We start from the raw sequence: 243,793 nt of genomic DNA on the forward strand, positions 1-243,793 counted from the left end.
AGATCCAAGGAAGGGTTTCACGTGTTTGATATGTCTCTTAATTCTCTTTTAATCTATAAATTCCTCCTTTCTCTCTTTTAATATTCTCCCTGAAACTTACCCATTCGATGAAGATACCCTACTGTCATCTAGATTTCCCACTGTCTGGAATTTACTGATTGCATCCCCATGGTGTCATTTAATCCAGCAATATTTATTAAGCATCTACTAGCATCTACTATGTACAGGACTGCCAAATTTAGCACACACACAAAAATACAAAACACATTCTAACAAAATTATTTCTCTGTAATTCAGTTTTTGTATATGTGCTACTGAAGTAAGTGCTATTCTCTGTAATTCAAATTTAACTGAATATCCTATGTTTCATCTGACACCTGATCTATGTGCCTTTGTTGGAGGCACAGTGGTGAGCAAGACAGACAAACTCCACTCCACCTCGAGGATATATTCTAGTTAACTAGGAGGAGCCAGGTAACGTGGCAGCAGACAACATTCCTTCTGGGGATATTGTGAGGATTAAAAGAGAAACCCATATATTTAGTGCATGGTCCATAAGAGCCGTTGATAAACGCAAGGGCTCTTGGCAGTAGCTTAGCCTTGTCCCCTCTCCTGTTTCTTCCGTTTTCCATCCCTGCTCCACATCCTTCCCCCTCCACGTCATTACTCTGGGCTTGCCCTCCTCCTGTTAGACTTCCTCTGCATGTCTGCATGTAGTTAGTTCATTATCTATTCACCTCCACATTCCTTGAGGACCCCCTTTGTAGCAAGCCCCTTACTAGACCCTAGGAACTAAACTAGGAACTAGGCAATAAAGACAGGGTCTGGTGGGAGAGATGGACCTTCTAGGCTAATCTGGGAAGCAGTGATCGGAGGACAGCCGTGGTCCTTGGCCTGATAGAGGCAAGGTGATGGTAGAAGAGGGAAGTCTTTTCACAGAAGATAGTAATGTACCACTTAGGCTCTTAAAAGATGGACAGACGTACTCAAAGGAGGCACGGGAGAATTCCAGCTGAGGAAGCGCTGAGGGCAAGGACCAGAGGCAAGCGAGTGTCTGCCCATGTGCTGCCAACTACCAGCCATCAACATCTTCCCTCCTGCTAAACTGAAGGGGGACTGTCATTGGTCCAGTGCCAAATGCCCTCTGAGAGGCACCCCTTATTATTTTTCTCACCAACTCCAACAACATGTCTCTCTCACTAGGGAGCTAAATCTCCCCCTTGACCCCACAGTCCCTGCCCCATCCATCTCTCCACCTCCTCACAGTCCAACTTCCCCCAGGAGCTGTCTTGCACAGTCTTCCTTTTTGCACTTCCCACTTCCTTCTCAACCCGCTTCCATCTGCTTCCACTCCCACCGGCCACCAAAATAGCTCTTGCTGAGGTTCCAGTGGCCTCCATCTCATCAAAACTGGCAGGCTCTCCTCAGCCGTCCCGTCTTGACCTCCCACAGGATTGGCCACTTCCTCTTTCCAGGAATTTTCTAGTCCCTCACCTTCTGGGCACCGGTCTTGCCTGGTGTCCTCCTGCCTCACCAGCTGCTCCCTCTTGTCCGGTCTTCAGCGTAGGCTCCCTCTCCCCTCCTGGGCCCAAGCAAACAGCAGGGTTCCTGAAGACTTGTCCAGAACGTTCCTCTTCTCTCTCTGTGTCCGCTGCGCAGGTTCCATCCAGCCTTACGCCATGCCCTCTTGGCCTCCACCTCAGGCATTTCAAAAGCCCCATAGACCCAACCTGTCGCAAACCTGTTTCAGGGTATGGCTCCTCCCTCCACCCCCTCCCACAGTCAGAAACCCAGGTGGCACCTGGGCACCTGGCGTCAGGTGATCACTACACTCCAGGTCTGCTTATCCCCACCTCCATTCTGGCATACGCTGGCAGCACCCCCACATCCTGCCATATCCTGTATATAGCCACCCAACTGGATTGTGTTAACCCCCTGCTCAAAACCCGCTGATGGCTTCCCATTGCTTTGGGGATGAAGAATGAAACCATTAACTTGGCTCACAGGTAGGGTACAGCAGTAACTGACAACCCTCACACAGGTCCTCCTGGCGGGCAGGGGACAAGGGGACCGGTTCCCTTACCTTCTAGCTCCCCTGTGCTGTCCACTCTCCTTTCAGCCACTCAGACCCCTCCCCCTTTAGCGCCCAAGTAACCGGCTCCCTCAGCTCTCTTAGCACATGGGATTCCCTCTGACCATACACTTTACCCTCCTCCTTTCTCCTGTGCCTGGCCTGCACCTGCTTCTATTCAGAGCTCCACTGATTCATTCACTCCCTCCTGGGAGGAAGCTGCTCCCCACCACTCCAGACCTTGACCAGGTCAGTTTTCATCATCATTTCCCTCTCAAGACCTGTATACCTTTCCTTCAAAGCTTGTCATCTATTCATTTATTAGTACTATTCTCCTCTCCCTTGAAATGTAAATGTATCACACTTTGTTTTAAGAGCCACATTAGATTTTGCCTTAGCTCAGTGACTACCATGTAACTGGCACTCAAATATATTTTAAAAAATCTTTATTATGCATAGTTCAACCTAAAGAGAAGTAGAGCATAGTGAAACAAACTCCTATATACCCTTTACCTAGATGACGACTTATGTTAGTAATTAACTTTTTTAGTTGAAGTATGGCTAATTTACAATGCTGTGTTAGTTTCAAGTGTACAGTAAAGTGATTCAGTTACGTTTCTATAATATAAATGTAATATATATAACATATTCCTCTTCCAGACTCTTTTCTGGTTATTATTCTTTTCTATTATAGGCTATTACAAGATATTGAGTATAGTTCCCCATGCTATACAGTAGGTCTTTGTGATTTACCTGTTTTATATATAGCAGTGTTTATCTGGGCTTCCCTGGTAGCTCAGCTGGTAAAGAATCCATCTGCAATGCAGGAGACCTTGGTTCAATTCCTGGGTTGGGAAGATCCCCTGGGGAAGGGATAGGCTACCCACTTCAGCGTTCTTGGGCTTCCCTGGTGGTTCAGGCAGTAAAGAATCCATCCACAATGCAGGAGACCTGGGTTCAATCTCTGGGTTGGGAAGATCCCCTGGAGGAGGGCATGGCAACCCACTCTAGTACTCTGGCCTGGAGAATCCCCATGGACAGAGGAGCCTGGCGGGCTACACTCCATGGAGTCACGAAGAGTCGGACATGACCGAGCAACTAAGCACAACACAGAACAGTGTGCATATGTTAATCCCAAACTCCTAATTTATCTCTCCCTCTTCCCCATGCTGTCCCCTTTGGTAACTAGAAGTTTGTTTTTTGTCTGTGAGTCTATTTCTGCTTTGTAAATAAGTTCATTTGTATCATTTTTTTAGATTTCATATATAAGTGATGTGTTTAGTCGCTCAGTCATGTCTGACTCTTTGCAAGAATAGTAGAGTGGGTTGTCATGCCCTCCTCCAAGGGAATCCTCCCAACCCAGGGATTGAACCCATATCTTCCACACTGGAGGTGGATTCTTTACCATCTGAGCCACCATATGGTATTTATCTTTCTCTAACTTACCTCACTAACCTTAACCCTAGCATGGTAATCTCTAGATCCATCCATATTGCTGCAAGTAGCATCATTTTGTTCTTTTTTTGATGGCTGAGTAATATTTTATGCTACATCTTTGTCCATTCATCTGTCGATGGACACTTAGATTGCTTCCATGCCCTGGCTATTGTAAACTGTGCTGCTATGTACATAGAGGTGCGTGTATCTTTGCAAATTGGAGTTTTCTCCAGATAGATGCCTAGGAGTGGGATTGCAGAATCATATAACTCTATTTTTGCTGTTCTCCATAGTGGCTGGCTGCTGTAATTATTAACATATTTATCGTATTTGCCAAAATATTTTAAAATGACTTCAAGTTTCCATGACAGTTTACCCCTAAATACTTTAGGAAGTTTTCTTAGCACAATATGATAATAACCCCTTAGAAAATTAATAATAATTCCATGTATCATCTAATACCCAGCCCATATTCAGTTTTCCCTAACTGTCCCGCCAAAATGCTTTTTGGTTTGTTCCAACTAGGATCTGAAAAAGGTCTACATAACCAAATGCATGTTGCATTTGATTATGTCTCTTCTATCTCATTTAATTCTAGAATAATCTTTTTCCCCCTTATGCCATTGAGTTGTTGAATTGCTAAAGCATTTCAGGTAAATCACAGATATCATGTCCCACCGTCTAGATTTCTCTGATAGCTTCCTTGAGGTGGTGTTTACCCTGTATGTCCTGTAAACTGGAAATTAGACTTACAGGCTCCATTAGATTCAAGTTGACTACATGGGCAAAAACACTTCCTGGGCCATGAGCACCACGTTGCGGTGTCCTCAGTGCCTGAGCTCTGCTCTTAGTGATAGAATGCTGCTGATGGGTAGGACTTACTGGAGACAGTCCATCTCTCTGGGAGAAATTGCATTTTCTTCCTTTAAAGCCAGCAAGTAAACTGTGGGACAACACTTTAGAATGATTGTGCTTTTAATAAATGAAGCAGATCAGTGTGGCTGAACAGAGGTGAGAACAGGAACCAGAATTCAAAGGGCTTAAGGCTTTGATAAGAAATTTGGACCTTATCCTGTAGGATGGGGAATTGCGGACCACTTTCAAGCAAAGGAAATCACATGATCAGCAGGAGGGATGGGGAGGCATGAGGGGAACAGGGAACTAGTATTTCCTGAATGCTCAGCTTGAACTGACCCTATGCCAGGTGCATACTTGATCTAAGTGAAACCTTTTGTGTGTGCTGAGTCATTTAGTCATGTCTGACTCTTTGTGACCCTATGGACTATAGCCCGCCAGGCTCCTCTGTGCATGGGATTCTCCAGGCAAGAACACTGGAATGGATTGCCATGCCCTCCTCCAGGGGGGATCTTCCTAAGGCAGGGATGGAACCTGTATCTCTAGCACCGTAGTCAGATTCTTTACCATCTGAGCCACCAGGGAAACCCATAAGTGAAACCTGCCCTGTGTTTAAAAGAAAAAATCTATTTTACAGATGAAAGAAAATGGAGGACTCATTTAGTCACTCACCCAAGGTCACAGTAAGAGCTAGTAAAGACCAATAGGAAGGCAGTAACCATGAGCATGGACAGGTATTGAAAGAGAATCAGCAGCACTGGTAACCAATTGGCTGTAGGGAAGAGAGGAACTGGGAGCCCCAGCTCTAAGCTGGAATGCAGGAGGGGATGGAGCAGGTTGGAGGGGAAGATGAGGAGCCCAGGCTCCAGCTGCCCAGATGTCTCCAAGCCGCTCTCTTGAGAAATGGTGTTTATAACGTGACAATGTCTGTAATTTGGCTTCTGGCACGACTTGATAATTAGCTTAACTTATCCCTCACTGGTGTTTCATTCAAGGCAAGGACAATCTTCCATTCCTTCTGCCGAGGCCTGTTTTCCCTGAGTGTTCCAGGGTGAGTGTGAACAAAGAGCTGGGCTGTCTCTTTTGCTCAGCCCAAATGGGCCAGAGACTGATGTCAGGGTGTGTGGACTGTCTGCTGTCTCTCAGCTAGAGTCTATTTGTCTCCAGAGCCTGGGGGTGTGGACTTCCCTTCGGATGTGTAGCTGCCTGAGGGTGGGGTCCTGGAACCTGCAGGGGAGGAGTGTGGTCCCCAGGCGGCTTCCAGGAACCACGAGGAGGGTACAGTGATGAGCAAGATGGTCTGAGAGGCCAGTGGGGAGGCAGCTGCTGAGGTTGGATATAGGAAGGGGCTGATCTGAAAAAGGGCTGTGTTGAGGGGAAACAGGGAAATTTTTCAATTTAAGAGGTGTAGACAAGGTAAATTTTATGGGACTTGGGGCTGACTCAGAGAAAAAGGAAGAGAAACATTTGAGAAGCACCTTCGGGGTTTTGTCTCAGGAGAGAAGGTCGAAGCTGTTGACTAAGAAGGGACCTACAAGAGGAAGGGTGGGTGAAGGGATGGGGAGAGGTCAAGTTCAGTTTGGGTCTGAACCAGGAGCCAAATCTAAGTGGGCATGGTCTAAAGAGACTTGGAAAAGGCCAGGGGTGCTGGAGGGCTATCAGGACGGTCACAAGCCCACGGGCCAAGGGAGAAACTCCTGGCAGGAGTGAGCATTTCCAGAGGAGGGTCCTGTGGATCCAGAAGAAGACCCCCCACCCCACCTCAGGACAGAAAGGGGAAAGGACCCCTGCAAAGGTGGCTGAGAAACCCAAAAAAGTGAGACATGCAGGGCAGCCATGGGGAGCAAATGTCATGGAGAGGTTTCACAGGACAGTAAGGGAAGAGGTACTGGCCTTTGTGACTCTGAGATGAATCAATCAGGGGTCTGGGAAACTGACTTCAGCTTCTTAGCAAAAACAGAGAAGTGGAAGGGATCACCTGGAGGTGGAGCCTGAGAAGCAAAAAGCAGAGCTGTCACTCCGTGGGAATGGACACAGGACATGTCACCCACTGGGCACCAGGAGCAAAGCCATCAAGAGGGGACTACCCCCTGCCCCCCAGCAGCCTTTGTCCTGGTCACTCGCTCCTCAGAGTGGAGCATGAAGGCCTCAGACCAGCAGGGCTGGATAACGTGCTTGCATCTCAGTGTCCAGGGCACCAAGACAGAGGCTCAGCATCCCTTCCTTCAGTTCCTGCAGTGAACATTTTGCCAGACACAGCTCTAGGCCCCTGGAAACAGCAGTGAAATCCACAAAGATCCTTGTCTTTGTGGCGTGGAGATCAGAGAAGAAAGACTGACAACAAACAATGGATATAACTATGTGAGTAATATAGGAGATTAAGGACAAAAACAAAGGGGGTAAGGAAGATTGGGAGAGGCAGGGAAGGGTACAGATTGATGTCAAGGGCATGTGGACTGTCTGCTGTCTCTCGGCTAGACTCTATCTGTCTCCAGAGCCTGGGGGTGTGGACTCCCCCTCGGATGTGTAGCTGCCTGAGGGTGGGGTCCTGGAACCTGCAGGGCAGGAGCGTGGTCCCCAGGCAGCTTCCAGGAACCAGGGGCATGGAGAGTCAAATTGAGGAGGCAGGATGTACATGGTGTGCACAGGACACAAGGAAGTGATGTGGCCACAGCACGAGCACGAAGGGAAGAGTGGAGATGAGGCCGGAGGGACGGGGCAGCAGACCGTTCAGAACACTGTCAGCCCTGTAAGGACCTGGCCCTTCCTCTGAGCACAGTGGGAACTCCTGGAGAACTTGGAGCCCAGGAGTGACCCAGTACACAGTTTAAGGGGATCATTCTGGCCACTGTGTAGGGACTAGATGGTGGGGGCAAGGATGGAGGCAGGGAGACTGGTTAGGAAGCTACCAGGCTAGTCCCGGGGAAATAATAACGGTGAGCCGTGGGGGAAGTCATTGAATTCCGTGTATATGGTGAAGGCAGAGCGGCAAGATCTGCTGACAGGGTGGACGTGGGAGACCCCACAGCACTGATCCCAGGCTGTGGGCTTGAACAGCTGTATAATTCAAGTGGCCATCAACTGAGATGGAGAAGGCGGGCGGTAAAGCAGTTGGCCTAGGTGGGGTATACAGAGAGATCTAGGGTCACCCCCTGAAATAGACAGGGGGACAATGGGCAGCCATAACCTCCAGAAAATATCCAAGACTGGTGGTAACTGGTGACCTTTGGCAGAGCAACTTCGGCAGAGGAGAGGGGGAGCCAGAGAGTCACTGTAAGTTGTGTGCATGGAGATGAAGTTCTTCGTCCAGCTTTCTGATTTACAAAGCAGAGCGGGGATGGGAGACAGAAGGGACAGACAGACAAGGCAAAGGGGGTGGCCTTTTGGATGGAGGTGGCCTGAGCTCATTTGGAGGCTGAGGGGAAATAGGCAGGTGAAGGAGAGCTTGCAGGTAGGGATAAAGAATCTCTACAAGAGGGCAAGCAAAGGGATTTCCCTGATGGTCCATTGGCTAAGACTCCATTCTCCCAGTGCAGGGGGTTGAGGTTTGATTCCTGCTCACAGAAGTAGATCCCAGTGTGATCTACTTCATACTGTGAAGACCCAGTGTGATGCAATGGAGACCCAGAGCAGTCAAATAAATACATGGACAACTTTTTTTTTAAAAAAAAAGAGGGCAAGCAGAGGTTCAACCTCAAGGGTCCAAGGGCCTGGACCAGGGTCAGGAAACAGTTCCACTAAAGAGGTGGTCGGCCAACAGCTGGTGTGGCGATGACAGGCATGACTTTGGGATTTTGAATCCCAACTCCCACCGTCCTATCTTGAGTCCAGGAGACAGGATTCATCTTCACCCCAGCCCAGTCCCCAGGTCTCACCCTACCCCTGCTATGACCAAGGTCTGCTGCACCCCAGAGTCTTAGTACCCTGAGCGTAGCCTCATATCTGAACCCAAATCCATGTGGCTGCTTTCCTCAACTCTGCTACAACTGGGGGACACTGCCCACTTGCTGTCCCCCGACCCTTCCATCCCCCCACCCCAAGGGGCTCCTCTTCTGCTCTCTACCTGAGCCCCCAGCTCAGCAATGGCTTTGTTTCCTGCTTCAGAAAGAAAACACAGAGTTGATTAAGAGAAGCTGAACACAGAAGAATCTAAGATTCCACTTTAATAAAGTTCTAGAGCCAGCAAGGGCTTCCTAGGTGGCTCAGTGGTAAAGAATCCGCCTATCAATGCAGAAAATGCAGAAGACACGGGTTCCATCCCTGGGTCGGGAAGATCCCCGGGAGTAGGAAATGGCAACCGACTTCAGTATTCTTGCCTGGAAAACTCCATGGACAGAGGAGCCTGGTGGGCTACAGTCCATGGGGTCTCAAAGAGTTGGCCACCACACTGAGCACGCATGTACAAAGAGCCAGCCAAATGAATCTACCAAGGTCTATTAGTGATAGAAACTGGATTCGTGTTGCCTGGAGCTGGGGGGATGACTGCTGTGGGATATAAAGGAACTTTCTGGGGAGATGGAAATGTTCTACATTTTTATGGGGGTGATGGTTACATGGCTCTGTACATTTGCCAAAGGTCATCACTTATACACATAAAATGCATGCATTTTACTATATGTAAATAAAATGTTGATTAAAAAATAGAAAACTAAAACAAATTTTCAGGAAAAAATACATGCTATCAAGCAGAAAAAGCCTACACATTCACAAAGACAGACACACACTCATCTGTTCCCATCCTTCATGTCCTCCCTTCCCTGGGAGAAGCAGCATGCCCCCTCTGGCCCACCTGAGCCCTTGTACTAGAGACTGCCCAGGAGACGGCAGGCCATGTCTCCCTGACCTTGCGTCCTCCTCCCCGCTGTCCTCTCTTCCTATCTCTCCCATCCCAGCCCCTAGGAAGGATGTCTACACTCACACTCTCTCTCCCTTCTCACCCAATCTTCTGATACCTCTCCCACCATGCTGGATCAGTTGCCCCCTCTCTGACACCCCTGCCCTGTGGACCACTCCCTCCCTCTTCTCTCCTCCCTGGTTTCCATGACACCACCCTTTCTGGAGGTCCCGCTCCATCTCTGGAGTTTCCTTCTCATGCTCCTTGAGGTTCCTCCCCTACCCTCCATTTAAATGCCAGCATTCCCTGAGCCTCTGGCCTTGGCTTTCTGCTCTCTGCACCTGCACAGCTTTCCAGCTTGATCTTACCCTCGCCAGGACTTTAGTTACTATTCACCGCTGACAATGCTCAAAGATATCTCTGAATAGTTTTCAGAGTATCAAGGATATGGCAGAAGAGGTAGGCAAAATATTACATATGCTTCAAAAGCATTTTATAATTTTTAAAGTGATACACAAATCCAATCCTCTTTTGGGATGGTCCACTAAGCCTCCAATGTAGCAATCCCAACCTGAATCCATCAACTCTCTCCCAATTCTGCGCCTCCTCCCTTCTTCAGGAGTCCAGTTCTTTGAGACAGAAATTGGGTGTCACCCTCCCACTCCATGACTGCCAACTGTCAACAATCAGCTTCTCTCAGTTTCACCCCCTACACATTCTCTCTCTCCATCCCCATCAACACTCCAGTCCAGGACCTCTTCCTCACTCCCAGAAACATTTAAGCACGCATCCATTTATCCATTCATTCATTCATCAAGTATTAACTGAGCACCCACTATGTGCCCAACACTGATCCAGGTGTTTCAGTTACATCAGTAAACATAGCAGGTAAAAATCACTGCCCTATAGAACTAAATAGACATTTCTCCAAAGAAGACACACAGATATGCCAACAGGAATGTGACAAACTGCTCAGTACCGCTAACTGTTAGAGAAATGCAAATCAAAACGACAATGAGGGGCTTCTCTGGTGGCTCAGGGGTAAAGACTTCACCTGCCAATGCAACAGACATCAGTTCAATCCCTGATCTGAGAAGATCCCACATTCCATGGAGCAACTAAGCCTGTGCACCATACCTATTAAGCCTGTGCTCTAGAGCCCAGGAGCCAGAACTACTGAAGCCCATGCTCCTGGAGGCCGTGATCCACGACAAGAAAAGCCACCTCAATGATAAGTTCCTGTACTGCAACAAAGAGTAGCCCCTGCTTGCTGCAACTAGAGGATAGTGCACGCAGCAATGAAATAATAAATAAAAACAGCCAAAAATAAAGATATTTTTTCATTATTAAAAAAACAAAGACCACAATGAGATATCATCTCACACCTGTCAGAAAGACTATCATCGAAAAGTCTACAAATAATAAATGCTGGAGAGGGTGTGGATTCTGTCCACGGGATTCTCCAGGTAAGAACACTGGAGTGGGTTGCCATGCCCTCCTCCAGGGGAATCTTCCCAACCCAGGGATTGAACCCATGTCTCTTACATTTCCTGCGTTGGCAGGTGGGTTCCTTACCACTAGTGCCACCTGGGAAGACAAATATTATGACATCACTTGTAAGTTGAGTATAAAATATGACACATATGAACTTATTGACAAAACAGACACAGACTCACAGACATAGAAAACAAACTTATAATTACCAAATGGGAAAGGAGTGAGGAGGGATAAATTAGGAGCATGGGATCAACAAACTACTGTACATAAAATATGTAATCAACAGGGCTTTACTATATAACACAGGCAACTATATTCATTATCTTGTAATAAGGGACAAACTAATATGAAAAAAATATATTTTTCACTTTGGTGTATACCTGAAAGTAACACAAGGTTGGAAATCAACTTACTTCAACAGAAGAAAATCACTGCACTGTGGAACTTACATTCTAGAACTTGCGATAATTTCAGAATTATTGTTTTCCACCTTTACTTCTCTGAGCACCAACTGTGTTGTGGCTACTGAACTTTGCAACATGTACATCTGCTCAGCATCTTCCATGGGACCTCATGTTCCTGGGGTCAAATCTGAACCACAGGTAAAGTGTCTTGACCCCTTCCCTCCCACCCCACTTTCCACTCCTCTTTCTTGAAACACTTGTACCCCCAGGACACAGCAGCATATGTACATCCACTTATCCTCGGCCTGTGATGTTCTCCCTCTCCTGGCTATCCAGAAACCTTCTTGTCACCTTCAAGTCATAGCTCAGCCTGCCTCCTCCAAGGAGCCTTGCCTGACTTCCTCAGACAGAAACTGGAACCTCTTCTCCTGGGCTCCCTCTGTAAAAGGTCCATTCCCCCTCATAACACATATTGCACCACACTGTGATGTTCGCCTGCCTACTAGCCAGCCTTCTCCCTCCACCCCGGGCACCTGCAGGGCTGCAACCTGCCTTGATCCCTTCTACATCACCAGTGCCTGGTCCATTACCTGGCACATAGTGAAAGTGAAAAGAAAGTGAAGTCGCTCAGTCATGTCCGACTCTTCGCGACCCCATGGACCGCAGCCCACCAGGCTCCTCCGTCCATGGGATTTTCCAGGCAAGAGTAATGGAGTAGATTGCCTTTAGGGGTCAACAATGGTAGTGGATTAAAGAAGTGATTTAGTAGGAGATGACAGGGAGAGGTTTGGGGAGAAGGGGCTAGCTAGTCCCCAGAGCAGCCCCCTTATTGATAATTTAAACCGACCTCATGGTTAAAGGCAGTGTTCAAATCCTGCTTCTGCACCTTCTGGCTGTGCACGCTGAGCTTGTTTCCTTCCGTATATAATGAGAACAGGAATGAGATCTATCTCAGTGTCATTGCAAGAAGATTGTTAGATGCTTAGCACAGCGCCTGGCACCCTGGCTCTCGTCAAAAGTGAGCTGCTGTTACCATGGCTATTGTCGTCATCACCATCTCTACCACCACAGCTGTCCACTCTTGCCTCCTGACCAGCCCCTCCCCCTAGCACTGTTATCCACTATTTCCTCCTTCTCACCCCTCAATCTATGTTTGATCCACTGTGGTCAGCCTCCACCCTAGCTAGTGCCTGGAATTTTCCAGGCGGAAGTCATCAAGGAGGCACCCCCTCCTCTCCGCCTCAAAGAACCCTTTCCTCCCTTGACCTCTCAGTGGCATGTGACCTGGCATCACTTCCTCTTTCTTAACGTTCCTCTCTGACTTCCATGATGTGAACTCCCTGCTTCTCAGGATAGCCTTCTGGCCCTCTCACTCTGGGTCTCTGCAACCCAGGCTGCAGATCCAAACCCAAACAATCGACTGCCTGCTAAGCATCACCACCCCAGGTGTCACAGACACCCAATGTCAGCAGGCCCAGAGCAGTTCCTTGTCAGCTCCACCACCCCACCCCCACTCCTGAATTCTACAGTGAGTACGGAGAGCTCCAACCAGCAAGTTCTCTCCATCGCACCTCTGGGAGTCATCCTCCTGGTCTTGCCTTGCCAAACAGTTCCTGTCACAGTCTTAACATTCTACTTCTTTACATCCTCATCTGCTGCCCTTTGCTCATCCCCTCTGCTTCTGCTGGAGTCAAATCCTCATCTCTCAACTGGATCTTTTGAGGTCTCCTACCAGTTGCTATTCAACTGTGCTCTCTGGAGTAGCACCGCTTGGGAGTTTGCTAAAAATATTGGGTCTCAACCTCCACCTCACACCTACTGAGTCATACTCTGCATTTTAACAAGACCCCCAGGGGAATCACATGCACTCAAGGTTGAGAATTGCTATCCTAATCCATCTAACCTCCCCACAACCCTAACCAATCCCAGACTTGACAACCAGTGTGCAAATAAGGCTAAGCATCTTTTACTTAAAAGCCCTTACTGGCTCCCCACTGCTCTCAGGATTAAATCCAAACTCCTTAGCAAAATGACCTGGGTCCCCTTAATCTCTGGTTTTTGGCCATCCCACTAACCCTCCCTCCTGCTCTCCTACTACACATACCACCATGGGGTGTCCATAATGTACAATTCCAATGTCCTGGTTCCCACCTTTGCTGGTTCCCACCTCTGAGCCTTTAAACATGCTGTTCCCCCTGCCTGGAAAGTTCTTCTGTCCCTTATTTGCCTGCAAACCCTCCCTCCCTCACTTGGTCCTAGCTCAGGCTTTCCCTAACCCCATAAATTGTTACTTCCTTCCTGCCAGTGTTAATACTGTTCTTAGAACTATCATAGCCGTTATCATCTTGAACTGAAGTTGTTTGTCTTTATCTGTCATTCCCACCATCCCAGGTACTATCTGTGTATCTCCTATGGGCAGCCCATGATGATTCAATGAAGAGTTTGCTGAAAGACAGAATAATACAACTTTTTCCACTTCTGTCCTGATGGCAACTGTAACAGGAGGAAAGATTAGATTTCAGGAGGAACTGGTGAAAAAAGAACACAGGAGGGCAAATGTGCTATTAATTTGTCACCCCTCAGCCTGGAAATTTCCCCAAGAGCAAAATCATCAACCACAGAATGTTAATTCCAAGGGGATTTTCAAGATCCAGTCACCCAACCAAATGATAGAGAGGGCAACTGCTTTGCCCAAGGTCACCTAGCTGGTTAGGGGCAGGGCTAGACTAGATTCCAAGTACCTCTGGAAAGTTTGGGCAGATGGCTACTTTATTCCATGAACCTCTTCCCTTCCTACCCATTTTAACTCCCTAAAGCAAGTCCCCTGTGTCCTAACATGACCAAAGGAACTTCCGGGGCTCAAAGCTCTTAAAACACCTGCTGGAACCTTGGCTCGCTGGAGTTGTCAAAGCCCTGCAGTTTGGAGGGGATCAAATTATCCCCATTTTCCAGATTGGCAAATAGAGGCAGTGACAATCTGTGTTACACTGCTAGCTAATGGCAGCGGTAGGATTTGGCACTAAGCACTGTGCTTTTCCCGTAGAAAGAGCTGAAAAGCCAAAAATTCCACCAGGGTAGAGTCACTATTTATTACAATAATCATGACGACTGGCCGCCGAATGGTTGGGGGAATCCCCTCACTCCCACCAGTTCCTCTTTAAATCGAGCCTCTATTCCTCTTGCACAGGATGTCTGACTTAGGAAAGAACCTGTTCACCCACTCTCGAACCCCAACCAAGCTTACTGTAGAGATTGCGGCAGTCATAACCCTTGACGGGGAAATCACCCTTCCCTATGCCAGGCACTTACAATGTCACTGCTCACATCAACACTGAGCTTGGTACTGTGTCCCCATTCTGAGACGGGGAAATTGAGGGTCCCAGATAAGCCATTACTAATCTATGGTCAAAATCAGTAAACGACTAACCTGGATACCAAATCAAGGTCTTTCCGACTCTAGGGTCCCATCTTTTTATATGGCCATGCCAGGCTCTCCCAGACCACAGGAAAACACCTGAAGCCTCTTATTGTCTGGGTTATCTCGGAAAAGTAACCTAACCTCTCTGAACGCCCCCAAGGTCAGAAGCTTTGCTTTCGGGGGATAAAATGATAAGCAAACGGGACGCAAATAAAATGCAAACCCGCGGGCGCCAGAGCAATCCTTTCCCGGAGCCTGGGGCTTTCTAGTGCGGAGGGCGCGCCCCCGGGACCGGCGAAACCAAGCGCCCGGCCAGCTAGGAGAAGCGAAACCTCAACACTCTTCAGCCTCCCCCGCTAGGTTCCGGGAACAAGCGAACAAGGCTTCGTGGAAATGAGATCGGCAGCAGCCGCCTCGGATCCCAGGACCACCCCGACCACAGCCCGCAGTCCCGGGCCGGGAGGTGCGGGGGCCGGCGCGGTCGGGCCCGAGCAGCAGCGCGATGCGCGCTTCCGCCCCGCTCCGCTCCGGCAGCGGCCGCGGCAGCCCCACAATCCCCTTCTGGCTCCGGGGACGGGCGGGGCGGGGCGGGGCGGGGCGGGCCGAGCGGGCGGAAATAATTTTCTGTTTGGTCCTCTCTGCCCCAGTCCCTCAGCCGCGGGACGCGCTAGGCGGGCGAGCGTGCTGGAGGCGGGAAGCCAGAGCGGGAACGCGCTGCCCTGGAACCCTTAGAGGGGTGGAGAGGGGAAGAGCAGGGACTGAGCGCCTACTGTGTGCCCTAGCGCTTTACAAAAGGATTTTCGTTAGATCTTCACTGCAGCCCTTCCCAGAGGGGGTTAACGCCCCTTTTAAGAGGGATAAGTTGAGCCTCTGAAAGGTGAAGTCACACGCCAAAAACTGCACAGCCAGGATCAGCCTGACGTCCCAGATCAGTGCTCCGTGAAGCCAAGGAGAGCGCAATGAACTTGAACAACTTGTTGGCCGAGTACTGTTCTTGCTCGTTTTTTCGTGAATCGGCACATAGTAGGTGCTCTGGAAGATGTTGGAAGATGGAGAATGAGCTTGACAGCTCAGCCCTGGGATTACTCCCTGAGAATCCCGCCCAGCCCACAGGGCACCGGGTTTCCCCAGACCTCAGACGGGAACAGTTATGATGGGCGGACATCCCAGTTCGACACTGGCATTCGGCGAACACATGGTGGTGGAGCCCCAGTTCTAGCGGAGAACAGACTGGGTTCAAATCCCCGCTCTGCCGCTTTCAGACAATGTGACTTTGGGCAAGTCACTTCATTTGTGACGAACCTCAGTTACTCCATCAGTAAAATGGAGGGTATTAACTTAACACCCCAAAGGGTTGTGAGTGACTTAAACGAAACCATGTTCCTAGTACTCTAAACCAAACGTACAACCCGTCCATCCCGCAAGCTTCAGGCGGTGCATCCGCAAGCGGTAAGGACCCGAACAAAGGTTCCTTGTCCCCAGTCCCCAAGTCGACCATCCCTAGACGCAGGGACCGACGGTTCTTCTAGTGACCCTCGTCCAGCGAAACCCGAAACTACGGTCGGCCACCTCGGTTTTGGCCACCTCGGCCAAAATCGGTTCCGAAAGCAATTACTCAAATATTCCAAAAACTGGCGCATGGGTTGGGCTGATATTTTTGCATTTAATTTCCTTGATGTTTTACTCTTGTCAGAAAAGGCAATTCGTCAGAAACTCCTAAGTGAGACTTCTCGTCTGTGTCTTGTTTTAACTTTTCGTATGAGCGAAGTTCACAAGGCAGATGAAGATGCCGGCGCATAGCAGTCCTCGCGGGGATCGCGACCCCCGGACCGGTCCCCAATAATACCCTGATTCTTGGCCCCGTCCCCCAGACACGGAAGCTGCAGAGACAGGCCTCCCCCAACCCCCTCCCCGCCCATTTAGACAGAGCCTCTACGTCCTGGCAGCCCTCCGGATTCCCGTGTCCCTGCAGGAGCAAGGGGAGGTGGGGACTGCAGCCTAGAACTCAGCTTCCCCGACCTCCCCAAACTCAGCCTCGTCCGGATTAAGGGACTAAATCCCTGACGCCACAGACCAGGTCAAGGACAAGTTCTCCCCCGCCCTACTCCCCACTCCTGGGCGAGGATTCACCCCCCTTCCCGGATGAAAAGTACTAAATAGACGCGAAGGGAGGGGTGATGGCGGGCCCCGGCCCCTTGATGTTCCGGTTGAACAGGTGCTGGTGAAAAGGAGGCGGTCCCAGCGGAAGAGTCGGCCAGGGGGCCTGCGCTGAAGCGGGGGCAGCCTCCTCCACCCTTAGTCCTCCTGCCGGTTTCCCCCTCTCCTCTCCGTCTGCCCCTCCCCCGCAGGAAGCGTTCTCGGCCCCGACGTCTTTGAAGTGTCGCTGAAGCCATCAGGACTGCCTTTTCCCCTCCGCCACCCCATCTCTCGCTGCGGGAGTGTGACCTTTGGTCTCTGCGGGCGTCCACTCACCCCCCTTTAGGAAGTAGGGGGGGGCAAGTTTCCTCCCCCTTGCCCACAGCGGTCTCGCGGATGAAGCCTTCGGACTGACTCCCCTTCACTTCTTTCCCAGACCCAATTCCTGGGACTTTAATCCTTTGGGGGCGTTGTGCGTTAATTTATGTTGTGTGTTTGGTACGTGCATCGAGTTCAAGTGTAACTGGGTTGTTCGCGAGCACTTCCGCAGCAGTGGCTCCCTAACTCGCTTGGGTCTCTAAGCGAGCCTGAGGGGCTGGACCTGGGGTCTGTGCCCCTCTGGAAAGGTGGGGTAGTGTGGCTGTATGAGGCTGAGTGAGTGTGTGTATTTGTGGGTGCCTCGCTGTGCTTCCGAGGGCCCTGAGTCCCTGTGCGAGCGTGTATATCTGTGGGCTGAACCGGAAGCTCCTCGAGGGCAGGCATGCCCGTTTGTTCATTGCTCTATCCCAACGATTGCACATAGTAGGCATTCAATAAATATTTGAAGAATGAAATGAAGAAATGTCTGCGTGTGTCTGTTCTCCAGACAGGCTTCCGAGAAAACAGCCATTGAACGACCATCCCAAAAGCCCCCCCACCCCGGACACCAAGGGGTGAGGAGCCCACGTAGCTCGCGCTCCTTCTAGCGCCCCTTCCCCTGATCTCCATCTCCAAGTTTCCTTGGGGTTGAACAGTCGCAGAGAGGAAGACCTGGGCAGAAGGGGCTGGCGAATCGGAGACCCGGGGCCGAGACCGAAGGACCGGCAGATGGAGGGCTCCGGAGCGCCAACCGAGAGCCAGAGGAAGAAGAAAGAGGGAAAATGAGCGCGGAGCAAGCGAGCGAAAAGCTCCCTACCAAGCCAGGCTTTGTTCCCTGAACCTAAGACTTTACCCGGCGGCGGGCGGCGGGCGGGCCGGGAGCGAGCGAGCGGAGGCGCGCGGCCATGGCTGCCGCGGCCGGGCAGGGGGGCCGGGGGGGCGGCGCGTGAGCGGGCGGCGCGGGGCGGGCGAGCGCCCGCGATGTGCCACTCGGCGCCTCCCCCGCCGGGCCCGGGCTGCGCGGAGGCCGGGCGGCCCTGGTAGCTGGGCGCGCGGTGCGGAGGGGGCGAGCCCGGCGCGCGGGTCTCATTGTTGCGGGGGGGGTGGGCCCGTCGGGGCATGAGGGCGAGAGCACGGCGGGGGGGGCGGCCAGACAGAGCGAGCGAGGAGGAGGAGGAGGAGGACGCCGAGGAGGAGGAAGGAGGAGGCAAAGAAAAGAAGCGGCGGCGGCGGAGGAGGAGGAGGAGGGAGCGAGGAGGCGCGCGGCCCCCCGCTCCCTCCCTCCCCCCCTGACCCCCGACCCCCGCCGGCCGGGCCCCCACCCCAGCCCCGGAGGGAGCTCATGGGAGTATGAAGGAGATGGTAGGAGGCTGCTGCGTATGTTCGGACGAGAGGGGCTGGGCCGAGAACCCGCTGGTCTACTGTGATGGGCACGCGTGCAGCGTGGCTGTCCACCAAGGTACGGGGGTGGCCGTGGGGGGCGGCGGGACTCTGGGGGCGGCGTGCGCAGGGCGCCCCCGGCCGCGCCCTCTCGAGACCTCCTGGAGCTCGGGCGCCCCTCCCCCACCCCACCTGAAGAGAAGGGAGGCGTCGGGGGGCTCCCCCCGCCCGGTCCTGGAGGACCGGGTCAGGCATTGTTTTCTTGCCTATTGTTCCAGCCCCGCGCCCCCCACCCCAAGTTGAGGGAGTTTGGGGACAGTCTAGAGGGTAATGAGTGCACTCTCCGCGCCCCACACCGCCGGTGTCGGGGCTGCTAGGAGAATGTTTACCTGCGAGGTGTCCCCTCCCGCCCGGTTATTTTGGTCCCGGCTCTGGGAGGGAGAGGTCAAGGGGGGGTCATCCTCCCCTCTTGCTTCCGGATACTGGGAGGAGCGGAATTGAGAAGGGAAGAGAAGGGTCCCAGGGGAGAGGGGACTCCTAAAATCCTCCCGGGAAGAGCTACGGATAGAGAGAGGTTGCGCAGGGGGCCGGGAATCGAGTAGAGGGAGGTTTGGAGTTTCCCCCAGCAGCACATGGTTCGGAGTTAACTCCTTGAGGAATCTTGCCGAGGGCGCAGGCTGGCATCTCCCGCCTGTCTGGCACAGCCAGCTGGGCCCCCCCTTCCTGGGACAGCCCTGAATCCTGTCGCTGTCGGCTCTTCCCGCCACTCTATTGGTTACCTGCAGTGCACCTGCCCTCGGCCTTGACTTTTGACCTGTCCTATTACAATTAGAAGCAGAAGATGAGGTCCCTTAGACCCTCGACTTACCCGCCTCTTCCATTACTGGCCCTTTAAGAAATGCACCCCCCCCCCCCATAACAACAAAACGTGTTTGACTATCCTAAATGTTGTTCCTCTAATATTCTCCGTTACTGAGGATGAGGACTGGTCCTGGCAAGAGCTGGGAACCAGAAAGCTGGGTACAGAAAGGGCATTGGGGCAGGGTGGGATCTTCTAGAAGTTTAAAGTCAAGGTCTCAGACTTCCCACCTCTGCGTGGAGTGCTTGGTTATGTGGTTGAAAGCTGGGCGTGTGCTGTTGGGCATTCCTTGCGGTCCTGCTGTCTTGTGAGTGACCCCCAGACAGGGAGCAGCACCCCCGGCTGGAACTGGCTCTGGTTTGTTAGAGTCACCCCCTACCCTAGTTACTCTGGGAAAAGCCACTGGTGACAGATTTGCTTGGTGATTCTCCTCCCTCACCCCCAGCTTGCTATGGCATCGTCCAGGTGCCAACAGGACCCTGGTTCTGCCGGAAATGTGAATCTCAGGAGCGAGCAGCCAGGGTGGTGAGTTTGAAACTTCCCTCTCCTCTCAGAAACATCTGAGCATCCCCTCCCCAGTGAGCTAGGGGGCTCTGAGGCTGAGGCTGGGGTGGGAGTGTCACACAGGACTTCCTGTTTCCTGCACACCTCTATCACCAACCCCATCTCTCCTTCTGCTTAGCCCTCACTCTGCCCCCCACAGGCAACTGGGCCTTCTGTTTTTGTTTTTTTGTTTGTTTGAGCTTTTTATCATGGAAAGTTTCCAACCTATACAAAAGTAGAGGGAATAGGATAACTCTTCTGTTGATGAGGCTCCCCCATCTTCGACAACTGTCACTCATGGTCAACCTGTTTTCTCTGTATCCCCACCAGTTCCTCCTTAGACATCTAATCATTACATCCTGGGGCCCTCTGAATGTATTCAGGGAGGGCTCAGCTCAGTAGACCCCCCCCTTTTGGAAAAGCCCATCCCGCAAATCCCTGTGCCCCCTTGTATTGGCAGAGGTGTGAGCTGTGCCCACACAAAGACGGGGCATTGAAGAGGACCGACAATGGAGGTGAGGGGGCTGCTGAGCCCTATGGCGTCACCTGTTGAGGTCAGATAGACCCCCTGAGCAGGGTCTGGGAAGGCAGGAGCAGTCCATGGGCAGGGGTGGAATGCAGAGGCTGGTTTCCCTTCCCTTCCCTGGCTGGCAGTGGAGTCTCATGGGAAGGCCATGGAGGAGGGGACCATCCGCAGTATGGGGTTGTGAGGGGTCAGGGTCTCTGGCTGGCCATCGCAGCTGAGGCTGGCCCCACACCGCCCCAGGCTGGGCCCACGTGGTGTGTGCCCTCTACATCCCTGAGGTGCAGTTTGCTAACGTGCTCACCATGGAACCCATCGTGCTGCAGTACGTGCCTCATGATCGCTTCAACAAGGTCAGCGGCCCCTGCTGTGCCCCATGCCAGTCCCCTTCCTCCCCAGCCATTCTTGGGTCCTTCTCCAGCCTTCTCTCCAACCTACACTTTCAGGGAACTCAGGAGGTGAGTGGGCACCTCCCACTGACAGACTCATGCCCATGCTCAAGTGAAATAGCAGGCTCCTTTGCAGTCCTGCCTGAGGGTAGATCTTAGGGAGCAGTTCACTTATTCATTTACTGAGCACATTTTACTGAGGGTCTACTATGTATAAGAACCGGGGCAAGATGCTGGACACACAGTGTCTAGTATTGATCAAGACAGATGTGTTCCCTGCCCCCACTCCTGTGTGCGACGACTATAGATATCAGTAAACAGGCAAAGTACATGCAGTGTGTGGTAAGTGCGGTGAAGAAAACAATAAGATACTAAAATAAAGAATACCAGGCACGAGGGCAGCAGGGGCTAGGGGGAGAGTTTATTTTAGATAAAGCAGTCAAGGAAAGACATTTTGGTTGAGGCCTGGGGGATGAGAAGGAGCCAGCCTTGAGAAGTGGGGAGAGTGCCAGGTTCTAGGTGGAAGGAACAGTATGTGCAGAGGCCCAGAGGTGGGGCTGAGCTCACTGGGGAGGAAGGCAGACACAGTCTCTGGTCTCAGAGGACTCACCATCCAAGGACTGCACTATCCAGTGTAGCAACTACTTGCCACATATGGCTATGTAAGTTAGTTAAATACAATTTAAAATTCAGTTCCTCAGTCACACTAGCCACTTTTCCAGGGCTCAATAACCCATGTAGTTCATGAGTCCTGTATCGGACCATGCAGTCTAGAACATTTCCATCATCATAGAAAGTGCTATTGGATAGTCTGATGTAGGATTGTGGGGAGAGGATGGAATTGAGCAGGGAGGCCAAAGGATCCCTCAAGTAGAAGAGAGGAGGGGACGATTACCCTGTGTCCTGCAGACATGTTACATCTGTGAGGAGCAGGGCCGGGAGAGCAAGGCGGCTTCAGGAGCCTGCATGACCTGTAACCGCCATGGATGTCGACAAGCTTTCCATGTCACCTGGTGAGACCCCTGCTGTCCCTGCATCCACTCCTTAGGGTTCTCTGGGATCCCTGGCCAGCTGTCCCAACCTTCTCCTGAGATTTGCCATGGATGGCTGCCAAATGGGTTCATCCTAGCTGCTGTCTCTTTGGAGATGATGGCAGTACTTCCCTTGGGTGGTGCTGGCTTTGCCCCAGCAGGGGTCTTGGAGGGTGCAGGGGAAGTGGCTGGTCTGGTTTGGGACCACATCCTTCTCAGGCTGACCTCTCTTGATTAGTGCCCAAATGGCAGGCCTGCTGTGTGAGGAAGAAGTACTGGAGGTTGACAATGTCAAGTACTGTGGCTATTGCAAATACCACTTCAGCAAGATGGTGAGTTTCATCTGGGCGTGAGTGGGTTGGTCAGCCATGGTTTAGAGGGTGTGGACTCTAGGGTGCCTGGAGCTGGGAGGACAGACAGGGGAGGAAGGCACTATGTCCCTGCCCTGGAGGAACTCACCATTGGATGAGGAATAATTTTAAGTACAGCCTGAGGGGTGTGAATCAGAGTTGAGCCAAGCAGTCCATCCTAGAAGACAGAGCTCAGACCCTGCCTATCAGAGTCCAGGAGGCTTCAAGAAAGAGGCAGCATTTAAGCTGAGCCAACAATTAGAGCCAACATTTGTGGGGCTTACCGTGCCCCAGCCTCTGAACTAATCTCTTTACGTGTGTGTGTTTGTGCATGTGCGCGTGTGCACATGGGTGTGCGTGCTCTTGCAGTCCTCCCTAAGAACTAGGTGTACTGCATTTACCCATTTTACGGATGAGTAAGCTAAGACCCACTAAGGTTATGTGACTTATCTCACAGTTGGTATGTGGAATTTAGAAAAAAAAAAAAAAACAGTCTGAAGGTCCTCAGGAGCCTACCAAGAAAGACGGGAATCTCAGGCAGAGGGATTGGCATGGATAAAGCACCAAGATAAGAGAGACCATTCATAAGCAACAGAACAGGATGTTTGGTAGGGACAAGGCAAGAGATGAGGTGAAAAAGCTCAGGCAGGGCCAGAGCTGGACTTGCTTCTGCCTCAGGTTCAGGGGCCCACGGAGAGGTGGGAAAAGGGGTGCTAACCCATGTTGGTGGAGAGACCTGCATGTTTCAGAAGCGGTGGAGTGTCCTGGCTAGGTATGCTGTGGCCTGACTGGGAAAGCAGCTTGGACCTCACCCCCAGGCCACAGGCTTGTGAGGCTGCTTGTAAGCAAGAGGGTAACATGATCAGATTTGTTTTTTAGGAAGATTACACTGGCAGCCACTGTGAAGCTAGATCCAAAGGGCTGAGGCTGGCGACTGGGAGACAGCTGCAAGAGAGGGTGGGATGGAGGGATGAGGCTGGATTCTAGAATTATTTCTAGACAGACTTGCCTACATGTGGGGGTGGCTGAGAAGGAGGAGTTTAGGGTGGCACATAGGATCCTGGCTCTTGATGCTGCATAGATGGGGCTTGAGCTCCTCAGGCAGTGGAGTGGACTTCCAGCATACATCCTGGTCTGCCCCAGAGAGTCCCAGTTTGTGCCTGTTGCCTTGGTGTAATTATTAATAGCTCCTCCTTTCATTTTCAAAAGTGTCCTGGTTTGGATACGTCATAAGGTCACCTTGGTTCAGGGTTTGATATCAACTTGGGGGCTTCCCTTGTGGCTCAGGTGGTAAAGAATCCAGTTGCAATGCAGGAGATCCAGGTTCGGTCCCTGGGTCAAGAAGATCCCCTGGAGAAGGGAACGGCAACCCACTCCAGTATTCTTGCCTAGAGAATTCCATGGACAGAGGAGCCTGGCGGGCTATAGTCCATGGGGTCTCAAAGAGTCGGACACGACTGGACGACTAACACAACACTAAGACAAGGTAGGGAGCTTGGTTTGGAATATAGCAGGTGTCAAGTGGAGGTGTTTAGATTTGGTGGCTGTGTTCAGATTTCAGGCCCCCATAGGTGTGGCAGCCCCAGGTGTATAAGGCTAGGGGTTGGGGGCTCAGGTATGAAGAGAACCATGAAATGGGGAGTTTAGAGCTTAGCAGAGTAGGAATGATGCCCACTGCTGGGGAGCCACTGGGTCAGATGAGGCCTGAAACTAGTCCTTGAATTTGACAGTTGGGAGTTTGTGGGTGATCTTAGAAAGAACAGCTCTAAGTCTAGAACTGGTGAAGCCATCAGACCAGGCACTAGGGAGTCCAAAGCACTGGCTGGGAGGAATGGTAGCACAGGGGTTTTTTAGGTGCTGCTTATGGATATTTCCTTGCCCTGTTCTTAAGGGCAGCAGATCCTTTGGGACAAAAGGAACTGCAGTTTGGTGGAGGGCCAGGAAAAGAAGAGAAGGGGTGATGGCTGGAGCATAGTGTCTGGAGGGAAGGATGGGGTATAGTGAGCAGGGGCTCCCATGAGAGCCACACTGCACATCCTCCACCCCAGGGAAGGAGGTTGAGGTGGGCCGAGGTCGAGCGCCTGAGAGGGGCCAAGGGGGCACCATGGAAAGAGGTGGTGGAGAGAGAGACACAGGCCGAGGCCCACCTCCATCCATGCCTGGTATCTGGCTGGGGTGGAGATTCCCCACCTCTTCAGGGCCTCAGTTGCTGAATCTGTGCCCTGGATAAGCCAGCTGGGCAGACTGTAGGATTTCAGGCCCAGGGAATGCACTCTGTTGAGCAGAGTATCATTAAGGACACAGGGTCCCCTTGTGACAGGCAGGGTGGGGTGGGGGGTGCTGACCCCCAGGATCACCTGATCTTCAAGAACCTTTCTCTAAGCTACGGAGGGTGTGGCAGTTCCTCTCAATTCTCTCCACAGAAGACATCCCGGCACTCCAGCGGGGGCGGGGGCGGCAGCGGAGGAGCAGGAGGAGGAGGGGGTAGCGCAGGGGGCGGCAGCAGCGGCTTTATTGCTGGCCGGAGGAGCAGGTCGGCCTCCCCATCTGCCCAGCAGGAGAAGCACCCTTCCCACCATGAGAGGGGCCAGAAGAAGGTAAGAGTCTTCTTCCCTGCCCTTCCTGCCCACATTCACAAACACCTGCTTCTTGCACGAAGCCACCATGGGTATCCCAGAGGCGATAGTGCCTGCCCCCTTCCTTCCTCTGAGGCCACTGAGGACCAAGGGGGTGCTGAGGAAGTGACCTGTGAGGGTCACAGAGGGTAAGCTGAAGGCCTGGCTTCCCTGGGGCTGTTTGTATCTGTGTGGTTCCTCTGTGTTGTTCCTATGACATGACAGTCTCCCCAGAGACCCCAACACACAGCCCTGTACATGTGCACATGTCTAGCCGTGTGTCAGTTTGGGGTGCACATGCCTGCGTCCCCAGCGGCTGAACGTCACAGTGTGCCTGGCTCCTGTCCCCCTGCACAGCTCCGTGTCCCAAGTGGACACCCTTACAGGTGTGTGCCTCCATGTGAGGCGTTCTGTGTCACTGGCATGATAATGGGATAGGTTATTTTTAGCAGGCAGTGAGGATGGGCTTCCCTGGTGGCTTAGATGGTAAAAAATCTGCATGCAACGTGGGAGACCTGGGTTCGATTGCTGGGTTGGGAAGATCCCTTGGAGGAGGGCATGGCAACCCACTCCAGTATTCTGGCCTGGAGAATCCCCATGGACAGAGGAGCCTGGCAGGCTACAGTCCATGGGGTCACAAAGAGTCAGACACCACTCGAGCTTAGCACAGCACAACATACCGGAGGATGGGGGGGAGGGGCTGTTGGCTCAGAGGAGCCTGCTGGGGCCACTCCTGTCCAGCCAAAGTCCCCCAGTCCCTCCTCAGGGGGCGATGGCACCCACAGAGCCTTGCGCCTGAGAGACCCCACTCCCCACATGCATGTGCCACGTTTATCCTCACCAAGACTTTCCCAGCATCAGTGTCTGGTCCCTTCTTCCTCCCCAGAGCCGAAAGGACAAAGAACGCCTTAAACAGAAGCACAAGAAGCGGCCTGAGTCACCCAGCATCCTCACCCCACCTGTGGTCCCCACTGCTGACAAGGTACCACTGCTTACACCCAGGAGGGGCAGCCAGGGCAGTGGGAGGGAGGCACAGAGTGAAGGGTTGGGGCGTGCAGCCCTGGGAACCCTTGCAATTTCACGTTCATATGACTGCTCCACACCCCACACTACTCTTGTTCTAGACCAGGAGGAGCCTCTGCTCCTCAGCCCCACTAGTCACTGACTAACCAGGAGGGGTGGGGGTTGGGGGGCACCACCCTTCCTGCAGGCTGCCAGATGTTCACATCTGCCACTGCCCAGACAGAGGGCCTCAGCACTGGGTTCCTGTCTGCAGATACAGTACTCATGGTGGTTCTCCGAGTCTCTGGGGCCCATTTCTCCAGAGAGAGGCAGAGGACCCCCCTCACTCTCCAGCCCACCACACACATACCAGGAGGCTACTCAGAGCCTGGTCGCCTAACCGAAAGCCCACTCTATGCAGGTTGGAGGGACTGAAAGTGTGGCCCATGGTGGCTTGCAGGGCAGACCCATTGACCATACCCTGAGACCCCTAGTCATCCCACTTTCCCAGTAGGGGCATGGCATGACAGGCCTGACTCTAGAAATGGGCACCATCTGGATAAACAACCGGCAGGCCCTACCCAAGGCCAGGGAGTTGCTAATCCAAGCCAGAGCAGCCCTCCCTGCCCCTCCTTCCAGCCAGTTCTCCCCTCACCCCCGGAAGGAGAACAGGGGCCTGGAGACACGGCTTCCTCCTGTCGCCATGATTGCCCGTTCACCTCCACCAGCCTCAGGAGGTTGCCAAGGCTCTGGGCATCTTAGCAGGAGACTCAGGTATCAGGTTTCCAGGGTGATGTTGCTGTGGCAACTGTCCCAGTAACCCTCTCCCTTCCCTGCTGCCCAGGGCTCACCTGGAAAAGCTTGTCCTTGCCCTCTGATCTCTCCCTGGGGTCTGCAGGCAGGCGGAAGTAGTGGGCCAGAGATCTCGGAGTGACCCCAGTGGTTGGACTTCCCTTTGGACATGTTGGAGCCTTCTGCCCATCCCCCTCCACCCACCCCAGCATTTCAGCCACCCCTCCCCCTGGGCCCTCTCCTCCTTTGCTCTCAGAACCACATCTGGCTCCCTTCAGAACTCCAGCTGTGGAAAAGAACAAAGAAAAAGACAGAGCCGAGGGCTCCGCCCAGGAAGGGGCAGCGCAGGGTGGCTCATCCTCCTCTCTGACCTCCCTCTGGCATTTGTTCATGTACTGGATACCTGGTCTCCACCAGGAGGAGAAGCCATCCCTGACTGTTACTACAAAGTCCTGACTCACCACATGCCAGGCTCCCTTCTGGAACAGGGGGATGGTGGGCATGTGTGGGGATGTGCTCATTTAATCCTCAAAATAATCCAATGAAGTAGGCATTTTATTAACCCCATTTAATAAATGAAGACACTGAGGCACAGAGAAGTTAAATAATTTGCCTAAAATACACTGTTAGGGAATGGTGGAGTCAAGATTCACACTCAGGCAGTCTGGCTTGAAGGCCTGTTCTCAGCCACTGCAGGACACTCTCTGCAGTGTATTGCTAGCAGCCGTGCCATCAGAACCATCATCATCAACCCCATACTATGTATCTGCCATTATGTTCCTCATAACTCTCCAAATAGGGATAATTAGCCCCAGAAGAACCCTGAAGCTCGGTGAGGTGGAGACCACACAACATACACGGTTGTAGACCCTAGGTTCACAGAGCCCCTACTCTTCCAGCCACTGCTGCCGCCCCCAGACATGGGGGACAATCTCTCAATACAATGTGGCAACTATTGACATGGCTGATGTGGGTGGGTACAGGGCACCCAGGAAATAGAGGACAGAATGATTTGTTCCACCACAGGTAGCTATCGGGTGACTTCACGGAAGAGGGGGCTTTTGAGCCGGATTTTGAAGGAAGAGATGCTTCCCAGGAAGAGGGAGGCTGGGCTGTCTGGGCAGAGGGCTTGGCATGGAGGCTCAGGTTGTTTGGAAAGGGCGTGGAGTAGCCAGGGAGGGGAGTGTCAGCCAGGTGGCTGCAGCTGGGGGGTGAGCAGGGAAGAAGTGGCAGGGACTGGAGAGTCCAAGAATGGGGCCAGGGTGGCCCATTCTTCCTGGAGTCCCTCTTCCCTGCACGCACCACTTCCCAGCACAAGTCCAGCCCTCTTAGGCCTAAGTGTTTCTAAACTGAATGACTGAGCAGATACATACTTTTGAACAGACTCTGGGACCGTTTTCATCTCTCCCTTGCATGAGGCAAAGGACAGACAGCTTCTTGGGCTCAGAGCTCCCAACTCTTCACCCCTAGAAGTTACAGAGCTGCCTCTCCGTCTCCCTGGTCTAGGAGCTCCCACCACCATCTCCTTGCCCCATAGTCCTTCCTGAAGCTAACTCTGAGCTCTCCCAGTAGAGCCCTAGGTCCCCTGTCCTCGGGGCTCCACCCCCAAGTCAGGGTGAGCCCAGACCCCCAGAGCTGGCTCCAGCCTTCTTCTCTCCTTCCTCCCTCAGGTCTCCTCCTCGGCTTCCTCCTCCTCCCACCACGAGGCCAGCACTCAAGAGACTTCTGAAGGCAGCAGGGACTCCAAGGGGAAAAAGTCTTCCAGCCATAGCCTGAGTCACAAGGGGAAGAAGCTGAGCAGTGGGAAAAGTGTGAGCTGCTTCACCTCCGCCTCCTCTTCTTCTTCCTCTTCCTCTTCCTCCTCATCTGGGGGACCCTTCCAGCCTACAGGTGAGCATGGGCACCCCAGGATGTGGGAGCTGGGGAGGAGGTGGGAATGGGACAGTCTTTGGCCGTGAGCTTTTCTAGCAAGGCCCTTTGCATACTGGTTTGCATCTCATTTGCTTCTTAAATTGCCTGGTAGGGTGGGAATCCCCAGCCAGTGACTCCTCAATACTCCCTCCTCTCTCAGGGTGGAACTCCCCTCCCATCTCCCTCGGGGCCCACCTCTCCAACCCCCATAATGTATTCATTATTCCCTGCGCTGATGCTGTCGAGTACCATTTTTAAAGCACTGGCACTAATCTCCTGTAATCTCTGTAGTCATCCAGTGAGGTCAGTAGGGTGGGAGCTATTCTTCTACTTTGTCACAGGTGGGAAAAGCTGGAGGGTGGGGATACACTGGTCCCAGGACACAGAGACAGTGGCAGAGCTGGGACAGGAAACCCAGACCAGACCAGAGCTCTCTCCACTAGTACACACTGGGAGCAGGAGGGAGGCAGGGGCTCTGGGGTCCAGCTGTAATTCCGTATCCCTCTCTGCAGTTTCGTCCCTGCAGAGCTCCCCTGACTTCTCCACATTCCCCAAGCTGGAGCAGCCAGAAGAAGACAAGTACTCCAAGCCCACTGCACCCCCGCCTTCAGCCCCTCCCTCTCCCTCAGCTCCTGAGCCCCCCAAGGCTGACCTCTTTGAACAGAAGGTGGTCTTCTCTGGCTTCGGGCCCATCATGCGCTTCTCCACCACCACTTCCAGCTCAGGCCGGGCCCGGGCCCCATCCCCTGGGGAGTATAAGTCTCCCCATGTCTCAGGGTCCGGGGGCTCTGGAGGCACCCACAAGCGGATGCCCACACTGAGTGCCACCCCTGTGCCCGCTGAGGAGACCCCTGAGACAGGCCTGAAGGAGAAGAAGCACAAAGCCAGCAAAAGGAGCCGACACGGGCCAGGCCGTCCCAAGGGCAGCCGCAACAAGGAGGGCCCTGGGGGCCCAGCCCTTCCCTCCCTGCCGGGTGCCCAGCTGGCTGGCTTCACCGCCACTGCTGCCTCACCCTTCTCCGGAGGTTCCCTTGTCAGCTCTGGTCTGGGTGGTCTGGCTTCCCGTACCTTTGGGCCTTCGGGGAGCCTGCCCAGCCTGAGCCTGGAGTCCCCCCTGCTGGGGGCAGGTTAGTGACCCTTGGGGACCAAGGGTGTCTTAGGGCCCAGCCAGTCTAGTGAGGGGACAGAGGCATAAACATGCAGTTAGAAGGAAGTGTGCCAGAAACTCCTCCAGAAGACAAAGGATGGAGGTGACAGTCACCTTTGAGACATTCCCCCATACCCATCTCCTGCATGGTTGTGGTGGGAGAGATTGCCAACAGGACTTCACCAAGTTTGGGTTGGGGAATTAGAAAAACTGGGAATTCTTCACGCTTGAGCAGGGTAGTAGAATAAGCAGGCTTGGCAAGTAGATGTCACTAGGGCAAGAAGAGACATCTTTGCAGCTGGAGGGTGAGACTGGTGTGTGGCAAGATCCAGGGGAGTGTTGGCCTTGGGGAGTGGCTGCTCCAGCCACCTGACTGAGGAGGGGGCAGAGGAGAGGTGACTAAGCTTCCCTCTGTGTCCTTCTTGTGCCTGTAGGCATCTACACCAGTAATAAGGACCCCATCTCTCACGGTGGTGGAATGCTGCGGGCTGTCTGCAGCACCCCCCTCTCCTCCAGCCTCCTGGGGCCCCCAGGGACCTCGGCCCTGCCCCGCCTCAGCCGCTCCCCATTCACCAGCACCCTCCCTTCCTCCTCTGCTTCTATCTCCACCACTCAGGTGAGGCCTTGCTCCTGGGCGCCTCCACCCCTGGGCAGGTGGGGGACAGCCTGCCGAGGACCCCAGCTTCCCATGGGAATTTGAGAGATTGGGCTTGATCACCACCAGAACGCCTCCCTCTTTCTGGTCCTCTCTCCTCCCCAGCACACCTGGTCCCCTCCACCCCGGTGCCCACAGTTGTGCTCTAGGTCCAGGAATAACCACCAGGCTGGACTCTACCTCCTTTCCCTCAGGTGTTTTCTCTGGCTGGCTCTACCTTTAGCCTCCCTTCTACCCACATCTTTGGAACCCCCATGGGTGCCGTTAACCCCCTCCTCACCCAAGCCGAGAGCAGCCACACAGGTACGTGAGTCTCTGACCCTGTTCCCCTTTCTTCACAAAGGGGCACCCTGTCACCTGCTTGTCACCCCAGAAAGGACTGGAGGGCTTTCTGGCTATCCCCCACCCTCTGGCCATTGCTGACCCTGCAAAAAACATTCCACGTGTAACAAACCAGGGTACATTCTTTCACATCGAAACCCCTTGAGGTGGTGGGGCATGACCAGGAAGAATTACTGCTACATCTCACAAAAGCCAAAGGCAAGAGAGATGAATGGCTTGCTCAAGGCTGCTGAAGTAGGCAAAGGTGGAGCAGCAGCTGAAATTCTGGCTCCTTGGCTCCAAGACTAGTTCTACCACTGAAGCAAAGCTCCCTGTTGGCCTCTTAGTGAGTTCTTGGGATTGGCGATTATAGAGATCCCACTAGTTGGGCAGCCGGCTCTCTGGGTATTCAGGAGTTAAGGGGGCGGATCGCAAGCACGCCTCCCTCCAAGAACAGTGAACACAGCCCTAGAGAGCTGATTGGTGCAGAGGTACCACCTGGCTGGTTGAGGGGCAGGGCTTGCCATTTCAGGTAAGCCTTAAAGGGGCGAATCTGACTCCAAAACCAACCCTACAGAGTAGATGACTATTTTCCAAAACCCAAATTGGAATTTTGTGGCTCAACATAGGGTTTTGCGGTCTAATTGTGAGTGTATTAATATAAAAGTCATATAAAATTATAATAGCTACAGTAATTAAAGGCTTGCTACATGGCAGCTAAACTGTTCATGGCAGCTAAACTGTTCAGCTTAACACTTCACATTTATTACCTTATTCATAACAATCAGTTCGGAGAGGTTAGTTTTAAGCCCCGCGGTCACATAGCAAGTATCCAAGTTCAACTCAGGACTGTCTAGGCCCCAAGTCTCTATGACTATGAAGTTATAAATTTTCCAGGAAAAAAAAAAGTTGGGAGGAGAAGCTGAAAGTGGCAAGGAGGCAGGGGCCTTTCTGCCTAGAGGAGGAGGAAGAAATTTCATGATTTTGCCTCTCCAGGGGCTGGGTTTTCAAACCAGGGCTCCCAAGAAGTAGACCTGCCTGTCTGGGGGTTGGGAGATCCTGGGGAAGGAGGTCGGCGGTAAGGTCCCAGATTCTGTACCCACTTCCCAGGCAGGGACTTTGGGGCCGACTGTACCTCTTCCTCACTGATCCCTGCCTCCCTTCTCCTTCCAAGAGCCAGACCTGGAGGACTGCAGCTTCCGATGTCGGGGGACCTCACCCCAGGAGAGTCTGTCTTCCATGTGAGGGAGAGGGAGGCGGCTTGGGGGGCAGAGCGGGAGCTCGGCGGAGGGATTGTAGAAGGTGGGGGGCGGTGCGGTGCGGAAAGGCAGGCGCGCGGAGAGGGTTGGAATCCAGAGCAGATAACTGAAACTCGCGAGGCAGGGAGGCTGGAGTTGGGGAGTGAGGTGAGTCTGAGCCGGTTTTCCGTTGTGACTGCAGGTCCCCAATCAGCAGCCTCCCGGCACTCTTCGACCAGACGGCGTCCGCACCCTGCGGGGGCGGCCAGTTAGATCCAGCGGCCCCGGGGACAACTAACATGGAGCAGCTGCTGGAGAAGCAGGGAGACGGCGAGGCCGGCGTCAACAGTGAGAAGGGGTGACATGGGGCTGGGTGGCTGTCTTAGGACCCCCTGACTCGGACACCTTTCTCTCCGAGGTCTCCAAAGGTCTTTTAAGGTTCCTCCTGCGGCCCCGCCCCTGCCTTAACGGTGGCCCACCCCAGGCCTAGCCTGTAACCCTCGCTGGGACCTGATCCAGGCCCCGCCCCCTCTAAGCCCCGCTTTTGGCCCTCACGACCTCGTGGCCCTGATCTAACTAAGCCCCAACTTCCGACCGCCCCTTCCCTCCAAGCACTGGGCTTCCACCCCGAGCCTTAGGCCCCACCTGTGGTCCTCACACCTCTGGCTCCCCAGGACTCACCTGAGTCCCTGGCTAACCGGAACCTTCTCTGCTAGGTCTCAGTCCGGTTTCCTTTGCCAGGCCCCGCCCCTGGTCACCTGGCCCCGCCCCAGCCTTCGCCCCGCCTTCCCAGGCCGCGGGGCTCAGGCGCTCTGGCCCTCTGTTTGCAGTCGTGGAGATGCTGAAGGCGCTGCACGCGCTGCAGAAGGAAAACCAGCGGCTTCAGGAGCAGATCCTGAGCCTTACGGCCAAGAAGGAGCGACTGCAGATTCTCAACGTGCAACTCTCTGTGCCGTTCGCCGCCCTGCCTGCTGCTCTGCCTGCCACCAATGGCCCTGTCCCTGGGCCCTATGGCCTGCCTCCCCAAGGTAAGGGGCCCCCACCCAGGCCGGGAATGGGGGCCTCCGCTCTGCGGTCGGAACTGGCCCGGACTCCAGCTGCTGAGCTCCTTCCCTGATCCCCCTTCCTCAGCCGGCAGCAGCGATTCCTTGAGCACCAGCAAAAGCCCTCCGGGGAAGAACAGTCTGGGCCTGGACAACTCGCTGTCCACGTCTTCCGAGGTGGGCACCATGGGGAGGGGCACGGGGCGGGGGAGGGCTGGAGCGGGGAGGTTCAAGGGCCTCCTAGTCGCATTTCCACCTTGCTGGGCTGTTGGAGGCTGGGCAGTGAAGTGATTGAGTAATTTGGTCTACGACCCATTCATTCCTTTACTAAATAAGTGATAATTAGGAGGTGCCTACTTAAGTCCAGTCACTGACTAAGCAAGCAGTGAGCAAATCGGACACTCTTGGAGACAGGCTCAATTCAAGAAAATCAATAATTACAAGTAGAGAAAAGTGCTAAGATGGAAATCATTTGAGGGGTATGAGAAAGAATGGAGGGTGGGTGGATGTACGTCCACCTTTCTCTGGATGTAAGGTGGTTAGGGAAGGCAACTCTGAAAAGTGTTTGTGAAGAGTTCATTACAATTTATTTTAGCCACACAGAAAACAATCCTGTGTAATTGGTGGTGGTTTGTTGCCATTATTATGCTGTGGTTATTATTGAAATTAAACAAAGTGGGTTCTTGTTCTCCCTACCACTTACTGTGTGACTTGGGCAATAATAATAATACAATCATTAATTGCATCCTTGCCCTTTGTCATGTCCTGGCCTGAGACTTTTCAAGCGTTGGTGTGTTTAGTCCTCACAAGGAGTTTTTGGACTAGGTTCTCCTATTACCCCCGGGTTATGAATGTCGAAACTGAAACAGAAGAGCCACCAAAGCCGTTAAATTGTGGGCATGGGATTTGAGCCCGTCTTTCAGTTCAACTGCCTGCAGAGTTACTGAGCCTGTCTCAGACCCAGTGGTTTCACCCATAAACAGCAGTAGCAAGTTAGTACAGGTCAAGCACTGAACCTTGGGTCTGATTCACTGGTCACTATACCACCTTCACTCTTCAGTGTTAAACGGGCATCATGGTGGGTGCTGGGGCCCCAGGAAGTGATTTGTGAAGACTGTTTGGATTCTTAGCCTTTATCCTTGGGCATTGCTTCTTCCTCCTGGGTGGCTTTGCTTGGGAGTAAAGTCGGGGTGACCATGTGAAAATGCTGGTGGGTGCTGGGCCGGGGGCCAGAAAGGTCACGCTGGCCCCCTGCCCCTCTGACCCCTCCCTTCCCCCTCCCTCCCCAGGACCCACACTCAGGCTGCCCGAGCCGCAGCAGCTCGTCGCTGTCCTTCCACAGCACGCCCCCACCGCTGCCCCTGCTCCAGCAGAGCCCTGCTACTCTGCCCCTGGCCCTGCCTGGGGGCCCTGCCCCGCTCCCGCCTCAGCCACAGAATGGGCTGGGCCGGGCACCCGGGGCAGCGGGGCTGGGGGCTATGCCCATGGCTGAGGGGCTGTTGGGGGGGCTGGCGGGCAGTGGGGCCCTGCCCCTCAATGGGCTTCTGGGGGGGTTGAATGGGGCTGCCGCCCCCAACCCTGCAGGCTTGAGCCAGGCTGGCGGGGCCCCCACGCTGCAGCTGCCAGGTTGTCTCAACAGGTGAGGGAGAGCTCAGCCTGGGGAAGGGGATGGGGAGGCTGGCTCTGGGAGGGACTCCCCCTACAAACACCCACGTCCCTCAGAAGGGAAGCTCTCCTCCTGTCTTACGGGGTCTAGAATCCAGTTGCCTCTTGGCCCCAGCTTCTCCTTAGATGTAGACCTGAGAGCCCTCTGGAAGGTAGCTCTTCAGGGACAAAAGTCGTCTGTTTATTCCTTGTGCCCTAGCTGAGGTCTCCCTCTGGGGAAGTTTTCCCATCTCATGTGTCTCCTCCCACCATCCTCTCGGAGCTCAGTCTGTTTCTCTCTCCACCTGGGCCTGAGGGAGAGTGGGAACTTAGGGGGGCAGGGAGGAGTGTTTCCCTGTCCCTTCCCATGGTCTGTGTTTTGTCCCCCTGCTTCAGCCTCACCGAGCAGCAGCGACACCTCCTGCAGCAGCAGGAACAGCAGCTGCAGCAGCTCCAGCAGCTCCTGGCCTCACCACAGCTGACCCCGGTAATGCCCCTCCCCCTAGCTCTGCCAGAAAGGTCTCAGAGGGTCTGGGCCGGAGGGTCTGGGCCGGCCCAGGGAGGACTGCCACAGGCTGGGAAGGGAGCCCCCAGGCTGGGAAGGTGAGACTGCCCCTGTGGGAATGGGGCCTGGCCCCTATGGATCATGTGAGGACAAACGGCATAAGGGTTCCTCTTGGGGGCCCCTGGGTGCTGGGGAAGGAATGCTACAGTGGCCCTAGATCACATCCCAGCAAGAGGATCTGGAGGGAGGTGAGCCCTCAGTTACTGAGCATTTCCAGTCCCAGCCCCAAGGCTCTTCAGTGGGGAACCTTGAGGTCTGCATGGAGAGGTGGCTGAGCAGGTGACAGACACGTCCTCAACCAGAGCAGCCCTTTTAGGTCTTTCTTGTGTGTTGAGTTCTAAGAGTTCCTGGGAGAAAAGGAATTCTTCCTTCTAGAAAGGAGAGAGTTGTTGGGACTTCACTGGTGGTCCAGTGGTTAAGACTCTCTGCTGCCAGTGCAGAAGGCACAGGTTCAATTCCTGGTCAGGGAACTAAAATCCCACATGCCGTGCGATGCAGCCAAAAGATAAAAACAAAAGTAAAAAGGAGAGAGTTGAAAAAAATAGAAAAGCACTCATTTTTATATAAAGAAACATGAGAAAGATATACAGTAAACTAGCTCAACTGGTTACCTACAGAGACCAGATGGTAGCAGGAATAAGATAGCAAGATTTCTTAAGCCTTGAAAAATTGTTTTGGGTTTTGGAACACTTGAGAATGCTTTGTCTATTCAAAGCAAAAGTAAATGAATCTTAAGTGAAAAAAAAATCGAGAAGTTGAAAACTATTAACCTCATTCAGTGTTTCTCAACTTGGGGTCATGCCACCCTTGGGGACATCTGTGTTTGTCATAACGACTGAGGAGTTGATTTAGTGGGGGTGGGGGAGGGATGTTAAACCTGCTGCACTTGACTGGTGGTACCCCATCTGACAAACACTGATGGTGTGCAACCACTTTCTTGTCCAGATGGGGAGGCTGAGCCCCAGAGTGGGGAGTTAGAGATGGAACCTTGACTGTCTCCCAGGTCTCTTGCCTCATGGTACTAGTGAGATGGGATGGGGCCCAGGCCAATCAGGGTAAGATGACCCTGGGGACCACTGGCCAGTAAGCCATCTGGCCCCCTTGCAGGAACACCAGACTGTTGTCTACCAGATGATCCAGCAGATCCAGCAGAAGCGGGAGCTGCAGCGGCTGCAGATGGCCGGGGGCTCCCAGCTGCCCATGGCCAGCCTGCTGGCCGGAAGCTCCACCCCGCTGTTGTCCGCGGGCACCCCTGGCCTGCTGCCCACAGCATCTGCCCCACCTCTGCTGCCCGCCGGAGCCCTGGTGGCGCCCTCGCTCAGCAACAACACAAGTCTCATGGCCGCAGCAGCTGCAGCCGCAGCAGTAGCAGCAGCAGGCGGGCCTCCAGTCCTCACTGCCCAGACTAACCCTTTCCTCAGCCTGTCAGGGGCGGACAGCAGTGCCAGTGGCCCTAAAGGAGGGGTGAGTAAGAGGTCTGGCTTAGGGAAGGGGCTGGGAATGGGGCAGAGGGACCGTCCTGTCTCCCTTCTTCTGGAGAGACCCATTAGAGAAGGCTGTCTCCTCTTTGATTGGACCATTTAGAAAAAGATGATGCTCTGGGTGAGCCATTTCAAGAAAGGCATCCCTCCTTCCGAGGGCAAAGAGCCAGAGCCCGGGGGACCCCTGGCCGGCACATGCCTGCTTAACTAGGCGCCCTATGCAGGGCAACTCTCCCAACAGACACACACATACACGGAAGTTGACCCTGTTGCACAGCCGTCAAAGCCCAGGCCCTTATTGCACCCATCATCAGCTTTCTTGACCCAGGAAGCTATTCTCAACTGGGTGATCGGACCAGATACCTCCCCAATCCCCAGTCTCCCTTCCTCTTTTTCCAGACTGCTGACAAAGGAGCCTCAGCCAACCAGGAAAAAGGCTAAATCCACCCACGCTCCTTTAGACCCCACAAGCTGAGGGGCAGATCCTGGTCTGAGGGTCCCAGCCTGCAGCGGGCATCTGCACCCCAACACTGGAGAGCCCTGGAGCACGTGCTGAGGCCTGGGGAGTTGGGGTTGCTCCCGGTGCCGCGGACTGAGACCCAGAGGGGAGCCCTTTCCATCTGCCCCCTGCCCCCGCCTCTGCACTGGCCCCTTAATGAGGGGCTCGGAAGGAGGACAGGCTCCAAGCCCGCCTAGGAGCCTCCACTCTCAGTGAATGTTTCAGGGTTCCCTAGAGAGCAAAGTGGGCCATGGCATAAGTGGGGGGTTGGTTAAACCCCCGCATAAAATGGATCAGCACTTGAGTGGGAGAAGTGGGGACTAGGCCCTGGGCCTGCCCCTGTGTGGAAGTCTTCTATGGAAGAAGGGGTGACCCTACTTGACCATTTTCTACCCAACTTGGGCAGATGGTAAGAGGGCTCCTTTGGACTGTTTCTTGCTGGGCTCCTTCCCCTGCCCCCAACAAGGGTCACAAGCTGTGCTTGTAAAAGCCCACAAACTAGGGGGCCGACGAAGGGGCAGGATGGCATCAAATTTGGCCCAGGCCTCCCTACCTCCCGGGGGGTGGGACCCAGTGATGGGCTGGGGGAGGGCAGGGGTGGGTGGCCCAGCCCCCTTGGTACCCTGCCCCTTGTTTGCACTATTGGATTTAGGAGTGCCGAGGGTGGGGAGATAGAGCTGCCTGACTCAGAGAGCGTGTGTGGGTATGCCTGTGCACTGTGTGTGTGTGTGTTTGTCTGTGTGTTTCTGTCTGTCTCCCCCTGGTCCCCAGGCAGCCGAGGGCAGGGACAGGAGCAGTGCTCTGATGAGGCAGTACCAGAGGGGCGCTCCTAGCTCTTGTCTGCACCCTCTCACCTCACCAACTTTGGTCCCTTTCTGGGGCCCAAATGGTTAACAAAAACCAGAACCGTACTCCAGTATTGGAGAGTAACTGGGGGCTGGGGGCTTCAAATCAGGGTGATATCCTGCCTTTCCTCCCCCAGACTCCACATGGTCTCAGTGCCCCCGTAGCGCTCCCCTTCCACCACTGATAGCTGGTCCTGCCTCCCTGGCACAGGGGGTGCCCCAGGGATCAGAGGACAAGGCGAGGGGGGTAAAGTACCACTTCTAGTGAAAACCGTCTCCCAGAATCAGCCAGCCTGGCCCCGCTGCATCCTACCCCTCCTCACCCCCACCAGCCAGGGGAGACTTAAGCTTAAATTGACCTAACAACTGTCCCTTCACCCACCAGCTATTTCCCCAGGGTGCAGTGGGCAAGTCTCACCTTAGAGTCCCCACCTGCCCAGAGCCTTTGGTGGCCAAGGCTAAGGGCTGCCGGGGCAGCCAGGAGAGGGGTGAGGCTGGAGCAAGTGTGTGTCGGTGCACTGCGGTGGGAGCCGGGCGGAGCGTGGCCAGCTTCCTGATGCCCACGTTTAGTCAGTCTCTTTGCATGTGTGGACTCGTGTGCGTGTGTGTGTTTCTGTTTGGGTTTCTGTTGTTGTTGGGTTTGTTTCATTTTTTTTTTTAATAAAGAAAAGATGTGTATATTTTTGGCAATGACAGAAACGTAGTGCAGATATATTTTTGCCTGTGCTGCTCAACTGGTTTTTTTCTGATACTGAAAATAATATTAATATTCCTGTTGATAAGACTTTGTAAGATGTTAGGGAGCTGATAATGGAGGGGGTGGGTGGGAATCCTTCAGAGGCAACTTCTTAGGCACTTGCAAGGGCTTGGGGGGAGGGGGGAGGCAGTTGTGATGACCTCAGAAATACTCACTTTTTATTAATGCTAAATATCAGTTAGAAAGGAATGATAGAAGTCAGCATTTTATTCATCTTCATCTATTAAGCTATCTCCCTGCCCCCAAACCACTGAAAAGAAAAATAACCTTCAGAGATTCTTAGAAGAGTTGCTCATTCACACCCACGCTCTTGCCCAAGGCCGACCCACTTAGAACCAAAGTCAGCTTCTGTTCTGGACAGTGAAGGAAGTTGATTTACCCCAAGGCTGCCGTGGCAGAGAGTGAGAGGTCCTGGAACAAGACGTCCCCTTCCCTCCAGCACCCTAAAGTCTGGGGTTCTCATCTCCAAGAGTCTGTTTTCTGATTTTCCCCAGGCTGGGGTGCAGTGGTGGGTAGGCAGGTTAGATTTGAAGAAGGGCCCCAGGCTGCATATGGATTGGTGCTGTCCTTCAGTTTGGGGCAGGGGGACATGAGAGAGGTGGTGCGTTTCCTCTTTCGGGGTGGGTGGCAGGCTTTATAATAAGAAAGGTCTAGAGGGCTTCTGGACAGAGCAGGGTCCCAGTGCAAAGGGCATGGCTCTTGAGCCCCAACCATCTGCTCCTAGCCTCAGTCCCTTTTTCTAGGATGAATTTGAACGGGGAGTAGGAAAGGATGCAGATTTATAGGTGGCTCTGTCTAGGGGAAAGGAAGGATGTGGTTTGCAGGGCGGAAGTGGAGTTTGAAACTGCAGAGTGGAGCTCAGTAAGTCATCCCTTTCAGTGTGGAGGTGTGAGTGTGGTGTGCCTGCAGAGCCGCTGTCTGGCTTCACGAGTGCATGAATGTCAGAGCTGGAAGGGACCTGTCTTTAGGATCCTGCGAGCCAGCTCCTTGCCCCACAGGTGATAGCTCCAAGCCTAGGAGGCGGGGGCAGGGGCTCAGGGGCAGAGCCGCGACCAGTCCTCAGGACCCTGGCCTCCTGGTCCTGGCTCTCCTGCCCCACTGCACTGCCTCCGTGTGGCTGTCCGTCTGTCCCTGTGTGTGTGGTGTGCGGTGTGAGTGCAGGGCTGTGCCCAGGGTGGGGGGTATCTGTGAAGCACTGACTGTCTTAGCTCAGAGCTGAAGGATCCTCTCCAGAGACAATGACACTTTAAAGGTTGCCTTTTCTTGTCTAGTTTTTCCGATGTGTGTGTGTTTTCCCTTCAGATTCCTAGGTCTATTGCTGCCTCCAGGTGCCCTTACCTTGAGGCTGATGAGAGCACACCTGCCCATTCCTGTCCTGAGTTCTAGGGAAGTACTTCTAGGAAGGGCCTCGACAGTGAGGGGAGCCAGAGTCTGGGAAAGAGAGAGAGCCAGCTCTGAGAAAGGGTGATCTCCACGCTGCCTTTTCCCAAACTGGAAATGTAGCCACGGGCTCTGCCTGCCAGCATCTTCCTTGGTGTGTGGTCAGCAGAGTTAAGGGTAGGCAGCTTGCTCCCAGTTCTCCTTTAACCCAGTTTCCTGGGGAGAGGTGCCTGGCAGGGCTTTCGGTCACTTCAATTGGGAAACTGTAGGAAAATGGGGCACAGTACCCTGGCTTCCTCCAATAACATTAGTCCAGATTAAAGGTGTGTCTGGCTCCCAGTCCCTTTGACTTGATCTACTGAAAAGCTGGTGACTGAGGGGTGCCTTCATCACCCTTTGTTCACGTCCTTCAGCCCAACTTGGGACTTCGGTGGCGGGACTGAAGCCCCAAACCCTGGCTCCCAGCCTGTCCCCCTCTTTGCACCCCAGCCTTTCTCAATGTAGCAGACCCTTCCTAGGGGAGCAGGGAGGGGAAGCCACAGTTTGCAAACCCAGGAGCTCCTTTTACATTCTTTGTAAAGCCTCCTTTATATCCTCAACCCAAAAGGCAATGCCCCTCCCTGCCACCTCCAAGCCTGGAATTGTGCATAACCCGGATCTTGTATCTTTGTATAACGGATGTTATTTGTACGAAGGGCAGTTCGTAAACAGCACTTGTTCTTTTAATAAAAGAATGTTTTACAAAAAAAAAAAGAGAGACTGGTTTGTCTGGCTTTACTGAAGGGAAAGAGAGGTGGAGGGCCAACTGTGGGAGCCTTGGGAGGGGATGGAGGTGGGGGTGGGCAGATGGTCTACTAACATTTCCTTAAGTATTTGGAATAGTACTTCACAGACCAAAATGCACAAAATACCCAGGTTGCGTATTGAAAATCAGATACCTTTGCTCCACTTATAAGAACGTAATGTGTAGGTCTGGGCCAGGCGGAATCTGATTTTTAAAAAAACCAAAACTCCATAAGTGATGAGATATATCCACACCGCACTTCTAGAAGCACTGTCTTAAGGCTCGGCAAGAGAAAACGGTCTCGGTCCCCCGGCAAGTCCCTGCCCACAAGGCGGGAGGGGGTCGCCAGGAGGCGCAGGCAAGGAAACGAGCGGCGATGCTCCGCGCAGGTCCTTCGCAGACACGCGGGTACCAAAGGGGGCGCCGGAGAGCCCGCCACACCCTGGGGGCTCCGAGGGGGTTGCTGGGCCCGCTCCTTGGCCCGACTTCCGGCAGCTGGGGCTGGACGGCCCGCGCAGGCCCGCGGCCCGCACCGCGCTAACCCCGCGGCGTCTTCCGGGCCGAGGCGGGGCTGGGCCGGAGGGAGGCGGGGAAGCGGGAAGGTGACCGGGGCGCGAGGCGGAGCCGGCCCGGCGCGGTGGTGGCAGCGGGGCTGCCATGGGCTCCGTGCGCGGCGTGGGGACGCTAGTGCGGCCGGCGGCCTGGGTGAGCACCCGCGCGGCCGGGCCCCCTCCCCTGTCCTCCGCTCCACCATCCTCCGCTCATCGCCCCGCCTCTCCGACCCTGTCCCTAGGCTGAGCTTCCCCCAAACCCCTGCGTCGCCTGGTGCTTTGCAGCCGTCCCTGAGCGCCCGTTGGGTGCCAGCACCTCCCCCAGCAACTCCCGTTCCTCTCTCGGAAGCCCCTATTACCTTCGTATTTCTAACGCGCGCCTAAGCCCTGCGGTTTCTTCCCTCCCTTTGGAAGTCTTCCGCTTTCCATTGAGTTTATTTTTCTGTTTCCAAATCACCGCCCCGCGGATGCCTGCTTGCCTTGCAGACGCTGAACCAGAGACGGGACATCACCTCCTGGCTGGTAAGCCGTACCCCCCAACTCCGCCCTGTTTCCCCTTCACTCCACCCGAGTCCCCCAGGCCCAGAGAGACCACCGAGGTAGAGACCAGAGGAGGAAACCAGAATGGGTCAGCCCTGCTTTGTAAACTCCAGCCTGAGACTCTTGTCTGTGGCCACCTCGCCCTGGCTCAGGGGAGATGGGGTGACCTGAGGGCAGAGGACGAGGAGCAGGCTTCTGCATGAGGGACCCCGGTACCTGATAAACCGAGTCCCAGGTGCCATTGGCTCCCCAAGGCTGGCAGGATCCTGGCCCTCCACCCCTGGCACCAGGGTGAGAGCCAGGGCTTGAAGGGAAAGCCTGGACCCTGAAACGTATGTGGTTTTGTGGGCTTGAAATCTCTTCTCTATCCTGAGCTTGGGGGGCCTCACGGTTTTGAGGGGGTGGGTGGTCCTTGCAGGGTGGAGTCAGATCAGCCTCATGCAGAAAAAGCCTGTCACCAGCCAGGGCCCTGGGAAAGCTGGACATGGCCACAGGCAAGAAAGTGCTTCCAGGGCATAAGCTGACCTTTCATCTTCCCTGCCACAGGCCCGATGGTTCCCCAAAACCCCAGCCAAGTCCGTGGTGGCCCTAAAAACACCCATCAAGGTGAAGCTGGTGGCTGGGAAAACCTACAGGTGGTGTGTGTGTGGCCGCAGCACAAAGCAGGTGAGAGACCTGTATCCCCCTCCCCGTTGACATGTCACACCTGTGGTTTGGGGACACTATGTATGGCCCAGGAACTCCCCTTCAAGACATTCCTTTTTCCCACATATACCCGAGGGATCACAAGGGTAGGGGTGGGGATATTCTCCAGCCAGCCCTGAGCTCCCAGTTCTCTGCATCTACCCTTCAAGATGGAGACAAAGAGATAGAAACTGAGTCCTAGGGCCAGGCGGGTGGGGCCAGAGTTCTGTCCTCTTCTGTACTCTTCAGAGGCTCCAGGCTCGGCCCAGAAAGGCTTGCCTGCCTCTCTCTCTCCCCTCTTTCCTTCCTCCTGGGAAGCTTCTGGGTTCCCAGGCCTCAGACCCCAACATCAGGAAGACTCTGAGCAGCCGCTCTGTCCCGAGTGTGCCCCTTCCTGGCGTCTGCTCCTGAAAATGCTCCCTTTTTCAGTTTCTGTGACTTCCCTGGTCTCCTGTTGTCTTGTCATCCTGGCTGCTTGCTCCCCTCTCTCCTGTCCCAGGAGCCTTCCATCCCTTAGGAACCTGCCCCACATTCTTAGCCTCTGGGCCCCTTTCCTTCCTGAGCTGGCTCAGAACTGTGTTCCTCCAGACCGCATGATGTGGTGTCAGCAGCCCAGGGCCCGAAGTCCTGCTTTGCCACCGATTTGCTGTGAACTTTGAGCAGGTCCTCATGGGCATGGTGCTCTGCTGCCTGCCAGTGAGCCCTGGCACCGGCAGGCCCTTTGTGTCTCTCTGCCTCTTGCCCTCTGGGACCAGTTTGCTGACTTTTATCTGCACACTTCTCCCATCCACCCTCCTACCCCACCCTCACTCAAGGGCAAGAGGCCTTGGCTCCAGCTCTGCCACTCAGTAGCAAACCACCTGTCTGGGCCTGTTTCCATTACCCAGGCTGTGTAGGAACACCTTGTAGGGTGAAAGGGCATAGATGCTCACAGCAGGCAGCCAGTTTGCTATCGGACCTCACCTTCTCCCCTTCCTTCCACCCCACTCCCCGCAACATCCACTCCCCCCGAACATGCCCAGTTGTTTGTTGGAGCCAAACAAAATTGATACCCCAGTCTTAAAGGCCACTCAGAGAAGTTTGTACCTTAAGAACATGGGAAACGAAATGAATGTCATGAACCAATGGAGACTCAGAGCCATTAAAAAAAAAACCAAAAAACCATTATCAGTATAAAAGTTGCTGACACCTAAGGTATCATTTCGAAATGATACCATTTCGGTTTGAAAATTCTCTTCTTGGGTCCCCCAGAAACTATTCCTGTGAGGACACAATTACTGAACACTTTCTACTGGCAGAGTGCATGATAAACCTTTATGCATTTTATTTTCTTGAGATTACTCTGATCACTGTCACTTTACAGATGACAAAAGTCAGTCAGTGTCACTCAGTTACCTGTGTCCCTCCCAGCGCTGCCCTGCCCCAGCAGGTAGGGTTGGGTCTCTCTGACTTCTTTCTTTTCCTCACTAGCCCTTCTGTGATGGCTCCCACTTCTTCAAACGCACTGGCCTATCCCCACTGAAGTTCAAGGCCCAGGAGACCCGCACGGTGGCGCTCTGTACCTGCAAGGCAACCCAGAAGCCCCCATACTGCGATGGTACCCACAAGAGTGAACAGGTGCAGAGGGCAGAACTGGGCTCCCCACTCTGAGGGGTGGCTCACCCCAGGGATCCCAGCACCTATAGCCGGTTTGTGAAGGGCTTGCTCCGATAACCCAAGGTCTCCAATCTGGCGCAGCTGGGAACAGGCCCTGGCTTTGATGCCTGCTGGTGAAGATGGTATTAAAGAGACATGCTAGCCTAGAGTGGTATTCTTGTGGTCACAGGTGTGAGGGACAAGACCTATCCCCCTTCAGGATCTTAACCTGGGCTGGGGACACCAGACTGGCTGCAGGGAGGGAACAATTCAGATTCATTCTATACGGGGTCTGCCAAAGCAGGATGACCCACTCCAGTACTCTTGCCTGGAAAATCCCATGGACGGAGGAGCCTGGTGGGGTCGTGAAGAGTTGGGCACGACTGAGCGACTTCACTTTCATGCATTGGAGAAGGAAATGGCAACCCACTCATGTTCTTGCCTGGAGAATCCCAGGGATGGAGGAGCCTGGTGGGCTGCCGTCTGTGGGGTTGCACAGAGTCGGACACGACTGAAGTGACTTAGCAGCAGCAGCAGCAACAAAGCAGGATGAGCCCAGAGACTAGAGGAGGCCAGAGGACCCCGACCACCCTTCCGGTCCCTTCTGTCCCAAAGAACTACAGGCTCCGGAGAGTATGCAGCATTTATTAAAGCCAGAGATACAAACATCCCAGGGCAGAAGGGCACAGCCACAGCACCTCAGACACAGGACAAGGTGCGAACACAGACAAACCCACTGGGGGATGCCCGGCCCCAAACATGTAGTTGTGATAGAGTGCTGCCTCCTCCCCTCCCCAATCCGATCTTTGTACGTGGGAGGATAAACAGGTGGGCAGGGGTCTCCTGGGATCTATCCCTCGGGGGTGGACCACTGGACTCCTCAGGATGGAGCTGAGGTCAGACCTTACAGGCTCTGTCTCGTGCTTTTAGATATATCTCTGTTGCTCTTTCCTGACTTGGCCTCAGCTGCGGGTGGGGAGGGGACTGGAGAACTGCTTGCCTTTGGCCAAATCTGGGGTCTGTGCTTATCTGAGGTCACCCTGCCTCCACTTCTCCACTCCAGCCCCCAAAGAGACTGCCCCAGCAGCCTTGCTAGTGCGGGCTTCTGGGTGGTGGTGGGGGAGAAGGAATGAAGCAGTTCACGATGTTAACACCACAGGGGAAGTTCAAGGGCTGAGGCCTCCTGTGGCCTGAATCTTCTTTTTCACAAGATAAATGATGCAAAGGCCACACACATGGGGGCGTTGGGGGCAAGGGGAGGGGGGAGGCAAAACTATCTATTCTTTATACAAAGTTCCCACTGCACGAGGAGGAGGTAAGGGAGATGCCCTCTCCACTGCCCACTTGCTCCTCAAAACCAGGCGATAGGCTGCATTTGTAAAAGGCACTGTCTTTGCAATTCTCTGAACATTCAACAATGGTGGGGGGAGGGCACTGATCAGGGTAAGGGTAGGACAGCAGCCAAGAGGGGGAAAGAAACAGAGTGGACCCCATACACAGCCAATTAGAGTTGTGCCTAAAGTTTTGGGGGTTGGTGGGGGCCCCTCAGCACCCCATATGTCTTGGGAAACAGGAGGAGGATGGGCAGAGTGATACTGGGCCTCAAGTGGCCCCTCCAATTCCACCTCTAGGCACTCCCAAAAAGAACAGAGAGAATTCCACAAGACCCCCTAACAATGAACACCCCACCCCCCACACATACACACACACATAAAGTTTGTTTCCTGTGGCATTTAAATTAATCTGGTTGGTCCATAAAAAATAAGTATGTATAATTTGGTTTTTCCTATGTACATATATATATAGATTTATTTATAAAACCCATCCCCCACCCCTAAGGTGGGAGGAGCTGGGGAAAATAGAAGAGGTGGAAAAACGGGGCCCAGAAAAAGTGGAGGGGTGGAGAGGCATGGCTGGAAAAGGAGGGAGAGGGTCCCTTTCCTCAAGTTAAGGGGGGCACAGGAGCTCCGTTGACAGTCATCTTGCGCCCCCTGCTGGTGGAGGATGGTGTCTGCAGGCAGTTTGAGGCGCCCCCGTTGGCAGCGGCACTGGCCCCACCGGCTGTCACAGGGGGAGTGGGGGAGGTGGGGTGGGGGGCCGAGGGGCCATGAGAGCTGGGAGAGCCATGGGAGGGGGTGGCTGGGCTGGGTAGGGAAGAGGAGGTGGCTGGCAGGGTGGCAGGGCTGGGAGCCTTGTCACTGACTGACTCACACTCGGATGCCCCGCTGGTATTGGTGCCCTCGGAGGGGGTGGGTGCTGTGGGCAAGGTGAGTCGCTTGCAGGCTGGCTGGACGCGATACTTGAGGGGGAGAGGGCCATTCTGCAGGGAGAAGGGGAGGGGAGGGTGTCAGGAGAAAGAGGCTAATGGGGCAGCCACCCACCTTCACCCATAGCACCCAAACAGGGAGAAAGGGAGGACGAGACACACAGGTGGGACTAAGCAAGGCGGGAGAGGAAGAGAGCATGGGTAAGACCAGAGACAGAGAAAAAAGGCAGAGGGAGGCCAGAGAGCAGAAGGCAAAGTTTACTCCTCTGCGGCCACCCAAATTTGCACGTGGTCTGCCCAAGGATCCTTTTTTCCTCCTGAGTATGGAAGGCCATCAGTGAGAGATGGTCTGGAAGGCCACCCTGGACATGCCCAGCCCATGAGACAAGGGATGAACTGTCTCTGATTAGAGCAGGGTGGCCCACGTAATGGCTCAGAGTCCCTCCAGCCCTGCCCCATCTCATACCACCCCACCCACTCACCCGCCGCCAGGGGTAGATGTAGGCGATGTCCATGAGGGTATAGTATTCCTTCAGCGGCTCGTCCTCATAGAGAACCTCGACCTGGAGGAGACAAGGGCAGATGGCTCAAGGCGCCAGCCGTTCGGCAAAGAGGCTCTGGGCAGGTGATCCCTCATCCCTCTGAGGTCGCCCGGTGCATCTGACTTCCTCTCAGAGTTGTCTCAACATAACTCCTGACCTGTATATTGTCACCCTGCTTATTTAACTTCTATGCAGAGCACATCATGAGAAACGCTGGGCTGGAAGAAGCACAAGTTGGAATCAAGATTGCCGGGAGAAATATCAATAACCTCAGATATGCAGATGACACCACCCTTATGACAGAAAGTGAAGAACTAAAGAGCCTCTTGATGAAAGTGAAAGAGGAAAGTGAAAAAGTTGGCTTAAAGCTCAACATTCAGAAAACAAAGATCATGGCATCTAGTCCCATCACTTCATGGGAAATAGATGGGGAAACAGTGTCAGACTTTATTTTGGGGGGCTCCAAAATCACTGCAGATGGTGATTGCAGCCATGAAATTAAAAGACGCTTACTCCTTGGAAGGAGTTATGACCAACCTAGATAGCATATTGAAAAGCAGAGACATTGCTTTGCTAACAAAGGTCTGTCTAGTCAAGGCTATGGTTTTTCCAGTGGTCGTGTATGGATGTGAAAGTTGGACTGTGAAGAAAGCTGAGCGCCAAAGAATTGATGCTTTTGAACTGTGGTGTTGGAGAAGACTCTTGAGAGTCCCTTGGACTACAAGGAGATCCAACCAGTCCATTCTAAAGGAGATCAGTCCTGGGTGTTCTTTGGAAGGAATGATGCTAAAGCTGAAACTCCAATACTTTGGCCACCTCATGGGAAGAGTTGACTCGTTGGAAAAGACTCTGATGCTGGGAGGGATTGGGGGCAGGAGAATGGGACGACAGAGGATGAGATGGCTGGATGGCATTACCGACTCGATGGATATGAGTTTAGGTGAACTGTGGGAGTTGGTGATGGACAGGGAGGCCTGGCGTGCTGCAATTCATGGGGTCACAGAGTCAGACATGACTGAGCGACTAAACTGAACTGAACTGAACTCCTGACCAGCAGGTGGGAAGGGATCCAGAGATGCCCACATCATCAAGCCACCCCCGGCCATCCACACAGTGCTCTGGGTCCCTTTCTATTTCTGGCATGTTCTCCAGAGGAGCCAACAGGCACAGAAGGGCCCCAGGGAGAATGCACAAGGTGGAATCACACCAGCGCCTGGATCCCACTCCAGAGATTGTTTTAACTGCTAAGACGTGAATCGAGTTTTAATCTTGAGAAGTTACTCCTCATGTGATTCTCACATGTGGCAAAGTTTGGGATCTACTGTCCTAGAGCCTCAACAGTCCATTGACCAGCAGCACCAGAAGCACTTGGGAGTTTTCTAGAAATACAATGTCTACTCAGTCAGAATTACATTTTAACAAGACCTCTAGGGGATCATACATATGTTCAGATTTGAAAAGCTATATCCTAAAGCTCCTTGGGAATTTCAGACTAGCCAGCTGGCCCTAGATATGGCCCTAAGCTTTTACATACACAGCTCTGCTGTAGTTCTAAGCATGCAAACATGCGCACACTCACACTATCTTGGTCCCATGCACCTCTGCACACTGGTTTCAGCAGAAGCAGACTGCCCCACCTGAATCGTGTTTTCAGTCACTGTTCTACACAGGCTGTTACACAACATGCAAGCCCTTGGTGACACCAAACCAGCCATGAACCACGACTAGGATGCACAGATTGTCAGACACCCCCACAAACAAGACCCACGTTACAAAAGGGGCCAGGGACTCACCTTGTACTTGCTGGGCACGTCCATCTTGTTGCGGAGAAACTTGGCAAGATGCATGACAGTCATGGCTGCTGGGCACCGCAGGAAGCGCACACCTGTCTGCTGGGGAAGAGGCGCCCAAGGGCTGGGGTCCACCCCACGCACTCTCCCCCAGCCCATACTCCGCTCCGGGCAGGCCCGAGCACTCACCTTCTCCTTGTCACCATCCCCATTTTCCAAGGGGCCCTTCTTCTCTTCCCGGTCTCTGCAGAAGGAGAAGGAATGAAACAAGGGAAAACCTGGAGCAGGCAGGACCTAACTGCACACAAACATCTGGAAGGCCCTCCCGGAAGTGCCCTTTCCTCCCAGGGAATGGGGACGGCATGGGAGAAGAGACCTGCCTAGGACCCTGAAAGGGCTAGGTGTGGGCCAGACTTGCCTGACACCTTCGTAGAACTCGATGGAGAGGCTGACGATCTCGTCGTCGCTCAGAGCTCCCTTCTCCTGCTCCAGAACCTCACCACGGTCCTCGTTGGAGCCGTTGGGGACTGCAGAAGGAGCGAGCTGAGAAGGCTCAGCTTAGGAGCAGGGACAGGAACCCCAGCATCAACCCAGGGATCTCAGAGCTCAGTGCAGTGAGCCCAGCCCTCCCCCTAGCCCCGGGCTGGGAGGCAGCACAGTGGTGCCCACTGGGCTTCCATGCCTCTGGCCCTAGTGCCAGGGGGAGGGCCGCGTGTGCACACATGTGAACACACCTTCTGTCAGGGGGTAGGCTGCATAGAAATCCCGCCGCCGTTTCATCTCATCTGGAAGAGAGGGAGCAGGCTCAAGGGAAGCAACAGGCTGGGCAGTGAGAGCTGGTGGCAGGGGGACAAAGGGTGCAGGTACCTTTAAAAAGCCCAGGGACCAATTTGTAGACAATGTCTTGAAGGGTTTTGTCAGATCTGAAAAAACACATAGGAGCCAGTCGGCAACCATCTCACCCTGACTCTCCAGCCTAGGGCCCCTCTTCCCACCTCTCTTTCTGAGAGCCAGGGCCCAGGCATGAGGGTCCTTGTAGGCCCCGTCTCTACCTCTCTAGAATTTCTCAGCTGGATACATCATCCCCAAGGGACGGTCCATGCCCGATGCTCCTCCCCCACCTGCCACCCTGGCTTCAGGAAGCAAGGAGGGAGGAGACAGAGGGCAGCTGCCCCAGAGGATGGGCGGGAGCAGGAGGAAGTGCTGGGCCCACCTGATGCTCAGCAGCGGCCGGGTTTTATGGACCTGCACATCGCACATGGGGCAGTACTTGTTGGTCTCCAGGTAGCGCACGATGCAGGTTTTGCAGACTTGGGGGGTGTGGAGAGACGAGGAAGAGTCAGAGTCCCCTCTGTAACCCAGGATCAGCCCCCACACTCCCTGCCCAGGCTCAGGTATCCCCTCCTCTCCACCATGTTCCCGCAACTCAGGCCCTTTCAAAGACCCAACGCAGCCCTGTTCTCCAGATGGCAACTGCCCCTTATCCATCCTTGGGGCAGGACAGATGTGTGTGTGTGCGTGAAGCCAGTGTCTAGTACCATGAAGGTGAGTCCCAAGTTCCAAACCCCCTTGCAGAACAAATCAACAGCCAACCGACTAGATACCTCCCAGTTCCCTGACTCCTAGTTACAAGACCGTGGTGCACACCAGGGCACCTTGTATTCACGGGGTGCAGCGTTATCCACAGAGACTCAAGGAGGGAACGGAGATTCAGGTAAAAGTCCCCCAAATGAACTCCTGGGCTGAACCCTGCAGTCTCCTCCCAGGCAGTCTCCCTTTGACCTGGGACCCTCACCAGACACCTGGACACCTTTGCTCCTCAAGGCAGAGGCCACCTACCCCAGGAGCAGCCCTCGACCCCAACTCACAGGAATGCAAGCACTCCACGATGGTAGTGGCATCTATGAAGTACCCCCCACAGAGGGCGCACATGAGGTGAGGGTTCAGCTCGGTAATTTTGATCCGTGTGGTCCGATGCATGATGCTGGGGTGGGGGGTGTCACCCTGGGAAATAAAACATGGAATCAGGAACCCCGGGATCCAAGAGCTCCTCCCACACTGTACTCAACCTGCTCCACAGGCAACATCTCTCCCTGGGCCCATGGCCCCCCCTCCTCCCTCCAAAGCCAGACTGAGGTGGTTCTTTCTGACCCTCTCTGAGTGTTCACTGAGGGCTCTGGAGATTCCTGTGACCTTGAGCAACAAGCTCAGGTTCTATCTCAGGAGCAGCAGAAAGACTGAAGTTAGACCACAGGAAGTACCACTCAACTCTCCAGATGATGTGGGGAGGCAGGAAAATGGAAGAGACCAGAGTTTTTAAAAATCTCCCCCATCTCAATTTATATACATACAAGTGAACTCCCTGGGAGCTATGAGGAAACTCAGCCTTCTGATTGAGTCTTTCTACTCCATCTTACCTTCCTTCCTCCCTCCCATCACTGCTCCAGGAAGCCTCCTTCCGTGGAAACACTGGGGAAATGAACACCCTAAGTCTGAAGAGGGCATCCCACCAACTGCCCCTGGGCTCTGGCCCGGCCCCGGAGCAGCTCCTTGGAAACACACCACATGCTGACCGCACAGGTTCTAGGCCTGGAGCTCAAGCAGGAAATACTGAGGATGGTCCTTAGGCCCCCAAAGCTGGGAACACACAGCTCCAGCCTGACCCCTGGCCCAGTCCCAGACTCTGCAGGTAACTGCAGAGGGTCTGGGTAAAGCGACTGCTACTGTGGCTTCCATAGGGAGGCCACCACATGCCCCGATGGAGGCCTGCTGCATGGCGCCCCTCCCAGGCACACTCGGGAATCTCCGAATGTGGGCACCGCCACCCACCCATCTTCTCCCATCCACGACCTGGCCACAAGCTGCCCAGTGACAGGCTATAGGCTGTCAGGGAGGCCTGCCGAAGCCGGGCAGAAAGTTCTGTCCACAGCCCACCAAGCGCCCAGCCAGGCCCTGGCTGGGTCCAGGGAGGACAGGCAAAGCCCAGGTCTGGACTAGCTGATGTGCTTACTTCTTAGTTCAGAAATCCAACCTGTAGCCAGCAGCCACGGTACCTCCCTTCTCTTTCCCAGAGGAAAAGCCCATGGGGTGGGGCCTGGGAGGGCAGCCATGCCCCCAGAGCTCTTTTACAACATACATCCTTCTCTCCTTTCCAGAAAGATTTCTAAAGCCAACACATTGGGTTTTCTAGGACCCGAAATTCACAGCTGGGAATCAGCAGTTACTATAGAGACCCCAGGATGAGTTTGGCCAGGACCCAAACAGCCAACAGAGGCTGTCCAGAGACCAAGAGAGAGGGAGAGACACCAAGCTGCAGGGCAGACAGAGGGGAACACGCAAGCCCAGAGCCAGAATGCATGCAGCAGCCCAGACCTGCCTGAGGAAGGAAAGGGATCTCCGCCCCCTCAGCCAGCCCTCCCTGCATGGGTCCCCTCTTCATAATTATGTAGAAACCTTGCTGGCTACTATACAGTTTGGTTGTTCCCATAGTAACCCCTGGCAAGATGCCCAAATATTATTACAACCATCCAGAGGACAGACTCCAAGTGGCTAACTCGATGAGTGTGTATAATATCCATGTGGTGCGTAGATGCTGCTGGGCCTCCAAAGGTACTTCGTGTGACTACCTGTCGTGTGTGTGTGTGTGTGTGTGTGTGTGTGTGTGCGTGTATGTACACAGCCAGGAAGAAAACTTCAGGGATTTGCTAATGCTGAGGGTCCAGATCAGATTGTGTATACTTAGTCGCTCAGTTGTGTCTGACTCTTTGTGACCCCATGGACTGTAGCCCACCAGGCTCCTCTGTCCATGGGGATTCTCCAAGCAAGAATATTAGAGTGGATTGCCATGCCCTCCTCCAGGGGATCTTCCCAACCCAGGAATTAAACCCAGGTCTTCCGCATTGCAGGCGGATTCTTTACCATCTGAGCCACCAGGGAAGCCCAAGGGTCTAGACTGCAGCTGGAAAATCTCATGCCCTCTTCTCTCTCCCTCTCTCACACACACACATGTGGGCGCTTCACACTGCCTTAGCCACCTCATTCACATATTCACTGTGTTTCCAAAACAGACACTTGGCTCTTAAGAACTCCCTTCCAGGGACTTCCCTGGTGGGCCAGTGGTTAAGACCACACTTCTGCTGCAGGGGGCGTGAGCTCCATCTCTGATGGGGGAACTACTCGCATGCTGCAAGGCACAGCCAAAACAAAAAGAGTTCCCATCCTCCCATTCATCCAGGTCCTGCCAGGCCAACTGTGGCCTCAACATGCAGGAGCTCGGTGACGCTCACCCTCTTATTTCTGCAAGCACTTGTGAGAATTCAGACTGAGACTACCCCTCGAGCTCTGTTCTGGATGCACGGGTGAAGGCAAGAGCTGTGGTGCTTACTGAGTGAAATGTTCCTCCCTCTCACTTCAAGAAATGAGCCCCCTTGCCACACTCCCTGCTCCCCTCTCCCATCTCCAGGGGCCTCAGACTGTTACCTCTGGGGCTGGGGGTGGGGAGAAGCACTGATTGGCTCCTCACCTGATTGCCATGGTTACCTGCAGGGCCCTGCCAGCAGGTGCCAAGAACAACTGTAAACAGGAGCTCAGTTCCCTCATCCTCCTTGTCTTTCTCCTTGCGCCCCCCCAACCCCACCCTGTGAGGCCTCAGGGCCCCACAGCTGACACCTAGCTCCTCCCCAGCTACAACTGGCTGGACCTCCAGCTCCAAACACCTTAGGGCAGAGCCTAAGGGAGAAAGGAAGAGACAAGTCCCAAGAAGCAGAAAAGGGAGACCGTGCCATTTGGAAGCTCTGCGGAGCTTTGGGGGCCAGTTCTAACCACATCCCCACAGCGAACCTGAGCACTGTCTCCCACCCTCAACTGGGGGCCAAGCCCTTCAATCTCATCTGGCCCCATGATGATGGAACAGTCCTTGCTCCTGGCCCCCAGGTTTCAGCCACAGTGGCAGGAAAGGAGCTTGATCACCCAGGACTCAACCCCAACTCCTCTGTGTCATCCAAGTCTGGCATGAGTCTTTACCCTTTCTCAAAGCCTCCTACTCACTGAACCAACTCCCCATATCTCCATTCTAACCAGGCTTATTCTAGAAGCTCCCCTCTAATTCAGACTTCTTTGTCAGTTTGTGTTTTTTTTTTTTTCCCTGAGAAATAGCCAATCTTTGATAACCCAGAGATGACTTTCTGCTCCTTCAGATTCTCAGCTATAGGATTCTTTGCTCTGCTTTCCCCCAACATGAAGTTCACCCAACTCCCTTACTAGAAAATCTCCAAGTCTTGGGAAGAGTCACTCGGGGTCACATCCAGACATCTAAAATTACAGAAGTGGAAGGGATCTTAGAAAGCATCTTGTCCAGTCCTTTCACTTTACAGATGAAGAAGCTCAGAAACGGGTGACTTGTCTTAGGTCAAGCAGCCACCCAGTGGCGGTCCTAGGACTAGACAGAGCCTGACTCCTATTCCAGTGCTCTTTACAGACTGGCACCCATGCTAGGCTTCCCACTCATTTAAGGAATCAATAAGCCTGGTCTGACTCCATCCACGCAGGCAGAAGGACTCCAGGTTCCATCAGAAGACCATTCAGTGAGCCGTCGGGGTCAAAACATAACCATGAGGACACAGTCTCTCTTTGAAGTAGGAAGAGCGGGCAGAGGCTAATGGCCTTACCCAACTTCCCTAATACAGGTAGGGAAGCAGGCTCTGTGGAAGCTCAGGGAGCCAGAATGTACTGGATCCCAGAAGTCCAGCCCTCTCCCAGCTGTGTGGGTTCAGCTGTGGAAGCCTGCAGATTTGCGTGTGTGCAGAGAGAGCCGGGGGTGGAGGTCTGCCTGGGTCCCTCAAACTCTCAGTGTCCCCTGATCCCTGATCCTGAGGGCTCCTCCTGCCAGAAGCATCGAGAGTCCTCTAGTCTCCTGAAGCCGGGCTCACTCTACCCTCCCTCCCCTTCCCACCTCTCAGCGTCCTAAGATCAAACAAAGACAAATATCCAAAATATACACAGTTACACACTGCCAGATACACACACACACACATATGCACACACAGCCAGACACACCCCCTCCATTTTCCTCTCCCACTCACAACACACACGGCCAGACGCTTGGCCAGACACACACACAGACACACCCCATCACACACAGAGCCAGACCAGAGCCAGGCCCACGCTTGCCAGATGTACAAACCACTCCCACCCACCCCAAGAAGCACACAGTCTGACATCCCTGCCTGAAACCAGAGCTGCAAACACACACTAACCTTTTGTGCATCCCTGGTCTACCCAGGGTAAATTATAACATAACTCTTCCGGCAACAAAGGCAGTACGGCTCGTAACCTCCACTCTGGGGGCCAGAGGCTGGAGGAGTGGGGTGGGCATCCAACCTGCACAAAGATGTCACCTCTTCGTGTTCAGGCTCTCTCCATTCCCATGGCAACAGCTCCATCAACCAAGATCTTCCAGGGAAGACCAGGAGCAGCAGAGAGCACCCCCTCAAAAGACTTCAACTTGAACCCCACCCAGCTACGCTCTCTCTGGATCCCAAGTCCTGAGTCTTACCTTGGGCCTGTTTCCTGCATTATTCCAAAGACAGCTCTAAGACCTCAACCCCCAACTCCAAACCAAGAAACCCCTGGGAAAACCTCCCCACCAGAAAGCTGTAACAGAGCTTTCTTTATGTTCCTTCTCCAAGTACTAACACCTTGGAACAGAGTAGAGAGGGGGGAGGAAGAAGAGAAATGAGAGTTTCAGGAACAAACTGCAAGAGGCCCAGAGAAGGAGGCGTAAGAACGGAGTGAAAGACAACCAGGAGACCACCTCCCCACCCCACCCCAGCCTCAGGGAGCCCTGGAGACTAAGGCAGGGCGGCGGGAGATGCGGGGGCGGGGGGGGGGGGGGGTCTCTGAGAGACAAAGACCAGGGGGAAGCGCGGGGCAACGCCTCCACAATATTTACAGAAAAATTCGCCATCCCCAGGCCTCCTCCCCTACCTCAAGCCATCCGGAGCAATTCTGGGCAGATGGGGGCAGTGGGGGAGGGAGAGAGGCATGCTGGGCCCCCCGTGGAGACAGGGGGCAGGGCTGTCTGCTAGTTGAGGGGTCCCACCCCCTTAGCACTAGAAGCAAGAGGATCTAGGGAGGGAGGGGCAGTCGGGCTACCCAGTGCAAGTGGGGCCAGGCGGCCAAACCCCTCCTGCCTCTGCGGGCGATAGGAAATATTGCGATAAATCTTCCCCATCTTCCTTCTACCCCCCTCCACCCCGGCTTCCCCAGGAGCCTGGGTCAGACGATCAGAGGCCCCAGTTACCGGGTGGCCGCTCCTACCTTCCCTAGAGCCAAACTTTCGGCGGGGCCCCAAGGAGGGGTGTTCCGGAGAAAGAGGCTCCGCTGAGGTGGTTCGGGGAGGGGGCGGGGCGCCCAGTCCCGGGATTGGGGGGAAAAGGGAGCGACTGGGGGAGGTGCTCGAGAGGACCGGGCCCGGCAGGGAAGAGCGCCCTCCTCCGGCCCCGCAGCGATCGAAAAGCTCGTCCCCCTCCTCCCGGCTTCGAGTCCTCGCGCGTCCACGACGCCTAAGTGCCCACGGATGAAAGCGAAAGCGACCCCTCCCCAGACCGAAAGGAGTACTGGGGGAGAGCCAGGGGCTGCTCTAGCTCGTGGGGAGGGCTAGGGGGACAGAGATCCGCCCCAGCGCGGAGCCCCAAAGCCCCGCGGTTGCCTCGGACCCTCCCCCTCGCTACCTCGGGAGCAGGGTCTAGGGGGGCTGCAGCACAAAGAGGTGGTGGTCGAGGAGACGCCAAATCGTTAAAAGGGGGAACCCACTTCGGCCATCTTGGAAGGGAGGAAAAGGAAAAGGGGAGAGAAAAAAGGGAGAAAGAAAGGCGGACGGGGCGAGCTAGGAGAGGGGCCGGCGGGGGTGGGGCGGAGACGCGAGACCAGGCCGGGCTCAGAGCCTCCCCGGGCAGGGGTTTGTAAAGAAGGATGTGCCGGCCCGCGTCCCAGTCCCCAGATGGTTACAGGGTCGGAGAAGGAGAGGAGAGGGGAGACTGCGTCCGCTTACCTGGGTTCGGGGTCCGGTGGGTCTCGGGGAGGGGGGGATGGGAGGGAGGGAGGGAAGGGAGGGGAGGGGGGCCGCAGCCGTGTCGCTCGCTCGGGCGGCGGGAGGGGAGAAACCTATGGTAAAAAAGGAGTTTGTGAAAGCGGTTTGGGGTGGGAGGGAGAGAGGGGAGGGGAGGGGACCGAGGGGGAGGGGAGGGACCGGGACTCGGAGGGGGGGGACAAAATGGCTTTTTTCCTCCAGACAAGAGTAGGTCCCGCCCACTACTCACCCACGTGACCTCATTCCTTCAGGGTGTTTGCGGAGCGAGGAAGAGGAGGTGGGGGAGAGGCTAACGCGCTGCGCCCCCAACGCGGTGCCGGGCCCCCCAAAACTAGACTACGACCTCACTCTTTTCAACAGCCCCTGACCCTGGAGGATGAATTCTCTGTTATCCTCCTCAACTAACCTCTGTCCCCAAAATATGTGGGCGCACCCCTTTCCCCCAGACCCTGCGGTCCTCGCCCCTAGCTGGGGCGCCTGGAAACTGGTGAGATGAGGACTCGGCTGAAATGTGACTCTCTCTACAGTCCTCCACGTCTCGGCTTCGACCAAAGGGCGCTGTGCTCGGGCTGGGACGCGACGCCTCTGGCCACGCGTCCGGGTTATTTTCATTCACTCTAAGTGACACTCCCTTGAAATTAATAACTGCATGAGTGAGAACGAGCGACTCCTTCCCACCCCCTGACCCCCTCGGCCGCCCGATCACCAGCTCTAAAACGCTGCGTCCGGGACCCAACCCGGCCTGTTCAGGGGCGCCAACTGCCGGGAGGACGGAGGCAGAGGCCTGGGGGCCCATCTCGCGGCCGGGGCTCGTTTGCCGTGGTGGAGTCTGGCGCCTAGGTGTGTTTGGGCGAAGAACGGGACGCAACCTGGGTCGGGAGGCAAGCTGAGGACGGCAGCTCAGGCTCCGGGCCCGGGACACAATAATCTGGCCGAAGGCGAGAGACCCGAATGCATTCGAAAACGGGGCGCCGGGGCTCGGAAGTGGGCCCGCGCTTTTTCTCTGCGGGGCGCTGATTCCCGCATTTTTCGCCCGCACGCCGATCGCGCTCTGAGCTCTGCACTGTTGGTGCGCCTCGCTCGCCCCGGCGAGCGCAAAGGCCGCTGGTGCCCGCCAACTCCGAACTCCGACCGTGGTTCCGGGCTTCGGTCTCCAGTGGCTCCTGCCGGGAGGAGAGAACTAGCAGGGAGCTTGGAAGAGCTAGGAGCAGCAGCTGAGGCCGGAGCCGGGGAAGCCGATCGATATTACATTATGGAGACTACGGTGGGCCCGCCTCATTAGGACGGTCGATTTGCGTATTCGTTATTCAGGATTTATTAGGGATGGTCATTATGTCAGTCGCTCCAAAGAGCTCGATTACTCGGCCAGAAGCGCCATTAAGCGCACTGGCGGTGGGTGGCTCAAGTTAGGAAATTAGGAAACGAAATCTTCAGCAAGGATCGGACCCGCCTGCCTCTTCCTCCTTCTCTCCTCTTTGGCAGTCCAGGCAGATCGGAAGCTGAGGCCCCCGGACTGAATACTTTCACCCTTTGGCTAGTGACCGGGAGACCTGTGAACACTGGCCTCCAACTGACCCCAGCTTTAGCCTTTGGCCCACACCCACCGAGTGGGGGCGGGGGCGGGGGGAAGAAGAAGGGCTGGAGAGATTTCCGCCCAGGGTGGGTGGTCTGAGAACCCTTGGGAGTAGGGCCAGGGGAGGATTCGATCACCTGCTGTCCTCTCCCTCCTTGTGCTGGGAGAAGGAGAGTTCCCGCCTTTCACTGAAAGGGGGCTCTTGGCGTGGACACGCCCACTGTCCCTGGGGCAGGTGTGTTGCGGGCATCGTGGACTCTGCCCGGGAAGACTCGGGAATCCTCTTCAGTCACCCTGCCAGAGGGGAGAGCAGCTGGGACTCCTGATCTGCGACTCCTTTCAAGCTAGAAGATCCCGGGCAAGAGAAACCTGTACGGGTTACGCAAAGGTCTCCGTCTCACCCATCATCCACAGGGGGCACTCAGGGGCTGCCTGGATGAGGGTGGGAGGCTATCAGCTAAGGGGAAGTAGGCTGATGTCCCTCTGAGTCCCCACTGCGGTCCTTTAATCCTGGAGTGCTGCCCGAGGGTGCCACTGTGCTCATTGGGAATCTGTTCACTGGTTCCTCAGATAGTTATTAAGCATCAGTCACAAACCACAAGACAGAAGGAGCATGCTGAAGCCCCCACTACTACTGCAACTTCGTCTTAATCACTTCAGTCACCTTCCAGTCCCCACATCCCTGGCCTCTCTGGCTTATCAGGGGAACCTTCTGACCAAACCCTTCTCAATTCTGAAGTTCTTTGGTTTCCCAACCAAAAATCACCTGTCATGTGCCACTGTCAAATATTGCACTAAGCAGAGGACGTAAAGCTGATGAGCCCGGCTTATGCCCACAGGGCACTCACAGAGCACTGGCGGCAAGCTGGAGGGTTACATAGCCTGTCCCGTTAGCTTCTATGGGCACTGTGTATCCCTTGGGTTTGCTGCTACCACCTACCACTGCCATTCCTTCCCTCCCCCTGTAAGGGTGGATGAGCACTGAAGGTTTTCAAAAGAGGCCTCCTCTGAGCCCAACCTTGAGGAGAAACCAAATGTGGAAGGGAACTGCTTGAGACAGCGCCTCCTAAAAGCAAGCCGAGTCTGCCACTCCCAGCCCAGGGATGCATCTCTGGCAGACATGAGGTGCCAAAGCTTCCCCTGGATTGTGTTAGTTGTAATATCTCAGGAGGTCACCTAGCTGACAGACTCTTCACCAGAAGAGTCGCTGTCTTAGACCAAAAGCTTCTGGAGGGCAGGAACTCGGGAATCTAGGTAATTATTTCCAGCACATATACTAAGAGATACTGTGGTGATAAGATCTGGAAGAGGATGACAATGTTAGGAGAGAGCAGCTCCTCTAGACATTTTATGACTATCTTTACTGTGCTCTTTAACTCCTCTCTCCCCAAAACAATGTCCCTAGATTCTGCTTCTATTTCCCCATCTTCTTCCCCACCTCTCTGTATTTCTAGAAAAAGAAACTGTTTTGTTGTTGTCCAACTCCTTTTTCTCATGCTTCTCATATTGAGTCTTTTCCCTGTCTCCATTTCCCCCAGGTCTTCCTTCCACTACGCCTATTTGTCATGTCTCCTCTTTCTCTCTGCGTGTATCACAGCTGTGTTCTCCCTTTCTCACCTTTCTCTTCATCCCTCAGTTTGTCACTGCCTTTGTCTCTAGCGCTATTTTCTTCCTTTCCAAATGTAACATTTCAAGATTGTAACATCAATAGAGGCAGACAGTGGAAAACTGACCGATCTCCACTGCAAATTTATTCTTAATCTTGACGAAAAATGCAACCTGAAACGTATTGCACGGTGAGACAAAAACCTGTCTTTGCTTTTCCAGCAATCCAGTTTGGGGGCGGGGTTGGAGGTAGGTGGAGGAGGGAAGTGCTGTAGAAATCCTGTCATTAACTGAACAACGAATTTTCAATCACAATGACCCTCTGATTTCCTATAGAAAAAGCGTTGTCTCTGCTATTTCAATACAAAATTTGGCTTTACAGCGGTTAAGTGAATAATGCCTTTAGATTTTCCTTTTTTGTGGTGGGAAAAAGGAGACGTCCCTGGGTGGGCTCGAACCACCAACCTTTCGGTTAACAGCCGAACGCGCTAACCGATTGCGCCACAGAGACTGTGATAACTACTGCAGTGGCGGTGAGCCGAGTCAATGGGCGTGAGCCTGCGACAGCGGAAGACTCTAAACAAATTCCATAACAGGACGAGAGAAGTCAGACCCAAGGGAGAAAGGGAAGGATCTCGATCTAGGGATGGGAGCAGGCGGGACGTTCAGCCTCCCCTGCATTGGCTCGAGGGTGGCTGGGGCTGGCGAAATTGTCGCCTGCTTCGTCTAGATCTTAGACTTGGGGAAGTCTGGAACGTTCTTCTTTAGGGTGATCTGATAATGAGGCTACGTGAAGTCGACCTGCAGCTTCCAAATGCCCCCTTTGCAGCCCAACCCCTGCAGCCGCAGAATATCTGCGACACCCTCCCAGCGCCCCTCTCCCTCTTAACAGTAAATAGGCACTTTACGGGTGCCTCCCAAAGACCGGACGCTGTTCTAGTTCAGTGCATGTCCAGAGCCTAGCATGGTGCCTGGCATACAACAGATCTAAGGATTTCTGGAATGAATAAATGAAACAAGCTTCATGAGTAGTATCCCCGACCGCACAGCGTGCCCTTAACCAACCCGGTAGCCCTTTACTGGAGCCAAAGCCCTTTATTTCGGGTTTCACCAGCCCACGTGGACAGAGGTTCCGGCCGGCGTCTCTGGCTTCCAGAGACTGGGTCCACCGCTATCCCAGCTTGCATCGCGATGCCGAGCTCTTCCGCACTCACAGTGACTTTTCACTTTGCGCTTTCCTTACCTAGGTTTTGGCTTCTCAACCAAACTCCTGTACTGATGACTGACAAAGACGCACAGCCAATAGAAAATTAAAATGTTCCGGAAGGGTCGGCCTCTCAGCCAATAGCGAGAAAGCAGCGAGGGTGGTTGCGTAGTGAGGCCCTTAGCAGGTTTGCTGGAATTGTGGCGATTGGAGGTCCTAACACACCGCAATCATGGTGAGACAGGGAGCAAAGAAAAGGGACTTGGGGTAGGATTAGAGGAATGGGGAGGGGAGGTCATGGGAAGTTTGGGAGGTCGAGAGGCCTGGTGGTCGATTGAAGGAAGCCACTTCAGTTTGAAGGGGGAGCGAACCTTGGTGAGGACCGCGGCGGGGAATGGGGCTCCTCGCAGCCTCACAGCGCTAACCTCAGAGCTGGAGTTCAGGGTATCCAGGCGCCTCCAGAGTGGAGGACGGTGCGTAGAGAAGCCTGCGAATCAGGGGCTGCGCCGGGTGCTATGGCCTTGTTTGCCCCTCGAGCTGAGCCCCTCCGCTCTGTTTGCTTCAGTCTATTATGTCCTATAACGGAGGGGCCGTCATGGCCATGAAGGGGAAGAACTGTGTGGCCATCGCTGCTGACAGGCGCTTCGGGATCCAGGCCCAGATGGTGACCACGGACTTCCAGAAGATCTTTCCCATGGGCGACCGACTGTACATCGGCCTGGCGGGTCTTGCCACCGACGTCCAGACAGTGTAAGTGTCGGGGGTTCCCACCCACACCCACGCTTCTTGGACTAGCCTTGCCTAGCGGGATGAGTGGCCTGGGTGTCAGTCTTCTACTGAACACCACCCGTGAATCTGAGACTGTCAAACATTGTAAACGATAGAGTGGATCCTAACCAGGTTAGCGTTTACTCTGAGCCAGATACTGTGGAAAGCACCTTATCTTCATGGACTTTAATCCTCTTAAGAACATACATCACCATGTTGCTCTCCCATTTTGCAGATGAGGAAACGAAGTATCAGAGAGTCTTACTGCTCAAGGTGTAAGCTAATGCATGACTCCCAGGATCCCAATTTCTGAGGCTAAGGCTCATGCTCAGTCCCTAAAGAACTACAGGTGGTCTAGTTGGGAGACAAGGCAGGCATATTGAAAGATAACTAATCCATAATGAGCTGGTGCATCTTAACTGCTAGAGTAGCTGTTTAGTTGACAGTGATTTTGTGAGAAAAGGGAGAATTGGGGAGATGAAATAAGTGATTCTGTGAGGTGTGAGGGTTGTGGTCATAATGGGGTGGTGTGGTAGGAAAGGAAGAGAAGGCATTTCTGAGAGTTGTTGCTGACTTACCTTAGTGGCTACTTGGATATTGTGAGGCCAAAGAGTTGTGCATTGAGGTTGGGGTTCATGTCTTTTTTATCTGTGAAGTGTTTGGTTTAGTACTTGACATGTAGGCAATCCAGAAATGTTTCAAAGATGATTTTTGTTTTGAGCATGTTGACTGAAATTGAGAAGACTAGTTTTAGGGGAAAGGTGATGACTTTTGATTTTGATACCAGTTTTGAAGTGACAAGCCAAGCCAAGTAGAAACATTCTGTGAGCAGTTGAGGTCTTGAGATTATAGCTCAGGGCTGGATAGGCATTGGTGATCTGTTAAATCTATGGGAACAGATTACAGAGAGACAAAATGTATAGAGGGAAAAAATAAGTGACAACTCGAGAGCTGAACTGTATATTCAGTAGTGGGGTAAGAAGAGAGACAAGAGGAAAAGAGTCAGGGTCAAAGTTTCAAGAGGGAAGATGGGGTTACAGGTGGCCTAAGAAGCAGCACTTCTTGGACATAGTTCTTAGAAGATTGATAGTTCCTGATGTGATATTTTTGAATTGCGGTGCTAGAGAAGACTCTTTAGAGTCCCTTGGACTTCAAGGAGATCAAACCAGTTGATCCTAAAGGAAATCAACCCTGAATATTCATTAGAAGGACTGATACTAAAGCTGAAGCTCCAATACTTTGGCCACCTGATGCGAAGGGCTGACTCATTAGAAAATATCCCTGATGCTGGGAAAGATTGAAGGCAAAAGGAGACGAGGGCAGCAGAGGATGAGATGGTTAGTTAGCGTCACTGACTCTGTGGACATGAGTTTGAGCAAATTCCAGGGGATAGTGAAGGACAGGGAAGCCTGGCGTGCTGCAGGTCATGGGGTCACAAAGAGTTGGACACAACTTAGCGACTGAACAACAACAAATGTGGATGGGAGCTTGTCAGGACTTTTTCCCTCTCATTTCCTTTAAATCTTCCTAAAGTCTCAAGAATATATGTAACTTGGATATTCTTCCTGAGATCTGAACCAACCAGCCCTTTTATCCCGGTGCTGGTGGAGTGATGGCTTAGTGTTCCTGTCGCTGTGAAGGCCCCCATTAGTCTTCCTGTCTCTAATCACAGCTGTTCGCCTCACACTATCTTCTTTTCTTCAGGAGGCTTCTCTCACCAAGTTTGCATGTTTGTGGGCAGTCATCGCTAATTTTGCTGGGCCTCATTTTCCTCACTGTATGATGAAGCTTAGGCTTGTGTCTTTCTTCTGGCGTCCTGTGACCCAGTGCTCCGCTTCCAGCAGTCTTCTCACTGGTCTGCTCCCTGCAGGGCCTATCCCTGGGCTCTGAGATGGCACTGGAGGAGGCGTGGCCTATTTTCCTAGGCGTCTTTCAGTCCATGAGTGCAGCTGCTGCTGTTTATTAACACTCATACATTATCTCACTGCCAAATGACTTACTTTGTCCCCACCTTAGGAATGGAAAAATTAAGTGGGAAGAGGAAGACTTAGCCCAGGTCAGCTCTCTCAGTTTACTGCTCTTTCTACTGTAAGCTGCCGCACTATGTCTGCATTCAGGCTCCTGGCCAGAGTGTGCTGTATGAACTATTCCTCAGAAAAGTGTGTTGGGGGGGTGGGGTGCGGTGGGAACCCACTTCTTTACTCCCCTTTTCTCACCTCAGAAAAAGTATGAGGCAAAAGGTTAGCAGAGTGGCATGTTTACAGGTAGAAGTGTTGGACAAAACCTCAAAGTGGGCATGAGGCTGGACTTCTGGTAAAATCACTGGGAGATGGGGAGGAGTCTCTAGGCAGGTTTGGGCTTGTGTGTCTCCTTAGGCACCTCCTTGACCTCCATGAGGTGGACACCAGGGGACATTCAGCAATTACTTGCTAACACACTTTCTCTTTCTGCCACAGTGCCCAGCGCCTCAAGTTCCGGCTGAACCTGTATGAGCTGAAGGAAGGCCGGCAGATCAAACCTTACACCCTCATGAGCATGGTGGCCAACCTCTTGTACGAGAAACGGTGAGTAGAAGTGTAGCCTGGGACTTGGGGAACATACCTAGGAAGGAGATTCCCCCTGGCTGACTCATGTCTTATTTGTAGGACAGTATCCTTATTTTGGGGGGTATGTTTTCTCTGGGCCTAACAATCAAATAAGAAAGAAAAAGGGCTACTTCAGAAGAAGGCAGGGAATGCAAACAGCAAATAAACTTGCTCCCAGGCAACAAAATTAATGCTACCAATGTGTGCCCAGGAGTCTCCCAGCCAGGAGCCACCCTTACCCCAGAGTTCATTCTGTCATGATCATTCGATTCTCTGGAATACATGGAATCTAGGAATTGGGTATGTTAATTTTTGACATTTGAGAACTTTATGGTGAGACAAGAAGGAGCCCCTAATACTGCCAATAAAAAGTAAACACTAACCTTCAGGTGGTACCTTGGCATCAACATGACTGGAAGTATAAGCACAGGCCCTGAGTTGTGTTGTTGTATTTAGTTTTAAGGTTGTTACCCAGATAATACAGGACATTCTTATTTAACTTTATTTTCAGTTTATTGAGAGGAAAATACAAAATTAATTTCTTAGAGAAATTTGATATCTCGGGATCTGTTGGAGAAATACCAGATCAAAGTGCACTACTCTGACCTCTTCCTCTACCTAACAATTATTATTTTTTTTTTTTAAACATTTTTTTTTTTAATTTTTTTTATTTATTTGGCTGCTCTGGGTCTTAGTTGTAGCATGTGGGATCTAGCTCCCTGACCAGGGATCGAACCTGGGCCCCCTGCACTGGGAGCTCAGAGTCTAGCCACTGGACCACCAGGGAATTCCCCAATTATTATTTTTTATTTAGAATTCTTTTTTACAAAGTTGTACCTTAAGGTCATGCCTGTTGATATTACTGAGAACTGATATAAGACATGAATAATGTCTGTTTGCTTACTGTTTCTGTTGAGGATAGTGGCCATTACTTTTTGAGTATTTCCTATATAAAGATCCCCATGATGACCCAGGACCCTATGACATCCTGATGTCAGAGCAGTCATCACCCCTTTCCCCAGTGACCTGAGTCCTCATGGCTTGAGATGGGGCTAGATAATCAGTCACAAACAGGGTGTTAAGGGGCCAAAGATTTGACCCATAAATAAAAAGAGTGGGGATTGTGGAACCCTGTACCAAGGTCATCTCTGGAACTGACTAAGCCCCATAACAGCTGTTGCCTTGAGACCCCTGACCTAAACCAGCCAACTCCCTGACTCCGTATTAGGTAAGATACCCACTCTATAGCACCCTAACCAATCACCTAATGCCACCCTTCCAACAGGAAGTTTCTTTGTCTTTGAGACTATAGAAATTGGCTACTAGCCCACAAAACAGGTCAGCTCTCCCTTGAGCTGGCCCAGTGTTCTAACAGTGTCTCCTGCCTAATCAACTGTATTTACCTCTCAAAATAAATAAATAAATGAAGATCTCTTAAGATAGATTCTTCTCAGATCTCAAGGTCTAGAACAAGTTTCTGATGAGCTGTTATTTCCTGATGGTAGACAATGAAAATAATCCACCTCAGTGAGTATTTTTTTTTGCTTTGCCTGCTGGGAGACTCAGAACAAAACTTTGTGTTTAGTTTGAGTGTCTTGTATTCTGTTCGGAGGGTTTTTTTTCGCTGGTGGTGGTGCATAGGAAGAAGTTTTTTTTAATGAACTGATTTACAATGTTTTGTTAGTTTCTAGTAGCACAGAGTGATTTAGTTTTATATATATGTGCATATTCTTTCCCATTATGGTTTTTTTTCAAGGGCTTCCCTGATGGCTCAGTTGGTAAAGAATCCATCTGCAGTGCAGGAGAACCCGGTTTGATTCCTGGGTTGGAAAGATCTGCTGGAGAAGGGATAGGCTACCCACTCCAGTGTTCTTGGGCTTCCCTTGTGGCTCAGCTGGTAAAGAATCCCCCTGCAATGCAGGAGACCTGGGTTCGATCCCTGGGTTGGGAAAATCCCCTGGATGAAGGGAAAGGCTACCCACTCCAGTATCCTGGCCTGGAGAATTCCATGGACTGTGTAGTCCATGGGGTCTCAAAGAGTCTGACATGACTGAGCAACTTTCACTTCACTTCATGTGTTTTTGTTTTTTTTTTTTTTACAGGATATTGAATAACCATTATATTGATAAGATATTGAACATAATGCTGTAGAGTGGGACAGTGTTTAACTATTTCATACATAGTAGTTTGTATCTGCTAATCCCAAACCCTTAATTTATCCCTCCCCACTCCCTTTCCCCTTTGGTAACTGTAAGTTTTCTATGTCTGAGTCTGTTTCTGTTTCCCAAATAAGTGTGTGCCATGTTTCAGGTTCCACATAAGTGACACCATGTAATATTTCTTACTTTACTTAGTGTGATCATCTCTGGGCCCATCCATGTTATTGCAAATGGCTTGTGTTTTAGTGGCTCAGTTTTATTTTCAGTGTTTTTCTACCAACTGCTTGAAATCTTTTTTTGAAAGGAGTAAAGGTATAGGTGTATAAATAGAAGACTGAATGATGATAGGACCTGGATGAGGATAGGGAAGAGTAGGTTAAAAACAAAACAGAATTCCCAAAGAAAGAAAGAGGAAGAGAGGGTCAGTGGTGAGGGAATATGCAGGGAAGAGTCAGAGAAAAGAAGAAGAAGTCTTAGAGCATTTATAGATGCCAGGAGAGGAGGGGAAGGAGGATTTGGATCTGGGCCAGGGCCTTGTCTGGATAGACTAAACAGGAAAGGAAATGTCCTTGAGTGCCATTTTCTCTCTCTGCTCCTGGTCCCACAGGTTTGGGCCCTACTACACGGAGCCGGTCATTGCCGGATTGGACCCGAAGACCTTTAAGCCTTTCATTTGCTCTCTAGACCTTATTGGCTGCCCCATGGTGACCGATGACTTTGTAGTCAGTGGTACCTGCACTGAACAAATGTACGGGATGTGCGAGTCTCTCTGGGAGCCCAACATGGTGAGTTGTTGGCGTGGGGTGGGGCTGAGTTCTGAGGTGCCCACTCCTTGACCATCAGGGGAAAATGTGTTTACCTGACTGGTAATGAGGAGAATCCCTGGAGAAGGAAATGGTAACCCACCCCAGTATTCTTGCCTTTGAAATTGCGTGGACAGATCAGCCTGACAGGCTACAGTCCATGGGGTTGCAAAAGAGTAACAACAATGGGGAGAATGTGTGGGCAGGAGAGAAAGCCACAGCCGTTGAGCCTTGGAAGGGTGTCCAGAAACTTCATCTGCCAGAGCCTTGGGTCCTAGAGAGCACCTTCTGTGAGGAGACCTCAGTCAGATATTTGCTACAGTGACAAATAATTCCTCATGTGGGGTTTATGGGGTTCTCACATCCATTCATTGAATAAAGATTTAACAGGGTACAGGATTATTTAGAGGCAGCTCAGCAGAATGGGCTGTGGAGCCAGGTTGTCTGGGTTGGGAACCCAGATCCACCTACCATCTAAATTAGTTATGTTCTTGGGTAAGTCACTTCTCTATGCCTCCACTTCCTCAGCTGTAAAGCAGGCATAATAGTAGAACCTGTCTACGAGTGGTGGTGTGAGGAAATGGCCTGGAAAGATGGGAACAGAGCCTGACAGGGAGGGTTATCTGGTGTGCCAGTTCTGCCAGGCTCCAGGGAAACCAGGAAGTCCATCCTCAGGGCCCATTGCAGCCAGTGAAGCCAGACAGACACCCAGTTATCTGTTAAAATGAAGCTGACTGGGAAGAGGAGGAAAGGACCTGGTTGGCAGAAGGAACAGCCTGTGCAAAGGTCAGAGGTTCAGGAGGGGCGTGGGGAGTTGAGTGACTGGAGAGAGCTTGCTGTGGTTGCTGGAGTGTGGGCAGAATGTGGGCTAGAGAAAGGCGGAGCCTGAGGTCAGAATGAGACTTGCAGATGCCTTGGATGGCATGCCAAGGAATTGGCACTTTTTTCTTCTGACATGGTGTCTAAGGTAGTAAGAGACCCTAGGAGCCGGAGGCCTGCAGGTTGGTGCAGTGGGCTGTTGGCACCTGCAGGAGGTGCTGAGGTCCTGAGCAAAGAAGGTGGCATTGGGGGAGCAGGGCAGCCAGAGTCTAGAGGACTTGGTCCCTTAAAACAGAAGTGAGAATGGTGGAGATGCTGAGGACACTTGAGTTTTCTAGCTAAGCCAACCAAGATAGAGGATATAGAGGATGGGAGAGGCTTGGCAGGAAATGGTTCCATGGTTGGACAGGCTAGGTTCTGTGGCACTTCTGAGCCACGTGGGAGGGGAGATCATTAGACAGCTGGTGAGGCACAGAGGAGCGGTGGGGACTGTTCTCCCCATTTTATAGAAGAGGGATTGAAGCTTTGTGGAGGGACACTGACTTGCTCAGGGTCACACTGCTGGTTAATGGAGGAGGTTCAGGGCCTCAACTTTATCTTCCGTAACCCTGCTTCCTTCTGAGAAGGGGCTGAGGGCGTTTCTCGTACCCAGGGAACTATCCCTCGAGACACAGGAGGTGCCAGAGCTGGGCACCTTGAGCCTAGAGAAAAGAGAATTAAGGAGCCAGACCAAGTGAAGGTCTGAGGTTCTGGGGATTGAAAGGCTGCTACTCTGTTGGCAGGATCCAGAGCACCTGTTTGAAACCATCTCACAAGCCATGCTGAATGCTGTGGACAGGGATGCGGTGTCAGGCATGGGAGTCATTGTCCACATCATGTGAGTATGCGTTGGGAGGTCTGGGAGCCTTGCAGACATGTGCCTCTCCCCTCCTGCACAAATAGCCCATCTTCCCAGCCCCCGAGTCAGGTGTGAAATAAGAAGGGTTCTTGTAGCAGGCACCAGATAGCAGAAATCTGTGCTTCCTGAAGGTGGTAGCTGGGAGCCTACCTGGATTCCCCCAACCTCTGTCCAGTGAGGCTCCCTGGCCCCAAGTTGCCTCCTCCTGCTCACAGTAGACATTTCTTTCCTTCCTGAACAATGTTCCCAAAATCTCAGGGACCTGTGCAGAGCTCCTACAGATTGATCAGATTAAATCCTGGGTCCCTCCTTTCCTCTCCCAGGTCGCACCAGCATGGAAGCCACACCTGTGTGGTGTACCAAGCTCAGTGACCACCTTCTAACCCCCTGGCCAGAGTCCTAACTGGCACCCTTTCCCTCTTGTTTGGGGCTGTCACCAGGAATCTGACTAGCTGAAGTGAAAGGTACCCTCCCGACAGCTTTCCTTGGAAACTGTCCCAGAATAAGGGTCCCATTTGGACCCTTGTGTTATGGGATGACCTGCTTAATTACCGTGAAAAGCAGATTAGGGCTGATACTGAGAATCTGTAGTCACTGAAGTGAAACACCTCATACCTCCTTCCTCAATTCCTTGTTCCCTAGGCCTGGGGAGCTCTCGCCCTGCTCTGGAGTGCTTTACACTCCAGCCTTGAGTCATCCTAGCTCTTGATGGCTTCACCTACAGAAATGTCTCTTTTCCCCTTCCTCACCACAGGCCAGGGCAACAAGCTGATGTTAGTGTAGCATGGGCAAAACAGTTGACCCGAGTTAGGACAGCTGCTTGTTGCAGTCTGTCCTGCAGTCCCATGGATTTAGATGTTCTGTGACTTTCTCCCCCTGCAGTGAGAAGGACAAAATCACCACGAGGACACTGAAGGCCCGCATGGACTAACTGTTTTCAGAGCCCACTTTTTTTTTTTTAATAAAAGATTTTCTTTCACTCCTGCTTCTTTGAGTGTTTTACCACAGATCTCTGTCCCTAGCTGGGCAGTTACAAATAGCTACTTGGGGTGCAGCTTAGCCCTCGGCTTTTCTTGACTTGCAGCGTGCTCTCTGGTCCATCAGTGGGAATGGTCTCTACAGATCACTGTAGGGCACCTGCTGTCCTGGAACCTGCACAAGGTGCTTTATATGATCTAGAATTTAATCATCAAATTGATTCAAGGTAATGCATGTTTTTTCCCTTGTTTAATGACAGTTAAGTAACCTGTCCAAGGCCACTTTGTGGTAGAGCAAAGGTGTAAGCCCATGTTCCATTTGACTCCAAAGCCTAGAATCCTTTATACTCAACTCTTGGAAAACCCTTAAATATTTTTTGTTTCAGGTAGAAATTTGGCCACATATCCATAAGTAATATCCGTACACAGTAGTGTTTCTTAATCTTGGCTACATTTTAGTCACCTAGGGTGCTTCCAAAACACAGGTATTTTGATCCCTGATTTATTTGGCCTTTTAAAGGGGCCTGGACACCTGTTTTTCCCAAAAGTTCACCAAATGATTCCAGCTTGCAACCTGTTGCAGGTCCCCTAATAAGCAAGTACTCCCTAAATTCTAGCCTCCATTATAATCATGAGGAGGGCTTGATAAAGCAGTTTCTAGTCCCGAGCTGCAGAGGACCCTGAGGATTTGTAAGTTCCTAGGTGTGGTCCTGGACCACAGTCTTGAGAACCACTGGATTTAAAGTCGAGCTGGAGAAGTGGAGGCCAAGTAGAAGTGACTTGTTGAAAGTCAACAACATAGCTGGTCAAGGGAGAGTGGGACAGAGGCGTGGCTCCACCAAGTGCTGCTTCTGTGCACTGGGGAAGTGCGGGCAGTTTGTCCACTCCTCTGAGAGGGCAGGGTGAGGGGAAAGGTGGTTGACAGGTGGACCCTCTGGGGTCTGTGCCCCTGCAGGTATACATGCTAAGTCGCTTCAGTCATGTCTGACTCTTTGTGACCCTATGGACTGTAGCCCGCCTGGAAGCTCTGTCTATGGGCTTCTCCAGGCAAGGATACTGAAGTGGTTACCATTGCCACTTCCGGGGATCTTCCAAACCCACCGACTGAACCCACGTCTCTTAAGCACCACCTTAGTCACTGCTTATTAACGGCCTCTGAAAATGAGTGATCAGAGGTCCTGACTCTTACTCAAACTCAAGCCCAGATTTAGCCCAAGCAGTCCCTGAAACAGACCCAAACCTTCTAATTAGGAAAAAGATAAAAGGATTATTTCCAAAGGACTCACATATAACAGGTGTGTACACAAAGCTTTTTTGAGTTTTATTTTTTTCCTCGGGTTGGAGATTCATCTTCTAACATGCATGCATCTTAAAACAGTAACAGGGTCTCGAATTGTTCCGAGCAGACATTAGACAAGCACAGGGGTTTGAAAATTCCTATTAAAAAAAATGGAAATTGCAATGGGAAATTGAGAAGTCACACACATGTGGTAGGGTGGTAGTTTATCCTGCTCCCCCAAAAGCTGAACCTAAACTTCACATTTTTTTTTACTACAATGACCTGACCTGATGCTTGGGTGTGCTGAGTGGCACCAGGCCTTACCCCCAAAGGCTGTTGGTTCCCACTTCCTCCCAAAATGGCTCTGAACAAGGAGAAGGGACTCTGGAAGTTTCCTCCCCCAGCCTCCAAAGGATCGCCAGGGACAGCCAAGTCTCCTCTTCCCTTTGGAGACACCTCCTAAGTGTCTCATTTCAGAAGGCCATGGCTGTGTCACAGAGCCCCTGCACATGGCTGGTAGATTTGGGGGCAGTTTGAATGTGTTTTCCCTTTGATTCCTGTGCTCAGGTTGGAGCCCCCTCCCCACATTTCTGCCAGAAAGAAGTGGGGTCCCTGGAACTGGGGGAGCCACAGGTCTAAGGTCAGAGCCTTTTAAGGGTGGTTTTAAACACACTGTCCCTTCTGGCCCCTAACATTTGAGTAGCTCAAATGCTGGGGATTGCTGAAATTTTCTCTTCAACTTGATAAAAAGACAATTAGAGGAGGGTGGGATTGGCTACTGAGAAAAGTCCTGGGTCTTTGTTCCACCCCTCTGGGCAGACCCTGGCAGACTGTGAAGGGGAGAAAGCAGGGCAGGAGCATGTAGTCCCAAGCCCTGAGCACTACAGGAACCTGTGCGAGGCCTAAACACAGGCAAGAGGAACACAAGGAGGAAGAGGGGGCAGGGAGGATAAGCTGCCTGTAGTGGGGACCGAGGGAGTGCCACTCAGCCACAGGGGCGACTTGTAGCACGTGCCACAGACCAGTAACCCCTGAGCTAAATAAGGAGACATCGAGCACTGCCTCGGGCTGTGCCCCTGGAACTGCTGGCTTCCTAGCCTGCCCCGTAGCCTCCACGCTGGAAGGCACAGGGAAGGAGCTCATACTGGGGGATGAAGACTCAGTGGTTCATTAACAGGAACAAGGGCCAGAGGCCGCCTTCTAGTGGTTGAGGTGGAGATTTAAGGGGAACTCTTCGCTTTGGTGAGGAGACCTGGGAGATGAGAGTTTTCTCAGCACAGACTTTCAGAAGAAGAGGGGCAGGATGGGAAGAGCTGTGACTGGTTAAGTGGTAGAGGGAGAGAATGGAGAATAATCCTCCCTTATCCCCAACCAGGCCTCATCCAGGCAGCCGTGTCCTATTCTTATGCCTTTGTTCTTGGGAGACCCCAAATTATTCTGGGATGCCGTAAAACCATTCAGCTTTTCTTCTTGGCTCCAGAGTGATGGTGAGGGTAGTAACTTGCCCCTGGATGCCTTCTACTGCCCAGACAAGGCATGGGAGGACTGGGAAAAAAGCAGGGACAGACAAAAATTTGGGGATCACTTCACTTTCTCTACATTCAAACTGCAAACCAAATTTAACATCATCCTTACAAAAAGAAGAGAAAAACCTTGTATAAACCAAGATAAATAGCTTTCAAATATTTGAATGCCAAAGGAATTAAAGGACCAAACCCAAGGTTTTGAAGATAGCACAGAGAATGACCTTTTAAAAAAATTTAAAATCCACCAAACCACAGCTTAAATGTTTTGACCCAGTCAACAATACTGTCAGAAAAACAAAAAGAGCATTTAAAACAGAATGCTACCTCTCAAAATGTAAACAATATACAAAAAAAAAAAAAAACACCCCACAAAAACTCAATGTTAAAGAAGTTAGATATCTGGTAGCTCACCTTTAACTGGGAACAACTGGTTACACTTTTCATACACATTATGAGGGACATGATCAGCAGACCAAATGGCAGGAAGCTGGAGAGAGCCCAGGGCTGTGGAGGCCCCGAGGACAGCCTGCCAAGATCGGGAGTTGCTGGTCCCAACCAGGAGCAGATTCAAATTTTCATTCTTGATTAGAAGATGGGGAAATCAAGTCCAAACATTATTCCTACTACCCCCTCCCTAAGTGAAATCTGTTTTCTCCATGAGACACGTGGTACAAGTTCTTCCCCAAGTCACTTCGCGGTCTTGCTGCTGACATCCAGAGATACCTGCAGCCCCTTTCGGGGGCCAGGGCAGCTGTCCGGCCCGTTTGCCTCTCCGCAAGGGTTCTGACAGCTCAGCAGAGTCCAAGAACATGGTTTCCATTACACCTGACCTAAATGCTGTGCATCGGGCACAGAGATGTTGCCGGCTCCTGCTTCAGAAGCTGAGCTTGACCAGGTTGAACAAAGCCAAAGAAACCAATCCATTCATTCAAAATGGTTCCACAAAATTTCTTTCCATTTGCAGAGTTATCTACAAGTTTCACCACATCTCATCCCAAGTCCCCAGTTCCTGGGGAGGAGGTGAGAAGACGCAGGGATGTACCTCCCCCAGCACAGGGTTGTTTTCTCTCCTGACCAGGCCAGACTGCTCTGATGGCCCCACAAAAGGACGCAGTTCTGAGGCCTCAGTAGCAGGCTCAGAAGGTGGTAGAGATCCTGAAGGAAGCAGCCAGATGCCACTCCTGAGGAGGCCTGTGGTAGCAGAGATGCAAAAAGTCTATGCATCAAGGAAACACAGCTCCAAGGTTGGGCCACGTTGAATTGCACATCAGGCCTCCAAATTGTATTTCCCAGGTCAGATCCTCAAGTGACTCAGAAGCAACCTCAGGCTTGGGTGGCACACTCCAAAGGGGAGGGCGGGGTACACCATTCCTGCTGGCCACAACCATCCAGGTGGCACATTACTGCATGGAAGCCTCGGGGCTTGAAGAGGTATCTCTGTAAGGAGCGCCCCAGGCCCCAGCTAAAAGCTCACCTACAAATGAGAATGCCTGGGAGAAGATCTGAAGGAAGTAAATGGATGGAGGGCACAAGACCTCATTCGATACTCATCAGCTTTTCTGGAGTTTTCTCAAGGGGAAATGACCATGTAAGCATGAGGGTCCTGTTATATCCAGAGGTGCTTTCTAGTTCCTCTTGACTCAGTGGGAGACAGGCTTCATTCACAGAGATGATGTCTGCACTCCAGGGGCCGCAAAGAGCCTGGGACTTGGGTGATGATCATGGGGTTCTCTGAGAACCAGCGGTCCCCCACCCCTGACCATCCCGTGAGAATGAACTCATTCCCCTCTGAGATCTTTGATTCTGTTCCAAGATGCCTGATGTTGACCTGGAGCATGCCTTTGGGAGGGACAGCATTTAGATGGAGGAACTATGTAACATTTCACTTGGAGCCGAGGCCAAAAAGGTAGAGGAAGCTGTGCACAATACTCCATGAAATTAAGTTAACTAGACAAGAGCAAATGCAGCAGGGCCGAGGCGTCTAACCTCTTCTCCTCCGGCACCAGAGCATTTCGCTCTGAGAGGCCCCTTCACTGGGTCTGTGTGTGCTTCTTTAATTGAGGGAATGGAGAGCAGAGCAGGGATGGAGATGGTGGATAGGGTGATGACATAAATCATTATAAATAGCAAATCTGGAGCAATGAAATTTCAGAAACAAAACCCAAATAAACCCAGAAAATCATCTCTAGCCCCAAGGTATCTTACAACGTTACAAGGTAACAAAAAGGAAACACCTTTTTAACCTAGGTCAAAGGGGGGGGAATCAAGGGTAAGCAGATGAGGCTACATCCTGTGAGCACACGCACGCATGGCACATCCCCTCCTCTCCTGCTAGAGTCTCTCTCAGTGTCACAGGCTGAAGTCACGTTGCTAAAGCCCTCCCCGACCGCCACTCTGCTCCCCGCCCTCCCATCTAGCCCAGATAACACCTTCTCTCTCTTCCAATCCCCGACCCTACATCCAGCACTCTGGCTCTGGCTGAAGGTAGAAGATAACTACGTCAGGATGTTGGACATGAACTCGTTGAAGCGCTTGGAGTACTGCTCAGGGTTCACAGTAGAGATCTCGGCCCCCGCCTGTAATACACAGAGGCCTGAATCAGGAGGTGGCACTGCCCCGCCCCCAGCTAGGCGGGCCACCTGGAGAAATCATTCCCATGTCTCAGAAGTGCCTTGGCCTTGCTTCGCTGATTCACAATCCCAGGGCTGCACCTACTGAAGTAGGAACAAGGCAGTGGGGAGACGGCAGAGAGGCTCCAGAGCTCTGTGGGGGCCCATTTGGAGAACAGTAGCTTGAAGCCCATGGGGAAACAGGCCTCTGGGAAGCAGCATGGCATGTAAACAAAGCTATTACTGGCAGTCAACAAGATGCATGACATGCCCAGCAGCCGGGGGGAAAGGAGCCAGAGAACTGGGGGAAAAACAAGTTGGGTGTTTCAGCCAGCTGCAGCATGGGGACGGGGTGTAGACGGCAAAGAGAGGACACAAGGCAACTGGGCAGCGACAAGGGCCAGGAGAGTGTCTCTGAGCAGGAGCCCCCCGGGGCCTGAGGGCCCACCACCCGGGCCTAGATGGAGACAGGGAGAACTCACCCCATGTTTCACTGTTTTGGCAGCGTGTGCAGCTTTCTTCTTAGCGTCATATGGCGTGAGGATGTCAATGATGGCCATGAAGTACACCTCCTTCTTGGGGGCACCTGAAGGGGGAGAGGAAACAGGAAAGGAGGAAAAGGCAGGGACAAGGGCAGAAAGCATCTGTGTCCTTCACCCTTCAGATACAACATCCAGATTCATCCCTGTCACTTTGAATCTGAGAAAAGAAATGACCCATGGAGTCCTTCTTAGAAGCTTTCATAGCTCTCATCTTATTTGATCTTCACAGCTACTCTGTGGGGTTGACATGACACTATTTAGGAGGTTCTGTCCCTCCCATGAACCTGAGCTAAACCAGGCCTTAGCTATCCAGGACACACAAAGAGGTGAAGGAAGGCCTGACAGAGAAGGACTCAGGGCCCCAGAAGACAGAGTTACTGGTGGTAACCCTGGATGGCAGCCGAAGGCAAAAAGAGGCCAGAGTCAGCAGTTAATAAGGTGGAGGCCCAGGCACCCACAGGGCATCTAAGCAACAGGCCTGAAGCAGGGGGTGGGATGAGGGCTGGAGGGGCCTGGCAGGCACAGGCTCCTACTTACTTTCATGGCTCTTCATGGCATAGACGTCAACAGAGGGGTCAAATTCCCCAGGTCCAAAGAACCGGGGAAAGCTGAGGAGGTTCCCCGGGCTGTCTGGAGGCGTGCCGTAGGAGCAGAGCAGGCTGCCGCCCATCCCGTCGTTCTCACACTCCTCGTCCTCGGCCCGCTCCTCCACCTCCATCTCCTCCTGCTCTGCCCGGTCCACATCGTGGATGCCCACCAGCAGGCTGTAGTCCATGATCTTCAGCTGGGCCAGGAACTAGGGAGGTGGGGGAAGGAAAGGCGGAAGGCAGAGGTTAACATGGGACATCTGACGTGGCAGACTGGCATCTGGAAAGGGGAGAAAAGGCACTCCTTCAACTTAATTCTCCAACTCTGAGACACAGCAGAGCACAAGACATCAGAGTCTCTGCCCTGGACAAGTTTGATGTCTAATGGTGAAGACAGTCACTCCTCCAGGGCGAGGAGCTGTGTGAGTCCAGCAGTGGGAAGAGGGCCTCCCTGAGGAAGGGAGTCGAGGCTGATCCTAGTGAAGGAAGACAAGTCAGGCAGGTAGAGGCTGCGGGAGTGGAAGCAGAAGGAGCCCTGCACGGAGAGGGAAGAGTCAATTCCATCTGGGACTGAGCGGCCACGGTGAGCTGGAGGAAAGAATGGAATGCTGCACCGTGCATCCCTCCTCCCTGCAAGCGCTGGGAGCAGCACTGTGCTTGAGTCTCCCGAGCTAGGACTCCATAACCTGGAGAAGAACGAAGAGCGTGGGATGACGAGGACGGAACAGTCAGCCGGCATTCCAGTTTAACTAGTGTGAGGCCAGTCACTGCTCCAAATCCTCTGTGCACTAGCCAGCGGCCACCGTCAGCCATGTGCCCGGCCTTCTGCTGTGGTCACACAGCAGCAAACTGTCCAAATGACCTAGAGAACTAGATGGAGAGTCACAGCAGCACCAGAGTGGCTCTCTCTAGAGGCCCACGAAGTAACTAAGAGCACAAGCAGCCCCGATGGTAGGTCACAGAGTCCTCTGAGAAAGGTGAAGCGCACCACTGCAAGGACTTCCGGACAAAGCCCTCTCAAGGCCAAGGGAGAAGCGGCCAGGGTCCCAGGAGAGAGACTGTGTGAGCCGCACCCTCTCCTATCCGCCTGCAAACGTTTACAAAGCAACAAGCCATCGAAGACAAATGAAGGTGTCAACTGTCTTAAATCCTCTTTGCAGGCAGAGCAGGGAGGAAAGTAGGAAAAGGAGGAGAAAGACTCTAGACAAACATCAGAATAAAGGTACAAACACAGTAGGGGGTGGTTAAGATAAAGCCTCCTAACAAAAAGAAGTTTGTAAAACCCATGTTCACAGCAGCATTACTCACAATGATGAGTGAAGGTTAATTTTATGTGTCAACTTGACTACACTACTGGGTGCCCAGAATTGTGGTCAAACACTATTCTGGGTGTGTCTGGGATGGTGCTCATGGAGGAGATTAACACCTGAATTGGTAAACTGATAAAGCAGATTGCTCTCTCTAAAGTAGGTGGGCCTCAGTCAGTCAGTTGAAGGGCAAAAAGAATAGAAAGGCTGACTCCTATGAGTAAAAGGAAACTCCTCCTGCCTAACTGCCTCTGAGATAGGCCATCAGTCTTCTTCCTGCCTTCAGACACAGACTGAAGAAGCATCAGTTCTTCCTGCGTCTCGAGCCTGTTGGCCTCTGGACTAAAACTACACCATCAGCTCTCTTGGGTCTCCAGGTGGCCAACTGCAGACAGATTTGGGGACTTTTCTCAGCCTCCATAATCCTGTGAACCAATTTCTTATAGTAAATACCTATGTATCTACATCTTCCTCTGCTTCTCTGGAGATGTCTAACTAGATTAACTAGTTAATCTTAACTAGAGACCAAGTGTCCATCAATGGATGAACGGGTAAACAAAATGTGGTACATACATTCAACAGAATGTCATTCAGCCTCAGGAAAGAGGAAGGACGTTCTGACAAAAGGCACAGAATGGATGATCTCTGAAGACATTATGACAAGTGAAATAAGCCAGACACAAAGGACAAACACTGTATGATCCACTTATAAGAGATTCCTAGAGCAGTCGGCTTCATAAACACAAAGCAGAATGGGGCTGCCAGGGGCAAGAAGAGGGAATGGGTACCGAATTTTCACTTGGGAAGATGAAAACGTTCTGGAGATGGATGGTGGCGATGGTTGCACAACCATGTGAATGTACTGAATGCCTCTCAAAACCAGTTTAAGAGAGTAGATTTTATGTTATGCATATTTTACCACAATTTAAAAAAAACATTTTCTAAAGTTTATACAGTTTTGTTGTAATAAACAGGCTCCCGAGTTATTGAAAATAGGAGGCACCAAGTTATCAAGTGGTGTAGATATCACGTTCATTATTTAGCACATGTCCTCTCCAAAGAACTTCTCCACAGGAAGTCCCCTGCCAACCAGAAAGTTGCAAGGCAAGTGGAGAATCTGAGCCAGAGAAAGGCGCGGTTGGTGGGTCTTAATGGTTGGTTTCCTGTCACTCTGACACCTAGATGCCTCCTCCACTATGGGTAACACAGAAAGGAAGCTTGAAGCGGAGTTTGAAAAGGAGGTGATAACAGACGAGAGAAGAAATGAGGGGAAGCACTTCTAACTGAGTCACACAGGTGCGGCCAGCACAAACTGTGTCCCCCCAAATGGAACGCATACTTGCGTGAGCTTTAGATGCAAGCAACTACCCACATGGCTCAAATCACCACCTTCCTCTTGTCCACACTTCTGGAAGTAGTGAATTCAACTTTCCTTAAGGTGAAGGAGGCTTCTGTTCTGGGGACAAGAGCTCAACCAAAGCAAAATCATGGGTAAGTACTTACCTCTACGTCCCGTTTCAGTTTTTCCAGGAAGTTCTTTTTACTCTCTTCTCCTACATGCAGCTTCTGCCCTTCGTTGAGGAAGTCATTGTCTTTGAAGGTTGGCAAGTCCTTGGCCTGAGAGAGCAATAGCAGTGTTAGGCTGGCGGCCTGCTTTGTGCACCTCCAAGGCTGTGGGTAATGATACAGGAGAGGAAAGGGTCTTTGGCACAAAGACAGCCAACCTGCTGATAAACAGCTCTGTCCAGGAGTCTACAGTCCCAGCTTCAGACAGGCAGAGATGGCAAGTATGTGGCAGGAGTCAGACAATGAGGACTGATCAAAGGATTTCCTTCTGGGCCTGGACTACCAGGCTTGAGCTACCTTGAGCTCAGGGCTCAAGCAGCCACTCACTGATTCAGGCTGGGCTGAGGTGGAAGCTGCCAGCCCTCTAGGACTATGAAGAGCCCAGCAAGGGCAAAGGTGAAAGGCTGGTGACCAAGGCCTAGGCCAAGGATGAGGACAGGCAGGAGCTTAGTGACACAGTACTTCACATCCACAGACTGCATGTCTAAGAACTAGGCTGGACGGCAGCGGAGGAAGAGACCGCAGGGGTGGGAGAAGGTGTTTCTGACTCCAAGTGACCCATTCCACAAGTGACGAGCACAGGCCCCAGCATACCTTCTCCTTGTCACTCGCTTCTCTGGCAACAGTAGAACCCTGGAAGGATAAGAGCTGTCAGGAGAAATCTGAGCTGAGGCAAATTCCGCTGAGAGAAAGAAACATGGACCGGTCTTTAGGGCGCGGCAGCGGTAAACTCAAGTAGACTGGTTAGACTCCTAGAGGGGCCAGAAGGCAGCAACTTGTTCACTTCCTCTGTCACAGACTGGGTACAGGGCTCTGACTATAACCAGACCCGTGCTCGGGAAACAGGGCTGAACTGAGAGACTCAGTCCCTGCCCTTAAGGAGCTCTCCTTCTAACAGGGGAGACAGGCAGTAAGCAGGAGTTACACAGTTAATTAATCCATTAATTACAATAGTGCAAAGTGGTACAGGTGAGAAGGCAGAACTCTCCAAGAGCATGCAGTACAGGACCACGGTCTAGACTAGACAGAGGTATGGCCAAAGCCTGCCTCCTGGAATTAGTGATATTTGAGCTGAGCTTGAAAGGCTAAGTAGGAAGTGATTAGATGGGGGAAGGTGGAGGTGGAGAAGAGGGCAGGGAGGGAAACAATGGCAGGCAGCCTCTGTGAGGTGCTGGGGGTGTGGAGAGCATGGGCACCGTGGGAGCAGAAAGGAGGCCAGTGCAGGTAGCAGAGAGAGGGAGAGCGGTCTGAGGGACCTGGGTCAGGAAGCCAGGTTCGGGAACAGCGGAGCACTGCGGTTCACAGGCACAAGTGTGTTTTTCACTGTGTCTAGAAATGTGCCTGTGCACAGTCCACGAGGCCTGGGCAGCTGCCAGGGTGTGTGTGCAGCACAGCCTGACCCGCCCTGCTGCCTTCGGGGTGCACATCCCCCGACGGGAATTGAAGAACACTCACTGCACATAAACAGGGGACATTTGCGGCTTGAATAACCTGTCACTGTCACCTGGACATGAGATAGCCTTTGGCTCAAGTGAGTTAGGAGTATCAACTCTAGAGCCACTTGTCCACACCCAAACCTATGCCCCGGCTTTCCCAACATGTGGAAGCTGGAGGTGCAGCCCCTCCAAGCCTCAGGGAGAGAGGGCCACAGAGCTGGGAAACACAGAGCTCTTACCTTGAGGTCGTACTTGCGATGTACAGTGAGCCGATGGCTGAAAACGTTCCTGGTGACCACCATGTAGGTTTCCACACCATCCACAGTCAGTCGGTACATGCCCAGGAACTGTGGCAAAAGGGTATTGCCGTGACACTCCACTATGAACTAGAAAGGAAGGGAGGAAGGAACAGGTGAAGGCGCCGGGACAGACAGGGCTCTTCCCAGGCTCACACGCCCCCTGGGATTCTAGCCTCTAGACTGGTGGCGGTTTAGTAGCTCAGTCGTGTCCGACTCTTGCGACCCCATGGACTGTAGCCTACCAGGCTCCTCTGTCCATGGGATTCTCCAGGCAAGAATACTGTAGTGGGTTGCCATTTCCTTCTCCAGGGAATCTTCCCAATCCAGGAATCAAACCCAGGTCTCCTGCATCACAGGCAGATTCTTTACCGACTGAGCTACAAGGGAAGTCCCATCTCTAGACTAGCAGCTTCCAAATCAGATTCTGTGAAGTCATGGGGCTCCTCAGACCTGCAAAAGGCAAGGCCACCCCTGCCCCCAATTAGCAAGGCAGACTGAGAGGCTGAGCAGGCCGTGCAGAGCCTCTTTGGTTTCATACGGTTGGGATTCTGCAGGAAAATCACTGATCCTGGCCTTGCATCCTCTCTGCCAGCCTGATATGGGAAGCCAGCGGGGAGAGAGAGGGAGCAGAGGCAGGGCTGTGATGAGGCGTCTGGAGAGACAGAATGGCTTCACACTCACCACTCTCACTGGGTTTTCTGCTCTAACTCCCCAAACGCCAGAGGGCCCCTGCACCACCTCTCAGGTGCCCACAGAGAAGCCAGTTTTCCCTGAAGACCCAGGCAAGCTTCAGACAGGCACCCCCTGCTTTTCCCATGGACAGGTTCCAGAAGAGAGGCGAGAGGGAACGGGAAAAGCAGCGGCCCTGCTGAGCCGACAGGACCTCTCTCAGAAGAAATGAGGCAGGTGCCAGAGTGTGAAAACTCCCCACCTCTGACGAGAAACAGCTGGTCAACTGGCACTGCGTCCATAACACACCTTCATTTCTTTTTTTCTTTTTCTCAAGGAGGCATTTTACCTCACAGAAACACAGCCCCAGGGGAGGCAAGTACCTGGTTATCAGGAAGCACCCATTATCAGAGAGGACCCAGCCCCGCCCCGGAAGCTCTACCGGAGGCTCCTCTCCCTCTTCCAACCCATCCTCTGCTGCTGAGGCTCACGACTCACCATACCTGGTGGTACTTCTTTAAGATGTTGTGCATTTCAGCCACATCCTCGCTTGAGACAGTCTTGATCACAAAGCGCCGGTCGTAGGTAGTGAGGAAACGCGTGCCACACCGGCCCTGGCTGTCACTGTTGATGGGAGCGCTGCGTGTCACTGAATTCTGATGGACCAAGACAAAAGCTGGTCTTGGAAGGGGAAACAAGGACTCTGACTTTTACTCTGAGTCTTCTCTTATGGACCAGACTGCTCTGAAGCCAACAGCACTGCGGTAGATGAGACCTTACCTGCCCCCTTTCTCTTGGGAAATTCACCTCTCCCCCAAGTCTTCCTTAAGAGAAACCTGAGTTGTTCCTCACCACCTGCTCCTAATCCTTGCCTGTGATGAGAAGAGGACCGACTGAAATATTTCGTTTCATTCTGATCTTAGAGAGCTGCTCTAGAACCTAAAACTCGGCCTCGGAGGTTAGGGGCCTGGGCTCTAATCCTGACGCTCACATGCAGCGTGACCGTGGGTGAGCCACTGCACTTCTCTACTCCGGAGTTTCCTCATCTGGAACACCAGGAAGCGGACTGAGATGGTTTTCCCAGTCTCTCGGGGGTGATGAAGACAAAGCTTAGGCAATATTCAAGAAGTCAAGCATAAAGAAGGAGTGGATAGAGTTGTCTTTATTTCCTGTTATGCACCCTCATGCTGGAAATCTCTTCCTAAGGCAGGAAGCTGGTGCTCACTGCTCTGCCCAACACCTTGCCCCTCGCCTCAAACTCCTGCTTGTCTGTGCAGAGCTGGGAGGCAGATCTGGGGAGGCTTTCTGGCTTTGTCCCTGCTCCCTCCAGGGCCCCGCTCCTATCAGAATCCGAAGCAGGAGAACCCTCAAGCAGGGAGGGAGTAGGGGAAGGTGTGAGTCAACCAAAGGAATGTGTTCACCAACCAGATGCCTGGAAAAGACCTCTGGCGGGTCAGAAGACAGAGGATGGACAAGAGCAGCTCCACCCCTGCCTCATTTCCAGGGGGCATCTCCTGCCTCTCTCAGCCACTGGTAGTCTCAGTGAAGAGTCCCCTCCCTGAACACCATCCTCCCTGCCCCTCTTCCAGTCTTGAGCACAATTATTTGCCTACAAGACTATTAGAGAAATAAAGAGGATGCGGTTAGATGGCCAAAGGGAAGGGAAAGAGCCACCGTGGAAGGAGATACCTCAACAACCTAGGGTTGCACTAACGGCAAGAAGTTTTCAGAAAACCTCGTGCTCTGGTCAGGGCATGAGAGTTCAGGGTTTGGACCCAACGGGAGGGGCTGGAGGGCGGCCCACCACCTCTTGGACATGACTGTTCCTGACTGCTCAAGGCCCTGGCATCCCTCCTCCTCAGGAGGCCCCCTGGAGCTGGTGGAGAGGGGAGGAGACTGCTTCTTGTGGTCTACTCTGTGGAAAACTTCCCAGGAGTGGGGTGGGAGGAATGACAGTATTGTCCAAGATGCGGGCATCCATTTTATATTGCACTAGGCTGTACATTCCTCTTTCCCCCCGACAGACAACTGAAAATCAGCTATATTTTTTACTGCTACGCAAGTGAAGTGGAAAATTCTCCCACCATCATCACCAGGCTGTCTGCCAGGGGAAGAAGTCCAAGGAAGGTGCTAGGTGGAGAAGTGACAGAAGCCACAGATGGTGAGTCACACTAGAATGTCCCTGATATTGGGACTGACTCCTCCCAATAGGTCAAAGGCCTCTGTGACACGATCACCCCCTAAAAGGGGCAGCTTCCAGCATGTCTAGCCCCCTCCCAAAGTCAGGACAGGGGACAAGTTTAGGAGATGGCACTCATACCTGGCAAGAAGTTACACTACCCTTGAAGTCTTCCTTTTCTAATCTGTCTTATCTGCTCTAAGAGGCCTCATCTGCTGCTGGCAACAATTCTCTCTCTTTTAAGTCAAACTATGGAGAAGGGTTCTGCAGCCTAGACTGGGAATGTCAGACTAAAATGTAGCAGCTTCCACAGACCCCTCTCCCTCCCCCTGCGCTCCCTCTGAGGGAGAGGAGCCTGAACCTAGGAGGCACCATCAGAAGTACTTCTAAGGCCCTCATTCCTCCAAGAGCCCACCAGCACTGGACAAAGAGTACCAGGGTGGAGTGAGATCTGACAGGAAGACACAGCACAAGAATAGTAGACACATTTTTTTCTTCTACTTGTCCTGTGGCTTCCTGACCACCCCCCTGCCGCCTTGCCCCACTCCCTAACCCTCCTGATTTTGCAAAGACACTCCATACCTGGTAATCCTGATCATCAATCCCAAACCTCTCCCGGAGATTTCGGAACACCATGGGGCAGTACTCCTTAAACTTGAAGCGGCTGGGGAGGTTCTCTCTGGGGAAAAGCAGAGACATGTTTCTGTGAACTCCTTGCTCCTCTAATTCATACATCAGGGCTTCTCAAGCTGTGGTCCACACGTCACCTGGATCGGAATAATCTGCAGTGCTTAAAATGTAGCCCTCAGCATTCTGGAGGTAAGTCTGGAAAGCTGCATTTTTAACACACACTCCAGGTGATTCTGAGCATGTGAAAGTTTAAAAACTTCACATTCCTTGGGCACATTCCTTAATTCCTTGTAAAAAATTAATCCAGCTGTATATTTATGACGTGTACTTTTTCTGAGTATACGCTATCTTTCCATAAAACTTACATTGAAGCAGAAAAAAAACCGTACCTGCAGAGAAGTGAGACCGAGTGTGTGCCCTCCTTCCTAAGTGCTGAACTTGCTACAGAAAGGTGGCTGCATGTGAACAGCTGCTGTGAGGTAAATGTCAGTTTGACAGCTAAAGGAAAAGGCTTTTCTCATCAAAGGACCCCGCTCCTCTGGGGAGGCTCTTATCAACACATCCTGAAAACGGTTACACCCAGGAGGTCCTGCCCTTGGCTTCCACTGGGATGGAAGGGGTGGGTGCTTTCCTAAGTCGACTGACTGGGATCCTATCTTTTTATGAAGCCTTGTTTGCTGGCTGCTGGCACCAATCTACGTCCTCCCCACTCCTCAATCAATCCACAGACTTTCAGGAGGGAAGAGAATTACCTGAAGTGATGCCTCCTCCAAACCCTCCATCTTGACAATAGCCACTGTGCTTGGGAACAACCTTTCAGAAATGTGTCCCTCTATTCTCATCACAAGGAAAAAAATTTTTTTTCTTTTTCTTTAATTCTATACATATATGAGATGATGGATATTCACTAAATTTATTGTGACAATCACTTCATGAATTATATAAGTCAAATTATCATGCTGGACACCTCAAACTTAAGACCGTGCTGTATATCAAATATATCTCAATAAAACTGAGGTGGGGAAAAAAAAAAGAAATATGTCCCTCTGATTACTCCAGGATAGGAGACTTCAAGGAAATAAAAAGTAGTGGCTTCTCATGAAGGCGGGTCCTTGTCTCATAGTAAACAGCACTGCAGTCTAATAACCAGCACATAACAGTTGTTGAAAAGACAAAAGGAATCAGTGAAAAGAAACAAAACAAAGAAAAAAACAAAGACATTGGAAGTTCACTTTCGGCCAAAATGTCAATGCGGTGGTGGACACCACGGACCCCTGGTACAATGTGGTACACGGTTGACACCTGAGCCCTGACCTCTGGCATAGAACAACTCCTTTTCCTGCCTCAGAGGTTAGGGCTGCCTTTCCTTCCTTAAGTGGTGTGACACTGAATATAATAACAAATACATATTTAGTCTTTGTCCCTGTTTCTGGCACAGAGTTCATACAATCTTTGGAATTTGCTAAGTGGTAAGCAATAAAGGTGTATTTTGTTCTTTGTAACAAGCCCCCTTCAATCACGCCTGAATTTAAGTTGATGAGATGACTTCTGTTACACCTCTAAGGATGGGTGCTCATAGCCAGGGGACCAACCAGGACTAGAGGATTGGAACTTTCCCAGGCCCCTGCCTTCTAGGAAGGGGAGAGGCGCTGCAGGCAGAACCAACTGCCAATGGCCAATGACTTCCTCAATTATGCTGTTATAAAAATCCAAAAGGACAGGGTTGGGGAGCTTCCAGGTTGGTGAACACATCGAGGTGTGGGGCAGGTGGTGCGCCTGGAGAGGGCCTGGAAGCTCCCTGCCCCTTCCCACATACCTTGCCCCATGCCTCTCTTCCCCCGACTGTTCCAGAGTTGCATCCTTTTATAATACGCCAGTAACCTAGCATGTAAACTGTTTTCTCGAGTTCTGTGAGCCACTCAAGCAAAGTAATCCAACCCAATGGGGAGGGTCGTGGGAACTTCCAACCTATACAGCAAATAGGTCACAGCACAAGCGACAACCTGGACTTGAGACTGGCATCTGAAGGGGGGTCGGGGCGTAGTTTGCAGGACTCAGTCCTTAACCTTTGAGGCCTGATGCTCACTTCAGGTCGCTAAGAGTCAGAACTGAACTGAACTGCAGGACACCTTGCTAGTGTCCTACAGAACTGCTTGATGTGGGGGGAAACCCACATATCTGGTGTTAGAAATGAGCAGTTGTGTGCAAACAGAGGAGAAACATAGTTTTTTCTTCTACACAGGTGGCCACTTAGCAAGTAAAAGCTATGAAGACAGACAGCTTCCAGAATATGATGTTATTACTTACTATGGCAGAGAGAGGCCACTAATAGATGTTTTCAAATCAAGCTTCTCCTCCGGGCTAACAGTCTGGGAATGGTGGGGTGACAGAATTCAGCTGGTGAGGTGGTGGGGACTGTGGGACAATGGAGAGTGGAACCAAGATTCAAATGCAGAAAGGAAGAGAGTGTGAACACCACATATTTCTTGGGTGACCCACAGAAGGATGAAAGAACCTCTACAAGGCTTAGAGGAGGTCCCAAACTGTGCCAAGGGAAATGGCTGCTCCATCAAAGTCTGAGACACCAGTTTTAATCCAAGAAGCCACAATGAGCAACATTGGGAAAAACGATTTTAGATAGCAACCCTGAGCACCAGGCTCAGCCTGTTGTTCACACACTAGCTGGCTGCATCCCAGGTCAGGAACATGCCTGGCAGGTCTTGCCTCAGACTAAGATCAAGATAGGGCCATTGCTGTCCGCCTCGTACTAGACACCTCAGCTCCTGGGAAGCTCACTGTTACCTAAACTGGCCCTAGATGAATCACCCTGCGCTGAGCCACAGTCCTGAGGGACACAGAAGGTAGGCTGATGGAAGACCGAGATGACAGGACAGCACAAGGGGGAGAGGCAAATGAACACGTTTTCCCAGCCAGTTTTCCAGCTCTGTGATCCAGGTGTTGCTTTCACACCATGCTAGGGGTTTGCCTGCCCCATGACGGTTGAGGTTTTGGGAGGATCACTGCCTTGAGGGAAAGAACGGCCTACAAGACCCACTCAGCAGGCCACTTACTTATTGAAGAGATGATTGTCCACCTTGATCTTGCTGTAGGCTTTGAAGTCATCTGGCATTAGCATGACAGGGACAGGGACATTGCTCAGCTCATTGATCTGCAAAGCAAGGGGAAAATGAGGTTCTCAGCCAGGCCACCTGCCTCAGAGAGATAACATGCTACACCATGGATGCCACCATCTCACCAAAGACATTTCCGCGGATTCCCTTCTTGTCTTTATTTCTGTTCTTCTCTTTGAATATTTAATATGTTCCCAACTTCATCTCTACCTATTCTAACTCTCCCCACCTGATAAGGCCCACCTCCTCCAGGAACCTTTTCATGATTCTCCAGACTATAAATGTTCTTTCCCATCTCGGAATTCCTAAAGCTTTGTTTGTATCCCTCTTCTGGCCATCTCACAGCCTCCCTCACACTGTATTTAATGCTCATAAACCTCACAAGCCTGCTTGACTGTAAGTAGGCAAGATCGTATCACTGACCCTTTTAAGCAAAGATCATCCACCTGACTCTTGGAGGCTCCACACAAGCTACTTGACACCATGATTTGCATACAGTGGAGACTATGTACGTGTATTTATCAAATGCAAAAATAAATGGATCAGTGAATAAATATCACCCAATATACGTTGAGTATTCACTGAGGCCTTTGAACATCTTCATACAAATTAAAGATCACTCCAGAAAGCAGCCTGGGGCAAGAAAAAAGCTGGGTGGGTTTATGTGGGTGTATAATTCTTACCTCCAAAGTAAAGAATTAAATTTAAAGTGAGCAGAAGAGGTAGACATCTGGCTACTGGCTCACTCTCACTCTCCTGATTAACTGCTTTCATCAGGCCAGTTCCTAAAGCCACGTCCTGCCTTGGGCTGAACTGGGGGAGAGTGGGAGGGGTGCCTTGCCCCCACTGCAAACAAACCTTCTCATTGTCTTTCATCCCCTTCAGGGAGCTGGAGGCTGCACAGGGAACTGGCCTCCCACTGATGCAGAGCTGAGAAGGCAGCTCCTGCCCTTCCCCATCCCAGTTTAGCCAATTAGTGGCCTAATTAGCCACAGATGTCCTCTTCCATCACAGCAGAGTATTTGACATTTGACCCTCAACCCAGTTGCCACTAATGCATTCAGGATTTAGAGAGGAAACCTTAGTCCTGACTTAATGGATAGGGGGCAGGGGGAGTACAGTCTTGGGTCTCTCAGATACTTTCCTTGCAAATCCTATTATCTCAATGAGGCCCCATGCGGCAGTGAGGGAATAACCTAGTCATTAGGACTCCTCCAGGAGCATAAATGGGGGGAAATACCATTTAATTTGCTGCCCCTTTCATGTTCCAAAGCTTTTTTATTTAGAAATGTCAGAGGATGGAGGAAGTTCATATTAATGCAGTAACTGGGCGGGGGAAACCATTCCTTCCTAGAGCTGGTGAAAAACCCAATTTACTGCTGGGGAAACGAAGGATAGTGTACGGGGAGGGGCCGTAGGGTAGTAGTGTTAAGTTGGCAGTGGTGCAAGAGCCTCAATAAACTGCTGGCAAAACTGACTGGCACAGATATAAAAGTACATCTTTTATGATTCCATTTATATGGAATTCTAGAATCTATAGTGAGGGAGTCCAGTGAGACATAGCCTGGGTTGGGCAGTCGTGTGGTTGACTGTAAAGGGACATATGAGGTGCAAATTCTAGGGTGTTAGAAATGTTCTATGTGTTGTTTAGGGTGATGATTCCATGGGTATATAAATTTGTCAAAATTGATCAAACTGTATGCTTAAAATCCCCAGCATCCAGGTCTGAGATGTCCACCACTGGCTAAACCACCACAGACATACACAAAACCACCCCGCAGTTATCTTTCCAGGGAGTGCTCACAAGACAACCTGATTGTTAAGAGTGTGCCTACAGAGGAAACCACTCTACTTCTTGTCTCCCTGCCAACAGAAACAATTCATGGCAGCTGTGCCACACCCTTTTTCCTGGCATATTAAGTCTGGCTCCGAGATTTAAAGAAGTTCATGGCTCTTTATGCAATTCATCCTTTTCTAGCTTATACCTCCATCCTAGAAAGAACTTACCACTGACCCAAAGAGTATTTTATACTAAAAGGTTCAGTATCTGCTACTGATTAAATCTGAGTTAGGCTAAAATCAAGACTCTATGCCATGGTCAGGGCTTGTTACTGGGAGAACTAGGAAAGACTAGAACACCCAATTGAGAGGGGTCAACTGCCTCTTAGCCAGGATGAATTATTCTAACAAGAGCTGTTCATTATTAATTTTCTGTGTAACTCAAAAGTGTGGCATAGTTTGGAACAGTTGTAAGCTGGTCAGTTTTTAGTTCTCAATTCATTCTATTCTCAACTATACAACCCAACAGCAGGAAATTTCTAACAGATAATATACTGCTGAATAATCCATACAGCTGAACTGTGTAGACTCACCCTCATTTCCATGGGGCCACATGTAGATGATTCACTCTAGGGATTAGCTGTACTATTTTTTTTTTTAGTTGTGCTAAATTTTATATCCCCAGAGAGTTCTATTCAATTTCAGTTGAACAAGCACTTGCTGAAATACCTACTACATGCTTCATTTCATGTTAGGGAGAAGAGTGTGCAGCAAGGGAGCGCTGTGTGCACTCTGCACAGGAAAGTGGGAGGCTTATCCTCTTACTGGGGAGATGAGACAAACCCATGATGCAGTAAAACTTGAAGTCAAGGGGCCTTTAAGTAAGTCAGAACACAGGGGCGGCAAACAGAACAGCAGATTCAGAGCAGGGTGAAAATACGGCCAGTCCCAGTGCTCACACATCAGGCTAGAACGGAACCTAACGCCCTGCCTGGGATCGCCAAGAGCACTTGACGCTGGAAGAACCTACAACAAGGTCACGTTACACCCTGCTTAAAAACCTTCCATGGCTGCTCACCAGCCTCAGGGTAAAGTTTTGACTCCTTGGCCTGGCATCTAAAGTCCTTCCAGATCTGAGACTCGGCTAAACTTGCATTCAGTTTACGGCTCTCAATGTAGCCTTACTGCGTGCCATTACTGTCCCAGAAGCTGTAGACACAAAAACGGAAAGACACGGTCTCTGTTTAGCAGGGAAGACAGACGACAGATAACAAATAAAGTGTGATGAGCGCTATAGAGTCATGAATGAAGGGAGACGAAACAGCAGACAGAAAAGACTGATCTGGGAGTTCCCTGGTGGCCTAGTGGTTGGAATTCCAGGCTTTCACTGCCATGGCCCAGGTTCCATTCCGGGCCAGGGAACTGAGATCCTGAAGGCAGTGCAGCATGGCCAATAAATGAACAAAATTTTTTAAAAAGATGACTGCGTCTGCCTGGGAGTGGGAGAGCTGGTTGCTAAAAGAAGCTATAGAGAAATACAAGTGAGAAAGGCCTAAGAGGTAGTTTGTGGAAAAAAAAAAAGAACAAAACACAAAACCCAAGGAAGGGAATCCCAGCTGTGGGAACTATAAGCCTCAGAGGTAAAAAGTATACTGCCCATTTTTGGTCGGGGGGAAGGGTGAGAGGAAGAGTAGCAGGATATAACAGAGGCACTAAGAAGTGGAGGGAAACAGTACAGGAATGACAGGTGAACAGCCCTGGACATTATCACTATTAGTAAATAACAGTTGCTCCTACTCATGGCATGTCTATAAGCGGTCAGTTCTCCATATTATTATGTATCTTATATCTCACATATATATTTTTTATTCTGTATTTCTAATACTTAATAGTCACATGAAATATCTGATTTTGCCTTTTGCAAAAGATTCAAGGTACCTCGCTCAAGGTCACACAGATAATATGTGCAGAGTCAGGATTTGCTCCTAGGTCTGCTGGTGCCAAAACCTGGGCTGTTGACACTGCTGTGTAGTCCTTTCTATGGGCGGCTACCTGGACTAAGGTAGTGTTTTCCATTCCTTCCCTCTGTCCTAATAATCTTCAAGGTAAGTGTTATGCTCATTTTATAGAGAAGGAAAATGAGGCTCAGAGAGAAAATTACTACTCCAAAGCTATACTAAGGCACACAGCCTGAATCTGAACTTAATTTGTCCACTATATAATAACTTGAACTTAACTGTGTAGGCAGTGAAGACTTCTCAGGTTTAAGTCCAGGAATTCACATGATCAGATGGGTGATATAGAAAGGTAATTCTGGAATCAAGTAAGGCTTGGAAAAGGCAAAGATAAGAGACAGCAGGACCATTTATAAGGCTATTAGAATAGTTCCCAGGTGGCGCTAGTGAATCTGCCTGCAAACGCAGGAAACACAAGAGACACAGCTTTGATCCCTGGGAAGAGAAGATCCCCTGGAACAGGAAATGGCAACCCATTCCAGTAATCTTGCCTGGAAAATCCCATGGACAGAGGAGCCTGGTGGGCTACAATCCATAGGGTTGCAGAGGTGGACATGACTGAACACATATATACACACACATAGGTAATATATGTGTATATGTTCAGGTAATAGGCTACAGCAGCAAAAAGAGAAGGAATAAAACTAAGGGAATCATCCAAGATATGGCTAAATAACACTTCTGTGAAAGCTTCCCTGTCTTTCCCAGGCTGAACTGCTCACTTGTTCCTCTGTTCATCTTTATATCCTAACTATCACATTCGCTTGGGTAATTACTTGTTTACACGTTTGATTTCTCCACTAGACTCTGAGCCCTGAGAAAAAAGAGACTATTTTACCCATTTTTATGTCCCTAGCACAATGGCTGGTACATAGCAGTTACACAATAAATGCTGGATGGAAGGGCAGATGGTTAGAAAAAAGGGGACTGAAAGATGACTAACACTAGGAAAAAGAGATGGCAAAGCTGGTGTGACCATGCCAAAGATTCACAGTCTGGAGGATGGAAAAGAAGATTAAGGTTAGCTACTGAGGCTATGACCAGAATGTAATGAGTCTTAAAAGCCCAGGAGAGAAGAATAAACTTGGTAGACAAAAGAGAATGACAAAAAGCTTTGGAGTGTGAAAGGCTATGACTAAAGCAATGTTTCAGGAAGATCTGCCTTTCTTTACTATCTAGCACACTTCTGGGCCAACCTCCTTCACCTTCAGCAGAAGTGCGCTTGTGGAATGCAGCTCGTTGGAGTAGTATGATACAGAACATATTAGGGTGGTAAGTCTGTTGTATCTCACACCATGTAAGTGGTTCTGGGATTATCCACATGATCAACTCTATGAGCCATCAGCATAAATAATGAGGACACTAAAACAAGCTGTATGAGAACTTAGGAGCAGTGAGTTCACTCTATGCTGATCTGATTGGACATGAAAATTCAGTCGCTAGTTCTAATCTGGTGAACTTCTGATTCCAGGGAACTCCAACTTCCCTGTGTGACCTTCATAGGAATTGCTACCCAGGAAGCTTCCCAACACGTGCCAGGGTTGTGTCGGTGGCTCAGCCATGGGCTGGCCACCTGGCAATCATTTGTTACCTGCCACCATCAGAAAACCTGACAAGTTGGGAAACCCATTCCCGAGACCAAGGAGGTCCGAGTGAGACTGAAACTCCAGGAAAAAAAGAGAAGAACAGAGAGCCACAAGGGCCAACAAATCCACCCCTGGGTTTATTCCTCTTTTAACACCTTGGTTTTTCTGCTCCTGGTTTTGAGTCTCAGCGTTCTCTGTGAGGTGAGAAGGTGTGCTGGAGGACAAATTCATCCAAAGGCTTCATAGAGCAGAAATATTTACCGAAGATTTTTAAAGCAGCAGGAGAAAAGGAAAAGGCAAGGAAAGGAGGTTCTGGGTCTGCATTAAGCAAAGAAAGTGTGTGGACAGAATGGGGGAAGAATGTGGGGGAGAACTGAGCAGACTGAAGAATAAATCTGTTCCTCACACCATTCACAAAAAATTAAAATGGATTAGAGATCTAAATGTAAGAGTTAGATCTAAAAGAGTTTTTCTTAGAAGACTCTGAGTTTTTCTCAGAAAAAAATATAGGAGTAAATGTTCATGATCTTGGGTTAGGCAAAGCATTCTTAGATATGACACCAAAAGTACAAGTAATCAAAGAAAAATAAACTGGACTTCATCAAAACCAAAGAAAAATAGATAAATTGGACTTCATCAAAATTAAAAACTTGAGCTTCAAAAGACACCATCAAGAAAGTAAAAAAGATAACCCAAAGCATGGGATAAAACACTTGCAAATCATGTATCTGATAAGGGACCTGAATCTATAATATATAAAGAACTCTTACAAGTTAATTATAAAAAAATGAATAGCCCAATTTTAAATGAGCAAAAAAGTAATTGGCAAGGGATCTTAATATGTCTCCAGTGAAAATATACAACTGGCCAATAAACTCATAAAAAGATATTCAGCATCATTAACTATCTAGGAAAGGAAAACAAAATCACAATGAGATGCCACTTCAAATCTACTAAGGTGGCTGAAATAAAAAAGACAATAACAAGGGTTGACAGGATTTGGAGAAATTAGAACCCACATACACTACTGGCAGAAATGTAAAATGGTACAGTCACTTTGAAGAATCAGTCTGGCAGCTTCCCAAGTGGTTAAACATAATTACCATCAACCTCTCCTATTCCTCTGATCACTGGGGTGAGGCTTCATACATACCCAGTTCCTAAAATGGCCAATAAGTTATCAAGCCATGTCTGCCTCCTCTGATCTCTACATACTTCTCCCAGGCCATCTCGTCCCTAACTCCAGGCCCCCCGAATTGTACTTCATCCACTAAAACACTAGTTTCTCTCTCTTTACTAGTTCTCCTCTAACAAATCCAAAGTCTTCTGATCTTGTCTTCCTTTTTCCTCCATAAAGTCTAGGGGCTGCATCTCTTGTCCATGATAGGAGGTCCTGTTTCAATACTGAGTTCAAAGGTCTCTTTTTCCACCCAGAAGTAAATCACCCACCTCATGGGAGAATATGTAACTGACCTGTGCTATAGATAAAGATGTATCCATCCTTCATCTACCATACACCATCAGCCAGAGACCATCAATGTCTAAATGCTTAAATGGGTGAGAAACTAAAGAAACAAACAAAAGGTGATTTTTTTTTTTTTCTAAAAACTTAGGTTTCAAAAAGTTGCAGCAGTGGGCTCTGAAGGAAGACAACCTCCAAGAAAGGCTATCAATCCACCAAAACAAATTGGTCCTGACTCCCTTGAGAACTGCAAGATTTTATAGTCTTCTGGGGAGATGCTCCATTTCACACGGGGACCCACAAAATCCTAGACCTTATTGCAAGTCAAGAGGAAGCAATAAAACTCTTGACTAACCGATCTTCAAAGCTGGACCTGTCAAGGACAGCGGTGCCCAGTACATTTCCCCTGAGGAGCTTGCTCAGTATATCCAGAGGCTTGGGTCTTGCTTAAAGTCAATGTCTTCTCAGATAGCTCTCAAATAAACTTTCTTAAAAATTAGCAAAGAAAGAGGGTGACTGCCTAGTCAAAGAGAATCTTGGATACCTCTTCATTAGCAGAGTTTCACTGCCTGCCTATGGGAAACCAAGTACCACACACACCAAGGGAACTGGCAGGCACAGGCAGACACACCTGAGCATACATTCAGGTTCTCGAGGTGATGGACAGGGAGGCCTGGCGTGCTGCGATTCATGGGGTCGCAAAGAGTCGGACACGACTGAGCGACTGAACTGAACTGAACTGAACAAGACCATAATTCCCATCTGTCCTGGAACTTGGCTGAGAGGCAGGACAAGGAACAGGAGGCAAATAAAACAAGACCTCTCATTCAAGCACATCTTCAGCCAATACAGCCCATGGTGTGGACAATGAGCTGCATTTTTTGCTCTGCAAAAGACCACAGGTGAACTAATTCTCCACTCAGGGCTCTCATTTCTTCATGTATAAAATAAGGGTCTCAAAGTCCCTTCCAACTAGCAGTAATATTCCTGACTTTCAGACCACTACCAGTTCTCCACAGAGACAGGATGCCTTCTAGTGAGAAGCAAGCTCCACAACAAATTCAAGGATTGATTTCCAGGCAAGGACATAGGGTTCACATATTTAATGACCCAGTTTCCCTTGCAATATTGTCAGATGACCCCTGAGGCAGCAGGAAGCAGACAGAACAAACTCTGCTGGACTACTGGATCAAAGCAGCTCCCAGAGAAGATCAAATAGGTCAATTCTAAAGGAAATCAACCTTGAATATTCATTGGAAGGACTGACGCTGGAGCTGAAGCTCCATGTGAAGAGTTGACTCATTGGAAAAGACCCTAATTCTAGGAAAGGTTGAAGGCAAAAGGAGAAGGGGGCAGCAGAGGATAAGGTGATAAAATAGCATCACTGACTCAATGGACATGAATTTGAGCAAACTCTGGGAGATAGTGGAGGACAGAGGAGCCTGGCGGGCTACAGTCTGTGAGATCGCAAAGTTGGACACCACTTAGCGACTGAACAATAGCTCCCAGAGGTCTAGGCGTAAAGCTAGACCACAGAGAACCAGTGGTTCTCCCCACCCTAGCCAGGACCTTCACCTCAGTGAAGTCTCTGAAAACAGTAACTCAGCCAAGACCAGGAAAACTTGGTTGTCTTCATTAGACCTCACCATACTCATGCATTTCCATATTAGAGGTAAAACCCTGGCTGGGACTGTGGGTCATCAATCTCCAACCAGAGGCTCTTCCAGTAAAGCAAAGCAAAAAGTCCTGCTAGCCTGCATCCCTTTGTCATCTCTTGGTCTTGTGGGCAATTTCAAGTGCTCCGAGAAGTCAGGGAGCCTACAGAACGGATTGATATCCACAGAAAACTCAAGCCATTAGCTTCATTTTCCTCATTCCCAACTTTTAGCTGGTGAAGTGGCATTTCAAGTCTTCATACTTCCTCTCCTCATTTCTGGTGCAGGAACCCAATGAAATGGTCAGAATGCAAGGAGCAAGTAGTTGGAAGAGAAAGAAGACCCCAAACAAACAGGACACAAAGTCCTCCAGCTCAAACACTGTGCTGGGTTCCAACTTCCTAACAAAAACTACTGGACAATCCCAAAGTTATCCAAGGATCCAGGGAACCTCTTATCCTAATCATCGTTACATACAATAGAAAGCACAACATCTGAGAAGTCAACATCTTTGACATGAACCCCACAGAATTCAGGTCCTCTACTATGAATGGTCCTCATGAGCAGGCCTCACCTCCTCTCAGATGGTTACACTCTCCCTTCCCCCTAACCCAGGAAGACCCCATGGGTCCTTCCATGGTCCACGGAACCCCGTGCTTCTCCAGTGGATACATCTTCCAAGAAGAAAAACAGGAAACCCAGGGAAGATTTCCAGTCGGTGGTAAGGAGGTCTGTAGGATGGGGAAACTCTGAGCAGCCACATCAACCAAACGACCACAGAGGACTACTCAGGGAGACTAATGCCACTTGCCTCTCAACTGGACAGCGAGCTAGGCAGCCCATTACAAGGAACAAGGAGGAAAACAAATGCAACTAACGGGAACGAGGTGAGAAGAGAGGAAGAGGGGATAAAAGCCCTTTCATCCCACCCAGGCCTTCTCTCTGCGCTCCGGGGGCTGCCCGAAGCCAGACGCATGAAGCTTGAGGGGCTGGAGGGAAGGAGAGGACGCGACGGCACGCCACCGTCGGTGACACCAGGCCTCGCGTGGCGCGCGGGGAGGCACACCCGGCTGGGACAGCGTGCAAGGGTGGGGTGGGCGTGCAACTGGCTTGGCTAGGGGTTGCAGGCGTCACTGGCTGGGCCTGCCGAGCGAGGGCCCTGGGGCTGCGGGGGGCGTGAGCACGCGCGGGGCCGCGCTCGGAGGGGCTGGTTACCGTGTGGTTCACCCCCCACATCAGGACGCTGAGGATCGGCTCGCTGGCCCGGAATAGCTTCACTTTCTGGCACACGAAATGCTTCTTCTTGGTCTTGGTCTTGCTGGCGCTGAGTGGCGCCACCGCCACCGCCGTGGTGCTGGTGCAGTTGGACGACATGCCCGGGGCGGCGGCGGCGGCGGCAGCGAAAGGGGGGGGCGGCCGAGACGGCGCACGAGCCAGCGGTCCCAGGCCTCCCCCGGACCGATCCCCACCCCCCGCTCCCTCACCGCGCCATGGTCGCGCCCGTCCCGTTACCTCCCCACCCCGCCCCGGTGGTTCCGTCCGCCCCACGCTCCGCCCTTCCCGCCCCGCCCCGCCCCGCCCCAGGGAGCTGGCCGGCCCGCTCCGCACCCCGCCCCGGGCAGTGCCGCAGCCCTGCCGTCACCAGGCCCTGTCCTCCCTGCCTGGGTGGTACCGCCCGTCCCGGGGAGGTAGCGGGCCGCCCAGCCTGCTCCTCCTCCCCGGGCCCGACAGGAGTCAAGCCGGCCTCCGCGCGCCTCAGAGCGCCGCGCCCTAGCAGGGAGGGGAGGAGGGCTGGGTAGGTCTCGCAGACGACTGCGGGAGCATCTCCCTGACCGGGCCCCCCAAACCTAGGGTTCGGGTCTTTCCTCAACCTGACGTGCCAAGATGGCGGCGGCACCACGGGTCCGGAGGGGAGGAGGGGCGGGAATGCGAGGAGGGTGGGACGTACCATCCCCACCCCGGGGGAGAGAGGAGGAACACTGCGAGGGCAAAAGGAAGTCCTGCCGGGAAAAGCAAGAAACGCCCCCTCGCTCCACCCATGCGTGGATCTTTCCCACTCCCCTGGGACCGGGGCCGCGCTCCACCCGCGGGACACGCCCTCTCCCCCCAGGGCCAATGAGAGGAGCCAGCTGGAAGTCTCGGGTTTTATGAATGAGTCCCGCTCTCACCCACCGGTGGCCGGCCTCCCGCCAAAGCGTCCAGTTCAGGGGCAGGCCGGCACCTTAAGACACCTATCATACGGCAGGGAATTATAATCGTTTTACTCTCTGGTTCACTCGGTGAAATCTTTCAGTAAACTGCCCACGCTTTCTTCATAATTCCTCTCGGAATTATGTTTTATGTTGGACACAAATCGTGGATCAACATTGTTCTGTATGGGAATTCAATACTCAACACAGGTGGCTCTTTACACAGTTACAAAAATAAATGTAGTTTTTATTACCAAGTAATAAAATAAAAGACATAATTAACCCTAGTATAGGGAAGCAGGATAAGGTGTTAAATTGAATAACAAGTGTATGTTACTTTCTCTCTGGGGAAAGACTGGGTTTTAAGCATAACAGTATGGCAGCATAAGTGCTCAAAAAATATAAATCCAAACTCGTTTAAGAATTAGGAATTAGCAGAACAAGGAACTAGCCCAGCTAATGTGTGGATCAAGAGTGCCTAGGACTCCTGAGTCAAATGAGAACTTCTGGTAGGAGACAGGAAAGGGATGAAGACAGGAGATTGATCCTATGAGTTTGGTTTTTTTTTTTAATAGCTGACTAAAAAATAATACCAAACAACTCCTGAAAACCTAGACTCATAATAAGATTACTACATGATAAAAGGGAAGGCATGAAATAAACAGCTTCCACTATACTTTTAAGAGCCAGGGTACATACTGAGTTCGGTCCTGACTCCTAAAATGATTTTACTTCATTTCTGCACTGCCCACACATCAGAGACTATAAGCTGTGTAAAAAGGACAGATACCCTAGATCCTATCAATAAACCCTGGGCCCCTCCAAAATCTGCCAGATTTGCAGAGGAAAGAAAAGCTGACCTGCCTTGCTGTGTTATTGGATAACAAGATACAATGAGGTTCTATTACATAGTAAAGTCACTTACCAAACAAGATATTCTCACAAAGCTAACTTTTTTTCCAAAAGCATGTAAAAATTATAATTTATACATATACACACACTATATTTTACAGTTTGATCGTTCAAATAGTTAAACAGTTCATTTAGGGGGTTTTTGTGGGGGTTTTTTGCATTGTTTTCCCTTCCAGATTCTTTGTCACTGCCTTGGCTCTGCCCTAATCTGACATCATTCTGTCACATCTACTAAATCAAGTTAAGTATTCATTTACCTTGGTAAGAACAATCTTTCTGGGTGATTCAGAGGGGAGAGGTTTCTGAAAGGTCCAGTCTGTTCTGAGGTGGTAGAGTTAGTTAAGTCTGTTCACACAGGTGGAGGGAAGAGGCATAGGGAGGCTCCCTCCAGAGCAAGATGAGTGCTCACACCTAGATGTTCCAGTGCCTACTGACTGAAAAAACCACTCTGCACCCAGCAAAAGTTACCGAGGGTCCCATAGAGCAAGTCACACTGGTTCTCAAAAGAACTGAGCTGTTTCTGGAATCCATGAAGGAAAGTCACTTTGAACAGTGGTGGTTTGACATCTGTGAAAGAAGCCATTTGAACTCTTATAAAGAGAATTTTTAAGGGATCAGCAGCCTCCCTGGAAATTTCAGGAAAACCAGCAAGACAGGGGATGGCTTTCATCTTTTCATAAAGTTCTTCTCCAGAGCTACTGAGGTTCTCTGGAGAGAGTAAATATTCCGCTTCACCCGATCTTCCAGAGAGGAGGTAGATGCGCTCTCTAGCTTCATGCGGCTGGAAAGAGAAGACAGGGGAAAATTAAGTAACAACATTTGTCAACTGGTCAACTACCTGGCAGAATTAGAAGAAACATGTTGTTACCCATAAAGCGGCTGTAGAAACACAAGCTCTCTTTAAGTCCACATAGATAAGTTTTGAATAACTCCATCTGGAACTCAATTTTTTACAAATTTGTAAGGGAAAATTTATCTGTTCTGGAAAATAAGTCAAAGCCTCATTTGAAAAAGGCTTCCTGAGCCATGAATTCTTAGAAGGACAAGAAGATTCAGTAAAATACCAATTCATTTCTCCTCCCCTCAAATCAAAAACATCCCCCTGTCTGGCCAGAAGTTGAGAAGAGCAACAGAGGTATCTGGGGGCTGAGCTCCGCAGGGACACAGAAACACTGGGAACACAGTGAATGAACCAGTTTTTCTGACTGCCTCTCTGGGACCACTGCCATGAACGCTGTTAGGCAGGGAAAAGATGCACTCACTGGATAAACTTCCCATCCCGGGAGTCTAGCTTCTCCAGCCTCTGCTCCCGCTCGTCATCCTTGGCATGCCTCTTGAGGATGTTCAGCCTCTCTTCCTCCCGCCACTTGGCGTTTTCCATCATCTCTTGCCTTTTTCGCTCCAGCTCCTCTGATGAGAGCTTTCTGTTGAACACAAAAATTACCCTAAGGCCTACTTCTCTCCCAGCCAAAAAATAGAAATACCCCAGGAAGAGAAACCAGGTAGGACCCAGATTCTCCAGCCCATAGCTCTCTTCCCTTGGAGATGCCCAGCCCAGTGCCACACTCAGCAAGAGTTTCCTTCCTTCCTAACAACTTGATCAGGTGGTTTCACTCAAATTTCACGACTTTTAGTGAAGGAATCCATACTCTCATTCAATAATCTCTAAAGTAATTATTCTGAAACAATACATAATAAGAACTAATCAGGAACCTCCATCTATGGCAATTATTCCAGTTGTTTGTTTAACAACTTATAGAAGAACAGGGAACCAAGTTTATCCATGTGATGGTTGATATCTACCACCTACCCACTGGAGATGCTTAGAAGTTCATGGACATAGCTCATGAGTATACCATTCAGGACTAAGCTAGAAGCAAGCTGCCTAAAGAATTTAACTTAGTCTCAGTAGATAGGTCTTCTTTCCTAGCACTCACTGCAAATGAAGAGCAAGAAGAGGAGATGAACCAGCTCGATCACTACCAACGTAAGACATCCAAATCCATTGTTTCTCAAATTGGTGTGATATACAGATCCCCCTTTAAAAGGAAAAATAATTATCGGAGTCCCATAGGGAGTGGGAGCCCAATTTTGAGAAATAAACTTAAGATACTAAAAATCTGACAGTTATCTATAGTGAAGTGAAGACTCCCCTTCAAAACCCCACTAACTAAAAAGAAAATGGAAGAGGAAATAACTCTAGATAAGACATATGTGAACAAACTGTCAGAAGACACAAGAAGATGAAGGAGTGGTAACCACTTTAACAGATTACAGGACACGGAATCCTAAGTGCCTGATACTGATCAGAAGCAATTCACACTGTAAAATCCAGGAGAGCTTCAGGTACTGTAGGCTCTAATACTTTGGAGTGTGGTCCACAAGGATGAAAACAAAGGGACTAATTTTAAGTCTATATAAGGAACAATTAAGACAACCTGGGATCCTCATGCCTGACTCGGGGGAAGTCAGTGACTGCTCTCTCAAGCATCTATAGGAGACCCTCTAGAGGGTAGACTCTGGTAGTTTCTAGAGAAATTGAACCACACAGGAGAACCACACCAGACAGCTACATGTAAAAGAATACAATCAGAACATTTTCTCACAGCACATACAAAAAAAAACTCACAATGGATTAAAGACCCAAATATAAAACCAGAAACCATAAAACTCCTACAAGAAAACAGGCAGTACATTCTTTGACATAAGTCATAGCAATTTTTTTTTTAATCTATCTGCTATAGGCAAAGGAAACAGGAGCAAAAATAAACAAATGGGACCAGATTAAACTCGAAAGCTTTTGAACAGCAAAAGAAATTATCAACAAAACAAAAATCACTGAATGGGAAAAAATATATTTGCAAATAACATGACTGACAGAGTTAATATTCAAATTATATAAACAGCTCAAACAACTCAGCAGAACACACAACCCAACTAAAAAATGAGTAGAAGACCTGAAGAGACATTTTTCCAAAGAAGATATACAGATGGTTAACATGCACATGAAAAGATGCTCAAGACTGCTAAACATCAGAGAAAAACAGATCAAAACCACAACGTGGTATCACTTCACACCTGAAGAATGGCTAGCATCAAAAAGACCACAAATAACACGTTGGTGAAGATGTGGAGAAACGGGAGAAGCTTCATCTTTTCAATTGACAAGAAAGGTGTTTCAGATCACTAATTAAAACATTCAAAAGAGAACTCAAAAAAATTTTTAAATTCTTGCAGAACTCTCAGACCCTTGAGGAAATAGCCAGTGACTCTCAATCTGAGAAACAATATAAACAGTGCTAAGAAAGGTTTTACGGCCGTAATCTTTCTTTCTTTTTTCAGTACCCTAATCTTGGTTACATCTTTAGTGTTCAACTACCTGGAACACCAAACCAAAGCAAAGAGATCACAAAACCCATCCTTTCCAGTTTCTGTGTTTCCATTCTTGGAAGACTGAGATCTTGAGGGCTCTAACTCACTTTTTAAAAAAAAATTTATTGAAATATTGGTCTATTGGTCCTACACAGTAGGAACCTGTTTATTCTAACTCTTTCTAAATCATAAAATTCAACAACAATTCTAACAGCACTAAGAAAAGGTTGACAAAGTGAGACAAATTCAAGTGATGGCAGATGGCAAAAGAGACAGAAAAACAAAGCAGGATCTGAAAAAGCAGGCCTTGCACTGACCAAGAGTCTTAAAATATATTAAAAAAAAAAACAACATATAGTCATGAGCATCCACCCCTAAGAAGAGCATGGATTACAGCACAGCTGAAGAACTGACCCAGCGACACCAACAGGAGATTAAATAACATGCAGTATACCCTCCCCCTCTGGAAGGCAGGGAAATATGTAATATTTTGGAAAGTTGCCAATCAAAATTAAACCTTAAACTTAGGGAATCAGGCAATTAAGAGTTAAAAGGGACCTTAGGGTCTGCATCTCTTCTAATGCCATAGTGACTGAAAGAGGTTATTATGAACTCAGTGATTTTTCAGTGCTGGTTGTGTACTGGAATTACTGAGGTTATTCATGTCCATTGAGTTGCTGATCCTAGCTACCCATCTCACCCTCCCAGAAATTATGTCATAAGAGCCGCCAGGGAATGGGATTTTGGGTTTTCTTTAAGTTTTCAGGTGATTCTAATATGCAGCCAACTGGGGAGGCAGTTAAAGAAGTACACAAAAGTTGCCCAACTCTTTTTTTTTTGCCAAATCTTAGTTCCTCCACCAGGAATTGAACCCAAGCCCTCAGCATGGAAAGTGTGGAATCCTAACCACTGGACCACTAGGGAATTCCTTCATCTAATAACTTCTAAGAGCAATTGAGACCCTTTGGGACAGCCTCTCAAGGGCACAGCCAACTCCACTCAGATCCCAAGACTGTATGTCTATGTTCTGTCAGACCCAAGCCATACCTAACTCAAATGCAGAGTTGATCTTAGGGCGTTTGCCCTCAAAGAGACCACCCTGCTTCCCTTTCAGCTGATGCCTCAAGAAAGGAGCACTCTTAAGAAAAGCTTCCTGTGGAAATCTCTGTGAGAATAACCGCGGTTTACAGATGTTGACAAAGAGTCACTTACTGAATTGGTCATTAGTTCAATAGTTCAAAACTATTTACTTTGTCCTTTCAATGTGATTCACATGCAGTGGGGGGGGGGCGGGTAGGGTGGATGGTTAAAAGTTAACAAGTGGAATAAGAAAGGGGTAAACAAAAAGGGTGATACAGATTATCCTCTTGCCCTGGTCTGAGCCACTCCTAGACTCATGCCTGGGAGTCTGAAGTGAACCTCCTGGGCTCTGGACTCACCTGGTGTACCCAGGAGCATACCGCCTTTGGTAAACCTCCTTTTTAGGAGACGGGCTCTTACTTCGGCCTCTGTCTTTCCTGTTTACCTTAGAGTTGTGCCTGTAACAGATACAGAAGGCAGAGAGGAGAAAAGCTTTTTCAATATAGGGGCTTCTATCATGTCCTTCAAAAGATGGAAGAAAAGCTAACAGCTTTAGAATCATAACCCAAATTGAAGAAAACAGAGGGAAGAACTGGAAGAAAAATAAAGGCATAAGGATACATAAGATTTGATATTACTCTCACTCCAGAGATTCCACACATACAAATATGTAGTTCTAGAAATTTGGGCTTTACATTAAAAAAAAAAAAAGTAACAATAATAACAAAGCAAAGCCATTTGGAAGAGTTGATGAACAGATATGGCCAACAGCAAAGCCCAGCTGTGACCAGGCCCCCACACCCACAGGTCATTGCCCACTGAATTCCCACACTCACGGCTTGCTTGGCCTTGGGGACCGAGACCTTCTGCCAGGGGATCGGGACCTCCTATCCCGGGACCCTGCTTCCTTGGTGCTCTTCTTGCTGGTATGTCTGGGAGGTGAGGAAGAGGAGCTTCTGGACCTGGAATAATTTTTCAACCCATGCGCTCCCTTTCGTTCAGCCATCAGAGAGCCCTGCAGTCCCTGGCTATGGTCGGAGTTCCTGACCTGTATCATCAAGGAAAGGAAGGAAAGCTGTATGCAGGAAGATCCAGCAGCTCAGAAGATGCAGTGAAACAAGAAAATGAATAAACACTGAGGTCCTATACGGGGCCAACTGGGTATTCCAATCCCATCATACGGTTATCACTGAGAGCTACATACACTAAGGAAAGTTATCCTCTGCTGCTGCTGATGCTGCTAAGTCGCTTCAGCCGTGTCCAACTCTTCGCGACCCCATGGACTGCAGCCTACCAGGCTCCTCCGTCCATGGGATTTTCCAGGCAAGAGTACTGGAGTGGGGTGCCATCACCTTCTCCGAAAGTCATCCTCAGAATGCCCTAAAAGGATATATCACCCAAGCACTTAAATTGGCCTGGCTCTTCTCTACAGCCTGAGGGGGAGTAGGAGGCAAAACATGGAGGAAAGGACCTGAGGGGAAAAAAGGAGTCCAGAGGGATGTACATTTATTAAAGTAATCAACCCGGACACTTAAAATGTATGCATTTCATGTAAATTACCTACAGAGGGAAGGGGGGGATGCCTAAATGCCCATTATGGTTTAGCCCCTCTACTCAGAGGGACTACAGCTTAGTGAGAGGCTCAGGAGTAAGGAAGGGGCCTGTTCCCCAGCAATCCCAGCCTCTGCTGCCCAAACTCCCTTCTTTCTGTGTGTATGACTGGCTGCTAAAAATGCTCTATGTCCATGCAGCAACATGGATGGACTCAGAGACTGTCATACTGAGGGAAATAAAAGTCAGACAAAGAAGGAGAAATATCGTATGACATCCCTGATATGCAGAATCTAAAAATGATAGAAATGAAACTGTTTACAAAATAGAAAAAGACTCACAGACTTAGAGAACGAACTTATGGTTGCCAGGGGGAAAGATTGGGGGAAGGAATAGTTAGGGAGTTTGGAATGGACAGGTACACACTGCTATATTTAAAATGGATAACCAATAAGGGTCTACTGTATATAGCACTGGGAACTCTGCTCAATGTTATATGGCAGCTTGGATGGGAGGGGAGTTTGGAGGAGAGTGGATACATGTATATATATGGCTGAGTCCCTCTGCTGTACACCTGAAACTATCATAACATCAGCTATACTCCAAAATAAAATTAAAAGTTTAAAAAGAAACTGCTCTATATCCAAAAAGGCTGCCAGGTTGGCACATTCCATGGCCCCATGGTCACTCCCTTTGAGAAGCCATATCCTTACCTGTAAGCCATATCCAGGGACTTTGGACAAAACAGAGGGAGAATTTGCCATCCTCTTTTGAGATCTAAGAGATTAAACACATAGTCATTGAAAAAGAAGACGCCTAAAGGTCCAGTTTACAGCTCTGTGCCGAAATGTGCTTCCTGTTTCAAACGTGACCTCTCCCACCTCCTGGCTCTCACGTGGGAGTGTGTTTCTCTATCTCTGCTGGAAGATGCATCAGCACAGTCATGTTTTTCCTGCGAAAAACCGTGGGCCTCACTTTTCAGCTCCAGCGCCCGAGCACATTCTCCTCTCACCTCGTGCTGCTATTCTAGGGACTCTGAGTCAGCAGCGACAGCGCTGGCGGCTCCCGCAGAGAAGACACAGAACAAGCCCAGATGGGCCCATTAATGCATTAAAAAAAAGAAAAAGCCTTCATAAAACCCACTCCAGTCTTGGTGGAATCAAGAGCTGAAATGAGGGACTGCCCTGGCAGTCCAGCGGTTAAGATTCTGAGCTTAAAATACACGAAGCGCAGGTCCCATCCCTCATCGAGGAACTAAGATCCCACATGTCATGCAGTGTGGCCAAAAAGTACATAAATAAATAAAATAAAAAAGAGCTGAAAGTCGCATCCAGGACGTCTGATTTAGGACTGACACAGTGGCAGCCAGCCCTGCTGGGGATCTTGCCAGCACCTCTAGGAACTCTAATGCTAGCTGGCAACTCCATGGGCAGAGAGCCAGAGGGTGCCAGTGCCCTCCACTGAGCCCCCAGAACCTAGCGGTTCTCGGTCCAGAGCAGGCGCTCGTCCACTTCTGTGGAATGAATGAGAGTGAGTGAATCAATGGTGCAGGAGGCCGCTCAGCGCTCTCACCTCCCGCGGCTGCGCTCATCCTCGCTGCTGCAACGATCGCTGCCTGGGCTTCTGTGCTTATGTTTCTTGTGCTTCTTTTTCTTCTCCTTCTTTTTCTTCTTCTCCTTTTTTTCCAGACTCATTTGCAACTAGAAAATACCCAGAACATAAGCATGTAAGATTATCCAGACCTGTCAGCCTCTCTGAGGGTCATGTGGAAACTGCCTGACTTCAGGTCTCTGGGTCTACAGGGGCTTGGGGACATGATCAATCAGCCACCCCGTGCTGACAACAGTGGAGGGTCCTGACCCTGGTTGTGCAGAAACACCCGCTAGACTACTGAATGGACTTTCTGGTGGGTGGGGCTGGGAATCTGTGTTTTGAAACAGTCCCCAGAACCACTGCCTAGGAATTTCTATTCTGTCAAAAGAATCCAACTCCACTGAAAGTAATTAGGGACTGCAAGATCAATTTTTAAACTTTTCTTAACCAACTGATCCAAGAAACATGTACATAAAGGGAGTTTAGGGGAGAATGGATACATGCGTATGTAAAGCTGAGTCCTCTGCGGTCACCCTGACACTGTCACAACAATCGGCTACACTCCAAACATAAAATAAAAAGTTAAAAAAAAAAGAAACAGCCACATAATATGTGGATGATGAATGGGCCCTAATGATGAATGGGATACCACCTGATCTCCTGAACACAGTGTACAATCATGGTTTCCAAAGGCATATCCCAATACCCGTCTTTTTCTGGAAGAATGACATCACATGCTGCATTTCCAACCAAAAGACATAAAAGAGAAAATCAAGCATAACTAAGCTTGATATAAGATTGCATAAAATCACCAGGAGACAGTCTCTAAAAGACAAAGACATTTAAAGCCATTCTGTTTTCCCTCTCATAATAAATGGAGAGAAGGAAAGAAAAGAATAAATGAAAAAAAAAAAAAGAATAAATGGAGAGGAGTTCTCATGTTAAGTAGCTCTTAATGCTTACATAATGCACTACTTACCAATTCTTTGATTTTCTTCATTTTCACAGGATTATTCAATACTTCTCTTTTCTTCTCCTCCTCTTTCTTCCTAAAGAAAGAGAAGTTATAAAAATTATGATTATTTCTTCAGAAAGGGAATTAAGTCATTCATTCTACTCTCCATAACTCTATGCAGCAATCTTTTTTCTAAATGCAGGCAGACAAGCCCTATGCTGCAATCTGCATGATGGTGTGAAAGTCAGAAATCTTCCCCAAGTCTGCATGAGGGATTGCATATTGCGGGTCAAGTCCACACTGGCTCCCTGTTGTGCAAGAAAGTGAGTTTGGTCTGTTGCTTGTTAAGCTTCATGCTCAGGGCTTCCCAACTGGTCAAGTAAATGTATGTCATCTTGTGTATCAAACATATGCAGCATTTCAATACTACCTCCACTGTTTAGCATCATAACTCATTGAAAAGTAAAGAGAATGGATTCCTCTTTAAAGAAGCCTTATTCTTATATATTCATAGGAAGATAAACAGGTCAATTTTCCTGGAGAACAATTTGGCAACATTTATCACAGCCTGTACATACTCATAAAGTCTTCAGACTTATAAATGCTTCCTCAAGAATTTATTATTGAAGGGATATAATCAAGGAAGGTCACTAAAAAGTTGTTCATATTAGAATGACGTAAGCCTGGAAACAAGTTAGGGATTCAATAGGAGAATATTAATAAAATAAATTATGGTATATCCGTACAATATAGATATTAAAAATGATGTTATAAAAGCGTGGTCAGCAATAAAAAAAGATGCCCCATATATATGATTAGGTGGAAAAAATGAGTTTATAAAATAATATGCATACTTATACACCGATGTTCATAGCAGTATTATTCATAATAGCTAAAAGGAGGAAATAATCCAAATGGGCATGAGAGATGAATGGATTAAAAAATGTGGTATAAACATGCAACTGACTATCATTCAGCCTTAGAAAAGAAGGAAATCCTGATACAACCTCAGTGAACCTTGAAGACATTATACGAAGTGAAATAAGCCACTCACAAAAAAGCAAATACTGAACAATTTCACTTGTATGAGGCTCAGAATAGTCCAACAATAGGAATGGAAAATACAATAGTGGGCCCCAGGGACTGCGGGGGAAGGGAAATGGAGCGTTGTTTAATGGGTATAGATTTTCAGTTTTGTAAGATGAGGACTTTCCTGGTGGCCTAGAGGTTAGAATTCCGGGCTTTCACTTTGGTGGCCTGGGCTCAACTCCTGGTTGGGGAAGATCCAGTAAGCCTCACACACACACACAAAAAACAAACAAAGAGATGAAAAACTTCTGGAGATTGACTGCACAATAATCCAAACGCCCTACTACTGAACTGTATACATAAAATGGTTTAAATGGGAAATTGTACATCATGTGCATTTTACCACAATTTTTAAAACAGAAATTCTGACACATGCTATATAATATGGATAAACCTTGATGACATAATGCGAATGAAATAGGCCAGTCACACAAAAAAAATAAATACCATATGATTCCACTTATATGAGTAATTAGAGTATACTCATAGAAACAGAAAGTAGAAGTGGTTGCCAGGAACTGGGAAGAGGAGGGAATGGGGACTTATTGTTTAAGGAGTGTAAGGTTTCAGCTGCAAAGATGAAAAAGCTCTGGAGAAGGACGGGTGGGGGTGATGGTTCCACAACAGTGTGAATGTGCCTACTGCCACTGAGCTGTACAGTTTAGAACAGTTAACATGGTAAATTTTATGTTATGCATATTTTACTACAAAATGGGAGAAAATATGTACATATAAAGATATATAAATAAGAAATAAACTTTTTCAATGTTCTATCTTACATCCTTGAAATAAAATTATGCAAATTAAAACACACACACACACACACACACACACACAACATGATTTTATTTAACACCCAAAATTCAGCTTTACTTTGATCTGTTCTAAGATTTCAAGTAAGATTCTAAAGTTTCTTTTTAAAGGGTTCTGCTATGAAAACAAACAAACAAAGGGAGGGAGAGAGGGGAGGGGAAAAGAACTCTTCAGTTCAGTAGCTCAGTCATGTCCGACTCTTTGCGATCCCATGAATCGCAGCAGCCAGGCCTCCCTGTCCATCACCAACTCCCAGAGTTCACTCAAACTCATGTCCATCGAGTTGGTGATGCCATCCAGCCATCTCATCCTCTGTCGTCCCATTCTGCTCCTGCCCCCAATCCCTCCCAGCATCAGAGTCTTTTCCAATGAGTCAACTCTTCGCATGAGGTGGCCAAAGTACTGGAGTTTCAGCTTCAACATCAGTCCCTCCAATGAACACCCAGGACTGATCTCCTTTAGAATGGACTGGCTGGATCTCCTTGCAGTCCAAGGGACTCTCAAGAGTCTTCTCCAACACCACAGTTCAAAAGCATCAATTCTTCGGCACTCAGCTTTCTTCACAGTCCAACTTTCACATCCATACGTGACCACTGGAAAAACCATAGCCTTGACTAGATGGACCTTAGTCGGCAAAGTAATGTCTCTACTTTTGAATACGCTGTCTAGGTTGGTCATAACTTTTCTTCTAAGCAGCAAGCGTCTTTTAATTTCATGGCTGCAGTCACCATCTACAGTGATTTTGGAGCCCAAAAAAATAAAGTGTGACACTGTTTCCACTGTTTCCCCATCTATTTCCCATGAAGTCATGGGACCAGATGCCATGATCTTAGTTTTCTGAATGCTGAGCTTTAAGCCAACTTTTTCACTCTCCTCTTTCACTTTTATCAAGAGGCTCTTAGTTCTTCTTCACTTTCTGCCATAAGAGTGGTGTCATCTGCATATCTGAGGTTATTGATATTTCTCCCGGCAATCTTGATTCCAGCTTGTGCTTCTTCCAGCCCAGCGTTTCTCATGATGTACTCTGCATATAAGTTAAATAAGCAGGGTGACAATATACAGCCTTTGACGTACTCCTTTTCCTATTTGGAACCAGTCTGTTGTTCCATGTCCAGTTCTAACTGTTGCTTCCTGACCTGCATATAGGTTTCTCAAGAGGCAGGTCATACATATCTCCAAATTTCTAAGAAGCTGCCAGTCTTTCTCACCTTGCCTACCTCTTGTTATTTAACGGCTAAGGGTAAATGGATAAATCTGATCTGGTCTGGTACATTTACCAATCTCTTCCCAACTGTAAAGCAAGAGGCGAGATAACATCTCGGCTGAGCATCTCTAACAAAACCCCCTTCCCAGACCCTCATCAGTACCTGATGATGAAAAGCGGGTCCTCTCGGATTTTGCTGGCCATGTCCAGAAGGGAATTGGCACCTGACGGGGCAAAGATAGAGCCTGGGAGGAGTCCTGTCTCCGAAGAACAGCCTGCCTCCTTCTCCTCCATCTTTTCAAAAACGTATTTGTCAATAGGACGCCCCAGCAAGTACTCATCACGGTTCACCATCCCTCCAGGACCCTGGTACATCCAGTCCAATTTTTCCTCCTTTTTCCTAGTTCAAGGGAAAAAAAAAAAAGAAATAGTCAAAGAAAATGTAGACTCCTGCAAACCTAAACACAAAACCTGAACACAAGCGATAGATAATAAGCACAGCTAGGGGAATTCCCTGGCGGTCCAGCGGTTAGGACTCCATGCTCTTACTGTCAAGGCTGTGGGTTCAATCCCTAGTCAGGGAATTAGGATCCCACAGGTTGCGAGGCACGGCCAAACATTAAAGAAAAAAAAAGTGTGGCTGATCAGACTAGGACTCATGCTACAGGCTCTTTAGCAAAGGCTAAATACCACACTCCATGAGGCACTTGGGAAGAAATAGTACTTGCTGTCATGGAGTTTACATTTTAGCAGAGAGATTATTTCCACACAACTAAAGCAACTTGTGAGGAAAGAATGTTCCTCAGCCTGGGGCGTGGATCTTTGCTCAGGGCTTCTCAAGTCTCCTTTACAAAGTCTTTGTGTTGTGCCTTCATGTCGAGGATAATCTGAAACAGCTAATGTGCACATTTTGGATCAGCTCATCACCAAGAACAATTCCAGTGACCACATATGCAGTGGTATTTATCACGTGTTTTGGAAATTACTGGCATATTGGCACCAGGGGTAATACCACATTCAAAGGGATAATGAGAAAAGATCAGCCATAACAAGTTATGTTTTCAAGCCAAAAGAGGGAAGCCAAATTATGTCACAGTATCATGCCAAATATTTCGCTGTGGTTCTAAGAGAAAAAGTGGTGAGAAAATTGGGTCTCCAGGCAACAAACAATAAAGCTGCGCTGAACTCGCAAGAGTATGTGTTGGGGCAATCAATATCACATTCACATTGCAAGCAGCAAAGCAGTTTCATCAAAAGAGTACTATCTATAACATTAGTTTCAATGATTTTTGAATATGACATTTTTTGTATATTGATTTTTAAGATTACATAACAACTATGAGCATAAATAATATCTTTTTAGTTATATCTTTGCACATTAAAAAAAATGTTTTGAATATTTATTTTTATTTATTTTGCTGTGCCAGGTCTTAGTCGCCACACGTGGGATCTAGTTCACTGACCAGGGAATGAACCTGGGTCTGCTGCATCGAGAGTTTGGAATCTTGGCCACTGAACCACCAGGGAAGCCCCATGTTTGCAAATTTTAATAAAAATAATTTAAACCAATAAGAGGGTCTAAATCCTTTAGATACCTCTTTTCTTATTAAAACGATTGGTTTGATGGACTTCCCTGGTGGTCCAGGTGTTAAGAGTCTCCCCCATGCCATGCCGGGGGGACGCAGATTTGATCCCTGGTCAGGGAACTAAGATCCCACATCCTCAGAGCAACGAAGCCCTTGCGCCACAACTACTGAGCCCATGAGCTCTGGAGCACCTTGCAGCGTGACTAGAGAGAAGCCTGCATACCAGCAGCAAAAGATCCCACGTGCCACAGCTGAGACCTGAGGCAACCAAATGAAACAAATAAACATGTCTTAAAATAAATGAATGAAAGGACATGTCAAAGGTGAGTCAAAGGATCATGCCTACACATGCCTGACATGAACATGGACTGGGAAGCGGGGACTAAAGATTCATCTGTATTCATTTGTAAACACTGACTCAGCATTCTTCCTGTGTGCCAGGCAGAGAGGAGTAACATTGGAAAGATGACAAAGATTCAGGCAGCTGAGCTCCTCATAGGCTACCAGATAAGGCACAGAGGTCAACAAATTACCAAACAGTGCTGCTGAGAGCTAAGAATGCGAGGAGGTGACTGTGGGGCACTTGAAGCAGGAACACCTGAATATGCAGATACACGTGGGAGTCATCAGCATGAAGCTGACACTGGTACCAGAGGAATGAAGGCACTCTTTAAAAAAAAAAAAATTATTTTATGTGTTTATTTATTGGCTGTGCTGAGTCTTCATTGTGGCTTGAAGGCTTCTCTACTTGTGGCGCCACGGGCATGTGTGATCTTAGTTCCCTGACCAGGGCTCGAACCCACATCCCCCACAGTGGAAGGCAGGTTCTCCACCACTGGACCACCAGGGAAGTCCCTGAAGGCACCCTTAGAGAATAAAGGGAGAAGAGCAGTGAGCCTTGGGGAGCAGGAGCAGTTACAAGATGAGGGAAAAGAAACTAAGCGAAAGAAAGAGAAGAGATGATATGAAAAGGTAGGAGGGCTGGGAACCTGAAGGCACAACAGCAAAACCTGTCCAGAAGAAAGAAGGAAAAATGAAGACAGATACTTCTATGAAGTAGTATCTTCAGGGCTCCAGCTTGTCTTCAATAGACTCAACCAGGGCTTCCCTGGTTGGCTCAGTGGTAAAGGGTCCGCCTGCCAATGCAGGAGGCATAGGTTCAATCCCTGATCTGGGAAGATTCCACATGCCATGGAGCCACTGAGCCCATGTGCCACAGCTGCTGAATCTGTGCTCTAGAGCCAGGGAGCGGTAATTACTGAGGCCTCGCACTGCAACTACTGAAGCCTGAGCTCTAGAGACTGTGCTCAGCAACGAGAAGCCCAAGCACCACAACCAGAAAGTGGCCCCCGCTCCCCACAACTAGAGGAAAGTCCACGGAGCAACAGCGACCCAGCCCAGCCAACAATCAATCAGTTAGTTCATTAAATTTTTTTTTTTTTTAAAGGACTCAACTGATATGAGTCCTCCTCAGGCCCTCTGGTAAGAAACCACGTTGTAATCACAGAGATCCAGTGCCACGGGACTTGGCCTGGTTCCACCACTAACCAGCCCAGGAACCATGCAAGTTATTTCTTCACACTTCCACATCCTCACATCTAAAATGGAACTAGCTTCCCAATACAGGGGACAGGAGTTAGATCCCTCGTCCAGACACTGAGACCCCACACGTCACGGGGCAACTAGCCCGTGTACCACTACTACTGAGCCCACAGGCCTAGAGCCTGTGCTCCCCAACAAGAGAAGCCATTGCAATGGGAAGCCCACCCACGGCAATGACAGGAAGCCCTTGGGCAGCAATGAAGACCTAACCAAAAATAAACAGATAAATAAAATTTTTAAATAAAATGGAGCTGGTAACTGCCAGCTCTCATTGCTTTTAAATGAGATGCTCTGAGTTGTTTTTTTTTAATATTTATTTATTTATTTGGCTACACCAGGTCTTAATTGCAGCATGTGAGATCTTCAGTCTTCATTGCAGCATACAGGATTTTTTAGTTGCAGCATGTGGGATCTAGTTCCCTGACCAGGGATTGAACAGGGGCCCTCTGCATTATGAGTGCAGAGTCTTAGCCACTGGACCACCAGGGAAGTCCCTCTCTCTGAGTTTTTAAATGAGAAAAGATACAGGGTAGAAGTCATATAAAAATGAAATAATCTACAGTTTTTGCTGTTGCTATCACTAAGGATATAGAACAGGTTCTTGAGGCTGCCCACGAGGCTCACCCAGGGAGGTTTTTGTTTTTGCCACGCAAGTGGCTTGTGAGATTTTAGTTCCCTAACCAGGATCCCAGGGACGGGGGAGCCTGGCGGGCTGCTGTCTATGGGGTCGCACAGAGTCGGACACGACTGAAGCAACTTAGCAGCAACCAGAGACCAAACCAGAGCCCTCGGCAGTGAAAGCCGAGAAGTGAGAGGTCTCCTACCCACTGGGTGGCCAGGGAATTCCGAGGGAGCTCTTAAAATCTACAGATGCCCTTGCCCCAGACAACCCCTGCTATTCTTAGGAAGCTGGCCTGAGTGGGAATCACTCCCATCTTCATCTGTCTAATCTCCCAAGGACACACTGAAGTACAAGGGTTGAGAAATGCTGGTGTAGACCCATGCATGGAAAACACAATTTTCTAATAAAGAGAATACCAAGCAACACTCCACTGCAAAGAGGAATTTGGATGAAGCTCAAGGATAATGTAGATATTAAGGTTTTTTCTTTGTTCTAGGAGAGAAGCATAATAAACATAGAAAAGATCATCTGAACCATAGAAGTGAGCTGTTAAACAGCACAGGGTTTCTACTGTATACATGAAAAGCACGACACTGTGCAAGGAACTACCCAAGCCAGTCCGCTGGACAAGCAGATCGTCTAACTACATCTGCAAGTAAAAACCGAGAAAAGGGGCCTACTTGTTGACCTTGGAGTTTCACGATGTTGGAGGACATGGGTGAGGGGGCTGGGGCAAAAAAAAAAAATCAAAAGAATATAAAATCACCTTCCTCCCATTCACAGCAGACAAGAGGGCCTGAGGGTCAGCAACATGGTAAACACTGGACTCCCAGCTCTGAAGCTGCTCATCTATACTCTGACCTCATTGGACTCTGCAAAGTCCAAAATTTCTGACATATCAGGTGCATAATCTGTAACATTTGCCTGAATAAAAATTTGAAAATAATTTTTTACTTTTGGTTAGTTGGGAAGTAAACTCTTCTAACAGATATTCTGTCTAAAGTTGACATTTGTTTTAAAATCAAGGGTTCACATATAAGAATGTCTTATACGCTGCCCAGGAATTAGTCCAAATGTGTGAAACTGATTTACTTTAAATGTAAAGGATATAATTTATACGAAGTATGAAAAGTAAAATAATTTAATGTGTGCCTATGGTTAAAAAAAAAGTACAGAATTTAATTCTCTTAGCTCATTTTATATATTAATGCCCTAAATCTATTGTGTTGTACTTTAAAAATTCCAAAACTCCTTTTATTTTAAAATATTCCGAATATTTTAAACTCATACTTAAGTCAGAATGGCGTTCTCCCAATCCATTTTCCTGAAAGAATGTAACTGTTCCTGCCTAAATTCCGTAATACCATTTCCATGAACTGAAACTAAGTCTCTCTCTTGGTCTGTGTCTCTTCTCTCACACACACACTCACACACACAAATGTCACTAATCCTCCTGTGATGAAATTACTAAGGAAAAGCCCTATATATCCAATACAGGGGAAAGTATGTCACATGTCACCCTGGAGACTTGTCCACGAGGACACGCACAAGGAACAGTACAGACTACTCAATTTTAGTCTAGTTTTTACTCAATTCTGATTTAGGAATGCACTGCATATTTTATGCTTTTTATTTTTCTCAGAACACATTTACTCCTATCCCCTTTTATGGAGGTTGGTAGGGTATATCATCTGTTACTTCTATCCGATATCATACAAGAGGAAACTGAATGGGACTGTCCACAGTCACAAAGCTTTCACTGACAGACACAACATCTATCTCCTTCCATGGGACCTCAATGCCTCCCTAAAATGAGCCTGCAGTACATACATTAACAAAAGCAGGAATGTGGCCTCGACACAGTAAGAGCAGGGTAGAGGCAGTCATCCTCAGTCACAGTTACTTGACAATTGTCTACCGTGAACTTGGCCTACACTGAGGCCTTTACGTGTCATCTCATCTGATCCTCTAAAAGCCTTAGGAGTTGGGTACTCTCACCACCACCCTGGTTCTACTGAGGTCACTGAGGCTCCCAAACTTGCTCCCAGTTACAAAGCTGGGCTAGTTCACACAAAGTCAGCCTTAGAACCCAGTCCAGACTGACTCCAAACTCATTCTCTTATCCAGCTATTATGCAACAACTGGACGATGCACGCACAGGCCTGCACTTCCCCACACACCAAGACAGCCCCAGCCCAAATGGCCCCAGCGCCTTGCTTACTTGACAGCCCCGACATCCTCCGCGTAGCGCTGCATCTCCTCCCGGGCCCTCTCCTCCCGCAGCTCACGCTGAAGCTCCTCAATCTTCTTCCGCTCAGCCTCATGCTTCTGCTCAGCCTTCCACACTTTCTCCACATTGCGGAGGGTCTGCGGGTGCCAGCTCTTCTTCAGATTCTGTGGCAAATGAAACGAGGGAGAAAACAAGGCAGGGAGCAGGTGTGTGGTGAGTATAACTGGCCCTGCTGCACCCCACCCCGTTCACGCCAAGGCAGCCATGTAAGGGCAAGACGACTCTAACAATGGCGAGGCTGGCACCCAACAATCTCTCACACGTCGGGGGCAGAGGAGAGGTTGTTCAAGTACATAAAATTTCAGAATGGAACAGGCCCCCCCCCCGAAATTCCCCTCAACTACTTCTATCCTGAAATGTATGAACCTAACTTCCACGGGATATGCCTGAAGTGAGGGCTGGTGATGACAATACAGGAAATGAGGCAGAGAAGTGGGAAGGTATAGACTCTGAAAGGTGAAAGAACTCAAGTGCCTTTGGCATTGGACACATTCTTAAGAATACAACCTTCTTTTCCTTGAGTCCACTGAACTTGCCTTGAACTTGCATGGTTTACAACCACACCTGATACCTCTACCTCCTTCAACCTTCCTTCCCAAGAATCTCCCCCCGATTCTGATCTTCCCTTTCACCCTCAAGGAGTGCTTCACTTCTCCCTTTCTCCCCATGAGTCACTGCATTGGTTCAGTTTCCCAACCAGGGAAGGTTTTCTGGAGGAAGTGACATCTAAGGACAATTATAAATTATCCCAGTGATGTAGGAAGCAGGGACGAGTGGAGTAGATTTCCAAAGACAGGTAACAACACACACAGCTGCACGCCCAGTGGTGAGAAAGAACAGAATACAAATAATTCAGCATGGCTGGAGATAGGACAGCAACCTGATGGGAAGGGGACTCAAGATGAAGCCAATAAAGAAAGCAACAGGTTAAGTGCCTTATAGGCCATGTTAAGGGACTGAATTATCCTGTTGGCAGTAGAAAATATTAAACATTCATATGCAGCTGAAATGCATGACCAGCTTAGCATGTAAAGAATGAATTGGAGAGGATCAGAATTGGAAAGGCCTGGTGAAATTCCCTCAATCTTGAGGTATCTCTCTTATCTGATTAAAAGCTTTCTAACAGACATAAAACACCTTGCTAAAAACTAGCAAGGGGGCAATCTGTCCCCTTCAGATGTCTATGTCAGAAGCTTTCCCTATCTCTGTTATACTTTAATAAAACTTTGGTACACAAAAAGCTCCAAGTACTCAAGCCTCATCTCTGACCCCAGTTCGAAATCCTCTCCTCCAGAGGTCATGAATTCCGGCGTAACACATGGCTCACAGCAGCAACCTTTCACTTTCCCCTCATCAGGTTATTCAACCATTCCTCCCCGACCCTCCACCTTGTCCTAATGGTCCTTCTCGCTTGCCTTCAATACAGGTGATTTTGCGTCTCAGGGAACACTTGGGAATGTCTGTAGACACTGTTGGCTGTCACAACTCGGGGAGAAAGGTGCTACTAGCCAGGGGCCAGCTATGTTGCTAAATATCCTACATGCACAGGACTACACACACAACAAAGAATTATCCAGCCCAAAATGTCAATAGTGGTGAGGCTGAGAAACTTCGGATTCGAGCTTGCTGCTGCTGCTGCTAAGTCACCTCAGTCATGTCCGACTCTGTGTGACCCCAGAGACGGCAACCCACCAGGCTCCCCTGTCCCTGGGATTCTCCAGGCAAGAGCACTGGAGTGGGTTGCCATTTCCTTCTCCAATGCATGACAGTGAAAAGTGAAGTCGCTCAGTTGTGTCCGACTCTTCACAGCCCCATGGATTGCAGCCTACCAGGCTCCTCCGTCCATGGGATTTTCTAGGCAAGAGTACTGGAGTGGGGTGCCATTTCCTGTCCCTAAATGCAGCTACTTGAAGACACTAAATCAGACTAACTTTGATGGTATCTTGAAAGTCATTCTAGTTGATAACATCTGACAAACTCTAATATAGCTACTAGACAAATGGCTAAATTAATCTATTTGCTGATTCGATTAGCTACACTTTCAGGAGATTAGCATTTTTCTGATCTTGCACTACATTCTTATGGGTACATTTTCCCATTTGGTGGCTATACAGGTTATGAGAACTAGCCACAAAACTTATAATCCCTGCGGACAGTGACTGCAGCCATGAAATTAAACGACACTTGCCCTTTGGAAGAAAAGCCATGACAAACCGAGACAGCATATTAAAAAGCAGAGACATCACTTGCTGTCAAAGGTCCATATAGTCAAAGCTATGGTTTTTCCAGTAGTCATGTATGGATGTGAGAGTTGAACTATAAAGAACTGATGTTTTCAAACTGTAGTGTTGGAGAAGACTCTTGAGAGTCACTTGGACTGCAAAGAGATCAAACCAGTCAATCCTAAAGGAAATCAATCCTGAATATTCTTTGGAAGGACTGATGTTGAAGCTGAAGCTCCAATACTTTGGCCACCTGATGCAAAGAGCCAACTCACTAGGAAAGACCCTGACGCTGGGAAAGGATGAAGGCAGGAGAAGAGGATTACAGAGGATGAGATGGTTGGATGGCATCGCTGACTCAATGGACATGAGTTTGAGCAAACTCCGGGAGACAGTGAAGGACAGTAAACCTGGTGTGCTGCAGTCCATGGGGTCACAAAGAATTGGACACGACTGAGTGACTGAACATCAATGAATTCAGAAGAAAGCTCTGCCACTACAGATCAGAATGCTGCACTAAAGGAGTGAAAGTCACAAAGGCGAACATGAGGAAGATCTTCTGTGATCCCAGAACACGGCTCAGGGATGAGGAGAATGGGGCACAAGTCACCACAATTACAGCGCAGGACAAGACTGAATTCCTAGTTGAGGAAAGGCGAGGTACCCCAAGACAAAATATACAAAACAAAATCTGCGTGACACGTCCTCCATACCTGCCTCCTTTCCTAGCCACGGTTCCAACCGTCCCCAAGCTCCCCAGAATTTCCAGCCAGAAGGGTTTCCTGCCAACAAACACCACCTGCCATCCTTGGCGACCCACCTCACGCGCCTTTCCAAGTCTCCGCCCCGTCCCTCCATGGCCGCAGTGATCCGCCCCCTGTCCAGCGCTACAGCTCCCTCTCCCCGAAAGCACAGCTGCGATAATAAGAATACTCACTGCCACACCCGTCCCCAGCCCCAGTTGGTCTCGGGCCTCAGTCCTCCCCAAGCCCTGGGCTCCCTCACTTACCAGGTCTCCGCCTCCCATGATGGTGGAGACGTTTCCTCACTCCCCGGAGCTAGAAGACGCAGGAAGGATCGGAGAGAAACTTGGAGAAATAGTTTAACAACGACCTCCCGAGACTTGGTCCCGGGAGCAGCCGGCTACCACTTCCACTGCCCGATCTAGAGCCCACTTCCGGGAGGGCGTCCTATTACAGAGACAGCGTCGCAGGACAGTGACGTTTAATACTAGCTGTCGCGTTGCGTGGCATAGCTTCGCGAGCAGTCTCACGGAGTATGGCCCATGATATCGCGGGATTTGTGGTTTCCTTTCGGTCACCTCGAGTTGGCTCTTCCCCCTGGCTTTCCAAACGTTGTGGTAATAAGCTGAAGATCTGTGGGGTTGTGCTTCCAAGGTGGCGCTAGTGGTAAAGAACCCAACTGGCCAGTGAAGGAAACGTGGAGACGCGGATTCCATCTGAGTCGGGAAGATTCCCCTGGAAGAGTGCATGGCAACCCACTCCAGTGTTCTTTGCTCTAGAATTCCATAGGCAGAGGAGCCCCGGCTACTGAAGCGACTTAGCACGCACGCGCTGTTTGGGGGTTGTGATTGAGCCTGGGCCTCACCTGGCGGTTCTGTTGCCATGGTAGTGCACTGTGGCGTCCTTGGGAGCTCCCCTCCGGATATCACTCCCGAGCCCCGGCGGGAGCCACCCAGAGTTCATAAAACGGCTTTTCAAATCAGCACGCTCCTCAAACTTCGGCTCACAGCCACCTCCCTTTCCCCAGGCTTATTTTACGGAGTTAAACAGAAACCAGCCAACCGAAATTCCATCAGCTTCCCTGCATCGAACCTTTAGAATCCGCCAGCTTCTCCCTTTCCTTTCCCTTCGTTTATGGTGAAAGAGGCATCCCTCCTACTCTAAGGCATGGAGGGTCATCAGTTGGGATCCCACCCCTCACATCTGGTATTGATAAAGTAGTTGATAGTTAATGCCACTAGGGGATTGTAAGTAGAAAAAATGTGGGAGACCCTTCTAAGTGAATGATTAATGAAGGAAGCAGGCTTCCCTTGTGACTCAGCGGGTAAAGAATCCGCCTGAATGCGGGAGACCTGGGTTCGATCCCTGGGTTGGGAAGAATCCCTGGAGACGGGAAAGGCTACCCACTCCAACATTCTGGCCTGGAGAATTCCATGGAGTGTATAGTCGATGGGGTCGCAAAGAGTCGGAGAGGACTGAGCGGCTTGAAGAAAGCAGGCTTGCTTAGCAATAAACCATGCAACAGAAGCAGGAGACATGCCCCCAAAACATAAAACAATGAATGGTGGCATGGGATCCACATCCTGCCCAGTGAGCTGAATAAGCTAATGATCGCTAGGTCACGACTCTCTGCTCACGTAAAAAACAATAATTTGTGGACCTAGCTTGATCGTACAGGAACAAGAAAACTCACCTGCCCACCCTGGAGTAGGAACTGATGGTAGAAGCATGATGTCTACTGAAGAAAGACAAAGAAGGTCTTCTCCCCCTCCCCACTTTTCCTTTGACTATAAAACTGTAGCCTGGACACAGCACCACCTTGCCCTCTTGCTGCTCCTAAGCCTCACAAGCATCCTATTCTAATAAATCACTTCTTGTGTATCGGTTTGCCTCTGGCTGAATTCTTTCTGTGCTGAGACATAAAGGACTATGATTATGAGCTCTTTGGAGCCCCTGGAAGCAACACCAAACAGTAGTATTACTCAATTTCTCCCTCTCCTCTAACTACCTAAGTATTGGCTTATTATCATCATTATTTTAGATATACTTAGTTGATCCTTTAAAAAGAAAATAGTTCATGTCTTTCCCTCAGCTGCTGCAATCTCCTCTCTGTCTTTAGCAAACTCAAAACAAGTTGCCTCCACTGTGGAGGCAAGATGCTTCCGCTTCAACTTTGGCTTAACCTGAACTCTCCACTCAATTATTCTTCCCATGACCTTCAATAATACACCCCTCCTCATATTTAAATTGAAAATCACACTTCACCCTCATCTGGACTACCTCTAACCTTTGGTGTTCAGGATTACTTTCTCCTTACTGAAATACTTTTTACTTTCTTCCCATCACTGTCCAAATTTTCATTCTCTAGATCCTGCTCAGGGAACATTTTTTTTTTCTTCCTCATTCTTCCTCTTAGGTTCTGCCTAGGTTCTTAGGCCTTTTCACAGTGTTCTCCTTTTGTGATCTCATCTACTCACAGAGCTTCAGTTACTATCTATTAAAATATGCTAATGATCCCAAATTCATTATCTTGAGTCATAGCTCCCTTTCAAGCTCCAGAGTTTTAAGCCTGGCTATTCAGTTCAGTCGCTCAGTCGTGTCCAACTCTTTGCGACCCCATGGATCGAAGCATGCCAGGCCTCCCTGTCCATCACCAACTCCGGATTTCACTCAAACTCACATCCATTGAGTCGGTGATGCCATCCAGCCATCTCCTCCTGCCCCCAGTCCCTCCCAGCATCATAGTCTTTTCCAATGAGTCAGCTCTTCTCATGAGGTGGCCAAAGTATTGGAGTTTCAGCTTCAGCATCATTCCTTCCAAAGAACACCCAGGGCTGATCTCCTTTAGAATGGGCTGGTTGGATCTCCTTGCAGTCCAAGAGACTCTCAAGAATCTTCTCCAACACCTATTAGGAATTGCCAACTGGACTAGTCAAGATTTAGAGATATGTTGCTATCTATGTGGATCAGGCTGTGTCTCTCTAAAACACACATGATTTTATCAACCCACTGCTTTGAAAAGGTTCACAGTTCCCCATTATTCATACTATAACAGCCACATTTTTAAAATGTCAAGTCCTGGGAATTCCCTGGTTGTCTGGTGGTTAGGACTCCACACTTTCACTGCGGAGAGCCTAGGTTCAGTCCCTGGTTGGGGAACTAAGATCTCACAAGCTACAATGCGCAGTTCTTTCTTGATTTGACTCTTCTGACTCCTCCAGCCTCACAAGACTTCCTACCTCTCACTCACTACGCTACAGCTAAACTTTTCTTTCCCTAGCCAAATACTCTTAACAAAAACATTTTTTAATGGGTAATACATTGTATATATATTTTTTTTCTTAGATTTATTTATTTACTTACTTTTGGCTGTGCTGGGTCTTCATTGCTGTGTGGGCTACTCTCTAATTGTGGTGTGTGGATTTTTCATTACAATAGCTTCTCTTGTTGTGGAGCGTGGGCTCCAAAGTGTATGGGCTTCAATACTTGTGGCACATAGGCTCAGTACTTGCGACTCCAGGCTCTAGAGCAGAGTACTTGTAGCCCATGGGCTTAGTTGCTCCAAGGCGTGTGGGATCTTCTTGGCCCAGGGATCGAACCCATGTATGTGTCCTGCAGTGGTCAGAAGAGTCTTTACCACTGAGCCACCAAGGAGGCCCTGTAAATATGTTTTAAAAGATATAAAATCCACATGGTACAGACTTCCCTGGTGGTCCAGTGGCTAGGAATCTGTGCTCCCACTCCAGGGACATGGGTTCCATCCCTTGTGAGAAAACTAGGATACCACATACCATATGGTGCTGCCAAAAAAAAAAAGAAGAAAATCAATGGAATAAAAGTCTCCCACCATTCTTTTATCCTTCTCAATCAGCATTTCATTTATCTCAAGTTTCCTTTATGTATCATTATAGTTTTTTATTAAATGTTTTAGTCTTTTGACCCATTTGGAATTTTTTTAATTGTCTTTCTGGTTGGCTACACATTCACCTCAACATCTCTACAGAATAATCTTATATTTTCTCCACTGGTGTGAAATACATGCATAGACACATATACTATATTCCCATTTGTATCTGAGTCTGTTTCTGAATTCTCTATTCCACTCCATTAATCCATCTATTCAGGTGCTCTTATCAAACTGCCCTGATAGCTTTGTTTTAATGATATAGGCCCACTGCACCCTCGCTACTCTTCTTTCCCTAGAGTTTCATGGTTCCTCTTACAATTTTATTTTTCTAAATGAACTTTCAGATCAACTTGTCCAGTTCCAGAAATGATGTTTTTAATGTTATTATTGAGAAATATGTTAAATTTATAGATCAATTACTCTGTATTAAAATTGTCTATATATATGTCTGTATCCATGCAAGTTTCATAATACTAAAGACCTTCACCTTTGTATCCCTTATGCATGACACACTTTCTGGCACATAGTAGTTGCATGTGTGTGTGTGTGTGTGTGTATGTGTGCGTGCCCAGTCGTGTTCAACTCTTTCCACATCCCTGGCCTGTAGCCCACCAGCCTCCTCTGTCCATGGAATTTCCCAGGCAAGAATAATGAAGTGGGTTGCCATTTCCTGCTCCAGGGGATCGTCTCAACTCAGGGACTGAACCCAAGTCTCTTGCATCTTCTGCAATGGCAAGCAGATTCTTTAGACTGCACCACTGGGGAAGTCCTGTTTAATATTGTTAAATGAATACATGAATGGACGGATGATCCTTAAAGGCCTTGTGTTCTGAAATCACAATAGACTAAGGTGTTTTGCATAGGAAATGAATTCATAGAAATAATTGTTAATATTAACAATTTCACATAATAATAAGGGAGTTATATGCTGTAAAAGTTAAAAAATAATGGGGTTATATGTTTACCTCCCTCCTGAGAAACCTGTATGCAGGTCAAGAAGCAACAACTAGAACTGGACATGGAACAACAGACTGGTTCCAAATTGGGAAAAGAGTATATCTAGGCTGTATATTGTCACCCTGCTTATTTTACTTATATGCAGAGTACATCATAGGAAATGCTGGGCTGGATGGGTGCGGAGAAAAATTAATAACCTCAGATATGCAGATGACACCACACTAATGGCAGAAAGCAAAGAAAAGCTAAAGAGCCTCTTGATGAAAGTGAAAGAAGAGAGTGAAAAAACTGCCTTAAAACTCAACATTTAAAAAACTAAGATCGTGGCATCCAGTCCCATCACTTCATGGCAAATAGATGGGGAAACAGTGGAAACAGTGACAGACTTTATTTTCTTGGGCTTCAAAATCACTGTGGACAGTGACTGTAGCCATTTAAAAGACTGCATTTAAATGACTGCAGCTCCTTGGAAGAAAAGCTGTGATCAACCTAGACAGCATATTAAAAAGCAGAGACATTACTTTGCCAACAAAATTCTGTCTAGTCAAAGCTATGGTTTTTCCATAGTCATGTATAGATGTGAGAGTTGGACCATAAAGAAGGCTGAGTGCGGAAGAATTGATGCTTTTGAACTGTGGTGTTGGAGAAGACTCTTGAGAGTCCCTTGGGCTGCAAGGAGATCAAACTAGTCAATCCTGAATATTCATTGGAAGTGCTGATGCTGAAACTGAAGCTCCAACACTTTGGCCACCTGATGCGAAGAGCTGACTCATTGGAAAAGACCCTGATGCTGGGAAAGATAGAAGGCAGCAGAAGGGTATGACAGAGGATGAGATGGTCGGATGGCATCACTGACTCAATGGACATGAGTTTGAGCAAACTCAGGAGTTGGTGAAGAACAGGGAAGCCTGGTGTGCTGCATGGGGTTGCCAAGAATTGGACATGACTGAGCAACTGAACAAGAACATGCTTTAAAAAGCTATGCCTTTGACTTGAATTTCTATCTCAAGTCTGTCAGGTATGTTACATAACCGTGGACAAGTTATACAACCTCTCTGAGGATTTTTCCTCATCTATAAAATAAGAGCGATATCACCTACCCTGCAAAGTTGTAAGAATTAGAAGCAATAAAATTTGTAAGATATTTTACATGGTATCTGTTAGGCAGTAGGTGTTTAATAAATAACAATTCTACTGACGTTACCAATATCCATAGTAACTTATCTTCTAGGGGGCTTATCTTCTAGGGCTGATTGATAGCAAATGTTAGCAAGAAGAAAATGATTCTAAAAGACAACAGTGCCACAGTTTTGCGGTGGAAAGTACTTGAAAACAAGACAGGGCTACTTTTGAGGCAGAAATAACTGAAATTCCAGAAACTACATGAGCCAATTTCTTTTCACCAGTGTTTCTCAAAGTGTGACCTGAGATTATCTATAATAGAATACATAGAAGGTCTTCTTAAACATGACAGATTCCTGGACTTTACACTTGAACCACCGAATCAGACTGTTCAGGGGTGAGATCCTCAGATTCTAGAAAGTTCTTCATGTGATTCATGTGCACACTAGAGTTATAAAACCACTGCTTTAGAATAAAGTTATTTTTCAAAGATAAAGAAATAAATGAAGTGGTCTTGTCTTTTTTTTTTTTGAGGTGGTCTTGTCTTAAGCCAAGAAACATTAATGTTATGTACAAATGCTGTAATACAGCTGTTTTCTCAGTGAACAGAGGGGAGATATCAGAGGCGAATTAAGAAATTAATTGCCATGACTGATCTGTGTTGCCTTTCATCTAGCTACTCATTATTTATGAATTCATTCATTTTTCTGTGCAGTGGATGTCCGACACTGGACAAAGTGCACTATAGCCATAGTCTGCAAACTGATAAATGCTCTTCCCAAGGTAGAGTCAGATCTTTGCTACTCCTCAGCTACTCCAGAGATGAATGCCCAAATGATGCTCCTTTGGATCTTGTCCCAGTCAGTCCTACAGTCGAATAACCACAAATAGCCCCACAGCTACTAAATCAGGTTAACAAGTATAGGCCCTGATCAAATGGTCGGCTTAGACATGAATTCTGGCAGAAAGTGGTGGAAGAGGGATCTACTGAGGTGGGATTAAGTTTAAAAGCTTCATTCAAATTAGGAAACATTCCTTTCTTCCTTTCTTCCTTCCTCCATTCAGCAACTTAAGGGAAGATTATTATGGGCTAGTTCAGTTCAGTTCAGTTACTTAGTCATGTCCGACTCTTTGCAACCCCATGGACTGCAGCACACCAGGCTTCCCTGTCCATCACCAACTCCTGGAGCCTACTCAAATTCATGTCCATCGAGTTGGTGATGCCCTCCAACCATCTCATCCTCTGTTATCCCCTTCTCCTCCCACCTTCAATCTTTCCCAGCATCGGAGTCTTTCCCAATGAAAGTTCTTCGCATCAGGTGGCCAAAGTATTGGAGTTTCACCTTCAACATCAGTCCTTCCAATGAATATTCAGGACTGATCTCCTTTAGGATGGACTGGTTGGATCTCCTTGCAGTCCAAGGGACTCTCAAGAGTCTTCTCTGGCACCACAGTTCATCAGCATCAATTCTTTGGCACTCAGCTTTCTTTATAGTCCAACTCTCACATCCATACATGACTACTGGAAAAACCATAGCCTTGACTAGATGGACCTTTGTTGGCAAAGTAATGTCTATGATTTTGAATATGCTGTCTAGTTTGATTACAGCTTTTCTTCCAAGGAGCAAGTGTCTTTTAATTTCATGGCTGTAGTCACCATCTACAGTGATTTCGAAGCCCAAGAAAATGAAGTCTGTCACTGTTTCCATTGTTTCCCCATCTATTTGCCATGCAGTGATGGAATCAAATGCCATGATCTTAGTTTTCTGAATGCTGAGTTTTAAGTCAACTCTTTCACTCTCCTCTTTCACTTTCATCAAGAGGCTCTTTAGTTTTTCTTTGCTTTCTGCCATTACTGTGGTGTCTTCTGTATATCTGAAGTTATTGATATTTTTCCCCACAATCTTGATTTCAGCTTGTGCTTCATCCAGCCTGGCATTTCTCTTGATGTATTCTGCATATAAGTTAAGTAAGCAGGGTGACAATATACAGCCTTGATGTACTCCTTTCCCAATTTGGAAACAATCTGTTGTTCCATGTCCAGTTCTAACTGTTGCTTCTTGATCTGTATACAGGTTTCTCAGGAGGCAGGTCAGGTGGTCTGGTATTCCCATCTCTTTAAGAATTTTCCACAGTTTGTTGTGATCCACGCATTGATTATTAATAAATTTATTTATATTTGGCTGCACTGGGTCTTCGTTGCTGCACTCTAGCTGCGGGACTTTCTAGGGCTTTCTCTAGTTGTGGTAAGTGGGGTCTACTCTTTAGCTGTGATGTGCAGGCTGCTCACTGCAGCGGCTTCTCATTGCAGAGCACAGGCTATCAGGCACACCAGCTTCAGTAGTTATGGTGCTCAGTCTTAGGTACCCCACAGCATGTGGAATCTTCCTGGAGCAGGGATTCAGTCTGTGTCCCCTGCACTGGCAGGTAGATTCTTAACCACTGGACCCCTAGAGAAGTCCTGAATTTTGTTTTTTAGCAGGAATCACAGAGCATAAAGGCCTTCATTGATGGCTCAGCAGGTAAAGAATCTGCCGGTAATGCAGGAGACACAGAAGATGTGGATTCTTTTTATGAGTTGGGAAGATCCCCTGGAGTAGGAAATGGCAACCCGGTCCAGTATTCTTGCCTGGAAAATTCCATCCCATGGATGGAGGAGCCTGACAGGCTACAGTCCAAAGGGTTGCAAAGAGCTGGACACAACCAAGTGACTAAGCAGCAGCAGCGCACAGAACATAACAATAGTCTCCAGTTCACCAATCTGCAGTTTCTGTGGTGGGCCATTAGCCACCCAGCATTTGGCTGGTCCTGTGCTTATCAAGAAGGAGTCTTCCTGTACTCTAGAGAGACTTGACTAGCACACACTACCGGATATCACTGAAATCATAGTCAACTCTAGGCTTGACTAGCTCACATCTCTCCATTTTGGGTCTACCCTAGGTAGTAATGAGCCATCTCTGGAATTTATTTTTGTGTATGGTAAGAGATTCATCTTCTTCCATATGGATATCCAGTTATTCTGGCACCTATTTGTGAAAAGACTTTTTCTCCCCATTGCATTATTTTGGTGTCTTGGTAAAAATCAAATGATCAAATAAGTGGGATCTATTTCTAGGCTCTCGATTCTCCACCACTGATCTATTTGTCAATCCTTATGCCAGTACCATCTGTCTTGATGACCATGCTTTTTATAGAGTATGGGAAGCAGGCCATGGTAAGTCATTCCATTTTGCTCCTTTCTTTGAAGATAGCTTTGGCTATTCTAGGACTTTTATGTTTCCTTATAAATTTTAGAATCAGCTTGAGAACTTAAAAGTGCTGCAATTTGAGTGAGATTGTGCTGAATCTATGGATTTGGAGAACTGACATCCCCTATCACTACTGAGTCTTCAATATGTGAACATGGTATATTCTTTGTTTTTTTTTTAACATGGTATACTCTTTTATTTATTTGAGTGTTCTTTAATTTCAGCAGTACTTTGTAATTTTCAGAATAGAGATCTTACATATCTTTTGTTAAATTTATTCCTAAGTTTTTATTTTTTGTGATGCTATTTTACATTTTTATTTTTTGGTTGCCTGGGATGTTTTTATTTCACTTATATTCTCTTTTTTTAGAAAAAAATATTAAAAGAATAATGAAGGAATTTCCAGGAGCCCAGAGGTTAAACTTGACATGGCTGGACAAACAAAAAAGAAGAATCCCTTTTATCTGAATGTATAATATGAACATGAAATTTCTCACTTTACTGCCTCAAATGTGAGGTGTGAGAGCTATGAGAATCCACCTGCTAATGCAGGGGACGTGGGTTCAGTCCCTGGTCCAGGAGGATTCCAAGTGTCTTGGAGCAACTGGGCCCAGGTGCCGCACCTATTGAGCCCACACACTGCAAACACTGAAGCTCATGCACCCTGGAACCTGTGCTCCGATACAAGAAAAGCCACCACAGTGAGAAGTCCATATATCACAACTAGAGAGTGGTCCTGCTCTCTGCAACTAGAGAAAGCCCAGCACAGCAACGAAGACCCAGTGCAACCAGAAAAAGTAACGATTTATTAAAAAAAAAAAAAAGAATAGTGGGAGACTTACAGATATTGAAAACAGACTTATGGTTACCAAAGGAGAAACATGGGGAGGGGGGAGGGATAAATCAGGAGCTTGGGAGGAACACACACACTCTACCATATCTAAGACAGACAACCAGCTCTATAGCACAGGGAACTCTACTCAGTATTCTGATAGTCTATATTGAGAAAAGAATCTTAAAAAGAATGAATATATGTATATGTCTGAGTCATTTTGCTGTACACCTGAAATCAACACAACATTGAAAATCAACTATACTGCCTAAACTCCCACAAATATTTTTATGAAAACATAGTGGAAATGATTCATTTGTCCATTAATAGAATGGGTAAATAAACTGTGACACAGTCAGACAATAAAAAATGACCAAAAAAAAAAAAAAACCAATACTGATGGAGACCACGACTTGACGCTATCTCATAGATGTGATAATGAGTAAACGAACCAGAACGTATGTACTGCTCATGTGCTGTCTATTCCCATGCTGTATAAAGTTCATAAACATGCAAAACAAATCTATAGTGTTTGTGTCAGAACACTAGTAAGCATCAGCAGCAGAGGGACCACAAGGGTAGCTGGGGAGGAACGCTGCATGCTAGCTACCCAGGTGTGCTCAGGGTGGGATGTTCATTGAGCTGCACACTTTTAATATGTGCTCTCTTCTCTACATGTGCTTCAGTGAAAGTCACACAGAAAGGAATCATCACAATATCCACTCAGTGGGGGCAAGATGTCCCTGGTAAGTGCTGAAAAAGCAGGTTTGGGGCTGTAGGTCCAAGCATGCTTCCCAAACCTGGCAAAGAACTTGAATGAGCACATTCCCGCTGCTGTCGCTGAGTTGTCAGCGACAATGAAGTTGTCAGCTTGGGGACGCCTCTGCCTGGGTTATGCCCTGTATCATGACCTGATATTGGATTATTTATCCATTTATTTATATTCTGTCTTCCCAACTTAGGTGTGATCTCACTGCTGGCACATAGTATATTTACAACAAATATTTATAGGATGTATTTACCTCTGTATCCTTCATTAACTGAGCAGAATTTGCCTTTCTCCTGAATGCATTTTTTCACCTTTATTTTTTTTTGCCAACATCTATCCTCTGATATAGAAGCAAAATAAAAGAAAGAGGAAAATTTTCCCTGTGATGCGAACTCTAAGGATTTACTCTCCTAAGAAGTTTCATATGTAACATCTGACAGTGTTAATTATATTAATCATGTTAAACTACCATCAGTTACACTCATTTCACACGCTAGCAAGATTATGCTCAAAATTCTTCAAGCTAGGTTTCAACAATATGTGAACCCAGAACTTCCAGATGTACAAGCTAAGTTTAGAAAAGGCAGAGAAACCAGAGATCAAGTTGCTGACATTCGTTGGATCATGGAAAAAGCAAAGGAATTCCAGAAAAACATCTACTTCTGTTTCATTTACTATGGTAAAGCCTTCATGTGGATCACAACAAATTGTAGAAAATTCTTAAAGAGATGGGAGTATCAGACCACCTTACCTGTCTCCTGAGAATCTGTATGCCAATCAAGAAGCAATGGTTAAAAATGGACAAGGAAAAACTCATGGTTCAAAACTTGGTAAGAAGTATAACAAGGCTGTATATTGTCACCCTGCTTGTTTAACTTATATGCAGAATGTGTGTGTGTGTTAGTCACTCAGTCATGCCTGATTCTTTACAACCCCATAGACTGTAATTCGCCAGGCTTCTCTGTCTATGGAATTCTCCAGGCAAGAATACTGGAGTGGGTTGCCACTCTCTTCTCCAGGGGATCGTTGCAACCCAGGGATCGAGCCCAGGTCTCTGGCATTGCAGGCAGATTCTTTACCATCTGAACCAGCAGGGAAGCCCTATATGCAGAATACATCATGCAAAATGCTGGGCTGGATGAATCACAGGCTGGAATCAAGATTGTGGGGAGAAATATCAACAACTTCAAATACACAGCTGATACCACTCTAATGGCAGAAAGTGAAGAGGAACCAAAGAGCTTCTTGATGAAGGTGAAAGAGGAGAGTGAAAAAGCTGGCTTGAAACTCAGTGTTAAAAAAACGAAGATCATGGCATCCAGTCCCATCACATTATGGCAAATAGAAGAGGAGTAAGTGGAATCAGGGACAGATTTTATTTTCTTGGGCTCCACAATCACTGCAGATGGTGACTACAGCCATAAAATTAAAAGATGCTGCTCCTGGGAAGGAAAGCTATGGCAAAACTAGACAGCATATTAAAAAGTAGAAACATCACTTTGCTGACAAAGGTGAAGTTTACTCAGTTATGTCCAACTCTTTGCAACCCATGAACTGTAGCCCACCAGGCTCCCCTGTCCATTCTCCAGACAAGAATGCTGGAGTGGGCAGCCATCCCTTTTCCTGGGGATCTTCCCGACCCAAGGATCAAACTCCTGCATTGCAGGCAGATTCTTGACCATCTGAGCCACCAGGGAAGTTGATAAAGGTGCATATAGTCAAAGCTAGGATTTTCCCAGTAGTCATGTATGGATGTAAGAGTTGGACCATAAAGAAGGCTGAGCACCAAAGAATTGATGCTTTTGAATTGTGGTGCTGGAGAAGACTCTTGAGAATCCCATGGATGGCAAGACGATCAAACTAGCTAGTTCTAAAGGAAATCAGCCCTGAATATTTATTGGATGGACTGATGCTGAGGCTGAAACTCCAGTACACTGGCCACTTGATGCAAAGAGCCAACCCACTGGAAAAGAACCCTGATGCTGGGAAAGACTGAAGGGAAAGGAGAGTGGGGCAGTAGAGGATGAGATGTTTAGATGGCATCACCGACTCAATGGACATGAATCTGAGAAAACTCCTGGCGATGGGGAAGGACAGAAGAGCCTCGTGTGCTGCAGTCCATGGGGTTGGAAAGAGTCGGACATGACTAAGCGATTGAACAACCACGTTACATCCACATTACATTCCAGTTATTTTATAACTAGAAGTTCATACCTTTTGACTACCTTCATCCAGTTCCCCAACCCTACCCAGCACAGGCTACCTTCAGTAACCACAAGTGTGATCTCTTTTTTACTAGTCTGTTTATTTGTTTGTTTTTTAAGTATAATTGACCTGTAACACTATTTAAGTTGCTGGTGCACAACATAGTGATTCAGTGGGTGGGTGTGTGCTAAGTCGCTGCAGAAAAACTTCCCTGGTGGCTCAGACGCTTAAAGCGTCTGCCTATACAATGTGTTAGACCTGGGTTCGATCCCTGGGTCGGGAAGATCCTCTGGAGAAGGAAATGGCACTCCACTCCAGTACTCTTGCCTGGAAAATCCCATGGGCGGAGGAGCCTGGTAGGCTACTTGGACTGTAGCCCGCCAGGCTCCTCTTTCCAGGGGATTCTCCAGGCAAGAACACTGGAGTAGGTTGCCGTGCCCTCCTTCAGGGCATCTTCCTGACCCAGAGATAAAACCCTTGTCTCCTACCACTAACCTGCATTGGCAGGCAAGTTCTTTGCCACTAGCGCCACCTGGGAAGCCCAATATTGATATACTTTTGTGCAGGGCAGGGTGAAGATGGTGAAGGGCAGGGAAGCCTGGAGCGCTGCAGTCCACAGATGGGGTCACAAAGAGTCGGACAAGACTGAGCGACTGAACAACAACAAAATTGTGATACTGTGATGAAATAAGAAATACAAATATTTGGTATTCATCCCTTGGCAGGAGCTCTTAATCCACTTCTAATTGCCTAAGGGATAAGAGCAATAAAGATGGAAGGGGTGTCTTTGGTTATTCATAACAAGCTTCTTTCAACCCGCCTATTACTACAGGATAGCTGGTTGCCAGGGGAAACGACCTTGAGACTAGAGGGTTGGATATTTGAGCCCCACCTGCTGACTGCATGGGAGAGGAAAAAGACTAGAGTTCGAGTTAATCAGCAGTGGACAGACCTATACGATGACGTGTCCATTTAAAATACACTCTTAACTGAAAAGATTCCAGAGCTCCCTGGTTGGTGAACGCGTGGAGATGCTGGGAAGGCAGCCCATCCAGCAAGGTCATGGAAGCCTAGCATACCTTCCTTATGCTTCTCTTCCATTTGGCTATTTCTCAGTTGTGTCCCTTTATGTGCTTAGTCGCCAGTCATGTCTGACTCTTTGTGACACAATGGGCTGTAGTCCGCCGGGCTCCTCTGTCCGTGGGGATTCTCCAGGCAAGAATACTGGAGTGGGTTGCCATGCCTTCCTCCAGGGGATCTTCCCAACCCAGGGATTGAACCCAGGTCTCCCACATTGCGGGTGTATTCTTTACCATCTGAGCCAAGAATAAACTGGAAATTTAGTAAGTAAGAGGCTCTCCCACTGGTTTAGACGGTAAAAAATCTGCCTGCAATGCAAGAGATCCTGGTTCAGTCCCTTGGTCGGGAAGATCCCCTGGCGAAAGGAATGGTTACCCACTCCAGTATTCTTGCCTGGAGAATCCCATGGACAGAGGGGCCTGATGGGCTACAGTCCATGGGGTTGCAAGGAACTGGACATAAGTAAGCGACTAACACTTAGTAAGTAAACTGTTTTCCTGGGTTCCGTGAGCTGTTCTAGCAAACTGTGGTACTGAAGAGGACGTATGGGAGCCAGTGATATATAGCTGGTTGGTCCGAAGTACAGGTGACAACCGGGACTTGCATTTGGTATCTGAAGTTTCGGGGGTGGGGGGACACTCTGACGAGACTGAGTCCTTCATGCTGTGGATTGCATGCTGACTCTGGGCAGAAAGTATTAGAACTGAATTAGATCGAATGTCGGGGACTTCCCTGGTGGTCCAGTGGTTAAGACTCCATGCTTCCAATGCAGGGGATGCGGGTTCGATCCCTGGCTACAAAACTAAGGTCCCACATGCTGTGTGGTGCAATCAAAACATAAAATAAAATAATACAGGGAGAAACCATGTCAGTCCCAGTAGAATGGTTACAGTCAAAAAAAAAAAAAAGGAAAAAAAATTGAATGTTGGACACCCAGTTGATATCCACAGAGAACCGGAGAGTTACTTGATGTGAGAAAAACTCTCACACATTTGGTGGTTAGAACTGAGTCTGTGAGTAGGATAAACTTTTTTTTAATATATAAAAACATAATGTTTGTATATTAACCTTGTATTTTACAACCTTGCTAAATTCACTTATTAGTTCTCATAGCTGTAAAGGAAAATCAACCCTTTGGAAAACAGTCTAGCGGTTACTCAAAAGGTTAAACATAGTTACCAAATGACACAGCATTCCACTCTTCAATATATATACATAGGTTAAATGAAAACATATATCCATACAAAAAGTTATATATGAATATTCATAGCACTGAAATAAAACTCATATTTTATAACAAGACAAGGAAAATTTGGGGACTTCTGTGGCAGTCTACTGGTTAAGATTCTGCTTCTACTGCCGGAGGTACAGTTGATCCTTAGTTGGGGAGCTAAGATCCCACATATATATGCTGCACGCAGCGTAGCCAACAAACAATAAAACAAGACAAGAAAAATTAAAACCTAAACATTGTCTTTGTCCATTTGGTCCTCCTCCCTCCCCTTTAGTGGGTATTGTGTATCTGCATTAACTAGACCTCCTCAGAGATAACACTCCTTAATCTCATTAAGGGTCATAACTCCTCAGGAGATAACCTTCCTTCTTAATCCTATGACTCGTGACTCACCCACTGCTTGCATTGCACCTGTAGACCTGGATTGTGTAAACTGTCAGTGTTACATTCCTCAGTCTCAAAACCATATATAACTGTGCTTTGACCTCTAATGGGCAGCAGAGCCTGGAGGAGGGCATGTCAACACACTCCAGCATTCTTGCCTGGAGAATCCCATGGGCAGACGAGCCTGGTGGGCTACAGTCCGTGGTGGTGGTTGTTTAGTTGCTGTGTCTGACTCTTGCAGCCCCATGGACAGTCCATAGGGTCGCAAAGTTAGTTGGCCACGACTGAAGCAACTTAGCACGCATGGAGACAAAAAGTGGAGCTGTGGTTATCTGCAGATGGATAGATTGGAGGAAACGGGGAGTGGTTGCTAATGGATATGGGGTTTCTTTGGGGGATGAGAAAAGGTTCTACAGTTGATTGTGGTGAGGGTTGCACAATTCTGTGAATATACTAAAACCATTGAATTGTGTATGTTTGATAGGTACATTGTATCATATATGAATTATATCAATAAGGCTGTCATTTAAAAAAAGAAAATCAGTATCACTTGCAATAAACAGAATGAAAAGCCAAATGCAAGATTATTAAACACTAGCTAGATATTTACATCTACTCTCATTGATTGAAAAAAGATAGGATTCAGAAGTGTCTTTTCTTTTAGGTCTCTCATTAGAGAGATGATCTCAAACAGTTTTTCACTTAAGTTACTAAGGAACGGAAAAGAATTGAAAAAAAAAAGGGGGTAATTTCTTCACTCTGTGGTTCAGAGGTTTTTGTGACATGTCGACTAGTTACCATCAAACTGCATATACCTGTAGTATCCATCCCACCCTTGGGGCAAATTGAGGGGCAAGATTCAAAGCTGAAGTATAGCACTGAGTGTACGGCACCTGCTCCATCCACTGAAGCAATTCTTACTAAGTGGCACAGGAAGGGACATCTAAGCATTTCGGTTATCACTCTAAAACAAGCCTGTAAAAGTGATGCCAGGTGGGTTTAAGGTGTCTCTTAAAAATGGAGGGGTTTCTGTGGAAAAAAAATGAATTGAAATAGGAACCAGCTGCCTTGTGCTGAGATACTCCATCACAGAGTTCTGACCCCCACCAGCACGTTGCCATCAGCCAGTAAAAAGAGACCAAAAGAAGAGAAGAAGTCCCTTCTTCCACACTTTGATGTTTAATGAATTAAGTTTTGTTTCAGCTGAACTCTCTCAAAAACTTCCTCAGCAACGCTGGGTAGAACTAGACTCAAAGCTACCGGGTTTCTAGGAAACTATTAAGAGACAAAAAAAAGTGTAGTGATTGCATACAGAGCAAGAGGACTTGAAGTTAGGACTCCTGCTGGGCAATGAAAGGGCCTACTCTTACTGTAATAAGTCCAAATTCTGTTAAGTGTTGCAACACTTAATTAAAAGGGTGGCCTTTTAATCACTAGTGTTGAAAGGTGGAGGTGGCTAGATATGTTGAAAGCAACTTTGATTACAGGCTTAGCATGTGTCTATCAAAACAGAGACACAACAAAAAGGGCAGGAAACTGAAGACAGCTTTCATTCGACCCAATGTGTATATTGGTAGAGTTATGTCTGTTGTTTGCCCAACAATTGCCATCCTATAAGGAGCATCTAGGAGCATGTGTATCTAGCATGTAGTAGGCATTCTGATTACATGAGCAAGCGAGTGAATGTGAGAATGGAAGAGGACTCCTGGCCACTACAGAGAGCAAGCACAGTAAAGCTGTTGCTCCTAAGAAATTCCAACTCAAGAGACGGGCCACCCTTACACACATTTAAAAATCAATATAGGGCTTCCCTGGTGGCTCAGTGTTAAAGAATCCGCCTGCCAATGCAGTGTTCGATCCCTGATCCAGGAAGATCCCATATGCTGCAAATCAGCTAAACCCATGAGCCACAACTACTGAAGCCCTCACACCCTGGAGCCCGTGCTTTGCAACAAGAGTAGCTCCCACTAGCCACAACTACAGAAAAGCCTGCTCAACAACAGGACCCAGCACAGCCAAAAATAAATAAATGAAATCCATATAAATGTAATTATTGGGATTTCCCTGGTGGTCCAGTGGTTAAGACTCCATGCTTCTGCTGCAGGCGGCTTGAGTTCAATCCCTGGTTAGAGAACTAAGATCCCACTTGCCAGGCAGCACAGCACCCTCTCCAAAAAAAGAATTTATCATCAAGAAACAAACATGGAACATGCGTATTTAGCTTCATTCCCTCCCCAAACTCTGCCAAAACAATAGCATATATAACTTGACATGGAAAAAAGAGAACTGAAAAGGGAAGAGAAGAGCTGGGTCAGTTTTTGAACGTGGAAACTGGTGATGGTGGGGGCTATGATTTAGCAGAGAAGAGGAAGCTGAAACCTAAGTGTTGACTCTGGCAGTACACTACATTTCGAAAGCATATTAAAATGACCTGTAAGATAAAAAAACAAGTATGGAGGCCTGGGTCCCACTAGGCATAAATAGTTCAAAAATATCTCTGGGTATATGGCAGTTCCTCAAAAAATTATATATAGAATTATCATATGACCCAGCAATTCCACCTCTGTGTATATACTCCAAAGAAACTAATGTAGGCACTCAAACAAATATTTGTATATTCTGTTCATACTGTTCATAGTAGTATTATACACAGTAGCCAATAGCTGAAAGCAATGCAATACAAGTGTCCACTGATGGACGGATAAACAAAAATATATATACAAAATATAAATACACACATATATAGGAATTGTGTATATTGCAGGCAGACTGTTTACCATCTGAGCTACCAGGGAAGCCCTTGTACCATATCATGTGTGTGTGTATGTGTCTGTGTGTGTGCTCAGTCTCGTCCAACTCTGCAACCCCATGGACTGTTGCCCACTAGGCTCCTCTGTCCATAGGATTTCCAGGCAAGGATACTGTTGTGGGTTGCCATTTCCTCCTCCAGGGGACCTTCCAGACCCAAGAATAGAACTCATGTCTCCTGCGTCTCCTGCACTGACAGGCAGGTTCTTTACCACTGAGCCACCTGGGAAGCAGTAATTTATATATTTTTATATATTCATATAAATATTTTTAATATTATTTAACATATATAAATTATATATAATAATATATATATTAATGGCCTGTAAGATAAAGACCTGTAAGATAAATAACCTGTAAGATAAAGAAACAAGTGTGAAGGCCTGGGTCCCACTGAAGGTGAAGGTGAAAGTGAAGTCACTCAGTCGTGTCCAACTCTTTGTGACCCCGTGGACCGTAACCTACTAGGCTTCTCCATCCATGGGATTCTCCAGGCAAGAATACTTGAGTGGATTGCCATTTCCTTCTCCAGGGGATCTTCCCAACCCAGGGATCGAACCCAGGTCTCCCGCATTGGAGGCAGACGCTTTAACCTCTGAGCCACCAGGGAAGCCCGTTGGGTATAAATAATTCAAAAATATCTCTGGATATATGGCAGTTCCTCAAAAAATTATCTATATAGAATTATTATCATATGACCCAGCAATTCCACCTCTGAATATATATATAATATTATATATTATCATTATATTATATAATGTAATATGTATATTACAATGTAATATAAAGTAATGTATGTAAGTATATAGTGCATATAATAATTATTATGCATAAAATATACAATAAGCCCCCAAATATATAATATATTATTATACATCATATTATGTTAAACAAAATTATTATTATATATAATAATATAAAAATATATACTGATATATAGTTTATATTGTATATATTATATTTTATATATTATTGTATATAATATATACATAATATTATATATGTATATATAAATTTGTGTATATGGATATGTATATATGCTGCTACTACTAAGTCACTTCAGTCGTGTCCGACTCTGTGCGACCCCATAGACGGCAGCCCACCAGGCTCCCCCATCCCTGGGATTCTCCAGGCAAGAACACTGGAGTGGGTTGCCATTTCCTTCTCCAATGCATGAAAGTGAAAAGTAAAAGTGAAGTCGCTCAGTCGTGCCGACTCTTAGTGACCCCATGGACTGCAGCCCACCAGGCTCCTCCATCCTTGGGATTTTCCAGACAAGAGGACTGGAGTGGGGTGCCATTGCCTTCTCCATGTATATATATGTATGTATACATATATATGTATATATAAATTTAGCCTTCAGTTCAGTTCAGTCACTCAGTCGTGTCCGATTCTTTGCGACCCCATGAATTGCACCACGCCAGGCCTCCCTGTCCATCACCAACTCCGGATTTCACTCAAACTCACGTCCATCAAGTTGGTGATGCCATCCAGCCGTCTCATCCTCTGTCGTCCCCTTCTCCTCCTGCCCCCAATCCCTCCCAGCATCAGAGTCTTTTCCAATGAGTCAACTCTTCGCATGTGGTGGCCAAAGTACTGGAGTTTCAGTTTTAGCATCATTCTTTCCAAAGAAATCCCAGGGCTGATCTCCTTCAGAATTGACTGGTTGGATCTCCTTGCAGTCCAAGGGACTCTCAAGAGTCTTCTCCAACACCACAATTCAAAAGCATCAATTCTTCGGCACTCAGCCTTCTTCACAGTCCAACTCTCACATCCATACATGACCACTGGAAAAGCCATAGCCTTGACTAGATGGACCTTTGTTGTCAAAGTAATGTCTCTGCTTTTGAATATGCTGTCTAGGTTGGTCATAACTTTTCTTCCAAGGAGTAAGCGTGTTTTAATTTCATGGCTGCAATCACCAACTTGAAAGAAATGAAATTCTTGTTGCAGGAAGGAGGACCCCTTCTAGTCTCAAAAGTGACTCAGAAATGAACTGTCCACAGAGGCGCACTTGCTGACAAAACAAGAGGCTTTACTGGGATGGGATGCCCAGGCAGAAAGCAGGAGGGTAAGGGAACCCAGGAAGCCTGCTCTGCCGTGTGGCTCTCAGTCTCAGGTTTATGGCGAGGGGATAAGTTTCCAGGTTGTCTCTGGCCAATCATTCTGACTCAGGGTCCTTCCATCCTGGTGGCACACACATTGCTCAGCCAAGACAGAGTCCAACAAGGAGGGTTCTGGGAGGTTGGTGGGACATGTGGCATCTCCTTTTGACCTTTCCCAAATTTTTTCAGTTGGTGGTGGCTTGTTAATTTTGTGTTTCTTACCAAAATCTCCTGTTGTAGAATAGCTCATGCAAATGGTTACTATGGTGCCTGACCAGGGTAGATGGTTTCAGTCCGTGTTTCCCCTAACATTATGACCCCTGCTACAACGTGGAGGAATCTTGAATCCTCACTTTATGCTAAGTGAAATAAGTCAGACACAAAAGACAAATACTGTTTGATTCCACTTGTATGAGGCACTAGAGTAGTCAAATCCATAAAGAAAGAAAACGAGAGAGAGAACTGTGGAGAGGAACAGAGAAGAGAACTGATAGTTGAGGAACCCTGGGAAAACCAGGAACTTGGCACCACCAGGTGGGCTGCAAATAGGGAATTTTGGTGAAAGCCTGTATAAGGAGCAGTTGAGATTTTTAATCTCTATATTTCCAATCCCAGAGGTGAAAGATTTGTTGAAGAGACTGAACCTGAGAGACTCCTCTGGTTCCAGCTGGATGGCCAAGGGCTTTCAGAATCTGCGGTGGGGATTAACTGAAAGTCTGCTTATTAAAAAACAGGATCACTAATTCCCTTCCTCCTCCCAGTCCTACTCCCCAAATGATAGCATCAATGCGTTTATTCTAGGCCGGAGATTGCAGAATTTTTCTATGGAGAAACTAAATGACCTGAGGAATGCAGGGGATAGTGATCCACAGATACAGACGTTTGGAAGTTCCCAGATGAAAAAGCTGCTCAGCATTGGGTTTCTCACAAGGAAGTTCACCAGTCAGCAAGCCCTACCCAAGAACACAGAGTTTCCAATGGCCTTTATCCTACCGAGTTAATTGGTGAATGCTCTCAACACAAGAATCCCAAACCAAAAGAAACAGCAGTAGAAAGGACTTTGAGGGAAAAATAGACTCTTCTTGGAGAAGAAGAATACTTCAGTTCAGTTACATTCACTCGCTCAGTCGTGTCAGACTCTTTGCAACGCCATGAATCGCAGCACACCAGGCCTCCCTGTCCATCACCAACTCCCAGAGTCCACCCAAACCCATGTCCATTGAGTCGGGGATGCCATCCAGCCATCTCATCCTCTGTCGTCCCCTTCTCCTCCTGCCCCCAATCCCTCCCAGCATCAGAGTCTTTTCCAATGAGTCAACTCTTCCAATGAGTCAACTCTTCCCATGAGGTGGCCAAAGTACTGGAGTTTCAGCTTTAGCATCATTCTTTCCAAAGAAATCCCAGGGCTGATCTCCTTGCAGTCCAAGGGACTCTCAAGAGTCTTCTCCAACACCACAGTTCAAAAGCATCAATTCTTCGGCACTCAGCTTTCTTCACAGTGCAACTCTCACATCCATACATGACCACTGGAAAAACCATAGCCTTGACTAGATGGACCTTAGTCGGCGAAGTAATGTCCCTGCTTTTCAATATGCTATCTAGGTTGGTCATAACTTTTCTTCCAAGGAGTAAGTGTCTTTTAATTTCATGGCTGCAATCACCATCTGCAGTGATTTTGGAGCCCCCCAAAAATAAAGTCTGACACTGTTTCCACAGTTTCTCCATCTATTTCCCATGAAGTGATGGAACCAGATGCCATGATCTTCATTTTCTGAATGTTGAGCTTTAAGCCAACATTTTCACTCTCCTCTTTCACTTTAATCAAGAAGCTTTTTAGTTCCTCTTCGCTTTCTGCCATAAGGGTGGTGTCATCTGCATATCTGAGGTTATTGATATTTCTCCCAGCAATCTTGATTCCAGCTTGTGCTTCTTCCAGCCCAGCGTTTCTTATGATGTACTCTGCATATAAATTAAATAAGCAGGGTGACAATATACAGCCTTGACGTACTCCTTTTTCTATTTGGAACCAGTCTGTTGTTCCATGTCCAGTTCTAACTGTTGCTTCCTGACCTGCATACAGGTTTCTCAAGAGGCAGGTCAGGTGGTCTGGTATTCCCATCTGTTGAAGAATTTTCCACAGTTTATTGTGATCCACACAGTCAAAGGCTTTGGCATAGTCAATAAAGCAGAAATAGATGTTTTTCTGGAACTCTCTTGCTTTTTCCATGATCCAGCAGATGTTGGCAATTTGATCTCTGGTTCCTCTGCCTTTTCTAAAACCAGCTTGAACATCTGGAAGTTCACAATTCATGTATTGCTGAAGCCTGGCTTGGAGAATTTTGAGCATTACTTTACTAGCGTGTGAGATGAGTGCAATTGTGCAGTAGTTTAAGCATTCTTTGGCATTGCCTTTCTTTGGGATTGGAATGAAAACTGACCTTTTCCAGTCCTGTGGCCACTGCTGAGTTTTCCAAATTTACTGGCATATTGAGTGCAGCACTTTCACAGCATCATCTTTCGAGATTTGAAATAGCTCAACTGGAATTCCATCACCTCCACTAGCTTTGTTCATAGTCATGCTTCCTAAGGCCCACTTGACTTCACATTGCAGGATGTCTGGCTCTAGGTGAGTGATCACACCATTGTGTGATCTGGGTCGTGAAGATCTTTTTTGTACAGTTCTTCTGTGTATTCTTGCCACCTCTTCTTAATATCTTCTGCTTCTGTTAGGTCCATACCATTTCTGTCCTTTATCGAGCCCATCTTTGCATGAAATGTTCCCTTGGTATCTCTAATTTTCTTGAAGAGATCTCTAGTCTTTCCCATTTTGTTCTTTTCCTCTATTTTTTTGGATTGATCTCTGAGGAAGGCTTTCTTATCTCTTCTTGCTATTCTTTGGAACTCTGCATTCAGATGCTTATATCTTTCCTTTTCTCCTTTGTTTTTCACTTCTCTTCTTTTCACAGCTATTTGTAAGGCCTCCTCAGACAGCCATTTTGCTTTTTTGCATTTCTTTTCCATGGGGATGGTCTTGATCCCTGTCTCCTGTACAATGTCACAAACCTCCGTCCGTAGTTCATCAGGCACTCTATCTATCAGATCTAGTCCCTTAAATCTATTTCTCACTTCCACTGTATAATCATAAGGGATTTGATTTAGGTCATACCTGAATGGTCTAGCGGTTTTCCCATACTTTCTTCAATTTAAGTCTGAATTTGGCAATAAGGAGTTCATGATCTGAGCCACAGTCAGCTCCTGGTCTTGTTTTTGTTGACTGTATAGAGCTTCTCCATCTTTGGCTGCAAAGATATAATCAATATATCTTTGAATGCAATAATATAATCAATCTGATTTCAGTGTTGACCATCTGGTGATGTCCATGTGTAGAGTCTTCTCTTGTGTTGTTGGAAGACGGTGTTTGCTATGACCAGTGCATTTTCATGGCAAAACTCTATTAGTCTTTGCCCTGCTTCATTCTGCATTCCAAGGCCAAATTTGCCTGTTACTCCAGGTGTTTCTTGACTTCCTACTTCTGCATTCCAGTCCCCTATAATGAAAAGGACATCTTTTATGGGTGTTAGTTCTAAAAGGTCTTGTAGGTCTTCATAGAACCGTTCACCTTCAGCTTCTTCAGAGTTACTGGTTGGGGCATAAACTTGGATTACTGTGATACTGAATGGTTTGCCTTGGAAACTAACAGAGATCATTCTGTCATTTTTGAGATTGCATCTAAGTACTGCATTTCGGACTCTTTTGTTGACCATGATGGCTACTCCATTTCTTCTAAGGGATTCCTGCCCGCAGTAGTAGATATACTGGTCATCTGAGTTAAATTCACCCATTCCAGTCCATTTTAGTTCACTGATTCCTAGAATGTTGACATTCAGTCTTGCCATCTCCTATTTGACCACTTCCAATTTGCCTTGATTCATGGGCTTCCCTGGTGGCTCAGAGGTTAAAAAGTGTCTGCCTCCAATGCGGGAGATCTGGGTTTGATCCCTGGGTTGGGAAGATCCCCTATAGAAGGAAATGGTAATCCACCCCAGTATTCTTGCCTGGAGAATCCCATGGAAGGAGAAGCCTAGTAGGTTACAGTCCACGGAGTCCTGAAGAGTCGGACATGACTGAGGGACTTCACGTTCACCTTATGGACCTGACATTCCAGGTTCCTATGCAATATTGCTCTTTACAGCATCGGACCTTACTTGTATCACCAGTCACATCCACAACTGGGTATTGTTTTTCCTTTGGCTCCATCCCTTCATTCTTTCTGGAGTTATTTCGCCACTGATCTCCAGTAGCATGTTGGGTACCTACTGACCTGGGGAATTCCTCTTTCAGTATCCTATCATTTTACCTTTTGGGGTTCTCAAGGCAAGAATACTGAAATGGTTTGCCATTCCCTTCTCCAGTGGACCACATTCTGTCAGACCTCTCCACCATGACTTGCCCATCTTGGGTGGCCCCACAGGCATGGCTTAGTTTCATTGAGTTAGACAAGGCTGTGGTACTAATGTGATTAGATTGACTAGTTTTCTGCGATTATAGTTTCAGTGTGTCTGCCCTCTGATGTCCTCTTGCAATATCTACTGTCTTACTTGGGTTTCTCTTACCTTAGACGTGGGATATCTCTTTCATCCTTTAATTCACCACAGCCTTGTGTGTAGTAAGGCTCAACTATATATGTTATACCAACCTCTTTATCTTTATTATGTCACACATCATATCGATAAATTGTAATCACAGCTCTCAGATCTAAGAATTTCCTCAGGGACTTTGTCTTAATTGAAGACCAGTGGAATCCTCCAGGGATTTATCCTCATTGTTTGGAATATGAGAGTAACTAGTTTATCTGGACAAGAATCCCTTGGGAGTTCTTGTCTTCCTCCTCTAGTCATCCTGGGGCTGGGAGTGAAGTATTTAATGGAAGTAAAATGGTAAAGAAGGAAGGGGGCACCCGGATTTGAACCGGGGACCTCTTGATCTGCAGTCAAATGCTCTACCCCTGAGCTATACCCCCAGGGCCCATTGGAGATGTCTTCCTTGTCTACTTATGGTGACTCAACACAAACAATTTCCACCCACTGCAGAATTCCTGCAAGCTTTGTATTCTAAAGCTCCACTCCCTTTGTATCTGGAATCTGCTTTGGCTTTTTTCTTGGCCACCAATAAAAGGGGTGGGGGCGCTTGAAAACTGACACACTGGAAACAAGCTGAAAAGGAAATTGATATAGCATTAGCAGAGAAAGCTTCCACAAACACCATATTACTGTGTCATGATCCTCAGCTCCAGATATCACCCTGCTCATCCCCTGCCTCGTGATGAGTTGAGGGTGGGAAGGAGGAAGAAGACATCAATTTTTTTGGATGGGAGGATCCAGAAAAATCAGGAACTTCTCAGGACAACCAACAATCCCTGTGGCCACGTTGCCTGCTCTGTTCTTGATGGAAACAGTAGGTAGCTTCTGATCTGGGTCCTCCTGATGCCTGGAGAAGAGTTTCTGAGGGCTTAAGTAGTGTGCTTCCTCCTTATATAGGGGAGACCAGAGGCTTCTCCTTTCAAGTCTGGCACTCTATTTACATGGACTTTAAGGGCACAGCCTGAGACACCCTTTCCCCTCCCACCTCCTCCACAGGGTAGAGAAGCTGAGGGTGGAGAAACTAGCTTTCCCCCTCCCCCAGTCTCAGTGATGAAACAGCACACTGAGGCACTTACACAGAAGTTTTAATATCAAATAACACTGAGAGTTCTTATACACTTCTGTCTTAGAAATTCAGGTGGAGGAGCATGAGGAGAAGAGCTGCTGTTAAAAGAGAGGGAACCGGGTGATCTCTCCAAAGACAGATGGGCAGTGGCGAAGGGCTGGGGTGTTCCGGCGATAGCCAAACCGACCATTGAACCCCTGGGTTGCTTTCAGATTGGTATTATAGTGGTCATGCCCGGTCACTTGCTGGAGAGAATGCCCTTGGGGGACAGAGAGAAAGGCCTGAGCCTGTATTCAGCCCTTTCTTGTTTTCCCTACTCCCACTGGGCTGGTGTAGGAGGCTCACTCAGTTATAGCCACTGTGCTCCCACGTCCCTTCTGAACCCTGAGTCCTGAAGAGCCAAGGGTGGATGAGGTGGAGGAGACAGATGGCATCCTGGAAACCAGTCCTCATACTAGGGTAGCATGCAGAGGTAGCATGAATGATATGTGCTGGGAGAAGGGCCAGAAAGTTCTGGGCATGGCTGAACTTGCCTTGCACCCTGGAGAACTGAGAAGATTTGACCCTTGTATCTGACCCATCTGGAGAAAACAGATGAGCTCAATTTGGCCAATGGTGCGAGGGATCATTTGACTAGGTGGGGTAGGAGGAGGGCTTACCCTGCCAGAAAAACAGCTCTAGGAAAACAGCTGTCAATGCTCCCTTTTCCTACTGCTGCTAAATTGGGCCTGCAGAGTGAGCAGGACACAGTCTGCTCTGGGAGCAATGAGAACACAGGCTTTCCTTGGAAACAGTGTAATTTCAATCTCAGCTCAGCCCTTCTTGGTGATGGTGGTGGTGTAGTTGCTAAGTCATGTCTGACTCTTGCGACCCCATAGACTAGCGCCTGCCAGGCTCCTCTGTCCATGGGATTTCCCAGGCAAAAATACTGGAGTGGGTTGCCATTTCCTCCTCCAGAGGATCTTCCCAAAGCAGGGACTGAACCCACGCCTCCTGTACTGGCAGGCAGATTCTTTACCACTGAGCCACCAGGGAACTCCAACCCTTCCTAACAAATCATTTTAACTCTCTAAAACTCAATTTCCCTGGCTGTAACTGAGGATATTCTGAGGGTAAAAAGCACCTGACATACAGTGGGTGCTCAATAACTAACTATCAGGGAGCACTGTAACACCATCTGCTCATGCATGAGAAGAAAACGGGAGGATGCAGTCAGTCGCTGGGTCTCCTTCCCTTCCGGGTCTCTTTAGGACCCAGTTTCTCTCACTGTGGAAGGTACACCACTCTTCCCAGGTGAGATCATGATGAGATTGCAAAGGGAGGTGGCACTTGCCTGCCCCTGCCCAGTTTCTCCTGTTGAGGTATCTCTGTCCTTGCCCGAAGATGTGGAAATAATCCACTATCCAGCCATCCCTTCCTGTACCGCCGTGATCCTGAGAGTGAGAGAGAAAATGCAGAAGACTGTCAGCCATGATGCCGAAAAAAGCACAGTCCAACCCCTGCCTCCTGTCTTGCTGGGGGAGGGAGACGTCAGAGCCCAGGGGTAAAAGGGCCAGACAGATTAAATATACTTGGTGAACTATTGCCTTTCAGGTGCATTGTAGTTTGGTAGTTACAGGCTCAGTGTCCAATGCCAGAGAAAGTGTTAGTCGCTCAGTCCTATCCAACTCTTTGGGACCCCATAGTCTGTAGCCTGCCAGACTCCTCTATCCATGAAATTCTCCAAGCAAGAATACTGGAGAGGGGAAGCCATTCCCTTCTCCAGGGGTCTTCCCAACCCAGGGATTGAACCCAGGTCTCCCACATCACAGGCAGATTCTTTACTGTCTGAACTATCAGGGAAGACTGGTTCTAATTCCAGCTCTGCTCCTAACAAGACCTTAGGTCAAAGACACAGCTTTTTTGGAGCTCATTTTCCTCGACAGTACTTTGAGGTTGAAGTGAGACATAAACTGGCCTCAAATAAAGGGTCTGGCAAATTTCAGTAAACACGATCTTCACTTAAATGAAAATAATACCTACCACAAACGGTGGCTGTGACGATTAAAGAAAACTTACAAAATGGAACATAGTTTCAAAAGTATGTACATCATATTATTTTTCGAACTTTTGAGTTCTGGAGTTTTCACCCAGATTCTGTTTCCTTGTGTTATAAATATTACATGAGTAGCCAGCGAACACACCCAAATATGGCACACAACGATGTGGGTCCTTGTGCCTGCACTGAACGAACGCACATGCGCACGCGCTATCACCTGGGACCACTGAAACTCCAAGATATGTTCACAGAATAACTCGCATTCAGTCCTCCTCTCCCCGTATCACTGATATGTATTAATAGTCACAAATACAGGAAGCAAAAATGTTGAAAAAAATTGGAGCCGTCAGCCTGTAATAGCCTCAGAATCTTTGATCCCCTAAGAGGTGTGTGCAACTAAGTAGAAGCGAGGGCTGGGTAAGTTGAGAGGTTTCCTTCCAGTCTGTTCAAAGAAGGTCTCATTACGTCACCGGACCGAGGGCACCTCGCCTAGTGGGCCTCGGAGGGTCGGGCTTTGAGAATTTGCGGCAAGAGATCACCCCAACGGGTGAATCCGTGACGCCAAAAAGGACAACGAACCCGATTTCTTTGGCAGAGGCTCCCAGAGATCTGAAATGAGATCATTCTCAAATTCAGGCATGGAAGGTGAGCTCAGAAAGTTCGCGCTCAACACCTGTCTCCTGCCTCCAGCAATTCTGGAGTTTCATCCAGAAAGCTGAGAGGGTGCAAATCGGGCAGCCTCCGTGGTGGTGAGGGCGCTGGCATGAGACTCCCGGATCTGGGAAGTCAGCCCGCCACCTGGTCCAAGCTCTGTGGGCGCAGATAGCCGGGTCCTACGCGGGGCTCGGGTACCTGATCAGTCTTCCGCAGGATGGGCGGAACCACGCGGCTCCGGAAGTACCGGCGGGAGTGGTAGTCCTGCTGCGCATTGTAGGGCGGAATCGCCGACCAGAGCTTGGGCCTCAGGTGCTCGTAGGAGCGGGCCATGGTGCTCACCGCCACCCCATCCAGAATGAACCCCTTCTCCCGCCGCAGAGGACACGCGCAAAGGTGCGCCATCCAGACCACCGCAGCCTCCGAGGGCTTTTCTGGCAGAAGCGGAGTGTCCTAGGTGGAGGCTCCCCGGCACATTGTGACGTGGAATTAAACATCACGTCGGCGTCACAGTAGGGGACACAAACCCTATTGTCCCCATCCTACGGGGTAGCCTCACAGGGATGTGGGGGTAGTTGCTTGCATGGTCCCGAGGTGAGGGATGTCTAGGAGGGAACTATGCAAGAGGAATCAGAGATTGAAGAGAAGCGGGATGACTGAATGCGGCTGTGAGCGCAGTCGGTCCCAACTCCCCGTGGTGCTTTTAAGAACAAGGTTCTCTGCTCCCACGTTGTTATGTACATTTCCCAAACCCAGTTCCTTTGAAAAGCCTGAACCCTGAACGGATCAGTTCAGACAGCATCTACTTCCAACTCGCATTTTACAGAACAGTAAGTTGACACCACCCTTATGGTAGAAAGTGAACAGGAACTAAAAAGCCTCTTGATGAAAGTGAAAGAGGAGAGTGAAAAAGTTGGCTGAAAGCTCAACATTCAGAAAATGAAGATCATGGCATCTGGTCCCATCACTTCATGGGAAATAGATGCGGAAACAGTGGAAACAGTGTCAGACTTTATTTTGGGGGGGCTCCAAAATCGCTGCAGATGGTGATTGCAGCCATGAAATAAAAAGACGCTTACTCCTTGGAGAAAAGTTATGACCAACGTAGATAGCATATTCAAAAGCAGAGACATTACTCTGCCTACAAAGGTCCGTCTAGTCAAGGCTATGGTTTTTCCAGTAGTCATATGAGAGTTGGACTGTAAAGAAGGCTGAGCACAGAATTGATGCTTTTGAATTGTGTTGTAGAAGACTGAGAGTCCCTTGGACTGCAAGGAGATCCAACCAGTCCATCCTAAAGATCAGTCCTGGTGTTCATTGGAGGGACTGATGTTGAAGCTGAAACTCCAGTACTTTGGCCACCTCATGCGAAGAGTTGACTCTTTGGAAAAGACCCTGATGCTGGGAGGGACTGGGGGCGGGAGAAGGGGATGACAGAAGATAATGAGATGGCTGGATCATCGATGGACATGAGTTTGGGTAAACTCCAGGAGTTGGTGATGGACACAGAGACCTGGCATGCTGCGATTCATGGGGTCGCAGAGTCGGACATGACTGAGCAACTGAAGTTGAAGCTCGGCAATGTTGGCATATTTCCTAATTCATTTAGTGGCAGATCGAGAACCAGAAGTTACCTCCTGACTTTCAGTATATCCACTTAAATCACTTCTCCCCTCCCTACCCAATTCACCAGCTAATATACCTCCTCCTGATAAATTTAAAAATCCATCAAAACAGTTAAGTTGATACATATTACCATACTTTTTCCCTTTGGTTAATTTTGTGTATATTATGAGGGCTCCCCCTGGTGGTGCAGCGGTTAAAGCGTCTGGCTGCAACGTGGGAGACCTGGGTTCGGTCCCTGGGTCAGGAAGATCCCCTGGAGAAGGAAATGGCAACCCACTCCAGTATTCTTGCCTGGAGAATCCCATGGACGGAGAAGCTTGGCGGGCTAATATAATAGGATACAGCAAACCATGAAGTCATTTTCTCCAATTATTGTTAAAGTGATTACTTCCCCAACTTCCCTTTATATAGATGCTTTACAAATGGCCTTATACAAGTTCCTCTGCTCCTCATACAAACTGGTGTTATTTCACAAATGAGGCAACAAATTCAGGAATTCTTTTATGTTAGTTTATTTTGGTGGTTGTTTCATTGCTAAGTCATGTCTGACTGCTGTAACCCCCATGGGCTGTATCTTGCCAAGCTCCTCTGTCCATGGGATTCTCCAGGCAAGAGTACTGGAGTGGGTTGACATTTCCTTCTCCAGGGGATCTTCCCAACCCAGGGTAGAACCTGGGTCTCCTGCATTGCAGGCAGATTTTTACCCAGTGAGCTGAGGGAAGCCTGTTTATTATACAAAAGCACATTATTAATTAGAAAAAGGTTGCATTATGCCTGCTTCCCTGGTAGCTGAGTTGGTAAAGAATCAGCCTTCAGTGAAGGAAACCAGGGTTCAATCCCTGGGTCAGGAAAATCCCTTGGAGAAGGAAATGGCAACCCACTCTAGTATTCTTGCCTGGAGAATCCCATGGACAGAGCCTGGCAGGATACAGTCCATGGGGTCACAAGATCTAGACCCAGGTCACTGCTGCTGCTAAGTTACTTCAGTCATGTCCAACTCTGTGTGACCCCACAGACGGTAGCCCACCAGGCTCCCCCGTCCATGGGATTTTCCAGGCAAGAGTACTAGAGTGGGTTGCCATTGCCTTCTCCATTGAACGTCACCTAAATCAACTCTCATGGCTTGGGAGAGGAAAAAGGGCATTAGCCTGCTGTGTTAACATTCTATCATCTTTTATTCTCAAGCTAGGGTTTGGAAGATGTATGCTGTCGAAATAGTTTTGATAGGAAAAATTAAAAAAGACTTGATATTAACAACTTAGTCATCTTTCATGAGAACAATTACCATGTGTTAGGTTTTATAAATATAAATGCATTCATGCACCAACTTACCCAAAGAAAACCTGTAACTGCAAAGTGCACATTATATACACGTGTACCCCAAAGGGTGTCCCTATTCACATCATTCCTTAAAGTCCATGAGTGTCCAGGATCTGACCATACATTGTACCTTATCTCAAATACCTTTCTAATTGCAGGGCAGTTACCTGGGGTAACCTGTAACCAGAGAGTATATATCATCTGTAATGTAAGAACTAAAAATTCAGGTAAGGATTAGGTGGTATCAAGAGTAACATGTAGAAACAAACAGGAGGGCAAGCACTGGGAGCAAATAATTTTTATTTTTTTTACAAATACACCAAAGAATCATGCAATGCTGCCAGCATTGGATGCAATCCTGGGCCACAAGTCTGCACATTCCTTTGCAACTGGTCCTGTGATGGCAGAACCTGCATAAAAGAATGAAGCGATGCATAAGCTCAAAGGGTCCTTTCCTTGCACACTTCTTGAGTTGAATCATCAAATCTCACAAGCTGAACAAAGACGTGGATTCTTTCTTACCTTTCATCTCGCCTTTATTGTTTACTATGACCCCTGCATTATCTTCAAAATAAAGAAACACACCATCTTTTCTCCGGTATGACTTTCGTTGTCGAATTACCACCGCTGGATGTACTGAGTGGGGAAAAAAAAAAGTTGTCATTAAACCTGTCAAGTACCAATGTCACCATGAGAAAGCAGTTTTTACACCTGTCTAGCTTCCCAACATTCCCCATTTGGACAGAATGCATCCTCATTAGCTTTTTCATTTCCTAAAATCAAGTGCGAAAGAGAATAAATATCCATCACCCCTTAAGGAAAGACCTTACTTCTAAGTTCAAACTATAAGCATTTCCTTACAAGCATGAATCTGTACTCTGGGAGTACAGATCAGCAACATACCAACAGGAAACTTGTTAAACACTTTCTATACATTTCCCTACTTCACCCAAGAGGTAGGTACTGTTAAAATCCCAATATCATAGAAATGAGAAACAGACCTTCCTCATACTAGAAAGGCCAAGCCAGTAACTCCTCATTACACAATAAATATTCCATCCTCATTTCTATCAAGACCTCCAAGTACAAACTTTGATATAAAATTAGCGCTTCATGCCATTTACACTGCAAGGCACATGTTTTAATAGGCAAACTTTGAATTAACCTAAATATCTCATGGCACGTGCACAGAACACAATCACTGTAAATGATTATCCATTTCTATATCCAGGGAATCTTCCTGACCCAGGGATCAAACCGGTCTCCTGCCCTGCAGGCAGATTCTTTACCGACTGAGCTACCAGGGAAGCCCCATATTTTAAGACAGACTGGAAATAGGGGATTTTTTAAGGACAGGGATCCTGGCTATTCTTCAAGCAAGTATTGTGTTCACAGACAGTCTTTTGAGTTTTTAACAATGGGATAGAAAGTGAGTGACAGGTAATGCTGACTGAGACTCTCCATTGGATCCTTATGTATTTAGCAATTCTCACAAATGAATCTAACAAATAAGGTCATATGAATTCAGGATTCTGGATTTCCAGTCCTGTCCCACATTTCTGCACATTATAATGTGCAGTCTAAAACCCATCTGTAACTTTTAGTTGACCCTCTGTATCTGCTGATTCAACCTCAGGTTGTGTGGTACAGTAATATATATTTAGCAGGAAAAAAATCTGTGTTAAAGTGCACCCGTACAGTTCAAACCCATGCTGTTCAAGGGCTAACGGTATCATTTAGAAGAAACAAGGCCCGCAGAATAAAGTAATAGAGCTGGAAAGTCAGACCTAGTTTTAAAACAAGAGTGTTCTCTGGTCTGTCCCACAACTGATTGAGACAGACAGCATGCCCTGCTGCCATCTCACCCACAGTGATAGATAACTGCTCTGCCCTTCCCTGACAGCTTCCCAGGCCACAGACCAGACCCAGCAAGTGTTCTGGGAGGACAGCCTGTCCAGTTGCATGCTGACCCTGATCAACACACTGCTTTATCAGTGCTTAACTGCAATGGTTTTTCCTTGCCTACCAAGTCCCCAAGTGCAGACTGGAGGTCAACAGAGCTGGAATGTCAAGTGCATTGAACATCAGAAGCTGTAAAGCCAGACAATTCAGCACTGTCTCAGCCCCAACCCCTGATCCATACATGCAGTAGGAAAACTTTTTGGGGTGGTCCACAATTAGGCAATGAGCAGCCTCAGGTTTCAGTTTCTATCAGAAGAGATTTAGAAATAACCACTGAACTTTTTGTTCAGTCACAACCCTGAGTTAATCTCATCTACGTATCATTAGAAAGTGAAAAGTCAAGTCGCTCAGTCGTGTCCAACTCTTTGCGACCCCATGGACAGTAGCCTACAAGGCTCCGCCGTCCATGGAATTTTCCAGGCAAGAATACTGGAGTGGGCTGCCATTTCCTTTTCTGTATGCATCATTACTCCCTTTCAAATTAGTTCCTGAAAAGAAACTTGCCTGGGGTGATTCAGGTCTTAAGGCTGCGCTCTAACCTGGTACCACCTAGTCTGTAGCCAAGGAATCAGCAACTAACTAAACACAATTATCTGCTCTCACAAAAGAGACAACCCTAAATGTCATATACAAAAATTACCACCTGGATTCAAGGTTATTTGGGAAAGGGGAGAGAATGGGGGTAAGGAGAGGTGTCAAGAAGGAAATGAGCAGAAGATGACTAGAATTAGAATATTCCAGATAGGGGACACAGCAAGAATCTGAGGCACAAAGGAAGGAATATAAGTTGGAACAAAAAAACAAGAGCTAAAAGGAGGCAGCTTGGGAAGGAATCGTGTGGATGGGACTTCAAATCCCAGTAGGACAGGGCTCTTGCTTCTAATTAAGGTGTAGGTATGTAAGACAAGTCTGTTAACTATTGTGAACTAGATCAAGCTTTAAGAGAATGGCAAAATTACTGTCCCATTTTTCCAATAATGAGAGAAATCTTTCAAATGTCCAGAGGCCAAAAGGAGAATTACATCTCTCTACTCACCCTTCTTTCTGAGCTCTGGTTTGCCTTTCTTGACTGTGGCCATCACCATGTCACCCACACCAGCAGCAGGAAGTCTGTTCAATCGTCCCTTGATCCCCTTCACAGAGATGATATACAGATTTTTGGCTCCTATAAAAGAATGTAAACAAATATGGAGACTACTTTTGAGGGCCAATCAGGCAGTGCTGCGATTTTCCAACACCACCTCCTCCATTCACACTCCCAAGCAGATAGTCCCCACTAGGTGGAACACCTTGTCACACCACCGATTGAAGCAAAACAACACAACATGCTGCCGCTTCACCCAAAAGCGGTGTTTTCACTCTGCCCTTTCTTGACGGCTCAGCGGGTCATCAGCAAAAGGCCCACTGAGTGCTTTTAAAAGGGTGAGTATGACAGGGGGCAGCCGAAGGTCTCACCTGTGTTGTCAGCACAGTTGATCACGGCTCCAACCGGAAGACCCAAGGAAATCCGGAATTTCGCACCAGAGGACCCACCACGTCCTGTAAGTAGGAAGGGAAACAGGAGGTAACTGCCCAGTCATGGTTCGGAGTCCCTTTCACATGCTTAAAGTAGAAGTTCACTCGCGTATGCTTTGCGAAACGGCACAATGTAGATTCGTTCTCTCTAGGAATCCACACACTCCCTGCCCCATGAGCCACCCAGTTCTCAAGGCCAATAGCCAAGTCCTCACTACCACGACATTAGACTGAGACTAACTGGCCTGGAAGACTCAATTCTCGATCCAACTTTTGCACCACGCAATTCTTCCTGCAGGGTGGGAGACTGCACAAGCCGCCCACACTGGGGCTTAAGTCAGTCCAACTTCAATCTCGTTACTGCAGCGGTGACCCGGCGTGAACCCGCAGAGTTCGATCTAGAGTCACAACTGGATCCTGCCAACTCAACCCTCCAGCCGGCCCCGTCACTTTCAGGGGCTCTCCCGGTGCTCTCCCGATGAACCCTCCAAGCCCTCTCTGGCCTCGAGCAGAGCAAATCGCCCCAGCTGCCCACGGCCGCCACTGCCGGCAAGGCCAGCTGCCACAGCACAACAGATGGCGAAGGATCTCCCAAAGTCAAAACCTCACCTCGCTTCGACATCTTGAAGGCCGGAAAGGAACGAAAAGGAAGTAGGTACAAAGGACACTGGGATATGAACTCCGAAGCCCCGCCCAACCTGGACACGTGATCCGGAGTTTGCTCAATCGGCCTCTTTCCCCAGGGCGCTGTCTTATTACGTCATAAATGCGGGACGTCACCTAGAGCTCGCGATACAAAGTGAGCGGTGTAGGGGGTTGAAGGCTGCAGAGTGAATTATACCGAGTACATTCGATAGGAGCTCGGGAGTAGTTGTTTGGGACACAGAAACATTGGTTTAATTGATCGGACAACCTTTTCTGAACACTATGTGCCAGGGACTTAGATGGACACTAAAATGAAGTGAAAGTGAAGTCGCTCAGTCGTGTCCAACTCTTTGCGACCCCGTGGACTGTAGCCTATCAGGCTTCTCCGTCCATGGAACGTCCATACTCCGTCCAAGCAAGAATACTGGAGTGGGTTACCATTTCCTTCTCCAGGGGAGTCTTCCCAATCCAGGGATTGAACCCAGGTCTCCCGCATTGGAGGCAGACGCTTTAACCTGAATGCACGGGCGTTGAGGGCGAGGGTTAAAGAGCTGGAAATGGTTTCATTAGGATGTGATACAACTGAGAGGTGCCATTGTAAGGCTACAGATAATTCCATATTGTGTGTGCTTGGTCCCAAACACACTTGTATTTTCTATATCTTGCTATATTCATCATTCTTTTCCCTGCCTCAGGCTTTCCCATTCTTCAGGCTTCTTCCTGTCGGTGCATTCATTCAAATATTAAAAGACTACTGATTCCAGATTCTGCCCTGGGCACAGGCTAGACTACATCAGAGCAAAACAGATCATTCTTGCCCTTATGAAAGTTACATCCAGTCAGGGTGGTGAGGAAGGTGGATATTAGATACTGAACCATAGACGTAATTGGAGAAGGAAATGGCAACCCACTCTAGTACTCTTGCCTGGAGAATCCCATGGACGGAGGAGCCTGGTGGGCTACAGTCCACGGGGTCGCAAAGAGTCGGACACGACTGAGCGAATCCTTAGTTAGACGTAATAATGGCAACATATAGAATGTTAGATGCTGATAAGTACTATGACAACAAAAGTAGAAAAAAAGTAGTAAGAGGAATCTGAAAGTGGGAAGAGGGGCAAATTGCAGTTCAAAATAGAATGGTCAGTGTGGGCTTTATGGAAGAAGTTGACATTAGGGCAAAGATTTTGAGATGAGGGAGTTAGCAATTTGATTGTCTAAGAAGAGCAGTCCAGACAGAGTCCTCAACCAATGAAAGACTCTAAGGTGGGATTGTGCCTGAACAATGTGAGGACCAGCAAGGAAGCCAGGAATGACTGGACAGAGTAAGTGAAGCAAAAAGCAATAGAATGAAGGTCAGAAGTAATGGAACTGGATCATGTAGGGCTCTGTTCATCACTATGGACTTTGACATTTACAGACTGAACTGGAAATCATTAAGTTGTAAGCAGATGATCTGACTAATATGTCAGAAGGATCACTCTAATTGAGACTAGATTGTGGGAGGGAACACAAAGATACAAGTAAGAAGACCTATTTGGGAAGCTCTTGCAATAACTCAAAAGAAAAATGGTGGTGGTTTGGACCAGAATGGTAGCAGTAGAAGTACTGTAATGTGATCAGATTCTAGATATGTTTGGAGATAGAGCCAACAAAATGTTGGGATGAAGAGAAAGAGGAGAAAATGTTTCCAAAGCCTGAGGTCTGAGCAAGTTGCCATCAGCTGAGATGGGGAAAGCTGTGAGAGGAACAGCTTTGGGGGTAAGAGTAGCAGTTCAGTTTTGGAGATGTTGAGTTAGATGTCTGTTAGACCGAAAAAGAGAGATTTCAATAGCAGGTTGGATATATTAGCCTGGAGTTCCAGAAGGAGGGAGATAGAAATTCGGCAGTTGTCAGCATATAAGTAAAGCCACGATAGTGGATGAATTAAAAAAGAAGAAAGTGTAAATAAAAGAGACCATGGGCTAACTTCTGGAGCACTTCAACTTTAAGAGGTCTCTAAATCTATACATTTATAAATCGTCCTGCTCACTCTTAAATCCTTCACTTGCTCCTGCCAATTTCTCTAGCTACCAGTTTCTCTCTCTCTCCACTTAGCCGAATTCCATGTGTTTCTGAATATATGATTTCATTATCATTTTTGTCTCTCTTGATAAATGGAACCACCATCCATCTAGGTGTGCCTCTGGGATTCCTGCCCAAGTTTTTTCAGTCAGCCTTCTCAGTGTCTCTCAAGTCTATCCACTTCTATCTCCTCTACTAACATTCTGGTCCAAGCCACCTCCATCTCTTGCCTAAACTACTTCTGAAGCTCCATAATAGGTCTCTTGGCCTCTATTTCTCCCTCATCCGTCCACTCAGTCTTCATATAATGGCCAGAAATAATTTTTCAGAAATGTAAATATTACTATGTCACTCTCCTGAAAATTCTCCAATGGTTTCTGTACTCTCAGAATGAAAGTTAAAATCCATATCATGGCCTACTGGGCCCTGATCTAGCATTGTCCTGCCTCTTAACCTCATCTTGCACCATGTTCCCTCTGGCTCTGCAGAGTTGGCCTTTTTGTTCCAGATACCATATATGCTCCTGAATAGCCATGTGCTTGGCATACTCTAGCCTGACTACCCTCATTGTGTATTTTTATACGATGTAAAGTGTTTCATTTTTACATCTATTGATTTTTACAGATCTCAGCTTAAATATCTTTTTCTTAGAGAAATTTTACTTTGACTTCTCTTAAAAGGTATTTTCCCATCATAGTATTTATTTCAGTTCTTAAATATGTATTTCATGACTTTGCTGAATGACTTCCCGCCCCCACAGTTAGCCTATATGTTCCAGTAAAAGCTGAATTCATGTTTCTTTGTTATTGTTGTTCAACAGTATATCCCCAGCATTCAGCATAGGGCCTGACTCAATAAATACGTGGCAGATGATTGCTGAACAAATGAAGTCTACCTCAGTGGTTTCCATATGTCAGCATCCTGGCATGAAGGAATTTTTGTTCTTCTATGACAAAATTAGAAATATTTGGAAAATACTGTGTTTCTCACAAAGCTACATTTACTCAATTTAAAAGATCATCGTGCTTCATCTTTTTTGTTGTTAAAAATGTTCCTTTAAAGCCTATGTCAACTTTTCGCCATCTCAACACTGCCATCTCTGGAGTAGTTTCATTGGTCCATGAAAATCAGAGCTGCGAAATGATCTGTCTTATTTCTTTACTTCCTGGGCGCGCACATTCCTTGAACCCCTGTCATCGAGTTTATTTCCTCACTACATGACTGAAATTATACTAGAAATTATGTATACTGATAAATTATACTAGAAAGTCCACCGTAACCTACTCTTTCTGCAATCCAAGGAAACTCCTCAGTCTTTATCTTACTTAACCTCACATTGTTGCACACTGGGACCAGTCCCATCTTCTTAACCCTCTTCACCTACAGTTTCCAAGATGCTAGTAATAATAGAAGTTACTATATATGGAGTGTTCTTACATACTAATCATTGAGTTAACCATTTTATGGGAATGTGACTTCTTGAATCCTCCCTACAACCCTGTGACTTAGGTATTATTAATCTCATTTTACAGATGAGGAAACTAGGAAATAGAAAGCTTAAGTGTTTTTTGTCCAAGATCAAACAAATCATGAAAGGTAGAGATGGAATGGTATCCTGAATCTGACTGATTCCAAAGTATAGGCTCTAAGCCACTATGCTATATTGCTCTCTCCTTACTCATTGCCCCTTCTCAGTATATTTCTCTGAGTGATCACACCACCCAATACCTTCCATTACTATTAATAAGCTGATAACTCCCAATTCTGTATCTCAGCCTAAGACATTTCTACTTAGCTCTAGCTAATATATGGAAACCGTGATAGGGACCCCTCCACAGGCACTTCAGACTAACACACCCAAAACCAAAATCAATTTTTCCAGAAAATTAGCTTTTCTGCCTATATTAGTTGTCTTGGTTGGTTACTTAGAGCATTGATTCTCAAATATTTTCATCTGAATATCCTTTACATTCTTAAATTATTGAGGACTCCAAAAAGGTTTAGTTTGTATAGTTATATCTATCTACTGAGAGTCACCAGATTAGAAATTTAAATTGTGAAATATTTAAGATGATCCATTACCTGTTAAAATCAGTTAAGTTCAGTCGTTTAGTCATGTCTGATTCTTTGCAGTCCCATGGACTGCAGCATGCCAGGCTTCCCTGTCCATCACCAACTCCTGGAGCCTACTCAAACTCATGTCCATCTCGTCTGTGATACCATCCAAGCATCTCATCCTCTGTCATCCCCTTCTCCTCCTGCCTTCAGTCTTTCCCAGCATCAGGGTCTTTTCCAATGAGTCAGGTGGCCAAAATATTTGTAGCTTCAGCTTCAGCATCAGTCCTTCCAACAAATATTCAGGACTGACCTCCTTTAGAATGGACTGGTTGGATCTCCTTGCAGTCCATGGGACTCTCAAGAGAGTCCAACACCACAGTTCAAAAGCATCAATTCTTCGGTGCTCAACTTTCCTCACAGTCCAACTCTCACATCCATACATGACTACTGGAAAACCACAGCTTTGACTAGACAGACCTGTGTTGGAAGAGTAATGTCTCTGCTTTTGAACATGCTGTCTAGGTTTGTCACAGTTTTTCTTCCAAGGAGCAAGCGTCTTTTAATTTCATGGCTGCAGTCACCATCTGCAGTGATTTTGGAGCCCAAGAAAATAGTCTGTCACTGTTTCCATTGTTCCCCCATCTATTTGCCATGAAGCATTTGCCATCGGATGCTATGCTTTTCATTTATTTGAATGTTGAGAAAATACGTATGCTTAAAAACAATTGTACTTAAATTTTAAAAATAATGAGAGGAGCGGCTTCACTTTCATTCCTTTAGAAATTTCTTTGATATCTGGCTAAATGAAAGACATCTGGATTTTCATGTTTCCACATTTAGTCTGTTGTGACATCATGCAGCCTCTGGAAAGCTGCATGCATGAATGGACAAGAATGAAACAGGTAAGGAAGTGCGAAGTAAATTCTTTTTCCTTATGTGGAAAGGGTCTCACAGGCAGACATTGAAGAATTCAACTTCCAAACACAGACTGGAACCTGTTGGGTAGACCGGAAATTCCTTTATTTAGGTGTTGACCTTTTTAGAATGTGAAATCCAGATACCTGTAGTTGACCAATTTCTGTATTCCCAGAAAACACTTACAAATGACCAAATATTTGCTACTTATCATGTTGAGGTGGATAAGGGTTAAAAGTGAGACCACAAGGGGGCACCCGGATTTGAACCGGGGACCTCTTGATCTGCAGTCAAATGCTCTACCCCTGAGCTATACCCCCTCTGCTGGTGAAAAGAAGATTACAGTTTATTTGTAGTGTTTATGGGAGCAGACGTTGCCTTGGTGATTAACAATAGTTTGACATGTATGACTAACTCTTTCAAGTTTCCGAGGTTGATGCTTAAGGACCAAGAGAAAAAGCAATCCGGACCCAAATGGTAAGAGGGAAGGATGGAAGGATGAAGTCCAGTCCGGCCAGACACACTGTGGGGTGTGCGATGGGATTTCTCTCCTCCAACAATTACAACCTCTTATACCTCTGACATCTGGGAATTCTTTAAGTCTAATTTCTATCCTCCCTGACTGCATCCCAAGTTGTACTGTAATCCCCAGCCTATGCTTTGCGCACGAAAGGAAGTGCTTCCCTTGCCTTTCCCAAGGTATCTCCAGCATCTTGAGTCTCTTCCACTCGCTTTGCTCCTTCCAACATCAATAGATTTCCCCTAGGTTGGAAAATCCTCCCTTTAGCTATGATCCCCTGTCCAGTTTTTCTTTTTCACTACCAAATATTAAGAAAGTCTTTGACTTCAACAAACTTTCCTCACAGTTCTGTTGCACTCTACATTTACTTTCTCGACTGTCAGGAATTTTTCCCCCTTGGCGTCTATATCTTGTTTCTCCAATAGACTAAGTTCCTGGAGGGTAGGATCACATTGCTTTCCTTTTTGTATTCTTCAGTAGTTGGCAGAGTGCCTGATTCACTACAAACCCTAGTGGTATCTATCAGCCAAACCTCATTAAACTCAAATTCACTAGTGTTAGAGGAGCACTGGGAAGTCTGAACCACTCTGCCAACCTGAAACAGGCTCTGTGTCTATTACTCCTCCACCACTGACTGACTAGATTCACTTTCTCAGTCTCTAAAATGATTCTTTCACACACGTTCTCCATTCTCAAACCTTCTGCATCGTATATTTCCTCCTCAGAGAATGCTGGCCTCTTCCTTTCTGGAGAACATCAGAACCAGTCAGAAGTAGGGTTGTGCTGATAAAAGGCTAATAACTGGCTCCCCAGGACCTGATTTGTAGGATTTGCCAATTCTCATAGCGTAAAAACGTCCATCTGCTAATTTCAAGTGAAATCAACTGGCTTTAAAAATTCTGCAAAATTTAACAATTGGTTCTCACAAGCCGGTATGAGTCGAATCGAGCACACTTCTGGGATTGATTTTTCACCAGCTACCAGCTATATACTGACAGCTCTTCACATCACATTTCAAATCCAGACATGTTTCTGAACTTCAGAAATAACTGGATCTCCAGCTGCATACTTAAAATCTTCTCTTAAATGTCTGTTGGGCACCTCAGACTTAGCATATTGACCTTATACGAGAACGTGAAGTCTACGAGGCTAGGGGGCTGTACTTGATTACCTTCGTTTCAGAGTTTTGAAAAGACACTCTTGAGGATTTTTTTTTTTTTTGTAAATTTACTGCTTTCTCAGTGTTCTTTATCTCAGGAAATCACATGCACCAAGATAGTGAAGTCAAAAAAGAAGAGTCATTCTTTTTTAAAAATTTTTTATTAAATTCCATGGGCAGAGAAGCCTGGTTGGCTACAGTCTGTGGGGTCTCAGAATCGGACACCACTGAGTGACTAACATGCACAAAACTCATAGTTAATTTACAATGTTGTGTTAGTTTCAGGTATACAGCAAAGTGATTCAGCTATATATATTTATACATATATTTTATAGTTTTCCATTATGGTTTATTATAGGATACTGAATACAGTTGCCTGTGCTATACAGTAGGGCTTTATTCTTTATTCATTCTCTATGTAATAGTCTGCATCTGCTAATCCCAAACTCACAAGCCATCCCTCCCCAGCCCCATGGCAACCGCGAGCCTGTTCTCTATGTCTGTGAGTCTGTTTCTGTTTCCTGGATACATTCATTTGTGTCATATTTTAGATTCCACAAATAAGTAATATTATATGGTACTTGTCTTTCTCTTTCTGACCTTTCTTGGTATGATAATCTCTAGGTCCAGCCACAGTGTTGCAAAGGGAATTATTTCATTCTTTTTTTTATGACTGCTTAGTATTCCATTGTATATATGTATCACATCTTCTTTATCCAGTCAATGGATATTTAGGTTGTTCCCATGTCTTGGCTATTGTGAATAGTGCTGCTATGAACGTAGGGGTGCATGCACCTTTTAGAATTATAGTTTCATCCCTACGACCAAAGCAGCAGCCAATTTAACTGGAATTCCCACTCCCAACAGATGGGCAAATAGCTGTCTCTTTCATGTCATCTACATCTCAACTCCAAAATCACCTATGAAGAAAACTCTTCCCTAACTATGCGTCTTGAAATACCCACTCGTACCTCCCTAACACATATCTTGTCTTTTATTTTAGTCATTTTCCTTATTCATTTATTCATTTGTGCACTTGTTTCTATTCTGTCTCCATTTGATTTTAAAGTCAGTGAGAATGAGAACCTTTGTACCTCTCTATTGAAAGTATGCTCTGTACCTACAATGGGGCACAAAGTAGTTGTTTCCTAAAAATAGAAGGGGACCACTAGAGAACATAGGCAGGGAAAGTCTCTCAGTGGACATGTCTGTTCAGCTGGTGCTTGCATTCTTTTTAGAGAGACTGGGAGAAAGGATGCCTTACTCAGTTTTGCAAGAAGCTCTTCTCTGACTTCTTAGGGTGAAGAGATGACTGGGATTGTGGATAAAGAATTGAACTTAGAAAAGACAAAAGTTCACATATTTTCAAAATTCCATGTTTTTACTAGGTCTTTTAATGTTGTTCCTCATTATTACTATTCAATATCTTGTAGCAAGAAGGAACTGATTTTGGGAAAAGAATTTTCAGGGGAAAAAAAAAGTCTAGAATGGATGTAAAAAGCATTTACCAGAATACTGCCAGCAGAGGGGGTATAGCTCAGTGGTAGAGCATTTGACTGCAGATCAAGAGGTCCCCGGTTCAAATCCGGGTGCCCCCTTCCCTGATTTTCCATTTTTCACAGTCACAAGTTAACACAAAGTCAGAGGTATGTTCTGAATCCAAAACTTTCTGGAGATTCTCAGAAAATACTCTTAACCAGAGAGATGCCCTAAGAGTCACACAGGAATGACTCCACCGCGACTCACTGGCAAGAAGCCCACTCACCTGTACTCTCGGTAGGTAGAAAGAAGGCTGATACCTTTCCAGTTTGAGATTCTTTAGGACTTACTGGTTTAATGTTAATCATAGTTTCTTTGGAGGGGAAGAAATGGAATGCCTGGGCAGGGCAATATTATTTTGCCTAGTTCATAGTAGTGGCGAAGTCACGGCACAGATTTAAGATGAAAAGTGGACGGCTTTCACCTTCTTTATATTAGCTCAAAGGCAGGGTTTTGGCCTGATAAACCTACAGGTGGAGTTTGAGGCCTAGTGTCCAAGAATGGGGTGAAAAATTAGCTATTTCTCACCTCTGAGCTTTGACCTGCACAGCAGCTCTGCTTAATCACCACGTCCAGCTTCACGACTTGTCTCACAGTGATGCATGCTCAGTCGGGTCCCACTGTTTGCCACCCCAAGCATTGCTCCTCAGCCTCTGGGATTTCCCAGGCAAGAATACTGGAGTGGATTGCCACTTTCTTCTCCAGACAGTAAGGGGAGCCGTGGGGAAAAAAATATTCAAGTAGTATTCCCCTGGGGCCCTGAGGGATGACACAACCAAATTCCAAGTTTAAAATACCACAAATTCCCCCTGACTCAAGAAGCATGCCTCTCCCACTATCCTTTCTTTTTCCTTTTTTTGGGCAAAACCTAGTCGAGAGGGTCGGTCTTGCTCTCTGATCTTTTTCCTTGGACCCAACAGTGATAACAGCCAGTCATGCAGTGGACAGTTATCTGTCCCCATCTTTAGGTTATGAAGCTTAATGGCGTTGTATTATTTGCTCAGTGGTTCTCAAAGTGTGGTCTAGCAGCATCAACACCCCCTGGGAATTTAAGAATGCAAATTCTTGGGGTCCCACTCCAGGCCAAGAGTATCAGAAACTGGTAGTTGCGGGGGGGTGGGGGTGGGGGTGGGGGTGGGGGGGTTAGTGTTTTAAGGAGCTCCCTATTTAATTCTGACACACACTCAAGTTTGAGAACATTAGTTTATATCAGTTTATATCAGGACATAACTTTATTTTTGTAAATTAAAATGAGATTTTGGGTCGGCATTGACCATTTCCACATTCTCAAACTGCTTTCACTGTGCTGGTGTTATGAGCAATAAGGAAAGGTGCTTCGGGCACGCGCTTGTCACCGGTAATAAAGAAAGTTGAAGTTGGAGAAAATCTGTGTCTGTGGCTTTTCTTCTCCAGACCCACCCCAACCCAAAATGAAACACCAAGTTGGGGGAGTCTTGCCTCCTGAACCAGCGCCTGGAACCGCCTTACACGACTGCGGCTGCCGCAGAAATCCCGGTACCTCCCGCATGGGTCGTGGGGACCTGAAGTTTTTGTACATGATTTGTGCCTGTACCCACCCCCTCCTGCTGCTGAGTACGAAGTAAAACCGAAAGCCTTCCGTTAAGGTTGGAGAATGAGGAAGGAATTTTAAAATAGCTTTTCTCTATTTCTCTAACCTAGGACCCGAGGTTAAAATATGAATCAAAAAGGAAATAATTATACTAGACAAAAATTAGGAAAAAACCGCCGAGGGGGCACCCGGATTTGAACCAGGGACCTCTTGATCTGCAGTCAAATGCTCTACCACTGAGCTATACCCCCACGCCGCGCCTTGGCTTGGATGCGGCTCTTTTGGGTGTTAAGACACTGCTAAAGGTGACCAGTAAGGGTAGGTAAGGAGAAAGAAACGCAAGAGAAAAAGGGATCGAGCGCAAAGCAGAAGCTCGCTGGATTCGGGGAACTACGGGAAAGCTGCACGGCAGAGGCGCGGGGACGCAAGAATTAACCCGGTCTGCGAGGGACTGAGTCCTGCAGGGAGGGACGGGTTCCGCCTTACAAATTGTGGGAGAGGATGTTGCAGGGCATGGCTAACATCTTAGGGGCGGGGCAGGGGGGGTTCCCGTAGATCCGCGGATTTCTCGCCAGGTACCTACGGGTACAAAGGAAGTCCCCAAACCTGACGAATCTGGTTGGGTGTTCGAGTGGGTTCGAACCCCACCCTAGGCGGTTGCGAGGGGCTCGCCGACCCTGCAGCCCAGGTGCCCAGATGTGCCACCGGATCGCCCCCGCCCCGCCTCCAGCGGCGGAAGAGCCCTGGGCAAGGTCGCCTGTTGGCGCCTGGCCTCCGGGCGCATTCCAGGGCCCTTTCTGCTTGCGAGCTCACCTAGGCGCGTACCGCTGGGCGCGCGGTCCTCCCTGGAACCCGCCCCCACGCAGTCCCACGTAGCCTGGAGAGCGCGCCTCGCCGCGCGCGCCCCTGCCCGCGCCCGCGGCGCGTCCCCGCCCCGGTACAGCCCCTCCTCCCCGCTGTGTTTATTAGGGGAAGGAGGGCGGGGGCGGAGGCCAGTTCCCTAGCTCAAGCAGCCGTCGCAGTCGCCTGTGCAGTTGAGGCCGCGGCCGTCTCCCGCCAGCTCGCTCCGGGGAAAGAGAACGCGCGCGAGCTCGGGCGTCCTCGCCCCAGCCTTTCCCGGAGCCATGAATCCTAACTGCGCTCGGTGCAGCAAGATCGTGTACCCCACGGAGAAGGTGAACTGTCTGGATAAGGTGAGACTCGGGACTGGGAGACGCGTCTTTGCAATCCCCGAGCTCCAGATCGGAGGAGAGCGGGGCTGGGTCTCTGCCGCCCCGTTACCGCGATCCCTGGAGGAGGAAAGGTGGGTGGTGTCATGGGGCGTGAGGGACGGACCCCAGTCTGGAAACCAGGAGATCTGGGGCGAGGAAAGGAGTCCACGCGTGGCGGGCAGCCACTACTGGAGAGGAGTGGGCTCGGGGCCCGGGGGTGGAGAAGCCGGGCCCCGGAGTGGGGGTGGGGGGAGTGAGGGAAGGTTAGGGGTGCAGTCCCGCCCCCTAGGGCCGGGAGAGTGAGAGCAGACGGCCGCTCCCTCTCCCCGCCTCGCCGAGCGCCAAGTAGGCGGAAGCGCTGGGCGCTGGGGGAGGGGGCGGCGGGGGGGCGGGGCAGAGGTTGGGGCCCCTGCTAAGCGGTCCGCTCCGGCGGCTACTGGCCCGGCTTCCTGGCTTGGAGACTGGAGGGTGGGGGCCGTCAGCGGGCAAGTGTTGCGTCTGGTGAACTGGCCTTCGGATAAGGACCCGAGCCCCATTGAGAGAGCCCGTTTTTCGGACGACCTGCAGCCCTCTTGGTGGTTCAGCGGTTAATGGGCTAGCCTGAGTCCTCCATAGCTTCCCAGCCCCCACCTCAAATTAGAAGCCAACTCCCAGCGTTGGTCCGCCCAGCCGGACCCGGGCGGGGTCGCTTGCTGGAGTAGGGTGGTGGGGGGTTGCTTCACTGGGATCTCCCGAAATTGTGTTCAGAGGCTGAGTCCACCCTGTAGAACAAAGAGCTAACTTTTCAGAGCAGGTTTCCCCAATGGAGGGTGGGGTTGGCTGAGTTCAGGGGGAGCCAAGAAAAGGGGGGAGATGTTGGGGGAAAGGGAAGGTGGCCTTCTGGAAATTCACTGTCCCCTGGGGGCCCTTAGGCGTCTTCCTCCCCCCCCACCCCCATCATGCTGGACTTGTTCATCTGGTTGCCATTATACTTTTTGAAGGGGGGCGGAGAGTGGAACTGGGTATTTCCTGCAGTTTGGGGTAGGATCCGGACCTCTTTTAATCTAAGATCCTAAGGCAATCCATCTTCCCTCTCATTCCCTCCTCGGTCTGGAGGAGAGGCCTCTAGGATTTTGTCCCCTTCTTCATCATGCCTTTCATTCACCTCCTAAAGCTGCCCCCCTGTCCACACATTCCCTCTTTCCCATCTGGACTGGCCAGGGGTTGGGGGCCCATGGGATGGAAGAGGGTGCAGTGCCCACCTGGAGTCAGATATTTTTTGTGAGGGGGGAAAGGGTCGTTCCTTGGATTCTTTTGTCTTTCCCCTCCTTAGGGTTGGAGCTTCCTCAGTAACCTTTGGCCTCTGAGTCAGGGTGATGGGGTGGGGTTCCATGGTTCTGAGATCATTTTGATACTGCTCTTGGAGGAACGGGTCATGCGGGGCCGCTGCTGTTTCAGTCTTCTCTCCCGGGCCTGGCTGGGCAGGAGGAGAGAAAGGCCATGTTATGGTGCAGTGAATGTGGGTGCTGACCTTCCCAAAGACCATGCGGGAGGGCAGGACTTGAGCCTGGGGGCAGGAGCTGAGAGCTCTCTGGCCTTGCACACTGGTGTTTCTGCTCTTCCCTGGTGGGAGGGATTTTGGCCTCTGCGTCTTGAGTTCCTTGTGCTCCCCTTCTGCACAGTCATGAACTGGGTAGAGGCAATGGCCACTTTCCACCCACATAAGGCGGAAGCAGTGTCTGCTGGAAGGACACTAGCCTGGGCGTTGGAACACTTGCTCCTAGTTCCAGGTCCGCTCACCACCAGCTCTGTGAATGGCTCCAGGCCTCAGTGTTCACAGTCTATCAGATGGGTGTGATGATGTCATTTCCTTGAAGGTGGGGAAGTGCACCCGAGTGCCTGTCACAGTGCCCGGAAGGGGATGTGGTATAGGCTGTGCGCCCTCTTCTTTTCTGGGGTACTCTGTCCAGCCCCATACCTGGCTTTCCCTGTAAAGACCTTTGGTGTCTGAGGGGAGGGTGCAGCCCCTTTAAGGCGCCCTCCCCATCTGTTTTCTTCCCCTCTCTGGAAGAGGACATTCAGGTGGTGGGCACCCTGGGAAGTGAGAGTTGGCGGTTCCTCTCTCTTCCTACAGGAGGTTTCCCTGGGGAGATGTCACCCCTGCACTGAGCAGGAGGCCTGGAATATCCAGGTATTAGACTGGTTCCTCCCACCGCCCTCCAGGCAGTAAGGGCAGGCACTTGGAATGGGGACCTGACGCCTGAGGACGGATGTTCAGTCCCATAGACACAATTGCTAACCAGCTTCCCAAGACAACCCATTTACAACAGGAGAGAGTCAAATTAGACTCACCTGTTTCACTGCAATTTCCCTAGGACCCGACATGACCCAGAGCACAAGCTACATTCTTGGTGTTAGCCTTTCCTCCTCCTTGAGCTTTATCTCCCAAAGGCTTAGGTGAGTAAAAGCCACATCACCTCTGATGGCTACCCTACCGTCCACCTGCATTACCCAGCGTGTCCTCATGCTGAATAAATGTGTATGGCTCGCCACGGTGTTTGAGGTCGAGATTTGTTTCCCCAACTTATGGGATTAGAGTTGGGGAAGAAACAGGGTGATGTCGCTCGCTCATTCATTCAATGAACATTAAGCACCTACGTGGTACGGGGCCCTCTTGGCTGCTGCAGGGCCTCTGCGGAGGGAGAGAGGCTGCGTCTCACAGTGTCCTCTACCTTTTGACAGACGGGAGTTTGGTCCTAGATCACACTGGGAGGCACTAACGTGGGGACTCGCTGTGTCCCCTTGGCCTGGCTTGCTTTTGCCGAGCTCCTGAATACAGATGGAGGCATTGAGGAGGGTAGAGGATTGGTGGGCTGAGTCCCCTGGACTCCCCTATTGGGAGGGCTCTCTGCCTCTGGTTGTCTGAAGTACCCTCCCCTCTTCCCCTCACCCCCCAGGTGGCAGCAAGGTAGAAGGAAACGGGACCCAGAAGAGGGGAAAAGGCCTGTAGCCTTGGTGACTCGTTTCCTAGCTAAGAGCACCCTACAGTCATCCCATGACCGTCCCTGCATAGACTCCTTGGAATGTGCCAGGCTGAGTCTTTCCAGGAGCCTCACAGAGCAGATGCGACGGCTCCTGTAAATTATGACCCCCGTAGGCAGAGGCCCAGACAGGTCATGCGGTTCACTCCCCACAGCCTGAGCTGGAATTCAGCTCTAAAGTTCTTGGTGCTCAGCTCTTCTGCCTGTTATGTTTGCAAAAAAGTACTTTAATTTACACTATCTCCCTAATGTGTTTAGTGGGCCCTCCTCTTCCTGACCCTGGCCTGTGGAATGCCCAAGGCCTGAGCTCTTGAACCAGGAATAATACTCCCTGGGAATCTGGGGAGGTGCAGCCATGGTCTCTGCCTTTAAGCCAGCCTCCCAGGTGGCCAGCTGAGCTAGGCTGGTGACCGGGCCTGGGTAGGCCAGGGTGGGGCTACCGTTGCCCTTGGAGGAGTGAGAAACTGTAACCCTGGGTGACAGGAAGGGAGGGAGAGGTCTCATTCTCTAGCCCTGAGTCATAGGGCGCCTGGGTGGAGAGGGTGGAGTGGGCAAGATCCCAGGCCGCAGGCACAGCGACCTGGAGTTCACCACATCCCCCACCCCCAGAGCTGTGAGCAGCTTCTCCCCCAGCCTCTACGGTGACTCTGGAGAGAAAAGGCTGACCCCCAACCTCACCCGAGTGCAGGGCATCTTGCTTCTGCCCCCAGCAGCCTCAGTTTGCCTTTCTGTGGAGTGGGTTGCAGCTTTGGAGCTCCAGGCCAGGGAGAGTGGAGGCTGATGCTGGAGCCTGGGACATGGGCTGAGAGGCTCCTAACGGGCACCAGAGAACTAGGTTTTGGTGAACAGGGAAGTCGTGGACTTCCAGGGCAGTGGGGAGGATTCAAGTTGCATGTTTAGAAGTAACTGCTCCCTGAGTCCCAGGAATGCTGCTCTGAAACCTTACCTGTGGCCTGTAAGAAAGAGGGGACTCCTGCTCTGCGGCACGGCTCCTGGGGCAGGGAGAAGAGGCAGACAGAGGGTCACTGTGGGGTGTTACTGACATGTTTCCCTGACTGTGTCCATTACCAGACCTGACTGAGACAGGGATGGGTGTCTTTTCATTTGGGGTTTCCTTGGGTCTGCCTGGCCCACAGGGGCTATTGAATGACTTGCCATTTTCTGCCCCTCATTCCCCTCACTCTCCTGTCTCCAAAAGGACACAGTGGTGGAAGCTGCTGATTTTCTTGAACCTTTCTTGGTGCCCTCCTCCAGAGAGGGGCGGGAAGTGAGGCTGTGTCACCTCCTCCCAGCATGGAACCCCCTCCACGGACCGGGGTTTTAGTTCCACTCTTTACAGATGCATAGACAGAGTTCTGTAGTTACCCTGAAGGCATTCAGTCCCCTCCTTTTCATTATTCTGTTCCTGGACCCCCTGTAAGAGAACAGATGACCACTCCCTAGCCTCTAACGTGTCTAGCTGAGAGCAGGGGGTGTCTGGAGGTGAGGTGGGGAAGAGCTAGAGATAGAAATGGGCACTGTTCCCTTGTATGGGGCTCCCCTTCCTTCCAGTGGTAGCTGGCTGCAGGGGGTATTTTGTAGAACCCCTAAATTGGCTGCTGGCCTTGTACCCTAGCCTGGTCAGTATACTCAGCCGCAAGGGGGTTGGCTCCAGGGTGGGTACCTGGCTGTGAGCTAGGGTGGACGTGTCTGTGTCTCTCCCTTGGTCTCCCCCAGGTCAATCAGGGGGCACCTCTGGAGGTTCCCAGGCCCAGGACAGTGCGGATTCCTGCCTATGTGTGTGTGAAAGTGGGTCATGGTCTGGATTCCAGAGAATGTTTTTCCTGGCAGGCCCCTGCGGGGGTGGGGGGAGGCGGGGGCCCAGGCAGGGGCATGTGCGGCTAAGCAGGCAGAGGCCAGCAGACTCGGTGGTGGCAGGGCTGGGGCGTTCTGCCAGCGCCTCCCAGGCATTGCGGGAGGGAGAGGGGCTTTCACTTTGGGGCTGGTGGGGGGCAGGGACCACTCTGTTCTAGGTTTCCAGTGGGCTGTCTGCACTGGGGTTTCGCACTGAGAGGCATCAGGCAGGGCTGTGGGATTGGCCCAGGTTGGCTTGGAAGCCCAGCTTCACTGGCCTCCTCTTTGCTTCCAGACTTCCTCTGGCCTTCTTCCCAAAGAGGGGTTCTCCTGTTCCTTTGGTCATTATTCCACTCCTAAAGAGGCCTTTGGGTCTCCTTGATAGGAAAAGTACCCTATTAGAAGGTGATTACTCCTCCCCCCGCCACCCCCACACACAATTACCCTGTGGGCTCTGGTCAACACGGCCAGGGTGAGGGAGGTGGTATCCCAACCTCTTAACCTTTTTTTCGATCTCTTTCTCCCAAGTGGCCCAGAAGCACCTCTTGGCTGGGAAATACGTCTGAAAAGCACTGCCTCAGGGGAATTTCTTGATAGGTGGCCAAAAACCAGGCATTTGCTGGGTACCTCGAAAGCCTTCCTGTGCCCTTCCCTGGCTTCTGCCTCTTTCTCTGAGGAATCAGGAGGATGTCCTTTGGCTTGCTGGGAAAGAGGGCAGGGAAAGGCCAGCTGGGTCGCCCCGACAGCCCGGATTCTGGGGCCCTGGAAGCTGGGCTGCTGGTAGGTGCTAACCCCGGGGCCTTGTCCCGGGCTGCCAGGTGCCAGGGGCGAGTCTCTCCTCTGCCTGGGTTTTCTCAAGCTTGAGCGTTTCTCGGGATAGGGTCACCTCTGTTGCATCAGTTCCCCTGCCCTTGTGGTCTTTGACCCTGTCCCCCTCCCTTGGAGGCCCTGGACTGATCCTCGCTCTGTTCTGGGCCCCTGGCCTCTGCTGGGGGGTTCCTGATCACTCAGTCTCACTCACAGGTCTTCTAGCTGTGCTTGGACCCCATAGAGCCCCACCTGCACCCCAGCACTCACACACCTCCTGCCCAGCCGCCTCAGCTGAGGGTCACCCCTGCTGCACCCAGCACCTGATATTTGAGTACTTAGAGGTGCCAGGTGCTGTGCTGAGGGTTTTATAGGTGATTTTTCATTTAAACCTCAACAGTCCCAAGAGAGATGGGTATTAAGGTTTCCATTCTGCAGACACAGAAGTGGCTCAGAGGCGTGGGTCCTTACCGAGGTCACCCAGCTAGCCAGGGTGGGGCTGTGATGCCCACTGTGCAGGAGAGGAGCTGGGGTGTGGGAGACAGTTGAGGGGAGGGAGGGAAGTGGTGTGGGGGTGCTAGCTAGAGCCTGGGGCACTCACCCACACTCTGGGCAGGGGTCCCTCAGGAAGAGGAGACATTGGGGTTGGGCCTTGCCCAGGCCCAAGTGTGTCTGCTGTGGTGTGGGAAGGCCTGGGTACGTGGGGGCTGGGCTCTCCTGTCCCCCTAGGCCTTGTCTAGGCTGAGGCGCTGCCCCTCAGTGTTCAGCAGCAGCGGCTTCTTAGCAACGCCTGGTGCAGCTTTGCATAAGCAATGAGGCTTCTCCTGCTCAGGCAGGCAGGCTGCGGGAGTGATCTGGGGGAGGTGGAGCCAACTTCGGGGCTGCACGGGGGCGGGGGGGGGTTTCCCCACTCACTCTGGGGTCTGCACTTCTCCTGCTGACAGCACCAGTGGGACAGGGGAAGGTGTCATCAGCTGTTGGAACCCGTGACCTGAGATGTCCTTGGCTCACTTCTGCTGGGGGGGTGTCTGTTCTAGTCCCAGGGATGGAGCGCTCTTTCCTGGGGCCTGAGCCCCCCTCCTAAGTCCTGCTTATCTGACAGTGTCCTCCGTCTGCTTCTGGTCCCAGGGATGGAGCGCTCCTTCCTGGGGCCTGAGCCCCCTTCCTAAGTCCTGCTTATCTGACAGTGTCCTCCCTCTGCCTCTACCCCCAGTACTGGCATAAAGCATGCTTCCACTGCGAGACCTGCAAGATGACCCTCAACATGAAGAACTACAAGGGCTACGAGAAGAAGCCCTACTGCAACGCGTGAGTCTGCCCCGGGCAGGGGCTGTTGGGCGGGCACTGAGGGCTTCCCTGGTGGCTCAGATGGTAAAGCGCCTGTCTGCAATGCAGGAGACCTGGGTTCCATCCCTGGGTCGGGAAGATCCCCTGGAGAAGGAAATGGCAGCTCACTCCAGTAGACTTGCCTGGAAAATCCCATGGACAGAGGAGCCTGGTGGGCTGCAGTCCGTGGAGTCGCAGAGAGTCGGACACGACTGAGTGACTCCACTTTCACTTTCAGAGCTTCCTTCTGTTCTAATACCCACAAGGTGGCAGGGCCCAGCACTTCCACACTCTGCTCCGTACGTGTTAGCCGTGTTGAGTCCTCCTCACCACGGGGGGATGATAGTCAGGACTGTTAGTGCGCCCAGTTTACAGAGCAGGAAACTGAGGTTTGAGGAAGGGAAGGGGCTTTCCCAAGATGAATGACTAGCGAGAGGCTGGTTCAGTCCCCATATAGCAAGCTTATTCTCTCCACCACACCCTGCTGCAAGAGAGGGATCCACGTGGTCTTTTGAGAAAAAGTCCTGTTTCTGGCGGTCGTGTTCTCCATGTCGCCTTCCACATTTCTCTCCATGGCGGCAGCTAACTTGTCACCTCTCCCCTGCCCTGTCCCTACCAGACAATCTGGGCCCTGGGCTCTGGGGGGGCCCCCCTGTCATTTTTTGAGACTGGGGAGCAGCATGAAGGGCGTAGCCTGACCCTAGGCAGACCTCTTCCCTGCCTGCTGAGGGAGGCAGAGAACTTCATGTCTTTTCCAGTGGAGTTTGCTCTGGCCTGCTGTGGGGCAGTGGATTGAGGTGGGGTCTCCCATCCCAGGGAGACACCCTGTTCCATCCCATGCAGTTTCAGAGAATGCCTTTGGGTTGATCACGTGCAGGTCTGGGCTCCTGTAGGACTTCACAACCTCACTGCTCTGTGGGGGGGCTTTGGAAGGTCAAGTCACTTAAGTAGGCAGCAAGGTCAGCATTCAAAAAAATTTAGGCTCCGACTTGAGTCCCTTTATAAAGGAACTACTTCTATGTTTATGTATTTGGCTATGCTGGGTCTTAGTTGTGGCATGCAGAATCTTTAGCTGTGGCACGTGATCTTTGGTTGCAGCATGTGGGATCTAGTCCCCTGACCAAGGGATTGAACCCCAAGACCCCTGCATTGGGAGCACAGAGTCTTAGCCACTGGACCACCAGGGAAGTCCGAGTCCTTTTTTTGTTTTTTACCTTTTAAAAATCTCAGCCTGGAATTAAATTCTTCAGCCTTTCCACAGGTGAAGTTCACATAGGAGGGTAACTTTGGGATTTGTCTAAAAGGAGTTGGGATCTTAAAGCCCTTTGAATTGCTGTCTCCCCATTCCGGGAGTTAGTGAAGGACAAGGAAGCGGACATGACTTAGCAACTGAACAACAACTCCCCTTTCCTGTCTTCCCCTCCCTGCTCACACTACAGCCTCATCTCCTTGGCTGGAGCCTGCATCAGGCACTTACTGCCTGCCGGCTGCTAGATGCCAACCTGTGCCAGGTGCTGGGAAAACCGATAAAATCTCAAGCCCAAGAAGCACCATGAACCTCCTCCCTTCTGGGAGGGACTGGGATGCTGGGGAGACTGCCTGGGCTAGAGAGAAGGTCACAGCTAGGTCCTGGCTCCTCCTTCAGCTGCCCCTTCTCTATTAGCTCTACTGGTCCTCTTTCCCCTGCCGACCCCTCCCATCCTCCCCCCAAGGGAAATGGGACATTCTTCAAATTCTTAAAGGCTCTCACAAACCCTGATTCTCTGCCACTTCCTCCCTCTGTTGGGGAGTGGGGTGGGCTGCAGCAAAGCCAGAGGCTGGGGCAGTTAACCCCTTGATTGCTGGCCCACTTCAGGCTAGTTTCTGGGCACGAGACTCCTTTGGGGGCAGCTTCTGAGCCTCTGCCCCTCAAGACAGGAGTCTGGCGGAGCCCAAAACTGAGTGGGCAGCAGGGACTGAGGCATCTTCCTGTCTCTTCCTAAGACTCTGGTAGCCTTGAATTCAGCGAGCTCTGGGAGTTGGAGAAAGAAATCAGAGGCTTGTCCTTGTTTTCTCTGTGTGTTCTCAGCCTAGTGCCAAAAAGTCCCAGCTTACTTTTTTTACCCTCTTCTAAGAGGCTACAGCCAGTAGGGGTGGGGAGCTCCTGTAGGGCTTGGGGGTGGCTCCAGGAAAGGTGGAAGATGACACACCCCTCCCAGATGCTGCTTCCCACCTGCCGGAGGTGAGAGTCCCCTGCCTCTCCTGGCCTCCAGCCAGAGCAGCAGGTTGACCCCTCTCTGTTCCCCCAGCCTTTACAGCTCTTATTCTTCCCTGACCTTTGACTCAGCTGGGATGTTACCTAGGAAGGGGTAACCCAACATCCTGGGAAGGATGTTACCTGTGAAATGGATGAGGGGCCAGAGACTTGGGGAATTTGTGACCCAGCTGTGTTTCATGTGAGCTGTGGCAGCACCTTGCCCGAGGCAGCCACATTCCCTAAGCCAGAGTCTGCTGAGTGGCTGGTCTGTATCAGTGAGCCAGACGTGGGATTCTGGGATATCTCAGGTGTAGGCCCAGCTTGTTTGGGGCGCACTCTGGACTTGTCTGGGCCTTGGTTATCCCGTGGTTCAAAATTCCTGCCCAAGGATGCTGGACCCTAGACCAGTTTTATTGAACAACTGTGCTGTGCCAGGCAGTGTGCTGAGTGTTCACTCTCATCCCTTCCTGTTTCCTTCCTGCCTCTGACCCCATCCACCAGTGACATTCAGGTTCCCCAGTCTCGGGGTTTCTAGGCTATAGCTGTGCCCCAATTCCCAGCCTGGCCTTGCTGTGTGACGCTCAGGCCTGGCTTTTCAGCCCTTCCTGCTCAAGACCCAGAGGGGCAAGTGATCATCCCTCCTGGCCCAGGCCCTTTGCCAGGGAGTTGAGCCCACCCAGGGAGGGTATATGTGAGTTGGTGTGCAAGGGGGCCTCTGCGTTCTCTGGTTAGTCCCTGAGCCAGGATCTTGCAGGAGGGTGGGCAAGAGAAAGAACGCTGTCTGTTTCTCCCTGGTGAGTTCTGAAGACTGAGATTTAAGCTCTGGAAAGTGACTGAAAGCAGCAGAAAGGCCTCTTGTATTTTCTGTTTGCACCAGACTTGTCTGGGGTGAGGCTGGGGAGAGAACACAGGCCAGAGCCCACAGCCGGCCTCCTGGGTGGTAGTGGACCCCCAAGGCTGTGCATTCACACACGTGCCTCTGGATATCCAGACACACGCCGCAGGCTATGGGGCCAGGGGTAAGCGCCAGGGAATTGGACTGAATAGGCCGCGTTTGTGTTCACACTTCCCAGGCCATTGGCAACCAGCACTGCTGTGGCAAGGTAGAGGAAGCATGTCTGCATTTGTATAATTCTTTCTTGAAGCATCTAGGTAGGTGGGGTGAGCCTGTTCCATTGGTTCGAGGAATATATATGCCCTCAATTTATGCCCTGGATGATTTGTTTTGTAAACTACTTTTTCTGAAAGTGGGGCAGATCTGGTCACAATTACAAACCTGGTCCTTTGTCTTGTCTCCAGGCAAATAATTGAGGAGCCTGGAGGTCGGGGTGGGGCTGGGTGGGGTGGGGCTGGGCAGGGGTGGGGAGGAATGTTCCTGTTTTTCCTCCTTGGAGCCCTTGAATCAATGGAGGCTGCCAGCCTGAGGCAGTTGCAGGCCTGGGGGACCAGCTTCTGGGGTGTTAAGTGGGGGGGTGGACAGGGGCTGGGGAAGAATGGGGGAATGCTCCCTTGTATCTTTCTGGGACTGTCCTTCAGTTGCCTTGAGCTGTGGGCTGAGGGGCTAAGGAGGGTGGAGGTGTCCCTGGTTCTAGGGAACAAGAGACTGCGGTCCTGCTCCTTTCCCCAGGCCTCGGAGCATGAAGTGGGACCTGTGCTGGTGGGGTTTGAAGTCATCTCTGGGGTCTAGTTAGCTGGGGATGGGGCAGTGGCAGGCACATCCAGGACTGAGTCCTGGGGCTTTCCCGCCTCCCCAGAGTTCTCTGCCTCTAACTGGGAAAAATGAGATCAGGAGAAGGGAGTAGGAAGGGGTGTGTGTGCTATGTTTGTGGGGTGGGGGGGGTAGTTCAAAGGGGCACACGTAGTAACCTCTAGGCAGCCCCCGCCTCATTCTCACCTTCCAGCTCCTTACACTCAGATGTCAGGGCCTCAGGAAACCTCAGAGATCTTTGCTTCCTAACAGCCCATTTTATAGATGAGGAAGCTGAAACCCAGTGTTTCCATGCCTTTCTTGACTTGACACAATCTTTTCTGTTTGTGAGTCATCATCGATTTTGATTTCTCGTTTTATCTGCGACCCTGAGGGCTGGTCAGTTCTTCTTCTTGTCTAGCCTTGATCTTTTTGGCTGCTCATTTTTTTCCTCTGGTTGGATACATGCCTTCTTGTTACTTCCTATCCCCACCATTTTGGCCCCTTAGCCCTGGGGGACTGGTGAAAAACAGTGTTAGAGGGGAGTCCTCCCTGACCGCCCATGGGCAGTGTTCCCAGCAGGGGGATCAGTAGCTCCTTCCAGAGGCAGGATGTCAGGGCTGTGGGTTGTTTTTTTTTCCCCTTTTGGTGAAACCAAAGGCTCCTTGTTGCTTTTGTTGCTGTATTTTTGTTCCTCCTTGAACAAAAAGCTGTGGTTTTTGAAGGGATCCAAGGCTGAAAGGGGGCAAGGCTGCCTGTCAAAAGCCGGTACTGGGCTTCCAGGATACTGGTCTATTCTTGTTCTGTATCTGGAACACAGCTGATAGTGGGACTAGGGACAGGGCTTTGCCCTCCAAGTGATCCCTGTCACCAGTAAGCCCATTGCAGGAGCTCTGCAGTCCCTTCAAGAAGGAAGGTGACTCAGAGGTCCTCTGGGAGGAGCCCCCACTTCTCCTGCGCCCCGTACTGTCTGGATCCGCTTTAGAAATATCAGAAGGAATAGGTCACTGGATGTCATCAACCCTGCAGCGGGTCACTGTCTGGACCCGCTTTAGAAATGTCAGAAGGAGTAGGTGGCTTCAGGCTGAGGGTGGCTGAGAGACCCCAGACGGTTCTCTTAGAATAGCCACGCTTGGAAACTGGTTGGCTTTAAAAGAGGAAGTTCTCCACCCACCCAACCAAGCATTTCTTTCCCCAGAACTAGGAGTAGGCTGGTGTTCACCTGGGGGAGGGAAGTCAGTCTGCCCTTAGCTGCCCGGACCTGTGTGGAATGGGGGAGAGTGCACTGGGCCAGATCTCTGTCCTTGACACTGAGCCTCAGTTTCTTTATCTGTCAAATGGGCACAGTGCTAATGCCTGCCTTTTCTAGCGCAGAGCCTTGTGGCCAGCTTCAGGAGAGAATGTGCACAGGATACAATGTATCCTGAAGTAACTTTCAGTTCAGTTCAGTTGCTCAGTTGTGTCCAATTCTCTGGGACCCCATGAATTGAAACACACCAGGCCTCCCTGCCCATCACCAATTCCCGGAGTTCACTCAAACTCATGTCCATCAAGTTGGTGATGCCATCCAGCCATCTCATCCTCTGTTGCCCCCTTCTCCTCCTGCCCCCAATTATGTGGCTCTAACTTCTCCCAGAGGCCGGGGCTGCTGCCAGGCGCCTGGTTATCTTGCTCAACTCTGTTCTTGCCTTCGTGAATGCTAGACCCCTTTCCCTGCACCCTCCACCCCCAGGCTTCCTGTCCTAGTGGGCTCCCTCCATGCCTCTCTTTCCCAGAGCAGCTGATACTGCCAGTGAGGGTGGGGAGGGGCATCAGGAGAGGGCCTGCCACTGGGAATGATTAACAAGGGGCCGGGTGCAGGCTGGCCCACAGAAGGGACAAAGAACAGCTGTGCTCTGGACTCAACTCCAGGCCAGGGTTGGGAGGCCCAGTTCTCCCCACCCTGGCCCCTTGTTCCCTCACTGTGGGCCCAGTCTGTTGTTGGGGCTGCGGTGCCAGTGGGGTCATTAGCTGGGGTGGGGGACCTCTTGTCTGCCCTAGCGTCTACACTGGGATACACATATATCCATTCATCTTGACTGGGATCTGAGAATAAATGAGGGAGGGTGGGAGAGCTTCAATCTGAAGATGGAGAGGGAAGGAAAAGGTAGAATCCCCAGCAATTAATTGTTTCTGGGAGGAGGTCACATCGGTTGTAGCCCTCTTGGAAGATGGTCGTGCTGGTGGGGGAGGGGCACAGCCCTGGCCTTCTTGTGTCCTGCCCTGAAAACAAACCGAGGCTCACATCTTCCTCATCTGAACTGTCTACAAGTATCCTGCAGACACAGCCTCCTGGTTTTGCCCTCACGGGTTCCTCTGCAGTTGAGGATACCCTGGCTGTCTGTGTCTCTTCCCCCACCCCCACAGACTCGCTCTGTCTGCCTGCTCTCAACCGCTCTGCTGCCTAGAGCTGAGGATGAGGTTGCCATGGGAACCTGAAGCGCAGTGAGCAGGGGATGGGAAAGGCAGAGTTGTCTCGCCAGGGTTGGGGGCTGTGGGGAGGGGACAGGGTTGACAGCAAGAGGAATATAGCCCATGCTTATGTCTGCCTGCCTTTTTCTGACCTGGGGTTGGGGTTTAGGAGGCAAGGGTAAGAGATCGGTGGCTCCAGAGCCCCCTTTAATCTATCTTAATCTGATGTTTAAAATCCCCCTCCTCCTTCCAGACTGAGCTGAGTTGACAACATCCGGGCTGGTCCCCCCTTCCCTTCTGATGGGATTAGTGTTCTGGCCCCGGGCGGGGGCACTGAGATCTTGGTGTCATTATGGCTCCCAAGAGAGAATGAAATATCTGCCAACCCCATCCATGCAGGCACCCGCTACCTGGTGGGGGGTCTCCTGAGACCCTTCTGGGGGTTGTAGATGTGTGAACGTGGACCTGCTGGCCTTGGTGTCTAGGAGATGAGCATTGCAGAGGCCTGTCTATATATTCACCGTGTGTGAGGCATAACAGAGCGTTCAGGAGCCACAGAATTGCAGAGTGGGGGCGCGTCAGGTGTATGTGTCTGGCTGACCTTGGACCACTGGACCCGGCACTCCCATTTTAACCCTGTACCTTCAGGCAAATGGCAAACTGCAGGTTGGCGGATTGGCTCCTGGGCATATGTGTTTTCTGAGCCTGCCACACATGCTTTCCCATCAAATGCTAATTACACCGTCTTCTCTGAACTGACCCTTCAAGTTCCGGGCCAGAGCCACCCCGAAGGTCTTCTCCAGCCCCCTGCTTCTGGACCTGACCTCCCTCCTATGCTCGTGAGCCTCCACTTATAGACACTCACCTCACGACACCACCAGCCCTTGATGCTATCATAATGGCTCTGATTTGGTGGGAGGGTCCTCTCCAAGGCCTCCCTCAGGCGACCTCAGATCTCTTGCCAGTCCTGCTAGAGATCTAACTTAGATTCCTCCTGCTGGTCTCCTTCTGTGCTCTGGGAACAGATCCTCCTTTCCCCTGGAACTCGGGAATTTTGCATGGAGCTTCTCCACTGTGGGTGGCCCTGGCTTCATGGAGCTGGGCCAAACCCCGGACTGGGTCTACAGCTTTAGCCCTGCCTTCATCCATGGAAAACTTCTGCTGCCGGCTGCAGGCACCTGTATTTGTTTTTTTTAGTCTCTTCTCTTGCTCTTCCCTCTGCTCAAGGAGCCACGGGCTGGGCTGATCTGGGAGGTGGGATTCAGGTGGGCAGTGGAGGCTAAGAGTTGGGGCATTTTACCTGGATCTGCCTGGTAAAATGGGGCACAGGTGAAATCACCTTGCTGTGATTCTAGGTCCAAGATGGTGAAACTAGCTCACAGGGAGAAAAGATTTGCCAGAGTCACCCTGCAAGGCAGTGGCAGGACTGGGCTCCTTTTAGCCACTGCTCCTCTCCCATTTAGTTGAGTTCTCTAGCACCTGAATCCCTGCCCTTGACACAGGGAAGTTGTGTAATTACTGACAGCTTTGGCTCAGGATTGGGGTGGGCGGCTGGAGAACATGCCAGGCTTGGTGAAACACACAGCGGTAGGAGGGCTGCTGGTGACCAGTTCACAGCACGTCAGCCAACCTGGGTGGCTGGAAGTGGGCGAGCCACCTCTTTACCTGGGCTCAGCCTGCGAGTCGGGCACCAGCCAGTGGTCACAGTTGAGGTGAGGTGTGGTCAGCCAGGGCTGAGAATGGCCTGCCCTTGGCTCCTGCTCGGAGAAGCCACCCACCTGTCCCTGAAATCACTGGGGCCTCTGTGGACCCCCAGCCCTTTCGCATACCAACACCTGCACACAGACCACAGTGACTCAGGGCTGCCCCTCTAGCTAGTTTTCTAGGGGACCCGGGGGGGTGGGGATGGAGGAGACCTGAGTTCTAATCCTGGCCCAGCTTCAACAGCTAGTGTAGGACATTTGTTTATTCAACAAATATTTACTGAACACCAGATTCTGTTTGGGGAGTTTGGGATAAGTCAGTGAAGAAGAAACACTGAGAACCCTCTCATCTCAGAGAAGTAGTGAAGAAAGACAGTCAACTGATGTGATAAATCATCATGAAGTCAGCTAAGTGCCCGGTGCCAGCACGCGACCTTCCAGAGGACACGAGGGGGTTGGACTGGATGACCCTGGAGGTCCCAGCAGGCTTGGCTCTGAGGGCTGCCCTGGCTACTGCCACCTCCAGGCCAGCCTGCTCCTGGGGGATAGGACTCTGGTCTGGCCTGTGTCTGGAGATTGGAGCGTTGGGTTCAGGGTGCTGGGTCTTGAGACATGCTTTGGGAACAAATCTGGATGCTTCCACTTACTAGCCCTGTGCCTTGGCCACACCGTTTATCCTTTCCAAGCTGCTGTCTCCCATCTGTCAAAGGGAGACAGTAGGGTGGTTTTAAGAATTTGGTGAATTAGGGCGTGGACACCCTTAGCACAGGGAACATCAGCTGTTGTTACAGTGTTGTTATCTACACGGTGACTTCTTCTCTGGCCTCAAGCTGATCTCTCAGCTGCTCTCTGGTTAAGTTGCACCTCGTTTGCCCTTTGAAACACTGGTGCCTTTTTTCTCCCTCACTGCCTTTTCCAGAAAGTCCCCCTGCGTGTGCACGTCCCTTTTCCCTTCGGTCTCTGCCTCCCTCCCACCTTTCGTCTGCTTCATTGGTCTCCATTTCTGGTCTCAGCCGAAAGCCTTGTCCTGAGCCTGTCAGCATCTTCTCCTCTCCTGAGTGCCTGGCCCCTTGACCTCCCTGCGCAGTAGACATGGATTATTTGGGTGATCTGAAACTCTTAGAGAGTATCGCCATGGCCTCCTGTGGAGACCTGATGTATCTTCCCAGTTCAGCCCATTCTGAGTGAGAAACACTTGCCTCCCTGCAGCCGTGGGTGGTGGGCACTGTGGTCCTGATGCTGGGGCAGGGGCCACCCGAGCATAAGGGGGTGAAAAGCCCAGAAGCTCCCAGCCTCTCGCCCAGGATGAACCCTACTGTGCTGTTTTCTGTCCTGCAGACACTACCCCAAGCAGTCCTTCACCATGGTGGCTGACACCCCGGAAAACCTCCGCCTCAAGCAACAGAGTGAGCTGCAGAGTCAGGTGAGGGAGTGGGGCTAGAGCTGGGGCCTGGTCTGGGGGGGCGGGGCCGCCCCTGGGTTTGGCAAGAGCTTCCTCCTGTGGTTACTCAGCAAGGTGCTGAAATCCAAGCACTTGCCCAGTCTCCCTGCCCCCACCCCCAGTTATTTCACATCTCCTGACTTGATCAGCGAAGTGGGCCAGAGTGTGCCCGCCCACCCCCTACCTAAAGTGGGTTGGAGGGGTGTGGGTTTCAGATTCTTTCTGCATCAGGAATTTTGTGGGAGGCCCCTAAAGCCCACCTCCTCCAGGAAGCTGGTCCCCTCTCCCTCCCATCCTTTCACACCCACCCTGAAAGGAAGGTCCTTGGGATGGCTGCCAGTGGTTAAGACTCAGCTCTTCCACTGCAGGGGACACGTGTTTGATCCCTGGTCAGGGATTGACCAGGGAGAGTGAAGTTACACAGTTTATCCTCTAGCCATGTCGCCAACCCTCTTCTACCTGTCCTAGGGCAGGCTGCTAAGGGAGCCTTGCCCCAGGGGCCTGTCCTGCCCACATCTCCTTGGTTTGATTTTCCTGAGCCCCTTCTCAGAGGGAGCCCTGCTTGCCACTGCAGTAGGGGAGGAGATGGGGTTCCTGCACCAGGAAGAGAGAGCTGGGGCTTTAGGGGTCACTGAGGAATAAGCAAAAGGTCCAGAACCTTTCGATCAGAATGGCTTACCCTGACTGGGGGTCTGAGAGGGCTTTCAGGACAAGCCTGGCCCGGATTGTAGGGTGGGACAGAGTGGGGCTTTAGCAAAAACCTCTTGGGGAATGGAACCAAGTGGGCAGGGTGCCCAGGACCAGGAAAATGTCTTGGAGGAGCCACCTGGGCCTCCGAGGGGATCCCTCCTGACCCCTCCAGGTGGGGCTCCTGCTGCCTGGTCTTGGTGTGAATTCTCTGGCTCCCTGTCTCCCAGTTGGTCACGTGAAGGACTAGCCCTGGAGTGGCAAAGGCTGTACATGCATTCTCTCATTTGATCTTCCCAGCAACCTGCAAGGGAGGTGCTGTTTTCCCATTGTACAGATGGGGAAACTAAGGCTCAGAGACAGTAAGGGGCTTGCTGAAATCATACAAGCAGCAGTAGCGGTAATAACTGTACTAGTAGCTGGTATATGGAGTGCTTCGTGTTCTGGGTGTGTTAGCGTTCATGCCTCACAATAGGTCTGTGCAATTGGCAGGATCCCTCTCACTTTACAGAAGAGGAAATAGGTGCTAATGACTTTGAATGCCAGTTTGTCTGAGACTTGTATTCTTTCCAGTTTTCCACCCAACTCCCTAAGGAGAACTATCTCTACTTTGATAATAAACACGGTAGTTCCTCTTGTTGGTGAGAACTATTATAGGTTAGCAAATACTTCAGTTACTTCACCTCATTTATCCTTGACTTGACTGCAGGCATCAGAGACAGGGAACCAAGGCTCTGAGAGGCACTGGACTTTGCCTGTTGACACGCACTCTCGGTGAGCTTTCAGGATCCAGGCTCTGTTTTTTTCACTCTCGAATACAGTGACCTTGACCTTGTGCAGCCCTGTGAGCCAGGGGTTCAGGCCTCCCATGTATCCCACCATGATGGGATAGCAGGTGCATGCGTGCTAAGTCGTGTTCGACTCTTTGCAACCCCATGGATTGTAGCCTGCCAGGCTCCTCTGTCCGTGGGATTTCCTAGGCAAGAATGCCGGAGTGGGTTGCCATTTCCTTCTCCAAGGGATTTTCCTGACCCCTGGGATGTAATCCACATCTCCTGCATCGGCAGTCAGATTCTCTACCACTGAGTCACCTGGGGACAGGTAGGGGAAGCTAATTTGCCCCTTAGCACAGCTCACATCTACCAGCCCAGGCTCCGCCCCCACTGTGGTGTGAAAGCCGCAGTCACTGTCGGGGCTAATGTAGGTACCAGAGCCCAGCTGACTGAGGAGGGCTGGGTGGCTCAGCTGGCAGAAAGAAGGCTTGAGACGGCACTCGGGCCCGGGCCTGATTTGCACAGGGAATCCCCTGGCCAGGCCCTGACGACTGCCTTAGGGACTCCCCATCCTGTCGCGGGTAGAAGGGGCTTCATGGGGAGAGCGGGTCAGAGCATTGTGGGGTGACCTGTACTCACCCCACAGTGTGAGAGGAGTGTGGGAGTGTGTGTACACACTCAGGCAGAAGCAAGGGACGCACACACACCCCCCCGCACACACCTACTCTCAGGAGGAGAAATTCAAACCCTGCTAATTCCCTCAGCCTTTATCAGTCCCACAAAAGCTGGGCTGGAGCTCTTTTTGCCTGTGGAACTCAATCCCTGAGGTCTGTAGGAGGGAGCACGCCCTGCCCACCTCCAGACCTGCCCTGTCTCCCAGGGGCTGGCCCACTGCCTGTCCCCGGGGTTCCGGATTCTTGGGACGGTGGGGAGGTCATGAGAAGGCCAGTCGCTCTTCACGGGTCACCACGGGGGTCGGGCCTGACCTCATTCAGTTGTCACAACCACCTGATGATGGAGGGACTCGTGTCCCCTTGCTACAGACGGGGACACAGGTTAGAGGCCATGCAGAGCCAGCTCCCTGACAGAAGTCAGGCCCTTTGCTCTCAGCCCCTCTGCAGCCTGCTGTGGCACCCAGCTGTGCGCACTAATGCCCAGGATGCATCAGCCACCGGGGGGATGGTGCAGGGGACGAGGGTGGCGTTTAGAATGCAGAGTCCTTGGACCCACCCAAGAGGGTTTTGGTTGCCACTTCTGGGCCGGGCCCAGGGAGCTGCATTTGGGCAGCCCTGGCGATTCTGATGAGGGCTTTTGGTCCTGCAGACCTGCTCTGAGCAGCTTAGAGCCAGGCTGTGGGCTAGAGAGGGAGGCGAGGAGCTGCTGTGAGGGGTGTGAGCTGAGGCTTTGCATTGAGGCCACTGCTCTAATCTCCTGCAGTTGGGCTCTTGAGGGCTGGGGCTAGGGGTTGGGAGAGGCAGAGGGTGGAGAGGGGTCCTGTCCTCTTTGCAAGTCTGGCTCTGTCTCCTGCTTCCCGGGCTGTGTGCGCTCAGTCTCACCCCTTTGGCTCTCAGTCGTCTTTTCTTGCCTGGTAAAATGGGGACCAGTTGCCTCGATGTTGAGGGCTGGGCCCGAGGCTCTGAGGCTTGGAAGGGCTGAGTGGGCCTGGCTGGGGCCGTGGGCCGTGACAGTTCTGGTTCCTGTGGCCACCGTGGGGGCTGGGCAGGCCACTGTGGTGGGAAGGGAAGCGGGAGCCTCCCTAGCTAGCCCACCCCACCCGCCAGGGGCCAGCCCCCGGCTCCTTCCTGGGCCTGCATGGGTGTCTCTCTCTCTTCTGGCTCTGGGAAGTTGCCTGTGGTATTTCAGCTTTGTTTTCCTATTTCTAGACTGGTTCCCAAAGTGGTACTTTCGGTGTCTGGGACACCTGGAGCCTCCCTTGTGGGGGCGGGTAACCACAGGGCTGACCACAAATGACCCTCTGGGTGGGCCTGTCCAGACCTGGCTGAGGCAGAGCCCTGGTGGCAAGGGCCTAGCGGACCTCCACCCCCTACCCCCACAGGGCAGCTCTCCCACCCGAGCCCCAGGACTAGTAAGAGGCAGCAGATTTGGGGTGGGGCTGAGCTGGGGCTGTCTGTGTGGCCCTCTGAGCTCAGACAAAAGTGAAAGGAAAAGATGTCTTTAATTTTACCCTCATCATCCTTGGTGCTGTGCTTGGGAAATGGCACGGGGCACATGCCACAGGGGACAGGAGATTGTAGCAAAGTCCTGTGCCCTGCCCTGCTGTGTGCGAAGTTCCCACTCTCTTACCTTGAATCTTATAACCTGCAGGGTAGGCAGCATACCTACATCACTCATACCTGAGCCAGTTGAAGGCCAAATCCTGGATCTGCCCTCAGTAGCTCAGTGACCTTGGACCAGTTATTTAACCTCTCTGAACCTTACTGCCTTTATCTGTAAAGTACAAATTACCTCTCTCCAAAGGTTATTGTGAGGATGTTAGTATGTATTAGGTATTTAGAACAGTTCCTGGCATACAGTCAGCACTCAGTAAATGTTCACTATTACTATTCTCCTGGAAAGGAGAGGAGATGGAACTTGGATATGATAAAGCTGAGGAGTATTAGACCTTTTGATGACTGCTTCCAGACTGACCTTTCTCATTAACTCTCCTCCCCATCTGTGTGTGTTTACTCTTAAAATAATTAATTTTTTTTGTTAGAAGTGGGTGGGTTACATAGTACGTGGGTTTAGCACATTAGGTAGGTACATAATAAGTAGGAATTGTTGGTATCATTTTTTTCAATATATATATTTTTAAGTCGTGATCTTTCCTCTTACATTGGGTCAGTAAGGCAATTGTTTTTCAACTTATGCTGCCTGTTTGGAGATTTTATTTTTGCATTCAATTCATTCATTATTTACCCAACAAACCTTTGTACCTAGTATTTGCTATGGTAAGTGATGAGCAAGCTAGAATCTGGGAGAATAATAAATCTATATATGAAAAGTAGAATTTCTTAGGCCCTGGTTGTTCAGGCCTGAGGGGCCTCAGGCATCGCTCCCCTCTCTACCTTGGGAGTGTCCAGGTGGGAGGCCCAGACATTCAGACAGGACTCCTGAGTTGAACTGACAAGGCAGGTTGAGTGACCTTGGGCAGGTCACTTCCCTGCTCAGAGCCCCTGTCACATCCTGGTGAGCCATCCCAGAAGAGGGCAAGCACTCCAGCTTGGGTGATGAACGAGGTTCCACGTGGGGCCCTCCCCAGACTTCTGTTTCCTTGACTTTTACCTCTGCCAGCTACTCCAGCTCCAGATGGCCAGAGAATCTTCCCCACCTTGATTCTCCATAATCAGGAACAGGTGCTTAAATATGGTCAGAAACTCCAGAACCAGGAGGACTTTTATTGATCAGCTGGCTGGCCACTCTCGGGAGACCCAGAGAGGGGGACCGACTTGCCCAGGAACACACAGCGAAGTAGTGCTGAGCACAGGCCTCCGTCCTTTCTTGCCCCCTGCTCCTTCCAGCCCCGCCCTCTCTGGGCTGCCTGTGCCAGCAGTGAAATGAATTATCCTTCCCCAGCAGGGAGGGAGAGGCAGTTCCTGAGCCTGGGAACCAGCTGATGTCATTGCAGTGTTGCCATGACAATTATTCCCCTGGATTAGGGGCCTGACCCTCCAGAGGGCCCGGAAGTGGAGGAAGGAGTCAGGGACTGGTGTTTGTTCAGCACTTGACAAAGCACCTTTACACTTAACCCTTGTCCTTGCCTCCCTGGTGGCTCAGACAGTAAAGCGTCTGCCTACAGTGCGGGAGACCTGGGTTCGATCGTTCGATCCCTGGGTCAGGAAGGTCCTCTGGAGGAGGAAATAGCTACCCACTCCAGTACTCTTGCCTGGAAAATCCCATGGATGGAGGAGCATAGTAGGCTACAGTCCATGGGGTCGCAAAGAGTCGGACACGACTGAGCGACTTCACTCCACTTCTTCACTTATCCTTGCACACTGAACCCTGCCGTGTGCTTCGTATGTGTCTGTTGCTTTAAAGCCACCTGTATCTTTGATTTGAATGGGTGTGTCATGATCCCCATTTTATAGATGTGGACACTGAGGCCTGAGAGGTTAAATCAGTTGCCCAAGATCACTCAGCAAGTGGGAGACAGCCTGTATTCATACCAGCTCCCACAGGCTCTTTGTTCTTGCTTGGTGGTAGGAAGCCCCCTCTCCATTATGGACAGTCCTCTTACAGGTGAGGCAATCAAGGCCAGAGTTCTTGGATCTGTGGCCTCTGCATCTGGAGCGACACATTTTTGACTCTCAGTGCTTTACCTTTCTTGATGCTTGCTTCCAGAAGGGTCTCCCCCTCAACCCACCCTTGCCACTAAGAGTTGCTGTGCTGGCCCAGGCCTTCTTGGAAGAGCTGCTGTGGGGCAGTTCTAGGCCCTTGGGGAGGGTTGGTACCTGGACCCTCTGTGTTAACTTCCAGTCTGAGAGGACCTAGCACATCCAGGCCTTTATTTCAGTCTGGGTCAGAACAAAGGAGGTTCTGGAACCTTTTAGCAACAAGAAACCCTTGTTGGATGGGTGAGCTGGGGCTCTGGAGACAGACAGGGACCCTGACCCCTGGGGGGTGCAGAGGAACCAACAGGTGCGTGTTGTCAGTCGGGTCACAGTGCAGCTCAGCCCTGAGGCCAGATGACTCCCTGCCTGGGAGAGGCCTGGAAATTCCCAAGGTCCTGGGCCTTGTGTCCTGGACTGACCTGCCTCCAGGACAGTGCAGCCTGCATGGAAGAAGTCCAGGCAGCTGGTGGGCTTTGCAACAGCTGCTGCCGAGGTGGACAGTAAAAACTCTGAAAGCCGGAGGAACAGGTTCCTGTCCCAGGGCCATTTCCAGCCTCCATTCTGCTCTTCAAAACCCGCAGGGGAGGACAGTTTTCATATTTCAGTTCCCTTAGTGCTTGGGAAGTCCTTTCTGAATGTCTGACTTAAGTCCCTCTAGTACTCAGGTTTCCATGGAATACTCAGAAGAGAGGGGCATTGGAGGGGGTGGTAGGGGTCTTTCTTAGCGCTTCGAAGCCTGAAGTGCTATCTGTCCCCCACCCATTTCATCCCCTCCTGTGGTGCTGACCTCAAAAGCCAGCCTGGCAGGCTCCAGGCAGCCACCGGGGCCTGTCAAAGGCTCATTGATTGAGTCTTCTGAGTGGCTGTCTTACCGCCCTCCTTTCTGGGCACCAACTTTGTCCCTTGGCACAGCCCTCACTCAGAAACTCCCCCAGGCTCTCAGTGGGTAGGACCACATCCTGGCCAGGGTGAGGTCTGGGGCAGTCCTTGGAGCGCTGGAAAGAACCTTTTTCCTCTCGCTGTCAGGCGGGATGGGCCGTGGTGAAGGTTCAGGAGTCAGGCAGATGAAAGTTTCATCCTGTTGGCTCTGAACTTGTGCTGCTAAGCTGTGTGAGCTTGGGCAGGTGACTTTCCCTCTCTGTGGCTCAAGTTTCCTTGTCTGTAAAATGGAACTAACAATAGTCTATAGCAAGACTTAAATGACAGTTCATGTAAAGCTCTTGGCACTCAGGATACACCAAATATGAATACATAGCAATAGTTTATTATCATTGGTCTGATACTTTTCGGCCAAGGTTTCTGCCTGGAGTTGGGAGGTGGGAGTGGATGTCGCTGCAGCGGGGGTTCTGGTCAGGGTCTCTCCTGGCTGGTTTCTGCAGGCTGGAGCCCACTCTGCTCCCCCTGCCTCGACTCTGATTCCTCTCCACCACCTTGGTCCTCCAGGTACGCTACAAGGAGGAGTTTGAGAAGAACAAGGGCAAAGGCTTCAGCGTGGTGGCAGACACGCCCGAGCTCCAGAGAATCAAGAAGACCCAGGACCAGATCAGTAATGTAAGGTCCCCTGCTCCACGGGTACTACCCTGACTCTGGCTCTCCCTTCTCGTTTCCTCCCCACCTGCCTGGCAGTCGTGCATGAGGCCAGTTCTGTGCCGCCCCTGCTTTCCTCTGCAGGCCTGGCTGGTGCCTGCTTGAGCTGAGGGAAGGGAAGGGTTTGGGGTTCCCAAGATGCCTTTCCTCTGTGCACCCCCAGATTGCCCTTTTGATACCCTCTGCCCACATAATATTTCCACCTTGAAAGAACTGGACTTTTTTGGGGGGTGTACAGGGAGGGCCTTTGTGCTCAATCACCCCCCTCACCCCCTACTCTCTCTGAACTTTCCCTGCCTCCCTGCTGGCTATGGTGAGGGCCAGGCTTCGGACTAGCTGTTTTGTCTGAGCACAAAGGTCAGAACTGGGTGGCAGGGGTGGGGAGGGGCTGGCCTCCCCATCGACTGCCTCTGGGTGCTGACATTGCAGTCATTTCCGCCCTCCTTCAGCCTCCTCCCCCACCTCGGCTTGCTCTTCCTTCCTGTGTAAAAACCCCAGTCGGGTTTTGCTCGCTGGCTCTGCACCCCTTGGCCTGGCCCTCCCAGGTCCAGGGTGGTCACCAGTGTCTAGCCATGGCAGGGCTGGACGTGCAGAGTGGGCGCCCCTATGACACCTGGGGCAGGGGACAGGCCTCAGTTTCCTGCTTGGCGGAGCCACAGACTAGCAGCCTGTGTGGCTCTGGGCTTGTGGGGAGGCTGCTTAGGGGGCTTTGGGCAATGCGGGGGCACTGCTGTGAGCCACAAGCATGGACATGGCTGCAGGCCTGTGTTGCTCAGAGTCCCATAAAGTCCCAAGCAGGTGTCTGGTTCAGGAGGGGTTGGCAGGTTGCCTGGTGTCACTCTGGACTGAGGGTCTGGACAGAGGCTTCAGGGGCCCTGAGTTTTGGGTGGCCTATCCGGCATCTGGCCCTCAGACCTCCTTTATCAGGCACTCCTGGAAGTGAGTTGGACCACTGTTAGGGCTGACTTGCTGTGGCTCAGGTAGATGTCAGAAGCCAGGACCCAAGCAATCAGAAGTGGCCATGTCTGAGACTTTGGCTCTTAAACTTTGATCAGCAGCCTGCAGTATGAAATACATTTCATGTCGTGGCCCACTGAACAGGCTTGCTGACTTATTTGAGAGAAACAGAACCAAAACTTTCAGGAAAGAGTGCTCTACCACTTAAAGGGCATTCGGATATTTTCTGTTCTATTTTAGTTTGTTAAAGATGCTGGGTTTCACAATTAGATTGTTGACCTGCAGCTTGAAATTATCGTGTCTTGAGGAAATGGAGTGCTTCCCTTGGCCTAAGATGCCTCTGACAGCTGTAATCCCCTCTTCGCCTCAAACAAGGCCTGTCTCAATTGCTTCTTTATTAGCTAGGGCCTGGCCTCAACCCGAGAGCTTCCCTGCAGGTTGTGCCCAGAAGAAGGTGGGAAGAAGGTGTGGGTCTCAGCTGTCCTCATGGAAAACAGGAGGGAGGGGAAGCCTCAGGTAACAGGGAAGGAATATACAGAAAACTGGGCTCCTGAGTCTTTAGCCTCTGGCCTTTCATTGTGAAGACTGTTATCTGGACACCTGCTCCCTTCCTACAACTGCAACCCCCCAGCACATTCACTCATTGTTTCCAGCCTGTGGCTTTTAGAAGGGGGAGGCAAGCCCAGTCATCCTTGCCTGCTTTTCTGGAAGTCTTCCAGAATACTCCACACCCAGCCTGTTGCACCTGTATTCCCCAGCCTCTCCCCGACAACTAGTTATTGGAGATGTTAATGTCTGAGGAGCCCTGGTAACAACTCACTCCGGCCAAGACACCCACACTTGGGCAGATACCATCTTATCAGTAGCCACAGGGCTGCAATGAGCTGATTGTCCTCTATCTGAGGCGGGGAGGTGACTGATGCCTGACCTGGTTCTGCTTTTGCAGCTTTAGCTGGGACCTCTGACACATGACCACAAAGCTGGAAGACTCTTGGTTTTGGCAAATGCCGTTAGTCTGTCAGCTGTGGGCTTCCAAACAGCTGTACTTCAATCTCTTGAAAAGGTTGATTGAAGATAGAGGCTAAAAAAAAAGAAAATGCATCCTGAGGCCTCCTCCTGGGACTGCCTGGGAGCAGAGCCCAGAAACTAGCATTAATTTTATCTCCTTTTTAGGAACTAGCAATTTTTTAAAATGTTTATTTCTTTATTTATTTGGCTATGCTTGGTTGTGGCATGTGGGCTCTAGTTCCCTGACCAGGAATCGAACCTGAGTCCCCTGCACTGGGAATGTGGTGTCTTCGCCACTGGAGCACCAAGGAAGTCTCAGGAACTAGCATTTTATTTTTAAAATTACTCCTGTTGTTGTTTTTTATCTTTTCTTCCATTTTTATTGAGCTGTGATTGACATGCTGCACTGTATACGTATAAGGTGTCCAGCATAATGATTTAATTTACCTCCATCATGAAATGATTATCACAATAAGTTGAATGAATCATCTCATATAGATACAAAGTTAAAAGTGATTGATAGAAAGTAAGATTTCTTTTTTCAAGAACCAGCATTTTTAACACATTCCTTGAGTTCCCTGCAGTGTGAGAATCATCACCAAGAGTCTGAAAAGAGCTTCACCAAAGGTGCCAGTCCTGGCTACATCCCAGAACCCCCAGGGAACTTTAAACCACGTTATTAAATTGTCCTTCCTCCAGGGAGTTTTGGGAAAGATGATGTCTAGAGCCACGCCTTCTGTTTTGTATCCAAAATAGTGTTCCTATATGAGCTTGTCACTCATTTCCCAGGTTATCGTCAGATGCCACCTCGATTTGTGAGGAAAATGTCAAGCACTTAGTCTGAGATAAATATTGTCCATTGCTGTTAATTTAAAGGTAGACTTTGGTTTCTGCATGGTGGTGAAAGAAGGGATATGGACTAAAGTTTGGCTGAAAAGTTGGGCCTTTGTCTAGAACTAAAAATGTGTGGAAACTTGGGAGGCAAGGTGCTAGTAAGTTAGGCCCCTGTGGTGTGTGATCGACTCTTTTTCAGTTGAAGTATAGTTGGTTTTCTATTCTGTGTTCATTACTGCTATATAGCAAAGTGATTCAGTTATACTGGGTTGACCAAAAAGTTCACTCGGGGTTTTCCATAGGGTGTTATGGACAGAATCAAACAAACTTTTTGGCCAAGCCAACATTGATCTGGCCTTTGGGCGCCAGCTCTGATGGCTGTGATGGATAGGAGTCTCTCTTTTTTCGGCTTTGCTGGGTCTTAGTTGCTGCTCCTGGGCCTTCTCTAGCTGCAGTGCACTGCTCTCCACCTCCCGTGCACGGGCTTCCTGTTGCGGAGCAGGGGCTCTAGGCACGGGCTTAGTTGCCCCACAGCATGTGGGATCTTCCCAGACCAGAGGTCAAACCTGTGTCCCCTGCATTGGCAGGCAGATTCTTAACCACTGACCCAACAGGGAAGCCCTAGACAGAAGTTTTTAATTGCTGAGTCCCTTTTACTAGGAGCCCCTGCCTTCAAGTAGGCAAGTTTTCATTTACCTACATATTTCCTCATATATAGATTTCCTGTATACAGTTTTGGGTCTTTTTAACTTTTCCTTTTTCTGTAAAGTATAACACATACACACCTGTGTGTGTGTTCACCATGCAAGGCAGGAAGCAGAGCATGACAGCCCCCTGTCAAAATAGAGCTTTCAAAGTGTTCAAAAAACAGACATAACTCTCATGTAGTGAGTACCTATCATATAATTAACTTAATTATGAGGAACCAGCTGGGAGCATCTGACAGGCAGAGGTGAGGCCTAGTCTGTGAAAGAAAGCACTGGATATAATTAGATACAGAACTGGTTAGTGTTCTGCCATTAGCTGCAGAACTAGTTTATGGCCTACAGGACTGTAAAACCATAAGCTTTGGAGATATCCTTGCTATAGGCAGAAATCTTTTGCATTTCTTACAGTCAGAAATAATTAGCAGCTCATATTTCTTAAATTAGCTGCAGTCCTTATGCATGCATGCATACATGCTAAGTCGCTTTAGTCCTGTCTGACTCTTTGTGACCCTGTGGACTGTAGCCCACCAGGCTCCTCTGTCCGTGGGATTCTGTAGGCAAGCATACTGGAGTGGGTATGCTCCAGGGGAATCTTCCTGACCCAGGGATCGAATCCGTGCCTCTCATGACTCCTGCACTGGCCGGTGGGTTCTTCGCCACCAGCACCACCTGGGAAACCCTTCGGGTCCTTATAGTTTGGGCCCAATCAGTAGTAAATAGTAAAGTCAGAGAAAATTCTAGCCCCAGAGTCAAATAGCTGGCGCTGGGCTTGTTGGACACCCTGTATGCTTTTTTTTTAAGTATGGAATCTTTCTTTGTTTAAAACTGAAGTATATGTTGTGTTGGTTTCAGGTGTACAGAAAAGTGACTAAGTTAACTTTTTCCAGATTCTTTTCCCTTATAGTTTACTATGAGATGCTGAGTATAGTTCCCTGAGCTATAACAATAGGTCCTTGTGGTTATCTGTTTTATATTTAGTAGTGTGTACATGTATCCCAAACCCCTCTAATTAATCCCCCCTCCATAGCTATGCATTTCTGAATACTAGAGTTTTGTTTTCCCCAGTTTTGAACATACATTGTTTTTTTGTGTGTCGTATCCTTGGGGGTAACACTGGGCTTAAAGCATCGTGACGCTATAGTTTATTCTTTTCTGTTGCTGTGTTATATTCTGTTTAAACTGCTTATCCCACATTTTGTTGATTCTGGGGTTGATGGTATTTGGATTGCTTCCGTGGCTGTGGACAACTTCACACGTATTTCCTAGCGTTAACGTGGAGGGCAGTTGTCGCATCTTGGAGGCTATGTCTCCTCAGCCTTAGCAGATAACGCTGAAATACTGTTCAGGCAGTGGTATTGATTTACCGTCTCGCCAGCACTGATGAGAGTTTCCACTGCTCTGTCTCCTTAGACTTGTTCAGTTTAGCCATTCTGATTGTGCGCAGTAGTGTCTCATGGTTTTAGCTTGCATTTGTCTGATTAGTAATGAAGGCGAGCACAGATTTACATTTGTTTTGAAAACACAATAGAGTTAGTCTCTCATGGGGAACACAGCATTGCTTAGTGGTTGAGAACTAAGGAGCCGATGGGAGGACCCATTTAGGCACCTCTTACCTACCTCCTGAGCCTTGGTCTCCCTGTCTGAAAAATGGGGATGATCGTAATACATTGTTCTTGGGCTGGCTGAGAAAAGGAAATGAGTAATGCATATAAGGGCACCACAGAGGCCCGCAACAAATGGAAACATTGTTAGAAAAACCAGACCTTGGCTGGTGAGTTGATTATTCCATCCAGAGCCTGATATTCCCTTCTTGGCTGTGATGTGGAATCATGTGGGAGCAAGTGTGGAGTCAGACCTTGGTTTTCCACCACAATCAGGAAGGAGAACACGGGGTCAGAAAACAGACCATCAGCTGGCAGAGAAAATGTGTTTTCCACAGCTTTGGAACGGACCCTCAACGAGTCATCCTGGAGTCCTGGCTGGCAGGGCCCTGGATGAGTGGGGAGGGTCCTCCGGGGCCTGGACCCCTCCACCTCCATGCACTTGGATCTCCCGGGCGTCCTTCCAGGGGGTTCCGGGACATTTTTTGGCTGGGCCTCTGCTGATGTTTCTGAGCTTATGGTGACCCCTTTTCAGGGCACTTAGACGACTGGAACTTTGCTGAGCCTGGGACTGAGCTCAACCAGGGCCTTGGCCTCCCTTTTGGATATGCTCACACCCTTTAATGTGCCTCTTTAGGCACAAGCTATTAGGTTGATCAGCAAAGTAATAACAGTTTCCTTGTTTCCTGCGCAGGGGAGGGAGAGGAAGTTGAGAGGACTGAGATTTTATCAGGTGGCCCCCTGGGCGGAAGGGCGCTGCAGCCTCACGTTTCTTAGTCCACTTCCGTTCTGCGCTGCTGCTCCTGACTTCAGTGCCTGGCGCCCCTTCTCTCGAAGTTAGGGTGACCTTGTGATTATCATCCCTTTTGAAAGTGAAAGGGAGTGCTATTCATATTTGTTCTAGAAGACATGAACTGGGGCCAGGGGCAGACTTGGGCATGGGGTCACCTTGTCCCAGGAAAGGACCTGACCAGCTGTGGCTTTGTCCTTGTATGACCGGCTTCAGGCCTGACTAATGAAAGTCACTTCACTTCTGTAAAATGGAAATTAAAGTGTACCTATGGGACTTTTTTAAAAGGCTGATTATTGTCAAGGCCAAGGGAGATTATATGCAGAGAACTCAGTGAAGAGCTGAGTCAAGGTTATTACAGTGAGCAGGTGGTCCCTGTATCGGTGGCGGGAAGGGTTCTCCTGTGTTCCGGCTGCCGCTGCTGTGTCCGCCTGGATCAGCTGGCCCTGTGTAGAGTGGCTTTTTAAGGAGCAAGATGGATCCCATCAGCCACTTGTGGAAACGAACACACGTCCACACTTGCTTTCAGTTCTAGGATTTGGCTAGGTTCCTAGAGGCAGTTGGAAGCCTTAGGACCACATGGGAGCAGACGGTGCCGTGGCCTCTTTTTAAGATGAGGAAGTCCAGGCCCAGAGGGGATAGGACTCTTGCAAGTTCACATGAGCAAGTGAATGGCCCGTGAGGTGTGGGAGGGACGTGCAGTCCTTGATGAAGGACTGAGTCTACAACGTGATGGGGGATGGGACCCAGACGTGCTTCTTCCTCCAAGAGTCACCCCTTCATGAATACAGAGCTGCAGCCTGCCCCTCAGCCCACATCCTGGCTCCCTCAGGGCCCAGGGCAGGCCTCTGTCTGCCTCCCCGTGATCACCGGCTCCCGGGGTCAGGCCTCTTTTCATTATCGGAAAGTAAACACGGGAAGCTAACCTTTCCCACCCCAGGACAGAAGTCAGAAGGGCAGTTGCCTTGAGAGCCTAGAGGCCTCTCCTTGGCCCCACTCCCCCACTACTCCTTGCCAGAGGAGGGGGGCTCACTGAGTGGGCTCAAGAGAGACTCTCACCTTTTGCCCTTGTCTTAGGGATCTGAGAGCAGGACACTGGCCCTTGACCTTCACCTCTTAGGGTTCTGCTTCATGGGAGTTTGGGAATCCTGTGGGTGTTCAGTCTGACCAGGGCCAGCTGTCTGCCCTTCAGTTTATTTTGCTCTTTGGGTGTGGGTCCTTGCTTGGGCATGACGGAAAGGGGTGAGAGGAGGAGGGAGGCTCATCCTGACCCAAACCCCTGAGTGAGGCACTCCCTACCTCCCCACTGGCCCATCCCAAGCTGTGCTGCTGCCTGACCTGTTCTCCCAGCCCGGGCTGCAGCAAGTCACCACCATTCAACAGTGGAAGAGCAGCAGGGAGATGTGGGTGGGCCCAGTTGACCACCCCCGCAGACCTGTAGCCCGGCCGCTTCTGGCTGAGTTTTAGTCTTGCCCTCCTTATAAAGCGGATGCGAGAAAGCAGCAAGAACGTGAGAAGGCGTGGGCCACAGGAGCACCTGGGCTCGGACAGCTGGATCAGGCAGGGACTTCCGGGCACAGAGTTGCAGGTTCCCTCTGCTCCTGGAGGCAGGGCAGGCTTTGCCCCTCCTCACCCTGTCCCCCTCACCCACCCCCTCTTCCACCGGGAGCAGCACAGGGCAGGATCCTCGTGAACAGGAGGTGAGAACCAGCCTCTAGGCCGGTGGTGGTCTGAGGTCTGGAGAGGATTCAGGTTTGGGTCTGCTCGGGACCAGACCAGCTTTCTGTGTCCCTCTTTCTGAGCTTCCTCTGCGGGGGAGGTTGGGGGGACTGCCCCACTTCCTCCCCAGCCCCAGCCCAGCACTCCCGGAGCGCTAACCATGGACCATCCACCGCTCCTCGGTTGCTTGCCTCCTTTCCCCTAAGTTTCCTCTCTGCAAAGTCAGTAGGTCCTCAAGGTGCAGTGTGGGCATGTTGCCACTGGGGATGCAGGCAGAAAATCCCAGAACTCCTGACTCTGCTTCTTTTTCATCCTTTGTTTTATTCCTATTTGTACGTTTTACACACAAATGTGTATAGACATTTCATGGGTGTAAAGTGGTACTTCTGTGTAATTTGGGAGGATTGTGCTGAAACAGATATTACCAACAGGAAAAGAGGGGGCAAAGAGGGGACAGCAGACGTTTTCTGTAGAGCTCCAGAGAGTAAATAAATGTTTTAGGCTTTGTGGGCCAAAGGGCCTATCAAAGCTACTCAGCTCTGTAGTGACGGCGTGAGAGCAGCCAGAGATAATAGGGAGATGAATGGGTATGACTGTTCTAGTAGAACTTTATTTCTGGACACTGAAATTTGAATTTCATAGAAATTTCATGTGTTACCAATCTTATTCCTTTTAACTCTCCACACAGGCTTCAAACGTTACTAAACGTAGTACCCGTTCGTAGCTCGTATGCAGACCATGAACAAATGGGCTGTGGGCTCATGGACCAGAGTTTTCCAACCTCTGCTCCAGATCACTGGTTCTCAAACTTGAGCCTTCAAGACTCAGACTCACCTCGGGGAGCTTTTAGAAGTGCACATGTCTGTGCGTGCTAAGCCACTTCAGTCATGTCTGACTCTCTGTGCTATGGATCATATACCTACCCTATGCACTGTAGCCCGCCAGGCTCCTCTGTCTGTGGGATTTCTCCAGGCAAGAATACTGGAGTGGGTTGCCATGCCATCCTCCAGGGGATCTTCCCAACCCAGGGATCGAACCATGTCTCCTGCGTTAGCAGGTGGGTTCTTTACCACTAGCACCACCTGGGAAGCCCCTTAGAAGTGCATATTCCCTCCAAAAAAAAAAAAAGAATAAAGGTGCATATTCCAAAACCCGAGCCCTGAAAATTGTAGATTCTATGGAAGGTCCTGGAACCTGCGTTTAGCAGATAGTCTGAAGACCAGACTTTAAGAACACAATTCTGGGTCCTGGTGGTCCTTGGTGAAGACCTGGGGTGTGTGGCTTCTTCAGGTCTCTTTTTGCCCATTTTTTAACCTGAGGAGAGAAGGAACTCATCTTCCAGATACTGACATACCCTCGGAGAGGGCCAGGCTTTTCTTGTCCTACAAGCTGGGGTCCTCAGCGGAGCTTTATGCGGTCATGCCCACAAGAGGCAGAATCACCTGCTGGTTAGGAACACAGGCTCTGAAATCTCGTGAGCATGGGTTACTCATGTTGCTGGTAGTGCTTTAGTCTCCTTGTCTGTTATATGGGGCTATGCTGTACCCCCGTATAGGTGCTGACATGGTAAAATGAGCCTGTGATGCAGAACTCCTGGCGTAGTGCCTGGCGCCTAGCAGATGCTCTGTAAACCAGAGTCACTGCTATGGGCCAGGGTGGAAGTGGGGCAGCTCCAGCTCTGCCGCAGGGACATAAAAAGGACTGCCTACATTCGTCTGGTGCTTTCACTTGCATTCATTCCCTTCTGAGGGGAGTGGCAACCCACTCCAGTATTCTTGCTGGGAAAATCCCACGGACAGAGGAGCCTGGCAGGCTACAGTCCATTGGGTTGCAAAGAGTCAGACATAGTTGAGGCACTAACACTTTAGCTGACATGGCCCTTTTACATCCGTCATCTCATCACATCCTCCAGCAACCCCTGAGGGGAGGTCCTGATGCTCACTCTGTAAGGAGGAAACCCGGCTTGGCGAGGTGAAGTGTTTGTTGGAGGGCGCGTCGCAGTACACCCCTGCTGAGGACCTGGCTCTCTTCGCCTGGAGTCCTGCAGGAGTCTCTCCCGTCCCAGGATCTTGAATGGCAACGGAAAAGGGGAGCTTTGGTTGGTTTGCTGTGGGTTCTTAACCCAGTGCTTTCTGTCCCTGCAGATAAAATATCACGAGGAGTTTGAGAAGAGTCGCATGGGCCCCAGTGGGGGTGAGGGTCTGGAGCCCGAGCGCCGAGATCCCCAGGAGAGCAGCTACCGGCGGCCCCAGGAGCAGCAGCAGCCTCACCACATCCCCGCCAGCACCCCAGGTGAGCGGGGGGCTGTGGGGACCGAGGACCCTGAGGCAAGGTGGGGAGGAGGTGAGGGGGAAGCCTCGAGTACACACACGCGCACACAACCAGGTCCCATCCCTACCCAGGGCATGAACGCACACGCACACACCCCCCTACCCAGGGCATGGACACACATACACACACACACCCCCCTACCCAGGGCATGGACACACACACACACACCCCCCTACCCAGGGCATGGACACACACACACACACCCCCCTACCCAGGGCATGGACACACACACACACACCCCCCTACCCAGGGCATGGACACACACACACACACAAACACACACACACACCTACCCAGGGCATGGACACACACACACACATACCCCTACCCAGGGCATGGACACACACACACAGGAGGAGGTGAGAGGGAAGCCTCGTGTACACACCCCAGGTCCCATCCCTACCCAGGGCATGAACACACACACACACACACCCCTACCCAGGGCATGGACACACACACACACATCCCTACCCAGGGCATGGACACACACACACACACACACACACACACACACACCCCTACCCAGGGCATGAACACACACACACGCATGCACACACACCCCAGGTCCCATCCCTACCCAGGGCATGAACAGGGTCAGGGCTGTGCCGGCCCCTGCTGTGCTGGGGAGGGTGCCGCTGGGGCGTGGCAGCAGCGTGTGTGCACACAGACAGAAGCCCTTGGGAAGTGGGAGTTGAGAAAGCCATGGGGTTGGAAATACACAACGTGGTCTCGGGGAGGAAGGGGGCGGCTCTGGGAGGGTCTGGGTTTAACCGGAAGGTCCTGAGCCTGCCTCCTGCTGGCTTCCAGTGTACCAGCAGCCCCAGCAGCAGCCGGCAGCCCAGTCCTATGGTGGCTACAAGGAGCCTGCAGCCCCAGTGTCCATACAGCGCAGCGCCCCGGGCGGCGGCGGGGTGAGTGGCCCGGCGGAGGGAGGTGGGGGAGGTAGGGTGAGCCTAGGGGAGGCTTCCTGGGCGTCCCTTTAGAAAAGACGTCCCTTCTTGGACACCCTTTTTTTGTTTTGTTTTGTTGGACAACCTTTAGGGAAAAAAACGCAGGTGAGACAATTCTCAGAGAAATAAAGTAGCCTGAGATAAGAGACCTGCTGAGGCCTCAGGCTCCAGATGCTCAAGGGAGGGAAGGAACAGCAGTGGGTCTGAGAGGTCATCTGAAGGCTAAGGTCCCAGAGAGACCAGTCAGTGCTTCAAATACTTACTGAGCATGTTCTGGACAGAAGGGATGTGGTCTGAGTAACAGTTCACCTTTCTGCCCTCTTGGAACTTACATTCCAGTCAGGGAGACAAACATGAATAGATAAGTAGGTATGTGGCAAAAGGTCATAGATAAGCCGTGAAGAAAAGGGGTGGGGGCAGCAAGGGCTCAGTAAAGGAATGAGTGGAGGAGAAGAACAGCACGTGTGAAGGCCCTGAGGCAGGAGTGTTCTAGGAGTGTTCAAAGGGCAGCAGGAAAGCCAAGTGGCTGGAGAGGGATGAGGTCTGATCATACAGGGACTCGTAGGCTTCAGGCTTCCTTGGGGGCTCAGACAGTAAAAAACCTGCCTGCAATGCAGGAGACCTAGGTTCACTGCCTGGGTTGGAAGGATCCCCTGGAAGGGAGTGGCTACCCACTCCAGTATTCTTGCCTGGAGAATTCCATGAACAGAGGAGCCTGGCATGCTCCGGTCCCTGAGGTCGCAAAGAGTCGGACATGACAGAGCGACTAACACTTGGACTTTCAGGCTGCCAGGAGGCCATCATGACTGGCAAGCTGTGCAGAGTAAGGGCTTTGACTTGTGTTTTCAAAGCTGGCTTCAGCAGCTGTGTTGAGAAGCAGCAATAAAAAGCTGAGGGAGGAAGCAGGGAGGTGAGCTGGGTGGCTGTTACGGGATGCAGGTGCAGATGGTGGTGACTTGGCCCAGGAGATTAAAGGCACAGTTGGTGACAAGGACTGAGGTCACTTCAGTCATTCCATGAGAGTTGTGACCTCTTTTTTTGTGTGTATGTGTGGTTTCTAATATTTATTCTTCTGGTTATAAAAGTAGTACATGAAGAGCATTGGATTGGGAGAGGTTATGAATCAATCCTGCAGGAATTAAGTTACTTTCTCGGAACCTGTATTTCCTCATCTGGAAAGCAGGATAAGAAGCCTGGAGGGTTTTGATCTCTTATTCCATAGTCTTCAGGGCTGATGAAGCTGGTTTCTGCTGGGTTGGGGGGGGCGGGGGGAATTGGAAGTTTTGTGCTAAATAGGATAGGGGGCCTCTGAAGGGTTTACAGCCAGGAAGTAACTTCATCAGGTTTGCATTTTGGGAAGTTCCCCCTGAGATCACAATAGATGAACAATGGGAGGAGGCAGACCAGGGGAATGGAAACAGAAGGTCTGAACAGGGTCTTGGAGGTGGGGTGGGGTGGTGGGGCAGATCCTGGAGATTTCTAATGGATTCATCCAGCCCTGGACCCAAACGGATCCCAGAACCTGGCCTGGGGGACCCTAAAGGCTAAGCTGACTCCCAGAGACAAGTCAGTGTCAAGGGCAGTGATGGTCAGAGGACATTAGAATCTTGCCTGCTTCCAAGATTACAGTTGGATTTCATGTGTTTTTATTGGACATTGCCTAGAGCTGGGGTTTAAACAGGAGACTTTGGCTGAGGTTGGAAGGTGGGATCTGACAGGTACTTCTTGTATCACCTGGAGTTTTTTCTCCCAGGAGTTGGTCTTTATCCTGAACTTAAGAACCAAATTCATCAACAGCTTCAAAAAAAACAAAAAAGACTGGTGTTTAGAATAATACAGATAATAGCACGCAGGGCAAGTCATCCTTTTATTTATTTATTTATTATTTATTTTTTTTTCCAAGTCATCCTTTTAAACTCAACCCAGCATGGTGTCCACTGGACAGTACTGTATTCCAGTTCCAAGGGACAGGGTGGAGGTCCTGTAACCTCCATCCCTGTTTGTGTCTGGCCCTTAGGAGGTGCCAGGTGCATTGTTAATAAGGTGATCGCTCTCAGAAAGTATGACACAGAGGTGAGAAAACTTGAGGCAGAGCCTAGCCCGTCCTTGTCTCCCAGCTCCTGGTCCCCTCTGCTCTGGGGTCCCAGAGAGGTAGGCACCCCTGACTGACCGCGCCCCCACCCCTGCAGAAGCGGTACCGTGCTGTGTACGACTACAGTGCTGCCGACGAGGACGAGGTCTCCTTCCAAGATGGGGACACCATTGTCAACGTGCAGCAGATCGACGACGGCTGGATGTACGGGACCGTGGAGCGCACCGGTGACACGGGGATGCTGCCAGCCAACTACGTGGAGGCCATCTGAGCCCGCCGGGCACCGCCCGCCCCATCCGTCTTCAGTGCATTCCACAGCATCGCGTCTGTCCTGGGCGTGACCTGTCCACCCTTCGGTGTCTCTGTTTTTTAAATTCTGCGACAGCTTGTTTATCCTCCCCTTCTTCCAGCTTCTTTTGCCAACCGAAGCCTTGTTCTGCCATTTTCGCGGCGCCCCTTCTGGCAGGTTTTCCCCTTGACCAACTTCTTGGTTTTCTCTCTGGATGGAACACGTGTGAACCGCTCTGTGGGAGGCCAAGGCCTGTGGGGATGGTCTGGGTGGGTGACCCGTTGGCTCCCAGGCCTCTGCCTTCTCTCTTTTCTGCCCCCTCAGCCCCTCCTACCCACCTCCTCCGACATCCAAACATTCCAGGACTGGGGTGAGCCCCAGGACTCCCAGAGGAGGGGCTCCACACATTCCCAGGAGTGGGACCCTGCTGCCCGTGCCCTGGGATAGGGATGGGGGTGGGGAGGGTGCTCCTGTTGTGCCAGTGAGATGGGCTCTGTCTCTGCTTCTCAAAGATGGGGCTGCCGGCCCTCCAAGAGGTCCCCTCACCACCTCCTCCCGCTCAAGGTTGACAGAGGCGGGTAGAGTACCTGCTTTGGAATTCATTCATCCTCCCCCACATGATTCCTTTTCACACTGTGATTTCACTCTCCTGCTCACCTGGGCCTGGTGTGGACGAGGAGCTAGACGCTCAGCTTGGGTCCGGGTCTCACCTTTCTGCTTTAGGGACAGCTGCAGGAAAGAGGGGAATGGGGTGTTCTCTTCGCAGCCCTTTTCTCTCCCTCCCACTGAGTCTCCGGGGTCCCTGGCTTGCCTCCTCCTGAAAGATGGGGCAAGGAAGCCTCAGGCCTCTCGGCTGTGCAGCCCAGCCCCTGAGACCTGGTTAGACGGGCCGCTCCTCCTGGGAAGGCAGCTTGGGGCCTTCCATGGCCTCCGGCCACCCCACACCACCTGATCTGACCCCAGGGGGACTGGACTGGGCGAAGCCATAGCCCGCTCTGTATCTCCACAACTTCCTCGAGGGGGAAGGAGTGGGTGTCTGCAGATGTCTGTGACAGGCGAGTGAGAGTGCGAGCGTGAGAGAAGCGGGCAGGGTGTGGGCTTTCAGGAGGGTGCACAGAGGGGAGGTCCTTGAGGGCGAGAAGTTCCTTATGTTTTCTTTGGAATGAGAATCCTTCCTTTCCTTCTCTCCCTGAATGGAGGAAGCCCACCACCCCCCCTTTCCAAAGTGCAGAAGTGAGGAGGGGGTGTGTACTTGGTGGGGGCTGATAATGGGGCCTGTAGCTTGCTGGTGGAAGGGGGAGAGGAGAGACTTCATGACTCCAGGCAGATACCTTCCCCCATCTCTGTGTCTTGGGCTATAGAATAGGGCCCGGGGGACCTGTGTCACCTACGCTGTGTTCCCCCCTCTTCCTGCCCCCAGCTCGCTCGTCTACCTAAAGCCTCCCTGAAGTAAGGGGAGAGGGTCCCAGGGCTTACAAAACTGGAAGCGCAGACCCGGGTTGAGGAAGGGAAAGATGGTGCTATCTCCAAGTCCCTTCTTCACTCTTGGGTGGCTGTGACCACCCTTGCCTGATTTTATGCATCTCTGGGCTTTCCTGTCACCTTCTGGGTCTCCCCCTTCATCCACTGACTCAGGCCCTACGGTTGACATCTTTGCATCCTTGTGCCTTGCAGGAGAGGGAGGGGCCTGCAGGCATGTTTAACATCTAGTCCTCACTGCTTGTGAGTTGACTTGGGAATATTTACCCCTGATCAGAGGCTTGAGCCCCTGCCTGACCGATCCTTTTCCCTCCTTGGCCACAGCCACGGTGAGGGCGGGTGGAGAGTCTTATATTGGGCAGTGTGGGGGATGAGGGAAGCAGAGAAGGAACAATTTTGGGAGCCGTGGGCAGGCACTAGTCCGTTCTATTTCCTCTTAATCTCAAAGCACAATGTGGATTCTGGGACCAAAGGTCAGAGAGACATATCCTGTTGGAGAACCTGTGGTTGGCAGGGAAGTGAGAGGCTGGGAGGAGGGCTGGGGAGCAAGAAGTAGCCTGTTTTCGTTCAGCCTAATTTTTCTTCCAAAACAAGGCAAGCCAGCCACTGGAATCTTGCTGCCAGCCCTTGGTTCCTTCCATCCTAAAAATAGGGGACCTTTTCTCACACACCCCCAGAGAGAGGAGGGACTATTCACACTGGTGCTGAGGGACCTAGGGGCTGCTGAGAGTCCTTATTCCCTTCCAGAATCATCCATCCCCAGCAGAGCGCAGAACCTGAGGGCTGGGCCGAGTCCCTGGTCTTGTCCTACAGTTCACAGAGGGTTGTTTTTTGTTTTTAGCCAATCTAATCCCAGGAAAGAAGATGCAGCAAGGCTAGAATGTGAATATAACTTTAGTGGACCAATAATAAAATGCAAGGAGCCCAATGGTGAGAAAAGTGAATTCTCTCAATATCACTTCCTGTTTTCTTCCTCATGTCCCTCCAGGGAAAAACTACTTTATTGCTTAATTTCTGCCTTTTCCCCCTTACATATGCACTTTGGGGCCTTTTTTTTTTTTTTTTAATAGCTGGAAAAAAAATACCACCCCACAAACCTGTATTTAAAAAGAAATAGAAATGATCACGTGAAATTTGCCTCTGTCCAAACATTTCATCTGTGTGTGTGTGTGCGTGCGTGTGTGTGTGTGTGTGAAGCCGTCCGTTCATCTTTTTATATGGGGTGGTCGTCTTTTCTTGGTCTGTTTTGGTCCCCTCCCTCGTGGGCTTGTGCTTGGGATCAAATCTTTCTGGCCTGTTAATGATTCTGAACATTTGACTTGGACCACAAGTGAATCTTTCTCCTGGTGACTCAAATAAAAGTATAATTTTTACCTGCGGACTTGGCTTGCTCTCTCTGGTCCTGAGGTGGTGTGTGTGTGTGTCCTGTCTCCTTGGGGGCATTTTAGACACACTTTTATCCCCCTTTGACTTTATGAACAGCCCTATGAAAGAAGTAACTGCTTGATATCCATCTTACAGATGGGGTTTCCTGAAGCCCAGAAAGGCAGTGGTTTGGTGGGAGTCACACCAGCTAGTGGCTGGGCCGGAGGTCTTAGGACCCCAGTGTGATGCTCCTGGCCTCCTGCCATGACCTTGACAGGAGCCCTGCACCCACACACTTGTATCTCCCAGGCTCAGTTCTTTGCTCCAGGTGCACTGGGTCTGAACTTTGACCAGGTCAGGCAGCCCGCCTCCCCTTTTCTGCTGGGTTGGGACAAGAAGGTGGCAGAGAAGGAATCCAGATCCTTCGTCCGCAGCTTGGGGCCACCAGTCAACCCCGTGCTGTGGCCTTGTGGAGAGGGGCGTTCTTCACTCTGGGCACAGAATTCAGGCTTCCCCTGGCTTCAGGATAGCAGCAGGGTGGAGAGGAAAAGGGCTTTCCCCAAAGTGAGAGTCTTTGTGATCAGATGACACGGCTGCTCCGAGCAGCTGAGCAGCGCTGGGTGGGATAATTACAGATGGTACTGACACCTGCTCCCCCTCTGACACCATGGGCGGCTTAATGTGTCCCCCGAAGCAGGCAATGAGTTGGCAAATCTTGCCTCCATTGGCCTGCCTCCTGTTTGCTGCAGAGCTGTAGCCCCCTCTCCCCAGGAGGCTTCATTCATTCCCCTTTTCGGGACAGTCTGCTTGGGAGGGAACCAGTGCCAAGTCTCCACTCCCAACTCATAAGACACTCTTGCCCTGCCTCCCTGTGCGAACCTACGCGAGCAGTTTCCTGACTCCCTTCTAAAGCAGCCTGAGTTCCTGAGGCTTAGCATGACGAAGCAGCTGCTGCTGCCCTGGTCCTGTGCCCCTCAAAGGAGCTAGTTAGCGTGGAGCCAAGGACACTAGGCCAGAGGTGTCACAGGGAATTTGCTTTTGTTTTTTAATTTAATAGGAAATCAGGCAAAAGGCATAATAAAAACAAGAAGGCATAACTACCCACCACCCAGCTTAAACTATGAAATATCAATTCTCCTTTCCCCTCAGAAAAAGCAACTTGAAATATATGAAAAAGGTATATATGTACAACTGAATCACTTTGCTGTACGGCAGAAATTAACACAAAATTGTGAATCAACTCTACTTCAATAAAAAAAAATAAAAGTCACTTGAATTGCATTTCTAAACACTTAACTGCACATGGATGGGCCTGACCCAGAGTTCTGTAGTGCCCTCTCTGGGTATAACACTGCAATGAGCACTGAAGAGGATATAAGAGAGGATAAGGATGTGGGAAATGACCACAAAGAGATAAGGAATGGTTGGAGGAGAGGCCTCTGATGCTCACACTGTAATAGGAAGGATCTGTGCAAAATGTTCGGAGAAGGCAATGGCACCCCACTCCAGTACTCTTGCCTGGAAAATCCCATGGATGGAGGAGCCTGGTAGGCTGCAGTCCATGGGGTTGCTAAGAGTTGGACACGACTGAGCGACTTCAGTTTCACTTTTCACTTTCATGCACTGGAGAAGGAAATGGCAACCCACTCCAGTGTTCTTGCCTGGAGAATCCCAGGGGTGGGGGAGCCTGGTGGGCAGCCGTCTATGGGGTCGCCCAGAGTCGAACACGACTGAAATGACTTAGCAACAGCAGCAGTGCAAAATGTTGCAAGCTGAGAAGCCCAGGTGGGCCTGGGAGGGGATTTCAGATTAACAGGGTGGGCCGGTCTGGGGCGAGAGAAGAATGTGGATTCCGGAGTGGACAAGCCTAGTTTTGAATTGGTCTCTGGCCTTTCCAATGAAACATTAGGCAGGTTACTGATCATCTCTGAGCCTCATCTATAAAAGACTTGCAGGGAGGTTGAAATTACACCACGTGCAATATCTGACACAATATAGGAATCCCGTAAGTCTCAGCTCCATCCCTCTGGGATGCCATCTGAAACACACGTGAGACCTTTGTCCTTGTCCCTCCATAACCTGACTCTACCACGTGCCAATGGCCCGCCCAGCCCCCAACCATCATTTTGAATTCCTTTGCCAAGGATTCATGAGAGGAAAGAGTGAGAAGAAAAGCACTCAGGAGATGTCATTCCTTGGGCACCTGGATACAGGTCAGATCTCTTCCCTACTTCCATAATATTCAGACTCCATTTAGATACAAAGGGTAGGATTGGGTTCCTGGGGAGAAATTGAGCCTCTCCATTTCTGCCTGGTCTAAATCCAGCAGTTCCTTGGTTACCCGCTCCCGAGCTTTCTGATTGGTTGGCGAAGGAAGGGGGCGCGGGGGCGGATAGTAAGCTGCCGATGGAGCCGCAGTATCCCTTAGTCTCTAGCCCTGGGAGGGGGAGGGGGAAAGGAAGGCTAAGCTGTAGAGGGAAGGGGGAGCCATTTCTCTCCACTGGCTGCAGTCTTCGTGCTCACATTTCCCCGGAATCCGGAGGCGTCCTCGGCCAAGGACTCCACAATGCTGGATATTTTCATCCTGATGTTCTTTGCCATCATAGGCCTGGTCATTCTGTCCTACATTATCTATCTGCTCTAGGGACCCGAAACGGCGGCGTGGAGCCCGCAGATCAGGGGGGAAGGATGAAGCTGACTGGCCGAGCATCCTGCTTGCTGACGCACCGGTAGATTTTTGCTTCTGGTCATTATTTCGGGTATTGATTCAAAAACAAAATTACAAGGGATCTTGTTTTCCTATTTTTTTTTTTTCTCAGACGCATTGATGTAGCATTTCCCAGACCACTCTGAAAAGAATAAGAAATGCCAACTTCTTTCTTTGAGACATAATTTAAAATAATGATTTTTAAAATGAAAATAAAGCCCATAATCAAAGGATTCTTAGGTAGAATGGGTTGGGAGTGGTGTGCATGGTGGGAGGGACTATTATTTCCTAGTTTTTTCTTCAAGTTAGGTGCTCAAACTCCACTTTGTCCATTTTATCCTGGTAATTAAAGGTTAAAAACATCTTTATATGTCAGTAGAGTGGCTTACAATTATGCTGGCATAATTGCATTAATTAACTAGTAACTCATTCTAACTTGAGGATGAGATACCAAATGAAATTTACTTGGGAGTGGGATTTAGGGGAGATGTCAATTCTTCCCCTACTGTGGGGCTTGGCCGAGAGAGGAACTCCCAGTGTCAGGAGCTGATACCTTCGTATTCCCATCTGAGCCTTGCTTTTTCTGGGTTTCCCACAGCTCCTGGATTCCAGTCCAACAAGAGGCCTCTTATCAACAGAAATCCTGCTGCCCAGCAGACCTCTTCTAAAGCTTTCCGGATATGGTTAACCCGTCAAGCAAGGGACTCTTTAGAGTTCAGAGGCAGAAGCACTCGGCTGGGACATCAGGAATTCACGGGCATGGCTGGCAACTGCAGTGTGCATTTAAGCTATAGATGGAGGATGTTGAGAAAGAGCTAAAATGTAGACTCATTAAAGTTCCCATGGAGAACTGCTCAAAAATTTATTTGATAGCCTTCCCTTAGGTCTTAATTGCAACTTCATATTAAGCTAAATGATGTTCTTTTCTTGCTCACATGAAGGGTGTTCCCTTGTAAGTCCAAGAGCATGTTGTCTATCTTCATTTATGAAGTAGTTGCTTTATCACTCACTGTCTTTAAAGATTGCACAATCTGGGTTTGTGTGGTTTCCGTGTCTCAATCTGTAGAAGGAACTTGTCGTTTGAGTTTCTAAGATTTATCTTCCCCACTCCATGCCCCTTGGGCTCCAGCTTCTCATTTAAAGAGAGCAACAGTTATACAGTCCTCATTCTTTCTGCATACCTGAATTATAAATTATTGAAACAAAATGGCTACACTGTTATTTGGGAAAAACTTCTCTCTTACCCTCAAATAAATGTGTTTGTTTCCTTTTTGTATTGCCAAATGTTCTCTTTCTAAAAAAACAAAAGCAAAAATCTTTCAACATTTCTCTGTCCGAGTTGAAGAAACCATATATTTGAGGGTCCAGAGTAGAGTTGGGCTCCAAATCTGTGGTATCTATTTCTTTGAAAAATCTGTCATGATTGTTCTACATTTGATTTTTCTTTCTGGCTTATAAATAAACAAGAAGAAGAGAGATTAGCCTAATAGTTTTATTTATAACATTATGTTCAATTTCCATGTTTTAAAAAGAAAATTGAGGAAGTATAATATACGTCACAACATCTGGCCAAGAAAAAACATCGTTCTAGGAACTTGTCTAGGCAACAAATTATGTGATCTTCAATAAGTCACTTAACCTTTGAAAGTCAAAGTAACCTCATGGAGTATACAGTCTAGGCCAGAATACTGGATGGGTAGCCATTCCCTTCTGCAGGGGATCTTCCCAGCCCAGAGACTGAGCCCAGGTCTCCCAAATTGCTGACAGATTCTTTACCAGCTGAGCCACCAGGGAAGCCCACTTAACCTTTGGGCTTCAGATTATTCTGATAAAAGAAATAGTTGGACTGGAAAATCGTTTATGAGCTTTTCCATTTCAAAATCCTATAATTCTAGAATGGGAATTCCATCTTTAAGAACAGAATTCCCACAAAACAAACTCTTTTATAGTTTACCAGGAGTCCACTTTTCTGCTCTCCCCAAATGACATTTTATAATGAAAACTCACCTGCAAAACTTTTTTTGGGTACCAACAGCCACATTGTGAGGAGAAAATGAAAATATTTATTTACCTCAAACATATATCAGCAATAATTTGCCTAAGCTGTTTAAGGAATATTAACAAGTACCATATGGGGTGGTATGTAGCAAAATGAGGTAAGCTGAGAGATATACTAATGGGAGAAGAATGGCTCTGAACATTAATAAATTCAGGGATGATCTTCAGTTATCTGGAGTCTTTGATGTAACATTTCCCACTAAAACGTTCCTCGGCATAACCTGTGTTTCAAACTAAACTTTGTACTTCACGTCAAGAGATCAGCTCTAGGTCCTTTCCTAGGTAAGCAGGGCAAGTGTCAATATTTTGGAGTGGTCCAAATTACACAGTTAATTATGGTAATGCAGATCTTCATGGTATATATATAGTCTCTAAACAGGCTCCCTCTTAAGTCTTTTATGAGGTCAAGGCTCTTCAGTCTGTATCCATATCGTTTCAGTTGTGTCAGAATCCTTGCAACCCTATGGGCTATAACCCGCCAGACTCCTCTGTCTGCGGGGATTCTCCAGGCAAGAATACTGGAGTGGGTTGCCATGCCCTCCTCCAGGGGTCTTCCCAACTCAGGGATCAAACCCGCGTCTCTTATGTCTCCTGCATTGGCAGGCAGGTTCTTTACCACGAGGGCCACCTGGGAAGGCCATACAAAGTTGATATGACTAATCAAAGCAGTGAAAACAGTCAGCCTATTTCAGTTATACACCAGTGATACTGGGCACAATATAAAGACAGATCATATTTTCAATAACTTGCAAAATATAATGGTTTTAAAAAATAATTACATTTTGGAAGAAATTCTATGACTTTGTGCCCATATCCATGCTATGTCAGTTTATAACTTGAGTTTTCCTGTGCTCATTTCGGTAAAAGTTTTCTAAATTTCACATCTAAATTATTTGTGTATTGTCATCCTAAAATAATAAAACACTGCAAAAATTACTTTTGTAAAATAAAGTTTTCTTTAGATCTTATAAATCTGGGCCATAGGGCAATCATATCCTATAAAAATGGGGTTGAATATTTACTACATATCAATGTAGTAAAAATATCTCTAAATAATGCAGATAACTTAAAAAATTAATTGGTATAAAATTGGCATAAAATTAATTGGCTAAAAATCATATTAATACTTGCTTTCTTGATTAAAAAAATAAGGGGTTTAGGTAGAAAATAATGTATTTTATGTTAGGAGAAAGAGAAAATATTTTAGGAAACAGTTAAACAATGGGAAGATATTAATAAGTTGGAACCACCTAAAACTCATTGGGTATTTTTTATAAGAAATCCAATCCAAACTTTCTGAGTTTGAAACTTGGCATGCCATGATCTATTAAATCTCAGAAAATTTGTTTTCTTTTAAAAGGCTTAAATTAGCATAGTTCAAACTTTAAAATCCCTTAAAAGTATCACTTTAGGGCTTCCCTGGGGGCTCAGGGAAAGAATCTGCCTGCCAGTGCAAGAGACATGGGTTTGATCCCTGGTCCGAGAAGATCCCACATGCCAAGGAGCAACTGGGCTTATGTGCCTCAACTATTGAGCCTGTGCTCTGGAGCCCGGGAACCACAACTACTGAGCCTACGCACCGCAACTACTGAGGCCCTTACACCATAAAGCCCGTGCTCCACAACAGAGAAGCCACCGCGGGGAGAAGCCACCGCGGGGAGAAGCCACCGCGGGGAGAAGCCACCGCGGGGAGAAGCCACCGCGGGGAGAAGCCACCGCGGGGAGAAGCCACCGCGGGGAGAAGCCACCGCGGGGAGAAGCCACCGCGGGGAGAAGCCTGTGCACTGCAACAAAGTGTGGTCCCTTGCGCGCTGCAACTAGAGAAAAAGCCCACTTAGGAACCAAGACCCAGCACAGCCAAAAATAAATGAAACTGAATTTTTAAAAAGCACCATTTTAACTTTACATTATCTTTTAGAAATGAGAATTTCCCTTAATAAAATACTTAAGCATAAAGTGGGAAAATTGTCTTTGTAAACTATATGCTATGGCTTTATCACAGACCAAATGTTTAAGCCTAGAATGGCCTTTTCTAAGTTAGCTTTGCTTCCATATATTTTAAGTAAAAAATAAAATCAAAGTCATATATAAAGCGAGAGACAGAAAAAAATCATTGACACAATTTCCATTATAAACTAAAAAACAACTGCTAAGGCAGACACATTTTTTAGAAATATTTAAGAATTTCTTTGTTTTAAAAAACACTGTGGTGTGCTCAGAGCAGGGGCCCTGAAGAAATGGCTTACTGTTTACAACACACCCAACAGGAATCTGGGTTCATTGTGACAGGAGACACAAAATATGTGGCCTTTCCGTGAACAAGTACCCAACACATGTAAAAAAAAAAAAAATAAATAAATAAAAAAAAAATAAAAAAAAATATAAAAAAAAAAAAATAAAAATAAAAAAAAAAAATAAAAAAAAAAATAAAAAAATAAAAAACACTGTAAGAGCTTATCATAGGAAACTGCAGGTAATGCACAATAATCACATATTTTGTTGTTTGAAACTGATATTAAACTATGACAACTGCAATTGTAGTATTTTAGCAGTAATTTGAATATCAATTGCTTGGGAGTGAATTAAACAGCAAATAGTATAGAATACTGTTCTGCTTATAGATTTATTATTCAAGAGTTGTTGCTAATAAATGAATTTATACACTAAAATGTTAAGCATAAAACACATAAATAAATATATAGTATATAGCTAATTGAAGCATTATTTTGTATTAAGACACTTAGTTTTTTGATCATGGTAGAGCTATAATTAACAACTTAAATAAAAATAAGTTCTTCCACATGAAATAATTTAAAGGAATTACATAACAAATATTTTATAATAACTATATATGGAGTATAATCTTTAAAATTAGTGAATCATATTGTACACCTGTAATTTATATAATGTTATACATCAACTTAAAACATTTAATTTTTAAAATAAAAAAAATTTTAAGGCATTACATGCTCAGTGGTTTGCATAAAGACAAACTCTGAACAAGAAATGTTTCTAATTGTATTTTATTAACATTAATAAATAAAATTTAGCAAATATGTATAGACAGTTCACCATAAATACAATACTTTAACAATGAATATTTTTCAGTTTTGTGCACTTTTAAGAAAGCAGTGATCTTAGAAAATCTACAATTATTAATCTTATTAAATGTAAAAAATTTTCAAGGGATAAACTAAGTTGTTTTTTTTTTAAGTCTAGTTACTTGAGGAATTTTCTGGAGTTGTATTTGCTTTCTTGATGGAAAAAATGTGTTCCTAGTCCTCTGGGACGTTTTTTTTTAAAGACGTTTTTTAGAAAAGACTGTCCAATACAGCTGCCTGTCGGGTCACCTTTCCTATATAGTGATGTCTCAATAAGCCAAGGAGCATATGTCCATCACCTGATCTCGTACAGCTTTCAGAGCTGCCTGCTAGTGGAACTGGTAAAGGAGTCCTAATGCTAGTATGGTATCAAATAACAAAACAAGTTTTCGTGGGAAAATTGTGCTTTTATCCTTTACAGTATTGACATGCAAATCTGTAATCATATGCTGCTGCTGCTGCTAAGTCACTTCAGTCGTGTCTGACTCTGTGTGACCCCAGAGACGGCAGCACACCAGGCTCCGCCGTCCCTGGGATTCTCCAGGCAAGAACACTGGAGTGGGTTGCTATTTCCTTCTCCAATGCATTAAAGTGAAAAGTGAAAGTGAAGTCGCTCAGTCGTGTCCGACCCTCAGTGACCCCATGGACTGCAGCCTTCCAGGCCCCTCCACCCATGGGATTTTCCAGGCAAGAGTACTGGAGTGGAGTGCCATTGCCTTCTCCATGTAATCATATAATTGAGTAGTATTCACTTAGGCAATTAACTCTTGAGTAATCAGTGCACAAAGAGGCTCAGGTTTGCTTTTTATTGACATAATGTGGTTTTTCCAGTTACACCTTTTACTGGGCACCTCATGCTTGTTCTAATCTCCAAGGGTGAATAATTATCCTGGCAATAAAATATCTTGTTATTAACAGAACTGGAAGCACCAACTAAGCCATGAAGGGATGGATAAAGTATGAAATCAGGTGCGAGTTGTTCTTGTTATGGAGAGCCACCTGACAGAACAGTTGCTTGAGCTTCCTGAGTGGCTTTCCAAGTACAGTATGTACTACATTGTGAAGATGATAAAGTTGAGGGGTCAGCACAGCATGCGAAGGAATTATCTAAAAAAGTATTAATGATAAAAGTTCTATAGTTTCATAAGGCACAGAGTATTTCTCACAAGATAGAAACTTTAGTCTCTAAGAAAATGAGTGTCATTAGATTGTTATTAGTGTTATTGTGGTGTGATGTCTGTGTTTAGAAACAATAGTAAAGATAAATATGATGATGTTTTGTTAAGTTTGTCTTCTAGTGGAAATAAAAACCATCCTATAAATCAAGCTCAAAAGAGACTGAGGAAATCATTATCAAAAGAGGAAAAAGCTAGAAACCCAGGTTAATCTCATAGTTTAGAAAGAGGTACAGGATAAATTATCTGACCTGTTGACAATTTACATCATTATTTTATCATGACTGTTCTAGAGTGGGTTAGAAGTGGACAGACAGTCCCCCACTGTTTTTAGGCTATTCATTTTGCAAATGCTCCCTTTCTATAGTGATATGACTGCCTCTACCATCACTTAACCATCAATACTATCGATAATAATACATACTTTTGAAAGTTAATTTCCCACTTTAAAATTTGATATCACATTTCATTCCTGATGACAAATGTATTCAGCAAAAAAACTGCCAAGTTGAGGAAACTGCAATTTTGGTCTCAAAGATTATCTACATCTATTAATAATCAAATGAAGAATTTATCAGTCTACTTTTTATTGGTAACAAGATGATATCATTTATTTACTGTATCCAAAGAATGAATCAGATTTTCTTATGTTCCAAATTTCTGGGGAGGATGAGATAATAATCTCACAATTATTAAGAATAACAAAATAATGTGAGTAAAAAAAATTTGCTGCAGCAATCATGTCAGGTGAAGTGTGTAACACAATTCACAATCCAGATTAAAAAAATGTTTTAAATTAAGCCATTATTCTTTTGTAAACATGCTGAAAATAACTGGTGTGGAGACTTGGTAATTCAAGAAATCAAAGCAATTTCACAATGTTAAATTTCTTTCTCTAAGGCAATGAACTTAACATCCATCTAGGAAATATTTAAAATATTCACTATTTATATGAAAATTTTTACCTTAAAAAATTTTTATTTTTTCCCCCATATAATCTAATATTCTCAATTTGGAATCACCAATGTTTTGATTAAGAAATGGATTAGGGTTTCCAAAGCACGTATGGAAAAAAGAGTGAGAAAAGGGGGGAAAAAACTAATTAAAGTGTTATTTTTGTATTCTGGTATCTGACAACTTTTAATCCTTATAATTTAACTGTGGGTGAATCCTTAAATTGAAAATAAGAAAATGAAATCAGGATAAAAGAAAGAACTTTGTGCATAAATATACAAATACTAGACTCTGGAGAAAAAAAGTCCTGCTACTGATGGAATTAGTTGGACAATCCATCAAAGAAAGGCAGTTAATTTCTGACCCCTCAAAATAAAGGTAAGTCTTTTTGCTATCAAAGTGTAGTAAAATCTTGTTACAATTCATATTTTCTCCACAATTTTCACTCATTCTCAACCCTATTAAATCTCTTAACCCTCTTTGTCGAACTTGAGAATTTCCCACAATTTCTATCCCAATTCTGTGGGTAATTTCCATATCTTCTAGTTTTTCTTTCCTTCATCAGCTCCAGAGATGATTTAAAACGTCAAGGGCTCAGGAAAAGAAAGTCAGCCTCTGAGAAGTCCAGTGGGAAAGGGTGTATCTTCAGCAGAAGTAAAGTGATCAAACCCAAGGAGAAGAAAATGGGAGATCCAGGAGGGCTCCAGCATTATTTCAGCTCATTGGGCACTATTTTTTCTATTTTAATAGTAAGAGTGATGGTTGCAGATACTAGTCAAACTGAAATAGTCCTGGAGCTTCTTGGAATCCATTTACTTGAGTGAAGATAAACCTCACTCTCTCATGGATTGCTGGAACCATTCATGCTGGAACCATCAAGTCCTATTATTTAAAATAAGGAGAAAAGCTTTAGGAGCAGAATAGCTACTTTCTCTCACTTTATATTTTCCCTTACTTGCAACATTTTACTCAAATCCCCAGGAAAGAATAAAAGATGATTTGATTGTGTTAAGATAATATATACCATCCTCTATTTATAGACTTTTTTAGATTATTTGTCTTAAAGAAGGACATATATGTGTGTTTGCACATGTGTGTGTATGTGGTATGCATATATATACATACACACGCATATATACACATATATATATGAATCTGTATATACACAAAAACATACTTCCTTTGCTTTTTGATCCATAAAAACTTGAACAAACACAATGTTCTCTGTGAAAGTGAAAGTGAAGTCCCTCAGTCGTGTCCGACTCTTTGCGACCCAGTGGACTATAGCCTACCAGGCTCCTCTATCCATGGGATTCTCCAGGCAAGAATACTGGAGTAGGTTGCCATTTCCTTCTCCAGGGGATCTTCCCAATCCAGGGATTGAACCTGGGTCTCCCACATTGGAGGCAGACGCTTTAACCTCTGAGCCACCAGGGAAGTTTCTCGAATGTTCTCTGTAATCATATGCAAAAAGGTGGTAAAAAAAAAATATGATTTATATCTGCACAACCCAAAACATCATACTGCAAATCCTCATAAAACATTCTAGGCTATGTCTATACAATCTAAGCAAAGTGAACACAGACACACTATTTGGGTCTGCTCTAATTATGTAACAGAATTTTCTCTTGCTTTGAGGATCCACATATATGGGTTAGCTGGCCCTGGAATTTTTAGCACTAATGTTCCATTTAGTTTGAGAGGCACAGCTTATTTTCTAGAGAAATCTCAATACAGGCTGGGTTTGCCTGTAATTTTTATATTAATAATGATTTAAGCAGTTGCTTCTAGAGTTTTATGCAGCTTTTAAATTCTTAGGTTACTTAGGTGATAAAAAGTCCCAAGGATGCTATTCTTTGAGTGTGGAAAAGCAACACTCTTCTAATCATTAGTTCAGTGAGGTATTCTCTAAATGCAAAGATTTCTGAGTATTTAAGAAGAGAGAACATTCATGGTCAAATACAGGACCTCTTTATGGAAGCTAGCCTGAGCCTGCACAAGATGGAATAAATTCATAAAGCTTCTGTCGTCGTCATCACCATCTCCTATGCCATACACAGGAACAGACATAGAGAAAAGAAAATGACAGTTAAGTTGCTAAATATATGATTTATTCAAAACATACTACACATTATCCCTAATACTGTGTAACAGAAGACTAGTTAGTGATTTTCATTAAGTTAGATGTTAACAACCGAAATCATGGAATTATATTAAGAGCACTGAATTAGAAATCAGAAAAAAAATATGCTGGTTCATACTTTATTGCTTCTAACTTCATGACCTTGGGCAAGTCAGGTAATTTCTCTAAGCCTTAGTTTTCTCCTTGGCAAATTAGGGTTAATTATAATGTTTGCCACCTAATAAAACTGTGAAATAATATAATGAGCAAACTATACAAATAAAAGATATTATTATGATGGTTATAATAGTTGGTCAAGGAAGCAGGTTAAGATTTTTTGCTGTGCAGAATTATATTGGTTCCTTTCAGAGCAGACTCTTCAACTTAATGTTTTCCATTAACACCAATACCAGATTTTAAAAGTGACAATACTAGAAACTAAATATATCTCATGAAAACACTAACAATGACTGACTTTTCGATTCTTTGCTTAGAAATAGAAGTCTACACAGAATTATATTTGTCTTAAGGGAAGACCAGCATGCATTTTACTCACACTTGTGTACCGTCTATGTGTATACTCACCAGACATAACGGACTGTAGCATTTCCATTATAGCACACGCAAACGCATTTGCCACACTCTGCAGGAAGTTATTTCTTTCCACTGGAGTGCTGAAGACTTTACAGACTTTTTGCATCATTTTAACTGCCCAGTCCATGGAGTATAGCTCTTTCTCACACACCTGGTTTAGACATACAAAGCATTGTGGTAAATTTCCATGTGAAGAAAGTTGTAGAATTTGAAAATAGTATTAACAATTACTGTTTATAAGTTTAACATAATTTAATAACATAGTATGTTGAGTCTATAAATGGCAAATGCTCTTATATCTAATACTCCTTTGCTTTCAAATGGTACAAATTTTACGGGGAAAAAAGCATGAAGTAAATAAAAGCCTGGTTCAAGATTATTACAGGATACTATTAATGCAAAAAAATAATATCGAAAACAATTACTTGGAATTCCCTGGTGGTCCGGCGGTTAAGACTCTGTGCTTCCACTACTGGGGGTATGAGTTCTATCCCTGGCTGGGGAACTAAGATCCCACAGGCCACATGGCCAAACAAACACCAGTTATTCAGTTCAGTTCAGTTCAGTTCAGTCGCTCAGTCATGTCCGACTCTTTGCGACACCATGAATCGCAGCACGCCAGGCCTCCTGGTCCATCACCATCTCCCAGAGTTCACTCAGACTCACGTCCATCGAGTCAGTGATGCCATCCAGCCATCTCATCCTCTGTCGTCCCCTTCTCCTCCTGCCCCCAATCCCTCCCAGCATCAGAGTCTTTTCCAATGAGTCTCATGAGGTGGCCAAAGGACTGGAGTTTCAGCTTTAGCATCAGTCCTTCCAAACAAATCCCAGGATTGATCTCCTTCAGAATGGACTGGTTGGATCTCCTTGCAGTCCAAGGGACTCTCAAGAGTCTTCTCCAACACCACAGTTCAAAAGCATCAATTCTTTGGCGCTCAGCTTTCTTCACAGTCCAACTCTCACATCCATACCGGACCACAGGAAAAACCATAGCCTTGACTGGACGGACCTTTGTTGGTAAAGTAATGTCTCTGCTTTTGAATATGCTATCTAGGTTGGTCATAAATTTTCTTCCAAGGAGAAGAAATTTCATGGCTGCAGTCACTATCTGCAATGATTTTGGAGCCCCCAAAAATAAAGTCTGACACTGTTTCCACTGTTTCCCTATCTATTTCCCATGAAGTGATGGGACCAGATGCCATGAGTACATCATGAGAAATGCTGGGCTGGAAGAAGCACAAGCTGGAATCAAGATTGCCGGGAGAAACATCAATAACCTCAGATATGCAGATGACACCACCCTTATGGCAGAAAGTGAAGAGGAACTAAAAAGCCTCTTGATGAAAGTGAAAGTGGAGAGTGAAAAAGCTGGCTTAAAGCTCAACACCAATTATTAAACATTCGGAAAGAAAGGCTCCTGCTCATTTACTCATTCATTCAGTAAATATTTATTGAGCACATGCTAAGAGCTGGGGATACTATGGCAAGCCATAAACACAAGGCCTCTGTATTCAAGGGATCCCATGAGGGTGACAGAGAAACAGACAATTTCAATAAGCAAGAGACCTCTATGATAATATTAACTTTCCATCTTGAGAGCTATAAGGAATATTTCTCTCTTATTTAAAAAATGAATAAAATGAGGATTACATGTTTTTAGCTAAAGCTGACTGAAAGCAAAAAAGGCTGATTTACTAACATTCTAAATGGCAAATTGTTCATGTAGCCAAATAACATACAGCATGAAAATAAACTATATAGTAATATAAGCAAATAATGCTAATCTGACAGGAAAGATTTATTGACTACTTATTATGTATAAATCACTGTATAAGACATTGTGAAAGAAGTAAGTGACACAGTTCTGGATTTCAAAGAGTTTCCCTATTTAGGGAGACAATTACCTCACAAAGATAGTGGCTTAAGAACACCAGTGGTAAATGAAGATAAATAGAAGACAAATCTGAAGTGATTTAGAGAAAATTAATGATCAGAGTTGAGATGTTAATCAGAGATGGCTTCTCCACCCCTAATGGCTTCCTCTCCATTCCTTTTGCCAGAGTGAGGCCAAAGTCACCTTCCAAAAAGTAAAACTGATAGTGTCTCCCTGTCTCCTAAAACTGTCAGCAATGTGGCTACTGTGGTTCAAGCTACACAGAATGGCCTGCCAGGACCCTCCCTGCCTGGCCCCTCTCTTCTTATCTAAACTCCTCCCTTCTTATCCACCTCCTCCTCTTCTGCACATTTTCCCCTTCAGAAATGATACTGAGATGTTTATAGTTCCCTGAAGACAGCCATGCAATTCCAATTCTTTTTTTTTTAGGACATCTGCTTATTAAAATAAATATTTACATTGAGAATACAGTTAATTTGGTAGCTTTCTTCACATTTTCACATCTTTTAAAAATACTTATTTACTTATTTAGTTGTGCCAGAGCTTTGTTGCGGCACACGGATCTTTAGCTGAGGCATGCACACTCTTAGTTGTGGCATGTGGGATCTAGTTCCCTGAGCAGGGATTGAACCCAGGCCATGGCAGTGACAGTGCCAAGTCCTAACTACTGGACTGCCAGGAAATTCCCACACTGAATTTATTTATACATACTTTGATATGTCTTAAAAGACTGTAGCAGCTTTGGTCAGGGATTTGTTCTACTAATTTCCATAGTCCTAAAATCTCACACAGTGTATAGCCCATAGTAGACACTCAATTTGTGTTAAATGAATGGGCATTAAATATATTTTTTAATGTTTTATTTTAAAAAACATTTTAACTATATAAAAGTAAAGAGAATAGTATTATAAACGCTTAGTATCCATTCTATAGCTTCAGCAATTACAAATCTTGTTTCACTTCTACCACCACTCACTTCCACATTCTCTTCCTGATGCCCAGGAAATATCCTGGAGCAAATCATAGAGGGTGCTTTATTTTTTTTTTAATGGAATCTAAGGGGAAAAAAAGACTATAACTTGGCAGAGCTGTATAATGACAATCCAGATATGAGATATGGGGAGAGGTTAATATAAGGAATGTCTCCAAATATGATAGTTTATTATATAAATTTAAAAATTTTAAGTATATATAAAAATATACTTAAATACTTATTTTTTCAAAATGTTTTATACATATTTCAGTTCCTTCATGGCAGCTTCTTGGTAGGTCAGCTATAATGTTAAACAACTTGCTAGAAAAAACTTATTTTTTACTTACCAAAGCCAAAAAGACTATCAGCCTTGCCAGTTCAATGGTGCGTCCATTCACAGCTTTACTAGCCATGAAAGTGAAACAGATATTGTTCCCACTTAGGATTAGGAGACGTGCATTATTCTCCAGAAGCCACTCACGAGGAACCACTTTTATTTAAGGAAAAACAGTATTTAATGAGACATTACATAATAGCTATAGTAAAGATCATTAAATACATGTAATATTGTATCACTTTATTGAAAATACAATTAGTGTCAAAGGAGAATCTTGGAGAAAATGCTTTAGTTTTCCAGTTACAGCCTTTACTGGGCAAAAGAGATTATTGCCAAGTCACAGTGACTCTCACAAATGTACTAGTAATATAGTCAAAGCATTTCTCCCACAAAGGTCTACCGACAAATAGTCTAATCCTGGGAAAAGAAAGAAATCTTGAGAACTTAAGAGTCTAAAGGATGAGGTAGGAATGGGAAACATTGTTTCGTCTCTTTAGTACCAACTGGAGAGGGCTTTCCTCTTATGCAACAGTAGGAGGTGTTTCTGAGAATTGCAAAATGGGAATAACTAAGCTAATAAAATAATGAAACTTTCAAATAATAACAATGAATAATATCTATAAAATTGACAAGGGAAACCAAAGGAAAGTAAATTGATTATATGCATTCTCTTCAAAAATCAAAAAGTGATTTCCGATAAGTCATTTGTTTCCGATAGAGCTGTATGTATAACTTAAAAAAATTTTTTAATTGCTTTATGTCCTTACAATTTTATAACTGTATTCTAATAATATGCTTCCATTACTCTATGTGGTAAATATTTTTTTTTACCTGATAGTTCATCTACAAGACTGATAACATCATCTGCTGTCCATTCTTTGGTGCTTGTGTCATATAGCAATTTAATGGCATCAGCCAAACTTTTCAGGCAGGATTCATCTGTAGGTCCTTCTATCATTTTCTGCCAAACCACCTGTCCTGAATGATAATTGAAACAAAAACTAGGCTATGACAGAATAGTTGCTTCTCTGATAAAGATTATATGGATTATTTAAAAAGGAACTTGGATTACATAATGAAATCCATTACTTATACATGTTACTTTCATAATGAAAGGTCAATTCTGATAACAGTAAATTTTAATGTCTCTGACTGATGCAATGAAGCACAGCAACAATAGCTAAATGAAGTAAAGAAAAGGTAATTTCACCAAGCAAAACAGTGTTTATGGTTCAAAGATAATGTTATCCATAACAGATATTAAAATAAACAATTGACAGAATCTTACTAAAATGAAATAAAACCTAGTGATAACCTTCCAAAAAGAGAGCATGCTGTATTTCAGAATCTTCTAGACACTTATATAAAAACTGAGTAATCCAGTCAATTTTTTATTATTTACCTATGACCAATTTTTTTCTGAATTATACACACAAACAAAATTTGATTGCAGATTGACTTCCTGCTGCTACGCAACACACTTTAAACTGGTTAAGTCCTGACATAATGCCGTGTGAACTTTAGTTATTAAGAATGATGAGAGGTCTCTGCTCTCACGCTGCAGCCACAAGGAGAGACCTCTCATCATTCTTGATAACTAAAGTGGATACAACTGTATACTACATTACACTACATTTGCTTGGATGAATATATTTCTTTTGTTCACATGGCAAGAGTTATGAACTGTGGCAGCTGGAGTCATGTATTAGTTGAAAGAAGTGCAGCCGAAACTGTAACCAAAGGAGGCATTGTGCTTCCAGAAAAATCACAAGGAGAAGTATTGCAAGCAATGGTGGTAGCTGTTGGATCCAGCTCTAAAGGAAAGGGTGGACAGATTCAACCAGTTAGCATGAAAGTTGGAGATAAAAGTTCTCCCAGAATATGGAAGCACCAAAGTAGTTCCAGACAACAAGGACTATTTCTTATTTACAGTGGTGACATTCTTGGGAAATATGTTGACTGAAATTGAAATGGCATCATGTGAAGCTGCCCATTCCACTGAAGTTCTGAAATCTTTCATCATGTAAATAATTTCCATGGTTCTCTTTTATAATAACTAATGATACGTCCCCAAAAAAGAATGATGAAACTAACCAGGCACAAAATGATGTTTCCAAAAGTAAAAGTAATTAACCAGCTTTGAAACATACATCCCTAAGAAATAGATGCTCACCATCTTGAGGAGACACAGGTCCGAAGATGATATACAGTAATCTTGCCTGATTCACCATTGGCCACGGTTTCAATATACGTGTCAACCAAAATGCAGAATCACTTCGATGGGTCCAATGATCAAGCAGTACATTCCTACAGAATAGTCTGATCCTTAATTCCAGTTTTCGGGCGCTTCCTATGAAGACAAAAGAATTGTAAAGCATTCTTCTTAGATTGATATGCATAATTGGATAGATCAAAGACATACATCATTAATATGCTTTGTACTGAGAGTGTTACTTCATTTACTCTAAAAATTTTAGATTATCAAGAAACTACTTTTTAAAACAACTTTACTGGGATATAATTTACATACCATAACACTTACCAATTTAAAGGATATACAATTCAACTTTTTTTCAGTATATTCATAGATATATGCAGCTATCACCAAGTAAATTTTAGAACATCGTCATTACCTCTAAAAGCCCTGCTCTTTTAACTATACCTCTCCCATCCCTCTGTCCTTTATCACCCACAGCACTAACCACTACTTTCTGTCTCTACAGATTTCCCTATTCTGAACTTTGATATGAATGAAGTTATATAGTAAATGGTCTGTGACTGGCTTCTTTCCAAAGCATGTTTCCAAGGTTCATCCATGTTATAGTATGTATCAATACTTCATGCTTTCTTATAGCCAGATAATATTCCATTGTATAGATATGCCACATTTTGTTTATTCACCCATTGATGGTTGTCTCTATCTTTTGGCTCTTATGAATAATGTTGCTATTAACATTCATTTACAAGCTTCTGTATGAATATGTTTCTCTTGAGGATATACCTAGGAATAAGATTGCTTGGTCATATGGTAACTCTATATTTAATCATTTGAAGAACCGCCAGGGTGTTTTCCAAAGTGGCTGTACCATTTTGCATTCTGGCCAGCAGTGTATCAGGGCTCCAACTGCCCCACACACTTACCAACAATTGCTCTCTGATGTTTTGGTTCTAGCCATCCAAGTGGATATAAAATGGTATCTCATGTATTTTTAAAAACAACTTTATTGGAATATACATATAATTTGTATACCATATAACTTTAATGTATATAATTTAATATATATAATTCAACAGTTTTTGATATATTAAATTATTTTCTTAAATTGTAGTAAAATATATATATAATCTAAAATTTGCTATTTTAACCATTTTTAAAGTATAAAATTTAGTGGCATCAATTATATTCATAATGTTGTTCAACTGTTATCACTCTTACCCTATCTAAAACTTATTCTCACCTCAAACAGAAACTCTGTGACCATTAAGCAATCACTCTCCATTCCCCTCTCCCCCCAGTTCCTGGTATCCTCTAATCTACTTTCTGTTTTTATGAATTTGCCTGTTCTAGGTGCCTCACAGATGTGGAACCATACAATATTTGTCCTTTTGTGTCTGACTTATTTCACTTCATGTGTTTTCAAAGGTCATCCAGGTTGTGGCCTATATAAAAACTTCACTCTTGTGAATTCCCTGGTGGTCCAATGGTTAGGATTCTGTGCTTCCACTGCTGGGGCCCAGGTTCGATATCTGGGAAGGGAACTAAGATCCTGCAAGCCACATGGTGTGCCAGAAACTTCACTCCTTTTTATGACTGAATAATATTCTACTGTATATATACGCCACATTTTGTCTATCCATTCATCTATTGATGAATACTTGGGTTGTTTCCTGGTTTTGGTCATTGAAAATAATGTTTCAGTGAATTCTGTTGTACAAGTATTTGTTCAAGTTCCTGCTCTCAGTTTCCTTAGTGCCTAGGAGTGGAATTACTGGGTCATATGTAACTCTACATTAAGGTTTTTGAGGAATGACCAAACTGTTTTCCATGGTGGTGACACCATTTTACATTTTATATTCTTATACTACTTATGATCTACTTACTTATACATAGGTGTAAATGGAAAGTCTACCAACACACCAAAACAAGAGTGCAAGTGAAGTCACTCAGTCATGTCCAGCTCTTTGCAACCCTGTGGACTGTAGCCTACCAGGCTCCTCCCTCCATGGGATTCTCCAGGCAACAATACTGGAGTGGGTTGTAATTTCCTTCTCTAGGGGATCAATTCCTTCTCCAAGGGATCTTCCCAACCCAGGGATTGAACCTGGATATCCCACATTGCGGGCAGACACTTCTGAGCCACCAGGGAAGCCCTCACACCAAGGCCATGTGTAAATAAGTATTTCTTGATGTGTTAAGTCAAGTAGCTTAGAAGTTTAGAGGAGAGAGATTATTGCAGGTCTAGGGAGATCAGGAAAGATCAAGTAAACTGGGTCTTAAAGGATGAAAAGGAGACATGGCATTTCAGGAAAAAGAGAATGAATGAAAGGTATGAGGTAGATATGTGTAAGAGGAATCTGTGATACAGAGCAATATCCTTGTACCAAACTGATAGAGAGTAGTAGGCAGTAAGTTTGGAAATGTAGGTTGGGATTAGTATATGAAGAGCAGGATAGTTTGGACTTTGAAGATATCAATTGCTTAGTGTGCTTAGTCCCTCAGTTGTGTCCGATTCTTTGCAACCCCCTGGACTGCAGCCCACCATGCTCCTCTGTCCATGGGGATTCTCCAGGTAAGAATACTAGAGTGGGTTGCCATGCCTTCTTCCAAGGGATCTTCCCAACCCAGGGATTAAACCCAGGTCTCCCGCATTGCAGGAGGACTTTTTACCAACTGAGCCACCAGGGAAACCCAAGAATACTGGAGTGGGTAGTATTTCCACTACTGGAGAAGTAGCTACCCTTTCTCCAGGGGATCTTCCTGACCCAGGAGTCAAACCAAAGTCTCCTGCACTGCAAACAGATTCTTTACCTGCTGAACTACCAGGGAAGATATCAGTTCAGTTCAGTTCAGTCGCTCAGTCGTGTCCAACTCTTCGTGACCCCATGACCTCTTTGCGTCAGGGCTGCCTGTCCGTCACCATCTCCTGGAGTTCACTCAGACTCACGTCCATCGTGTCGGTGATGCCATCCAGCCATCTCATCCTCTGTTGTCCCCTTCTCCTCCTGCCCCCAATCCCTCCCAGCATCAGAGTCTTTTCCAATGAGTCAACTGTTCGCACGAGGAGGCCAAAGTCCTGGAGTTTCAGCTTTAGCATCATTCCTTCCAAAGAAATTCCAGGGTTGATCTCCTTCAGAATGGACTGGTTGGATCTCCTTGCAGCCCAAGGGGCTCTCAAGAGTCTTCTCCAACACCACAGTTCAAAAGCATCAATTCTTCGGTGCTCAGCCTTCTTCACAGTCCAACTCTCACATCCACCACAGGAAAAACCATAGCCTTGACTAGACGGACCTTAGTCGGCAAAGTAATGTCTCTGTTTTTGAACATGTTATCTAGGTTGGTCATAACTTTTCTTCCAAGGAGTAAGCGTCTTTTAATTTCATGGCTTCAGTCACCATCTGCAGTGATTTTGGAGCCCCCCAAAATAAAGTCTGACACTGTTTCTACTCTTTCCCCATCTATTTCCCATGAAGTGATGGGACCAGACGCCATGATCTTCGTTTTCTGAATGTTGAGCTTTAAGCCAACTTTTTCGCTCTCCTCTTTCAAGAGGCTTTTTAGCTCCTCTTCACTTTCTGCCATAAGGGTGGTGTCATCTGCATATCTGAGGTTATTGAGGGAAGTAATAAAGCTTTCTAATCAAGAGAAGGACATGATAAATTAATTTTGCTATTGTTTCACTGGGCTTCTATAACTACCTTAAAAAATTCTGCCATGATTTGTTTCATAATAAAATATTTTAAGCTGACAGAAAAACAGAGATACTATAACAAACACTGTATACTGATCATCTAGTTTTGTCAAATCTTGTTATATTTGCTTCAGAATTTAAAGAAAAAAGAAGCATTATTCACACAGTTAAAACTTCCTGTTTATCAGTCCCAATTCCCTTCTTCCCTAGAGATAATCACCATCTTGAATTGGGTTTTGTTCCTGCTGTATTAATCAGTGCTTTCTAGAGAAACAAAAGTAGCAGGATGTGTAAATATACATAGGATTTGTCTTGCTTATGCAGATCACTGAAGCTTGGCAAGTCCATAATCTACAGGGTAGGTTGGCAGGCTCCAACAAGGCAGGGACTTCTAATTCAAGTCCAAAGACAGTCTGCTGGCAGAATTCTTTCTTGTTTGGGGAGAAGAGTCATTTTCTATTAAAGCCTTCAAGTGATTGGATGAGGCCCGCCCACATTATGGAGGGTAATCTGCTTTACTCAAAGTCTACTGAGTTAAATGTCAATCTTTTCTAAAGAATAATTTCAAACATCTAGAATAATGTTTGATTAAATATCTGGGTACCATGGACTACCAAAGTTGACACACAAAATTAACTATCATACCTCCCAACTATGTTCTTATATTTTTTTACATATGTATATAACTATAAAGAATACATAGAACTATTTTACATGTTTTTAATATGTATATAAATGGTATCATATTAAAAGTATTATTTGGTAGCCTTTTCTTTCAAGTTATATTTTGGGATTTATCCATATTAAAAATACACATGGCTCTAGTTAACTCATTTTAACTATTAATGTTTTTTAATTGTATAAATATGCCACAATTCATTTATCCATTCTCTTGACAACAGGCATTAGGTTGTGGGCAGTCTTCCCTGTAATGCTCATTCTTATACATGTCTCCTTGTGCACACTATGGGAGTTACTTAGAGTGACATTGCTAAATTATAGATTTAATTTTTAAAATATATTTCAGGTATATATAAAGGTTTCAAGAATATTATAATGAACACCTTTGTATCCTCCACCAGTTTAAGTAATAAAATATTATTAATATGGTTGAAGACCCTCTGAGCTCATCTCTGTCTGTAGTTAGAGGCCACTTCTGCCTCACTATCTGATTTAGTGTTTATCATTCCCTTACATCTCTTCGTCCTCTTTCTACAAGTAAACACTGCAGTTTATTTTAAAATACACTTTAGAAATATATTATTTTTTTCTATTTTAATCTCTGTATAATGTTATCTCTGAATTTTAGTTCTTTACCTGGTTTGCTGCAGACAACTGTCTGCATCTTACGGGACAGATGAGTCAGCTCACATAAGAAATTATAAACACGATGGCACTCGAGTTCATCCCAACCTGCTGTTAAGGTCTGAGAATGATAAAACAAAGGAAACTTTGCAGATATTCAAACCATCAAATCAAAACATAAGTCACTATTGCCTTATGATCATCAACTGTTGCAGCCCAAAATCAAGGGTGATGTGCAATTTTTATCCAGTATGGGACTGTTAAAATTCATACGAAATTTTATACTAAACAAAACCTAGAAATGCTTCAAAATCCAATTTCTTTGTGGTTGCATTGAGAGTCTCTTTTCAGAGAACTAAATGGTATTGAATCCTGACCTCTGACAGTTATGAGGAAAATAACAAAGTAAGGCTCAAACCCTAGAGCACAACTTTAGATATCTGACTCACAACCATACCGTGGCTTAGTTTCAGACTACAGTAGAATTTAAATCAATCCCTTATAACTATACAGTGGAGGTGATGAACAGATTCAAGGGATTAGATCTGGTAGACAGAGTTCCTGAAGAACTATGGATTGAGGTTTGTAACATTGTACAGGGAGTGGTAACCAAAACCATCCCAAACAAAAAGAAAAGCAAGAAGGCAAAGTGATTGAGGTGGCTTTACAAATAGCTGAGAAGAGAAGAGAAGCGAAAGGCATGGGACAAGGGGAAAGATATACCCAAATGAATGCAGAGTTCTAGAGAATAGCCAGGAGAGATAAGAAAGTCTTCTTAAGTGAACAGTACAAAGTAATAAAGGACACCAGTAGAATTGGAAAGACTAGAAATCGCTTCAAGAAAGTTGGAGATATCAAGGAACATTTCATGCAAGTTTGGGCACAATAAAGGACAGAAATGGTAAGGATCGAAGAGAAGCAGAAGAGATTAAGAAGTGGTGGCAAGAATACAAAGAACTATACAAAAAAGGTATAAATGACTCAGATAAACAGACGGTGTGGTCACTTACTTAGAGCCAGACATCCTGAAGTGTGAAGTCAAGTAGGCCTTAGGAAGCATTACTACAAAGCTAGTGGAGGTGACTGAATTCCAGTTGAGCTATTTCAAATCCTAAAAGATGATGCTGTTAAAGTGCTGCATTCAAAAGTCTAGCAAATTTGGAAAACTGAGCAGTGGCCACAGGACTGGAAAAGGTCAGTTTCCGTTCCAGTCCCAAAGAGAGGCAATGCCAAAGAATGTTCAAACTACCTAACAATCGTACTCATTTCACATGCTAGCAAGGTTATGCTCAAAATCCTTCGAGCTAGGCTTCAGCAGTATGTGAACCAAGAAATTCCAGGTATACAGGCTGGGTTTAGAAAAGGCAGAGGAACCAGAGACCAAATTGCCAATATTCGCTGGATCATAGAGTAAACAAGGGAATTCCAGAAAAATATCTACTTCTGCTTCACTAACTACACTAAGTGGATCACAACAAACTGTGGAAAATTCTGAAAGACATGGGAATACCAGATCACCTTACCTGTTTCCTGAGAAAACTGTATGCAGGTCAAGAACCAAGTTAGAACCAGACATGAAACAACAGACTGGTTCAAAACTGGGAAAGGAGTATGACTGTATATTGTATATACAGCCTGTGTATATACATAAAGACTGTATATTGTTATCTTGCTTATTTAACTTCTATGCAGAGTACATCATTTGAAATACCAGGCTGGATAAATCCCAATCTGGAATCAAGACTGCTGGAAGAAATATCAACATCCTCAGATAAGCAGATGATACCACTCTAATGGCAGAAAGCGAAGAGGAACTAAAGAGCCTCTTGATGAGGGCAAAAGAGGAGAGTGAAAAGCTGGTCTGAAACTCAGCATTGTAAAAAAAGAAGATCATGACATTCAGTTCCATTACTTCATGGCAAATAGATGGGGAAAAGTGGAAACAGTGACAGATTTTCTTTTCTTGGGCTCTGAAGTCACTGCGGACAATGACTGCAACCATGAAATTAAAAGATGCTTGCTCCTTGGAAACAAAACTAGGAAAAACCTAGACAGTGTATGAAAAAGCAGCGACATCACTTTGCTGACAAAGGTCCACATAGTCAAAGCTATGGTTTTTCCAGGAGTCATGTACAGATGTGAGAGTTGGACCAGAAAGAAAGCTGAGTGTCAAAGAATTGATGCTTTCAATTGTGGTGCTGGCAAAGACTCTTGAGAGTCCCTTGGACTTCAAGGAGATCAAACCAATAAATCCTAAAGGAAATCAACCTTGAATATTCATCAGAAGGACTGATGCTGAAGCTCCAATACTTTGGCTACTTGATGCAAAGAGCCGACTCATTGGAAAAGATCCTGATGCTGAGAAAGCAAAAGGAGAAGGGGGCGGCAGAGGATGAGATGATTGGATGGCATCACTTGTCTTAATGGACATAAATTTGAGCAAACTCCGGGAGATAGTGAAGGACAACGAAGCCTCAGGTGTTGCACTCCATATCCGACTCTGAAACCCCATGGACTGTAGCCTGCCAAGCGTCTCTATCCATGGTATTCTCCACACAAGAATACTGGAGCAGGTTATCATGCCCTTCTCCAGGGGAACTTCCCAACCCAAGGATCGAACCTGGGTCTTTTTTGTCTCCTGCTTCAGCAAGCAGGTTCTTTACCACAAGTACCACTTGGGAAGCCCCATAATAAAATCAGTTGTATCTATCATTTCCCATAGTCACAATTTTTAAAATACAGTTGATTTCTAAAATCACATCCCAGTAACTAGCCCAAGACTTAAAATTCATTACACATCCACACTCTGTACCCCACAATATTTCCAGTCATTACAATTGGCTGGAAACTTCAAGGACATTGGAATAGAGCATATAAATGTTAAACATTTCTTACTAGTGAGAAATCCAAGAAGAAAACCTTAGGTGGGAAACATATTAACACATTCTCAAAACTTTACAATGTTATTTTGTTTTCTTTTTAGATTATTATCACTTTTATTATTTTACAGACAGATTACACACTCTACTTATTAACAGTTCAAAAAGAACTTTTTCTTCTTTCAGTAAATTAAAAATGTACCTGTAAAAATATGCCATAACATAATAATCCTACACATTGCAAAGGAGCTGCACATCCATTGAATTTAAAACAGGAAACCTATAAAGAGAACAACTATTAATTCCTCCTTTTCAGTAGAACTGTACAATGATTTGACATTCAAATTAAGTGGAAATATGCAATGACCTTTTCCAATCTTAAGTGAAAATAACTAAAACACTATATAACTGATTAGCATCATGTTACATAGGTGGAAGATTATGAAAGAAGTATAAAACAAAGTCTCTGCCTCAAGGAGCTCACAATTTATTAAGGCCAATACACACACCTGAAGTTATCTTTACATTTCAGGTTAGAATATGTATAAATGCTACAATGACCAAATAAACATATCAGACATGATGAAATCAGGGAAAGGATCATTCTGAGAATGATTTAAAAAGCTTATGAAGGATGCAAAACAAGTAATGTTTTTGAGTGGGATTCAAATATAATGAATAGACAGTATTTGTAAGGAAACAATAAAGGGAAAATTATATAGAGGTAAAAATAAAAAGAAAGATATGAGCAGCTTAGTCAGGCTCAAGATAGTAGGAATTAAGCTTGCACTGTCAAAGTGAAGTTGCTCAGTCATGTCCAACTCTTTGTGGCCCCTTGAACTGCAGCCTCTCAGGCTCTTCCGTCTATGGGATTTTCTAGGCAAGAGTACTGGAGTGGGTTGGTTGCCGTTTCCTTCTCAGAGGATCTTCCCAACTCAGGGATTGAACCCAGGTCTCCTGCATTGCAGGCAGACACTTTACCCTCTAAGCCACCAGGGAAGCCCCTGTCAAAGGGAACCTAAATACTACCTGTGGACTTTGGACCTTATTGTGATGAAATTGAGTAACCATTGAAAGATTTTTAAGCAAGAAAATTAAACGATGAAAGTGATTCACCATACAGAATGTCCTGGGGAGTGAAGAAATGAATGGCAGGAAGATCATATTGGAAGTTGCTGCAATAACATAGAGGCTGAAGCTAATGCAAACACTGACATGAAAAAAGCCAGTGGAAACAGTTTGCATACTATTGACTGTAAAACTGAATCAGCAATAGTAGATATATATTTGGATTTATATAACAAAACTCAGTGTCTAACAGAGATTATGCCCTAACACATTAATATACATTTCCAAGTCATAAATTATCATAAAAGGTTTGTCATTTTATATATTAAAAATGCTTTTAATATTTAAACAGTAAAATGTTAACACTTGGAAATTATTTTCATTTTAATAAAATATCTACATCATCACTTTAAAACATCTTCAGAATTCCCACGAGGTAAAAATACTTTTACTACTTTGATAACCTAATAAACTTGAGAGTGAAAATACTCCTAACTACATTTTGGTGTTTCATAATCTGAGTACTTGGTAAAATATTAATTATCATCAATCAATTTCTAGTACTAATTCATGAAATTCCATGAAAATAAATACAGATTTAACATGAGTATAAGATAATTAATAATAAAACATCTTTACTGGAAATCAAGATTGTGACTAATTTAGAAGTATGATCTTACATCTGCAAGTATCTTGTGAATGTACTTTAGTCTTTCCTTTGTGGGTAGCAGCAACGTACATCTTTTAAATAGCAGACCTGAGAAAGTAAAGAGACACATGAAAAAAACAACAATAATGTAACTAACTTAAGAATATCTGTAACTCACAGCATAATGTTTCCTGAAAGTGAGATGTACCATAGTGGACTGTGAGTTGATATCAGTTGTTTTTAAGGGGAAGTTTGGGAGGAAGGGTGCACAATACTTGTAATACATGGTGTTTACCAAGGATGACTCTGGTATTCACCCAAGAGGCTATGACATGAAATCCTACAAAAAATTGTGAAATTGGTGCTATAGAATAGATTTAAGAAAGTATTTCAATTTAAACTCCATGGACTATAGCCTGCCAGACTCCTCTGTCCATGGGATTCTCCAGGTAAGAATACTGGAGTGGGTTGCCCTTTCCTTCTCCAAGGGATCTTCCTGACCCAGGCATCAAACCCAGGTCTCTTGCATTGCAGGCAGATTCTTTACCCACTGAGCTACAAGGGAAGCCTCCCAAAAGACAACAATAACCAAATACAAAACACAATTGGGAAACTCTGTCTTTATTCCATAGAAAACATATTCCAGTATCTCTTTTTTTCCCTGTATCTCTTAAAATTAACCTCATGTCCACAAGGGAAAATGTTTTAAGAGTTGCGAATGGAAAGAGTGAGAGAAGAGATTTTGTATTCTTTTCTCCAAATACTGTACAAAAACTTAGTCATAAGTACTTGAAATTTCAGAGATTAGAAGGCTTTTTTCCCTCGCAGAAAGTATCCAGTTTGGATGAAATATTTCTTTCTTTCTTTAAAGATATCCTTTTATGGGGCTTGCATGTTAAGAATGTATAGAATTTTGTGTTTACATTTTTTTTTAAAGCCTTTAATTTCCCAGTGAGCTACGTAACTTGAACTACAGTGACAGGAAGTGTATGATTTGTTTTCTCTAACTTTAAGTGTTCTGTTCTCCTAAAATGGCAATATATTGTTAACATTCCTATAAGGGCAAATATCCTCAAACTAAAAATAAGATATATGGTAAGAAAACGCATACCTGAATATCATGACTTTCTTTAGCCTTCATCTTCTCTGCATTTACTTTTTTACATAATATAAAAAAACTTTATATATAAATTCTGTAGAATCTATGGGAATTGAACTTATTTTTAGAAGTTGCTATGTTTGGGCAACACATTACCAGGATTGCATTTTAAAGATAAACTCTTCTTATTTTTGTACATAAAAAGACATTTTCAGTGTTTGGTTTTCGGGCTGAGTTCTTTTCCTTTCATGTTCTGGCATCCAGTCTCAAGGCATATCATAGTTGGGGAATTGTAAACTCTAATTGCATGCTGGTTGTTTCTTAAAATGTAGAATGCCTATTTTTAAGGGTTGCAATTTCCCATAAAAACCAATTCTGGTTGACTTATTTATTTTTTAACACAGGTGCTCTGTTATACCCTTTAGAGACCAACTTCTTTAATTTCTTTTCACTAAAATAGATCAGATGTACTGTTCTTTTCACACTGGCCATCTGCTCTGTTTTGTATGAAGCAGCAAATTAAAATGTATAAACCTCAGAATGCAGAATTCTGAAAATGTTATTTTAATGTTGGAAAACAAGAACAGAGGAATGGCAATGTGAGGAAATGGTAAGTACATCAAACATTTATCTAAAGAATCAGTCATAAGCTAGCTGTCTGCACCAAATTTAAATGGAAGGTTGAAATCATTACACGAATAAAACCATATTTAAAAGCTACCTTTAAAGATCAACACATATCTGTATTTTTAACTGAATTATCCACATAATTGTCTTAATGCTTTTTGTTTGTGTGTTTGTTTATGCAATTGAGCCTGATCAGGGAGAAAAAATTCTTTCTAATTAAACTAAAGAATAAGCTTTTCCCAAGTACCACTTCCTCCACAACTGATGATGTTTGAAAAAAGATATTTACCATAAGTGGCAAAAAGTAATTGATGTATTCTTTTGCAAGCTTTACTAAGCTTAATCATAAATACTGAAAGCAATAACACTGTAACTAAATCACATACTTTTCATTTAGTCTTATTAAGTATACTTATCAAATAGTTTGATGTATTTCACATCTATGCAGTCTTATTTCATTATTTAAAAACTAGGCATCCTTGGGCTACTAAAAGGTAATATTCACTTAACTTACTCTCAACATCAGATATTTTGTTTCATTGCCATGTTTTGATTAACTACAGGTAGGTTCATAATTAAACTGGTGTCATTAAGTCAAGTCAAAATTAGAATTTTATTTTAGCACTCAGGAAGAATGAAATCAATGAATGGGATGAAAGATATAAATGATTACAAATCCAGGGAAGAAACCGTCCACAACTTCCTTTGCTAAAGTTAATTTAATAATAGTATAATGATTTATTAGTAAATGCATAGCATCCTTAAGAGAGGAAACCATTGCTTCTGATAACAGAATAAGTGATTTTCCACAATAATATATTTATTTTATATTTTAAGAATTAGATTATGGTTGAAAAGGAAAAGAAATACAGAGATAAAACTCATCATATCCACACAAAGTTTTACATAGAAACACATCAGTTTCCTAAACTGGTAAGCCACCAGATGAAAAGCTTCAGTGACATTGTGTCCACATGAAGTCACAAGGACAGACACTTTAAAGTGCATTCTCATCTTTAAAGATAATGTAAGGGACTGCTGTCTGAGGAGGCCTTACAAATAGCTGAAAAAAGAAGAGAAGTGAAAGGCAAAGGAAAAAAGAAAAGATACACCCATCTGAATGCAGAGTTCCAAAGAATAGCAAGGAGAGATAAGAAAGTCTTCTTAAAGGAACAATGTGAAGAAATAGAGGAAAACAATAGAATGGGAAAGACTAACCTTTTCAAGCAAACTAGAGATAACAAGGGAACATTTCATGTAAAGAAGGTCTAATAAAGGACAGAAATGGTATGGACCTAAAAGCAGCAGAAGAGATTCAGAAGAGGTGGCAAGCATACATAGAAGAACTGTACAAAAAAGGTCTTAAAGACCCGGATGACCACAATGGTATGACCATTCACCTAGAGCCAGACATCCTGAAGTGTGAAGTCAAGCAGGCCTTAGGAAGCACTACTACAGACAAAGCTAGTGGAGGTGACGGAATTCCAGTTGAGCTATTTCAAATCCTAAAAGATAATGCTGTTAAAGTGCTGCACTCAATATGCCAGCAAATTTGGAAACTCAGCACTCGCCACTGGACTGGGACAGTGTTTATTCCAGTCCCAAAGAAGGCCATTGCCAAAGAATGTTCAGACTACCTAACAATCACACTCATTTCACATGCTAGCAGGGTTATGCTCAAAATCCTTCAAGGTAGGCTTCAACAGTATGTGAACCGAGAACATCTAGATGTACAAGCTGGGTTTAGAAAAGGCAGAGGCACCAGAGATCAAATTGCCAACATTTGCTGGATGAGAGAGAAAACAAGGGAATTCCAGGAAAACATCTGCTTCTGCTTCATTGATTGCACTAGAGCCTTTGACTGTGTGGATCACAATAAACTGGAAAATTCTGAAAGAGATGGGAATATGAGACCACCTTACCCATCTCCTGAGAAATCTGTATGCAGGAAAAAAAGCAACAGTTAGAACTGGACATGAAACAACAGAATGGTTCAAAATTCAAAAAGGAGTACGTCAAGGCTGTATACTATCACCCTGCTTAATTAACTTATATGCATCATGTGAAATGCTGGGCTGGATGAACCCCGTGCTGAAATCATGACTGCTGGGAGAAATATCAATAATCTCAGATTTGGAGATGACACCACCCCAGTGGCAGAAAGCGAAGAGGAACTGATCAAGTTTCTTGATCAAGGTGAAAAAGGAAAGTGAAAAAGCTGACTTAAAACTCAACATTCAAAAAATGAAGATCACTTCATGGCAAATAGATGGGGAAAAAGTGGAAACAGTGACAGACTTTCTTTTCTTGTGCTCCAAAATCACTGTGGATGATGACTGCAGTCATGAAATTAAAAGACACTTGCTCCTTGGAAGAAAAGTTATGACAAACCTAGACAGTGTATTAAAAAGCAGAGACATCACACTTTGCTGACAAAGGTCTGTATAGTCAAAACTATAGTTTTTCCAGTAGTCATGCAGGGATGTGAGACTGGACCATAAAGAAGTCTGAGCACCAAAGAAATGATGCTTTGGAATTGTGGTGCTGGAGAAGACTCCTGAGAGTTCCTTGGACAGCAAGATCAAAACAGTCAATCCTAAAGGAAATCAACCCAGAATATTCATTGGAAGGACTGATGCTGAAGCTGAAGCTCCAATCCTTTGACCACCTGATGCGAAGAGCTGACTCACTGTAGAAGACCCTGAGGCTGGGAAAGACAGGGCAGCAGGAGAAGAGGGTGACAGAGGATGAGATGGTTGGATGGCATCACCAACAAGACTTTGAGAAAACTCCAGGAGATTCTGAAAGACAGGAACCCTGGTGTCCACAGGGTCACAAAGAGTTGGACACAGCTGAGCGACTAAACAATAAACAAAAGGACTGCTGCTAAGGGAAAGTCCTCACACTGGAAGAGTAAAGTGTCATGGAAATAGGAAGTATTCCATTTCCCACAGGCCTTATAGAATTGCATAATAAAACCCCCTTAATTAAAAGTATAGTTCTTTATCTGTTACAATTCTCATTATATTACATAAATTACCTAGAGATCTGTAGTGTTCCAACATAGTGGTGTCTTCTCTGTCAGGCAGCTCAAGGTCATGAAAATCCTGTAGTAAAAGTCTTTTGCTTCCTGATGAGGTTGAGATATAATTAATAACGTATTGGCTGACTGTTTTGGACACCATGCTTAGCATGCTGATATCCTTCACTATTAAAAGAAATATACATATATACATATATGTGAATGGCTTAAATACAAGAACATCACTATTAGCAGTCTATGAACTTACAGATTAGCTCATTAATAATACTACTATTAATAATACTACTAAAATAAATAAAGGGGGGAAAAGGGAAAAATCTTAAAATTGTTTGAAATCTCGTTCTCAATGAATTAGAAACATTTGGGGATGTAACAGTCAAATTACCATGTCATTATAATTAGAAGCATACTTTAAGGAGTCTGAGTATCATATTTTCTCTGAGTACCACTTACCTAACAATGATGAAATTTAAAAAAATAAACTAAATGTGAAGACAGAGAGGGAGGCCTGGTATGCTGCAGTCCATGGGGTTGCAAAGAGTTGGACGTGACTGAGAGACTGAACTGAACTGAACTGAACACCATTAGCATTCTAGCAGGGTCTAAGATGACAAACTACTTCTTGGGGAAAATAAAATATTTCAGTGTCCATATTGCCTATTTATAGTCGCCAAACCTCACCTGACAAATATTTTAGAATTATTTGGAATATTTCCAATGGCAAGGCTTTAAAATTTCCAAGCGTTGATAAGGGCTGAGAATCTGGGTCAAAGGTGTTGGAAAAATAGCTGGATCGACGATTACTACGTCTATATTTCTGGTTAGGAATCAAAGTGAAACTGGTATTTACTCTAGACGCCATCCTCTTCCTTATCTCATGAATTTATTCTGATTAGAAAAAAAAAGCACAAGAGACAAAGAGAAAAGGAAATTATATTGATGAAGCGATGTTGTTTCTTTAAATGGAAAGATTCATATTTTGATAGGTAACAGTTATCTCTCTACAGTTACAGAACTTTTAATGTGATGTCCAATATATGGCATTCCAACCAGTAGAGTCTATTTATTCATTCCAGCATGATATGAAATATTTAAAAATCTTTTCCCTCTTACACAGATATTTCAGACGGAGTTTTAGTAGAAAATGAGGTATGTATTTAGATGAAATGTATTCTAAGAAAACAAGTGTGACATTTTCAAAAAGCAAAAAAATTAACACAAAAATTATCATTTCAATCCATTCAATATTTGTCAATTAGTATGTTGTTTTTACTTTAATTCTTAAAACATTCAAAGTATTAATATAGAATTAAAACTTTTCTGTTTTTTAAAAACTTAATACTGACATATTCTTTTGTTGGAAACAATAAAAACAGATTAAAAAATAGACTTTAGTTTGCAGCTTTTTAAAACTGACTAGCTCTAACAGATTAAGATGGTTTCATTATGATTCACTATGTGTGGTGAAATCAAAGTTTTGTAAAATTAATAAGACTAGAATAAATTAATGAATAATTTTCCCTCAATTCCAATTTTGTTTAATAACAGCTAATAATGAAACTCCAATACTTGGCCACCTGATGCGAAGAACCGACTCATTGGAAAAGACCCTGATGCTGGGAAAGATTGAAGGTGGGAGGAGAAGGGGATGACAGAAGATGAGATGGCTGGATAGCATCATTGACTCGATGGACATGAGTCTGAGTAAGCTCTAGGAGTTGGTGACAGACAGGGAAGCTTGGTGTGCTGCAGTCCATGGCATTGCAAAGATTGGACACGACTGAGTGACTGAACTGACAAGTCTTAGGAAAGATCTACATAACTTATTTCAAACTAAACATTTCCTAGAAAGAATTTTATTGAAGTTACTAGTAATTCACTTACACTAAACAATAATTCTTTAAAAAAAATGTTATCACAGTGACTTTGTGTCATTCCTTTTCCTATTCAGAAAACACTCTTTTGTAAACATACATGCATATGTACACATGCATAACTCCAATCTAGGGCTCCTTATTTCTGAAGAAACAACTAAGACATTCCATCAAAGAGTTACAAATATATCTGACCAAAATGCATTTTCTCCTTTTGGCACAAAATTGCTGAAAAACCACATTGCTACTTAGTCATCTAAAAGGTTACATGTCAATTTACACCAATTTAAAATCAGCTGTATAATTGAAAATGTGGCCAAGAAATTTAGTGCTTAGTGAAAAGCATATTGTGAATTTCCCTTAAAACTATACCCTACATAGTGCTTTGCTAGTAGATATTTTAAAATAATCATTAAAATTACACAAGTAACATGCACTGTCAAAAATTTTTACAAAATACAGCAAAACAAAAAGAAGAAAATTAAACTCATTTGGTTTTTAGCACAAAATCAAGCCCTTTGGCTTATAACATTCTAGAGTTTTCCATATATGTTTTTTACAAAAACAGAGGAAATCTCCATTCACACTATTTTGTAATCCTTTTCAGTTGTAATTAAAATTGTCATTTCTTTCCATACCAATATTTACATTTCTACAAGTATATATTTTTTAAAGGACTGCATGGGATTTCACCAAATGAAAGAATATTAATTTATTCAATCCATAAGATTGTTTTTAACTTGTCACAGTAGGCATTTAAGAGCATTTTTCATTATAGTAAAATATACACCTGGCCTAGGTTTTGTTCTGTTTCTCTGAGCACTGTGTAACCTGGGGCTTGGGTGGGAGCCTGTGGGCTCTTCAAAAACTCACTGACACCTAAAACCTAGGGGGCTTTAGTATGTCAACCACACACTGTATATATTTTTAAACCTCTGAGAGGAGTTAAAACACAGTGATCTAAATTCTGCTAAAACTAGTCTCCTCTTACAATTCCTTCTTTAACAAGACTTTCTGAAAATCCTAAAGGTGTAATCCCAAATTATTTCTGGTTTCCTCTCAGCCCTCTAGAGAATGAGAATCACGAACCCAAATAATCTTAATACGATGACGTTTCAATGCCCTGTTCCATCTCACTACTTTTGCCCACGTTTGAAAGGCTTTAAGTACCTCTTGGATGAACTTTTCTCCCTCTTCTCTGATAAAACCTTCCGAGAGCAATTCACTAGGATTTCTATTTTGTTTTAACATAGGAAAACCCTTTGAAGAGACCCATCCCCCCCTCTGCTCCGGAATAAGCTCAAAATATCTTCAAAGAGGTAAACTAGGGAGGCCATAAAAGAAAAACTTTCCAATTTAAGAGTCAAACCACACTGGGATGCATTTTTGACTGTCTCCAGTCCATGGAAAGATGAAACTATCTCCAGAAATTATTGGGGAAAAAAAATTTTTTTTACCACAGATTTTGACAGTTTTCCGGTTAAAGGATCACAGGAAAATGGGACTTAGTCGTTCTGCCCCACCTCCTCAAATTTCTTAATATTTAGAAAAGAAAGTATTTCCGCAAGGTTTTGCCGCCAGGAAGAGGGAAGGTCCGGCTCCCGTCGGCTCCGAAGCTGCGTTCCAGTCTCACAGGCGCCCCCTTGGCCTCGAGAATGTTTTAGAATCCTCCCAGGAGCCCCAGCGGGAAGAAGGCCCCGCCCCCGGGCCCCATAGTGCCGTCCTCCCTAAGGAATATTTTAGAACCCTCCCTGAGCTCCCTGAGAAAAGGAGACTCCGCCCCTCATAAATATTAAGGAACACCCACCCACTTCATGAATAATCAACGAGGACGTAGTAGGTCCTTGGTGCCAGAACCTAAGCCAAAGCCACTCGTTGCTTCAGGCTGATAACAGGAAGGGGTGGGGCCGTTAGAAACAGGAGTGCGTGCGTGCTAAGTC

The 243,793-nt window shown here is 47.9% G+C and overlaps 10 protein-coding genes, 1 long non-coding RNA gene and 8 other non-coding genes across 33 annotated transcripts; 7 read left to right on the top strand and 12 right to left on the bottom strand.

Moving 5' to 3' along the window:
* The first annotated feature begins 18,013 nt into the window (after positions 1–18,013).
* MLLT6 (MLLT6, PHD finger containing) lies at positions 18,014–40,732 on the top strand. Of its 2 annotated transcripts, none has more exons than XM_069543290.1 (20): positions 18,014–18,468; positions 19,694–19,773; positions 20,252–20,306; positions 20,558–20,667; positions 21,613–21,716; positions 21,973–22,066; positions 24,508–24,681; positions 25,586–25,681; positions 28,164–28,383; positions 28,917–29,531; positions 29,986–30,167; positions 30,401–30,509; positions 31,702–31,768; positions 31,968–32,113; positions 32,596–32,793; positions 32,897–32,985; positions 34,098–34,447; positions 34,849–34,939; positions 36,125–36,481; positions 36,877–40,732. In XM_069543290.1, exons 1-20 carry the CDS (start codon positions 18,360–18,362, stop codon positions 36,937–36,939), a joined length of 3,309 nt encoding a protein of 1,102 aa, XP_069399391.1. In that variant the 5' UTR covers positions 18,014–18,359; the 3' UTR covers positions 36,940–40,732. The 2 variants fall into 2 exon arrangements, with proteins under 2 accessions (XP_069399391.1, XP_069399392.1); XM_069543291.1 differs by having other exon boundaries at positions 36,898–40,732.
* A 387-nt stretch (positions 40,733–41,119) lies between these two features.
* CISD3 (CDGSH iron sulfur domain 3) lies at positions 41,120–44,340 on the top strand. The gene is made up of 4 exons (XM_069543305.1): positions 41,120–41,468; positions 41,801–41,836; positions 42,401–42,520; positions 44,009–44,340. The coding sequence occupies exons 1-4, from the start codon at positions 41,421–41,423 to the stop codon at positions 44,186–44,188; spliced, it is 384 nt and encodes a 127-aa protein (XP_069399406.1). The 5' UTR covers positions 41,120–41,420; the 3' UTR covers positions 44,189–44,340.
* Positions 44,341–44,802: 462 nt separating this feature from the next.
* PCGF2 (polycomb group ring finger 2) lies at positions 44,803–57,712 on the bottom strand. 6 transcript variants are annotated; one of them, XM_069543296.1, is made up of 10 exons: positions 56,822–57,712; positions 50,640–50,775; positions 49,985–50,081; positions 49,639–49,694; positions 49,506–49,556; positions 49,190–49,298; positions 48,961–49,015; positions 48,775–48,873; positions 46,922–47,002; positions 44,803–46,493 (listed from the first exon to the last, which is right to left on the bottom strand). In XM_069543296.1, exons 2-10 carry the CDS (start codon positions 50,749–50,751, stop codon positions 46,116–46,118), a joined length of 1,038 nt encoding a protein of 345 aa, XP_069399397.1. In that variant the 5' UTR covers positions 50,752–50,775; positions 56,822–57,712; the 3' UTR covers positions 44,803–46,115. The 6 variants fall into 6 exon arrangements, with proteins under 6 accessions (XP_069399397.1, XP_069399401.1, XP_069399402.1 ...); XM_069543300.1 differs by having other exon boundaries at positions 48,775–48,870; positions 56,822–57,095; XM_069543301.1 differs by having other exon boundaries at positions 48,775–48,870; positions 56,089–57,058.
* Positions 57,432–70,253, top strand: PSMB3 (proteasome 20S subunit beta 3). Of its 2 annotated transcripts, none has more exons than XM_069543303.1 (7): positions 57,432–57,700; positions 61,286–61,477; positions 61,808–61,992; positions 64,467–64,574; positions 67,362–67,539; positions 69,159–69,253; positions 70,157–70,253. In XM_069543303.1, exons 2-7 carry the CDS (start codon positions 61,475–61,477, stop codon positions 70,203–70,205), a joined length of 618 nt encoding a protein of 205 aa, XP_069399404.1. In that variant the 5' UTR covers positions 57,432–57,700; positions 61,286–61,474; the 3' UTR covers positions 70,206–70,253. The 2 variants fall into 2 exon arrangements, with proteins under 2 accessions (XP_069399404.1, XP_069399405.1); XM_069543304.1 differs by lacking the exon at positions 57,432–57,700 and adding an exon at positions 57,943–58,124.
* On the bottom strand, positions 60,476–60,549 carry TRNAN-GUU (transfer RNA asparagine (anticodon GUU)). The gene has a single exon. It is a non-coding gene; the product is annotated as a tRNA-Asn (tRNA).
* A 1,296-nt stretch (positions 70,254–71,549) lies between the features above and the next one.
* On the bottom strand, positions 71,550–98,033 carry PIP4K2B (phosphatidylinositol-5-phosphate 4-kinase type 2 beta). 4 transcript variants are annotated; one of them, XM_069543292.1, is made up of 10 exons: positions 97,724–98,033; positions 87,952–88,049; positions 84,833–84,929; positions 82,575–82,727; positions 81,343–81,489; positions 80,262–80,300; positions 79,605–79,718; positions 76,745–77,003; positions 76,148–76,251; positions 71,550–75,632 (listed from the first exon to the last, which is right to left on the bottom strand). In XM_069543292.1, exons 1-10 carry the CDS (start codon positions 97,880–97,882, stop codon positions 75,552–75,554), a joined length of 1,251 nt encoding a protein of 416 aa, XP_069399393.1. In that variant the 5' UTR covers positions 97,883–98,033; the 3' UTR covers positions 71,550–75,551. The 4 variants fall into 4 exon arrangements, with proteins under 4 accessions (XP_069399393.1, XP_069399394.1, XP_069399395.1 ...); XM_069543293.1 differs by lacking the exon at positions 97,724–98,033 and adding an exon at positions 94,865–94,916; XM_069543294.1 differs by lacking the exon at positions 97,724–98,033 and adding an exon at positions 90,384–90,459.
* Positions 98,034–98,914: 881 nt separating this feature from the next.
* Positions 98,915–121,306, bottom strand: CWC25 (CWC25 spliceosome associated protein homolog). Of its 3 annotated transcripts, XR_011445933.1 has the most exons (11): positions 120,598–121,306; positions 117,298–117,470; positions 111,430–111,666; positions 108,185–108,254; positions 107,185–107,312; positions 106,326–106,389; positions 105,266–105,441; positions 104,898–105,109; positions 104,421–104,519; positions 100,872–101,033; positions 98,915–100,390 (listed from the first exon to the last, which is right to left on the bottom strand). XR_011445933.1 is itself a non-coding variant. In XM_069543306.1 (10 exons), exons 1-10 carry the CDS (start codon positions 120,613–120,615, stop codon positions 100,276–100,278), a joined length of 1,278 nt encoding a protein of 425 aa, XP_069399407.1. In that variant the 5' UTR covers positions 120,616–121,306; the 3' UTR covers positions 98,915–100,275. The 3 variants fall into 3 exon arrangements, 2 of the variants coding, with proteins under 2 accessions (XP_069399407.1, XP_070145326.1); XM_069543306.1 differs by lacking the exon at positions 105,266–105,441; XM_070289225.1 differs by lacking the exons at positions 98,915–100,390; positions 100,872–101,033; positions 104,421–104,519; ... (3 more) ...; positions 107,185–107,312; positions 108,185–108,254 and adding an exon at positions 110,085–111,086 and having other exon boundaries at positions 120,598–121,133.
* On the bottom strand, positions 114,871–114,943 carry TRNAM-CAU (transfer RNA methionine (anticodon CAU)). The gene has a single exon. It is a non-coding gene; the product is annotated as a tRNA-Met (tRNA).
* A 24,624-nt stretch (positions 121,307–145,930) lies between the features above and the next one.
* On the bottom strand, positions 145,931–146,002 carry TRNAC-GCA (transfer RNA cysteine (anticodon GCA)). Its single transcript has one exon. It is a non-coding gene; the product is annotated as a tRNA-Cys (tRNA).
* A 687-nt stretch (positions 146,003–146,689) lies between these two features.
* SPMAP1 (sperm microtubule associated protein 1) lies at positions 146,690–149,785 on the bottom strand. The gene is made up of 2 exons (XM_069543307.1): positions 149,579–149,785; positions 146,690–148,121 (listed from the first exon to the last, which is right to left on the bottom strand). The coding sequence occupies exons 1-2, from the start codon at positions 149,783–149,785 to the stop codon at positions 147,870–147,872; spliced, it is 459 nt and encodes a 152-aa protein (XP_069399408.1). The 3' UTR covers positions 146,690–147,869.
* A 2,824-nt stretch (positions 149,786–152,609) lies between these two features.
* RPL23 (ribosomal protein L23) lies at positions 152,610–156,532 on the bottom strand. Its single transcript, XM_069543308.1, has 5 exons — positions 156,413–156,532; positions 155,744–155,827; positions 155,325–155,453; positions 152,849–152,962; positions 152,610–152,736 (listed from the first exon to the last, which is right to left on the bottom strand). The coding sequence occupies exons 1-5, from the start codon at positions 156,423–156,425 to the stop codon at positions 152,654–152,656; spliced, it is 423 nt and encodes a 140-aa protein (XP_069399409.1). The 5' UTR covers positions 156,426–156,532; the 3' UTR covers positions 152,610–152,653.
* LOC138415555 (small nucleolar RNA SNORA21) lies at positions 155,577–155,712 on the bottom strand. The gene has a single exon (XR_011247308.1). It is a non-coding gene; the product is annotated as a small nucleolar RNA SNORA21 (small nucleolar RNA).
* Positions 156,533–161,730: 5,198 nt separating the features above from the next.
* Positions 161,731–161,802, bottom strand: TRNAC-GCA (transfer RNA cysteine (anticodon GCA)). Its single transcript has one exon. It is a non-coding gene; the product is annotated as a tRNA-Cys (tRNA).
* Positions 161,803–164,687: 2,885 nt separating this feature from the next.
* TRNAC-GCA (transfer RNA cysteine (anticodon GCA)) lies at positions 164,688–164,759 on the top strand. Its single transcript has one exon. It is a non-coding gene; the product is annotated as a tRNA-Cys (tRNA).
* Positions 164,760–166,449: 1,690 nt separating this feature from the next.
* Positions 166,450–166,521, bottom strand: TRNAC-GCA (transfer RNA cysteine (anticodon GCA)). The gene has a single exon. It is a non-coding gene; the product is annotated as a tRNA-Cys (tRNA).
* An 89-nt stretch (positions 166,522–166,610) lies between these two features.
* On the top strand, positions 166,611–207,498 carry LASP1 (LIM and SH3 protein 1). Of its 2 annotated transcripts, XM_069603703.1 has the most exons (7): positions 166,611–167,463; positions 174,355–174,449; positions 183,883–183,967; positions 191,220–191,327; positions 201,124–201,271; positions 202,118–202,221; positions 204,450–207,498. In XM_069603703.1, the coding sequence occupies exons 1-7, from the start codon at positions 167,395–167,397 to the stop codon at positions 204,621–204,623; spliced, it is 783 nt and encodes a 260-aa protein (XP_069459804.1). In that variant the 5' UTR covers positions 166,611–167,394; the 3' UTR covers positions 204,624–207,498. The 2 variants fall into 2 exon arrangements, with proteins under 2 accessions (XP_069459804.1, XP_070148645.1); XM_070292544.1 differs by lacking the exon at positions 183,883–183,967 and having other exon boundaries at positions 167,183–167,463.
* A 1,468-nt stretch (positions 207,499–208,966) lies between these two features.
* LOC138447568 (uncharacterized) lies at positions 208,967–211,673 on the top strand. Of its 2 annotated transcripts, XR_011259894.1 has the most exons (3): positions 208,967–209,698; positions 210,130–210,214; positions 210,791–211,673. It is a non-coding gene; the product is annotated as an uncharacterized lncRNA (long non-coding RNA). The 2 variants fall into 2 exon arrangements; XR_011259893.1 differs by lacking the exon at positions 208,967–209,698 and having other exon boundaries at positions 209,925–210,214.
* Positions 211,674–214,456: 2,783 nt separating this feature from the next.
* Positions 214,457–214,585, top strand: LOC138415580 (small nucleolar RNA SNORA11). Its single transcript, XR_011247329.1, has one exon. It is a non-coding gene; the product is annotated as a small nucleolar RNA SNORA11 (small nucleolar RNA).
* Positions 214,586–218,209: 3,624 nt separating this feature from the next.
* On the bottom strand, positions 218,210–243,510 carry FBXO47 (F-box protein 47). Its single transcript, XM_069543309.1, has 12 exons — positions 243,311–243,510; positions 240,661–240,867; positions 239,977–240,144; positions 235,242–235,318; positions 233,696–233,773; positions 230,627–230,735; positions 225,574–225,750; positions 224,232–224,378; positions 223,411–223,553; positions 220,188–220,347; positions 219,449–219,525; positions 218,210–218,362 (listed from the first exon to the last, which is right to left on the bottom strand). The coding sequence occupies exons 2-12, from the start codon at positions 240,839–240,841 to the stop codon at positions 218,342–218,344; spliced, it is 1,338 nt and encodes a 445-aa protein (XP_069399410.1). The 5' UTR covers positions 240,842–240,867; positions 243,311–243,510; the 3' UTR covers positions 218,210–218,341.
* Between the last annotated feature and the right edge of the window lie 283 nt (positions 243,511–243,793).

Source organism: Ovis canadensis, chromosome 11 (assembly GCF_042477335.2).
Source record: "Ovis canadensis isolate MfBH-ARS-UI-01 breed Bighorn chromosome 11, ARS-UI_OviCan_v2, whole genome shotgun sequence".
Classification (NCBI taxonomy): domain Eukaryota; kingdom Metazoa; phylum Chordata; class Mammalia; order Artiodactyla; family Bovidae; genus Ovis; species Ovis canadensis.

Coding starts and splice junctions, on each gene's coding strand:
- MLLT6 (XM_069543290.1), top strand. CDS start 18,360: ATGAAGGAGATGGTAGGAGGCTGCTGCGTATGTTCGGACGAGAGGGGC. Junction 30,510..31,701: donor AGCCGAGAGCAGCCACACAG/GTACGTGAGTCT, acceptor TCTCCTTCCAAG/AGCCAGACCTGGAGGACTGC. Junction 34,940..36,124: donor CCTCACCACAGCTGACCCCG/GTAATGCCCCTC, acceptor GCCCCCTTGCAG/GAACACCAGACTGTTGTCTA.
- CISD3 (XM_069543305.1), top strand. CDS start 41,421: ATGGGCTCCGTGCGCGGCGTGGGGACGCTAGTGCGGCCGGCGGCCTGG. Junction 41,469..41,800: donor TAGTGCGGCCGGCGGCCTGG/GTGAGCACCCGC, acceptor CTTGCCTTGCAG/ACGCTGAACCAGAGACGGGA. Junction 42,521..44,008: donor GTGGCCGCAGCACAAAGCAG/GTGAGAGACCTG, acceptor TTTCCTCACTAG/CCCTTCTGTGATGGCTCCCA.
- PCGF2 (XM_069543296.1), bottom strand. CDS start 50,751: ATGCATCGGACCACACGGATCAAAATTACCGAGCTGAACCCTCACCTC. Junction 49,557..49,638: donor GGTCCCTGGGCTTTTTAAAG/GTACCTGCACCC, acceptor CCTCTCTTCCAG/ATGAGATGAAACGGCGGCGG. Junction 46,494..46,921: donor ACATCTACCCCTGGCGGCGG/GTGAGTGGGTGG, acceptor TTCTCCCTGCAG/AATGGCCCTCTCCCCCTCAA.
- PSMB3 (XM_069543303.1), top strand. Junction 64,575..67,361: donor AACCTCTTGTACGAGAAACG/GTGAGTAGAAGT, acceptor CTGGTCCCACAG/GTTTGGGCCCTACTACACGG. Junction 69,254..70,156: donor GGAGTCATTGTCCACATCAT/GTGAGTATGCGT, acceptor CTCCCCCTGCAG/TGAGAAGGACAAAATCACCA.
- PIP4K2B (XM_069543292.1), bottom strand. CDS start 97,882: ATGTCGTCCAACTGCACCAGCACCACGGCGGTGGCGGTGGCGCCACTC. Junction 84,930..87,951: donor GACAATCATCTCTTCAATAA/GTAAGTGGCCTG, acceptor GCTTTTCCCCAG/AGAGAACCTCCCCAGCCGCT. Junction 79,719..80,261: donor AAGCGAGTGACAAGGAGAAG/GTATGCTGGGGC, acceptor TTGCTCTCTCAG/GCCAAGGACTTGCCAACCTT.
- CWC25 (XM_069543306.1), bottom strand. Junction 111,667..117,297: donor GAGGATGTCGGGGCTGTCAA/GTAAGCAAGGCG, acceptor CCCTTGAACTAG/GAAAAAGGAGGAAAAATTGG. Junction 105,110..106,325: donor TCCCTGGATATGGCTTACAG/GTAAGGATATGG, acceptor TTGATGATACAG/GTCAGGAACTCCGACCATAG.
- SPMAP1 (XM_069543307.1), bottom strand. CDS start 149,785: ATGGCGCACCTTTGCGCGTGTCCTCTGCGGCGGGAGAAGGGGTTCATT. Junction 148,122..149,578: donor TCCTGCGGAAGACTGATCAG/GTACCCGAGCCC, acceptor TCTCACTCTCAG/GATCACGGCGGTACAGGAAG.
- RPL23 (XM_069543308.1), bottom strand. Junction 155,454..155,743: donor CAACTGTGCTGACAACACAG/GTGAGACCTTCG, acceptor ATTCTTTTATAG/GAGCCAAAAATCTGTATATC. Junction 152,963..155,324: donor ACCAGAGCTCAGAAAGAAGG/GTGAGTAGAGAG, acceptor TTCCCCACTCAG/TACATCCAGCGGTGGTAATT.
- LASP1 (XM_069603703.1), top strand. CDS start 167,395: ATGAATCCTAACTGCGCTCGGTGCAGCAAGATCGTGTACCCCACGGAG. Junction 183,968..191,219: donor AGAGTGAGCTGCAGAGTCAG/GTGAGGGAGTGG, acceptor TTGGTCCTCCAG/GTACGCTACAAGGAGGAGTT. Junction 201,272..202,117: donor CATCCCCGCCAGCACCCCAG/GTGAGCGGGGGG, acceptor GCTGGCTTCCAG/TGTACCAGCAGCCCCAGCAG.
- FBXO47 (XM_069543309.1), bottom strand. CDS start 240,841: ATGGCGTCTAGAGTAAATACCAGTTTCACTTTGATTCCTAACCAGAAA. Junction 220,348..223,410: donor TGATAGTCTTTTTGGCTTTG/GTAAGTAAAAAA, acceptor TGTCTAAACCAG/GTGTGTGAGAAAGAGCTATA. Junction 218,363..219,448: donor AGGCTAGCTTCCATAAAGAG/GTCCTGTATTTG, acceptor TTTAAATAATAG/GACTTGATGGTTCCAGCATG.